The 263,869-nt window shown below is 40.2% G+C and overlaps 2 protein-coding genes across 2 annotated transcripts in view; one reads left to right on the forward strand and one right to left on the reverse strand.

Moving 5' to 3' along the window:
• Positions 1-3,154: 3,154 nt before the first annotated feature.
• aspg (asparaginase homolog (S. cerevisiae)) lies at positions 3,155-161,708 on the reverse strand. Its single transcript, XM_028821645.2, has 17 exons — positions 161,546-161,708; positions 139,914-140,175; positions 114,991-115,120; positions 99,230-99,341; positions 95,978-96,103; positions 95,683-95,766; positions 90,621-90,747; positions 74,479-74,591; positions 64,777-64,962; positions 60,617-60,730; positions 58,802-58,921; positions 52,568-52,663; positions 44,278-44,441; positions 19,685-19,771; positions 14,884-14,983; positions 10,687-10,752; positions 3,155-5,211 (listed from the first exon to the last, which is right to left on the reverse strand). The coding sequence occupies exons 2-17, from the start codon at positions 140,170-140,172 to the stop codon at positions 5,170-5,172; spliced, it is 1,926 nt and encodes a 641-aa protein (XP_028677478.1). The 5' UTR covers positions 140,173-140,175; positions 161,546-161,708; the 3' UTR covers positions 3,155-5,169.
• A 32,362-nt stretch (positions 161,709-194,070) lies between these two features.
• Positions 194,071-263,869, forward strand: part of mthfd1b (methylenetetrahydrofolate dehydrogenase (NADP+ dependent) 1b) — an 84,196-nt gene continuing 14,397 nt past the window's right edge. Inside the window, exons 1-23 of the mRNA XM_028821132.2 lie at positions 194,071-194,315; positions 212,205-212,289; positions 214,462-214,521; positions 214,769-214,822; positions 218,110-218,246; positions 220,179-220,279; positions 220,447-220,583; positions 221,955-222,066; positions 226,265-226,392; positions 227,299-227,396; positions 231,199-231,372; positions 234,053-234,189; positions 235,385-235,431; positions 235,985-236,092; positions 236,620-236,685; positions 239,773-239,875; positions 240,284-240,360; positions 243,294-243,434; positions 246,996-247,064; positions 248,970-249,081; positions 250,412-250,551; positions 254,166-254,207; positions 263,709-263,809. Coding sequence (XP_028676965.1) covers positions 194,278-194,315; positions 212,205-212,289; positions 214,462-214,521; positions 214,769-214,822; positions 218,110-218,246; positions 220,179-220,279; positions 220,447-220,583; positions 221,955-222,066; positions 226,265-226,392; positions 227,299-227,396; positions 231,199-231,372; positions 234,053-234,189; positions 235,385-235,431; positions 235,985-236,092; positions 236,620-236,685; positions 239,773-239,875; positions 240,284-240,360; positions 243,294-243,434; positions 246,996-247,064; positions 248,970-249,081; positions 250,412-250,551; positions 254,166-254,207; positions 263,709-263,809 — 2,267 coding nt within the window. The 5' untranslated portion in view covers positions 194,071-194,277. The remainder of the gene's footprint in view (positions 194,316-212,204; positions 212,290-214,461; positions 214,522-214,768; positions 214,823-218,109; positions 218,247-220,178; positions 220,280-220,446; positions 220,584-221,954; positions 222,067-226,264; positions 226,393-227,298; positions 227,397-231,198; positions 231,373-234,052; positions 234,190-235,384; positions 235,432-235,984; positions 236,093-236,619; positions 236,686-239,772; positions 239,876-240,283; positions 240,361-243,293; positions 243,435-246,995; positions 247,065-248,969; positions 249,082-250,411; positions 250,552-254,165; positions 254,208-263,708; positions 263,810-263,869) is intronic.

Genomic DNA, 263,869 nt, shown 5'->3' on the forward strand with positions numbered 1-263,869 from the left:
TTGAAATTGTAGAGCAGAGGAGTACATCAAGGACAAATGTGTCCTTGTCCCCAAACATCATGGAGGGCACTGTAGTTGGAATAAATAAGGAATCAAGAGTGTTGCTGATACAAGTGGAATGGGAACTCATACGGCATACGGGACAGGAACCGAAAACTGTGCAGTAGACTTTACATTATAAGGTTGCCAGTTCAGTGTCCTCCGGTGGCCCTGAGCATGTCACTTAGCCCTCCATCTGCAACTTGTAAGTCCCCTTAGAACTACAACAGTAATTGTGCTTTATGTATCCAGGGCTAGAATGGTTTATTCATACAACATAGGAAAATATATATAAGAATAACACTTGTACTGCATTTTAACCTAAACTTGTACAGTAAGTTGTCTCATATTAAGGTGTCAACCAGATATACAATAATAACAGATCTATGCTACACAGCATACGAGATTGAGAACATACTGTACATTTATTACAGATAAGAAGAGAATATGATGCTAATGTGATGGAGAAGAAGCGGACGCTCATTTAGTGTGACAGGACATCAATCAGATTTTAGTAACACTGCACATGGGACACAAATCAATAATTATACGTATCACGATGGGATTGCACATTTGGGAAATGAATACAAGCAGCAGAGTAAGAATTGAGATTAATACAGCGGGTCGCACTGTTACTTATGCCAACGGAAGAGCAACAGACGGTACAGTCGATTGTGCGGCAGGGAACTTAAACCACAAGTTTGACCGTTCAGGTCTCATCTTTGACTGCGTGACCCCAAGCAAGTCACTTAGCCTGCTATACTCCATCTGTATATATATATAAAAAAAAAAAAAGTATGAAAGCTATTGAACTTGTAAGTCGCCGCTAATAAGGGCACCATCCAGCTCTACTGTACAATAATCATTGTGCTTTATATACAGTATAAGGGGGGCTGGAAGTTGTCAGTCAGTCATTATCCAACCCGTTATATCCTAACTACAGGGTCACGGGGGGTCTGCTGGAGCCAATCCCAGCCAACACAGGGCGCAAGGCAGGAAACAAACCTCGGGCAGGGTGCCAGCCCACCACAGGGCACACACACCCACAAGGGACAATTTCATCCATCCATCCATCCATTTTCCAACCCGCTGAATCCAAACACAGGGTCACGGGGGGTCTGCTGGAGCCAATCCCAGCCAACACAGGGCGCAAAGGCAGGAAACAAACCCCGGGCAGGGTGCCAGCCCACCACAGGGCACACACAAACACATACCAAGCACACACTAGGGACCTGCATGTCTTTGGACTGTGGGACAGACACGGGGAGGACATGCAAACTCCACGCACGAAGGGCCCAGGAAGCGAACCCAGGTCTCCTTACTACCGCTACCCACTGCGCCACCGTGCCGCCCGGCTGGAAGTTGTGCTAGTGCTTATTCAGAAAGCACATGAAATGATTCTGACTTGAAAGGAAAGAAGAGAAACCCCTTTGTCCTGATGGGAAATCCATCACAATGTTGTAACACTACACCGTGGAGAAGGTTTGTAAATTATATTTATCATGATAATATAACGCACACTACATTTAACATATTCTACACACTGCATGGCTCAATAATAATAATAATAATATTTCATTACATTTATATAGCGCTTTTCTCAGTACTCAAAGCGCTATCCACACAGGGAGGAGCTGGGAAGCAAACCCACAATCTTCCACAGTCTCCTTACTGCAAAGCAGCAGCAATAGTTGATCATTATACTGTACTTTCTAAGTGTGTGTAAGAAAATTGTATTAATGTAAATGAAAAGTGGAAAAAGACTGGGCACTGATATTCACCTTGACAGGGCGGAACATCATAATAATACATACTTGCCATGGGAAAAAAGTGACACTAGCGTTTACTGGGATATGTCATCTCATTATAGCAATGTATGCTAAAAGAATTCACATTAACTGCATTGTAGACAGAATAAGAACTGATAACTGATTTATCATGATAGGACAACGCATTATTGTGGCGTATACTGCGCGGGACGAGAACTGATACTGATAATTATGACAGACGGGAAAGTGAATGATAGAAGAACTTCTACTGAATGATAGTGTACACTATCAAACTGTAATGGATTACATTCAAAATGAAAATAATCACACAGATATTTATTAATAGGATATAACACTATAGTAATAAATACTATATATACTGGATAAGAATCGATCTGTTCTGCTGTGCTGTGATGCATAAAATGATACCGGTCTTAATTAGAGATAGGAAAACAAATAATATAATGTAAATGTTATAGGGGGTAAAAATATATATATACAGTAATCCCTCACTACTTCGCGGTTCACTTTTCACGGATTCACGACTTCGCGGATTTTATATGCAAGCATATCTAAATATATAACGCGGATTTTTCGCTGCTTCGCGGGTTTCTGCGGACAATGGGTCTTTTTACTTCTGGTATTTGCTTCCTCAGTTGCTTTGCCCAGTTGATTTCATACAAGAGACGCTATTGGCGGATGGCTGAGAAGCTACCCAATCAGAGCACGCAGTTAAGTTCCTGTGTGCTGCTGATTGGCTCAGCGACGGAGTGCTGCATTAACCAGGAAGTCTCATCTCACTCATTCAGCATTACCGTGCTCCTGCTACTGCATTCAGGGGATTATCACCTTCATCATCATCATTTTTACTGCGCAGCATATTCATCACCATCATCACGTCATACGTGTACTTCGCTATACAGTAAGTGTAAACTTATCTACTGATTTCATATTGCTTAGCAGTTGTCCCTGTTATTAATAGAGTAAAGGGTGGGTTGTAAACAATACAGGGAGGGTTTAAAAACGTCCAAATACACGTTAAATAATTAAATAAATATGGTGTCCCTACTTCGCGGAAATTCAGTTATCACGGTCGGCCTTGGAACCTATCTCCCGCGATAAGTGAGGGATTACTGTACTGATAACTGCCATAACTGTGCATTATAACCTGATAATTTATACTATGTACAGAATAAAAAGGGACAGCAATATCTGATATTCACTGCGTTAGAACATTGCACTGTAGTAATGTGTATTATTACAAGGAAAAGAATTGAAAAAAGCTAATACAGATGGCGTAAGGTACTGACCCTAAAATGTACTACAGACAGGACAGGAATACACTACTGTATTAGTCAGATATGAAATACTGTAATAAATAAGGAGGCAAACAGAAAGAAGTGGTACACATACGGAAATACTAGTGGCATATGCCACAGAAAAACATTCTCTGTATAAAGAACTCAACGAGAAGTGCAGCAAAGTGACGCCTTCCATTGGCTAACTGAACAGATTATAATATCCAAGCTGTCGAGGTGGCTCAGGTAAGATGTACAGGGAGATTCACTCAAAAGATGCCCCAAATATTCTGTTGTAACGCCCGCTCGGATGAAGCAATCTGAACCAAAAAAAAATCCGCTCTATACCTTGACGTACATGTAATCGATTGCATTACATACGATGCTGGAAATGGTTTCCGTTTTCTGCCAGACACATTTCGACACGGCTCCCCATGTTCCTGAACATATCGGCAAGCGTCACGGGGGGAATAGCAGGAATTTCACGTTGGATGCTTTCCTTCAGATCTTCCACAGTACCAGGCTTGTTCCGATAGACTTTTCCTTTTGAGCAGATCCCAAAGGAAGAAGTCTGGTGGTGTCAGATCTGGTGACCGTGGTGGCCAAAGCCCCTGTTGCCGAAGGAGGACTCCAGTTCTGCCATGCTCCTTGCCGATGTGTGACACATTGCTCCATTTTGCTGGAAGTAACCTTCTGTTAACTCACAATCATCCAGTTGATTCTGACGTCGCTTAAATGAATTGGTGACTCGACAGGTTCGCACCATGAAGGCGCGCTGCTCAATACTGTACACCACCATCCCGATGAGAAGTCGAGTGAGCGAGTGAAGGGGTACGGGCGGTACGCACCAAGAAGTTGCAAATGGAGGTTAAACATCACGACGGCTGTCTAGCGCCTACCGCAGGGGCATCCCAGCTTGTTTGAAGCTCCATATACTGAGGAGCACAGTGCACGTTGTTTCGTTCAGATTGCTTCATCCCAGCGAGAGTTATTAACAGAATATTCAGGGCCTCTTTTGAGTGAATCTCTCTGTAATAGTTCTATGAATCTTTAACATCGACGATAAGCCACTTAAACTTTTGTTTCTTTCCTATGGTACTGCATATATAAACACAGGGAACTCCAGCTTCTGTACTACAAGAAGAAGGAGTCTGAGTTGCCTTGAAAGCCTGCACATTGTAATCCGTCCAGTTTGCCAACAGAAGGCGTCATTTTGCTTCACTTCTCATTGCATCCATAATGGCCAACACGGTACATCACCCGACTATAAAGAACTCAGAAATGATTGAAAAATCAACATAAAATGGAAAAGTTACACGACAAGTTCTGTATAAATAGAATGGCAGAGATTCTTGCTTACTAAAGACGTGGGCACGTTTGTCTCGGTAGGAGTCAATTGGCTTCCAGAGCTTATCCTGAACAAATGTCTGCTATACAGTAAGTCAGGACGACACCTTGGACCGGAGGCTGGTATGTTGTGGTGCATCCCTACACTTAGATGGGCAATAGAGGTTGATCTGTGTAGCCAAGCAGTAGAACATAAGAGAAGAATGCCAGCACCTTACAGAATGGACCCTGGGAAAAACCAGATGCCAGGACTCCGGGCACTACTGACTTCAATGAGAGCAAAAATCAGGAAAAAAAACATCAGCAAAAGCAACTGGTGAAGGAAACAACTGACATATACGTAACAACATCACTACATATATACAGTAAAACTGTCCAATAAATACTTCGCTTCTGTATTAATAAATCCACATATCTCGACAACTTCATGACAAAATAAAATAACACTTTTAAAATAGAGTAAAATAAAATCACCGTGCAAGGAATTGAGTTTAGTTTCTCGCATTTGCTTAATGGTGTGAGCTGTGTTCTCTTTGTTGCGAGTCAGTCTTGTGTAGTAAATGTGCAAAGTAGTTCCTAATTGAGGACACAGGATCAGAGAGCAGCTATGGCGATGGTAAACTTGCTTAGCTAGCAGACATTGTTCTGATTGTATTACAGGTGACAGCAGCCTTCGCAATGAAGCAATCTTGTTCGTCTTCTCCAGGTGCAGATGTTCAGGATCTCTTGCTACAGCTGACTTCAACAAAGTTGACACTCTGCAAGGTTTAAACAGATGTGAAACAGTTAATATGCTGAAAATATGGGGCATCTTCTGACCTCCTGGCTCAAATGGTGACTACCTGAGTGTGTAAGGGAGAAAGAAAAAAACATTATTAACTGAATGATTATAAGTATTTAACTCACAATACCAAGGACTGTATTTTGTATTAATTATGCTGCAGAGAGCTATGTGATTTTTACTTCTATATGACTTGTTCTTCATTTAGGTAGAAAAAGAATTAAGCTTGTGCACAGAATAAGGGATTAACTTGCATTCTTTTATGAGAAAATGCTGACCTCTTGATACTAACAGAACACCCTGTGATATTATAAATCAATGTGATAGTTTTCTGAATTCTTGCTTAAAACTATAAGAAACATGTCCCTTATGGATTAATAAATAAGGATTTATTAATCTAACCAGACAAAATCTAATGAAGATATTAAAGCTATAAGAATGTAATTTCTTTATAACTAATGTAGTGAACTATAAGAAACTGCTTTTAAACTGTCTTGTGTGTGTGCATGCGCTGATAAGGGCATATTTCTTAGGAATGCAAGTTGATAACTCTTTATTTTGGTAAGAAACTCTGTGCACTCCTGCATGTAACAAATCAGGATGTAACCGTAACTTACAGCAATCTATGTATGACCTCAAAATTAACTGCCATGTTTTTTTTCTTTGGCTAATGAACAAGCTAGGTAATAAAATAAGGGGAATTTCTTCTTTTAGGAGACTGTCTGATCTGACCAGTCAGTGGCACTGAGCCATGGGGGGGGCGACATTCCCTTTAACTCACCAAGAATAAAGAAATTGGCTTTTTACTTTAAATTGGCGTTTGTCTTCCGTTGTTTTCGACTTCGGCGTCCACATAAGGAAGAAAGAAACGACTCCCCAGATCTGAGTGAGACGTCATTGTGTTTGCGTGGCCACTTTCAATTTTTCAGGCAGACCTCCCACGTCTACTGAGATGTGCAGGTTAAGTCGAAATTTATGACTAAATTGTGAGAATGTACGTAAGTGGGCCCTGTGATCAACTGACACCCTGTCCAGGGCCGTTTCCTGCCTTGCACCCACTCCGACCTGGATGTGCTTTGCCTCCTACAACTTGAATTGGATTAAGCAGGTTTGAAGATATGACATTATATTATTGAAATAAGGAAACTGGATTAGCTTTGATAAAATAACTAAAAGGGAGATGCTTTTGATCTTAATACAGGGTGAGCAAAAAAGCAGTACCACATCTCAAATGTTTATTCTACAAAAACGCTATAAGATAAAATAAATTTCCTTATGACACATAATAGAATTTTTTCACTGTGTTTTAAAAATGATGTCTTCAAGGTGGTGGCCATCATTAGCGATACACTCTTCAAGACGATTTCTGAACGCTCACTTGACTCGTTCAGCCATTTTGTGGAAAATAGCATCCTTGAGGGCTTCAAGGTGTTGAGGTCGGTGCGTGTATCCCTTCGACTTCGAGAAATCGCACAGAGTGAGATCAGGCGAGCATGAAGGCCACTCGACATCACCACACAGGCAGACCATCTCCTGCAAAACGTGCGTGGATCTCGGCGCCGTATGAGCTGTTGCTCCATTCTGTTGACACCAGGCATCCACCACATCCATTTCTTCCAGTTCTCCAGCATTTCAATGTAACGTTCTAAAGTGCCGGTGACCGTTGCTCCCCCCTCCTCAAACAAGTAAGGGCCTACAATGCCAAAATGTGCAACGGCGCACCAAACTGTAACACGTGTGCAGGGGACTCTGATGAAGTTCACGAGGGTTGGTTTCAGCCCAATAGCGAAAGTTTTGCTTATTAACACAACCATTCAAATGGAAACGTGTCTCTTCACTGCACATGACTATAGCATCTCGATGAACAGTTTGCAGAATGTCCGCTCACAACTCTCTACAGCTCTCCCAGTCTCTCTCAGCGAGTTCCTGCACTACCATCATTTTGTATGGATGGAAATTAAGGTCCTCATGAAAAATCAGAGACGTGTTGGAAATGCGTAAGGGAGAAGTGCGCTGAACGTCTAGGAGACTGCAACATTGATGCCGTTACAGCTTGGATGTTTTCAGGCGTTCATACAGTCCGAGGACGGCCTGGAGATTTTCTGTTCAATGTTGTACCCGTCTGTTTAAATTTAGCCACCGACCGAAGAATTGTTTTACGATTTGGGACGTCACCGTTAGGAGGGCGCATTGCATAGTGATGATGGATTCGTTGTTTTTGAAGAACGCTTCGACAGCAAAAGCACAGTGCACACCGGACCAAGGCATGTTAGGGACTGAAAACTACAAGGGATCGCCTGTCAAAGGACCCCCCACCCCAACACACTTGGCTGCCTCTACCTCACACAATGACCTTCAGAAATGGCGGACTTCATTTTGGCTCGCCCTGTATTTGAAAAAAACAACTAAAAGTAACAGGCTATGGGCTTTAATATTTAAATACTGAAGTTGGAATAAATATTAAATATTACAAATAACAAGAAGGCAAAACTGGTGTCACTAAAATTGAAAAAAAAAATAAACAGGATAAGCTAAATTCTGCAAATATTGAAATAATGTAAAGGTTATAATGACTATTATTTTAAATAAATATATGGAACAGCTGCCTGCTATACTAAAACAATTAAAGAGATGGATATTGGTTTGAACATTTACAGTTCGGTCCATGAGTATTTGGAGAGTGACACAATTTTCATAATTTTGGCTCCTTACACCACCACAATGGATTGGAAATGAAGAAATGACTAAATGATTGCTGTGTAGACTTTCAGCATTAATTCCAAGGTTTAACAGAAATATCATCATATGAGCCATTTAGGAACGACAGCACATGGTCCCCTCATTTTCAGAGGCTCAAAAGTATTTGGACAATTAACTGACACGCTATCCCACAGCCAGGTGTGAGCAGGTCCCTCATTATTTCATTAACTATTAAGAAGGTAGAAGGTCTGAAGTTGATTCCAAGTGTAGAATATGCATTTGGAAGCTGTCACTGTGAACTCTCAATATGAGGCCCAAAAAGCTGACCATACAAGTAAAAATAGGCCATCACTAGGCTGAGAAAACAAAACAAACCAATCAGAGAGAAGCAGAAACACCAGGAGTGGTCAAATCAAACATCTGATACATTCAGAAAGATAAGGAACACACTTGTGAGCTCAGCAACACCAGAAGACCCAGACGACCATGGAAGACAACAGTGCTGGATGAGCACAGAATTCTTTCCTTTTGTGAACAAAAAAACAATTCATGACACTTCGCCAAACCAAAACCACTCTCTGGGAGGTAAGCCTATCATTGCCAAAGTCTACAATCAAGAGAAGACTTCACAGAAGTAAAGACTGAAGGGTTTACCACGAAGTGCAAACCATTGGTAATCCTCAAGCATGAGAAAGACAGATTAGACTTTGCCAGAACATACTTTTAAGAAGCCAGCCCAGTTCTTCAACAGTTTCCTTTGGACAAATCAAAATGTATCAGAATGATGAATAGAGATGAGCGTGGAGAAGGGAAGGAATGGCTCATGATCTGTAGAGTACCACATCATCTCTGAAACGTGGTGGAGGCAGTGTTACGGCCTGATTATGCATGGCTGCCAATGGACGTTAGTCACTGGTGTTTACTGATGATATGACCTGCTGGCAGAAGAAGCAGGGTGAACTCTGAATTGTACAGTGCGCTATACTGTCTGCTCAGATTCAGACAAATGCTGTAAAACTAACAGGACAAAGCTTTGCAGTACAGAAGGACGATGAACCAAAACACTCTGCAAAAGAGAACCAAGTGCTTTGAAGGCAAACAAGTGGAATATTCTTCAATGGCCAAGTCAATGAACTGAACATGCAGTTGACTTGCTGAAGACAGAAAGTCCAACAAACAAGAAGCACCAGAAGAGAGCGTGCGTAGATAGATAGATAGATAGATAGATAGATAGATAGATAGATAGATAGATAGATAGATAGATAGATAGATAGATAGATAGATAGATAGATAGATAGATAGATAGATAGATAGATAGATAGATAGATAGATAGATAGATAGATAGATAGATAGTGATATTCACATACTACAGCAGCACCTTACTGATACAAAAAAACAATATTAAATTAAAGAGTGATAACAATGCAGGTATACAGACAGACAATAACTTTGTATAATGTTAACGTTTACCCCCCCGGATGGAATTGAAGAGTCGCATAGTGTGGTGGAGGAACGATCTCCTCAGTCTGTCAGTGGAGCAGGACGGTGACAGCAGTCTGTCGTTGAAGCTGCTCTTCTGTCTGGAGATGATCCTGTTTAGTGGATGCAGTGGATTTTCCATAATTGATAGGAGCCTGCTGAGCGCCCATCGCTCTGCCACAGATGTCAAACTGTCCAGCTCCATGCCAACAATAGAGCCTGCCTTCCTCACCAGTTTGTCCAGGCGTGAGGCGTCTTTCTTCTTAATGCTGCCTCCCCAGCACACCACTGCGTAGAAGAGGGCGCTCACCACAACCGTCTGATAGAACATCTGCAGCATCTTATTGCAGATGTTGAATGACGCCAGCCTTCTAAGGAAGTATAACTGGCTCTGTCCTCTCTTACACAGAGCATCAGTAATGGCAGTCCAGTCCAGTTTATCATCCAGCTGCACTCCCAGATATTTAAAGGTCTGCACTCTCTGCACACAGTCACCTTTGATGATCACGGGGTCCATGAGGGGTCTGGTCCTCCTAAAATCCACCACCAGCTCCTTGGTTTTGCTGGTGTTCAGGTGTAGGTGGTTTGAGTCGCACCATTTAACAAAGTCCTTGATTAGGTTCCTATACTCCTCCTCCTGCCCACTCCTGATGCAGCCCACGATAGCAGTGTCATCAGTGAACTAAAAGGCCTGTCAAAGCATCACTAGGGTGGAAACCCAACACTTGGTGGTGGCCAGGAGGTCAGACTTCAGGCAGTCATTGACTGTGAAGGATTTGCAATCAACTATTCAAAATGATCGTAATATTCATGAATATGTTTGTTTGTCCAAATACTTTTCAGCCCCTGAAAATGGGGGGACCATAAATATAAAAATGTCTGTCTTTTCTAAACTGCTCAAATGACATTTTTTGTTAAACCCCTTCACTTAAAGCTGAAAGTCTACACCTCAGTCACACCCTGATTGCTTCATTTCAAATCCTCTGTGGTGGTGCACAGAACCAAAATTATGAAAATTGTATCACTGTCCAAATACTTACGGGGCTAACTGTATATTGTGAAAAAGTGCTAGTGTCTCGTCCATTACAACAATGGAACAAGGAGGGGAAAAAGGCGTTAATATTATGAACAATGAAAAGAATGGAGCCAGTGTTTGTAATATTTATTTACATACATGAGACGAGTATTAACATAATGAAACCAGCAGGCACCTGACAGCAATTTATATGACGGCATTTATATACAGCATGCCAATTCCCCCAGTGTCCTCACCTGATCCCTGCACATGTGCGCTTGCAGAAGGAATTCTGTCACTTCTTCATTTCCTGCAGACCTGGCCTGCAAATCAACAAATAAATTCACGGTTTATAATTCAAAAATGGTTTAATGTTGCACCCAAGGAAGGTATATACACGCATTCTCAGCGCTTCTTGCCTCTTCATGGGTGCCTGCCCTTTCTTGTTTGCTTATCATAAGTTGGTGTAATGTCATCCATTGAGTCAAATGCCCAGGCCTACAGATAAAATGTTTGTCTGATTGCAGTGACAATACTTCTTTCCCCCCCAATTCTTAAAATTCCTTCTCAACTGTTTACTCATTCTTTCACAAGCATGCGCACAAGTAGGTGGGGACTTTTGCCAAATACCTTAATTCAGGTAAAACTTGCCAAGGCCTCCTGTGCAGGTTTGCTTTCTAGATCTGACCTTTCTATTTTACTGGTCAGATCTTCATTGTTTATTTGGCAAAGTCCCTTACAAGCCAGATTAGCTGGCAACAATTTCAATGACTGCTCACAAAATAACATTTATTGAACAAATTATGCTTGCAGGTCATTCTTAGTAATCCAGCTATATACAGTGGGTACAGAAAGTATTCAGACCCCCTTCAATTTTTTACTCTTTGTCATATTGCAGCCATTTGCTAAAATCATTTAAATTAATTTTTTCCCTCATTAATGTACACACAGCACCCCATATTGACAGACAAAAAAAAGAATTTTTGAAATTGTTGCAGATTTATTAAAAAAGAAAAACTGAAATATCACATGGTCCTAAGTATTCAGACCCTTTGCTCAGTATTTAGTAGAAGCACCCTTTTGAGCTAATACAGCCATGAGTCTTCTTGGGAAAGATGCAACAAGTTTTTCACACCTGAATTTGAGGATCCTCTGCCATTCCTCCTTGCAGATCCTCTCCAGTTCTGTCAGGTTGGATGGTAAACGTTGGTGGACAGCCATTTTTAGGTCTCTCCAGAGATGCTCAATTGGGTTTAAGTCAGGGCTCTGGCTGGGCCATTCAAGAACAGTTACAGAGTTGTTGTGAAGCCACTCCTTCGTTATTTTAGCTGTGTGCTTAGGGTCATTGTCTTGTTGGAAGGTAAACCTTCGGCCCAGTCTGAGGTCCTTAGCACTCTGGAGAAGGTTTTTGTCCAGGATATCCCTGTACTTGGCCGCATTCATCTTTCCCTCGATTGCAACCAGTCGTCCTGTCCCTGCAGCTGAAAAACACCCCCACAGCATGATGCTGCCACCGCCATGCTTCACTGTGGGGACTGTATTGGACAAGTGATGAGCAGTGCCTGGTTGTCTCCACACATACCGCTTAGAATTAAGGCCAACTCCCGCATGGAGTTTGCTAAAAGACACCTGAAGGACTCTGAGATGGTGAGAAATAAGATTCTCTGGTCTGATGAGACCAAGATAGAACTTTTTGGCCTTAATTCTAAGCTGTATTAGCTCAAAAGGGTGCTTCTGCTAAATACTGAGCAAAGGGTCTGAATACTTAGGACCATGTGATATTTCAGTTTTTCTTTTTTAATAAACCTGCAACAATTTCAAAAATTCTTTTTTTTGTCTGTCAATATGGGGTGCTGTGTGTACATTAATGAGGGAAAAAATTAATTTAAATGATTTTAGCAAATGGCTGCAATATGACAAAGAGTGAAAAATTGAAGGGGGTCTGAATACTTTCTGTACCCACTGTAAGTATTTAAACCAGGCTGCTGCGATCAGCTCACCAGACAGTGTGGCCACCATTGACTAACGTGTTTGACTACAAAGCACAACAACAGTTAGTGCACCCCTGACTTACACTGAGACCCTTCTCTGGTAACACTGTGCAGACATGGGATATTTAATTCTGAAGGGCACTATATTCAAATCAAAAGTGTGCACCTTCAATCAGCATCAGTCACTGTCATTTGGGAAAAACACTTGACCAGAATCGGCTGTTTGATGAGGAAAAAATTAATTTAAATTGTACGAAAAAAAGTGAGAGGACTTGAATACTTTTTGAGTGCATGTTATTTACACCTGTCACTAAACAACATTACAGCAGGAGATGTTAAGAAAAAGTGTCGGAACAAAAAGAAAACGCAAAAACTACATGAATAAAACATCCCTTCAAGAGTCTGTTAGCTAACCGATGTGCTGCCATGTTATTTTAATATCCCACCTTTACGATCACTTGGAGGCTCTCCTCGTTCAGTCTCTCGAGAGCCCCGATCAGAACCCCAGATAGGAGTCAATGTAGGCTCTTGAGAGACTGAGTGAGGGGTCCGAGTGTCTGGGCTTGTGAGGGTCCTGATAAAAACCAACATTCAGGCCTCTAATGACCTCTTGGGCACGGCCATCAGCAGTGTGTCTGTCTGTGGAGAGAGTGTCGACCTCGTCGAGAGGTTTATGACATTCATGTCTCTGGTGACTCTTCCTATGAAGTCAGTAGACTGATTGGGAGAGCATGGGGGGGTCATGGGGTCGCTACAAAGGGGTGTGTGGCGCTCCTGATATCTCTGCAAAAGGACGAAGGTTCAAGTCTTTAGAGTCCTGGTGCTTCCTGGTTTGCTATATGGTTGTGAGACATGGACGCTATCCAGTGACCTGAGATGAAGACTGGACTCCTTGTGTCTCTTCAGATAATCCTTGGGTACCGTTGGTTTGACTTTGTGTTGCCCATGGAGTCCCAAATGAGGCACATCACCTGCATTGTGAGGGAGCGTCAGTTACGGCACTACGGCCATGTGGCGCAATTCCCCGAGGGTGATTGGCTCATTTTTGAATACCCGAGTGGCTGGACCAGACCAAGGGGATGCCCACATAACACCTGGCTGTGGTATCTGGGGGGGTGCGACTGTACTTTGTGTCTGCCGGGGGGGTTGCCAACCGGGTTCTCAAACTGTTTCGTCATGTGATGGGGATGTGTCAACGTGCCGTACCAGTGCATGATTCCCAGCCTAACCTGACCTGACTATCACTTGCCAGAATGTGAAAAGTCCTTTATTTTTTGCTCTTTCAAATTCTGCACACCCATAAAAGGGTTTCCTTAGGTTGGCTTCATGCCACACAAGACTTCGTACTTTCTTTAGGTGATACTTCAAATCTAAGCACTTTTAGCCATTAGATTCTGACCACATTAGCAGTCTTGGTTGGCTGGCTACAGTTTAGGGCACGGGTGTCAAACTCCGGTCCTGAAGGACTGCAGTGGCTACAGGTTTTCATTCTAACCATCTTCTTAATTAGTGACCAGTTTCTGCTGAAAATTAACTTGTTTTGCCTTAATCTTAATTAACTTAAAACTCAGTCCCTTAGTTGTTTCTTTTTCCTTAATTAGCAGTTGATCCGCTGTGGCAACCCTTAACGGAAGCAGCCGAAAGAAGAAGAAGAAGAGCAGCCAAACAGTAAGGAGACACAAAACAAGCCGCCACATGACCAGCTCACCTGTTCCCATTACACAATATCTGAAAATAAAGAAAGGCGGAGGTCTCAATAAGGTTGATCTCTCAGGTCACCAAAACATTTTGACAATGTTCTTAGAAAAAACAGAACATCAACAGTTTTGGAAAACTCGAAAATGAGAGCTGTAACAGGCCACAGAATTAAATAACGGGTTTAATTATCGGAAAGAATCAGCTTCTCATTAAGGGATTGGTTGGAGTGAAATTGGTTGGAGTTTGAAGTCCTAGTTTAGCTGGTCATCGGTCGGCTCGTTTCACATCTCATTTCTGTTTGGCTGTCATTTAATGAAGAAAAGAATCAATTCAGAGGACTGAATCCTTAAAAACAGGGCTATTAAAATGAAGGGAAAAGAAGTTAATTAGCAGTGAAAACTGGTGACTGATTAAGAAAAGGGTGAGAATGAAAACCTGCAGCCACTGCTGCCCTCCAGGCCTGGAGTTTGACACCCCTGGTTTAGGTGATCACTGTGATTTCAGTGATCAGCAAACCCCATAAGAATTAAAACAACTTTTCATTCTCATACACCTTAATGGCTGTATCCAAGTCACGTTATGTACTACTGCCAACATTGCACAAACATACACAAAAATGTGTATTTTCTGGAATCCACAAATGATGCTAAATCTTATAAGTATCAAGCTGGTAACATTAAAGGCACAAATGCTTTGGTCTGTTTACCCAGAGAACTTTACAAATGTAAGCCTAAGTCATTTTTCTCACAAGACACAAACACTTACCACCTCCAGAGGTGTCTGCCCATCATAAGAGGGATGTTCCATGCTGACCCCAGCCAGATTCCAGGTCTCGAGGCCTTCCAAGTCACCAGTGGAAGCTAGGCTGTAAACAAACAGAAAGATTAGTATTTCCTTTATACGGAAGCCGAGAGGAGGACGTGCAATATCGTTATTTTTTTAAATTGTCTCTTCGAGATAACGAAATAATTTTATCGAGATGTCAAGAAAACAAAAATTTGTTTTCTTGAGATAACGGATGGATGGATGGATAACAGAATAATTTTATTTAAATTTATAATTTTATAATATTTTAATGGACTCTCCCTTAAAGATAGGGTGAGAAGCTTAGTCAACTGGGAGTTGCTCAGAGTAGAGCCGCTGCTCCTCCGCATCGAGAGGAGTCAGATGAGGTGGCTCGGGAATCTGACCAGGATGCCTCCTGGACGCCTCCCTGGTCAGGTGTTCCGGGCACATCTAACTGGGAGGAGGCCCCGGGGAAGACCCAGGACACGCTGGAGGGACTATGTCTCCCAGCTGGCCTGGGAACAACTCGGGATTCCCCCGGAAGAGCTAGAAGTAGTGGCCGGGGAGAGGGAAGTCTTGGCATCTCTGCTCAAGCTGCTGCCCCCGCGACCCAACCTCGGATAAGCGGAAGAGGATGGATGGATAACGGAATAATTTTATCGCGATCTCGAGAAAACGAAACTTAACCTTTGCTCCTGGCATCAGGCTCACGTAGATTGCGACGCCTATACAGCTGAAGACTTGCTAGCCATCTTCTTAAATGACAGACACTAATGTTATTATTTTGTAAACTAAGGCATAAACATATTTCAGCCTGCGTCAGCCCTTGATTGAACAAAAATGTGATGCGCTGATCAATACAGTTCTGCCCTTCTGCCATTTCAAACAGGACGTGGCTTCAATAAGTTAAACACTAAACCTTAGACACAATTATTTGATAATTTCGCGAACACAAGATCTTTTGTTTTCTCGAGGTCTCAATAAAATTAGTCTGTTATCTCGAGGAAACGATTAAAAAAAATAACGATATTGCATGTCCTCTCTCGGCTTCCGTACCTTTATCTTACTTGGGTAAGAAACTGGCTGGGGGGTGGGTGGTGGTATTGCAGTGGAAAGTGGGTAAAGGAAGGAAAAAAATAAAAGTCAAAGATAGATTGGCCAGCTTTACTTCAAGAGATCCAAGGGGACACCCCTTTATGGTGAATAGACTGATAAACAACATCCATGACACATCTTACATTCATAACTTGGCTTAATGCAGTAGCTCTGCTACGGGGAAAATCCGAGGGGCACCCTTCAAAGTGACAAACTGGACAAGTGTACTACCTCAGCTTTGGGAGAAAAAAAGAAAAGTAGGCACTGCATCTTCCTGTTATTGCCCATATAGTCTGAACAGCTGAGTTAATGGGAAATGCAGAGTGACACACCGTCACTTTACCAAATTGATCATATTAGCTCCTGGAAAAACAGGAGGACATGCTTTCAAGTGACATCTTGGCCAATCCAGGTGAGATGTTTGATGGAGGCTCCCAACTTATACCTTGGCTGGATGGACAATGTCTGCTACAGGGGAAAAGAGTAATTCACTCCAGAATGACAGCTTGTTACATTGGCCAGCTTATTTAGAAAGAAACAGAAGAGAAAATACTAGATAAATGAAAAACATGAGCTAGAGGAAAGTAGACAACTGCACCTTCAAACTATACCTGTGCTAACTAGACCACATCAGATACAGGATTGTTATACACCTGTCCAATACACCACCTTAACTGCTGGGAAAAACACAGGGACACACATTTCAAGTGATACCTGTTTCAAAGTGACCATCTGATTTACGGGGAGAAGCACCACAGCATAGTCATAGGTCTGGCCTACGCCAAACAAAAGGGGTAAGCTATTAGGAAAAAATTAGGATGCCCCTGCCTGCCAAACTTAAAGGCTAAATAAAATATTAAAAATGAAGTGGAAATTCTTTGCTGATTTACTTTAAGCCGAAAGTACGTCAAGTTTGAGGAAGCAGGAACGAAAATGCCACCCCCACACCCCCATCAGGTGTGGGCTAGTGCGAGTAGGCCTGTTAGGTCAGTTTGACTGCCTCGGTCAGTTTGACTGCCTCAGTGTTGCACGCACTTATGAAGTCTCAAACAGAGTGCGTGTTAAAGTGCACATATTTCAAGCACGCGTGAGGCTGTTACACCACGATGCATAACAACATTCCAAGACTCACTCCAAACTAGTTAGTTCAGTGGTATTCATTATGACAGAAAAGGGACAGGCACTTGTCTTCAAGCAGAGGAGAATGCAATGCAACTCCACTCCCATGACCTCTGGCTGTATTAACACCCCAGCACTGAACATATTTAAATGAGACAGAATCAACAAAAATAATTCACATCTGGCCAGCGCTGCAGGAGTGAGGATTTTTACAGGACATAATCTATTTATGTCTCAATGAAAACTTTAATATTTCACACAACAGTCGGGTACAGTAAAACAAAACAAATATATAAATGGGTTCTATTGTGTATGAAAAGTGCTTATATAACACAAATATTATTTTGTTTGTAGCGCTGCTACAGGTCCTCCCTGTATGGAGTTTGCATGTTCTCCCCATGTCTGCGTGGGTTTCCTCCCACAGTCCAAATGACATGCAGGTTAGGTGCATTGCCAATCCGAAATTATCCCTAGTGTGTGCTTGGTGTGTGTGAGTGTGCGCCCTGCCCAGGATTTGTTCCTGCCTTGTGCACTGTGTTGGCTGGGATTGGCTCCAGCAGACCCCCGTGACCTTGTGTTAGGATATAGCGGGTTGGATAACGGATGGATGGATTATTTTGTTTGGGAGTATAGGGCGGTACAGTCTGTGTATTAACTGCATATTCTAGGGGTTTCTAAGACAGTGTCATAGAAATGTTTTCTGTGTGCACTACAACAACAACAACAACAACATTTATTTATATAGCACATTTTCATACAAAAAACAGCTCAAAGTGCTTTACATAATGAAGAGAAGAAAAATAAAAGACAAAATAAGAAATTAAAATAAGACAACATTAGTTAACATAGAAAGGAGTAAGGTCCGATGGCCAGGGTGGACAGAAAAAAACAAAAAAAACTCCAGAAGGCTGGAGAAAAAAATAAAATCTGTAGGGGTTCCAGGCCACGAGACCGCCCAGTCCCCTCTGGGCATTCTACCTAACATAAATGAAATAGTCCTCTTTGCAGTTTGGGTTTTTCAAGGAGTCACTTGATGCCGATGGTCATACAGACTTCTGGCTTTTAATCCATCCATCATTGTTGGAACATCATGGTGCTTTGGGTAGATGGTGGTGGCGCACGCTATAATGTCAGTAGTCACTTCATACCACAAGAAGATACCAAAGAAGAGTACACATTCATTACCCACACTAGCACATTGAAATCCCTAACCAAAAGTTGTTTATTTTTCAAAAAAAACATGTGCTTTCTGCTTGTATTATCACAAAACTAGAATAATGTGGTTAGCACGCCACCATCTTAAATAGTGGTGCCATGATCACATCAATATAAACAATATGGATGCAGCAACAAGCAAAATGGCACAATCTGTAATAAAAACCTCTTCCAAATTGCCCTCAAGGTGATGGCACCATCATAATGTTAAAATTTAAAAAAACAAAAGCAAATAAATAAAATAATAAATAAATCTACAAGTGCCAAAGCTAAGTATCATTTCAGGTAAAAAAAATAATGAACTTGCAGTGATGTCAGTGTGAGATGAGTAGAGCATTAATCTTTTTTTGTTTTCTTCAGATTTTGAGTAGACACCATTTGATTATACTTTGGGATTTAAAGGTGGCACAGAAGAAGTATGGATATACATTACCGGTCAAAAGCTTTAGAACACCTCTGTTTTAATGGAAATATATGCAGTTTAATGTCTTAATATTTCAGGAAATCAAGGCATAGAACAAACAAATAATCGCAATATAAAAAAATACGTCAAGGAATCATTGTTTACAAAATTGTATTCACATTTTTGATAAATCAAAGCAGCCACCGTTTGCTGATATAACAGCCAAACACATACATGGCATTCTTTCTATAAGGGAATTCAAATATTAGTCAGACGGATCTTCCCAACATTATTGAAGAAGTTCCCACAAATGTGTTGCCCTTGTAGGCTGCTTTCCTTTTACTCTTCTGTCCATTTCATCCCAAGCTAACTCAATGGGATTTAAGTCTGGAGATTGTGCTGGCCATATCTGTGTTTTGAGGTGTACCTTCTTGTTTTTTCCTTTTAACGTAGTTCTGACATAGATTAGAGGTATGTTTTGGGCCTTCTTACTGCCACTCGCCCTGTCAAACCTGCAGCACAAAGTCTCCTCTTCACAGTTGAAGCTGAGGTTTGCCTTTTTGACCTGCACTGTTAAGCTGTGCTTGAAGCTGTTGTGCTGTGTGGCGCCTGTGATCATGCAAGCTAGTGACCCTCAGAAACTTGTCTTCTGATTGGCTTGCGACTTTGGGTCTTATCACTAGAATCTTTTGACTTGTTTTGACGTTTTGCCTGCCTGCAGCAAGTCTCTCACCTGGTTTTGTTCATTTCATCCCACCTTTGTGGGCACTTTCAGCCAGAGTGTCCCATAATAGACACTTCACTAAAGCCTCACTTAGACACAAACAGTTGCACATTTTTTTCCACCACTGCTAAATCTTCAAACAAATCTCATAATGTGGAAATATTTTTGATTACCTTATCAGAGGAAATCTTACACTCCAGTATAGTAGTTGATATCGGTCTTACCTACACAGTTCTGTTCCCACATCATCTAGCTCTTCACGGGAAAGGTGGGCCCCAGTGTTCCGCAGTAAACACACAACTTCCTTTTGTCTAGAGGAAAACAAATTCAGTGAGACAGCATTCGAAAATAAAATAGTTCAACTATAAAAGAAAATTGACCTAATTCTAGTTAAGGAAGCAATGATTCTTTGGGGAGAGGTGAGGGTTTTGTTGATCTAAGCGAGATTTTAAGACTCGTTGGTTCTCTGTGATAGAGGTGTCAAGCAGTGGTGGCTGAAAGAGGAGGTCACACAAGGTGCTGAAAGACTGCAAGTTAACTGTTGCTCATGTCCACGGTTTGGCACTGTTCTGTTGTCATACTATTTTGATTTGTCAATTGTTTGTTGTTTCAACAATGAAGGTGGAAATTTCAGTCTAACATATTGAGTGTTGCATTTCTTTGTCCATCTCTATACACACACACATCCATCCATAGATAGATACACAGACAGACCATAATTATACATATGACAATGCCCTGGGATCCTCTTAGATACTCTGCCTTGCTATATTTATTATCATGCAGGATTTTTTGCTTCATGCCATCTTGAAAGAAAATCTTTATTGTGGGTTGAAATCCCGCTACTGACACTGTGTGACCTGAGCAAGTCATTTCACCTGCCTGTACTTGAACTGATAAAAACAAACAAAAAGAAATGTAACCAATCATATCTCAAATGTTGCCAGTCATCCTGAATAAAGGCGTCAGCCAAATAATAATAATGACAGGGTGGTGACTTTCAACTGGGAGTCTTAAGTAACACTGTCACTAGAGTCCACATGAATCTCATGTAATCAATAAATCAATGGTTGAAATCTCACTCCTACTGAAACACTTTTAGCTTTGTGCCGCACCCGAGTGTTCTAGTGACCCAACAGGTAGCAATCTCACCTCAATTTCTGAGATGGTGTTAATGTCGCGACTAAAAGGATAAGCAAAAGTCTGAATGTGTGGCAGAGGTGTGTTAGCCTCTTAAATATCCCTTGTATCATTGTGCCTCTATAGTGAGTACTTATCACATTGAAACAACCCCCCCCCCCCGCATTTCTGGGGTGAACGTTTGTTTAAAATTACATATAGTGATAGATAGATAGATAGATAGATAGATAGATAGATAGATAGATAGATAGATAGATAGATAGATAGATAGATAGATAGATAGATAGATAGTGTAGTAGGCAAGATTAAAGATTTAGATAGATTAACAAAAATGCATTGTGACAGACACATAAGAACAGACAGATAGACAGAACTTTATTTGTCCCCATGGAGAAATTTGGCTTTTTACAGAAGTTCAATAAATAAATACATACATCCATACATACAGGGTGGTCCAGATCTAACTTTTAATGCAATGCAAAGTAATAATTGCATAATTAGATCTGGACCACCCTGTACATACATAGGTAGATAAGTAAGTAAATGAGTAATCACACACACACACATTCACACACTTTGGTCTGAACATGCACCGGAATGACTATAAAGCAAGAAAATTAAAAAGAAAGAAAAACTCTTGGCAGTCCCAGTCCCAGTGAGGTATTTGTGCACACATATTGCTGTTGGTGTAAAGGAGCCCCATTAGTGTTTCTTCACACACTTCTGCTGAATGACTCGTTGGGTGAAAGTCCTCAGTGTTGGAGTGTTAGGGAGAGGATGTGCAGCATTGGTCATAATGGCACTCAGTTTAGTCTTCATTCACTACTCCTCTACTACTTCCAGGGGGGTCCTGAGTGAACCTTATAACTGAGCTTGCCCTTTAAATTAGCTTGATGATTCGGTGGGCCTCTCTTGAAGTGATGCTGCCAGCCCAGCACCCCACACTGGCCATCACAGAGTTAGAGAAGATGTGAAGGGTGTCACATCCCACACTAAAGGAACACAGCCTTCCTAAGGAAAAAGAGCGTGCTTTCCCCCTTCTTATATAGACCCTCTGTCTTCTAAGAGCAATCCAACCTGTCATTAATGTGGACCACCTCTATATCCACTCGTTGAACAGTGACCGGATAGAGAGACTCTTTGGGGCGGCAAAAGTAAATAACCAGTTCCTTGGTTTGGATGCTGTTAAGATGCAGACAACTTTCTTTGCACCAAGAAAAAACTTTTCCACCGGACTCCTCTCCTCTGTCACATCCCCTTTATCCATACACCCCATAAGTGCAGAACCATCCTAGAATTTCTGCAAGTGATCTGACCTGCTGTTATATTTCTAGTCTCAGGTGTACAGAGTGAAGAGAAATGGAGACCGGACTGTTCCTTATGGTGCTCTAGTGTTGCTCACACAGTCTTTGAAACTCACAAACTGTGGTCTGCCTGACAGATCATCCATTATCAGGACCCCACAGTCTCATCCATCTGCATATCTCTGCGACTACCCCTTAAGATGCTGGAGAAATAAAAAAGCGTAATCCCCACACTGCTGCCAGCTTTCTCCAGGTGAAAACAAGCCTTGTGGAGCAGACAGATAATTGCATCCTCCACTCCAATCTTTGTCTGATAACATATACAGGATGGCCTGCCTTTACATTAAGAAACTGGTCAAATGAGAGTGTTCCTTTAGCACACACTCATTTGGCACCTCATACAGAAAAACAGGCCCTAAATTGGAGATGGGGTATGTGTGTAATATCAAAAGATTATCCCATATTAGTCCAGAAGAAACTTTCATGAGGATTACCACCTTTACAAAGCAACTTACTTCAGAGCAGAGACAGGTTAGGTGACTAGGCTGAACAATGAGCCAGGGGTGGCATTTCTTTCAAGACCAAATTCTAAAATTACCCCTCCAAGCCACCCCAAACCCCCCCCACCCCAGGGAGTATTTCAGTTTGTAGAAATACAAAATGCAGCTTCAGCATGTTTCATCTCACAGCAGGAAATAGCTTACAAGTGAAACAGGCTGGCAGTTAATAAAGCACACACACACACACACACACACAGAGAAAAGAACTTAAACCGTCAACAAAACACGAGACGGAAAGGCAAAACAATTTATTTTCCTGAAAGCAAATACTTGCCATTGTGACTTTCTTTCAGTCTCTACAGACAGGTTTTATAAAATGGTCGCAACAGATGTCATGAATCATCAGAATAGTAAAAAACCTGTTTCCACAGGCCCATCCCTTCTTGCATATATGGAGACACCACCTTGCATTCTGTAGTCCTGCTTGCCTGCAAAGATTTTTAAGCACTTTTTCAAATTGGCTGTGCGTGTAAGAGTGTGTCTCGCCATGCACCCAATGCTGCCAGGATAGGGTCTGCCCACACCTCCCCATAAACCCTAAACTGGATTGAACAGGTTTGTAAATACTGTTTTGTGCTGCTTTTCAAAGTGTGGTCATTAAAAATGTCATCAGACACATTTAAAACCTAACTGTGTAAAGATACGCTGACAGTTACTGTAGATTCACTTGCTACTTGACCATCTTTAGCTAACAATTCAAACAGTTCATTCCTCCACTTACGGCCTGACTCTCTTGCTCATTTGTTCAATTCAAAGCAAAATGTCATGGTTCTGTCAATGATAGTGACTTGTGCAAAAGCAGCAGAACACCAATCGTGCCTAAATGTTTAACAGACTGGGCCATTTACAATAAAACTTGCCAAATTATTCATCGAAGTATCTGTGCATTGTACAAGGTTAAAAAAATGAGTCTGTATAATTTGATTTAACATGCTACTTAGCTTTGTAATTTAACATGTGTACACACACACACACACACACACACACACACACATGAAACACATAAAGGGTATCAGGGAATGTTCTGCTTTTCAGATTCTATTACTAAAGCCACTAAGCTCTAATACTTATTGGCATGGAAGGAGTAGTTGGGTCGGAAGTGAAGCTCGACTGTTACAGATCTTTCAAAACATGACATCTTCGGCCATTTAAGGATTATTTCTTTAATGCTTTGTGTTTGTTGTCTGTAAACAGCAGTTATTTCAGTTGTTTAGACAAAAAATAAATGTCTTTGGTTGTGCCAGTTCATTGCACAAGCTGGTGACTATCCAAGGGAGCTCTTTGGCCCCTCAGAGCAAAGGTGAGAAGACTACATTCAGTATGCCATTCTGCTGTTATTCTCACCTTCAAGACAAGGCATTTCTCTCTACTATATTAAAAATTCCTAAGACGAGACTTTTTTCCCCCAAGAGATTTTTTCAAGTCCCGTGAGTCGACACTTTTGCCTAGAGATTTTTTCAAATCACGCCCTCTTCTCAACCATATTCAAACATGCACACAGTACTCTCACCTCTCATTCGTGTGACAGACACAGTTCCTGCTCTCTCAGCTCTTATAAGTTTTAACGTTTTCCTCACTTTAAGTTCCCACTAAAAGAAGACTTATTATGTCTAAATCTTATTGAAGAATTTCATCATGCAGTGTTATCAACAGATAAAACGAGTACACGGGCAATCCTAGCACCGAGAAACAATGAAGTCAAATGAATTAACGGCAAAAATGTCGATCGGTTACACGGCAAATTGGTTAAATGCATTATCATTGGTGGTGATCGTGAGGAAGATGAAAACAACAACTTACAATATCCCGTAGAATATCTACAACCATTAACACCGTCTGGTTTTCCACTGCACGAATTACTGTAGGAAGAAGGATGTATCCAAGAAAGGTAATGTAGTACATCTACTGCGGATAACATTAGACAACAAATGAGATCTTGATATGCCATTCGCATTAAAACGTTGACAGTTTCCCATTAGAATAGCTTTTGCAAAGACAATTTACAAATCTCAGAGCCAAAAATTCAAAAAAGTCGTTTTAATTAATAGAGAGAAAGAAACGAAATTCAATCACGGGCAGTTATACGTTGCGTTGTCACGATGAAAGTTTTACAGTGAAAGTGTAAGTTTATAAAGTATTTGCATGTTAATTTCAAAACCACACAGAACAAAATCGCATTACGCAAAGAATAACTCTAACGCAACATGAAACATAATTTACTTTCAAATTATTACGATTTACTATTTTTTAATATGGGTAATTACTCGCTGTAATGTAAAATAGTTATATTATGCATATGTAACAATTTCCATGAAAATAAAAATCTGTTTAAATTGAACATCTGCACCCGCATACACAAGCAGTTGAACTGCAAAGAAACTAATGCATAGCGCAGGTCCAGGGGGTGGAGAGCGAAGCAAGCAGGGGGCAAAGTGCCCTAGTAATAAAAAAATAATGACTCCTGGGAAGCAAATACAAGTGAACGTTCACATTTAACCTATTTAGCAAATATGCCTTTCTGACTGGTACAAATAAAAAGGTTCTCAATATGTGAATACCTGTAATAGCAGCCAGGGTGATATAGCGGTTGAAGCTTTGGGACTTCAAACCCTAAGATTGTGGGCTCCAATCCTGCAATTGACACTGTGTGGCCACAAGCAAGTTATTTCACCTGCCTGTGCACCAAAAAGAAATGTAATCGATCGTATGTCAAATGTTGTAAGTTGTCTTCGATAAAGAGGTCAGCCAAATAATAATAATGGCAGCATGGTGACCTTGAATTGTGAGAGTTGAATTAATCTGTCATCAGAGTCTACTTGAATCTCTCGTAATCAACAAGTCAATGATAAAAATTCACTTCTACTGTAGCTGCTCTGTGCTGCACCCGGGTGTTTCAGTGACACAACAGGTAGAAATCTCGCCTCACTTTCGGTTTCTGGCTAGAGTGCTCCGTATGTTACATTTGCAGGTTTCCTCTGTGTTTGCCTGCATGACTTTCAAAGAGCACCTCCAAATTGTGCCTACAGAGCACAGACATGCTATCAGGGTGAATAGCAACTCAGTGGTTTAAAAACTGCACTGACGAGAGTCGAGAGAGAGACAGACTCAAATCCATACCGTAAGGAACTGGGTTTCCAAAATAGATGTCTGATTTTACTCTCATGCTTGCATTGTTTGTACCCCAAGCTGATTAATTATTTCTGTGTTTATAACATTAAACTTTTATAAAATTTGCATTATAGACTCATTCCAACATACTTAAGCAGACAATCACATCTAGAAAATGTCACATTGTCGACCTGCAAAGGAAGAATAATTAGACAGAAGAATATTTGTTTGTTGTTGCTGCTGCTTTTTGTTTGCAATTACTCAGCGGTTAATTGAATTTAATTAGAGTGAGAATGGGACTACAGTGGCAGACGTGAATGCTATCATCTTCATAAAAATACATTTTGAGAGGAGGAGATGTGCAGTTGCAATATAAATACAGCATCACATCTACATTACCAACCACTAATGACAATAACCCCTGCAAAACTGCTCTTCTAATTTTGAACTAACCAGTGGATATTTCAAAGAAGCACAAGGAAAGAAAAGTCTAAAAGGGAAACGAAACATGCCATTCAATGAGCATTTTCTCAGATTAATGACAACCTTTCCTCTCTGACATTTTTACATAAGAAACACCCTCCTGAGAGTATACTGTATACAAGGGGAGCTCTGCCCCCTGCTCGCTTTGCTCGCCTACCCCCGGCGTTGGGTATCCTGAAATACATTAGTCGAGCTCGTTCGTCCTGGAGCCATGCCCGCTCTGCTTGCGGCATTTCAGACGCGCGTTGTAGGCACCTGCGTTCATTGATTTTATCCAGCCGGGCTCGTGTTTGTATATCCGTCAGTCGAGCTCATTCGTTTTGAACCTGTGCCTGCTTTGCTTCCGCAGTTTCGAACGCGCGTTGTAGGCGCCTGCGTTCATTGATCTTATCTAGGTGGGCTCGTGTTTGTATCGTTGAGCTGTATTGTGTTTGAATTCGGTGTAAAGCGTTCAGCGGTTTGTACAATCCCAAGCAGCACATTACTCGTAACTTCACCCCGCAGTAGTGCCACTCACAATATGGCAGTGACGCCTGCGCTTTCCGTAGTAGTGCCACTCACAACATGACGGTGACGCCCGCGCCTTCCGTAGTATCATTGTGGACCTGTGGTGCCGCCGTAGCCTCTTCCGTTTGACTCTGGGTTGCAGCGCAGAATCCTCTTTTTTGTGTGGCTGTGTCGTTAGTCGTTAGCTATGGGCGCGTTGTTGCTTCATTTCTCATTCACGTCAGTTGAGCTCTTTCGTTTTTGGGCCGTGATTCCTTCGTTCGCGGTGGATACGACTTCGTGTGCGGTCTATGAGATGCGCGTGCGCAGTATGTCTCATGGTCCCATCGCCATGTACCTGCGTCTATGCCATCCTGTTTACCATTCTCGGTTAGTAATATAGATTCCACCATAAAACTCAACAGGTTCACAAGAACGCTGTGTCTGTTTTACAATTATGGACTGGTATGCACAAATTATTTAGGTTAATATCTTACTAATCCATGCATTTTATATTATGCTAGCAAATCGCAAGAATAAAAGCATTAATGAAATGATGATAAGGGAGAGAAGAACGTCACACGTTACAGTAAGAAAGGAAATTATTTTAATAAGTAGTAACTTGTGAGAGGACTCAATATTAGAATAGTCACATGATTAGTATGGGATGTTATTATAGTCACTTACAACAGCATGAATATTTACAATACAAAGTGTAACGTGAACGGGTTAACAGAACATATTGGATAAGAAGGGAAATGCAGGGCACATGTAAGTCAGTATGTGTGAAGTGTGGCCGTCAGGTAATGTAGTATACCGATGTCTATAATAATTGTCCGAAAACGCAATTTGTTGCATAAACGTTATTGTCAGCGAAAATATTCCTCTGTGTGTAACCCACAAGTACCTGTACGCTTAACCCGGGTTTCAATGTAACTCTGGAAAACATAGTGTACAACTGGCCATGGGTAAAAACAGGGCCTGGCAAATAAAACTCTGACGTTATTAAACGTTTTTCGTTGTGACTTGGCATTAGTCATACAATATGCTAAACGAATTGCCTATGCCGTAATATAAAGAGAATATCTTGTTTTGAGTTTTCAGTGTTATGGAATCCTTGTAGTTTTTCTGTCGTAATGTTTCTTGTCGTCTGGCAGTTTGCCGCTGCTCTTCAGAAAGGTTGTGTGTGTAATTTGTTTTTCATTCACTGTCTAGGTGCGAGACTTGCTGCCGCTGATCTTTGGATAATGTTGCTCTGTGGTTTGTCATATGTTGCCTTTGTTGTTCTAAGGCATCTTGCCTGTGCTGGTTGGTCTGGCGTAATGTAGATGTTTCTGCTTCTGTGCGTTGGTGTGAGTATGTAGGCCAGCGAGACCGTTTCTGTTAGTTGCCGCTAGGCTGTATGTACCTTTTGCTTTTATCGGGAGGCTTATACTGAAGTGAAGGAAAGAGGAGGTGTAAAATGGTAGTGTCTTAATGCAGTTTCGGTCAGTAGCAAAGTATGCACCGAATAAACAGTCAAATACCACAGTCGATAATTGGTCACATTGAAGAATTGAAAATACGCCTAAGACCAAAACTCTGCCAGAAGCACGGATTCCTCGCTATTGTGGAGGGATACAGAAGTTGTGGCAACTGCTTTTTATATCGAGCATGGACGGACACAAGTGAAATAATACAAGGATATACAGTATACACACAACCATCAAGCCTCACCTCTTGCCTTTGCCTTGAGTCCAAAGCTAACCAAATAGGCTGCCACATTCAAGTAAGGGCAAAGTTTGAGGTAAACCGCAAAAATAAATGGGTTAGTCCTGCCTTCTGTGAAGAGTACAAGCAGGCTGTGCTATGTAATGGTGTGGTCAATGTTTTCTTGGCATACATTAGGCCTCATAATACCAACTAAGCGACACTTGAATGGTGCAACATACCTACGCATTATGACCGACTATGTGCATCCACTTATGGCCAAAGTCTGTCCTTTTCTCAAATGGATAATGTTCCATGTGACAAAGTACACATCACCTCAATCATGACGGAAACTTAGTTTACTCCAATGACCAGTGTGGAAGAATAATTTTAGGGTATCATAGCTTTCATCTTAAAGAAATAGCATAAAGGGGTAATAAATGTCAGAAACCTTTGCAGGCATATCAGGAAACCAGATAAAGGACAAGTGAACAACAAAATGTACTGAAAGATGACTAAGAAGTCAGCAGATGTCCTGTAAAGCAATGAGAATGGACAGTCAGATGAGGTGGCTCGGGTATCTGATCAGGATGCCTCCTGGACGCCTCCCTGGTGAGGTATTCCAGGCACGTCTAACCGGGAGGAGGCCCAGGGGAAGACCCAGGACACGCTGGAGGGACTATGTCTCTTGGCTGGCCTGGGAACACATTGGGATTCCCCCGGAAAGAGCTAGAAGAAGTGGCCGGGGAGAGGGAAGTCTGGGCATCTCTGCTCAAGCTGCTGCCCCCGCGACCCGACCTCGGATAAGCCGAAGAGAATGGATGGATATATGCACAGAAATTTCAAGGGTGGTAGCTGAACTCAAAGGTATAAAAAGAACCAGGATATAATATACTTTTATTTTATATAAAATTATTTGGGTGTAAACCAACGAACCAACTAGAGTAAATGTTTGCACTGATTGACACTGTATGTAAATTCAATATTTATAAAATGAACCTCTATTCTTTGTTTCTCTGATCACTCTGACCAGGCTGCTTTTGAAGAATGCTCCCTCTAAGGCATTGTGCCGAGGAGTAATTAAAAGATACCATGAATAATCAAAAGTCACTCATGTTTTTATATCCAGATCAATGTCTATTGTCTATAAACTAGGCTCTGGCATCTGCAGCCTGAACAGGACTGAACGATTGTAAAGTTAAAGGAAGGATGAAAACTTAGCACACACCTAATGCTGCCTGGTAGAAAAGAGAGGACAGCACTGTTGAAAGGGTCTTTGCTGCAATGGTTCCTTTATTACAACTGCTGTGTATTAGCTGGTATGACTACAGGTGAACACACAGACCTTACTATTTACCGATGCTCACTTCACACTATAATTTTTTGGCTCATTTTATTCTTTCAGTCTACTCAAATTTTGACTGCACAATTTGTCCCCCCATAACACCCGTAAGTGTCTTTGCACATTGCTAGATTGTAAAAAATATTCTGCCTTGTTTATAACAGAGAAGAGCGACGAGGCTGATTCAGGGCTACAGGGGATGAGTTATGAGGAAAGATTAAAAGAGCTGAGCCTTTACAGTTTAAGGAAAAGAAGATTAAGAGGAGACCTGACTGAAGTATTTAAAATTATGAAGAGAATTAATCCAGTGGATCAAGACTGTTATTTTAAAATGAGTTCATCAAGAACACGGGGAGACAGTTGGAAACTTCGCACAAACATTAAGAAGTTTTTCTTTACACACAGAATGATAGACACTTGAAATAAGTGACCAAGTAGTGTGGTAGACAGTAAGACTTTAGGGACTCGACTTGATGTTTTTTTTGGAAGAAATAAGTGGCGAGCTTTGTTGGGCTGATAGGCCTGTTCTCGACTAGAGTGTTATAATGTTCACTACTGAAAAGTAAGTTTCAGGGGGTAGAGTTTAACAGTGTCTGACATGTAAGCTGTCTGGTGGTGCCACTAACACCCCTTCAGATAATGAAGATTGTAGCTGCCTAACTCAGCCAGTCGGCACATTTTTGTGTTATGTCCATGGAATGGCTGTGAGCTCTGAGATCGACATTTTGCTCCTGGGTAAGGGGCAATCCTCAGAAGGCTATGAGGGCAAACCTGATCTTTGTTACGGCATTTATCAATGGCACAATGAGTCAAAGGGGCTGGGTGCGGAGGGTGGGGGAGCTGCGGTGAATTGTCACCTGATTGCTGCGGCTCTGGCAGACAGTAAAAGCCTCAGAAATGGTGCCTTTCAAAGAAAGAATTCAGCATTGTTGCGTTACTGCATATTTTGCTCATAGCAATGACTGCAGGGAGAGGCAGAAGTTAAACAGGTTTGTGAACGTCCCTGGCTTGTGAAGGCCTGCTGTTGGCAACAGAAACTAAGATGATCTGCAACTGACAAACTCAATGTGGCTCAGCAAGCTTTACTACAAAAAGACGATGACAACAGGAAGCTAATGACAGGCAACATGCGAGCCACAACCTGCAGAGCCACTTCATAAACCCTATTATTTATTTATTTTTTCCTCAGATCATTCTTCAGGTAGAACCTCCACTCATTTGAACTGAGGATGATAAAGAGTCTACAATTGGGAATCACCTCGACAGCAGAATAGTAATGCATGCCTCCATTATGGTGACGTATGTTATAAGCATCTGGGTGTTCATGTATATCCCACCCCATAACTTCAAAACTGAAGCCTCCTTTTCTAAGAAATGAAACAAGAAAGGTATCTCTTTAGCATACTTTATGAAAACTAATAATACTGGAAACCTCATAATACAAAAAAAGGATAGTAAACTGGCATATACTTAGTGCTGCTGCCTCTGAACCCTGGATCTGGGCAGAATCTACGTAGGGTTTGCACCTTCTCCAAGTGGCTATGTGTGGATATTCCTCCCACATCCAAAATGATGTGCATGTTACATTATTTGGTGACACTAAAGTGGCTGAGCGCGAGTGGGTGTTGGTGTCCTGCAACAGTACCTCATCCCCTCCTGGGAGGCTCCCACTTTGTGCCCAATGCAGCCATGACAGACGCCACATCCCCATCAACTTTTTTTTTTCCCCATTTACCATAATTAAAGTGGGTTAGAAAATGGATGTAAAAATAAAAAGTGGGGAGTGGAGTTGATTAGTAAAATGTGAAAAGAAAAACATTGGGGATGGCAATGTTTCTTAGCTCCTCCCTGAAATAATGAAAAATAAGTGGAAGGAAATGCTAGGTGTATAAAAAAATCAAGATGGATGATCTTAATTTATAAATGTAAAAATGACAGAGAAGATGATCTTAAAAATCTTTAAAGCCTCAGGTTGTTCGTCAGCCCCTATAAGAAATGTGAAAGTGACAAAGGGCAAGCCCTTCATTTCCAGATATACAGTAAAATTACAACCCCAACTCAGAAACGGGTGGAAGAGAAAGCAGCAATTAGCAAATTATTTTTGACCTGAAAACAATATAACAGCCCATTACCTTTTGTTATAATTATTATTTTTTTTATATGTATTTCTTTAAAAAAGCGTGGACAGTAAATAATTTGACACTTTGTAATGTTGCCTTTTCTTTCTCACAACACATAATATATTTTTAGGGACTGAAGACACCAAGTCTAAAGGTGTACAACACTATGCGTCACGTTTTGTGTTTCAAAATGTAAAACACATTCTCAATTGGGGACGGGTCAGGGCTGCAGGCGGGCCAGTCGAGCAGCTGTACCCTCTTCTCATGCAGCTATGCCTTTGTAATGCACACAGAATGTGGTTTTGCATTGCCTTGCTGAAATATACATGGGTGTCCATGGATGAGATGTTGTCTTGAAGGCAACATTTATTCCTAAAAAATCTGTACATACTTTCCGGCATTAATAGTCCCTTGACAGAAGTCCAAGTTACCCAAGTTACATCCCCAGTCCATCACAGATGGGCAGCTTCTGGATTTGTAGCTGGTAACAGTCTGGATGGTCCCTTTCTTCTTTGGTCCAGGGGTCACAAAAAAAATGTCCGTAAACATTGATTAAATTGACCACAATATATCCATCCATCCATTTTCTAACCCGCTGAATCCGAACACAGGGTCACAGGGGTCTGCTGGAGCCAATCCCAGCCAACACAGGGCACAAGGCAGGAAACAATCCTGGGCAGGGTGCCAACCCACCGCAGGACACACAAACACACCCACACACACACCAAGCACACAGTAGGGCCAATTTAGAATCGCCAATCCACCTAACCTGCATGTCTTTGGACTGTGGGAGGAAACCGGAGCGCCCGGAGGAAACCCACGCAGACACGGGGAGAACATGCAAACTCCACGCAGGGAGGACCTGACCACAATATACATTTTCACTATACAATGGTCCATTCTAGATACCTCTGAATACAGAGAAGCTGATGGCGCTACTGGACACTGTTAACATACAGCTTCCTTTTCGCACAGCACAGTTATAACCAGCATTTGTAGATGGGCCCATGTATTGTATTATTTAATAACAGTTCGCCAAAGTACTGCTGAGCCAATATGGTCATGTCACCTAATAAATGACAGTCCTTGATGCAGTGCCATCTGAGAGATTAGAGATCACAGACAGTCAGCTTTGGCTTGAGCCCTTGCCTTCTACACACCGAAATTTCTCCAGATTCCTACGCACTGTTAAGGGTGAAAACCCAGACTCTGATCTGTGTTTGAGAAACAACTTTCGAATAATTTTCTCAGGAATTTGTGGCATAAATTGGCAATTCCCTGTCCATCTTTGTCCCTAAAGGACTAGGCCTTTCCTGGATGCAGCTTTTAGAGAAAAGCAGGATTACAATCACCTGTTAAAAATCATCTGTTTCTACTCACACCATTACATTTTTTAAAATTCATTATTGGCCCTAAATTGCTCCAACTCAAGCTTTTTTTTGGAATGTGTTACATCTCCTGAATGGCAAGAATGGATGTATATATAAAAAAAAATGAAGCTGACCAGTCTAAACCTTAAATATCTTGTCTTTATACTGTGTGTGATGGATTGTAAGTCAAAGCAAATTTTGAAATCACTGATTTCTGTTTTTCCTTGTATTTCCCATATCATCACATCTTTTTTGGGTTAAGGTTATAACATATTTCTCCCATACACACATAGATGGAATTTTATTGAGGTAAAATTCACTTGGCCCTGTAAGAGCATTGAACATAAAAATGAATGAAGTCATTTGTGTACTTTTGTAACCTGTCCTGCTGCACATGTTTAAAACAGCCCTTAGACTGATGTCACAACCTCTTTTGTAAGTTGCTTTGGATAAAAGTGACAACTAAACAGTGCTGCTGCTTTGCAGTAAGGAGACTGTGGAAGATTGTGGGTTCGCTTCCTGGTTCCTCCCTGTGTAGATAGCGCTTTGAGTACTGAGAAAAGCGCTATATAAATGTAATGAATTATTATTAAACAAATAAATATAAATATAATGGTTTGCACCTTGTGGCTGCTGTTTTCCAACACAGACACAATGTACTCAGTACATATTAAAAGTATAGTGTCTCTAAAGAAACAATGGACAGGTGCCCTGTCTATGGTTTGTTCATTCCTTGTGTCCTGTTCTTGCAAGGATAGGTGTCAGCCACCATGCAACCCTGCCCTGGATAAGCAAGTTAGGAAAATGAATGGACGGGTGCCCTATACTAATGTGTGTAATTATAACTGTAAAAGTTGAAGATGGGTACAGTGAGAGATTATATAGTCGTGGGACCATGGGCAAAAAAGATCCCTAGTAGTGCTCACGTGCAATAGTTATTGGAGTTACCAAGGGTCTCATGTATAAACATTGCGTATGCACAAAAATGTTGCATACATCCGTTTCCACAATCACATCGCGATGTATAAAAACTAAACTTGGTGTAAAGCCCCACACATTTTCACGGTAGCTCAATCCCTGCCGTATGCAAGTTCTCTGCTTGGTTTTGCAAACTGGTGGCACCCAGCGTCAAAGCACTGCTTTTGTTCCAGTGTGGTTTCCCTTTCTTTTTCAGATCCACGTCCCTGACACAACTTTATCAAATACTCTGAAATTAACAGCATATTGTTTATTAGTTTAAGTCATCTGATTGTAATTAACTTGTAACAATATAATGGTCCACGGAATGGCCAAACTATTCCAAATACCATAGCTGCTTTAGCGTTGTTACTCTCACTGCAACTTCTTCTTTCAGCTGCTCCCATTAGGGGTTGCCACAGTGGATCATCTTTTTCCATATTACTCTCACTGCACCACTCGGAGTATTTATATCACTGTATCTGAGTGTGGAATCACAGCTCTACAGCAGATGATTGGAAATAGAATTATCGGTACACAGCATTGAGTACATGCTGCCTCAGCCATGCTGTCTATTTGAACTGCTCTCATACGACAAACGCTTCAGAGCCTTTCCTGTACGGACCTCGCGGTTCAGAAACAGTTTCATCCCAAGAACTATAAACGCAGTCAATCAGTCCATCAAGTGCTCCTTGTAGAACTGTTTATACTTATAAGTACACTTACCTCACTGTAAACTTGCGATACAGTTATAATATTGCACAACCTGAGCCACTTTATAAAGCTCCTATTTGCATATGATAACGATATCATTTTTAAGATGAAATGCAGCAAAATATCTTTATTACATTATACAGATAAAATGTTAACATCATTTAAATAATGTATATTGTTAATAATTTAATATGTGAGGACATGGTGGACAGTGGTATCGATGAGCTGGGGCCCATTCAGGGATTGTTCCTGCCTTTCGCTGGCGCAACACTGGAAGGATAGATAGATGGAATAATTAAACATGTACTACGAAGATATTTCAATGCTCCTTAAAAATTTTGAAAAATCGGCGTTCTAAGCTTACAGATGGCTTAACATCTATTAAAGAGCTGATTGTGTGGCGATTGGGTACTTGGAGAAAGAAAAGGAAGGACAGGAATTTGGGGTTAGTACTTTTGAAAGAGACAGTACTGCTGCAATAAATTATTTCATCAAAGGTTGTGCACAGGGCAGCAAGCATCTTGCGTGAGGCAGGAACAATCACTGGACGGGGCGTCAGCTTGTCACTGTCACTGCGCCACCGTGTTCTCATGTTTAATACAAGCTTTAATTGATATGATATGAATACTGAAATTATATCAAGTATACATCTCAGTATTTAAATTATTCAGAGCTGTAATATTACGAATCTAATGGATTCTGTGTGCGGTCAGAGGAAGAGAAAGCCCGTTTAAGAAGCACATAGTGATTTACACACATAGAGTACATAGAAGAACACACACAAAACAAAGCATTTAACATGCTACATTAGTTACGATGGTATTTGAGAAACTAGTAAATTAAATGATTTAAAGATGAAGTTTATGATGTTCTACTTTAATGACAAAATAAACTATGTGATTAAAGTGGAAATTTCGAGATTAAAGTGGAAATTTCGAGCTTTTTTCCCCACTGTGTCCCTATTTTTTTTTCTCTGTACCCTAATAAGCTTTCATATGACACTCAGATGGTGGGCTACGACTTGCCTTTTCACGGCGACTTTGATATCTGAGAACTTCTTTTTTATTTTGGGCACTTTGTGAACTTGAGCTTTCAAGTTTCTGCGACACTCTATGTCACTCAATCAACTTCCTTTTGTTGTTTACACCACTGTTTAAACCAACAAATAGTATGTTTTCCATTGCCTCCACTTGGTATTCATTGAAATTCTTCTATTTTCCCCATGCTTTTGCCATTGCCTTTTCACAGAACGCTTAGCTTAAGGGCTATTTATATTGATTTGCATTTTCAAAGAGGCGTAATTGTGGGAGGAGTAGAGATTGGCAGCAGGCACGTGCGTTACTTTTCACGCTGACCGGGATTTATGGAGCGGAAGAACATGGAAGTTGGCATACGCACAGATTTATGCATCTGGATTTTTTTGTGCGTATGCACATTTCCGCTTTTGCCTGCACATCATGTTTTAGTGTGAATTCTACGCATGGCGTTATGCATGAGGCTCCAAGTCTTTCCTGATGTTATAAGGTAGTGGTGATGGCCAAATATGTCTTCATTTTGGTCATAGCACAATAGAAGAAGCTAATATGTACACAGTATTTTACAATTTGCAAGACAAAAACCTTGCAACTCCACTAACTGTGATTTAAATGCTACAAATGTGTGACTTAAATGGCAGGTGTTATTGATTCGTGAAATAAAACAATATTGTGTATGTGAAGCTCAGGATATGGGAGAAGCCATCATTTTCTCAATTTGTCGAAAACTTGAAAGATGTGACATACTAGGTTTTTCCACAGTTGGTGAGAGTGCCTCTTAGCACACAGTGCTGGAATAAATCATTGGCAAAACTTGCTGCAGAATAACTGAGAATAACTGATCAACTGAGTGATACATATTGAGAGTAAAAGCAAATGGAAACATGAACTCATACAAAAATGGTAGATTACTTAAAAAATGTGAGTTTAAATTCAGTGCCTAGCCACTGTCTGTGCGGATTTTGCATTTTTCCCCATGTCTGAATGGGCTTTCTTCTTGGTACTCCAGTTTTCATCCCAAAATTCCAAAGATGTGTGATGAGCCATCTGAAATTAGCTCCTGCTTTTCATCTTGTGTCGCCAAGGTAGACGCCACAAGTGCTGGTTGAGCAGCTTTGTGGATGTTATGCTATTTTAAATACATAAATTTGACTCTTGCCGACTAGGACAAAACTGGAATCAAAGGAGTTAAAGCCCAAAAAGAAAACTTTAAGGAAGTCAGAAGCAATGAATAAAAAATTCATCACATCTACATACATGGCAGAGACGTCTATTTTGCCTTCTTTACCACTGTAAACCCCCCCCCCCCCCATGGATGAGACTGCTGGTTCCTAAATAATCAAAGCTTGCAAAGTGCAAAATATTCCAAATGATCTTATTTAAATGGAGAAACTGTCTCATTAAAGCTACAAAAATATTTTCAGAGGGGATCCTCCTCTTTTCTCAACTGGGAAAGAACAGCTATTTTGACCCCCCCCCCCCCCCCCTTCCTCCCCCCACCACCACAGCGGGTACTTTTCAAATGCTAATGCAACAAGGAAAAAGCTTAAGAGGCTTCTAATGAACATGATGAACATGCAAATGAAGGTTCACTGCTAATTCCCTGCATGTCTCTGGGGTGCAACTAACCACATCTCTAAAGTCACATCCATACAGGGAGCTTAACCCCCACCACAAGCCTCTCCCATTGACACAATTGTCTTTGAGAACCCCTTGGGTACAATGCACAATTTTGAACAAGTGCTCAGGCCAACTGTCTGCCTAGAGAAGACCAAGTACTCAGGATTCAAAAGCTGTGCCCATGTCACGTTCCTTAGGAGTTTGTACATCATCTTAATACAAAGAGCAACCCAGGAATTGCCTGACTGCTCCCGGAATCTTTCAGCAATTGCTCAGTCATTAATGCCGTTGTTCTGTGATGCTGCCTCTTCTGGCACAAAACTAGAGAAAGATCATCTGACTGCTAGATTATCTGCTCAGTGACCACTTTATTCAATCCACCTGTTTGTTAACATAAATGGCCTCCTCCTCCTCCAAATAGCCACGTGACTAAGTTTCAGTCTACATGACATGAAGACACAGTTAAGAGGCTGCTGACAAGTCCATGCCACCACACCGGGAGACTTCTGCTTCTTGTTTCAGTATTGACATTAATATCTGGACTATCAAGAAGGCGTGGAGCTATAAATCCAATGTGATAGTTAATGTATAATGGAACAGAGTCTCTAGGAGTCTCTTGTGATAGCATCATCTGTACAATTACTGCACACTTATCCATACACATTGGCCACTATATTAGGTACACCTGCTCATTAATGCTAATACAGGTGGAGCCAAAATGAAGTCCCACATTTCTCAAGGTCATTACGTGAGATACAGGCAACCGAATGGGTTGGGGTGGGGGGGTCCTTTGATTGCCGATCCATTGTAGTTTTTCAGTTGGCTACATGCCTTGGTCAGCTATGCAGCATGCTTTTGCTCTCAAAGCGTTCTTCAAAAACAACGTATCCATCATCACTATGCAATGCGCCTTCCAAACGCACTTTAGTATTCCTCCTAACGGTGACATCCCAAATCGGGAAAACAATTCTTCAGTGGGTGGCTAAATTGAGACAGATGGGCACAATATTGAACAGAAAATCTCCAGGCTGTCCTCAGACTGTATGAACGCCTGAAAACTTCCAAGCTGTAAGGGCATCAATGTTGCAGTCTCCTAGACGTTCAGCGCGCAAATCTGCTTCTGCCTTAGGCATTTCCAACACATCTTTGAGGAGGATTTTGCATGAGGACTTCAATTTCCATCCATACAAAATGATGGTAATGCAGGAACTAACTGAGAGAGACTGGGAGAGCTGTAGAGAGTTGTGCGTGGACATTTTGCAAACCGTTCATCGAGAGGCCATCGTCATGTGCAGCGACGAGACACATTTTCATTTGAATGGTTGCATAAATAAGCAAAACTTTCCCAACTGGGCTGAAACCAACCCACGTGAATTTCATCAGAGACCCCTGCACAGTTTGGTGCACCGTTGCAGAATTTGCCATTGTAGGCCCTTACTTTTTTTGAGGAGGAGGAAGCAATGATCACTGTCACTTCAGAACGTTACATTGAAATGCCAGGGAACACATTTTGTGGCCGCAGCTGGAAAAAAATGAATGCGGTGGACACCTGGTTTCAACAGGATGGAGCAACAGCTGATATGGCGTGGAGATCCATGCAAGTTTTGCAGGAGATGATCTGCCTGTGTGGTGATGTCAGGTGGACTTCACGTTCGCCTGATCTCACTCTGTGCGATTTCTTCTCAAGTCGAAGGGATACACAAACCGACTTCAAAACCTTGAAGCCCTCAAGGACGCTATTCGCCACAAAATGGCCGAACGATTCATGCGAGCGTTCAGAAATCGTCTCAAAGAGTGTATTGCTAATAATGGCCACCATCTTGAAGACATTTTTAAAACACAGAATGCAATCTATTTTGTATGCCCCTTCTTGTATCGTAATGCATGTAATTATTTTATGTTGTAGTGTTTTTGTAGAATAAATGTTTGAAATGTGGTACTGCTTTTTTCCTCACCCTGTACATTACTCCTAAAAAAAACAACAAATCAGGTGGTACTAACTTGCCCTATATACACAGTCTCCAGCTCACAATCCAACACAGGGCCTTTGTGATGTGATGGAGCAGGACATTCATTGCAAGAATGTGTACATAAAAAATGCAAGTCAGCATGGACCAAAATCTTTAGGACTGTTTCAGACACCTTTCGGAGTCCATGCCTCCAAAGAACTCAAGACATTCTACACAGAAAAATTAGGTTGAGAGGTTTACAGTGTCATTATTGTCACAGCAGCATAATTGGCGAGTATGACTACCTTACTTTGAAAGGTCTGTCTCTCCTAACTGAAGCATATTAGAAAACATTTGTCCTAACCAAGAAGCAATATATTACATATCAAATATCAATGTAGGAAGTCTGACCCAATATTAAATAGGTGGGCCTACTTGTAATAAATTGGCGCGGAGTGCATCATATCCTAATAAGCAGGCCATGCAGTCCAGTGGCTAAGGCATTAATCTAAAACCTTATGGCTGCTGGTTTAGTCCTTACCTCTGACTCCTTCTGCGTCCACGATCAAAATCACTTAACCGGTCTGTGCTATCATTTTAAAACATTTTCAAATCTGCTAATTCCAATTTGGGGTCACATGGCCAGAGCCTACAGTGTTAGCACTGTGAGCGGGGCAAGGCATAGACCAGGGTGCCAGTTCATCGGAGGGGCTATTACTTAACACACACCCCCCACATTTGGCCACTGATGGCTAGCCAATTAATCTAAAGTTCACGTCTTTTGGGATATGGGAAGAAAACCAATGTAAACATGGTGTTAATACAATCTTCACATGGACAACGACCAGCCAAAAATGAGAAACCTGGAAGACGGACCTGTGAATCAGCATCACTAGCAACATCATTATTATGTCATCCACCAATGTAAATGGGAACAAGTATACTTTTTTGCGATAATTAACCACTTTTACACTTCCATATTTATTTTCTTCTAGGAGGTGTCAGTGATGGGTAAAATCTCTTCCAGTTATCATAAACAATTGCAGAATCACAAAAGACGAACTTCTGTAGTTTCCCATTATATTCAGATTTCTAAATAAAAAACATCCTTGCCTGAGTTTCAACATCTTTCACACGGATATGGAAATGGATCCAAAGAATCAAATAAGTCCCTTTTGTTAAAAACCATGGTAGCAGTTATCTTTGTAGCCAGCTCTTTAAATCTGATGAGTGCATAAAGTTTATGTGCTGCCTTAAGGTTAATGCTGTGCCAAGACTTATTTAGTTGGGGCAACTTTGATTTCGTACTGACATAGGGATTGGGTTTTTAAAGTGCAAGTGCTTGTCTCAGATTTAATGTGTGTGTGTCTGCACTGATGGAAAACAGCACACCAGGTGCCTTCTCGATGAAACACAACTATGCAATGGTACCTGCTCCTCGGCCAGTACATACAACTTAATGCAACTGCAATGTGACAAAATTATTCTTTTTTCTGACTAACAATATGAATCATAAGTTTAAATGCTATATGTCCATGCATTTAATGTCAGGATCTTTCTAACTCACATACAGTCAATCATTCTTCAACCCGCTATATCCTAATACAGTGTCACGGGGGTCCGCTGGAGCCAATCCCAGCCAGCACAGGGCGCAAGGCAAGAACAAATCCCGGGCAGGGCGCCAGCCCACCACAGGGCACACACACCAAGCACACGCTAGGGACAATTTAGAATCGCCAATGCACCTAACCTGCATGTCTTTGGACTGTGGGAGGAAACCCGAGAACCCGGAGGAAACCCACGCAGACACGCAGAAACTCCACACAGGGAGGACCTGGGAAATGAACCCAGGTCTCCTTACTGCAAGGCAGCAGCGCTACCACTGTGCCACCGTGCTGCCCTAACTCACATACAGCAAATATGAAAATAAAGTTTTGAAAACAATGCAGGGATTAATGGTCGCTAAATAAAGAAATAGATCAAGTACAATTATTTTATAAGACTGCAGCTAATTCACCTTGTTTGTTCTATATTACAATACACCGATATCTGTCGATACGGGGCAGGCCAACAATTAATTAAAAAAACACAGCTTAGCTGAACCTTCCACCATATTTGCATAACAAAGTTAATAAACTTAAAACTGGTAATTATAAAATAATTCATCCACAAACATTTTACAGTCTCTGTGTCCAGTTTTGATACTTTGTTGTGTAGTGCATCTCAACAACACTTCTTACATAGCAAAAAAATACATTTTTGGAAGTGGAATAAACACAACTGGAAAACTAACAGGAATTAGATTTGCCCTTCAAAGTGTAACCTCTGAATTTAGTGAGAAGGAATAATTGCAAAGTTTATTTAGACTGTGTATCACTACAGAAAGCTTCTAATAAAGACGGTCCGTAACAGAAAAGATGCTATTTCGTTAAAGAGCTGAAAAATGAATCGGCCAACCAACCAGCTTTGAAATACCAGCATGCATTAATCTAGCTTGTGTCTCTTTTCATTGGATTCTTGTTTGCTTACAAATTTCCTTGCAAGACATGCTATGCAAGATTGATTGATTGACTAATGAATGAATGGATTTATTTATTAGTTTGCCATTAAAAACATGGCCTGACTGCTAACTCAGCAATAGCAGTAAATCCAGAATACCTCCCAGTAATACACAACCCAGTAATACACAAAGGAGTAACATGCTCGAAAATGAGAGGGAATGGCATCCAGCTATAACACCTACCAGGCCTGCCAGTATAGCAATTGTTATTAAAAAAAAATTTAAAAAGTGAGGAAAAGGCTCTCTGGTTACTGCCAACCACACTGTCTAGAAAAGCCATCAAACCCTCATTAAGGATACAGTGGATATCAGATGTTTACATACACTTCGGTTGAATTCTTTAAAACTCAAATTACAATCCCCCCCCAAATATTTTATACTAACAAACTATAAATTTGGCAGATTGTGTAGGGCAAATGTAATGCCCACAGGGGACTGGGCGGTCTCGTGGCCCGGAACCCCTGCAGATTTTATTTCTTTTCCCCAGCTGTCTGGAGTTTTCTTTTGTTTTTTCTGTCCTCCCTGGCCATCGGACCTTACTCTTATTCTATGTTATCTAATGTTGTCTTATTTTAAATTTCTTACTTTGTCTTTTATTTTTATTTTCTTCATTATGTAAAACACTTTGAGGTACTTTTTTGTATGAAAATGTGCTATGTAAATAAATGTTTTTGTTGTTGTTTTCCAACAATGTCCACAGACAGAATATTTCACTTTTTATTAAATATATCACATTTCCCGTGGATCACAAGTTCACACACATGTTGTTAATATTTGGTAACATTGCTTGGAATTCTTTATTCATTTGGAGGACACATTTGTGACTGAGCTTCAAGTTCTTTGCTGAGCTCTTGAGATGTTGCTGCAGTATATCTACATAATGTTCCTTCCTCATGATGTTTTGTGAAGTGTATCATTACCTCCTGCAGCAAAGAACCCCCATAACACGACACTCCCACCCCTATAATAATAATAATAATAATTCATTACATTTATATAGCGCTTTTCTCAGTACTCAAAGCGCTATCCTGTGCTTGATGGATGGGATGGTGTTCTTTGGCTGGCAAGCCTCACCCTTTTTCCTCCACAAATAATGATGGCCATTATGCCCACCCAAACAGTTCAGTCTTGGATTCATCAGACCAGAGGACATTTCTCCAGAAAGTAAGATCTTTGTCCCCATGTGCCATTGCAAACTGCAGTCTGGCTTTTTTATGGCAGCTTTGGAACAGTGGTGTCTTCCTTGCTCAGCAGCCTTTCAGATTATGTTGATACAGGACATGTTTTACTGTGGATAAACAGCAGTTACTTGTCTACCAGTTTCCTCCAGCATCTTCACAAGGTCCTTTGCTGTTGTTCAGGGATTTGAGTTGCACTTTTCGTGCCAAAGTATGTTCTTCTCTAGGAGACAGAATGCGTCTCCTTCCCGAGTGGTATAATAGCTGTCTGGTCCCATGGTGTTAATACGTGCGTCTTATTGTTTGTACAGATGAAGGTGGAACCTTCAGGTGTTTGGAGATTGTTCCCAAGGATGAACAAGATTGGTCAAGGTCCACAATTATTTTTTCTGAGGTCTTGGCTGATTTCTTTTTTATGTCAACCAAAGAGGCAATGAGTTTGGTGGTAGGCCTTAACATCCATCCAAATGTTGACTCCAATTAGGCTAATTGGCTATCAGAAGCTAATTATTGTCCAATTGACGTCACTTTCGGGAATTTTCCAAGCTGTTTAAAGGCACAATTAACAAAGTATAATAAAAAGTGAAATACTCCGTCTACTGTGGTGGGCTGGCGCCCTGCCCGGGGTTTGTTTCCTGCCTTGCGCCCTCTGTTGGCTGGGATTGGCTCCAGCAGACTCCCGTGACCCTGTAGTCAGGATATAGCGGGTTGGACAATGGATGGATACTCCTTCTGTGAATGTTGTTCGAAAAAATGACTTTTGCACTGCACAAAGTAGATGTCTTAAACGATATGCCAAATTTGTAATTTGTTAGTATAAAATCTGTGGAGGGGTTATAAAGTGAGGTTTAAAGAATTCACCCCAAGTGTATGGAAATGTCTGACTTTAACTGTGCAAGACTAAAGAAAATGACTTTCTGGAATTTTTTTAGCTATACCAGCAAGCTTAGGGATACTGGCTTCTACTTATACCTAAGCTTGGTTATCCAGTTTGGCAGTACTGGGAAAAAGGGAAGGAAATGCTTCCAAAGGACATTTCAGCTGTGTGTACTTGAAAACAAGAAGAACAGCCTCCTAATAACAAATGACTAAAGATAATCTTCTTACGGTTTCAGGCAAGTTGGCAATGGTTTTAAACTTGACGCTGCACCTTTATGAAGAACTCAGACAAACAGAATGATTGCCGCGTGTGTGCAGCTTTACCTAAACTTAACAGCGTTCTTGAGAGGCGTGTCACCAAAGCGATCCTTGGCATAGACAGTTGCTCCGTGACTGAGCAGGTACTGGACACACTTGAGATGACCCTCACAGGCGGCAACGTGAAGTGGCGTCCGTCCATCATAATCCTCACTGCTCAGATTACCACCCTGAAAGCACAAACAGAAGAACAAGGGTGTTTGACAGAGCCAACGAAATGCGCACACATCACTGTAGACAGGATTCTAGATTATTCCAATCACAGCAATTTCATTGACGTTCACACAAAAGTTATGTTGGTAGGGTTTGACAATCTGTCACAAAGCCATTAACTCACCCAGCCTTCCAGCTCAATTTAGTGCAATTAGTGGTCTTTCAGACAGAAATAACTTTGAGGTTCTCGGCAAAAGTTCAGTCACAAAAGTGAATCTAGGCCATAGTTATCGAGTATAACAGCATCCAGAAAATAAAAACACTACTGTAACAGAGAATTAAGATAAAGCTTTAAAATAAGTGATGCATAAAAAGAGCCAATCAGAAATGAAAAAATGTATAATTTAAAGAAAGGAAGCCAAAATTAAGTAAGTACCAGGGTAAATCAAAAAGTAAAGGCATTTTGGAAATTACTCAGTAACCACAATGGACAGAAGCGGACGTAATACAAAACGTTTGTGATGGCTTATGGGTAACTTGAACACACATAGCACGGTGCTCTGCCTTTAGTTAGTTGAAGCGAAGATCAAATAAACTTGGACACTCTGCTGTGGGATCGGACCATTACTGAACAACGCACCATAATGATATTTCTTTTGGCACATTGGGGAAACATGCAGAAATTAACCAAGAGATGTTGGCTTAGTACAAAAATGTAAGCAGCAAGACTCAATGAAACATCTATGAATGGGAAGAAAGGTTTGAAGCAGGAAGAACAAGTGTAGCCAACGAAGCTCGATGCAGTGCACTGTTCAACGATGGTCTAATCCCGCAGTGGAGCGTCCATGTCATTTGACCTTGGCTTCAAATAAACTGTGCTGTGCATGTTCATACTACCCATAAGGCATTGTGTTGTATTGTTTCAGCTTCTATTTGTTGTGGGTGCTTCATAATTTTCATGGTTCCTCTACTTTCTGATTTACCCTCATAAAATATCAGAGTATAAAAAAGGCTAATACTTGGAATGGGAAATACATACACACAAATGAGCAATTTAGTTGATCTGACACAAAATAAATACTTCAAAAAAGTTACTTGAAGCAATACTCTAATGAATAAAAAATATGCAGGTTTAAAATTATAAGTAATGCTGCTATAGTCTGCGTGGGTTTCCTCCGGGCGCTCTGGTTTCCTCGCACAGTCCAAAGACATGCAGGTTAGGTGGATTGGTGATTCTAAATTGGCCCTAGTGTGTGCTTGGTGTGTGGGTGTGTTTGTGTGTGTCCTGCGGTGGGTTGGCACCCTGCCCAGGATTGGTTCCTGCCTTGTGCCCTGTGTTGGCTGGGATTGGCTCCAGCAGACCCCTGTGACCCTGTGTTCGGATTCGGCGGGTTGGAAAATGGATGGATGGATGTTGCTATAACTGACTTTGCACAATTCTATTGTACAACAATGATTGGAATAAATTGTTAAATATAAAAACAAAGCAGCAAATGAAAAATGTAAATGGAAACACTTGTCAGACAAAACATTTTAAAATGAACACAAGAAAGTAAAATACCAAATACAATAATAAAACAGGAGAACAGTAAAAACTAAATGACACTACAATAAAATAAGTGATTAACGTTACAGGCTCACAGGTCCAAAGCACTCATTCAAATCCCATGCCTGCTCGCTTTCTGTGTGGAGTTTGTACTTTCTCCTTGTTTTATCGTCTAGGCAGAGCCGTTAGTGTTCGGTTAGCCGAGGATTCTAAATCGGCCCCCTTATGTGGGAGTGGGTATTACAATTGGCTTGTTCCCCTTCCAAGGTGAGTTTCTGTCTTGTGTTTGATTTTGTTAGGATAGCATCCAGCCCCCTGCACCTTTAAAGTGAGCTAACAGGATTTGAAAATGTTAAAGTAAAATGAAATAGTAAAGAATAAATACAAATTTAAAAAACAAAGAAATGTATTTAAAACCAAACAAAATTCAAAACGAAAAAATTCTAATTCAATTACAATAAAAACAGGATATAAAATGTAAAGAAAATAGAATAGGAAATAACTTAGGCAGGGGTAGTAAAAAAAGAGTAGTAATGCCACTAATGGTCAATATTGCTCAGTTTTTTGTTTTAATTTAGCCCTTTATAAAATGACATCTGAATTTAGAAAAAATAAAGGTAATGCTGTATATCTCAACTATGTGTGACATCTTAGAAGAACAGCAGCACTGGCACATTTAGAGCCTGGGACAGCACTCGAGAAAGTGCACCAACACTACTGGTTATCCAAAAGACAAGGTAACATTAACAGCCATACTAACTATGCAGATAGTCTAATAAAAACATCTAATAACGATGAGTTAACATATACAATCTCTGATTTCTGTGGCTGCGTATTTACTCAGGTAAATAGACAAATTAAATAATCACTTAGTTTAAAGATTGGGGTTTGGAGTTCATCTTTGGGGTTACAGGCCAAATTACCACTCCAGTTGACAGAGAAAGCAGTGAGATGTTTGAATGTCCCAGTGCTCCTGTTCACTATCTTTTCTTTCTTTCTTTCTTTCTCTTTCTTTCAAAAGCTGGAACTCTTCATCGCTACGTATTAATAAAGAACAAATCCACCTCCAAATGTGGGTGGCAGTCCTCTCCAAGGTAAATAGAAATTTAGGCATATTGAAGTCTTTTATTTCTGCTTGTGGTCTTTCTCACCCTAAATTTGGCCTGAATCAGGTATCAGGTTTCATTTTGGCATCACAAAGTGGTCCATTTCACAGGGAGAAGCAAATAAACTGACCATGTAGAACAAAATAAAGAGATTCACCCAGCACATTTTGCAGAGCTGAAGGCAGAGCACTATGAAGGTGCAGCAGCAGGTTGGTCAGGTTCTACTAGGCCAGCAGGCACAGCCCACCTGCTGTCTCTCACCACGCCAGTCAGTCACCTACTTACAGCTTCTTGGGTTACACTGTGACAGTTGACAGAGATGTCACCATGGTGTCACAGTGACACACCTTGACACAGTCCAAAAGACTTATTAAAATGGCCAAGGCCATGGCTTTCCTTTCACTTTCTTTAAAACAGTGTTTATTCAGGAGAAGAATGGCTAAGGAAATTCCACAGTAACACACAAAAAACAAAAAAGACTACCGTATGTACTAAACTGCACATTGGGTGCCCCAGCTATCAGGTCATATTTTAAATCCATTGCAAAATTCTTCCTTTTGGTGGGTTGGGGTAAGGGTGTTATACCTCCAACAAAGAGCCAATGTCAAAACTGGCCTCTTGACTAAAAACCCATTTATGTTTTTTGATAGTGAAAAGGGCTAAACTAAAATTGTCCAGTCACTTACTGCTTGTCTTTTACTTAAAAGAGGTTTCCCAGATTTATAATGAAGTACCAGTACTCAGTAACAAAGAAACAATACCACAGCCCCAGAAAAAAAGAAAAATGGAAGGACAATAAACAGTGTGAAGCTTTTATGGCAATAATCTGGGAAGAGCAACACTGTAACAGGGCATGGCACATCACAAGCAGAGTGAATCTTGACTGTTAGCTTATTACAGCATCATCTTCTTCTATAATACGCTACCGTGGCTGTTCGTTTTTCTGTCCACGATTTTAAATTACCTGTAGCTTGCAAACCGTTTCACCTATTGACTTGAAATATACTACATGACGTCTACTATCCGCTTTCGAGGTGATGATTTTATTACTCTTTTTATTTTTATTTTATTTATTGTAGAATCAACTCTTGGCAGAGCGCAGCAGGGCGGCCGTGCGTACGGGCGCCGTTCTCATTCCCTACCACCTTCGCTAATCATTCTTGAGGCAGACTGAAGACTTAAGTGACAGATTAAGTGAAAAATTAAAGAATACGTACTAAGTAATTGCAACACAACGTACTAAGTAATTGCAACACAAAAACTAACTTAATCGGGCAGCACGGTGGCACAGTGGTAGCGCTGCTGCCTCTCAGTTAGGAGACCCGGGTTCGCTTCCCGGGTCCCCCCTGCGTGGAGTTTGCATGTTCTCCCCCGTGTCTGTGTGGGTTTCCTCCGGGCGCTCCGGTTTCCTCCCACAGTCCAAAGACATGCAGGTTAGGTGGATTGGCGATTCTAAATTGGCCCTAGTGTGTGCTTGGTGTGTGGGTGTGTTTGTGTGTCCTGCGGTGGGTTGGCACCCTGCCCAGGATTGGTTCCTGCCTTGTGCCCTGTGTTGGCTGGAATTGGCTCCACCACATCCCCGTGACCCTGTGTTCGGATTCAGAGGGTTGGAAAATGGATGGATGGATGGAAACTAACAATCAGTTTTAACACGAAAAGATGCAGACAAAAGAAGAGAAGCAGTGGGCCGCTAGGGTGGAGTAAAGAAGATCTGCTCAGGAAGGAACAAGCACATCAACCTCTGAGCAAACGAATGATAAACATAATAATAATAATAATAATTCATTACATTTATATACTGTAGTGCTTTTCTCAGTACTCAATGCGCTATCCACACAGGGAAGAACCGGGAAGCGAACCCACAATCTTCCACAGTCTCCTTACTGCAAAGAAGCAGCACTACCACTGTGCCACCTGTGAGGACAGTACAGAGTACAGAGAAAGAGGATGACAACTAGGAATGTTCAAGTCAAGGGTATTCACTGCACGTTATTGTGTAGTGTGCCGTTACTGGTAAAGTATAATGTTTGACTTTATTAGACCCATCTAGAATGGAGGAGACTCTGTTAGGAGGGGCAGTAACTTTAAACATCTTGAAGTGTTGACTTGATGGCTCCCAACTCATGAGTGGCAGTGGGAAACCACATACTGCTCCGGGTGCTGCTTGTGTACTGGGTGTTGTGCACTATTGTTCTCCATCACTTCCTGTACTGGGCTTTTTCTTCACTTTTTCTTTCTGTGATTTCTCTTGATATGCTTGCTACGTGTCTTCTTCAGATCCCCAGTGCATGATTTTCTATGAATTTGGTCTGGATTTTGAGCATTTGGTATCCAAGTGGCAGTCAATGCATTTGAATTACCCCAGTAATAACTGACTGGTTCCAGCAGTATTGTCTCACTGGGTAGAAAAATCTCCTAGTGACACACTAAGGATCTGCTAAAGACACCTCACTTGGAATACTTCCAGTTTCCTTGCCTCTAACTGCTGAAACATCTACAACACTGCACAATGTAGCAGCACTGATAGAAACATACTGTAGATAAAAAAAAAACAAGCATTTTAGTTGGACGTAAATGGCTTAAGATAACTCCATGGACCATGGAAGAGGACTAAGTCTCTGAGAAGGATCTCTAAATAGACATCTCTCAATGAAAGCTACCACATCCAGGGTTGTTAACATGTTGGTGTCAGTGGCAAACTTATGCTAGTACTCTGGTGTGAAGTCCACTAATGGACAAAATCAACAATAAAAACTTGTAATGATAAAATAGCCATTATGTTCTTGGAGACTCACCGATGACCTTACTTGGGAAGAACACATCTTGAATATTGTCACATAGGGCTCACCAACACTTCTCAGATCTCTCACGAACGCCTGGAAGTTTCCTTGTGTGCTCAGCACCTTCTATAGGGTAGAGTGGAGTTTCGCAGTCCCTGTCTACGTAACTTCCTGGTGCTTCACCTGCTGAGCTCAACACCATAAAGCACTACAGGATGATGGAGTTGACACAAATATCAATGGCACTCAGCTACCCTTTGTTCAGTACGTGTTATTAAAGACCACTACTCTCCATCAGAAAATACACCATCACATTCAGCCAGGTCATAAGACTACACCACAGCTGCTCAGAAAGACAACTGCATGAATGTTTCTTAGTGTGTCCAACATGTGATTGTTCTTCCATTTTTACAGGGGACGATTTCAAGGGGACACCGTGGGCAGTGTTTGTTGTGCACAGTCTCACAGGTCCATTTCCTGGAAGTAGATCTGTGACCCCGGCAAAGCTGAGCCCGTCTCCCAACCAGACTATAAAATAGATGCTCATCCTGTGATCTTACTAGCCAATGAACATACAGTCATGTGAAAAAGTAAGTACACCCCAAGGAAATCATTGATGATTTCAACATTATTTAAAGTTTATCTAATCTAATATTTGAACAGGAAAGCAAACAGTGCCTACAGATAAAGGTGATAAACTTGAATGAAAACAACAGAAAAAATGCCTTTTAAATCATTTATTCAAGAAAAATATTAATAGATGTAATGGTCTACTGGGGAAAAAGTAAATACATCCTTGGCCTCAGAAGTTGGTATTGCCCCCTTTAGTAGAAATAAGTTCTTGTAAGCGTTTTGCATAACTGCCCACCAATCTGACATCAGTGAAATTTCTGACCATTCCTCCATACAAAATTGTTTTAAGCTGCAAGATGTTTCTGGGTTTTGTTGCATGTACTACACATTTCAAATCCCCCACATTTTAACGGGATTGAAACCAGGCCTTTGACTAGGCCAGTCCATAACCCTCCATTCCTTTAATGTGATTTAGTAGTTTGCTTTGAATCACTATCATGTTAAAATGTCCGTTTCTGGTATCAACTTCAACTTCTGGACAGATGGCCTTGCATTCTCCTCAAGCAAACTTTGCTATGATGCACAGTTCATAGCTAACTTGATGACTTTGAGCTGCCCAGGCCCTGGGGCATCAAAGCAATCTTAAACCATAACATTTCCACCACAATGCACCACAGTTGGTAGGTTCGTCTGACATTTGCTCCCCAGTTTGTGCCAAGCATGTGTACTGTTACTGTATCCAAACAACCCTATCTTTGACTCATCTTTTCAGAGCACATTGTTGCAGAAAGCCAGGCCTTTCCCTAGATGTTTAACATCAAACTATAGTCTTGCTTTAGTGGACAGAAAAGGTTTTCTCCTGGCACACCTTGCATACAGATCAAATTTGTGTATTCCTTTCTGATTTTAGATGCATACACTTGGACACCAACTGTTGCAAGGGTTACTTACAGATCTTGCAATGCAATACTGGGGTTCTTGAAGACTTCTTTTAGTATCAAAAGGTCAACTCTTGGGGTAAATTTGCTGGGCCAGCCAGTCCTAGACAAACTAGCAAGTTGTTTGAAATCTACGCCGCTGGTTGATAAGTTCCTTATGATGCAATGATTGATTTCAGATAATTTGGTGATCTCTATAAATTCCTTGAAAGACTCATAGGCCTCCATAGCCTTCTTTCTGAGGGCCTTAGAGAGCACTTTCAGTCTTGGCCTGATGACACCACACACGTCAGTAGCAAAGAGAACCCCCGATATCTGTGGTTTAAAACAGACAGATTATACCTGCATCATACTTCCTAAGGAGGTTTGAATCATTTGCACCTAATCGGGAAAACCTAATACTAATTTTATGGATTTTAAGCGGTGATAAGTGTAGGGCGGCTGTGCTTACTTTTTCCACATGACAAATCTACACATTTGTTAACTTCGATTATGAAAATGAATACACCACGTCAGTTTTATGCGTCATTTGTCTAAGTATATCACCTTTACTTGTAGACATTGTTTGCATGAAAATTTAATGTTTGCCTGATCAAGTATGTTATAAAAGTCAATAGCTTCCATGGGGTTACTTACTTTTTCACATTAATGTTACTGTCATGTGAAGTCAGCACCAAGGTTGTCCCAAAGATATTATTTCCTGTCAAAATTGATATTAAATGAAGTTTTCTCACCTGAGACCCCCAACTTTCCATTGGTTTAAATGTGTTTGTTTTACAATATATGGAAATTATAATGTTAGGGTCAAATATTCCACCTTGGGTTTTCAAGAGATATACCTAAATTATTTAGGCACTCCTAAAAAACAATCACACTACTTCCAGAGTGAAGTGTCTGTTTGTTTGTTAGGGTGCGAGTAAATAACTTTATTAGCAATGTTAAATGCTAGAAGCTAATTGACTTTGAATAAAGCATCCAATTAGTTTTGCATTTTTTGTCCACAATGTCCTGCAGTATTTTTCTGCTACAAATCTCACCTTTATGTAGGGACCGGACACATTAGATTTTATTCTGAAACCATCCTTGTGTTTTATACATTTTATGGACTTTTCATGTTTCTTCAAGCTGGTCTATACTTGCACATGCAAAACCAAGTAAGTGAATAAAGGGAAAATATAGATTACAGCATGAAGAGATTACCAGTTCAAGAATGGCTTCCAGTGCATTGATATCTCCAGTTTTCGCTGCAGCACAGGCAAGAGCAGGTGTCAAAGCATCACGGACAGCTTCCAGCTCCTGTTACGGTCAAAAAAAGATAAACTCGAGAAATGTAATCAAGGACACACCACCCTAAAAAGAGAACATATTACTTAAGTATCACAACTTAAAAAGAATGACTCAATAAAAGTATTAAGAGACACGTGTCTGACACCACAGACCTAAACAGCAGGTACACCGCTATCCCTGGTTATTCCTTATATGAAAAGACTGATGGAAGTGTTAAGCCAACAAAATGACTGCCTAATCAAAGGAGACTTTCATACAACTCAAGGAGCCACAGACGTTTACACCAATCCCAAGACTCGGACAAAATGAAAGCATTAGGGGATGTGTTTCTAACACCAGGGACCTAAGAAAAGGAGAATCTCTCTGTCGACTTGCACTTACTCTCTGAAATGTTTAGTGGTTAAATTATAAACTGATTGTCTATTCAGATGCATAGACCTACAATCGTTACTCTGGGACCACAGAAGGGCTCATCCTCATCACAAGAGAATGGCTAAATACAGAGAATATGGCTCTTCAACCCAAGTAACTCTAAAGCCCATTTCACACTAATATGTCAGCTCAGGCTGATATCCACACTTTTCCGACCCACAATTAAAGACATAGCACCAGAAGAAGATATGCACAAACAAGGGCACCAATAGCTTTAAAGTATGTCCTATAAACTCAGGGAATTAAACTTCAGTAGATTAGAAAGCTATGTGGGGTAGCTTCAAAATTTTCAGAGATGCCAATAAAGTTAAACTGAAGCCAGGAAAAGCTGCTTTCTTTAAACAAATAACTGAGAGAATCATGAAAATGCTATATATCATTTAGTTAATGAAAAGACCCCGACACCTCTTTGGAATTACGTGGATGAGATATCAAGACATCTAAGCTACTAGGGTCCCAAAAGACTTGATGTACTGAATGGTTTTATTTCATGGTGCAAATCTCATATTCTTATAAAAGTTAACCTGGTGTCACACACGTGTGCTTGGGAGTCAACCAAAGGGGGCAGAAAACGCCAATTCCACGCCAGGCCAGGGGGCGACGGGTTGCTCTGAACCTCTCTCTTTTCTCTCCATAGACCAAACACGAGAAATCCTGCCTGTATCCAATTACGTTCCAAAGATGTCACTTCCTGTCCCGGCCCCGAGGACATCACTTCCTTTGGACCGCATATAAAAACCCCTCATCCTCCATACTTGATCAGTTCTGTTTTTGACTCTAACCTGTACACATTGTATGCAAACTTGAGCCTTTTGCAGTCAGGGAAACTATACGGGTGGCTGCCCCAAACCTTCTTTGTGTGTCCGGCTGGTTATTTCACACTGGGCTGGAGTCAATTCACTTTGCAATATGGCTTCCCCAAGGTAGATGATGAAAAATGCACCAAAGGCACACAAGCAGTACATCACATGACACACAAAGCGTCAACATCTCAACACCCTCGAATAGTTGGTTTCCTAATTTAAACCCGGATATAAATGCCATGAATCTGCTTTGTCAGATTGTTTTGAAAACCACTTGATCAAGTTGCAAGCCCAAGAGTCTTTTATGAGAGAACCACTCACTTTAGAATCAACATCTGTCAGGTAAGGCAGATTTTTCAGGACTGACTCTCAGAACAGGAACACGGAAACATCTGCCCTTCCAGGGACCATCCCACCATGTTAATGGACAAAGTATCTACGGCAAATGCCACTAAGGGAAAATGTGAGAATACGGAATCACCCTACTTTGGTCCCGTTGGCATACTCTGAAATCAGTGAGTGACCATGCCCATTTTTAGAAAAGCTATTATTATTATATTTTTGGGCCTTTACCCAGGATGCCAATTTCAGTGACACAGGAAGGCATAAGCAAGAAATGAACCAGTACCTGAAGGGTTTAAAGTCCAGTAGATTAGCCCCTACACCACAGAGTTTGGCTATAATAGTAACCAATTTCTAGAAACCCATTTCTGACCAAGAATCACCTTGCAAAGCTTTCTAGAGCTACAATAGTAATACATGCTTGCTTTCAGCCCAGAATACATAATTATGGAGTCAGCAATTCATCATCATGCAAAAAAGTAATTTCTCTTATAAAAAAAATCAAGCCCGATCTGGAGGGAAAAATTGTGTTTATTGTTCTCCAAAAATCACAGAACATGCAAAAAATGATTGAATGTCATTGTCATAAGGGAGTGCAAAAACGTCCTTTAATACTGCACATGGCCGCTGCACTTCAGGAGAGCCGAGGTGTCTTCAGAAGTCCTTTAAACGGCAGGATCACTCTGCTTGGCTCTGTCCAGCTTTCAGAAAGAAAACAAAACAGATTTCTCAGCTCACCCCATCTCCTTAGTGTTCTTATCAAGGTTGCTACTATTATTGGCAGCATTATGTGACTTACTGCAGATCCATCTGTTTCAGTACTACTTTGGCTCTGAGGCACAATGGCCTAATGTGATCTAAGACACTGCAGAGGTAGGCTACAGACCTGCTGTTTACCTGTTAGGGCACTGTTAAGGTAATTCTCTAATGATACAGAGGTGACGATACAGACCTACAAGCCACTAGAGGGTATTGTTTTAGAAGGTCATATAGGAAATGTCCAACAGAGCAAGTACCCAGCCTTTAAAAGGGAGGCAAAAGACTCAGTGGTGCAGGGACACCAGGAGCCATATTACAGGAAGTTCTAGCTAGGCCTTCCCCTGAAGTAAATGGAAAGCCACTCCTTACCCTGAAAGTGACTATGGAGCTTAAAAGAAAGTGACTCAAAGGTAAAGTTAAAGTCACCTCACAGTCAGATGCCCACCGAGGCCAAAGTAGACAGGACATTGGCAAATGGATATAAGAAGGGAAGAGAATAGGTGTGGCATTGTTGAGGGCAAGTGGATGAGCCACATCATCTGTAAGTCGCCTTGGATAAAGGTGTCTGCCAAATAAATAACTAAACAAACAGGGGTTTAAACATCTAAAGTGGATTGTATGCTTTTATTTTACACTTTGAATGATCATTTCTGCGTATCCTGCCTAGTAATTTTTGTCTGATAAAAGAAGTTCATTTTTTTCCAATATTTAACCTCTCATATGTTGCACCAGGTGTGACTGTCTACCATGTGGGCCTCCTCCTGTTCTAGTGGTCCACTATCACAGAATGCAAGCCAAAAAAAAAAACTGTATTCCCTCAATAAATGAATGTATGCATAATAAAATGTTCAGTATTCCCTTTTGTGAAATTACACTTTCCTTTCAGCAATCAGAAGCACTCGTCGGCATTGGGAACAAGGCAGGATTTAACTCTGCCACATATTCCTTTCCCCCCCCAGTGCCATATAAGTTGTTAACAAAAAACATCAGAGGTAGTAAAGTGTTAGGGGTGAAGAGTGGCTTCAAAAGTATGAATATGTTTAGGTGAAAAATATATTATCAAATTTTTAGAAGTAATTATCAAAGCATTATAATAAACAGTGTCGATCTTTCTGAATTTTTGCAAGACTATTAACCGGTTTTTGTTCTTATCTACTTGGATGCAGCAAAGAAAGCAAACATCACGTTTTCTCCTGTAAACACGATTAAGTAAAAAGCCTAAATCCAATTTGACTTTATGGTATTTACAGGTGAAATGCATAGCAATATGGGTTACTTAAAACAACACAATGCTGAACCCTCATGGGATAAAGTCCATTCACAACACACAATCTGTAAATTTTAAATGCAGGAGCCAGTTGTTTGCAGTTAGGTCAAAAGTGGCTCCCTGGGGACCTTTAAATCTCCACTCAGTATTATTAAGAAAAAACTAGGTGAATTAGAATGGACAAGACTGTAATGTGGGATGAATGTCGTGTTCCCTTTATATGTTATATATTCTTATGGTCATTGATGCTAAAAAAAAATAACTCCTGACACAAAAGAAACTTCAATTAATTAATCTTATAAAACCACATTTCACCCCAAAGGAAGTAACTTGTCACAAAACTAAAAACAAACAGGGTCCCATGATTTCTTTTAAGCAGTGTGTGCCATTAGATCTTCTAAAGAAAAGGCTGCTGGTTCAGTTAATGACACTGACCGAGTCATGGTGTGACCTCAAAAGGACACTTAACCTGCTAGTACTCACACTAGAAAATGAATGTACCTGTTCTCACTCACTTTACCTGTGCACCCATTGCCTTTCTCATGGGCAGTAATACCTCATATAACAGGGTTAATTACAGTAATGCAGTAACGACAATCAATAATTGGCTTCCAAAAACGACAAGAAATGAAAAATACCATGCATGTATCTTTAGAAACGTTTATTGTTGAACGTTGAAGCAATGTTTTTATCGTTTTCAAAAAAAAGTTGAACAATGAGGTTTCTTCTATTTCGCACTATACAACTCTCTATAGCAATGAACATCATTTTGTATAGTGTACTGAACTTGAGAGCTTCTTTCGATGTGAGGATCAGTGCTCATAAGAAATCCAAAAATATCTTCAACCTTCCTGAACAACACAGAGAGTTCATTTCATGAAAATTCTCTTGTAGGCCCCTAGACAGCTTCATCTTGTTCTTCTTCCTCGTCTTCGTATATAGGCTGCAGAAGAGTTTCATCATGATGATGAAACTCTTCTGAATGGAATACAATGTATTGGCACACATCTGTAGCACTGAAATTGTCAAGATCAAGTTGTACAAGATTTTCTGAAAGTTTTTTAAGTTGCATTTCATATTCTGCAAGGTTGTTTCCACAGTGTGCTAAAACACGCTGCCATACAGCTTGCATACTTCTTGCTCTTACTGCAAATCACGATACACCAAGGTTTTCAATAGCAATTTTTGGTATATGAATTTTTCCAAAATTCTGTCAAGGTTATTGCAATGTCTCTTGTCATAGTCCTTACAGCTTAACAAAAGGGTTTGCCTCAAGTACTATGCTTTAAACACAGCAATGACTCCTCGGTCCATTGACTGTAATAATGATGTTATGTTGCATGGCAGTAGAACAATATTAAAATTTTCATTTATGTCTCCGGTCATAGTACTAGGATGGGAAGGTGAATTGTCTAATAGGATTAAAATGTTCAAATTTCTGTCATTATTCGGAAACCAATGTTTGTTTGACTGCAGAACAAAAATAAGTTGTGAAACAATCTTCAAGCAATATTCACAGTACCCATGCTTTCTTGTTTAGATGCCATAGAACTGGAAGAGTGCCTTTTTACGTATCGCTTATGAGCGAACCAAGTTACCCAAACTATTCTATAACATTTCACTAATTATTTACTGCTCTGATGCTGATCTTTCTGATCATAAAATAGATCATTACAATAACAACTGATGAGAAGAATTCATAATTAATTGCAGAATTATGGCATTTGATGGTTCCTCTAGAGTACCTCGTTCTCTTGCACGATTTGGCTCAAAAACTAATCAGCAGATCATCATCTCATAACAGACTTAAGTTTCGAGTTTGGGATTTTTCCGTCCAGTAGTTTTAACTCTAGACCGTCCTCAGGAAACTATGACACACAAACACACACAGACAGACACACATCCGTCATCGAGATATTGTTGTTTTTGGTATCAGGGGACCCTAAAATGTCGAGATCCGTTGAAAACCGGAGATCGAAATTTTTGACAAATCTAAAGCTTTCACCCCAAAGATGACAGATTATAGTGAGGGAGAGTGCAAAGCAAACACACACACACGCACACCTATTCACACACATGTAATTTATTGTCTGATATAATACCACAGGGACCAGCAGTGGATGGGCTGCCAGGGTACACTTGTGCCAGGGCAAATTTCAAGATGCCAATCAAGCTAACATTAAAATATTTTGAATGAATGCAGAAATGGACGAATCTGGAGCAAAACAAAAGCAGTCGTTGACAGAGTAATTTCCTAACTAAAATATGACCCATTCAAGACTCAAGCTCAAGCACCAAGTATTGTAAGTAAGCAGTACTAATCCCGGTGCCTTCCCTGCAGAATCAGAAAGTGATAAAAAATAAATAAATAAATAACACTTGAATCATGAACAGTTCAGGTATTACATGTGCAATGGGGTGAGTTATGTTAAGTTACTAGGTCACTATACATAAACTGAGTCTTTGTGTAAATTGAAAGTGCAGGGGACGAGCAACCAGTGAAATGGACTGACAAGGTGCCATCCATGAGCAGATTCCACTTACCTCCTTGCAGCTGACACTCAGAGACTTGGCTATGATCTGAATGAATCGGCTGTCCCTTAGGGAGAAGGTTGCTCCCCGCAATGGAGCATTCATTTCTCCCCGGAGATTTTCACTCAGCATCTGGATCATAAAGACAAAAGCAATCAATGCTACTCTTTGTTTTATTAATAATAAAAAAAAAAAACATAATTGTGGAAACAACAACATAAAAACCCCCACCCTTTACTGGCATTTGTTGAATTTTAAGTACAGGTTTGTCAGCTTCTGGAATGTTAACTTTACCAAATTCCTCCAATTAGCATGTCACACAGGAAACAACGACACATTTAAGAGTTAGCAGAACCTGTAATATTAAATCCACTCATCTTCTAGGATTCCTATATAACCATTTAGGTAGGCCCTTCCACAAGTGCATCTCTCAAAAGTAAGTTTGAATACACCTGGTGACAAGTCTGTGAGGCCAGCAAAGTTATTTAAATCCAGACAAGGAAGAGAGATAAGCCTTAAGGGGCAAGTGGAAATGAAAAACTGGATAGGCAGCCATCCATTATCAAGGTGGAGTACCTCCAGTATTCATAGCAACTAACTATATCTCTTTCAAAATATTTTTTTTATCCAAGGGCCTTGTCAAAAGAGTTACTGTCTTACATTCTGAAATATGTCTTACGTACACAAAGGTCAAAATCTCTTCTTCATGCAGGTAGAAAAAGTTCTGATATCATAAACCTTTTCTCCATTTTCTAAATTCAGACAGTTTACACGTTGAATGTATTTTTTAAAAAATGTAAGAATGTATTGCACTTTTTTATAAGAAGCACTGCTCCAAAGGCAAATTACCAATACCAAAAAGCAGAATTGGTTTATATTTTTGTATGAATTTTGGGTAATACAACTGAGAGGTTACAACAAAATCTGAAGCTCCATGCTTTTGCACAGTGAATTTTAATTTGGAAGGCCCTTCACAAGGTCCCAGGTATAAAACAATTATTTATACTGCTGTGGTATGTACCACTTCACTACCTCAATAATAAATTTTATATATGGTAGCATAGCCCTTAATGCTGGTAATTCCTGTATGCATCATCCTGTTTTTGAAATTCATACTGAATTAACTGTTTCTGTAATATGTGCACATTCTTCCTATGACTGCGTGGCTTTTGCACTCGGCATTCCAGTTTTCCTTCAGCATCCCAAGATCATGCAGCTTAGGTTAAATGGCAACACTAAACTGGTTCAGGTGTAAGAAAGAGTGGGTATGCATATGTGTACTATTTGATGAACTTGACCCTCTCCAGCGTTGTTTCTCACCTTGGGCCCAGTGCTGCTGGAATACTCTGCCACTGAATTTGACTAAGATGGCTTCAGAATGAATGTATTTATGAAAACTAGCACAACGTACAATGTATCAGAATGTAACGAATTATATAATAGCATAATATTATAGCATATAACATATCAGAATGTAACATAACATTCTCAAACCTGGCAGTTTGGGCACAAAGCAGCAAACAGCTAATGCCTTATGTATATATTGAGCTAGAATTGGCAGTAGTCTCCTTCTCCAAGGCCACAAGATTTTCTGAGAGACCAGTAAGAGTGTCAGTATCGACAGTCTGATGGACTGGTACATCTTTTTACAGCAATAACTTTTGAAGAAAGTTCCGTGGGAGAAAGAAACTGGCCTATTATTAATATGGGCCCTTAGTAGAATTCTCATTTGAGGGGCAGACCAGTTGCATAGTTGAAATAACCCTGACCATGTTGGCATGATGCGAATCAGAAGTCTGACTTTTGTCTCCTCATCTAGTGGCTTACCTTCCTCTTCTCACTCACACTCAGATGGTTCTTTCCCAGCACATATGAGAGTTTGGCAAGGGCTGCTTCTGGAGTCATATCACACCCTGCTATCAATCCTGCATTGCTGAGGACCTGTAAAGAGAGGTTTGAGAGTTTAGTTAAATTGAAATTCTAAATTCTTACAATATGTTGTACAGCATAGGTGCTGAACTCTGGTCCTGGATATCTGCAGTGGCTGCAGGTTTTCATTCTAACCATCTTCTTAGTTAGTGACCTGTTTTTGCTGCTAATTAACTTCTTTTGCCTTAGTTTTAATAAACTTGACTCAGGCCTGACTCGAGAGGAGTCAGATGAGGTGGCTCAGGCATCTGATCAGGATGCCTCCTGGACGCCTCCCTGGTGAGGTGTTCCGGGCACGTCCAACCGGGAGGAGGCCCCGGGGAAGACCCAGGACACGCTGGAGGGACTATGTCTCCCGGCTGGCCTGAGAACGCCTCGGGATTCTCCCGGAAGAGCTAGAAGAAGTGGCCGGGGGAGAGGGAAGTCTGGGCATCTCTGCTCAAGCTACTGCCCCCCGCGACCCGACCTCGGATTAGCGGAAGAGGATGGATGGACTCAGGCCCATTATTTGTTTCTTTTTACTTAATTAGCAGCCAAATAATAACAAGACACCAAACAAGAATCCATATGACCAGCTCACCTGTGCCCATCACACAATATGTGAAAATAAAGACAGGTGAAGGCCTCAGTAAGGTTGATCTCTCAGGTCACCAAAACATTTTGTTGATGTTCTTTAGAAAAAACAGAAAATCAACAGTTTTGGAAATGTCTGCTGTGGTAGAATGAAAGCATCAACAAGCCATGGAATTAAATAACGGGTTTATAGAACAGCAAGAATCGACTTCTCATTAAGAAATTGGTTGGAGTGAAATTGGTTGGAGTTTGAAGCCCCGATTTAGCTGGTCATTGGTTGGCTCGTTTCATGTCTCATTTCTGTTTGGCTGCCATGTAATGAAGAAAAGAATCAATTAAGAGGACAGAAACCTTAAAAACGGGGCTATTAAAATGAGGGGAAAAGAAAGGGGTTATAATGAAAACATGCAGCCACTGAGGCCCTCCAGTCCCAGAATTCGACACCCCTGATGTACAGCATAAAGAGCTATGAACCTCTTCCACAGGCCGTTGTACAAACAAACTGTTGCATACATTCAACTTTCCCTCATGAGAGTGTTTTCCGGAAACGGTTTATTTAATAATACTGGGGGGATGGGCTCTGCCTCCTGCTCGCTTCACTCGTCAACTTCCGTGCGGGCGCTACATGCTAACCACTTTGCAGCTCTGCCGCTTGCATATGGGGAAGCAGATGTACAATTTAAACAGATTGTTATTTTCATGGGAATTGTTGCACATGCATAATAGACCTAACTATTTTACATTACAGCGAGTAATTAACCATAGTAAAAAATAGTAAAATGTAATAAATTGAAAGAAAATTATGTTTCATGTTGCGTTAGAGGTATTTGTTGCGTTATATGTTTTTGTTCTGTTTGGCTTTGAAATTAACATGCAAATACCTTTTAAACTTACACTTTTACTGTAAAACTTCAGTAAAAACAATATTTGGAATTAACTTTTTGTCAATATCGCATTGAATATTGATTCTGTGTTTGGCGTTACATCGTGACAATGCCACGTATAACTGCCCGTGAGTGAATATCGTTTTTTTCTCTCTAATAAATAAACCGACTTTTTCGAATGTTTGTCTCTGTGATTTGTGATTGTTATAGCAAAAGCTATTCTAACGGGAAACTATAAACGTTTTAATACGAAGGGCATATCAAGATTTCCTTTGGTGTCTAATGTTTTCCACGGAAGATGTACTACATTACCTTTCTTGTCGCCTATTAAAATTTTACATGTCAGAATTGTTCAACCAATTTTGAATACAACTAATCTTGTCCTATTGCATAGCCCATCACTCATACATAAATTACACAATAACATCTATATATATAAAATCCCTATGTGCGTCCAGGTGTCCGTGTGTGGGTGTCTTCTGATGAAGTGCACATGAGCAGGGCACGGGGAGTGCGCGATATTACTGTCAGAGAAAATTAGAGGCATTTTACGGAAATACAAACCAGTATTACTGCGAGAGGAAATTAAAGGTACACAATGCAGTGACGCATTTTACAGCCACATACAAGCCAGTATTACTGTCAGAGGAGATTAAAGGCATATTACCGACGCGCACGCCTGTATTACCGCCAGAGAAAATTAAAGGTATATTATGGACGTACAAGCCAGTGGATGTACAAGCCAGCAGACGTACAAGACGGTATCCTTCAATAAGAGCGCGCACAGGCTTCCTTCAATAAGGGCGTGCCGCGCTCAATTGAGGTTGCCCTTTTGAAGCTTGCCTTTTTGTGCGCGCCCTTATTGAATAGAGCCATACAAGACAGTATTACTGTCACAGAAAATTAAAGACACACAATACACGGCGGCAGCCCACGAAGAACGGTCAGCTCAGCAAGTAAACATCAACAAAAGAAAGGCTGAAAGAAAGAAAAATACGACCAACAAAAAGAATGAGGTCAAAGTCCCTTGCAATTTAATATAGACTGTTCCTACTAATGTTTATGCACTACTGTTCTAGCGCCCGTTATTGTAACGGGCTAAATGACTAGTTATGATATATCCTTTTATTAACAGTAATTCAGCCGGTGGAAGACCGGATGGTGTTAACGGTTGTAGATATTCTATGGGATATTGTAAGTTGATGTTTTCATCTTCCACACTATCACTACCAACTCTTTCAGCAGAGTCTATTGATACGCATTTAACCAATTTGCCGTGTAACCAATCAACAATTTTTACATAAATTCGTTTGACTTCATTGTTTCTCGGTGCTAGGATTGCCCGTGTACTCATTTCTTCTGTTGATAACCCTTCTGGATGAAATTCGTCATTACGACTTGGACATAATAAGTCTTCTTTTATTGGGAACTTAAAGTGAGGGAAACATAAAAATTTATAAGAGCTGAGAGCGCAGGAACTGTGTCTGACAAACGTATTCACACAAATGTGAGGTGCGAGGACTGTGGGCGTGGGCCGTTAACCGTAAAGGGTTGAGAGGAGGGTGGGACTTGATAAAATCTCTTGGAAATAGTCTTGTCTCAAGATTTTTTTTTATAATAGAGAGATTTCTGTAAAAAATACATATGTTTTGGATGCTGTGACACTACGACTAGGTAACTCGACACGAGTAATATGACAATGTTTCATGAACTTTTTATATGATTTGCTGCTGTCCAGCATTGGTTGCCATTGACGCCTATTCTATCAGAAACTTTGTTATCTTAACATTAATAATGTTTCTTTGATATCACTATAAACTACATAGGGCACATGAGCCACAAAAAAAAAGAAATCTTTTTTGGGTGGAGTATTCCCTTAAATTAGTAGGTCAGCTTGAGCTGCAGGACTAATTAAAATTTATGCCCAAGCTGCAGTTCAGGTGTGGTTTATTGCTGCAGGTAGGGGATAAGAAATGGTTCTTGAAGGTGTGACCTGCACTGGACTCTACTTCACAGAGGACAAAATCACAAAGAGCTTTACAAAGTAAAAAGAGTACAATTTAAAGTAACATGATACAATATTAAATCAGTCATTTCCAGATATTGGGGTGGTGGCTTAAAAAATATAATCGGCTCCATAGAGAAGATTCATACATGTGTTCATTTTTGAAAATATGCCATGTTATGATCTGACATATACAAAAAGTAAACAAACAGGCATAAGGAATTATTTTGATCATTGCATTTTCTCTGCTGCTGATACTTCATGTGCTGCAATAATAATAATAAAGCGGCCTGCCTTGTCCAAATACACAGAATTTAAGAAAGTCACATGACAAGATAGATCGATAGATAGATAGATCGATAGATAGATAGGAAAGGCACTATATAATAGATAGATAGATAGATAGATAGATAGATAGATAGATAGATAGATAGATAGATAGATAGATAGATAGATAGATAGATAGATAGATAGATAGATACTTTATTAATCCCAATGGGAAATTCACAAGCCCACATGTGTAGACCAACACCATTACTGAAGTAACCACTTAAAAAAAACTGTACTTATTGTAAATATTACTTGTCAATACTTACTTTGCCTGTTGCATAGCTTTCAGTCACTGAACCACGAAGGCACTGGGTGCAATTAATGATAAGGACTCCTCGATCGGTGGCTTTCTTAAATTCTTCCAGCAAATCTGCCCGGTTATCTGGAGCATTCCCACTCCCATAAGTTTCCAGTACTATTCCTTCCATGGGGGGTTGGAGGAAGGCCCTGACCTGTTGAAAAATATAAAATGAGATATGTTGAAGAGATTTATAAGTCTTTATTACTTAGGGTTGATGCCAGAATGCATAAACTACAATTCGAAAAAACAAGAAGTTCCTCAGAGTGAACACTTGCACAACAATGGGGAAGCTGGTCTCCGCGTCTCAGTACCCGTATGGATTTTTCGTGTTTTATGTTTTAGGTCTTACCTCATTTACCGAAATCCGATTGGATCGGCCGCACGATATTTTCTAGGTCCCGCCCTCTCTGTCTTGTGTGACGCGTCAGGCGGCCTTTGAAGCATCTGCTTTGAAAGCATCGCACCGTGCCCCGCGCATGCGCACTTCACCAGAAGACACACACACGGACACTGGACGCACACAGGGGTTTTATTAAAGAGGATAATTACTTCTTTTTTTTTTTTTTTATATATAAATAGTTTTCACAGGAGGGCTGGAGCTGTGCAGAAAACCTGCAAATGAAACCCTCCTTGGGACCACTTAAAACATGTAACTTCTGAATCATCCTCCCACATTATGAAATTCTTCACTTGAAGCTGCTTCACAAAATTAAAGATTAATTAGTATTTTTTCCTTAAATCTACAAAATAGCTAACAGTACAACAAGGCTGGTTTAAACTAGGGCCTCCACACTTCCATCTCTCCAAGGAACACAAAGAAGTTATCTGCCTCTATCCAATTTTAAAATCACATTTAACGGGGGCTGAACCATCACTGTTCTTACAATTGGGTTTAAAAGAAGGAACAGTGGGATTCGTAATGGTGTTGTAATTTAAAGAAGTGTCAATAGAAAAAATAATATAGAAACTCTGCTAATAACAAAAACACACTGATGTTGTATTAATATGGGCAGTATGTTAACACACTGGTCAGACTGGCTGCTTCATTGATCCATCGCCCTGGGTTTGAATGTCATGCCCAGTTGGTTCCTGAGTGGCATTTGCATGTTCTTGAGATGTCTGTGTGGAGTTTTATCTCATACCCTGTAAACGTGTACTGAATAATTCTGAATTGGGCCGTAAAGTCGTATTGTGTGTTTATAGCCTCTGATGGTCTGGCATGCCATGCTCAGTTGGCTCTGGATAAGATAATTAAGTGAATTTACGTAAGTTCTTATAAAAAACATATTAACTTGAGTAACTGATTGATAGCTTATTTGGTGGTGCCCCTTCAGTCACACTATTTATTGTACACATTAAACAAAACTGCTTTCCACAAGATGTAGTCTTGACTCACAGAAAATTAACTTCCATATCTGCTGTAATACATCTTTTACCTAACTGCATACATTCTAATTAAACTGACAGGACAAAAAGGCTGCCATAAGCTAAATATGAATTTGCACACTTACTGCGCCAGCTTGCGCAACTCTGGCCATGCACACTACTCTTTTGCCAGCAGCCTACTGGGCACATAATGTCCTTCCCTCCAGTTTTCTGCCTAGACTTGAGAATTTCAACAAGAGGAAATCAGCACATGGGCAATGGCCCTCAGAGGAATATAATGTTGTTGGAGTTTAAATACAAATCTGCCTCCCATTGGTCTTCCATCTGTTGGCGCTCTCCATCCAACAACATTAAGGTAATTGATGTGGGTGATAAACACATGCAGCATGTCCTGTTTAAAGCAACAGCCGGCATCTGGAAATTAAATGCTGGCTTTATAGTAACATAGTTTCATTAAATAGTAACATTTTAACACAAAATAATTTGTCCCTAGCAGCTAAAATATGCATTAATTGAATACTTTCAAGTATATGATACCCATTGGTGGTAAGGAGAGGAAAGGGGGGGGGGGGTGGTTCTGAAATTGAAATATTTAATGCTAAACAGGCCATTTCACGAGCCGTCGGATAAGTGAGCATCCCAGAGGAATCCTAAAATTTTTTACAACCCCAGACACTCTGGGGAGGGAGAGGTGGTGAAGGGAGCCCAGGGCCTTTGTTTAAATTATCTTCCAAGATTCTCGAAATTCAAATTTGGTAATTAGCCGTAGTGTTTTTCCCACACAAAAAAAAAGTCCAACTTTTGTTTTAGTCTGACAGCAGGGGGCAGAGGTTGTAACTAATAAAAACTGTAACTAACATTGTAAATATTCTCTATTTACAAATATGTCCACAACAGGAAACGTAAAAACTTGCAACTTATGGTCTCCCTAGGGGCAATAAAACGTAAGAGAGCTAGAGGCTGTTAGGAAAAGGCTGTATTCACTTTGTAAGATTTATATCCCCGGATGTGACACTTCCACATGAATACAAAACATCTGCACAATATATCATATTTACTGCAAAGGTGTCCCGGGCTCCTAACCTGGGAGTATCTGAGGTCAATAGATAAAACGCTTCTTATGTTAGGTGATGTCACACTGGCAGGAGACACCGTCTGCCTAGGAATCAATTATTAGAGCAATAAGGGAAGCAGGGAAATCCAAAAGAGAGCGAGAAGTATAAGATGAACCAGTCGTAACACCACACCCTGACATTTGTAAAAAGAAGGCTGAGATACTGGGTGGGTGTAAAACTCCTTTGGCGATTAATGCAAAAGGAGGATGAGAAAATGTATAAGTAACTCTTATACTCTGGTGCTTCTACATATACAGTCATATGAAAAAGTTTGGGAACTCTTCTCAGCCTGCATAATAATTGACTCTCCTTTCAACAAAAAAAGATAACAGTGGTATGTCTTTCATTTCCTAGGAACATCTGAGTACTGCAGTGTTTTCTGAACAAAGATTTTTAGTGACGCAGTATTTAGTTGTATGAAATTAAATCAAATGTGAAAAACTGGCTGAGCACAAATGTCGGTCCCCTTGTAATTTTGCTGATTTGAATGCCTGTCACTGTTCAATGCTGATTACTTATAACACCAAATTGGTTGATGAGCTTGTTAAGCCTTGAAGTTAATAGACAGGTGTGTCCAATCATGAGATATAAAGAGATTTAAGGTGGTCAATTGCAAGTTGTGCTGCCCTTTGACTCTCCTCTGAAGAGTGACAGCATGGGATCCTCAAAGCAACTGTCAAAAGATCTGAAAACAAAGATTGTCCAGTCTCACGGTTTAGGGGAAGGCTACACAAAGCCATCTCAGAGGTTTAAACTGTCAGTTTCAACTGTAAGGAATGGAATCAGGAAATGGAAGGCCACAGGCACAGTTGCTGTTAAACCTGTTAAATATGCGCACGATTGTGAGAATGGTTACAGACAACCAACGGATCACCTCCAAAGACCTGCAAGAACATCTTGCTGCAGATGGTGTATCTGTACATCATTCTACAATTCAGAGCAATTTGCAAAAAGAACATCTGTATGGCTGGCAGGGTGATGAGAAAGAAGCCCTTTCTGCACTCACGTCACAAACAGAGTCGCTCGTTGTATGCAAATGCTCATTTAGACAAGCCAGATTCATTTTGGAACAAAGTGCTTTGGACTGATCTGACAAAAATTGAGTTATTTGGTCATTACAGAAAGCGCTTTGCATGGCGGAAGAAGAACACTGCATTTCAAGAACAACACCTGCTACCTACTGTCAAATTTGGTGGAGGTTCCATCATGCTATGGGGCTGTGTGGCTAGTTCAGGGACTGGGGCTCTTGTTGAAGTCGAGGGTCGGATGAATTCAACTGAATATCAACAAATTCTTCAGGATAATGTTCAAGCATCAGTCACAAAGTTGAAGTTACGCAGGGGTTGGATATTCCAACAAGACAATGACCAAAAACACAGTTCGAAATCTACAAAGGCATTCATGCAGAGGGAGAAGTACAATGTTCTGAAATGGCCGTCACAGTCCCCTGACTTGAAGATCATCGAAAATCTATGGGATGATTTGAAGCAGGTTGTCCATGGCTCGGCAGCCATAAAATTTAACTGAACTGGAGAGATTTTGTATGGAAGAATGGTCAGAAATACCTCCATCCAGAATCCAGACCCTCATCAAAGGCTATATAGGAGGACAGCGTCTAGAGGCTGTTAGATTTACAAAAGGAGGCTCAACTAAGTATTGATGTCATATTTCTGTTGGGGTGCCCAAATTTATGCACCTGTCTAATTTTGTTATGATGCATATTGCATATTTTCTGTAAATCCAATAAACTTAATGGCGCTGCTGAAATCCTACTGTTTCCATAAGGCATGTCATATATTAAAAGGACGTTGCTACTTTGAAAGCTCAGCCAATAATAAACAAAAATCCAAAGAATTAAGAGGGTTCCCAAACTTTTTCATATGACTGTACTTGTAACTTGAAAGCTTAAATGCTCATTGTACTGTAAATATACTTGCAGGGTTAGGTGATACACTGAGAATTTAGTGATACTGATAATAAGAAGCTCACACCAAACTCATTTTCTTCACATCGGTATTTTCAGTAAAAGCTCTCACCTACTTTATCCTTTCAGTATTGTATTCAGTATTCAGTACTGCATCCAATCCAGAGCTTCCAAGTCATTCAGCCATCGCTCATCATTGCAGCGAAAAGTGTGACAGGCATAAGAAAACATGAGCGCTAACACTGAAACCCAGCAGAAACAAATGAAGAAAAGCTGGTATGAAAAAAAAAATGCAGTGTTGATTGCTCACATTTTGGCTTCAACAATACTGAACAAACAGAAGTCAAATGTAAATTCAAAAAAATGTTGCTGTGAGCAAACATAACATACTGTAAGTAACTTGTTTCATCACTCACGTCTGTTGACCATGGCTTACGAAGAGTGCATGGCCAAATAAAACAAAACTAAGTTTGAAGAAGGGTGAAATGATAAATGATTCACCAAAGCACCCTCTTTAACACAAGCAATGCCAGTCTGCATGCAAAAGACTCATGCAGATGGAAAGAGATACCGAACACGAGCGTGTACTTTATAGTGAATTTATACTGAAATTCACCAGGCTAATACGGTGGAGCATTTTAAAAAAACTGCTAAAAACCCATTTTAACATGGCTTTCTCAGAGCTTCATTTTAGTGTAACCCTGATATTCTGTGTATGCATTTAATTATCGTTATTATCATGGCTCCAAAATCCATACTGCCCCCTACTTTCGCTGCTCTTCCTTTTCTGGTTTTCTGTGGTGCCAATCTGCGCCACCACCACCTGATCAGGAAAACCATGCAGTCTCGACATTGATGAATTGAAGGCCAGAGGTCCACATGGCCATCATCATCATCTAATTCTTCCACATGAAGCGTGAAAACCATGAGGACTGACTGAGATCATTTATGTGAGGTAGAGTTGGGGCTGGGTGGTCTCGTGGCCTTGGAACCCCTGCGCATTTTTTTTTTCTCCAGCCCTCTGGAGTTTTTTTTTTTGTTTTTTTTTCTGCCCTCCTGGCCATCAGATCTTACTTTATTCTTTGTTACTCAGCCTAATTTTATTATTAAATGTTTCTTTCTTCATCTTGTAAAGCACTTTGAGCTACATAATTTGCTAAGCTAAAATCAGTTAGTCATTTTGCAGCCACAACAGATCTCTCATCAATTAGGTCAATTTTATTATTAAATCAGGAACTCTTTCACTTACCTTTCGACACCTTCATACTTTGCATAAATTTTCAAAAACGTACACAATGTCAGGTATGCAGATTTAGACACCTAATCTTTATATATAATATTCTACCGTGGCTGTTCGTTTGTCTGTCCAGGATTTTAAATCACCTGTAGCTCGCACACCGTTTGAACTATTGACCTGAAATTTGGTACACATATACTACGTGACGTCTACTATCCACTTTCAGGGTGATGATTGACCTCCAAGGGTATTCCTCTTTTTATTTTTATTTTATTTTATTGTACAATCAGCTCTCGCCAGCAGGCAGCAGGGCGGCCGTGCGGTGCATGTGTACAGGCGCAGTTCTCATTCCCTACCACCTTCACCGCCACTTCCCCTACCTCTTCATATCTTAAATCATTCTTAAGGGAGTTTCAAAGTGCCAGCTTAAGTGAAAATTTAAAGAAAACAAACTAAGTAACTGCAATACAAACTCTGACTTAATCAGTTTTAACGCGAAAAGATGCCGATGAGAGAAGAGAAGAAGCGGGCCACTAGGGTGGAAAAAAGAAGAGCTGCTCAGGAAGCAGCAAGCACATCAACATCTGAGCAAACGAATGCTAAACACACAGAGAAAGAGTTTGAAAACTAGGAACGCTCAAGTCAAGTGTATTCACTGCACATTATCGTGCAGTGCGCCGTTACTGGTATTGAATACATGTTAAATAACCATAATTCGTTTGTATTTCCATGAATTATGTCCTTGAATTATTTGTAAGCCACTGAGATGAGGCGAGTACAGCTTCAATAGTTTAAAACATAATCCTACAGCATATCATGAGATGTCATGGTTAGATATCTAGAAGCCATGACAACTAAACACGGTTATAAACACCCATAAAAAAGTTGGGTTTTTAAACCTACTGTCAATTTATAGTTATCAATTTAAATGTGATATGGATTTAAGGTCACATCACCCAGCCCAAAACTAGCATACTTACGTAACTACACATAAAAGTAAATAACATGTTTAAGAAGAAACAACTTTCTAAAACAAAGTATTTATTGTAGAGTAATATTCGCACAAGATTCAAATTTGTCATCTGTGACCTGTACATAAATTATAAGGAAGCAAAGGTATGAACAAAAAGTCAAACGTATTGCCCTTTACACATAAGACAGAATTTAAAATTGAGATTGTTATAAATCAAGGATGCGGGTGTGTCAATAAGATTGTGTTAGAAAACAATGAAGGGAAGCACAATCCTAGGAGTATGTCACAATGTGGCAAACTTTATAATATTATCAAAAAAAGCATATTTAAATTTAAAAGGGAGGCAGTATGGTGAAGTAGACAGGCCTTGGACCTTAAACCCAAAAAGAGTTCTTATGATCAAATTATTTGTTAAACTAAAATTAGATTAAAAGACACATCAAATTAAACCCATAACAACACTTCCAAGAAAAATGTAAATTAAAAAAAGAATGGAAACCCCAGGCAGTGTTGATTACCCATAACCCCCTCCAGTCTTGTAAATTTAATGAGTAACCGAGATGGAGTAGTAGCATCAAGGCGTGCAGTCACACAAAGCTTCCTGGGGTCATGGAAATTGGGTCTCCAAGCCAAGGTCATCCACTTTCCCTCCAAGGAAGCTGTGGTTGACCACTTGTCAAAAAAATACTAGCACCTGATGGCTGTTAATCTCAGACGCAGAGAGTTCCATAAGAACTACCCTAGGTTCTTGTCTATAAGCCGGACTCATGTATAAGCCGGAGACCAAAAATCATACGAATTTTTAAAATAAAATCGTATCATAGATAAGCCGGACTCATGGATAAGCCGAACGTACTATAACCTATAACTAATAGAAGGGAGGGAGGTCAGTGGTCTCACTCGCACCCATTTAATTTCTTTAAGGGGGGAGAGAGTGTGAGATATTGGCGTCTCTCTCACTCCCCGCATGGCGCGGTTGGAGCGGCCGGAGCGCGTTCTTTCTACTCTGGGCGTCGCCGAGTCAACACGCGTGCGTAGCGGTCATTTAAATTGTGATTTTATATGTAAGCATATTTAAATATATATCGCGGATTTTTTGCTGGTTCGCGGATTTCTGCGGACAATGGGTCTTTTAATTTCTGGTACATGCTTCCTCAGTTGGTTTGCCCAGTTGATTTCATACAAGGGACGCTATTGGCAGATGGCTGAGAAGCTAGATTGCTTACTTTTCTCTCACTCTTGCGCTGACTATCTGTGATCCTGACGTATGGGGATTGAGCAGGGGGGCTGTTTGCACACCTAGACGATACGGACGCTCGTCTAAAAATGCTGAAAGATTATCTTCACGTTGCTATCTTTTGTAAAGCTGATTCCTGAAAAGACATGCTGCACAGTGCTTCGCACACTTAAAAGCTCGAAGGGCACGTATTGATTTTTGACTGAAAAACAAACTCTGTCTCTCTCTCTCTCTCTCTTCCTGCTCCTGACGGAGGGGGTGTGAGCTGCCGCCTTCAACAGCTTTGTGCCGCGGTGCTTCGCATACTTAAAAGCCAAACAGACATATTGATTTGTTTGCTTCACTCCTTTGAAGAGGAAGATATGTTTGCATTCTTTTAATTGTGAAACGGAACTGTCATCTCTGTCTTGTCATGGAGCACAGTTTAAACTTTTGAAAAAGAGACAAATGTTTGTTTGCAGTGTTTGAATAACGTTCCTGTCTCTCTACAACCTCCTGTGTTTCTGCGCAAATCTGTGACCCAAGCATGACAATATAAAAATAACCATATAAACATATGGTTTCTACTTTGCGGATTTTCTTATTTCGCGGGTGGCTCTGGAACGCAACCCCCGCGATGGAGGAGGGATTACTGTATAAGCCGGACTTATGTATAAGCCGATATTCTATTTTTTCATTTTCACAACTTTTTTCCTTAGATAAGCCGCGGCTTATAGACAAGAACTTAGGGTATATCATAAATGAAGATTTCCAGAGGACTAAAGGAAAGAAAGAATCGGAGCCTTCCATTGGGAGCAGCAGCAGAAGCTGTGCACAAAGACTAAAACTCTTTCTTGAAACAGCGATAGGTGGAATGAAGTGGATATCAAGGAGCAAGAAAATATGAGGCAGGAGAAGAATGTTCAATGACAGAATTTTAAAAATGAGGTTTGAGATGCAGGTCCAAAAGGACAAGGTGGAGGACAGTCCTAAAACATGGAGTTAAAAGGTACCAGGAACATTATGGCCCACAGATGGCACAACAAATCAAATGCTAGTTCCATGGCAAAATATTTATTGGGTCAGGTTAGAAAAAAAAATGTACAAATTTAAACTAAACATTTAATGAAACAAAAGTCTCTATTACTGGCTACATCAACTTGTGTGGCAGCCAAATGTCCCAATTTCTGTCACCTAAACAACAAGCATCACACCATTCAAAGTTCACAAAGATGGCTCAATCACAGTTTCCCAGAGTTACAAAATGGGGGTAAAGAGCATCCAAACTCTGATAACTGGATGGCCGTGTTTTTAGTTATGACTTTGAGAGAGCAGCCTTTGGGGGCAGTTGCTTCCCTGGGGCATTAAGGTGCAGTCTTTTGTCTTCTTAAAAATGCCAAGGTGCTAAAAATGCTGCCCAACCACTTAGGTCCTGTAATTATAACATACTGCAAAACATGCTTGGTTTGCTTGGTTTAAGGCACAGAGTAATTTGTGGTCCTGACCAATGTGTGACCTTAATGGTCACAGCACCTAATTAAACTTCCATTCCTTGGTACAAAGTTCGTATATTTAAGCTCACATCCCCCTATGAAGACCTACAGAATTCTCCACAATACCTGACATTGCACATTACGGCCTAGCCAACATGTCAGCCAGTAGGTATCAGGTACCATATAGACACTGCTATATTCTGGACTTTGAAACTCACACTTGAGTTGAAAACTTGAAAATGTGAAGATGAGGGCAAACTCTTCAGGCTGTTGTACAGACTAGCATGTCTTGGTTATAAACACCTGAACCAGAGTTCACTTACAGTTTCAGCCGTGATCCCGGGAAACAACCTCAGGAGTCCGACGTTTCTGTTCATGTTGATGTGTACCAGAAACTTTTTGGTAGTGTTGGCTCTCCAAACGGTGTCCCAGTTAACTAGAGGTAAAGGAAATAAAAATACTAAATTAACAACTGGATTATACATAAGAGTAATTAATAATCTAACCGCACATTAAAAATCTGGACAATAATAAATATAGTCAGAGGGTTCCACAAATTCAGAATCTTTCTTGCCAGAAACAATAGTTCAGGAATTATAATTGATACCCATTTGGTATATCTGTGCCCTACTGGTTTCTAACTATGATCCAAGAAGAACATAACTGAAGTATTCCATGGCCTTACCCATCGCAACATCCTTTGAACAAGACAACGTTGATAGAAACTCCCAATTGCTTTCCTAATTCCATGCCTCTGAACTACAAAGGGCTTAACCTAAAAGTTCTGTGGTCTTCCAGATCTCAGTAGTATAAAACAATGGGACCAGTACATAGCTTTGTCAGTCCTAATGAGGCCTCAACTAGAAAGATTCAAAGCCATTGTAATCCTTGGTCTTAAACAAGGGAACTTAACAACAAACAATGGAATATGGCAAGTGTTAGTCCTAATCTGCACAATGCTCTTTTTCAAACAGTATGCATATATACTGTACACAGACAGAAAGACAGACACACACATTTACATTTGACAAGGGGAATGAGACAAAGTGTACAAGTCAGGTGAGGAGCTTATTTCTTGCTGCAATTTTCTGCAACTGCAGTTCAGCATCAGAAAAATCAAGGAAATGGTTATTGATGTTCACCATTCCAAAGCGCCTCTATCCCCAGTCACTATTCCTGGAGTGAATGTGGTAGACTGTTGCAAGTACTTGGGGTTACACACACTAATGGCAGCCTGGACTGTTCTACTAACACAGAGGAACTGCAGAAGAAAGGGTAGAGCACACTCTTATCCTAAGAGACCGCGTTCCTTTAATGTGGGTAGTGACATCCTTTACACGTTCTATAACTCTGCAGTGGCCAGTGGTGTGGTAACTGAGCCAGTAACCCACTTCAAGACAGGCCCACCAAATCAACAAGCTGATTAAGAAGGCAGGCTCAGTTATGGGACCAGCTGGAGGTTGTAGCAGAGGAGAGAATGAAGACAAACCTGATGGCCATTTTCAACAATGTTGCATATCCTCACAGGTGGCTCAGTGGTAGTGCTGCTGCTTTGCAGTACGGAGATTGTGGGTTTGCTTCCCGGGTTCTCCCTATGTGGAGAGTGCTTTGAGTAGTGAGAAAAGCGCTATACAGTAATCCCTCGCTATATCGCGCTTCGCCTTTCGCGGCTTCACTCCATCGCGGATTTTATATGTAAGCACATTTAAATATATATCGCGGATTTTTTGCTGGTTCGCAGATTTCTGCGGACAATAGGTCTTTTAATTTCTGGTACATGCTTCCTCAGTTGGTTTGCCCAGTTGATTTCATACAAGGGACGCTATTGGCAGATGGCTGAGAAGCTACCCAACTTACTTTTCTCTGTCTCTCTTGCGCTGACTTTCTCTGATCCTGACGTAGGGGGATTGAGCAGGGGGGCTGTTCGCACACCTAGACGATACGGACGCTCGTCTAAAAATGCTGAAAGATTATCTTCACGTTGCTATCTTTTGTGCAGCTGCTTCGTGAAACAACATGCTGGACGGTGCCTCGCATACTTAAAAGCTCGAAGGGCACGTATTGATTTTTGCTTGAAAAACAAACTCTGTCTGTCTGTCTCTCTCTCTCTCTCTCTCTCTCTCTCTCTCTCTCTCTCTCTCTCTCTCTCTCTCTCTTTGTCTGCTCCTGACAGAGGGGGTGTGAGCTGCCGCCTTCAACAGCTTTGTGCCTCGGTGCTTCGCATACTTAAGCCAAACAGCCCTATTGATTTGTTTGCTTTTCTCTATCTCTGTGACTTTATATGCTCCTGACGGGCACTCCTTTGAAGAGGAAGATATGTTTGCATTCTTTTAATTGTGAGACAGAACTGTCATCTCTGTCTTGTCATGGAGCACAGTTTAAACTTTTGAAAAAGAGACAAATGTTTGTTTGCAGTGTTTGAATAACGTTCCTGTCTCTCTACAACCTCCTGTGTTTCTGCGCAAATCTGTGACGCAAGCATGACAATATAAAAATAACCATATAAACATATGGTTTCTACTTCGCGGATTTTCTTATTTCGCGGGTGGCTCTGGAACGCAACCCCCGCGATGGAGGAGGGATTACTGTATAAATGTAAAGAATTACTAAAGAATTATCCTCTCTGTGACACACCAACACTGAGGACTTTCAACCAATGAATGAATCACTAGAAGTGGGTCAAGAAATGTTATGCTCATAGCAGTACACCTTTATTGTCTCAGTGTGACTACTCTGTTATCTTAAGTCAGAAGTTTTTTTCTTTTTTCTGTAATTCTTGAGTATGTTTGAGAGAGATTGTTATTATTTGCTATGATATCTGAATATTTCGAGTCTGGAAAAAGTAAATTTACCCCTTGGACAAACAGAGTACTATTTAATCGGTCTATCTGTAGCGCTATCAGTTAATTGGATGTATCAGTAGTATTATGTACGTTGTCACACACGTGTGCATGGGAGGCAGCTAAAGGGCTTGAGTGACGGCTGTTCTGAGATATGCCGGGAGGTGGCAGAGTGCACTGACTCTTTTTCTCTCTTGCCTGCAGACCATTCCCGGGAGATTTCCACCTGGCTCTCATGACATCATTTCCGGGACCGAGCCAATGGAAGGAGACCTTACTGGCTCCGGCCCCTCTGATGTCACGTCCAGGCTCGAACCAATGGAGAACGAACACGACCCAGATCCTTATGACCTCACTTCCTGTCTTCCCCTTTAAAACCCTGCCCTTTTTCCTAATTCCTCAGTCTTGTCTTAGACTCAATTGTATGCACATCAGTGCTGTGTATTTCATAAAAACGACTTTGCAGCCAGGATACCAGATTATACGGGTGGCTGCCCCAAACCTTTATCGGAGTATGTCTCATTTGTGTGACAACGTCTTTTTGGTTTTTTTTTTTAAACAGAGGCTAATATTAGTTCACTTGGGCTCCTTCCTCATGAACATGCTACATACAATTTCTCATGTGTAAAACATTTCTGCTGTAAATCAATTATCACTTTTCCTAGTGACTAACGTTTGGTTTTATTACTGGTTATTATTGTAAAACACAATTTTACAGGAAACTGTGCTTTTTTTTTTTTTTTTTTTTTAATTTTGTTACACATACATATATACTTCAGACAGCAAAGTAGATGCACTAAATGACTTCAGTTCATTATAAGAAACTTTCTTATTAACTATTCTGTGTGGGGAGGATGCACAATGACTAGCATAGTGCTCTAGCACACAAGGTACTTGACCTTGTACATGCAACGTAGCACATTTTATGTCAATTTTACTATAAAGGAGCTTCACCCTCCGAATATTAATTAACTATAGTATTATTGTATATGCAGTATACACACATACACAATATGAGCATGTCTGTGAAGACTCTGAGTCATCCAGGTGAAATTATCTTGTGGTTGAGTCATGGAAACTGGACTTCTTTCTTGTTAGGCAGATACGTTTCACTGCTCATCCAAGCAGACTGATGAAGCTGCTTGGATGAGCAGTGAAACATATCTACCTAACAAGAAAGAAAGAAGTCCAGTTGCCATGACTCAACTACCAGACAATATGAGCATGTGCATATGTTAATAAGAGTGTTGAAAAAATATAAAGATTTCTATGAAGTGCGTAGCAAGGCCTCATTTCTATAATTTTCATTTGAAAGCTGAAGAAATAATACATAATGAATAATAAAGATAAATACATAGAGTTAACAGAATTAGTTTCTACATCAGTGCAGTCACTGAACTAAACTGGTAAGATGTTATTGTAAGAGTTTCAAATCCTGCAGAACTTTAATGCCCAGTAGATGCTGGCTCCCTTCTTAAAAAAAGTGAGTGCTATGGAGAATAGCTCCTACAATAGTGTCCACCTTATCAAGGTGGGGTTTATAGGCCAGTGAGCCTCCCATTGATGTAATGGTCACCCCCCCCCCCCTTGAGAACAGGCTTCTCTGGCAAGTAAGCAAGAACTCCATTCGTCAAAAGCTGCTCATGGGCACCCTCAACTTAGACTCTTAGATTCTCCTCTTCATCACCACCACCTAGGCAGCCAAGTCAGGTAAGGAGACTAGTAGGCTGCAGTGAGAGAGGCAGATGGCACTTCTGTTGATCCTCCTCTCTTCTCATTGCAGAGGGCTAGCTTTGAAACTGTGGTTTAACCTCAGATTTTCTCAAATGTCAGAAAGTGCAATTTTCTGGTCATTGAGAAATAAAAATATAAGATCTTATGTTATGTAACACATTGTTTCCTCTGTTCTTTCAGAAGCAGAAAACAGGAGGCTACATGAGGCTTTTAACTGCACCTTATAGGGCACAGACACTGGACTGACACTTAGTTCATGTCCAAGTTTCTCGTCATGTGTCCACAGGCCACAGACTAGTGACAGTAGTACAATACTAATAAGAGGCAAAGAATAAAACACAGACAGTGAATACAACAGTAAACAATGGGAATGTATCTGGGGACAGGTCGATGTAATTCTCACATGCATATTTACTACAGATTAGTGACAGGAGTACAATACAAACAAAAGACAAAGAATAAAACACAGACAGTGAATACAACAATAAACAATGGGGAATGCATCTGGAGTTTTGCCTCTACAGACCTAAAGAATGCAGATTTGTATTGTGGACTATTAAATATGTATTCAAAGTTTCAATTGTATCTTTTGTAGAAGATTAGCCAGGCTACAGATAGACACACAGACCAACAATGTCCAGAACACACATGTTTATTGTTCTTTGGCACAGCACAATGCACAAATCCCAATAAAGCTCAATCCTTTCTTCTTTTCTCCGACCACCTCTACTCTCCCACAAGCTCTGTCTTCTTCCTCCCGACTCCGGCTCGCTTGCTGGAGTAAGGCGGCCTCTTTTATACCACACTCGGAAATGCTCCAGGTGCTCCTCGATCAAGTTCTGGCAGCAATTCCGGGTGTGGCGGAAGTGCTGCATGGGATGCTGGTTCCTCTTTTGGCACCACTTCCGGGTGTGGCGGAAGTGCTGTGGATCATGGCTCCGGAACTGTCCAGGCGCCTCCTGGTGGTGGCCATGGGCCCACGCAGAGTTGAGCTTCTAAGCTCCAGTCCTGTGGCCCCGATGTAAACCAAGGGGGGCTGCCCTCTCATGTCCCAGGAGAGGTACTGCTGGTGATATGTCCACTCCCCTGGTCCTCTCCTCAAAATGGAGTCCCGGCCGGGGACTTTACACTTTATAAATACTTATGAATTTGAAGGTATACGTTACATAAGTCAGAAAGCTGCCTCCATCTCCATCCCAATACAGAGAGGTTGTAGCGGGGCCACATAAGTGTTGTTGTTTATAGTGTCTGCACCCAGACGCGTCTCGTCACAGCACCCTGTTTTGCCAGTTACATCTGGCTCGTTATTATTTAAACAATAAGGAGGGAAAGAAGAGGGAGAGAGAAGAAAGAGAAGGAGATTCACCTAACAAACCACAGATCATCATTTTTCTGCCTTTATTCACATCGCGCCATCTTCCCAGTTTGCTTCTCATTCACCCGGATTTACTACAACGCATTCATCACCAGAAACCCCGGGGTTGGACATTACTTTCCACCATCGCCGAGGAAGCATGGTAAGATCGTTCTGTATTCATTCGAGAAAGCCAAACACAAACATTTTTGAACAATTATCAGTAATCTGGACAAGTTATTTACCAGGACTCATTTTCACGTTCGTTAACATTTCACTAATCATTCATTGGCATTATTTGTATTGTGTGTTTGTTATACGTGTGCAGGGGCAAGGGAGGTTTTGTTATTGTATACGTAGTGTTTTCACTTCTGCAGTGGGCTGGCGCCCTGCCCGGGGTTTGTTTCCTGCCTTGCGCCCTGGGTTGGCTGGGATTGGCACCAGCAGACCCCCATGATCCTGTAGTTACGATATAGCGGGTTGGATAATGGATGGATGTTTTCACTTTGCTGGTATGGTGGACGGATATATGTAGATATTTTTTATGTCAGGGATTTGTATTATTGTATTTGTCATTGTGTTATTTAATATAATACTGCATTTGATTTACATATCTGATATTTTTTGCTTGTGTTTAACTGTCGATTGGGGTGGGGTGGAGGGGTGGGGGGATATTTGTCAGAGGTACAGCTTGGGATAAGTAGGTCCTCCTCAGTAATTTATCCAGGTCACAGGTCCTGGTACTGTAGCTGTCGGCTGGGTAAGGGGTCGGCTGTTACAAGGTGAGACATTTTCACAACACAGGAGAGTGGATACTGAGTGTCAGCTGCTTATTTGTAGCCTAGCAAAATATGCAGAATCTGCTGACCTACACCTTTAAACATATTGCTTCTGGTACTTTTACGGTTCAAATACTCTTTCATTCCAACAGCTATTAATCTTCAAAATCACTTCAATTTTAATAAACATCCACATGCTTAAATCGTAGGATGAACAGTTAGCATTTGCATAATCATCAGTCAAGTATGAATGATGTTTTAGTTTATATGTCTAACATGTTTGATATAATGTTTCACCATAAGTATTATGCTCCTTGTTGTATTTTATTTGTATTTGTTATTTGCACAAAGTATATGTATGATGGCCGTGTTCTTTGTTGATGTCTTTTAAAATGGTATATCAAGTTCTCTCTAAAACCTGCTGGCAAACCAAATTTCCCTCATGGGACAATAAAATTGAATTGAATTGAAAAATGGCCACCCTTTCACACATGCTGTACAATTTTTTTTTAAATGGGTATGTGTAGAAGTGGGTTATTTCACGTTCTGGAATTAACAGACGGCAGGCCGCAGAGTGGCATAGTGATTAAGGTTGTGGATCTCAGACCTTGCTACTGACACTGTGTGTCCATGAGCAAGTCTCTTTATCTGGAAGGACAAAATAAATGTAAGCAGTTGTATCTGTAATGTTGTAAGTTGTGTTGGATAAAGGCATCAGTCAAATAAGTAAATGTAAGTGCAAACATTTGTTGGCCATAGTTTAGGTGCAGTTTTTGTGCCACAGGTATAGTGCAGCTACTGTTTTTAAAAATTGGCCCCTTGCACAACCCTGGTTTACCGCTTGTTTTTGACTGTATTAATGACAATACCAACTTACAGTGTTGAAACCCATTTAACCTCTTGCAGGGGTTTAACATGCTTTCTCTTCAGGTGCTTAAGCATCGGTCTCATGATCCCATGCTGTGCAAGTTCAGCGTTATGTATTCTGCAGCAAATGGTCTTTTTAGAAGCATTTAAAGTAGAGTGCTCTATAATTTTGTTGAATTGGGTCATACATGAATGTGGATGAGTTTAAATACTTGGGATCAACAGTACAGAGTAACAGGGATTGTGGAAGAGAGGTGAAAAAGAGTGCAGGCAGGGTGGAATGGGTGGAGAAGAGTGTCAGGAGTGATTTGTGACAGACGGGCATCAGCAAGAGTGAAAAGGAAGGTCTACAAGATGGTAGTGATACCAGCTATGTTATATGGGCTGGAGACGGTGGCACAGACCAGAAAGCAGGAGACAGAGCTGGAGGTGGCAGAGTTAAGAGGACATTAGAGGGTCAGCTCAGGTTGGACAGTTGGGAGATAAAGTCAGAGAGGCAAGATTGCGTTGGTTTGGACATGTGCAGAGGAGAGATGCTGGGTATACTGGGAGAAGGATGCTAAGGATAGAACTGCCAGAGGTCAGGAGGAAAAAGAGGAAGGCCTAAGAGAAGGTTTATGGATGTGGTGTGAGAAGACATGAAGGTGATGGGTGTGACAGAGCAAGATGCCGAGGACAGGAAGATATGGAACAAGATGATCCGCTGTGGCAACCCCTAACGGGAGTAGCCGAAAGAAGAAGAAGAAGGGTCATACATGATCCTCCGCTGTTGTAACTTCCATTTCCACAATCCATTCAAATGTTTTTTTCCCTTCTTAATAAAGTGACATAACTAGTCATGTAATTAATAATAAAGTTTGCTGCTAACAATAGTTTTTATTATTGTTATCAATACCATTGATTAGTGATTCAAGCTATGCCAATGTCATAAAAAAAAAACAAAATGAAAAAAGATAAAAAAAACTTATCATCCATCCTTAAACCCATCAAGGTGGAGGTAGAAGGTATGGGTAGCCACCTTGAGTGAGGCATTAGGTTTCCCTGGATGGGATGCCCATCCATTAAAGGGAATATTATATTATATTATATTATTATATATATATATATATATATATTATTATATATATATATATATATATATATATATATATATATATATATATATATATATATATATATATATATATATATATATATATACACACACACACACACACACACACACACACAAGGGGGGACCCAAAAATAACCGGAAATATTTTTAAAACATGTTTAATTTAATTTTCTGTACAAACTACAATTAGTCTCCTTCAAAGTACTCTCCATTGGCGGAAATACACTTATCTAACTGTATGTTCCATTGTTCAAAACATTTTATAAATTCGTCTGAAGTAATGCCCATTAATGCTCTGGTCGTTTCTTGTTTTACCTCTTCAACGTCAGCAAAACGTCTTCCTTTCAAGTCTTTTTTCATCCGAGGGAACAAAAAGAAATCACACGGAGCTAAATCCGGTGAGTAGGGTGGGTGGTTCAGGGTTGTCATACCGTTTCTTGCCAAAAATTGGCGAATGCTGAGAGCAGTGTGAGATGGAGCGTTGTCATGATGAAAGAACCAATCGCCCGACTCCCACAAATCAGGGCGTTTCCTTCTCACACTGTTGCGCAACCTATTTTTACAAAAAAATTCACTGAACACAAGCACAACCTTCCAGACTGATGGCACTTGACAGACTGACTTGTGAGGAGTGTAACTAGATCGCCCTAGCGGCCCAACCACGTACTACAAGTACCAACCTAACAACAACAAAATTCCGGTTATTTTTGGGTCCCCCCTCGTATATACCCAATTCACCTAATAGTAGCATGTGTGAGGACATCAGAGTCTTGGAATGAAGCTCACATGAACATAAAGAGAATGTAAAGAAGTAAACAACCCTGGGCCCACCACAAATCACCCTGTAGAATAAAATAAGATCATCAGGGTGCTGTTTTAGATGGAGATTCTATTTGCTTTTGTGAACAGAGTTGAGAGTGCAGAGAATAGTTAACTAATTTTTTTTATTTGTTTTTATATTATTTTTTGTGCCTTATGTACAAAAACCTTAGTGTACATAAACGAAAGTTGACTTTTGTTTAATGCTGCACTTACTGTCAGGCTGCTATTCGTGGCTGTCGACACGCTCATCAAGAGATTAGCTAAGCACAGGATCAAAGCGAGGTGATGTCGGCCAACAATGCCCCAGCACCAGTGCGTGTCTATTTATTATTCTGTCTGGCTTCTTTGGAAGGATGGATGCGCTATAAATAATTAAGCTGGGGAATCAATTAAAAATCATCACATCGCCATCATCACCAGAGGATATTTCCCAAATTCCTGATTTACATGGTAAGAGGGAAGATGGGCTTGCAATTCAGCTTTGAACATTCACATTGGACTCCTACTGTTTGAGGCCTCCTTTTAAATGTGGAAATATGGAAATTTACTTTCTTGATAACAATTCCATTTTTAGTTAATTTGAGAGACTAAATTAAAAAAAAAGAAGGTATTTGGTATAATATTGCCTACACTTCGATAACAGAAGCCAAGGAGGCACTGCACAGCACGACATCATAAGCCCCCAAATCTCATCACTGCACCACCTTGCCTACTGCAGCAGTTCCCAGAGAAAGCTTAAATCTGGACACTCAGCCAAGATCAGAGGGAGCATTTTTTTTTAAATATTTTTGAACCCTTTTAATGGAGTGATGTACAATTTGCAAATGGGATGTCTGCCAGCTGAAACTGGTTCACCACCGGTATACCAAAAAACTGCACCAAGTTTTCGAAGGCTTCACTCCACTTTCAAAACACATCCTCTGCATTTGTAAAATGGCCACAGGTTTAGAGCCAATAAACCCCAGATTTTTTAGACGGGTAGAAAGAAAAACTCAAAAGTGATATGTGTGCACAGTTAAGACACTAACAAGGCAGCACCATGGCTAACAGTGCTGGATATCTGCCCATTACATTCATTCATTCCCATGTGCAATAAATATTCACCTACTTACAAAAAGATACGTCTTAGTTAAAATGACTTTGCTAAATCCCAACCTGAGCTTCGGGTTTGATATTACATACTGCCCTTATCCTCCTTACATGCTGCTTTTTGTTTCACTTACTGCACTGTAATTATATAAATTCCTTACATGTATTTGGTATTTTTCACAACCTGCAACACTTGTGTGAGTCCCAGTGGGCCATGAGTGTATGTGACTCAATGAATAGTTTGACTTAAAAATTTGCTAGTATTTTGAGCAACATTTTCAATGCCTTACTAACAGAATCTATTTTTCCCAACTGCCTCGAAATAACAATTGTCTTCATGCTAAAGAAAGCAAAAGTGCACCATCGCAGTGAGCACAGACCAATCACACTCATTCTCATTGTGATAAAATGTTTTGACTGCCTGGTGCACAACCAGATTTAACAGAACAGATCAGACAGTTTGGACTAACCCCACTCTGTATACCATTATAGCCAGTCCACAGAGGATGCCATGTTCATTGCACTTCATAACATTCTGACACCCATTGATTACACTGGTCTACAAAAAATTTTTTTTTATTTGCTACTTGAAGCTCTCTATTAAGTTTTTTACACTGATTTCATATATGAAATCGGAATTAAGCTAGCATATCAGATTTTTGAGATACACATCATTTCCGTTTTGACACTTTGAATATTAATATATCAACATGATATCTGGAGTTTGGACTTTGTCCCACCAAAATTGTTTTGATGTGTTTATTCTGAAAACAAAGCAGAAGACGACACCAGAGACATTTTAAAACATGATTATGTCAATTTAGCTCAATATAAAAGCGAGGTCACTGTGCTCAAAATTGTCTGAGGCAATTGCTTTTGCACGTGTACTGCACAGCCGTCTCTCTTTGCATGAACTAACAGTAGTCACCCATCATGCTCTGAGTGAATTTTCTCTGATATCAGTTTTTCATCACCTTTATATCTTGATGAAATCTTTCCCCATGCTCATCGCTGACATCGCTTAGATTTGGTGGAAAAAAGTCACGATGAGAATGTCAGAAATGTGTCTTCAGTGACATTGTGGCTCCCGTAAGCTGATATACTTTCAGCATATTCTCCACAAGCTCGGTATAATTCTCTGCTCTGTGACTGTCAAGAAAACTCTGGACAACCTGCACGAATGAGGGTGCTGATTCAGTGGGCTTCAGTTCTCTTTTGAACTCCTCGTCAAGCATCAGTTCACGGATTTCAGGGCCAACAAAAACGCCTTCCTTAATTTTGGCTTCACTTTTCTCGAGACCAAACTTATTTCTTAAATGCTGAAACACATCACATTTACTGTCCAGTCACCCTAGTTGTCCAAGATCTGGAACATCATAACTAAAAAATGGGACGTGCAGGATGAAAATGGCAGCAAGTGAAATTTGTTAAAGTACAGATGAAAGAATCCCAGTTGCAAAATGCTTGTTGACCTGTTGTTGTGATGTGAGATTTTGCATGTAAGTTGATAAATATTTTGTATGTCTTTATTTGTAACTTGGGCAAAACTAAGTCAGGAAAGTGAATTTTACGACAGAGCTGGGGAAAGTGCTTGAAATAAATGTTTCTCTGCTAGAGTCTCTCTCATCCCCCACACAAAGCCAGGTTGCTAAACTGCCAAGCTTTACCTCAACAAATGGTTTTTGGGGGGGATGGTAGGTGTTAAGATGTTCTATTCCCACATTGGTCTGAAGTATGGCTGTTTGGAATTGGCTTGTTTCAGAAGCATTTAAGTACCATGATGTCCTATTGGCTGTAGGGGTTGGATAGAGAATCTATAAATCTGCTTGCTTAACCCCACACTCCCTCTCTTACTAACATCTGATGAAGACCAAACTGATGAACTGAAAGGACAACACAATGGAGACCACAGCTCGGCAGCCATATTGAACAGGCATGCAGCCTGTTCTGAAGAAAGCTGAGCACCAATGATGCCTTAACTAGAGACGTTTTAAATAACAACAAGTCTGTGTGCCGCCTGAACTACACATCACCATTTAATCACGTTGTATGGTTGCCAATATTCAAATGTACTTTGCATATTGTTATTATTTATGAATATTACCAATAATACATTGTTTAAATTGTAATTTAACTCCTGCTTGTCTTTTACTATACCTAATTGCCTGAGGTTATAGATATAGAAGGGAAGGTGGGGAGAAGTTATACAGTGATCCCTCGCTATATCGCGCTTCGCCTTTCGCGGCTTCACTCTATCGCGGATTTTATATGTAAGCATATTTAAATATATATCGCGGATTTTTTGCTGGTTCGCAGATTTCTGAGGACAATGGGTCTTTTAATTTCTGGTACATGCTTCCTCAGTTGGTTTGCCCAGTTGATTTCATACAAGGGACACTATTGGCAGATGGCTGAGAAGCTACCCAACTTACTTTTCTTTCTCTCCCTTGCGCTGACTTTCTGTGATCCTGACGTAGGGGGTGTGAGCAGGGGGGCTGTTCGCACACCTAGACGATACGGACGCTCGTCTAAAAATGCTGAAAGATTATCTTCACGTTGCTACCTTCTGTGTGCAGCTGCTTCGTGAAGCGACATGCTGCACGGTGCTTCGCATACTTAAAAGCTCAAAGGGCACGTATTGATTTTTGACTGTTTGTTTTTATCTCTCTGTCTCTCTCTCTCTCTCCCTGCTCCTTACGGAGGGGGTGTGAGCTGCTGCCTTCAACAGCTTTGTACCGGCGGTGCTTCGCATACTTAAAAGCCAAACAGCCCTATTGATTTGTTTGCTTTCCTCTCTGTTTCTGACCTGCTCTGCTCCTGACGCGCACTCCTTTGAAGAGGAAGATATGTTTGCATTCTTTTAATTGTGAGACAGAACTGTCATCTCTGTCTTGTCATGGAGCACAGTTTAAACTTTTGAAAAAGAGACAAATGTTTGTTTGCAGTGTTTGAATAACGTTCCTGTCTCTCTACAACCTCCTGTGTTTCTGCGCAAATCTGTGACCCAAGCATGACAATATAAAAATAACCATATAAACATATGGTTTCTACTTCGCGGATTTTCTTATTTCGCGGGTGGCTCTGGAACGCAACCCCCGCGATAGAGGAGGGATTACTGTATACTATAATACCTTATAAACAGTGGTAAGTCTGTGAGATTAGGCATTCTGACAAAGGCTACTTATTAATAATACAACAGGGGAAAGTAGAGCAATATATTACTCTACCAAGACAAAACACCTGTGTACTAAAAACTCAACGTCAGAGTACACACAGTAACTGTAGACTGCAGCTCTGCATTTAACAGATAAAAGCTTCAAGATTTCAGACTTGCTCTTACCCTCTGTGGTTGGATTTTGGGATTCCTAAGTGGCAGACTCTAACTGGTACAGACTAACAACATCACTTTTACTATACTAATCCTCAACAAACGTAACCCAAAGGGTAGTATGTTGAGCCCACAGCTTCACTATCTTTTAACCTTTTAATATTTCTTTTTTGCATTTTATTAAAATCAAGTAACATTCCATACAAGTACGTCAAGTTTAATAAAACTAGGTTTGAAATAAATCAACCCCCACCCATGAGAAAGAGAGCTAGGCCAGCAGAGTAAAACTTTAAACTAGTAAAATAAAAAAAATTAAAAAGTAAATAGATAATTTAATAAATGAATAAAAATAAACAGAATAAGAAAGAGGGGAGAGAACACACTTCCTCAATTAAAATGCTTATTCTAAGATGTTATTGGTCAGATCCTGACAGGTTTTGAAAACATTCTGTACAGATCCTCTAAGTGCGAATTTGATTTTTTCCAGTTCCAAATAGTATTTAACATCAATTACTCACTGACCTAGAATAGGAGAGTTAGGATTCTTCAGGTTAAGCAAGATAAGTCTACGTGCCAATAGTGTAGTAAAGGCAATCACAGTTTGTTTATCCTTCTCCACTTTAAGCCCACCTGTGAGCCCACCAAAAACAGCTGCTAATGGGTTAGGAGGGATTGTGACACCAAGGCTCTCTGAATGGCATTTAAAGATTTTGGTTCAGAATGATGTTAATTTGGTGCAGGCCCAAAACATGTGGCCCAACGAGGCCGGAACTTGATGGCAACATTTGCAGGTTGGATCTTGCCCTGGAAACATTTTGGACACTTTTAAACAAGAGAGATGCACTCGATAAGTAATTTTAAGTTGAATAATTGTATGCTTTGTACATATGGAGCTCGAGTGAATTCTATGCATTGCTACTTTCCACTCCTTTTCTGAGATTTTGAGCGAGAGATCCTTTTCCCACTGTACTCATGGATCTTTGAAAGGGTGGGAGTGTAAAATGTTTTCACCTTTAGGTGTGACCAACTACGGCTCCAACTCCATTAAATTTGCTAATCACAGAACCACCATGGTAGGCCTGATTACCAATAATTAGGAGGAAAACAATTAAAGTAATGATAGACTTCAAGAATTAGACCACACTGCTTTCAAAATTAGAGGACATTGCAGTGGAAAGAGTGAGAAGCTTTAATATATTGAAGCCACCATCATAACATATCAAAGCATATCATGGCAAGATGGATCAACAATGCCTTTAGTTCCTGCATGTCTTCATACAATACAACTTATTTGTTAAAACACACAGAAAACAAAGTACAAACTGGTAAACATAAATTGAAACCCACACTATGTGCATATTAATTAACTGTTGAACTATGGCCAATTGACAAGGGAGATTAATATTGTAAATGTCAAAGACAAAGTCAGACACAGCCCCAGTCCTGTAGACCAAGGCCAACTAGCCATCTATCCACCTTCCTGGGCATTCTAGAGTGAAGTCTGTGCTGGGTCATCCATTCTGGTGAGAGAATCTTTCCATTTGATGATTCCAATGCTATTTTATCTGAGATAACTTTTACATATGCAGGACAGCTCACCAATTTGTAAAGGTGCAACCTGTCCACAATAGCTGAATAACAACTTACTACTTACAATGGCAACTGGTTAGCTCAGAGTCACAGTTAAGTGCAGAACATCACTGGTATACACCTCTCTTCTGTTCAGGACATATAAAATCCATGCTGCCTTAAAAAGGCCAGCGGTCTTTTTAAATAGCTCAGCCATCCTGCACAGTCATTCTTCTCACTTCTCTGGTCAAGCACACGCACCACTAAATTCTGAAAAGATCAATAAGGCTACTTAATGGTTGCTCAGATTGACAAATGTATGATTGCTTCTTGTCAATTGTCTGTATTGTTGCATTTATTGTCTGGGATTTGTATTGCAAGGTTGTCACCTGTCTATGGGAAAACAGTAAAAATCTATGTACTGTGCACACATGACAATAAACTTGAATTTGATTATAAAAAAAAAAAAAACAGTATGTAAAATTATGCTGGAAATGTGTTATGTGATACACAGACACTAAACACACACATACTGTATATACACTATTAAACAGAGTCTCTTCTTTCTTGCAAATCCAATTCAAACCAATGTAATTATTTTTTCTGCAATTAGTTTTCGTTCCTTTCTATTATAATAAAGTGTCAATCTGAACAAAAGCAAGGAACTTAAACTAACTTCATAAGACAAGAACATTGAAAATGTGACTTTAAGGTGTCAGATGTGCATCACTAGAAACCAAGAAGTGCCCAGGAGGGGAACCAAGGACCAGCATGTGTCTATTTTACCTGACGTCACCTGACTTTATCAAAATTTCATTTATTTTTCTATGCTTTCGCCACCAGGTTTATCTCAGTTCTGCTCTAAATGTTTGTCACTGGCTATTTGTGCTACTGCTTCACAGCACCACCTGCTGGCACTTGCTAGGATTATCACCTCCATTAATTGGCAAATCAAAACATTTTGCTTACTTTTTATATCCACTTCGGCATTAGCCAGGGGAGCAAGGTTAGGCGAAGAGAAGGCATTGAAGCTTCCGGCATCCACTTTGGTCGCACGGTTTCCTCTGTATAGTTTGTGATGGAAGTAGAGGCAGACCTATAAAGAAAGGCGGAGAATGACTGCCCTGTGAAATGGGTGGCAAAACCAAAGCATGAAAAATAACAGGAGAAAATACTGAAAAAGCCAAGTAAGAGACAGCTGATAATACTAGAGTTGTTACTAAAATGGAGAAAGAGGCTAAAAGACTGTAGCTCATACCTGATAATCTAGGAATCAGTCTAGTCACTCTTCCCCGAACCTCTTCTAGTGTCGTTATATTTTTTTCTTGTAAAACACAGGTCAGAACTGCATATGATATTCTTGATGAAGCATCGTCAGTTTGCTGTATAGCTGATGAATAACCTTGTAGTGAGGCCAAATAAGTGTTGTTATTTATTGTGTTTGGACCCTGTCGGCAGCTCAGAATGGCCTCTCTGGACAGAAATAGTGTTTTCATGTAGTATTTATAGTATTAGTACATGGACATCAGAACAACTAGTGTCCATGTATATCAACGTGAGACGCTTCTCTGCTACCGATATTCATATGAAAACATAAAAAATGATCTGCGGGACAAACTGTGCAACCTTGGTCTGCTCCAAGAACCGGACCATCAGCCCCCGGCGTCACCTGATGCCAATGGCCGAGGGAGAGGCACATGGAAGCAGTGCATAAGGAAGCGGAAATGCGGGAAGTGAGCGGGAGTCCGTGCTAGGCTAAAAGCTAACCCTAGCTGGCCGGCACTCCCATCCATATTAATTTCTAATGTCTGCTCCCTGGACAATAAATTGACTGCATCCGACTCCAGAGAACTTACCCAGTGTGAGTTTAGAGACTGTTGTGTCCTTGTTTTCACGGAGACGTGGCTCAGCGACAGAGTTCCGGATGCCGCCATTCAGCCAGATGGGCTAGCCGCGTTTGAGCCGACAGAAATGCTACTCTGTGCAGTAAGACTCACGGTGGTGGACTGTGTGTTTATATCAACATGGAATGGTGAAATAACTCTGTGCTTGTTTCTAGCTACTGCTCACCGCTAGTGGAGTTTGTGATTGTTAAATGTAGACCTTTTTATTTGCCTTCTGTAACTCACCACCATGCACATAATCAGAGTTTACATACCCCCCAGCACTAATGCTAAGGAAGCGCTCTGAGATCTGTACAGCACCATCACAGACATACAGAACACGAACCCAGATGGACTGGTTATTGTCGCTGGAGATTTCAATCATGCGAATCTCAAGTCAGTGCTCCCTAAGTTCCATTAGTTTGTTGACTTTGCAATGAGAGGGACGAATATGCTGGATCTTATTTATACAAATATCCCAGCCGCGTACCAGGCGGTGCCCCGCTCCCACTTCGGAAACTCAGATCACATCTCTGTAATGTTAATTTCAGCATACAGATCGCTCGTTAGACACACCAAACCGGTTGTGAAACAGGTGAGAACCTGACCAGCAGAAGCCATCTCTGCTCTTCAAGACTGTTTTGAGTGCAGCGACTGGGACATGTTTAGAGAGGCTGCAACCAACACCGACTGTATCAACTTGGAGGAATACACGTCATTGACCAGCTAAGTCAAGTGACCAGCTACATCAATAGGTGCATTGATGACGTCACTGTCTCCAAGTACATCAATGCATGCCCCAACCAGAAACCGTGGATTACAGAGAAGTGCGTGTACCACTGAGGACCCGGGAGTCTGCCTTCAGGGAAGGTGACGAAATCGCCCTGAGAACAGTGAGGGCCAAACTATCCCACACCATCAGAGCAGCAAAGCATGCACACGCCCAGAGAATCCATGGACATTTCCTGCATGACAAAGGACACACGGAGCATGTGGAAAGGCATCAAGGCTATCACTAATTACAGGACAACACCACCCACCTGTGACAGTGACACCTCCCTTCCAGATGTCCTGAATAACTTCTATGCACGGTTTGAAGCACAGAACAATGTGATGATGAGGAAGACCATCTCTCCTCCTAGCGACCAGGCATTAAATCTGAATGTGGCCGACAGACAATATTCCTGGCACAGTACTATGGGAATGTGCAGACCAGCTGGCAGACATTTTTACTGACATCTTTAAAACCTCCCTGAGCACCGCCATTGTCCCAACCTGCTTCAAAACCACCACCATAGTTCCCGTGCCAAAAAAGTCACAAGTGTCCAACCTCAATGACTACCGTCCTGTTGCACTCACACCCATTATCATGAAGTGCTTAGAGTAACTTGTCATGAGGCACATCAAAAGCATGCTTCCCCCCTTCAATGGATCCCCTGCAGTTTGCTTACTGCCGGAACCGTTCAACAGATGATGAAATAGCTACCACTCTCCATCTGGCTCTCGCTCATCTGGACAATAAGGACACATACATTCCAATGCTGTTTATCGACTTCAGCTCAGCATTCAACACGATCATTCCTCAGCAACTGATGGAAAAGCTGAGCCTGCTGGGACTGAACACCTCCCTCTGTAACTGGATTCTGGACTTCCTGACTGAGAGACCTCAGTCAGTCAGGATTGGAAATAACATCTCCAGAACCACCACACTGAGCACTGGAGCCCCTCAAGGCTGTGTGCTCAGTCCAATACTGTTCACACTGCTGACTCATGACTGTGCTACAACGCACAGCTCTAATCACATCATAAAATTTGCAGATGAGACGACTGTGGTGGGTCTCATCAGCAACAACAATGAGTCAGCATGCAGCGAGGAGGTGCAGCGGTTAACAGACCGGTGTAAAGCCAATAACCGGTCTCTGAATGTAGACAAAACAAAGGAGATGATTGCTGACTTTAGGAAGACTAAGAGTGACCATCTGCCACTGAACACTGACGGCTCAACTGTGGAGATCGTCGATGGCACCAAATTCCTGGGTGTCCACTTGGCAGAGAATCTCACCTGGTCCCACAACACCAGTTCTTTAGCCAAGAAAACCCAGCAGCGTCTCTACGTCCTGTGTAGGCTGAGGAAAGCCCATCTTCCACCAGCTACTCTAACAACATTCTACAGAGGAACCATGGAGAGCATCCTGAGCAACTGCATCACTGTCTAGTTTGGAAATTGCACGGTCAGGGATCGCAAATCCCTACAACAGATAGTGATGACAGCTGAGAAGATCGATGTCTCTCTTCCCTCCATCATGGACATTTGCACCACAAGCTGCATCTGCAAAGCCACCAGCATTGTGAATGATCCAAAACACCTTTCACATTCACTGTTTACACTCCTGCCATTGAAAAAAAGGTAGCAAAGCATTCGGGCCCTCACCACCAGAATGTGTAACAGTTTCTTCCCCCAAGTAGTCAGACTCCTGAACACTCATGGACCGGTCTGATGTCTGATATCTGATATATGTGTTCTGTTCTGCAGTGCTGCACATGGCTGCACATGTTTGCACATTTGACTCACATGCACCTTGTTATATATTGTGTGTCTTTATATTATGTGTCATGGATTCTTTGTTGTCCTGTGTTTTATGTAGCACTATGGTCCTGGAGGAACGGTGTTTCGTTTCACTGTATGCTGTATTACTGTATATGGATGAAATGACAAGAAATACTCTTGAATCTTGAATCACCACGTTTAAACTAGTATGTGTTTGTTTAAATGTCGTCCCCGTAATAAGAAACGGGTAAGGTTGTTGCAGGTAGGCAGTGACCCCCTGGAAACGTCAGAACCGGAGGTTTTTCCATTTACATCTGGGGCATTATTATTTAAACGGGCAGAAGGGACAGAAGAGGAGAGAGAAGGAGATTCACCTAACCACAACTGATCATCGTTTTTCTGCCTTCATTCACATCACAACATTTTTCCAGTGTGCTTCTCACTCAGCCGGATTTACTGCAACGCATTCATCACCAGAAACCCCGGGGTTGGACATTATTTTCCACCATTGCCGAGGAATCACGGTGAGATTGTTCTGGTATTCATTTAGGAGAATCAAACACAAATATTTTGAACAGCTATCAGTAATTTGGACAGTTATTTACCCAGACTCATTTTCACGTTCATTATCATTTCAGTAATCATTCATTGTCATTATTTGTATTGTGTATTTGTTATTCGTGTGCAGGTACAAGGGAGGATTTATTATTGTATATATAGTGCCTTTCACTTTGCTGGTATGGTGGAGGGATATATATATATATATATATATATATATATATATATATATATATATATATATATATATATATATATATATATATATATATATATATATATATATATATATATATATATATTACACCAGAGATTTGTATTATTGTATTTGTCATTTTGTTTCATCTAATATATAACTGCACTTGATTTACATTCTGATATTGTTTGCTTGTGTTTAACCGTCGACTGGGGGAAAATATTATTTGTCAGAGGTACGGCTTGGTAGATTTAGGTTTTCCTCGGTAATACACCCAGGCCACGAGACCTGGTAGTTTGGCTGCCGGCCGGGTAAGGGTTCGGCCGTTACAACCTCCCTTGGTTTATACTCACCACAGCATGGCCACTATGTAACTCTGTATCTGATAAGCCTTCTTAATCATTTCTGGATGTGGGCAGTGATGAATTCACTACTACTCCCTAGGTCCATCTAATAAGTGTATTTATTTTTACTTCCTTTGTGTAAAACTTTACATTTATTGTTTTTTATTATGCCACATACCTGTACGTGCATTTAGAATGATTTTACCAAATCGAGGGTATCCACCATTCTAATTAATGAAATAACAACAGCAAACATATTCAGCTTGTAAGTCACATTTATATCCAAGATACTAAAGCAAATTTGATTTTAAACATTATTGTTTGGAAAACAATTAAGCAATCAGCAAAAGTTAAATGAGACTACAATTAAGCTATACTCTAGTGTATTTACTAGGAATTAAATACAAATATGCCACAAAAACAGCAGTAGATTGCTGGGCTGTTTTTCCATTGTACGAATAAGGAGGCCCATTTGAAGGAAATTAAAAAACTGCTTTCTCACCTCTGGAACCACAAACTGACCCGCAATCAGGAGGGCACCCAGCAGGTTGTCACGTCCATCATTCCTCATTTCATAAATAGGTACCTGGAAAGACAAACCAATGATCTCTGCAGTCATTAACAATGACACTTTTTTTTAATGAGTAAAACACATACCGTAACCCTTTTAAAAATGTCTGGTCAAAACTGAAGAGCCAACATTTATTGTTAAGCTGTTAAGTCAGCTTTTGAAGCCAACAAATAGCAGAGCAGATTCAGCAAAGTTTTCTCTTCCAGATTCTGAGCTCATCCAGTACCTGAGAACCAGTCAGGATGACCGGTTTGCCAAGGTCTTCGCACATGAAGGAAAGGGCAGATGCAGTGTATGCCATCGTGTCAGTGCCATGCAGAATAACAAACCCTTGATACTGTTCATAGTGCCACTAAAGAAACAAAAGCAGAATAAAAATGTTTTAGTGAAAAACATACATATACTGTATATAACAGGCTTTATAATGAAAGAAATAGCACACCTGTCTTTGAATCAACATCATACAGTCAAATATCTACACTACGCACACAAAGGGGACACTCTAGGCATAAATTTTGCTTTTTTTTCTTTGTCTATTTTGCTCCACTGCAAAACAAAGAAATGCATTTATGTATGAAAAAAGATTTTTTAAATTTCTATAATGTTCAGGAGTTATAGGATGTTGTACCGTATTAGCCATTATGGATACAATGAGAAGTCAATCAAAATGACCCTTTTTATTGGCTAACTAAAAAGATTACAATATGCAAGCTTTCAAGGCAACTCAGGCTCCTTTCTTCTGGCAAAATGCAATGAGATGAGTTGCCTCGAAAGCTTGCATATTGTAATCTTTTTAGTTAGCCAATAAAAAGGGTCATTTTGATTGACTTCTCAATACTTTTCAGGAAAAACGGTGCATTATTGAAATGCAAGGACATCAATATTTTCAGTTATGTATATCTCTATATATTTAAAATCCAACATCTGTCTGTATGTCTGTCCGCTTTTCACAAGTGAACTACTTAACGGATTTAGATCGGGTTTTTTTCTATAATTTTCTTGAACGTTCTGGTTGACTTTGCGACTCATCTCTCATCGTGCTAAGTATTATGGTTCGCTTGCAGTACCAATTTATTTGCACGAATCTGAGAGAGACGCAGCGGACCGAGGGTAGGGGGAAGCGTAATGTCACAAGTAGGGAGCCGGGCAGGGCCATCATCACTCATGCACCAGCCTACGTTTGAGTTGGTCAGCCTCTGCGTTTTGGAGAGGACCTTGCCTCCGTTTCGCTAGCAATACCTGTTTATTGATTTTTAAAGTTTGGCCAGTTTCACTTCTACACGGGGACGGCTAATCTTTATATATAATACTCTACCATGGCTGTTCGTTTGTCTGTTCAGGATTTTAAATCACCTGTAGCTCGCAAACCGTTTGAACTATTGACCTGAAATTTGGTACACAAATACTACGTGACGTTTACTATCTGCTTTCGGGGTGATGATTGACCTCCAAGGTTATTCCTCTTTTAATTTTAATTTTATTTGATTGTAGAATCAACTCTCAGCAGCGGCCAGCAGGGCAGCCGTGCGGTGCATGCGTATGGGCGCCGTTCTCATTCCCTACCACCTTTGCCATCATTTCCCCTACCTCTTCATATCTTAAATCATTCTTGAGGCAGATTGAAGACTTAAGTGCCAGCTTAAGTGAAAAATTAAAGAAAACGAACTAAGCAATATTAACATAAACACTGACTTAATCAGTTTTAACGCAAAAAGATGCCAATGAAAGACGAGAAGCGGGCCACTAGGGTGGAGAAAAGAGCTGCTCAGGAAGCAGCAAGCGCATCAACCTCTGAGCAAACGAATGGTAAACGTACAGAGAAAGAGGATGAAAACTATGAACGCTCAAGTCAAGTGTATTCACTGCACGTTATCGTACAGTGCGCCGTTACTGGTAGTGTATATTCTGAAACCCACTTGATGTAATCCAGGGTCATGGGATTAGGGGGGGGGGGGGGGGGGGGGGTTATATTTAAAACACTCTAAGGATTGTGAAAGGCATTCAAGGGAACACTCTATAAAATCACCAGTCCTGTCCCCACAATTGACTCACCGCGTGACCATCAGCAAATCATCAGCCAGAGCTCAGAATCTATATAATAAAAGCCCAGTGCGGCGTCCGTGTCCGGGTTCCTTTTGGCTGTATAGCAGCCCCCGTAGAAAAGCCCCAGTCCTTCCCCTCTCAGAATTCCTGCTTACCCCCCTCCGTTCTTTCCCCTTTGTGCACATGAGTATTTCGAGCCCCGCGTCTGAGTCGGATGGTTCCCCTGGTCACCAATTCGTGTGTTTCAAGCCGCGATTTTCTATTTTCTCCCTTCCGGCCCACTATGCCTTTCCGTCATTCAGATACCCATGTGCACTTGTACGGAGGAGACCTTACGGAACAATACCGATACGAAAGGCAACTGAACCTGCTGCTGCGAGAGAGGACACATTACAGCGTCATCACGAAGCAAAGAGGCAAAGGCGTGCCAGTCGCTCGCAAGAAACGGACAGTCAGCATTCACACAGATTAGCTCAACGATGCGTCTCTGCCGCACAACGAAAGGCAACTGAAACCCCTTCTGATTAGTCTGCGTCCCACACTTCGTGAATCATAGGTTTTGTTTTGAAATTTTGTTTCCCATGCTAAAATCAAATGCGGTGCGATGAAGGACCCAGTTCACGACTGGCAGCCGCGTTTAAACAGGGAGTCCTTCAACTGTGGTCATCCAACGCACAGCGTAGCGCGCGCCAAGTCGCTAGTGTAAGAATAAAGAAACAACTGCATGTCATCCTTAAAGCACATACAGATGGTATTCACTATGGAAGGGAACTATGAACAACCACCAACTTCAGTGCTCAGTGCCAACTTGCTGCTTCACAAATGTGAGAGTCCGTTAACTTACCAGGTCTCGTGCTACAAAAAATATGGAATGATAGTGTGCTTCTAAAGCTCTTACTGATGATATTTGCTATGAAAAAGCTCTGTACACAACTATAAAGGTTCACCACACACTCACTGTATGACCGTCTACAAGTATTGCAACTTCCCAGCATAAGTTAAGAATATGGGGAGCATTGTAACATATTTAGGACTTAAGTAACAGAACATTCTCAACCCTCCTTAACCCAACTCAGAGTCACGATAAGTCAGAGTCTAGGTCAGCAGGGACAGTCTTTGACAGGCTTATGTACATACGTTTATAATGTGAACTGTAAAATTTGATATGTCCAGCCCTTCAATGACAGGATATTCGCTGGGCAACACATTTTTGTATGGCTGTATAAATAAAACCTCACACACTCAGGCAAATAAAAAGGCCTACAGGAGTTTTGTTATATGGCAACCCCACTGTGCAAAGTACGCATGAAAAGAAGTTCTGCACACTTTTGAGACCCATCTTGAACACAGAGTGCAGCTTTGGACTCTGTGTCAAAATGGATACACGAAAAACTAAAGGGTGCTGTGAACCAGACAAAGTGTCTTCAATACTAACATAGATGTCATTTGCAATCTTGGCCCAGTCTTCTGTTGTCATGTTGCAGGAATCAAGGAGCGGTGAATATTCAAGAACTGTGTATACGATTCTCTTATTCTGCTTTGAAAGCCTGGAAAATAAGAAATAGAAACGTCAGTAACGGCAGGGACAACTACTTCATATAAGAGATCACAAGCATACGGTGATAGAATATTTTTCTTTAATCGCTACATACTGTACTGATTAACATGATATCTGGAGTCAGCTTTGCATTTTGTTCCACTGTCCAGCTTCATTTAACCCTCTAAATTACACTCTGTATACTGTAAACATTTATTAACCACATGAAAACAAATTTTCAGCAAATGCATACTTTTTCCCCTGAAATGTAACTGATTCCAAGCAGTGATGTCTATTTGCTAAGCCACAAAGTTGATAAATCAACCTCCACCACTAACGCAGAGTCAGCAACAGGAGCAATTCAATTCAATTCAATTTATTTTTGCACAGCACTCTTCACCAAGTGCAGGCACAGAGCGTTGTGACAGGTTCTCGAGTAAAATGTAAATACACATCAACTTGGCAATCTCAGTATAAAACATGAAAACCATTGCACCCCAAGAGGTGCTGCTACAAGAACCTAGGATTGAAGCCCAGCCCAGCCATCATCTGTGTAGTGTTTTTACAACCTCGTTGTCTTTCATGTGGTATTCCCATTTCTGCTCACATTTAGGTTGACTTGACAGTCTAAATTAGAACATTAGAACACTCTGGACGAGAACAGGCCATTCAGCCCAACAAAGCTCGCCAGTCCTATCCACTTATTTCTTTCAAAAAACATCAAGTCGAGTTTTGAAAGTCCCCAACGTCTTACTGTCTACCACACTACTTGGTCACTTATTCTGAGTGTCTATCGTTGTTTGTGTGAAGAAAAACTTCCTAATGTTTGTGGGAAATTTACCCTTATCAAGTTTCCAACTGTGTCCTCGTGTTCTCAATGAACTCATTTTAAAGTCAACGTCTCGATCCACTGCACTATTTCCATTCATAATTTTAAACACGTCACCTCTCTTTTGCTTAAACTGTAAAGGCTCAGCTCTTTTAATCTTTCCTTATAACTCATCCCCTATAGCCCTGGAATCAGCCTAGTCGCTCTTCTCTGGACCTTCTCTTGTGCTGCTATGTCCTTTTTGTAGCCTGGAGACCAAAACTGCACACATGATTCCAGATGAGGCCTCACCAGTGTGTTATAAAGCTTGAATTAGCCCAATGTAAGCTGGTACAGGTACATACTCTACAACAAGCAGGATCCTTATTACAATAGCAATGGAATAACAGAATTCAGACAATGGATGGGTACGTCCTTACTACTTCCATTTATGCTGAAGTGAAACAAAACTCCATGGATTGGCATCCCATGTAGGGTTGTTTTCAGTTAGCACCAAATGGGCATTTCACATAACAATATGTTCATAACATGACATTTCCTACATAAACCTGTGTTTTATTATGGCAAAATGCAGCAGGCAAATATTTTATTATGTGGAATGAATGTGGTCTTTATCAATTGTGCTTCATGTTGGGCATAAATGTACAAAAATAATGCTAAATCTATGGATGTGATTTTCTCAAAATCAGTCAGTTTCTAGCTTTTTACTGTGCTTTTTTGATCTTGAGTTATCATGTACACAGACAACCATTCTGACACATAAATTGCTCCAAACATGATCAAATTTTGTTCAGACACGCCTAATGTGTTAATCCATTGAAAAACGAAATTTTTATATTTTCACAATAATTTCCCCTATATAAATTAGCTGAGATATCCAACATTGCCCAAGAAAGAAAGCTGAAAAGTGGAAAGGTAAAAAAAAGTAATTACAAATTATACATTGCCAGACTTCACATCTGTTACTTGGTTTACCTTCTGGTACAAAAAAAGCCCAAATTTCAATCAATAACTCTGAAGACAACATTGTCCCGCCTGACCAGTTCGAGATCATGGCAAAAATAGCAAGAGGTAAAAAAGCTAAATGTAATGAAAGGCTTGAAAGGCAAGTGAGCCTTTTTTTATCGTTAACAGATCACAGTGAGGTATTTTTTGCCACTTCTGCCATCACCAAGCCACCTATTGGTACCCCTGGGTGGTAGAAGAGCTGTAATTAAATGACAAAAATCTGACTTATAGTGGGAAATTCTGCTGTACCAAATTTCAAGGGTGAAATATGAAAGTCAAAGCTGTGCATAAACAACAAACAGACCAACAGTCAGTCATTGTCCAACCTGCTATATCCTAACACAGGGTCACGGGGGTCTGCTGGAGCCAATCCCAGCCAACACAGGGCACAAGGCAGGAACCAATCTCGGGCAGAGCGCTATCCCACCGCAGAGACTAACAGAGATTGTGATTTATACATACATGATACCTAAGGTTCTCCCTCCATTGAAGTCATTTTGCACAATATCGACACACATCCAGACTTTTACAGTGCTGTACAAAGTTTCATACTGACTTAAGAGATTTCACTCTAAATTATTGTGGCCATGTCCTCACATCCTGACACCAACTGGCATCACTCCAAAAGTGGTCAGATCATTTTCAGTGAGGATTCCAATGAAAACTCAAAGGTTGGTCATTTAAACTTATCAGAATATTTTCCCCATAATCCCCATTTCAGGTACAGTATATGATGATAAAGAAGTGCAGATATGGGGGAGCATACAAGAACATCTCAAAGGCACTAAACAGACCTTGGAGTTTAGTGCACCCCATCAAAATGAAATTTAAAAATACGAAACTACAGCCACACTGCCTGGATCTGGCCGCCACTCAAGAATGGCACTTGTCGGAGAGGCTCCTCTGATGCCAATTGTCACTCTGACTGAGTTGTACAAGTAAAACTGCCACTGAAGAGGATGTTATCTGCTCAACAGTCTCCAAGGCATTAGGGGAAAAAAGGCAAACTGTATGAAAAAAAGTAAAAACATGTTTTAGCTCATAAAGAACTTACTAAAAGTCAGACACTGTAAAAGATGTGGCAGAAAGTCATGTGATCTAACACTGCACATCAGCCAGGTGACACCATGACATGCCACTATGCGACTTCATTTGCTATTCAAGTGGTAACAAGCGCGTGCAACATTAGTCTTGCAGAGCCAGATATATAATATTATATATTATTATAGATGTATAATATATGCATCCACTAAATAGGATCATCTCCAGACAGAGGAGCAGCTTCAGCGACAGACTGCTGTCACCGTCCTGCTCCACTGACAGACTGAGGAGATCGTTCCTCCCCCACACTATGCGACTCTTCAATTCCACCCAGGGGGGTAAACGTTAACATTATTCAAAATTATTGTATGTCTGTATACCTGCATTGTTATCACTCTTTAATTTTTTCTTTATCAGTATACTGCTGCTGGAGTATGTGAATTTCCCCTTGGGATTAATAAAGTATCTATAATCAATCTATCTATCATTCCTACTGGTGGTAGCATCATGTGGCGGAGATGCCTTTCAGCAGCAGGGCCTGGCAATCTGCTCAGGATTGATGGGAAAGCGAAGGCCACACAATACAGACAGACCCTGAAGGACAACCTGCTCCCCCACTAGCAGAAAGCGTAAGCTGGGGAGGAAGCTTGTGTTTCAAGAGGACAAAGACCCACATCACACTGCCACAGCAACAATGGAGTGACCCTAAAATGAAGGAAATGGAGGTCCTTGAGTGGTCCAGTGAGAGTCCTGACCTTAACCCCATCAAACATTTGTGGTGATACCTAAACACTTCTGTCCACCACTGATGCCCAATTAACTTGGTACAGTTAAAGAATGTTTTTTAAGAGGAATGGGCAAATCATACTTCATTATGAAATTCAAAATTAATAGAGACTTCTCCAAAAAGACAACTTTCTGCAATAGCTGCGGGAGTTGGCTCAAACAAGCACTAAAGAGGGGCATGAATCGTTACAGACTGTTGACACTTCACTTTTGGAATTATATTATTTTTAAGTCAATTTTTTTTTCTTTTGTGGGAACCACTTAAAAAAAAGTGATTGAAAATCAAAAACTCCCAGTCAAACTGATCAAAAATTCAGGATGTGACAACATTAATCTGAGAGAGGGTTGGAGGCTGAATACTTTTTCAAGGCAATGCAGATATATACTTCCTTGCATATTAGCTCGAGCTAATAGATTATGAACATTTTTGATAGCAAAACCTATCAATCCGTTTCGTGTTCTGTGTTTTAATAAGGGGTTTCATTTCAAAATTTTGTGTCAAATTTGACCACATCAAGTTTGTGAGAGAAGACTTGCAATTGGAGACCTGGAGAAAGACTGCCATTTATTTTTAATTTTTTGGAATAGAACAATGGCTTTTAATGAACATCTAACAAAAATAAGTGAATAAAGCAGGGCTGCTAGCCTGTGATGGGGTTGGTGTTTCCTAAGGCTACAGATCATGCATATTTGGGGTAAAGCAGGGTGTACAGAGGGCACAATTATTGTATTCTGGCATTTCCAGAATAATCCAGCTCATCGGACCAGGCTGGGTGAAAAAGCATTTGTTTGTTGTCTTTCTTTGCTTATGGAGGTGGTGAACCCCTTGTTCCAAATCGGCTCATCCCCAAGACCCCTGATACATATTCATGAGATCCTCAAAGTGGCGTTACCGTTTGATGTATACCGCTATGGCAGCGCAGGGCTAATCATGGTGCAAACAGTTAAGCAGCTGTGAAAAGATTTCCCTCCGCCCTCCCACCACCACTTAATCTCTTCTTTATATATTAAAAAGAAAAAAAAAAAAACGCGGTACCTCATTAGCATACTACAGCACACAAACATGGAAAAAGACAAACCATCTTTTTAGGGAGTGAATAGAACAGCAGGGGTGCTCAACCACCCCCAACAGCCAAAAATAAAGCAGCCAGCAAAGCCTGCTGACACGCCGTTAATTAGCCGACTATCCTCCAGCATATGTTGTTGATAATCTCAGGGCAGGGGTTGAATGTAAAGGCGGGGATGGCAAATACTATTCAAATTACCAATTATTTATTTACCTTGCAGTCTTGCCGGCAGTGCTTCATTAGGCAGTTACAGAAGGGGATATCTGCATGCCGCAGCTCCTCTTAGAAGGGAACGCAACGGGTACTGTAACCCCCAGATGCGAGGGTCCGTATGCACTTTTCCTCCCCTCCCCAAAATAAATTGGGAGTTGCTCAAAGTGGTGGTTTGGGATAAGCTTCAGTGAATTAAGAACTTCAAAAAAGAAAAAAAGGTGAGTGAAGATAAGAAGGTCCACTTGGCACTTCCTTCAATGAGGGGTGAATGGGTTCCATGCAAGTGTGTCATCCTATTCGCTTGTCACACAGAAAGATGAATTCACAATTGTTTAAACAATTATTTATTCTTTCAGTTAATTTGCTTGGTCCCGATATGAGATCAAAGGGAGCTGATGTCTATCCCAGAAACACCCAGAACAAAGCAGAAATCAATGGTGGGTGAGTTGGCAGTTCACTACAGGGCACAAACATGCTCACAGTCATTCATACGAGGCAAATGTTGAGCTCCCCGCTAAACCTAGACAGCATCTAAAATAATTTGTGTGTTTCTCTATAGAAATGCTGTTTAGTAATTTACTGTTCATACTTTACAGCGAAAAGCACTCTGAGTCTGCACTTAGTAAACAGTGCTACATAAAAATAAGCTGAAAAGAAACGGAACTGAATGCAGCCTCCACACGGACAGGGGACTAGCCAGAGACTGAACTTGGGGATATACAGCTGTGACGCAGCAGCCCTAATTAGGAATCACTTATAAATCTTCTTAAGCCATATAGTCAAATTTAGAAACTGAAGCTTTCCTGGAGAGCATCAAGTGCAAGGTAGGAACCAATCCTAGACAGGCTGACATCCAGTACAAGGCCCAATTGCATGCAATCTTCAAATAAGCACAGACCCAAATTGGATTAATCTGTAAGGCAGCAGTGCCAGTCAGTGAGCTATCATACCACCATGATAGAAACCATTAAACAGACCAGTAAAGAGAATTACCGTATATACTCGGCCTTGAAACCCGAAAAATCTAATTTAAAATCAGACCCCGACTTATACGCCCGTTCAAAAATGCGATACTTAAATTAATTTTTTTTATATCTTCTTGCTTCTTCCAATCTCACATTAGTTTCTCAGACACATCGAGTTTTGTTAGAGCAGCGCAGTTACCAATTTCTTTCGCCACTTCAACAATGTTTAATTTAAAACCAGCTTCATATTTTCTTCTGATCGAACGCTCCATCGTAGATAAAGGATACTCATATGATAAAGGTGTATGAGTGTGAAATGCAAAAAACACACAACAGTGCAAATGTCACTTCGGAATAGTTTCGGTATTACCGAGTGGTCACGTAGGCACAACACATAGAAATAAAAAGGCTGTGTGCTCCGTGGTTACTCTCTCAGGTGGGCGTTAGCATATCATAATTTCTTGGATCAATAGCGTGAGCTTTCCACATTCGACTTATATGACCGACATTATAAAATACCGGAAATTATACGGTAAAATCAAGGCCCAACTTATCCGTGGGAGAACTTAAAAGTGAGTATAGACAGTAAATGAAATCATGTTTGAAGTGGGGTGATATCAGGGTGCAGCGGTTGGCACTCTCAATGAAGTTTGGTTGGATTCTCCACCTGCCCACTGACTTCTCCCAATTCTGGTTCCTCTACCACCCAAAGATATACCAGTTAAGACTCCGCAGGTCATCTGAATTAACAAATCAACTTGAGCACTGAGCATCCGTTCATAATACTGTAATGGACAGATCAGGTCAGAAGAGTGGTTAAACGTGAGATGTACATAAATCATGAAATAATTTTAATATCCATACTTGAAACAAAATATGGGAAGACAAATAAAAGCCAGTAAAAAGTTGTCCAAATGTGACAAGACCAAAGCCTGGAGAAGAAGTTGTGCTGAATAATCTGTCAGATATGGTCAATATTGCGACAACGTTACAGAATGATTTTGCATGAATGAGAGACAGTTGGTCAGTGAAGAATAGCTGGTCCTTGATCGTCACCCCAAGGTTGTATACTTAGTTAACAGATTATAGCAACAATGAGCTGTGCTAAACAGAGATGAGAGTGTTGAATACATGGGGTGGCTGGGAGAACAAGGATCATCGTCTTTGCTAGACTAAGGTGGAGATGGTGCTTTTTCATCCAGATTGAGTGATTTGTGAGACATGACAAGAATCTAGCTGATACCATAGGTTTCCCTCCCAAGTGGTACAAAAAATTATTTACAGAGATGGCTAAATAACAAATATTTGTATATTTTGACACTTCCAAATCTTTACTCAACATTACAGAAATATTAGTTAAACAGCATTTGACAGACTACATTGGATGGAGTGGCCTGTTCTTGATGAAGAGTTTTCTTGTGTTCTTTTTGTGTTGTAAACTGGTTACCTATCCCGGGGATGACAACCATCTAACCTCATGACTGGAGTTTAATAAGATGACCGTATTTGTTTTGTGTCATTCTTTGAACTGTAGTTTTACAACAAAAAATTCAAGGAAAGACACTTCACTTGTTCACCTTTATTGTAGCACAATATATTATGAAGTCTTTCAATAAAGTAATAAAAACAACAACTACTGTTATGGAATTGTAGAATTGGGAGTAGGAGAATGAGTCAAGATAAGTGTGGAAACGACTGATAGGTGCACATCAAAAAATGGATTCTAACTCTTCCACACTTATCAGACATTTAAGCTTCAACATTCTCTGAATCCATTAATTCCATTTGATGGTTATATGGAGGTTAATACTACCCTGGCAGCACTGGGTCTACAACACAGCACTGGCAAGGCTGTCAAGCCAATCAAGCTCACATGCAGTAGCTAATGTATAGTCTTTGATTAATGAAACCAAACCAAACCAAACCTTGGGAATGTGGGAGGAAAAACAGAATATTCAAGGAAAAGGTCACACATAACTACAAATATACATATAATGGCTAGGAAAGTGAATCAGAGCTAAGATGTTGGGTCAGTGAGGCAGCAGTGCTACCCACTACAAAACCACACCTATTTAGAGGTGAAAACAAAAATAAATCCATCCATTATCCAACCCGCTATATCCTAACTACAGGGTCACGGGGGTCTGCTGGAGCCAATCCCAGCCAACACAGGGCGCAAGGCAGGAAACAAACCCTAGGCAGGGCGCCAACCCACCACAGACAAAAATAAATAAATATAAGTAAAAATACATTGAGTTACACACATCATTAATGGTAGGGATTCAAACTGGTCATTGGCGTTGTTGGGGTTGGGTAGCACCAACCATTCTGCCTTAATGCCAACTAGTCTCACACAGTGACTGAGTTATATTCTGCAATGATTTATGTAATACTGGACATGTGCCATGCATTGCCAGAACATGTGAAGATAACGTGACTGCATGTAACTACACATTATTCAAACACAAGGAATTATTTAAATATTAGAAGTAGTGCATCCCAAAAGGGATATATATATCCATCCATCCATCCATTATCCAACCCGCTATATCCTAACTACAGGGTCACGAGGGTCTGCTGGAGCCAATCCCAGCCAACACAGGACACAAGGCAGGAAACAAACCCCGGGCAGGGCACACACACTCACACACACTAGAGACAATTTAGAATCACCAATGCACTTAACCTGTATGTCTTTAGACTGTGAGAGGAAACCGGAGCACCCGGAGGAAACCCACGCAAACACGGGGAGAACATGCAAACTCCACGCAGGGAGGACCTGGGAAGCGAACCAGGTCTCCTTACTGCGAGGCAGCAGTGCTACCCACTGCGCCACCATGCCGCCAGATATACATATATATATACATACACATATACATATATATATACATACACACACATATATTATATATATATATATATATATATATATATATATATATATATATATATATATTAGTGACAGATAAGGGGTGCTGTCGTCCTCTTGAACCCACAGACCAGACGCTAGACACCAGATAAAAGTCCAGTTATTATTTATTTTATAATAATAATGTGCACCAAGCACCCTCCACTCTACAACACTCATAAATCAATCAATACACAATACTAATAATCAATCCTCCACTCCCAGACGCGTTGCCAACCTTCCTCCCGACTCAGATCGTCCGTCTGGGATTTCCTAGAGTCCTTTATAGTCCATGACCCGGAAATGCTTCTGATCCCTCAGTCCATGTGATTATTCAGCACTTCTGGGTCAGGTAAAAACTCCTCATTTTTCTTCAGCCCAGAAGTACTTTATTTCTTCTGTCCTTGTGACATGGAAGTACTTCCGGGCTATACGAATAATACACATTCTTAAGCCTCCCCGCAGCGTCCTCTGGTGGCCCCCATGGTATCCAGCAGGGCTGTGAAGGAAAACTCCAAGGTCCATGATGACCTGCTGGAATTCGGGGCATCTCCACGCTGCAGGAAGGGCTCCACCTGGCGGCTTGGGGGTATTGGCCGGGATAAGCTGCCGGCCATAGTCCACTAATATATATATATATATATATATATATATATATATATATATATATATATATATATATATATACAGTAGTGTGAAAAACTATTTGCCCCCTTCCTGATTTCTTATTCTTTTGCATGTTTGTCACACAAAATGTTTCTGATCATCAAACACATTTAACCATTAGTCAAATATAACACAAATAAACACAAAATGCAGTTTTTAAATGATGGTTTTTATTATTTAGGGAGAAAAAAAATCCAAACCTACATGGCCCTGTGTGAAAAAGTAATTGCCCCCTTGTTAAAAAATAACCTAACTGTGGTGTATCACACCTGAGTTCAATTTCCGTAGCCACCCCCAGGCCTGATTACTGCCACACCTGTTTCAATCAAGAAATCACTTAAATAGGAGCTGCCTGACACAGAGAAGTAGACCAAAAGCACCTCAAAAGCTAGACATCATGCCAAGATCCAAAGAAATTCAGGAACAAATGAGAACAGAAGTAATTGAGATCTATCAGTCTGGTAAAGGTTATAAAGCCATTTCTAAAGCTTTGGGACTCCAGCGAACCACAGTAAGAGCCATTACCCACAAATGGCAAAAACATGGAACAGTGGTGAACCTTCCCAGGAGTGGCCGGCCGACCAAAATTACCCCAAGAGCGCAGAGACGAGTCATCCGAGAGGTCACAAAAGACCCCAGGACAACGTCTAAAGAACTGCAGGCCTCACTTGCCTCAATTAAGGTCAGTGTTCACGACTCCACCATAAGAAAGAGACTGGGCAAAAACGGCCTGCATGGCAGATTTCCAAGACGCAAACCACTGTTAAGCAAAAAGAACATTAGGGCTCGTCTCAATTTTGCTAAGAAACATCTCAATGATTGCCAAGACTTTTGGGAAAATACCTTGTGGACTGATGAGTCAAAAGTTGAACTTTTTGGAAGGCAAATGTCCCGTTACATCTGGTGTAAAAGGAACACAGCATTTCAGAAAAAGAACATCATACCAACAGTAAAATATGGTGGTGGTAGTGTGATGGTCTGGGGTTGTTTTGCTGCTTCAGGACCTGGAAGGCTTGCTGTGATAGATGGAACCATGAATTCTACTGTCTACCAAAAAATCCTGAAGGAGAATGTCCGGCCATCTGTTCGTCAACTCAAGCTGAAGCGATCTTGGGTGCTGCAACAGGACAATGACCCAAAACACACCAGCAAATCCACCTCTGAATGGCTGAAGAAAAACAAAATGAAGACTTTGGAGTGGCCTAGTCAAAGTCCTGACCTGAATCCAATTGAGATGCTATGGCATGACCTTAAAAAGGCGGTTCATGCTAGAAAACCCTCAAATAAAGCTGAATTACAACAATTTTGCAAAGATGAGTGGGCCAAAATTCCTCCAGAGCGCTGTAAAAGACTCATTGCAAGTTATCGCAAACGCTTGATTGCAGTTATTGCTGCTAAGGGTGGCCCAACCAGTTATTAGGTTCAGAGGGCAATTACTTTTTCACACAGGGCCATGTAGGTTTGGATTTTTTTTTCTCCCTAAATAATAAAAACCACCATTTACAAACTGCATTTTGTGTTTACTTGTGTTATATTTGACTAATGGTTAAATGTATTTGATGATCAGAAACATTTTGTGTGACAAACATGCAAAAGAATAAGAAATCAGGAAGGGGGCAAATAGTTTTTCACACCACTGTATATATATATATATATATATATATATATGTATATGTATATCCCTTTTTGGCATGCACTACTTCTGATATTTAAATAATTCCTTGTGTTTGAATAATGTGTAGTTATATGCAGTCACGTTATCTTCACATGTTCTGGCTATGCATGGCACATGTCCAGTATTACATAAATCATTGCAGAATATAACTCGGTTACTGTGTGAGACCTTCGCTTCCATATTGTTTATATATATATATATATATATATTATATACACACACACATATATACACACACACACATACATGAGAGCATCCAGACTTTGTAATTCTCTGTATCTAGTTCCTATCAAATATACAAACAGTTATTAGAATTCCTGGTTTTGCAAAATCCTGTCAGGATTAGAGATATCAAATATCAACATGCCCTGCTCTATTCATTTGGACATCAGCACCAAGGACAGCAACCGAAGACCAGAAGACCACAGGGATGAAGTCCTAAATGTGACAGTTAACTGAATAATTTCAACCTGTGATTGCAGAAGTTTCTTTCCTCCACTTAACATTTATTTCTTACCTCTGTACCGTACAAAAAGAACTGGGTGATATGGATTATGCTTTTTCACATTTTGCCCGCAATGTTTTGTTTTAAAGGAATACTTAAACAAAAAATAATATTTTTATATGTTATTTATCCTATGTAGTTTGTTGTGGAGGCAGAGAAAAAAAATTTTAATCTTATGTTTTCGTGAAGAATGGACATAATGTTTCTGACAGAATGGGATCCAGTGGTGACCAATGATGAACAGCAGCAGATGATATTATAAAGTCTATGAATAAATCTCTTGTTAATTTTGTTGCATAATCTATCTATGCCCACAACATGCAAAATGCACTTTTTTTTTGTTAAGATACTGTTAAATAAATAATTCCAGAAAATTTAAGTAGTCCACAAAGAGAAAGTCCCTTCACACAATATCTTGCTTTTGGATTGAAGACGGGACTCTTAGCCAGTGAATGAGGTAAGTAACAGATAAAAATATATATATATACACACTAGGGGGCCCTGCTCCCCTGCTCACTTCGCTCGCCAACTCCCGAGCGTGGGCTACGCACTAGCCTCTTCGCAGAACTAAAGCTCGCGTATGATGAAGCGGATGTACAATTTAAACAGATTGTTATTTTTATGGGAACTGTTACATATGCATAATAGAACTATTTTACATTATAGCAAGTAATTAACCATAGTAAAAAATAGTAAAATGTAATAATTTGAAAGTAAATTATGTTTCATGTTGCGTTAGAGTTATTCATTGATAATAAAATTTCATTCTGTTTGGCTTTGAAATTAACACGTAAATACTTTTTAAACTTACACATTTACTGTAAAACTTCAGTAAAAACAATTTTTTGAATTAACTTTTCATCAATATCGCATTGAATTTTGATTCCACATATGGACTTACATCGTGACTACACCACGTATAACTGCCCATGAGTGAATACTGTTTCTCTCTCTAATAAATAAACCGACTTTTTCAAATGTGTGTCCCTGTGATTTGTTAATTGTCATATACAATACTTCCTTCTTTCAACAGTAATTCGACCAGTGTTAATGGTTGTAGATATTCTTCGGGATATTATATGTTAACGTTTTCGTGTTCCAAACGATCACCACCAACAGCTTCAGTATAGTTTATTGATACGCATTTAACCAATTTGCCATGTAACCGATCGACAATTTTTCGCATGAATTTATTTGACTTCATTATTTCTCTGTGCTATGATTGCCCGTGTACTCATTTCTTCTTTTGATAACCCTACGGGATGAAATTCTTCAATAAGATTTGGACATCTTTTATTGGGAACTTAAAGTAAGGAAAACATAAAAATTTATAAGAGCTGAGAGCGCAGGAACTGCGTCTGACAAAAGCATTCACATGAATGAGATGTGTGTGGCCCATTGGCGTGTTTCAAAATGGTTGAGAGGAGGGCGGGACTTGTAAAAATCTCTTGGAAATAGTCTTGTCTCGTCTCATGATTTTCTTTTATAATACAGTATAGAGATATATTGTATACATATATATATATATATATATATATATATATATATATATATATTTGTGCGGATTATTTCTTTAAGCAATATGACACAACAGGTGTAAAGAGTCTATTTTTCTGGATCCACTTTTTGCCAATACAAGTGGCATGGTGGTGCAGTGCTTAGAGCTGGTGCCTTTCAGATCCAATATCCTGGCTTTAAATCCCATGCCCAGTCATCAGTGTGGAGTTTGCACAATCTCTGTAGGTCCGAATGGACCTCCGTATACTCCTTTTTAAGTTCCACATCCCTAAACACATACCGCTTTGGTTAACTGGAGATTTAAGATTGGCTCTATGTAAGAATGAGCCCAAGTATATACATGCGTGACCTCCAAAATGGACTGGAGTCCTATGGTTCCTGCCATGCACTTGGTGTAGTCAAGATAGGTCAAGCCAAGCCATGTCTATTATTATCTGTACACAATTAAATGGGATTCTTACTTGCATTTCTCCTCAGAACAGTTGACAAAAATACAATACAAAAATTAAATAAATAAAAAAATATACATAACTTGCAATACACTGCATATATTGTATATGTGTAAATTATATTTATATTTTTCTTGAGCTTCTGTAAAGTTTATTTTTCCCTTTGGGATACAAAATATCTATCTATCCAAATACTGTGTACACTGTACATACATAAATATAAACAAAATATCTGAATTCTTATGATTGACTGTATAGGAAACATAGATAGAAATTATCCCTCAATTTACTGCTGCAAATGCTAACGGCACCAAAAACAAAGAATGAGAACTATGGCTGTGCAGGATGGCGGTTGGATGTTCTAAGGCAGTGAGTGCTGCACATGTCCTAAAGAAAGGGAAGCTGGGTGTCACTCGTATTCTGTGCTGCCTCCACCACCCTCTGCAATGATTTACACTCTTGAGCTAAGCGGGTATCATACCAAGATGTGATGCCACCGGTGAGGACGGACTCCACTGTGAACCTAGAAGTTCATGAGGACAAAGAAGAGAGAAAAGCAAACTGCACTGAGATGTCTAATCAAGCAGAGACACCAGTAAGCCTTCTTGACCAGAGCTGAAATGTGTTGCATTCACTTCAGTTTATACTGTAGGTGGTTGTCACTCCAAGAAGTAAGTAGAAGTAAGAGCTGTTTGCCTTCTGGTTAGAAATGCCCAAAATCCAGTTGCAAAGGGTTGAATTTTGTTTAAAACTACTGTGAGCTGTTTTTTGCTACAAGTTGATCAAAGAAGCTTCAGTGATCTGTGATTAAACTGTGAACTTCTGCCGAAAAATCTGATCTTTTACTCACACCTGGTACATGCTTGAAGCAATGGCTACAGGATTTTTTTTTTTTTATTTTATTTTGATTAAGACTGTATTCTGCGTAAGTTTATAAATCAGATGCCTGGTGGGATGCATCTATCTCTATGGAACAGGATACAGTAGAGCAAAGCAAATAGCCAATAATCCACTAGACAAGTGCATTGCCACTGTAAACTATATATTCCTAAAGGTTGGGAAGTTTAAGACTAGGAAAACAAGAACAGCAGTAAAGGTGCATCATATTAGGCTTACGGGAAAATCCTCTGCACATATGACAGAAGGGATCTGTGTTTTAAAGAGAGGCGTCCCCTAAAGACTTTCCGACCATAAAACAGACCGTTAGGGAAAAGGCACACTTGGGGACATCCATTCGGCCTGTTCTCATCGTAGCTCGTGAGTCTCCACCAGAAGCACTACACAGCAAAAAATGCATATAGAAAAAGCAGACAAAAAAAACTTTAAAAGGGAGTTATTTTGCTTTTATTTAGTAAAAATATGTGCCAATGGGGTAAGCAAAAGTTACCTGAGAAGACTTCTTAAAGTAAGCTAAAAATATCACGAATACAATTTTTTTGATAAGTCAATAATTCTTACAATAGGAATACAAGATTTAATTCATGATATAAATGCTTTTCACTGGCTTAGATTTCATTTTTTGCATCGTAGAGGAATGGTAGGCTATGTAGGCAGCACTCATAGTGTGGGTGTGTGGGAGTAGGCCTACCAATAACGAATCTACTGAAACCTAATATAACACACCACTGTGACAGTTAAGTGGATTAAGCAGGTTGGAGACCGTTATGTTATGATACTTCATTTATCAAAGGTTGCAGGAGAGCCAGAGGCAAGGTACACACTACTCTATTCAGGGTTAGCAGCCATTCACAGGCCACAATTATGCAAACACCAACACTTAATCAAGGGACCTAATCTTGTGTAGAAAAGTCAGTACAAGCTGATTGTCTTCATAATGTCTGAAGAACAAATGTACTTGGATTTGAGTCCTATCCTGCTCCATGGAGCTATTGGATAGCAGCACCCATAAGTCTACCATAGTGCTGTGAAAAGTGCCACACCAAATCAGATATGACTGACTGATTGAATGATAAGACACTCTAGTGTAACTAAACACTGGCTTTTAAAAAGCAGCGTCGACTTTACTCACGGCAAGACCAGGGTGGCTTCGGGGACATCACAGAAGTCGTAAAGTCGTGTCTGCTGAGCATATACTTCATCATGCAGGATTGGCAGTTTTCGGAGGGCAGTGACAAAAGCATTTGACTGCGGGGCCAGCACTAGGAAAAAAAAGGAGCAAAAAAGCAAAACATAAAATTCATTTATCAGACAGCTAAACGTTGCATACCACTGGGAGTCACGTAATATGGTGACTGAGTGCAGCTGGGGATCCATGTGGCACTGGGATCTGTAAGCCTGCCTGATTTTAAAACACTATCCTTAGCTTACATATGTCATTACATCAGAGAAATATACTGTAGTCCAATACAGTAATCCCTCGCTATATCGCGCTTCGCCTTTCGCGGCTTCACTCTATCGCGGATTTTATATGTAAGCATTTTTAATATATATCGCGGATTTTTTGCTGGTTCGCGGATTTCTGTGGACAATGGGTCTTTTAATTTCTGGTACATGCTTCCTCAGCTGGTTTGCCCAGTTGATTTCATACAAGGGACGCTATTGGCAGATGGCTGAGAAGCTACCCAACTTACTTTTCTCTCTCTCTCTCTCTTGCGCTGACTTTCTCTGATCCTGACGTAGGGGGATTGAGCAGGGGGGCTGTTCGCACACCTAGACGATACGGACGCTCGTCTAAAAATGCTGAATGATTATCTTCACGTTGCTACCTTCTGTGCAGCTGCTTCCTGAAACGACATGCTGCACGGTGCTTCGCATACTTAAAAGCTCAAAGGGCACGTATTGATTTTTGATTGTTTGTTTTTCTCTGGCTCTCTCTCTCTCTCTCTCTCTTTCTCTGCTCCTGACGGAGGGGGTGTGAGCTGCCGCCTTCAACAGCTTTGTGCCGCGGTGCTTCGCATACTTAAAAGCCAAACAGCCCTATTGATTTGTTTGCTTTCCTCTCTCTTTCTGACAGTCTCTGCTCCTGACGCGCACTCCTTTGAAGAGGAAGATATGTTTGCATTCTTTTAATTGTGAGACGGAACTGTCATCTCTGTCTTGTCATGGAGCACAGTTTAAACTTTTGAAAAAGAGACAAATGTTTGTTTGCAGTGTTTGAATAACGTTCCTGTCTCTCTACAACCTCCTGTGTTTCCGTGCAAATCTGTGACCCAAGCATGACAATATAAAAATAACCATATAAGCATATGGTTTCTACTTCGCGGATTTTCTTATTTCGCGGGTAGCTCTGGAACGTAACCCCCGCGATGGAGGAGGGATTACTGTACATAAATAAATCTTGTTAAATTAGGGTACAAACAGAAAAAAAAACAGATGTACTGATAATCAGAATTCTGTTTAGTAATGTTTTTTGTCTATGTTCACTGTCTGCAGGGGCACATGCAAGCAAGCATTTCATTGTACATGGTACTTGTACACATGACAATAATAAAGAATTGAATTGATATCAAATTGGTAGTGGATGTAACGCTGGCATAAGAAAAAGATTTACTAATAGGTACAGAGTTGATCAGCAGGAATTGTATTCCATATATATGGTAGTGCAGATTGATGTTCTTATTTGTTTGCATATTATTTGGGAAAAAGAGATGGCCATAAAGAGAAAAATGACTGACACGGTCTTAAAAAAAACAAGCCTGTTATAGCAGACACACTGAAGAAACCTTCTACTGCCTGTGCCCAGACAAATGCCCTGACTCCTCTAAAGATGGACATATAGTCATCGAACAGCCCACTGAAGATGTGTAAAGAGAATTAAATTTTCCTACGTGCTGTCAAAAAATGTTACGATTTATAAGAATTTCCTTCCCTTTAACTTGCATCTGACGGAATTGGCAAAGAGATGGACTTTGATGCAAAGATGAAATGTTGTTGTGTGGACGAAGGACTTTCAGTCTTGTTGCCATGTCAGTCAATGACAAGCACAAGTAAAGAAAACGAAAAGGCATTAACGTTTTTTGAAGTACCCTGTATAACACTCTTCACTATTAAGTGTAAGGGTGGCTTCACTAGAATTAATTTAACAGAATTTACTTGGGATAATGCCGCCACCTAGTGGATAGTAATGAACTAAACTAACAGACTAGATCAGTGGTTTCTAATTCAGCTCTTAAGCCTCAACCTGATTTCTGCCTTTTAATAAAGAAGGCTGCTATTTCCTAGATTTTATGCTTTGGTGTCAATTCAGAAATGACAAAACTGGAATTATTATTTTTTTATTAGAATGTGGCAAGTATTTATTCAAGTTATACATGGGAATAATTCAGAATTTATTATCCTGGCCTTAAGAAATATGATTTCCACCCACTTTTGCAGATGTTCTAGTTATTTAAGCAGCGAGCACGCTAGTGGGTATGACAAGGCTACAGTCTTTCAATAATTAATGTGGTCTGCCCTGGTGCCTATTACACTCATCATTTTCATTATTAGGATACAATTAAGAAAGCAATCTCCAGAAAACAGCTTTACCTGTAGTAATAAAAAAAATACAAAACACAATTAAAGCTATTCTAAATGTCTTATAAATTTAACTCTTACAATATGGCACTCTACTGAATATAGAAATTAGAAAAAAAAGATCACATAATTAAACAGTGACATCAATTAATTGTAAAATGATTTAATGATTGTAAAATTGGTTGAAGCAAAAACTTAACAGCCACAGTGGGCTCCCAGATCTACACTTCTTAAATAGAAGGCAATAGTGCGAGTCAGTTAAGGCAAACTGAGAATGGACAAATACTGCCACCTAGTGGATATTGCAGCAGTGCTCAATAGACCAGAAGGCAATGTAGTGCTGCTATTGAGGCAACTGCCTGCCACCTAGTGGATATTAAAGCTGCGATCTACAGATTAGAAGGCAATGAATCTCATGTGTCTAGGTAAACTGAGAAGAAGCAAATACCCAACAAGAGTAACATGATCTTCCTGTAAACGGTTGTTAAAGAAATAACTCACGATATGGTTTTGCATTTGAGAGCACTTTGATCCACTCTGCTTAGAAGATGGACAGACAGACAGAAGGGGAAGGTTTAGATTTCAAAAACTCGAGGTGGTGTTCACCACCAGGCACTATATAAAATGCAGATGATTGTTCATGGCTTTGCCGTGCAATGGACTTGTGTCCCATCCAGTGTCAGTTCCTGCCCTGCCAGGGAAAGCTGTAACCTCACCAAAAGACCCTAAGATAGGAAAAGTGAATTCCAAAATAAGAAGCTTTATAATTAATTCTAGTATCCTTTGCAAAAAAAAAAAAAAGCCAGTGCCAGACTAAATGGTGAAATGCTGTGTTGGGCAAAGATGTTGTCGTAAACCTTGCATTTGTCAGAGTCACTCCTGGCTCTCTGTTCAAGTCACTGTAAAGCCCCTAGGAACTGTATTTATCTCTGAAAGGTTCATACATCTTGAGAAAGCAGTGCCCAGAACACATCAAATTGACTGTACTGTATACCATCTCCTTGAAGAACAGTTGCATATGGCCAGTGTCTTCTTGAAGCACTTGTGTTCTCTGTCAGCTAATTGAGAGTGAAAGTCCTGATCCTTTTCAGTTTAAGAAAACAGAGATTAGGAGGTGTCACAGAGGAAGTGTTCAAAGTCCTAAAGGGAATTAGAATGGAGGATACAGGCTGTTACTGTAAAATACATTTTTCAACAAGAACACAGTGCAAATCCTGCCACCAATCCCCAAGTTTTCCCTGGAAGTTGGAGGAACGTCATATGCAGGACGAAGCCATTGCAAGTTAAGGGGTCCATTGCAGGTTAAGGGCCTTGCTTAAGGCCCCAGTTCTCCAACTTACAGGGAAAACCTGGGGGTTGGTGGCAGGACTGGCACAGCAGCCACGGTAAAATAAACCTCACACAGTTCCAGTGTGGTGCTGAGGTGTCACCCGCTGCACTCGGGTCCCAATCCAGGTGGGTTTGTTGTGTCCCAACACAATGACACAGTTGGAAACTTTCTAAGGGCAGATTTTACACAAATGTTAGAAGGTTTTTCTTCATACAAAGAACCAGAGACACATGGAGTTAAGTGTCCAAGTAGTGTGGTGGAGAGTCAGACTTTATGGCCACTCAGATGTTGACTTGATGTGATTTTAGACAGTCTAAGTGAATACGATGAACAAGCTTGTTGAGCTGAATGGCCTGTTCTCATTAGAATTATGCTAATGTTCAAGAAGCTGAAGGTGGCACCTTCACCAACCTTCCCAGGGTCTTGAAGACCAAAGCAGGAGCATATTCTTCTACTAGCTGACTCATAATAAATCCTGGACTATTGGTCTACAGCAGGGGTCCCAAACTCCGGCCCTGGTGGGCCACAGTGACTGCAGGTTTTCATTCTAACCTTTTTCTTAATCAGTGACCTATTTTTGCTTCTAATGAACTTCTTTTGAATTAATTTTATTTGACTTGCTCTTGAAGACTCAGACCCCATTATTGTTTCTCTTTCCTTAATTAACAGCCAAACAATAATGAGATACAAAATGAGCCGAAACAACTGGTGTTCATCATACAATATCTGAAAATAAAGAAAAGTCTCAGGAATGCTGATCTGCTCAGGCCCCCAAAACATTTTAACAGAAAAGAGAAAATCAACAATTTTGGAAATGTCTGCTATTAGACAATGAGAGCAGCAACAAGCCATGAAATTAAAGAAGGGATTAATGGACGACAAGAATCAGCGCTTAATTAAGCCACGGCTTGGAGTGAAATTGGTTTGAATTTGAACCTTTTCACGTAGCTGATCTTCTGTTGGCTCACTCACGTCACAGTTCATTTCTGTTTGGGTGCCATTTAATGAAATAAATGAAGCAATTCAGACGAACAAATCTTAAAAAAACAAGTCAATTAAAATGAATTCAAAAGAAGTTCATTAGCAGCAAAAACAGGTCACTAATTAAGAAAACAGTGAGAATGAAAACCTGCAGCCACTGCAGCCCTCCAGGACCAGAGTTGGGGACCCTTGGCCTGGAGCTTAAATTTAAAAGCAGAAGCATTATCTAACTGTAATGTAATGAACAGAGTGGAACTGCACTCCACAATACGTAGGACGTGACTTGCGACACAGTCACACAAGGGTGTAATTCTTAACACGCCCAATCCAAGGCATTTGTCACATGTACTAATAAAAATGCATTGCATTTTCCGCTCTAGCAGCTAGCGTATAAAAACTAACACCACCACCTAATGAAGGAAATTTTAAATGAAAAAGAAAAAGGATGACTGAGGAAGTACGAATCCCACTGGAGCCCAATAAGTGTCACAAAGAGGGACGTAGCTGATGGTCTGGCCACAGGGGGCTCAAGCTCAAGTCCTGGAAGGCCAACATAACCTCTTTGTAGCTGTTAATGGAACTTATTACTTATTTACACAATTTATTCCTGCTCTCCTTTTCCTGCATTAATGAGGACTGATGACCAGAATGTTTAATGGGCCTGAACAAGATCATTCTTTATTTACAACGCTTTTTTTTTCCCTATTTAAAACTTCTTTTATTCATTTATAGTGTTAATTTGTCTGTTGCTGCAACTATATGACATTTGCTACAGGATTCACAGTAGCAGTGCTAATGCTTGTGATGTGCCTCCTGTTGGAATGAAAAATTCAATTCATTTTATTACTCCATGCATTACACCAAACATTTCAAAAGAAGAGCTTGGCAAGCGCTAACATTAAATTCGGCCAACAGAGTGTAACTGACTGGCAGACAGACAGAAATCTGCTTAAATTGTATATACGTCCCCTCTCGAAGAGACTGAGAGATCAAGTGTACTCAATAGCAATTTCTCTCCACTCCAAACTCTCCAGCCACAGACAAGATTGAGAAGTAATTGTAACATTTGTTCCCGAGGCTGGACGGACACTGTGACCATTTTGAAAATAAAAAGAATGATTATGGAAAAAGGGCGGCATGGTGGCGCAGCTGCCTCGCAGTAAAGAGACCTGGGTTCGCTTCCCGAGTCTGCGTGGGTTTTCTCCCACAGTCCAAAGACATGCAGGTTAGGTGGATTGGCGATCCTAAACTGTCCCGTGTGTGTGCTTGGTGTGTGGGTGTGTGTCCTGCGGTGGGCTGGCACCCTGTCTGGAGTTTCTTCCTGCCTTGCGCCCTGTGCTGGCTGGGATTGGCTCCAGCAGACCCCCCGTGACCCTGTGTTAGGATATAGAAGGTTGGAAAATGACTGACTGACTGACTGATTATGGAAAAATTCTATATATAATACTGGTAGAGATGGTCACTTCCATTTAGATCAGACTCTCTCAACCTTCATAGCCTCAGGATGCAGTTTTACCATTTTATGTTCGCTGACGTCCTACAAGAAGCAGTTGACAAGGTTGGGGAGAGTTTAGATTGGTGTCCCCCTTAGTGAAAACAGCACAACTGGAAAGGGGAGTGGGTTCTCCTTTCGTTAGAGAAGCGCATTGCGCAGCTTAGTTGATCACTTCAGTGGATGGTGGTAGCTGAAACAGCCATTCGTGACCCAGCAAAAGCAACCCTGTGGTTGAGAAGCAATGATTTAGATTATGGTTAGTTCCTGCTTTGCACCCTTTTCTGTTGGGACAGGCACTGGAAACTCTGTCAGAGAACAGAGTTCCAATCCCCCTGAAACTGGATAGGTGCTACTGGATTATACTGTTCTGTTTTTCAGTCCACTGTTTCCTGTAACGGGTTTACCTGTAAATGACAGAGTGGGTCCCCCAAGTGGCTAAGCTGTTGCTTTGCTCAGCACTCATCTGTAAGTTTAACCCTGAACTCCCACACCCTGTGGGATCTCGAGTTGCTCTCCTCACTTGCTAATGCTGCAATTGTAAAGAGAAAGCAAAAAACAGCAATATAAACCATCTGAACTAGAGTTTAGGCTGCTAAAGATGAAAGGGCATCACCGCTCCATGAAATAGCATTTTTACTTGACCTGAAAAACAATTTTCAGTTAAGTGATTAACTGAACTGCAATGATTTACCTTTTTAACAAGCTGGCCAGTAAATATCGGTGGATAGCCAGAGGCAAGGACAGCCATTTCAGTTCAAGACAAACAAACAGGACGCCCAAGAGCTGACCAATCCACGGCTTGGGCAATGTCAGCACACTGGATGGATTTCTGAATCTGGTTATTTGTTATTTATTTTGCAGACATCACTCACTTTGAGAAGGACTATGCACATAAGTTATAATACTCTATTGCACGTGACAAAGTTGCTTTGCATTGTATTCCAGTGTAATTTGTAATGGCATAGTCTGTTGAGAAACGGTATAAAAAGTGGTTTGATCTGAGTAGCGCTACATAGCTTTTATGCCACCTGCCAATACTCCACTTGGAGAAGTACGCAAAAATGTTTGCTTCTTAATAGAAACATGATTGTGTCCACTGTGAAAGGAAGCAAGTCACTTCAGCTGGAAGCGAGACAACTTAAGAAGAAAGAAGAGAATTGTACCGTGCCAACAAAGTGGCTTTGGAGGACTTTCAATAGGGAAAGGTGCTATATAACAGGGGTAGGCAACGTCGGTCCTGGAGTGCCACAGTATGTGCAGGTTTTTGTGCCAACCCAGTTCCTTAACGAAAACTCAATTATTGCTGATGAAGCATATATTGCTTAAGTGACATTTTAATGCTTCATTTTTAGTGGTCTCGCTTGTTAAGGTTCTCCAACCTTAATTGCTTATTTCAATCTTAAACTGCTGCATCAGTGTTTTAATTGCTCTTATTAGCAATAAGATGTAAAAACAGGGGTAGGCAATGTCGGTCCTGGTGAGCCGCAGTGGCTACAGGTTTTCATTCCAACCCCAATTGCTTAATTAGAAACCAATCATTGCCAATCTCAGACCTTATTTAATTTTATGGCTTGTTAGTCTGTGCATGTAAGGCTCTTATATCGTAGATTTTTTTCCTTTCCAAGGATATCATCCAAATGATTTGAAGCCTAAAACAGATCATTTTCCGTCTGTCACATTTTTCTATTAAGTGTTTTATTAAATCAAAACATGCATGATGAACACACACGATGTAATTGGAAAAAAGCTAGCTGGAGAACTGCTGGCTGCTTTGTCTTTTACATCTTATTGCTAATAAGGAGCAATTAAAACACTGAATGCAGCAGTTTAAGATTGAAATAAGCAATTAAGGTTGGAGAACCTTAACAAGCGAGACCACTAAAATGAAGCATTAAAATGTCACTTAAGCAATATATGCTTCATCAGCAATAATTGAGTTCTCGTTAAGGAACTGGGTTGGAACAAAAACCTGCACATACTGTGGCACTCCAGGACCGACGTTGCCTACCCCTGCTATATAACACTTGCTTTGTATAATGGCATACACTATGAAGTAAAGAAGGTCACTTAAAGTGGCAGCACTTCAGCAGCAATCTTTATTTTATATACAGTCATATGAAAAACTTTGGGAACCCCCCTCAGCCTGCATAATAATTGACTCTCCTTTCAACAATAAAGATAACAGTGGTCTGTCTTTCATTCCCTACGAACATCTGAGTACTGCAGTGTTTTCCAAACAAAGATTTTTAGTGATGCAGTATTTAGTTGTGTGAAATTAAATCAAATGTGAAAGACTGGCTGTGCACAAATGTTGGTCCCCTTGTCATTGTGCTGATTTGAATGCCTGTCACTGCTCAATGCTGATTACTTGGAACACCAAATTGGTTGATGAGCTCATTAAGCCTTGAACTTCATAGACAGGTGTGTCCAATCATGAGATATAAAGGTATTTAAGGTGGTCAATTACAAGTTGTGCCCCCCTTTGACTCTCCTCTGAAGAGTGACAGCATGTGATCCTCAAATCAACTCTCAAAAGATCTGAAAACAAAGATTGTTGAGTCTCCTGGTTTAGGGGAAGGCTACAAAAAGCCATCTCAGAGGTTTAAACTGTCAGTTTCAACTGTGAGGGATGGAATCAGGAAATGGAAGGCCACAGGCACAGTTGCTGTTAAACCCATCAGGTCTGGCAGGCCAAGAAACAATACAGGAGCGGCATATGAGCAGGATTGTGAGAATGGTGACAGACAACCCACAGATCACCTCCAAAGACCATGCAAGAACATCTTGCTGCAGATGGCGTATCTGTACATCGTTCTACAATTCAGTGCAATTTGCACAAAGAACATCTGTATGGCAGGATGATGAGAAAGAAGCCCTTTCTGCACTCACGCCACAAACAGAGTCGCTTGTTGTACTCAAACGCTCATGTAGACAAGCCAGATTAATTTTGGAACAAAGTGCTTTGGATTGATGAGACATAAATGGAGTTATTTGGTCAGAACAAAAGTGCTTTGCATGGCGGAAGAAGAAACACCGCATTCCAAGAAAAACACCAGCTACCTACTGTCAAATTTGGTGGAGGTCCCATCATGCTGTGGGGCTGTGTGGCTAGTTCAGGGACTGGAGCCTTTGTTAAAGTCGAGGGTCGGATGAATTCAACCCAATATCAACAAATTCTTCAGGATAATGTTCAAGCATCAGTCACAAAGTTGAAGTTACGCAGGGGTTGGATATTCCAACAAGACATTGACCCCAAAACACAGTTGGAAATCTACAAAGGCATTCATGCAGAGGGAGAAGTACAATGTTCTGGAATGGCCATCACAGTCCCCTGACTTGAATATCATCGAAAATCTATGGGATGATTTGAAGCAGGCTGTCCATCAAATTGAACTGAACTGGAGAGATTTTGTATGAAGAATGGTCAGAAATACCTCCATCCAGAATCAGACACTCAGCAGAGGCTATAGGAGGACAGCGTCTAGAGGGTGTTAGATTAGCAAAAGGAGGCTCAACTAAGTATTGATGTAATATCTCTGTTGGGGGACCCACATTTATGCACCTGTCTAATTTTGTTATGATGCATATTGCATATTTTTTGTTAAGCCAATAAACTTAATGTCACTGCTGAAATCCTACTGTTTCCATAAGGCATGTCATATATTAAAAGGAAGTTTCTACTTTGAAAGCTCAGACAATGAGAAACAAAAAATTAAGAATTAAGAGGGGGTCCCAAACTTTTTCATATGACTGTAGTGCCTTTCCAAGTTCCAAGGGGACGCCCATGTAACACCAGGCTGTGTCAGATAGATGGTCATTTCTGTGGGATGGTACTGGACCGCTTGTCTGCCTGGGGGGTTGCCAACCAGGATCCCGAGCAGTTTCGTTGGGTGGTGGGTGCAGCAACATGCTGTACCAGTGCATGCTCCCCAAACTGACCTGACCTGACATTTCCACTATTAAAACCATCCAAGGCCACTTCATAGATGCAGTACTATTATTTATGTCATTCTACTGTTGAATTCTCAGTTTGCACTTTATGAAGGTGTTCACAATGAAACATAAAATGTAATTAAATGTGGCAGTGTCCAAGTTGTAGGAAAATGCAAATAACTGTACTGTACTACAAAGTGCCCACTGATGACTGTTGATAATACAAGGTGCAGTATAAAATTAGAAGACTATTAGAGAATTAATTTGTTTGTTTGTTTGTTTATTTGGCTTGTGTTCACTAAGAAAATCAGGACGTCTTGTAGCCCTTACAAAGTCTGAGTGCTGACTCAATGCTGGGTCTTTTTTGACCACTAAGACTGTTTACCCCCAAATCTATCTAATGTCGATTGACCATTGTGAGTGCCACAGACAACAGACAGGCATCGCAACTGGAGGATGGCAATGACCGCTGTGCAAGATATAAGATGCCAGGAGATGGACAAGCAGAAGCCGGGGGCAAGGAGCAATTCCATCCTCCATACATTAGTTGGCAGAGCTCTGTTGGAGGAGGCCCAGCTGGGACACTAGTACGGGTTCATGGGAGATGGGAGTCTGGAAGTGAAACCCTGTTGAGCTGCCTGGTTGCAGCAAGAGGGCAGTGTGAGGACTATCCTGGTTCTCAAACAGCCTAGAAGTGTTCCCTATGCCAGGTCACCGAAACCAGTTGAGGTATAAAATGAGCCTGCTGCCTTACCTTGGAGAGTCAGAGTGAAGAGACGGTGGGCAGCACTCAGCTGAAGGTGAAAGGAGAGCAAGGAGTCTGTTGTTTTGTATGATTATTGTACTTGGTGCATTAAAAATTCATTGTTTGAACTTGTGACTATACTGGACATTATTTGGTCTGGGGCCTCTCCTACAGGTTACACCATCTTAACCTGTAGTACTGATGGTCCTAAATTTTACAGAAGAACTGATGACATTTAGGTGGATATTATGACTTCTGAACAAAAAGTATCCTAATGGGGAGTAACATTTACTAAATTATACGATGGGTCCACACTGATTCAAATGACATGTCAGTGCTCAAAATGTGTAGCAGCTTTACAAATACTGCTGCTTCACTAAAAATCTTTGTTCAGAAAACACCACAGTACTCAGATGTTCCTAGGAAATGAAAGACATACCACTGTTATCTTTTTTGTTGAAAGGAGAGTAAATGGTTATGCAGGCTGAGAGGGGTTCCCAAACGTTTTCATATGACTGTAAGTGTACATCGGCATTAACGAGCATCACAAATGGGTGTCAACACACTGTGATGGATCCCACAGACCTATTCTGAGTTGGTCAGAAATGAGAAGCAATCACATTTAACACAAAAGGAAATGTGAAGGCTCTTTCTATCCACATATAATTATTAAAGCAGCGGAAAAGACAGAGAAGAAATCATGTACGGCTGTGGCATCACTCAGGTAAGCTGCCGAACAGTGGCCAGCCCTGACACATGTGCAGCTTTAGAAAGTTATGAGCATGTTTGAAGTTAAGCTACCATCTCCTTCATGAGACTGTTACATCATTGGCACCATGCTAAAATACTAAAGTTCTTTATGGCAATGTGCCATGTCACTCTCTTTCCACTTTTTCTTATTGGATCTTTACAAGCAGCCAGTCTTTGAGAAAAATAATTGCCATTGTGGGCTGTATGTAACATCTCTCTATTATAAAAAAAAAAATCTTGGAAGGTTGGAAGGAGACGAGACGTGATTTTCTCAGAGAGACACTTTCACGTCCCTCGAGGCAAGACTTTGTGCCAAGAGATTTAACCACTCCCTGGGCCGGAAATAAAAGACAAAGTAGATGACAAAGTAGAACGTCGCAAAGAATTCAAAAATGTTGGCGCGGTACACATGCAGAGCAGGTTAGAGATAATGGAAGTACGAAAATTCAAAAATCTCAAAAAAAGGATAGGAAAGATCACATTAGCGCAAACAAACGGAAATTATTACGCGGTGAAATAACGGAACAGCGAAAAGAGATCGAATATATTGTTTGGATTTAAACTTTAAGTCAGAGACTTGTAGATCATATAATTCATGTTGCAATAAGGGAAAAAAAAAAAAAAGTAGTGTTTCTTCCCAATGAAGAGGCGTATCCTCGAGAATTAAAAGATTTGTTGTTTGGTGAAGTGAAATCCTGCAAGAGAAATCATTTCTCATTTGTGTGAATGCTATTGTTAGACACATTACTTGTAGAGAGAAAGAAACGATATTCACTCATGGGCAGTTATATGTTGTGTTGTCACAATTTAAGTCCAAAAAGGGGATCAAAATTCAATGCGATATTGACGAAAAGGTAAAAGCGAAAAGAGATCGAATATATGGACATAGATGATATGACAGAAGTGTGCCACGCAAGATGCAGATCACGCGGCACGGCAGCAGCAGCGAGCCAGCAGCTGATCGAGCAAAGAGGAGGTAAAAAAAAAACTATTTGTTTCCTATTGTATCACCGTTTAAGAGGGGGTTTTGGAGAATCGACCTGCGTCTCCTTGGGGTGCGAGGGGGAGGGGTGTGGTTGGAAGGGGGTCGAAGGGTTGGCTAGCAAAGCCCCCTAGTGTTTTAAATACTACTCACAGGTCCTCACAGGTGGCACAGTGGTAGTGCTGCTGCTTTGCAGTAAGGAGACTGTGGAAGATTGTGGGTTCGCTTTCCGGTTCCTCCCTGTGTGGATAGCGCTTTGAGTACTGAGAAAAACGCTATATAAATGTAATGAATTATTATTATTATTATTACTCAAGGAGACGAAATTAAGAAGATCTGAGGGCTGGTAATTCAGCCTGTAGGATTTAAGTTTGACACCCCTAGTTTAGGTCTAACTGAATTTCTTTTGATGCCACATCAGAATCTGCAACCCCTCCAATTTTGTTGTTGTCACAAATTTCACAACAATCTTGGTTTTCTTATGAGAGTTAACTCTAGAGGAGTTGGCACAAAGTAATTAATAAAGTTTGATGTGTGGGAAGGTAAATAAGCTCTACCAGTCAGGTGACGCAGTGGTAGTGCTGCTGCTTTGCAGTAAGGAGATTGTGGGTTCGCTTCCCGGGTCCTCCCTGTTTGGACAGCGCTTTGAGTAGTGAGAAAAGCGCTATATAAAATGTAAAGAATTCTTATTAAGCTTGCATTGAGAAGTGTTTAAGAAAGAAGCTGGTCTAGAGGCTGCTAGTTACTATGCATGGCATGCTATCATCTCCAGTGTCTTCTAACACTGATAAAGCATGCGTTGGCCATAACATAAACTGCCCACTTAGTTCGTATTTGCATAAATGAGGCACATCATTACACTGCTGGGATAGCAGCGGGCCAAAACACTCTGCTTATAGTGTGTACTGGAAGACACTACTTGAGACAGCTACCACCCAGGCTCATACTTGTGCAATATGGCATGGAGCTGTCTGTCAAAGCTGCTGCCAGGCAGTAGTTGCATCATTTCAGATTTTCTAATTTATATGCACGTCATCAGATCTTAACGCAACTCCAAATAGAAAGCAGGAAATGACTCCAGACCATGAACATCATTTCATGGGCCAAGTCATCCAACATCAAGAAGGTGAAAAAGTCATCGCCCTTTCGATTCAGTAAAAGTAAAATGAAATCTAATAATAATAATAATAATAATTCTTTGCATTTATATAGCGCTTTTCTCACTACTCAAAGCGGTCAGCAATTGCAGGTTAAGGGCCTTGCTCAAGGGCCCAACAGAGCAGAGTCCCTTCTGGCATTTATGGGATTCGAACCGGCAACCTTCCGATTGCCAGTGCAGATCCGTAGCCTCAGAGCCACCACTCTCAATTAAAAGCTCCCTGGTACTTGAGGATAAGTCACTCGTCACATTTATGTATCAGTCTTTTGGTGCACCACTCCAGTGTAAAGCATGTTAACCCTGTGACAGGTCAAGCTTTTCTGTCATAAACTGGCACAACATTTCTACGAGATAATTCCAGTCACTGGATTTCTTTGCCTTCTGCCATTCTTTTGTAACTTAACTGGTACATTTGTAGAGATATGGGGAAAGAATCCAGAGAAAAACTTTAGCTGCTGAGAGGTGTAGATTCACCAGCATCTAGTAAGTGCCACTTGTGAGCTCTATAGTGCTTGACTTAGAATGGCAGATTCTGTTAGTGGCAAAGTGAGTTCGTAATGGGGAGGCCAGAAATAGACAGCAAAGAGTGAGAAATGGTGAGAAAGTGCAGAATTCCTTGCTTCAGGAAGACAATAGCAGAGATATGCCTTGATTTGGGCCCAATCAGGCCACATGATTTCTTTTCTGTCCGGTTTTCCTTTGGTACTCTGAGTTCTCCTTGTGTTCACTCCTGCACTCCACTTTCAGTAATAAAGTACACACTCTTGCCATACCAAGCAAGTATTCTCTTTATATAAGTATACATCACCTAGAATTAGATTAGGTGGGCTCTATAAATGGGCTGATTTACTGTACATAACCGAAAGATCTTACCAGCCCACAATTTCCGAATTTAATTTTTTTCTCTGGAAGCCAAATTAATCACCGAGTAATTCATTTCTGTACTTGAATTGCGCAACTGAGACCAGCAGCGCAAATATTTTGCTTAGTTTAGGTCATGCTCAGGACATTGCATGAATGCACTCTATTAAAAAAATGTTAAAAATTAAAAAGAAAGAATAATGCTTTTAAGGAATAATGCGCTGCTTCTGCTCCCACAGGTCATGTTTTCAGAACCCCAGTGTTTAATAACTTTCGAAATGCTGGCCTGGTAGTTTACTGATTCTACCCTCAAGTTTCAGGGACCTGGGATCAAATCCTAGCCTGTTCACTGTCTGCATGGAGTTTGAAGCTCTCACCAGCTCCATGAAGTTTCTCCGGGTTTTCCACACAGCCCAAATGGATGCATGATGTGTTAACTGGCAAACCCCAAATCACGAAGGAGTGTGCCCAGTGATGGGTGGGCACCTCAGACGCAACTGGTTCCCATATTTTACCAGGATAGTTTGACTCTGTAATGGACAAAAACAAGAAGAGAAGCTGGACAGTGTGTGGGTCAATATGCTGGAAATTTTTGCATTACTTTTCTCATCAAAATGTTACTGCACAAAACCAGAAGTCACTTCATCTCTGTGTGCTGAAAATGTAAAAATAAAATATATTATTGTTCTGTAATGTAAAAACAAAAAAAGTCAATGTAATAAACACTGTTACCATAAATGTGGTTTTCTGTGAGTGCCTCCTGATTTTTGAATCCTGTGCCCGTCTGTGTGGAGTTTGCACGTTCTTTCCCCAAGAGTGTGTGTGTGTGTGTGTTCTCTTCCTACAACCCATATATGTGCTTGTTTCTTCAGCTAGAACAGGCTTCTCAAACTCTGGTCCTGGAGGGCCCCAGTGGCTGCAGGTTTTCATTCCAACTCTTAATTAGTGACTCGTTTTTGCTGCTAATTAATTTCTTTTGAATCAATTTTAATTGACTTGTTTTTTAAGATTTGTTTTCCTGAATATCTTCATTGTTCCTCTAAATTGCTTCAGGCTCTTGTTCAGAAAGCGGGCGCCACTTGGTTGTTTCACAATAATTAAAGATTAGGTATATAAGAAAGTTTCACATTTCTGTTATCATTTTAGACCTAAAATAGTGACTTAACATCAGGGACCTATTTTATTGACCTTAAGGTTAGTGTTTGGGCGAGGGGAAGGCCATCTCAAGTGGGGTCCGCTTTCAGAACAAGATCCTTGCTTCATTTCTTTCCTTAAATGGCACCCAAACAGAAGTGAAATGTGAAGTGAGTGAGCCAACAGAAGACCAACTAAGTCAGGGCCTCCAACTCACATCAGTTTCACTCCAACCAGTTGCTTAATTATGCGCTGATTCTTGTCGTTCATTAAACTTGTTCTTTAATTCCATGGCTTGTTGCTGCTCTCATTGTCCAATAGCAGACATTTCTGAAACTGTTGATTTTCTGTTTTCTAGGAGCTCTGGTAAAATGTTTTGTGGACCTGAGCAGGTCAACATTCCTGAGACCTTCATCTTTCTTTATTTTCATATATTGTATGATAGACACCATTTTCTTTCGGCTCATTTTGTATCTCATTATTGTTTGGCTGCTATTTAAGGAAAAAGAAACAATTAAGGGGCCCGAGTCTTCAAGAGCAAGTCAAATAAAATGAACTCAAAAGAAGTGAATTAACAGCAAAAACAAGTCACAAATTAAGAAAAGAGTTAGAATGAAAACCTGCAGCCACTGCGGCCCTCCAGAACTGCAGTTTGAGAACCCTGAGCTAGATGGTCTCTGCTGTTTGCCCAACATTGCTGGGGCATATGTTCCAAGCTTCCACCTCAGTTAGATTAAGCAGGTTAAAGAATTGGTTGTAAAACAAAGTTTGTCTACTTTTGTTCAAAAACCTCATTCATTGTTTAACTGACTCATCACTACTCAAGGTCACAGGGAAATTAAGCCAAACCAGAAGGAAATACGTACAACATATAGTAGAAAATCACAGTAGAAGGGGAACCCACTCCATCACACAACAATCCCAATCAGGAGATTTTCTGCAGTTAAGTATTAGTGCATCTTTTCAATATTACAAAACTATATGTCCTGTGTTTTTAAAATAGTGTATTTATCCAAAGCAGTTTACAAATCGCTAGTGTATATTGATTTATGCAAGTGTACCATATACATTTTGCTGTACATGTGTACTGCGAGCACTGGCAGGTGAAGCGACTCTCTCAATCATGCCGAGAGTTAGTAGTAGGGAGTGGCCGTGTGATTTCCTACAGCGTCATTCTATAAGAGACTACACCTCAAGAATCCTTATCGATTAGGAGTTTGTAGTGGGTGGTGATCCTTTGAATGTCTGACTTTTATGGTGTCTTTCAACAATAAAACCCAAGACTCTTAACCAGTAAAATCAATTCCTTAGATATACCAATAAAAGGCAAAGCTCTCACTGACTCACTCATCACTAATTCTCCAACTTCCCGTGTAGGTAGAAGGCTGAAATTTGGCAGGCTCATTCCTTACAGCTTACTTACAAAAGTTAAGCAGGTTTCATTTTCGAAATTCTATGCGTAACGGTCATAACGGTCGACAACGTCCGTCATGTTAAACTTTCTTATTTAAGGCCCTATCTTCACGAAATTTGGTAGACGGCTTCCCTGCGCTAACCGAAACTGATGTACGTACTTATTTCGGTGGTATGACGCCACTGTCGGCCGCCATACTGAACTTTCCAACTTTTTCAAGAAATTTGATACGCGGGTTCCCAACGCTAACTGAATCCTACTTATGTACATATATACGTCCATAACCTGCAGCTCAGTCGCCATGTGAGGCGGCATTGGGTCCCCCATCCCCACGCCTCCCACGTAGTTGGCTGTCTGCCTATATAAGGCCGTCCGTCGCTAAGGTCTCTTCATTCCCTTCCTTGCTTCGCCACGGTATTCACGTCTCCCTGCTGATAACTGCAGCCTTTTTATTTAATCCACGGCTTCTCCGCTGTTTTATTGTTCGTTTATTACGATTATAGTTATTGTGTAGGTATTTTAGACTTAGTTTACATTGTTCAGGTACCCATTTCCTTTATTGTTCCAACCGTACCCCCATTAACATGTCTATCGAGGTGATCACCATCGATCAAAGAACTGTCACTTACCGAGTGGTTTCCATGCCCGGAGATAGCGCCTGCTTTTTCCATTCTCTGTGTTACATATTGCACGGCCATATCAGGCTCACTCTTGATATCCGGAGGAACATTGTGTCTTATGTATTGAATGACTGGGACAGGTTCAAGGTGTGGACTGATGACGGTACAGGAGATAATTATACTACACAGGAGCACTAGAAGAGTGAAATGCTTAAGCCCTTCACCTATGGTTCTGCATGTGAGTTGATGGCCATCGCTGAATTGTTCGGCTGTCGATTTCAAGTGTACAGAAATGGGCAAATATTTGATACCTTTGGACAACCGCCAATGCCTCTTAAACATCTTAGATTCACAGGTGACGATTTTTAGTAGTGGACACTTTGATGTTTATGAATGTTTAAACTCTCAAAAGCTGGATGCGAAGTTATCGATGAAACATATTTCAATTCAAATGCCTCCAATTTCCAGTAAGGCTCTGCTTCGCAATGACAATTAATAAGTCTCAGGGACAGACCCTACAAAAGGTTGGCATTGATTTCATTGATCGCTTTCACATGGCCAACTATGCGTTGCATGCTCAAGAGTAAGCTCAGCGCACAGCTTGGTCATATTACAACCGGAGGGCCGAACTGACAACGTGGTATACAAAGAGATCCTTAACAAATAATTATTGGTATATTTTCCCTCAGTTTAAAAAAGGTTTACTTTTCTTCTTAGTAAAAATTTTAAAGCAGTACTTCGCCGCTGCGAAGCACGGGTATTTTGTTAGTTTCTATAATAAGAGCACAACAAAGGTCAAGTAATTAATTTGCGGTCACGCAGTGCTTTTCCTACGTGAACACCATCCCACTAGTTGCCTTATAAGCTGCACACTGACAGGTTCAACAAGTCTCCCTGTATCACACAAAGAGGCCAGTTCAGGGCTCAAATGGCTGCGTGGCCTCACACACCCCATGACAATTCACTGTTAACAGTGCACTTCTAATGATGCCCGACATCCTGAGTCACTTTTCAGTGACCTTTTGCTGGATAACTAGAGTCACTCCCTTTAGGCAGTTTACTCCTCGGAGAACAAAAGAACTATTTTATTTTTTAATTCTTTTTTCAAAGTGACCACACCTCAGCTGGCTTAACTTATGAAACAATGCACCAGCTTGTATGGGCAGAATGGACTCGCTGCTACACTTTCTTAAACAGAGTTTGGCCAGCACTTTGCAAATGTGGACTTAAGAGGAGCAAAATGCTTCTTTTCCCCTTTTAAAGGAATGTCCACCTAAAAATATATCTTTAGATACATGTTAATTACCTGGTACAGTGTGCAGTGATGGATGAGAAAAAAAAATGCATTCCCATGTTTTTCAGATCAACATAGACGCTTACTCTGCCAGACATTTTGCTATCTCCATTTAGCATAAAAACATCCATCCATCCATTATCCAACCCGCTATATCTTAACTACAGGGTCACAGGGGTCTGCTGGAGCCAATCCCAGTCAACAAAGGGCGCAAGGCAGGAAACAAACCCCGGGCAGGGCGCCAGCCCACCACAGGGCACATACACACACACACCCACAAACCAAGCACACACTAGGGACAATTTAGAATCGCCAATGCACCTAACCTGCATGTCTTTGGACTGTGGGGGGGAAACCCACGCAGACATGGGGAGAACATGCAAACTCCACGCAGGAAGTGAACCCGGGTCTCCTAACTGCAAGGCAGCAGCGGTACCCACTGTGCCACCGTGCCACCCTGCATAAAAACATATCACTACATTTTTTTTCTTGGCCAGGACTACAAACTACAATGGGTAAGAAACGTTTAAAAATAGATATTTTTGGGTGGAGTATTCCTTTAGCAAATGATCATCAACATAATTTTTCTTTCCACTTTTGTTAATAAACTCGGATGAAGCTCACCTGGGTGGAGTGGAATGGAGTGGAGAAGGGAAGAGCCACATTGCTGGAACTGTGGAATACATTAAGGTATTTGTTGCAATAAATCTCTTTCTTGAAATCTGAAACCACGTCTGCGCAGTTATGTCTGGGGTTTTGGGAGCTTAAAACGCCCCCTAGTGGTTCACAACTTCACACTCCACTCTACCCAGGTGGGCGTCATCCGACTACTCTCCCTACTCTGACCCCCAACTGAAGCGGAGCAGCTTCCTTTATACCAGACCCGGAAGTACTTCTTGTGCCATCACACTGCGTCCAGGAACTTCTTCCAGGTCAGGCAGAACTTTCCCTGGATAGGAAAGTCTGTCTCCAGCAACTCCCCCTAGCAGCACCTGAGGACCCCAACAAAACTACAACTCCCATGCAACCCTGCAGGTATCAAAATGGAATGTTGCCACCCAGTGTACTGGGGAAGCCCTGGGAAGCAGTCTCCCCCTGTCCATCTTTATATATAATCTTCATTTGGATCTTGATCTTTGTTTGTCTGCGAATTCACTGCCTTGTGTGGTGTTCCTGCTGTGTTCAGTAGAGGGCAGTAGTGATGGAGGAGGAGAGGAAGTGAGGGGCAGGATCGTTGGATGAGGTTGGAGTGTGGTGATTAAAGAGGATTGAACTAAAGCAGACTACGTGCTGTTTGTACTGGCTGAATACACAACACCTTGGTTGTTACTTTTGTTTACAAACACTGTCGATACCACTCTTTGTGTTTAGATCTGGCGTCGACACCACTCTTTGTGTTTAGATCTGGCGTCAACACCACTCTTTGTGTTTAGATCTGGCGTCGACACCACTCTTTGTGTTTAGATCTGGCGTCGACACCACTCTTTGTGTTTAGATCTGGCGTCGACACCACTCTTTGTGTTTAGATCTGGCGTCGACACCACTCTTTGTGTTTAGATCTGGCGTCGACACCACTCTTTGTGTTTAGATCTGGCGTCGACACCACTCTTTGTGTTTAGAACCGTGCTTTGTGTTTAGATCTGGCGTCGACACCTGCTTCGTTGTCAAGACTGTGGTTTTTTGTGTTTCTATTGACCGTCGTTGGCAGCACTTCGTCCAAATCGAATGTTCACCCACTTCTTGGAGTCGGCAGTCAGAGTATATAAGTCCGACACACTTCTGTGATTTTCCATCAGTCGGCGTTTGGAGTTCAAGAAAGAAGCATTGGTTCTTCCTTACTCTTTGGATTGCCACAAAGCAACCTGCGAGATTCGAGAAAGGTTGAGAAGAGATCGTGAGAGGAAACGACGGCGTCATGAAAACGAGACGGACTGTGAACGGAGAGAAGCAGAAATGCTCCTCCACCACCACATAATTACTATTCGGACAGTGATTCCGAGTAGGCCGTTCCTATCGAATCAATGTCCACGGGTTTTGTTTTGTAATTTTGTTTCCCTTATAAAAAATCATAATGCTGTGCGACGAAGGGCCCAGTTCACGACTAGCAGCCGCGTTTAAACAGGGAGCCCTTCACAGACAACGTAGTTGGGCGCACATGGCTAGTCAATTATAACAGCCTCTCAACCAGGCTGACCACTAACCAACCTGATCAGGATGTCCGTCCACCCAAATCCTTCCATTGAAAGGGCTTCACAGTAAGGTAAGTGAACCAGCCTTCCCAGCCAGCATGCCAGCCCACCTATGTTACCTATTACAGTTTCATCAAGCGGATATATACATTGTATAGCATCTTAATTACTCCAAATATAGGCCTTTAAAAAACATTTTCAGTTTCAGCAACCAAAAGCTCTTGCCAGATTGCCTAAAGCACTTAAAATAAGGTTAACATTCCTGTCAGTAACACTGCAGATCAGATGACAAAAGGAAGAGATGAAATGAAAGTTCAAATAACACACAGCACCATTCAGGAAAAACAATAACATTTTCAAAAGCTGCTCAGTGGCATTAGCAAGCCTCTGAAAAGCACAGACTAGAAAACAATGAAAATGCTGATAAACAAAGATCTTTTAAAAGACACAGATCAATAAAAGATGGGATAAAGGTATATCACATGTGCAACGTCAGGCATTACAACACAGACATTTACAGCCATTGCAGCACAGGACCATGTTAGGGTGCAGCTCTTGATGGGCATGCAAGATGGAAGCCGTGGCAAGTATATAAAAAGCAAGACGTACTTTACAGAAAGTGTATGATCCACAAGTCATTGTCAAAAGACTGGCAAAAAGCTCATCGGTAGGCACTTAAAAATGGAACGGCTATGCAACACAAAGGAGCAAAACACAACAGCAGGGTTCAAACTCCACTGAACAGGTAATACAAAAACAGAAAACAGCATCAAGAATAGGCACCGGACAAAATGAGCGCCTATAACAAAAGACTTTTGCAGAGCCGGCATGTAATGTGGTTGAGCCGAGTACCTGTACCAAAGCCACCTTTTATAATATATTTACATTGATGGATGTTCATATAATATTACACAGAAATTGAAACTGGCATTTGGTAGGGGGGGCCAAGGTCAGTTTGTAGAATATCATCCATTGCTACTTGCTGCCTTGCACCCTGTGACGCCCCAGCTGTGCACAGCCCTGTATTGGAACAAGCAGGTTTGGAATATAAAGAGATGGCTGAATGAGTGAATTAATGAATCCCCGTATTTGGCTGCAAAAATGTCAGTTCATTGTAAATAAATAAAGAGCATATTTAAGAGAAGCCCAATTCTGGACTATGCATGAATGAATGGTAGACAAATGTGTGAAAACTCGACAGCAAGCGAAAAATCAGGTATAGAAACCGGGCCAGAGTAGTGAAGAAAGAAAGGAAGAAAGAGCTACTTTGTATAAAGGTATATAACTCTTAAAATATATGCTTGACAAATATATCCACAAAAATGCAAACAGATCAGTGCCATATATTACACAATTCCAGTGATTTTCATTCGCAGACTTCATTTATATAATGTTAGTGAGTCATATACAGTTATATACAGTTGTACCTGGGAGTGCAGCTGGATGATAAATTGGACTGGACTGCCAATACTGATGCTCTGTGCAAGAAAGGACAGAGCCGACTATACTTCCTTAGAAGGCTGGCGTCCTTCAACATCTGCAATAAGATGCTGCAGATGTTCTATCAGACGGTTGTGGCGAGCGCCCTCTTCTATACAGTGGTGTGCTGGGGAGGCAGCATTAAGAAGAAAGACGCCTCACGCCTGGACAAACTGGTGAGGAAGGCAGGCTCTATTGTTGGCATGGAGCTGGACAGTTTGACATACGTGGCCGAGCGAAGGGCGCTCAGCAGGCTCCTATCAATTATGGAGAATCCACTGCATCCACTAAACAGTGTCATCTCCAGACAGAGGAGCAGCTTCAGCGACAGACTGCTGTCACCGTCCTGTTCCACTGACAGACTGAGGAGATCGTTCTTCCCCCAAACTATGCAACTCTTCAATTCCACCCGGGGGGGTAAACGTTAACATTTAACATTATACAAAGTTATTGTCTGTTTTTCACCTGCATTATCATCAGTCTTTAATTTAATATTATTTATTGTATCAGTATGCTGCTGCTGGAGAATGTGAATTTCCCATTGGGATTAATAAAGTATCTATCTATCTATCTATATAATAAGCAGAATGCATGCAGACAAAGTGGGGTTAGGAGCACACGCTGATATAGCGCATTGCCGCACACACCACATGACACCTCTAGATCCCAGATTAGGACCCGAGTGCAGTCATGTGACAGGTGACACCTCAGCCCCACACCAGTTCAGATGTAATGAAACAGGTTGGAGGGCTTACCTGCAGGTTGGAGGGCTTACTTGCAGGGCTGGATGCAGATTAACGTCATACCCAGGATGGAGAAATTGCAGGTTAAGGGCCTTGCTCAAGGGCCCAATGCAGTAGAGTCACTTCTGGTGTTTACGGGATTTGAACCAACAACCTTCCGATTGCCAGTGCAGTCACCACTCTGCCCATATACTAAGAGATACTAAAAACTAAATAGCTCAGCCATTGCTGAATGATCACACGGGTGTTGCTATAACTGGGATTTTGGACACTTCAATAACACAACACCTTCCACTTTTGGTTTCCAACTTGAAAACCAAAATTGCCTCCAGTTGTTCCAAGATACAAATGATTACATCTCTAATGACAGAGGCTCAAAGTGCACTTACCTGCTGCTAAATGATCACACATAGTTGACTAAAGGCAGGGTTTTGAGTTTTATGAATCAGAATCGCAAGCACCTGCCACCCACACAGAAGACCATTTTCTTCATCCCACAGAGTTATGCAATCTCACTAAAAATGGTTGAAAATTACATGACTTCCAGTCGGAGGGGATGTCAAAAGTTTACAACTGCAGGTGCTGATCTCATTGACCGAGGATATCAGATTACACGACTAGATATTGCATTGATGATAAATTCGATGATTTTTGAGCACAGATACACATTTCCAAAATATTGCAGGTTTACTCCTTTTTTCTGCCTGACTGTGCTAGTGTTGTACGAATGCTTGCCAGGCATGACAAGTTCAGTCTCAATCTCTTACCTTTTTTTTTTGTCATTTTTTTTTTAATTCTGTAGGGGTCCCAATTGAGAGGTACAAAACATCTGTGTTCCTCATTCCTAACAGCTGCATGGCATGAGTTGTACTTCTGGTTAATCGCTCATTGGTTTTTAAAACACTCCCCCACACACACACACAAAAATGAGCCCGTACCTACGATTTAAGACAAAAATTAAACCTGCTTGAATTAACTGGGGTAAGTTGCAGTCTGGTTGGACTAAATAGTTGGATATGTCAAACTATATGACTAGAGGTCATGGGAACACACTGTGACTGCTTCCGACTCACTAACATTATATAAATGAAGTCTGCGAATAAAAATCACTGGAATTGTGTAATATATCAGGGCTTTAAGGCTTACAGATAGAATGTGTCAAGTCTGTGACAATTCATGCACACAGGCCACTTTTAATCTGCATACTCATCACATTTCTCTCCCTCTCTTTTCACTTTATAGCCAATAAAAGACAAATACAGTTATGTAATTCAATTCTAACTTCAACATAAACTGGAGTACTGTATAATATGGGCAAGAAAAGGATACTCAGAAAGTAATAAAGCAGAGGAGGATCTCATTCTTACCATTATTCTGATACATCATGCCAATAGTGCCACCAGTATTAATCACCAGAACATGCACCTCAGCAACTGAGCCAACAAATCCATCTGGCGAATCAAAACTGTGACCACTTGAAACCCTTCTGCGTCGCAGATTTGGTGTAACAGCACTTCGGCTATCCACGTCCAGCTGGTCCAGTCGAGTCTGTGACAGGGCTTTGCCAAGCAAGGACAGACAACGTAGTGGGGGTACTTCAGCATCACCGTTCACTTGTTCCGCCATAGTCTGCATGAAGGAAGTAGGAAAAAAAATATAAGTTCTACCTTTCAATTGATATTCACCCTTCATCACAACAAATGATATTGTGAGAACTAAAAATTATAAAACGGCAACACAAAAATGGTGCTGGTCACAAAGCTACAGTATGCTGCTTAACACTATGAACTGCAATGGCTTGGCAATTTGACGTAATGCTTGATTTTTGATGTGTTAAATGCTGTAAAACAATTAATTGCAAAAGAGGTAGCAGTGTAAACATATTTTGCCATAGCAAAAACACAAATTCTTAAAAATTAGGTAGCACCATGCTTTTGTAAATCTCATTAACTGTACAGCTCTTTACATTTTTCCCTACCTTCCATGTTTAACGGCCACCACTGGCTGTCGATGATTTGCATCCTTGATGCATCAATGCACACATCCTCGTACCACTATACAGGTTAAAAGCATCTGTAAAACTGGGAAGCAGGGCTAGTTCTACTGGGTTAACCGCTAGGCTTCCAGTTCATTCTCAACTACCGGGTCACTTGAACTGCTCGGTTTCACAGATGTACATAAACAGCTGACCCACATCCCTGAAACCCCTTAGGATCGAGTTCACCACAGGGAGGCATTATGGAAGAGTGGCTTAGGCTCTCTGGTACTGTGCTTGACCGTTTTAAGCCTTACAGTATTTATCAGAGCACTATTAGCTTTTTCTGGTAGATAATAATAAATTCACTCTGTCCCAGTATGCCATGCTGTTCCTTGTGGACTGGTTCTGGGACCTATTGTGTAGGTCAGCAGCTATATGTTGTCCTTTGGGTCATGACTTAAATCTGCATTGGTATAAATCCTAAATGTATTTCTACCAGTACTAGTCTTACCAGTTTCTTCTAAAAAAAAATAGTCATGGATGCAGCACACAGTCCTTAAACAAAAATGTTCAAAGACTAAGCATACTTTAACTGGCACTCCTTGATCCATACGTAAAGTTAAACATGTTAGGATCTCAACTGGTAGTACTCAGATTCACCATGGCTGGGTGGTTATTTTGAAGAAAAAATGTGATATTTAATATTTCTTAATATGTTCTCAGAACACCTGAAGACTGAAGATCAGCACCATATACACATATATTATATATATATATATATATATATAAATATATATGTATTGTGGCCGATAGAGGGCGCTCCAGCCGCCCCAACCCGACACAGACACACACACACAGGAGGCACAAGTCCAAGCACACAGATTTTATTTTTTTTCTTTTCTCGTGGGAAACGCCTTCCTTCATTTCCTTCAATACAGCACATTTCCAGCAAACACAACACTCTCTTTCTTTTCTCCTCCACTGTTCCCCAGCAAGCTTCATCTCCCTCCTCCCAACTCTGGCTCCCTGAGTAGTGTCTGCTGGCCCCTTATATAAGGCCCCCAGAAGTGCTCCAAGTGCTCAGTGATGGACTTCCAGCAGCACTTCAGGGTGTGATGGAAGTGCTGTGCTCCAGGGCTCAGCGTCTGCTGCAGTACCCCCTAGCGGTGTCCATGGACCCCAACAGGGCTGTATCAAACTCCAACTCCCATGGAGTCCTAGGCAACGCGGTCATCCAGGGCAGCTGCCACCTAGCATTCCGGGGTAGGTGATGTTCTTGCCATATCTCCTCCCCTACTCCTTCTGGCATGGAGGCGTCCTGGCTGAGCAAGGACCCCGCCCATCCACAACAACAAACATATATAATAATTATTTTTTACTCTTATATAGCGCTTTTCTGACTACTCAAATCACTTTACAAAGTGAGTAGGGAGCCACAACAACCAACACTAATGTGCAACATCCATCTAGATGATGCAACAGCAGCCATTTTAGCTCCAGTATGCTCACCACACGTTAGCCATTAGGTGATGAAGGGGTGAGAGACAGTTATCCAATTAGAAACAGGGGGTGATTAGGGGACCAAAATGACTAGGTCATAATGGACAATTTATGACTAGGACATAATGGACAACTTAGGACATCGGGATACACCCTACTCTTTATGAAGAATGCCCAGGGATCTTTTAATACTATAGAGAGTCAGGGACTTGGTTTTACATTTCATCTGAAGCGTTGCTCCATTATTACAGCTCAGTGCCACTGTAACAGCACTGGGGCATTGGGATCCACATTCAGACCAGAGGGTAAGTGCCCCCTGCTGGCATTACAAACACCTCTTCCAAGCTCTTCCTGGTCCTGGTTAGTCTCCCATCCAAGTACTGGTGGGGCCCGAACATGCTTAGCTGCAGTGGATTATCGGTCCTGAAGTGCATGTGCTACGGCTTGAGAGACACTTAATATGATGAGCACCAAGGAAAAATCTACAATGGAGCACCTGAAACTCTGAGGAAGGCGGCGATATTTCAATGGACACAAATCTGTTCCAACTACCCATTTACATTTCCCTATTAAAATTAGTCATCACACAAATCACACAGATCTTTGTTTCATTAATGGATATTTGATAATCCTATTACTAACCTCTCCTCAGAAAAGTAATGTGGTTGTATATTTTGCTTCCTCCGAAAAACTTAACAGATCAAAGATCACCAGCACAATGTATTTATAAATGTTAATGCAAAATGAATGTGCAGTATGTCAAATATCGAGTATATAATTATTGTAATCTGGAAGCTCCGTTGATTTGCTAAATTAAAAATACAAATTTAAAAATGTGGCTTACCCCATTCTAAATGCTGCCATTTTTATTGTTGCTTGTAGCATTTTGATATAGAGTGGAGACCGAGAGAAATGGACAGATGAGGGCTTACGCTGTGTAGGCATGTCTCTGCTGGTGTGATGTGAACTACTGATTAATGTAGTTATGTGTGACCACTGACATAGTAGGAGTATTTTTGGGTGCAAGTTAAGCAGGCGACTGTGTTTTGCAATATGGTCACTGCAGCTGTTATCTCCTTCCTCCTGCTGCTTGTCCACTCATACAGTATATATAACAGGACAGCAAACACTTTAGGGAACTTTGCGTAGAAGGGACTCATTTCGCCAGGGAGGCAGAAGGGCGTGTGGCAGGAGGCACACGTGCTTGGGTGGCCTCGTCAAACCCAGTAACGTTTGTGTTATCTTCAGGCTGCTCGCACTGTCATCCCGGGTAAAAGCAAACCATATGCAAACAGCAGAACAAACTCTACCTGTTCTACACTCTTCTGATCCTCACTCCATTTTCTTCCCTCACACTCATCACTGCCAGGTGAAGAGGAACAGAGGAAGGCCTAAGCGAAGATTTATGGATGTGGTGAGAGAGGACATGCAGGTGATGGGTGTGACAGAACAAGATGCAGAGGACAGAAAGAAATGGAAGAAGATGATCCACTGTGGCAACCTCTAACAGGAGCAGCCAAAAGAAGACAACGACGACTCATCACTGCCAGGCAGCACAGATGGGAGTCAATGTAGTCATCCTTGGAAAGAACACTGGAGATTTTGCAGATTTTATTTACCACTCAGAAGAAGTTGTTGAAAATTAAAGAAAAGTGCTTGAACACTGTGGTATTGGCTTTTGTATACTGATTTTTGTTAAGACACTGAATCAAATGTTTGATTAGATTGCATTGCCCAGCTGCAGTTTTCATGAGCCACTTATGCACATAACCTTGGAGTTATCTTTGACACTCAGCTGACATTTGTGGCACATATATTCAAAAATTACTAAAATTTCCTTCACAATATTTCCAGGCTTAGGCTGTTTCTCTCACAGTCTTTTTCTGAAAGTCTTGTACATGCCTTCACAACGTCTGCAGGGCCTTATACTCTTTCTGGACTAACTGCAAAGTCCTCAATAAGCTCCAATATGTGCGGTTCATGTTCTTACTCAAATCTCACTGCGTCAATCTATCACCACAGCACCCTGTCCATGCACACATTATTTTTAATACAATACATGTGTATTGTATTGTATTGTATTGACCCCCTTCTTTTTGACACCCACTGCACACCCAACCTACCTGGAAAGGGGTCTCTCTTTGAACTGCCTTTCCCAGGGTTTCTTCCATTTGTTCCCTACAAGGTTTTTTTTTTGGGAGTTTTTCCTTGTCTTCTTAGAAAGTGAAGGCTTGGGGGGCTGTCAAGAGGCAGGACCTGTTTAAGCCCATTGCGGCAGTTCTTGTGTGATTTTGGGCTATACAAAAATGTATTGTATTGTATTGTATTGTATTGCATTGCATTGCATGGTGGCACCCGCTTCCCGGGTCCTCCCTGTATGGAGTTTGCATGTTCTCCCCGTGTCTGCGTGGGTTTCCTCCCACAGTCCAAAGACATGCAGGTTAGGTGTATTGGCGATTCTAAATTGTCCCTAGTGTGTGCTTGGTGTGTGGGTTTGTGTGCCCTGCGGTGGGCTGGTGCCCTGCCCGGGGTTTGTTTCCTGCCTTGTGCCCTGTGTTGGCTGGGATTGTCTCCAGCAGACCCCTATGACCCTGTAGTTAGGATATAGCAGGTTGGATAATGGATGGATGTATTGTATTGTATTTTAAAACTCTTATCCTCACATATAAAACAGTCCATTGCACAGCTCTTCTGTACATATATGACGTAATTTGCCCCTAGATCTCCTCACACTCCCTCCATTCTGCAGGCTCCTTCAACCTGCAAGCAGCCCATTGCCAAGTATAAGTGAGAGTTCTCAGCTTTTGCCTACCCTGCCAGTAGCCATTAGAAATGCCCACATTTTTTTAAGATGCTTTTTAAGCAAGGTTTTACACTTACTTGAGTGTCTTTTGAAGTCTGTTTCCCCTTTTTCATTTAGATTTCATCTGCATCACTTCATATTGTGTGGTTGTATTTGTTATTATTATCCCTCTCTGTCATTGCAGGCCTACGTCTGTTTGTTATATATTGTACTTATTTGTCATCTGCTAGTCACTATTATGTTGTATTTTTATTGATGTCTTTGTAGCACTTTGAAATTGAGAGAAGTGTGTCATAAATAAAATTCACTACAAGTAGTCCCCGAGTTACAGACATCCGACATCCGACTTACAAACGGGGCCGCAGCTGCTCCTTCATCTGTCTGGGGGATGCGACGCAGGCTTCTCAGTAGCCGCCGCTCCGTCATCTCCGGCCTAGGGACACTGCAAGCGATGGCTGGAGGGGGGCGGTTTCGCTGCTCGCGCAGTGTAGTGTCACTTGGGCGGTTCCGGTTGATGAATGGGGTGGTGGGGGCCGCACCCAATTCATTCTCAGTGAGGCCTGATGGGGTGGAGGGGGGCAGTTCGCTGCCCGCCCACCACACCTACTGCTCCTGACTGGATGGAGGCTGGATGGGGCAGAGGGGGGCATTTCACTGCCCACCCTCCACACAGTCCTGCAGTGTCCCTCGAACGGCTGCCCTGTTCGTTCTCGGTGGGCGGCTGGTGATGCTGTAAGTGGTGACCCGGTTGTGGCTGAACGGGAAGCCACTGAGGGTGAATGGGGCGGTGGGGGGCAGCATTGTAGTGTGCCTCGGGAGGCTGCCTGTTGAATGGGGTTGATGGTGGGTGATACAATACCCGCCTTTGGCCACACCCTGTTCGCTCTCGATGGGCTAACGCTGCAGGCAGCATACTGTATGCAAGTGGAGGTGACTGTGTGGTGGCCAGGTGGTGAACCGCCCCATGCTGCACCCATTCATTCTCAATTGAAAGCCTGCTTGTACTGTTACGTACATAACAGGAAGATGTCTCTCGTCGGTACACCAGACGTGCTGACGAGGGGTGCCATCCTGCTGTGATAGCATTTACAGTGCTGTGCAGAACAGCTCATCTTAATCTTTTGTCTTCACCCTTCAACAATGTCTCTGAAATATAAATCTGATGCAAGTGCTGGTTATACAGTAAAGAAGAGAAAAATCATCACCATGGAAAATAAACTAGAAATAATAAAAAGGTCAGAGAGAGGTGAAACTCCATCATTCATTGGCAGAGCACTTGGTTACAGTCAGTCAACAATAGCATTTATTAAAATAATGTACCTGCTCTGACACACATACAAATTCAACTTAAAAACAAACCTACAGTCCCTATCTCGTACATAACCCGAGGACTGCCTGTATTATTACTTGTCAGTTCCCACGCCGAGCTAAAGTGAGTCATGTCACTCTTGTCTGGTGTCGCTAAAGAACTATGGAAACGTTGATATCGCTTCTGTAAACTAAACTGCCACGGCCAAGTGTTCAGCGTAGACGGGTACATGCACAAAGATGAAATGTGTAACATGATGAGTCACCCTGAACGCATCACTCAGCGAGCCGGAGCAAGTCGCTTCACCTGCCAATGTTTAGAAAACAATCAGACCGCAACTGTAAATGTAAATTTCCCCCAGCAGCTTAAAGTGTCACGGGCTCACTTCCAAACAGTCTCACTAAGGGAAAGTCCTCCAGTCACTTACAATGTAAAAATATAAAAAAGATGCCTTCTACATGTTTACACAGGTCTTTATTTCATAACACAAACTCTCCTACATTCTACCTCCTAATCCTCTGTCAGAAATCTAAGTCCTATGAATTTGAAAGTTTCGGTTTTTTTTAGCTCTTTAAGAGACAGCATTACAGAAAATACAGACAAAGTCACATTTACACTCACATAAAACTATTTTTCATTTTACATACATAACTTGGCATTAGGTATTTCAGTGTATGGATGCAGATATTCTGGTGCCTTTTTACTTTCTCGTATACAAAGTATAGGGAAAGTATTGTAATCGACCAAAAATTCGACCTCGAGATTTTGATGAATCTCGACATTTTAGACCTCCCAGAGTCCTAAAATAACATTTCTGGAATTATGTCTGTCTGTGTCTGTGTCACTGTGGTCAACCAAATTTTGCATACAAGTATTAGGTACAAAACGTAGATTTCTATCAACTTTTGAGCTATTTCCGCTAACCAGAAGTGGTACTTTACCTTTAATTCATGCAGTTGCAGAGTCGAATTTATTCAACTTTATTATAATAATTGCTCAATATTAATTTGATAGATAGATCTATCTATCCATCCATCCATCCATCCATCCATCCATAGTGGAAATTCACATACTCCAGCAGCATACTGATAAAAAAACAATATTAAATTAAACAGTGATAACAATGCAGGTATACAGACAGTAACTTTGTATAATGTTAACATGGGTCTAAATATTTTCTAAAACTATGGTAAATGTACCATACAGAATACACCATTTATGCCATGGCAACCGTGACAAGAAAGCATAATGGGGTGCAAACAACTGACCACAAATTTCACATCAAAATCCATCAGCAAGGTTACCAACTAAATCACTGATGACTGTGCTATAATAAACAGAAAAAGAATTTTAAAATGTCCTGCCTTAACTGAAGGCACCACACTGGTTATGCTCTGACTGAGGGGTAGATTTCAGAGTGTTTTGTGGAAAGAACGCTATGAAAAAGACTACCTCTGCTAAGAAAACGGAGACACAAGACTACCTGCTTGTAAATATGGAGATTAGTACAGTTTGTTATTGGAAAGATTTCATTAAAAGCATCCACTTTATATAAGCTGGAAGCCCTCTTTAAAGAAATAATGTTTTAGTGTTTTGATTGCTCTCAAGCACACTTTATGTGCCAAAACCAGTGATTCCAGTGCTATAAAAGCAGCTAACATCTGACTTGACTGGATGAAATAGGTGTCATTTAACAATTGAAAGCCTTGAATTTGCTAATTTAAGGGCATAATCCGTCCATTTATCTATCCACCCATTTTCTTAGCCCACTTTATCTAGGGCAGAGATGCAGGGCAGCTTAAGTCTATCCCAGCAATCACTGGGTACAAGGCATAATAATGCCTGGACAGTGGTGATGAACACACACTCAGGCCAGTTTAACAATGCCAGCTCACCTAACTGGCATGTCTTCGGACTGTGGGAGGAAACCAACATGGAGACATGCAGACTCCACACAGGGAGCACCTTGGATGTGAATTGAAGGAAAAACATATTTTATGTTTAGAAAAGTTGAAATTTGGAGTTGACAGTTTCTTTAAAAAAAAAAAAAAATTACAGTACAATACTCTGCGAGTGCTCCTGGCGCAATTACTGAATATTTTTCATATATAAACACTCCCTGTAAGGTTACCAGTTCAGTCAACATCATAGGTCACTGGCCACTATACATGTCTGCTAGTAAACCAGCCGAACAAGTATGAAAAATAAAACGCACTATAGCTTACCTCTCTAGTTCTTTGCAGTACTCCCTACTATAAAAGATACTGTAAAAAAATCATACTCTTTCTGGTTAAGGCCCCACAAAAAACTGACCAAATAACCCTGTGCAAGTTACACAAGCTACAGCGACAATCACTCCATATAATTAAGTGACACTAAGTAGACCTTTCTTCTTACACAAAGCAACTACTATATATTAAAATCATATGATTACTCTCCACAAATGATCTGCTGTGCAAAGATGAATTTGATCCAACCTGCCAAAGCCAAACTGCAAAAATATGCAAGCAACTGCTTTCTAATTTTAAACACATTGTGATGGAAGGAATTATGAAAAAGACTTACAAAAAAAGTTAAGGTTTTCTGGTGATAAAAACAGCAACACTGTGGTGCAGAGGTTGGCGCTCCTTTCACGTAGTTCCTGAGCTCTAGGTGTGAATCTCTGACCAGGTATTGTTTGTGTTGGCTTTGTATGTACTCCTCACCTCTGGGTGAGCCACCTAAGAACTGTAATGCATGACAAACATTATCTATTATTTTGTAAGGCTGAAAAACATTATTTTGAAATAGTGCTGGGCGGTATGACCAAAATTCTATATCACGGTATTTTTCAAAATTGTACCGGTTTCATGGTATTCAACGGTATTTTTTCCCATGCACGAGTTAACCACATTTTCCACTGCAATTACTACAGTAGACTGGCTACGAATTGTACATTGTACAAAAAAACATTTTAATGTGCACACAAGTATTAATACAGGTTTGCATGGCCCCATAAAGTGATCGTTTTCAAGGAGGGGGGCACTAATGAAGAGAAGGAATCACATTGCATGACAGTTGCTGTCAAAATATAGAACCTTTTTATTGAATAAATTTTGCAAACCGCTTAAACTAAAATTTTGACAACAAATTGTCAAACATCCAACGAGGCATTTTGTTGTATTGCACTGAACATGTCTTAGAAAAGGAATAAATGGCAAATATTTTTTGTAAACCAACTACACTTGTTAATGTTAACAATCTCTGTCCACTGACATGTTAAAGTGACTTTTTAAACAACTTTACCATCATTAAACTGCATAATATATAAACTAATAAATAATAACAATAAAATAAATAATAGTGCAACTTCCAGTAATAATACTATTACTTCAAAACTTCAAGCCCAGGTACATTACACAGTATTCACCAAACTAAAATAAAACAAGTGCAAGTTGGAGATGACATCTTTACCAACTGAACCATCATTAAGGCAAATTGCATTAATATAGACCTTGCTTCAAGCTAAGCTATATATATATATATATATATATATATATATATATATATATATATATATATATATATATATATATATATAAAATAAAACTGCAACTTGCATTTATAATGCTATTTGTGGTTTAGTGGGTCCGCAGCTTCAAAAAAAAAAAAAAAAAAAGGTCCGCTTTTAAATCCAGTTCGTGTCCGTCTCCGTGGGCGCGATTGCACGACCGCGGGGAGTTGATGAGGTGATTGGGGCGAGCTGCACCCGATCATTCTCAATTGCTTCGTCGGCTTAGTGCGGCGTGTGAATAAGGCGCTGCGCCCACGGAGACGTATATTTATGGGCCGGCAGAATGGGGGAAGTAAAAAAGAACAGATAGAACACAAGGAGGTTAAAGAAGGGAAAAGGCAGTCATGGGAGATGATCCAGACACCAGGAAGGAGAAGGCAGCACGAGCTGGGGCTCCGTGAGTATAGAGTACTCCAGAGTCCAGTAGTATAGAAATAGTATTCATACATTTGAACATTATGGTCCACATCCGACCTTTTAAAACCAAAGTATCTACAGACAACAGACACAGCACCTTTTTTTGTCAAAAGTTATTCTGTGTCATCATGTTCAACTTTATCGTCTGCTACAGCTTCAGTTTCAGAATGTTCTCTGTCCATTTTCACCGCTCAATACCTCCACTAACACATGTACTCTGTTGGATGTGTATTTTGCGGTGCACCAGTGAAAAAGGTCTCCCCCCCCTTAAACAGTTTCCCACTGCGCCACGTTCCGAATGTTGTTTAGGCTATTTAAATCGGTGTTCCAGTATAAGAAAAATCCATATAATAACAAAAATAAAAAACGTTTTTTGGTATGAACCGGTATACCGCCCAGCACTATTTTGAAATTCTTTGTGTGTGACAAATGTATCTCTCTATTATAAAAGAAAATCTTGAGACAAGACGAGACTATTGCCAAGAGATTTTTTCAAGTCCCGCGAGATGACACTATTGCCAAGAGATTTTATCAAGTCCCGCCCTCCTCTCAACCATTTATAGTTAACGGCCCATGCCAACGGTCTCCTCACCTCTCATTCGTGTGAATGCTTTTATCAGAAACAGGTCCTGTGCTATCAGCTCTTATAAATTTTTACGTTTTCATCACTTTAAGTTCCCAATGAAAGAAGACTTATTATGTCCAAATCCTATTGAAGAATTTCATCCCAAAGGGTTATCAACAGAAGAAATGAGTACACAAGCAATTATTGCACTGAGAAACGATGAAGTCAAACAGATTAACTCGAAAATTGTCGATCGGTTACATGGCAAATTGGTTAAATGTGTATCAATAGACTATGCGGAAACAGTTGGTGGTGATGTTGCGGAAGATTAAAACATCAACTTACAATATCCCATAGACTATCTACAACTGTAGAACCGTACAACAACTGTTGAAAGAAGGATGTATCATAATGTTATTGCATAATTGATGTATGAGTGATGGGCTGTGCAATAGGACAAGATTAGCTGCATTGAAAATTGGTCGAACAAGAAAGGTAATGTAGTACATCTTCCGCGGATAACATTAGACACCAAAGGAGATCTTGATATGCCATTTGTATTAAAATGTTTACAGTTTCCCGTTATAATAGCTTTTGCTATGACAATTAACAAATCACAGGGACAAACAAACATTCGAAAAAGTCGGTTTATTTATTAGAGAAAAAAAAAAACGATATTCACTCACGGGCAGTTACTGTATATGTTGCGTTGTCATGATGTACCTCCAAACACGGAATCAAAATTCAAAGTGATATTGACGAAAAGTTAATTCCAAATATTGTTTTTACTGAAGTTTTACAGGAAAAGTGTAAGTTTAAAAAGTATTTGCATGTGTTTTCAAAGCCAATCAGAACGAAAACATAGAACGCAATGAATACCTCTAACGCAATATGAAACATAGTAAAATGTAATAAATTGAAAGAAAATTATTTTTCACTATGGTTAATTACTCGCTGTAATGTAAAATAGTTAGGTTTATTACACACATGTAACAATTCCCATGAAAATAACAATTTGTTTAAATTGTACATCTGCTTCCCCATACCGAGTGGCAGAGCTGCGAAGCGGCTAGCGTGTGGCGCCTGTCCAGGGGTTGGCGAGCGAAGCGAGCAGGGGGCAGAGCCCCCTAGTATCCAAGATATACAGTAATTGTGTGGTGGTAAACTTAGTGGTACCGTCTTGTGAGGAGTCCGAATGAGAAGGTCCCATTTTATGCTCTGTTATTGAATACAGCCACTATAATTCACCATTATCTTTTTAAATGTCATAATACTAAGCACACAATGTTATGACAGGAAAATATAAATCAAAATGTATCCATTTCACTGGCCACATGGTGTCACTAAGCAAATTCTCTAACAAGTTTGTGTAAATGGAAACTATCGTGTAATATTGTACCTGCACACTTCCTCAAATTAGAGCCCACTAACCAAAAGGTGCTACATGAAATTACAACATCACGAGTTCAGTCTTCACTCTGTGCACTTGATCATTTTTTTAACCTGGCAATGATTCCGTTTATGAACTATAGAAACAACTGCACAATATTAGTGATTTGTAACTCATTTTGGATAAAATAAGGAGTGAAATTAACTAAATTTATTTATACTTTAAATAATAAATGTTGTTTTTTCATTACAATACCCCCAGTAATACTGTACACTAGTACATAACGTTCCAGCCCTGTAATGTTCAGTTCACTGGATCTATCATGAATAATTTAGTATTTGTTACAGGATGGCCCTGGAAGAGTTTCTGTACCAATGAGCAGAGTTATGAAGGTTCAAGCTACATTATTACGCAGACGCCCATTCATAAAGCCAATGAAGTCAGCGCCGTCATGGCTTGCACGTGTTTTATAATGACTGGGGTGTGTGTGCAGAGGTTTGCTGCGATTACTGACCTGTAAATGTCAATGGACAGCTTTAACTATTATTAGAGAAAAAAAAAAACACACAGTGATCGTGGATGTTTGAGTGGGCACTGCAAGCTAAATGATGGTTTTAGGCTCAAACAGATAATGAAACGTACAAGATAACCTTAATGTTATGGAGAATAAATGTGAAAACTGCTATAATTTGGCATAACTTGTAACTGGCTGCATGTGCAGTGCTTCCTACATTTATAAGGAAGGATAGATCTCACAGTGACTTGATGGTATAGATCAGTGGTCCCCAACCTTTTTGACAGCAAGCACCACTTTACTAGACGCCAATTTTTCCAGGGACTGGTTGGGGGTGGGGGGGGGGTTGAGGATTCGGGGTGGGTTCGTAGGGCAGTTTTATACACAATTTACATTACATTTCTATTATTATTAAGTTATTAAGCAGTTCGCATACATTTGCAACCCGAGATTTTTCTTCTTTTTTTGCATATAACAAAGACATATGCACTGCATTTGTCATCCATATTACTAACCGAGAATGGTAAACCGGATATGGACGCAGGGACCTGCCCGTGGATGCAGGAGACATAGTGCGCAGGCGCCACACAAAGCCCCCCTCCCCAGAGCGAAACGGGAGAGACTACGAACCGTCTGACATGCCGCAAGCAGGATAAAGCGAGGTCAGAAATAAAAGACAGAGTAGGAAACAAAGTAAAACGTCATAAAGAGGTTAAAGAACGGGGCCAAACACATGGAGAGCAGGTTACAGATGATGAAAACTGGAATGCAACAGCTTCAAAAAAACCTAGGCACGAAACACATGCACAGCGAGATACAGAATATAAAGGCAGAAAAACCGACAGTTAAACGTCCACACCACACAGCGGAGGCAGACCCGGAAGGTGCAGGCGCCTACATCGCGCGTTGGAAGGCGCGGGACAGTACGAAAGTCAAAGGCGCCTAAACAGCATGGTACAACCCGACATAATACGGAAGGCGCAGGTGTTGCCGCCATATTGTGAGTGGCACTACTGCGTAGTGAAGGCGCAGGCGTCACCGCCATATTGTGCGTGGCAGTGCTGTGGAGTGAAGTTAGGAATAATGTGCTGCTTGGGATCGTACAAAACGCCGAATGCGACCCAACGTCTGAAACTGCGGAGGCAAAGCAGGCACGGGTTCAAACCGAACGAGCTCGACTGACGGATATACGCCTACAATGTGCGTCTCAAACCGCAGAAGCAGGGCAAGCACGGGTTCAAAATAACGCAAGCTCCTACAACGTGCGTCTGAAACTACGGCTGCCCAGCGGGCACGGGTTCAAAACGCCGGGGGTAGGCGAGCGAAGCCCCCTTGTTCCAACAGATTGCACATCACAAACATTAACACTGTTATCGTTTTTTCGTGTCTGCCGTTTCTATAGGATGAGTTAAATTCCAATGGATGTTTTTCAAATGTTGACAAGCAATAAGCAAAAGGTATCACTGAAAACCACAGAAAACAAAAACATAAAAAAAAAAAAAAAACTACGCGGAAAGTTCAAAGAAAATTTTTTTTTTTTTTTTTTTTTACAAGATTTCTGTTTGGGGATCGTTGTGCAAGCAACCACAGAACTAACTGCTCTGTGGATGATTCACTCAAGCATTTCAAGGTCACTTCGTTGTAATGAAAGTATCTGCTGAATGTAACGAGATTTCTATAGACTCGTGTCATATAGGGAAACTGTCGGGACCATAAAAATACTTTGTTGTAATACTCTCTCACCACCTCGGTCTCGCTGCAAAGCCTCGCCCGCCAAGCGTTCTGAAAAGTCTGAGTGAGTCTCCTTTGCCGGCAGTTCCCTCGCAGCCTGGCTGTCAGACGGACTATCGAGCCGCGGACCAGGGGTTGGGGACCCCTGGTATAGATTGAACCCACAGCCTTGCATAATCCATTCTGATCACTACACAGCATATCACATCCACAGGGACATCACTGAATATTTCGTCTATTTAAGACAGGAGGAATTTCACTCAAAGAATTGTTGGAATCTGACATGGAGTTGAAACAGAAGCCTTATCAAATATATACTTGCATGAGATACTAGGGCAATTGAACTATTCGCTAACCAAACAGGCCTTGTGGACTGAATGATGTACTCTTTTTGTCAGACTTGTTATGTTATGACACTGATACTCTCTACAATACAGTCTAACAACTCACAAAATAAACACATCCCTTGATAAGCAGGTATTTTATAGGTTCAGGGTGCCAGACACTGTTATTGCACAGAGTTACATAATAGGCAAGTGATGACCTTAAGGATTAAACTCTGGGACAATGGCAACATTACCCTCTAACAGATTTCAAAGTAACCAACAACGTACGTTATTTTCTATAGCATACCATTTCAGAGTATGGGAATGCTGGTTGTGATTATGACCTCCGGTATGATGGGGTGAGGCATGAAGGTTAGTGGTGGAGAGCCAGAAATCTCAACTTTCAAAACGCAACCAAGTAATCATATTCTTCACTAACAGTTTTCTTTATAATCAACAACAACCTTCATTTTAAACAGCACCTCTACAATGTGAACATCACCCCAAGTCCTTTTTCATTTACAGTTTTTCTCTGCATGCTTACATACCAATATGGTGGAAAGCAATCTTGTAGCTTACAGTCCAACACCTAAGCCAGTAGCCCACTCTACCTTATAAACTGGCACTTTAACAGGACTCAACGCTAACTTTTAAAAGTGATTGCCAGGATTAACAACCAGGAATCAATTTTTGATTGCCAAAACCCAAAGCATGGTTACCATTTTTTACAGCCTATATTCGGAGCAATGACAACGCTATGTGATGACATGTCAGCTTGCTTCATCTGGTACTTTACAGCATTTCAATGTGAAATGTGATCAGCTAATAGGTCAGAACTTCGGCTCTGTGCACACACCCATTCCTTGTGCCATGTGGTTAGTTCAAACCTAGCCCATGAGGATTGGGGTGATATAATTATTTATTGATCAATTGTTCAAAAATGCTTTCACAGCTAAAAGCACTTCTTCATTAGCAGCTGAAGTATAAATTGTTAAGATGGTTATTTTCAAAAGACTTAGGACAGCGTTGCTATGGAATACATCCTTCATTTTTTTTTTTTTTTTTTTTTTTTTTTTTTTAAATCGATCCTTATATCTTTTATTTGATTAAAAAGAAACAATTATTACTAATAACTAGGGGGCTTTGCCCCCTGCTCACTTCGCTCGCCAACCCCAGTGCCAGTGCTACGCTCTAGCCTCTTTGCGGTTCTGTCGCTCACGTATGGGGATGCGGTTGTACAATTTAAACAGATTTTTATTTTCCTGGGAATTGTTACATATGCATAATAGAACTATTTTACATTACAGCGAGTAATTAACCATATTAAAAAAAAAAAAAAAAAAAGAATAAAACGTAATCATTTGAAAGTAAATTATGTTTCATGTTGCGTCAGAGGTATTCGTTGCGTAATACGATTTAGTTCTGTTTGGCTTTGAAATTAACACGCAAATACTTTTTAAACTTACAATTTTACTGTAAAGTTTCAGTAAAAACAATTTTTTAAATTAAATTTTCATCAATATTGCACTGAATTTTGATTCCGTGTCTGGACTTTCATCATGACAACGCAACATATAACTATCCGTGATTGAATTTAGTTTCTTTCTTTCTATTAAATAAAAAGACTTTTTCAAATGTTTGGCTCTGAGATTTGTTAATTGTCTTTGCAAAAGCTATTCTAATGGGAAACTGTTAACATTTTAATACGAATGACATCTTAAGATCTCCTTTGTTGTGTAATGTTATCTGCAGAAGATGTACTACATTACCTTGCTTCTTTCTACATTAATTCGGCCAGTGGAAGACCGGACAGTGTTAACAGTTGTAAACATTCTTCAGGATATTGTAAGTTGATGTTTTCATCTTCCGCGCGATCACCACCAACTGCTTCAGCATAGTCTATTGATACGCATTTAACCAATTTGCCGTGTAACTAATCATCATTTTTGGTGTTAATTTGTTTGACTTCATCGTTTCTCGGTGCTAGGATTGTCCGTGTACTCATTTCTTCTGATGATAACCTTTCATGATGAAATTCTTCAATAAGATTTGGACATAATAAGTCTTCTTTAATTGGGAACTTAAAGTAAAGAAAACTTTAACATTTCTAAGAGCTGAGAGAGCAGGAACTGTGTCTGTCAAAAGCTTTCACACAAATGAGATGCAGAGAGGACCATGTGCGTAGTTGAAAATGGTTGAGAAGAGAGCGCGACTTGAAAATAATCTCATGGCCAAAGTCTCGTTTTGCAGGACTTAAATAAATCTTCCATAAAGTCTTGTCTCGTCACGGGATTTTTTTTTATTACAACTTGGTATTTTGAAGAAACAATCAAAAGAAGTGAATAAATGTGTCAGAAGAATGCAGTTTTTACTCGTATGAAATGAAAGATTTTGAAAATCAGGATATTCTGCAGGTGGCACGGTGGCGCATTGGGTAGCGCTGCTGCCTCGCAGTTGGGAGACCTGGCGACCCGGGTTCGCTTCCCGGGTCCTCCCTGCGTGGAGTTTGCATGTTCTCCCCGTGTCTGCGTGGGTTTCCTCCGGGTGCTCCGGTTTCCTCCCACAGTCCAAAGACATGCAGGTTAGGTGGATTGGCGATTCTAAATTGGCCCTAGTGTGTGCTGGGTGTGTTTGTGTGTGTCCTGCGGTGGGTTGGCACCCTGCCCAGGATTGGTTCCCTGCCTTGTGCCCTGTGTTGGCTAGGATTGGCTCCAGCAGACCCCCGTGACCCTGTGTTCGGATTCAGCGGGTTGGCTGATGGATGGATGGATGGATGGATGGATATGCTGCTGTGTGATGTAATCTTAAATGTCTTATCTGATTTGAAGCACCAAACGTCTTTGCTTTGGCTCCCTTATGGCTGACTTTTTTCTCCAGAACATGTAAGAGTTATTACGATACATCTTTCATCTTTACACATTTTAATGATCCTCTACACAGCAAACATATTGCAGCAGCCTCAGGATGTGTATTTCCCATCGATCAAATTTGTCTTTAACATTCCTGATGCATGTACACCCTTGCAAATAGGGTCACTGTTACACTAATTATTAACTTGCATTACCCTTATAAAGTAAAGCCAGGAAGTACAGTGTGCATATGCAGTTTACATTTTATTTTTAATCATAAAACCAACCAGAGATTGGCAAGTTATACACAGATGGGCAGATTATGCATAATAAGCAAAAAAGGCAAAAAAAACGGTGCATCACTAAAGTGATTAACATTCTTGGCAACTAAGGGCCAAAAACTGTTTGCCAATGGAAACAGTTAAAGACAAACTCAGTTTAAAGATTCAGGATAGCTGAATAAGCAAATAAAAAAATGAAGTGGAAAATATTAACACTTGGACACTTCCCACAGCTAATGAAATTCTAAGTTCACTGCACTTTATTATATGATTATATAGGTCGCCATCCTAGGTGGGAATTAAATCTGATCCACAATCATTTGTATCGTTTCTCTTGAAACATTTGGAATATTATTTGTCTTCTGCATAGTGCCTAACTTTTGATTAAAGCAACATAACAAAGCAGAACATGATGATAATCCATTTTTTGGGTCGTGGGGAGCTTTAGCCTATACCCGCACATTGGGCACAAGTCAGGAAACAGCCCTGTCCATCCAACACCAACACATCCAAGTTGACACTGAGCCAGTCTAGAATTAGCTGCTAAGTGACAGGTCCTATAGGCAGTACAGGACTGAAGATACATTGTGGATATCTGTGATAAATCATTGTCTTGATGCTGTGGCTACCCCAGATGAGTACTTACTGTCATCTACATCGTTATAGAATAGTGTCAACAGAGTGGTTACCTTATTTGCTTTCTTTAATGGATGTTTGTCCTCCTAGCCTTGTAGAAGTAAAGCAAATTCTGAAATGTGTCGGCAGAAGAAGACCTGATTGGATGGTAATGATTGGACACTTTTTCAAATTCAGTTCCCTGTTAATATCTTGTTTCAAATGTTTAAATTAATATATATAAAATAACATCTTGCATTGTTATGACAACCAAACACGATTAAAATCCAGAGTGCTCAATATTGGAAGCTCTAAAGCTCAGATATATGGTTTGATTTTTGACAAATGTTATTTGTTAGTTCCTTGTTGTAAATATACTCGGTACTTGTGTACTAAACAGACGGCACGGACGGCAGCTCCTACCTATTCTAGTGTTGGGCTCCATGGGGGAGGCGCCCCGGTTGCTTAATTATTGGAGTTTAAATTATTAGACTGACCTACCCCAACCACAAATGCTAACCTTAAAATTAGTGTGGGTGGAGCATAGTTGCCTATAGGTTCCTAATGTTAATGTCCCCTTTGGGTGCCTAATGTTAAAAACAAAAATCTGATTTGCGTCACGATAATAGAAAAGGGTACTAGCTGTCCGTGCCATCCACTTATATACTCTGCTGTTGTTGGTACTTGATAATACTGCAGTGGGTTTATTTAATGAGATGGATAGTGGTATCTGCGGTGGGCTGGCACCCTGCCCAGGGTTTGTTTCCTGCCTTGCGCCCTGTGTTGGCTGGGATTGGCTCCAGCAGACCCCCGTGACCCTGTAGTTAGGATATAGCGGGTTGGATAATGGATGGATGGTGGTATCGTAATATTTTTCCACAGTTATAGCAGTTTCCTTAACTTTGTAGTATTTCTTTTTCTTATTGAAACTTATTGGGATCTGATGAATTTCCACGGAATGCACACAGAGAATCCTTGTTTGGGGCTGTGACAGGATGTTTTAATATGGTTCAAACTGTGATATTATGACATCAATTGGTAAAAATGGCCTCCTATGCCTTTAAGGTATTTAATTGATCTAAAGTGGATAATGTGATCACATGAGCTTAATTAAGCAGGGAATAAATAGCACCCAAGCTACTATTCTTATAGGCCAGGGGTAGGCAATGTCGGTCCTGGAGTGCCACAGTATGTGCAGGTTTTTGTTCCAACCCAGTTCCTTAACGAGAACTCAATTATTGCTGATGAAGCACATATTGCTTAAGTGACATTTTGATGCTTCATTTTAGTGGTCTCGCTTGTTAAGGTTCTCCACCCTTAATTGCTTATTTCAATCTTAAACTGCTGCATTCAGTGTTTTAATTGCTGCTTATTAGCAATAAGATGTAAAAGATAAAGCAGCCAGCAGTTCTCCAGCTAGCTTTTTTCCAATTACAACTGTGTGTGTTCATCATGCACTGTTTGATTTAATAAAACACTTAATAGAAAAATGTGACAGACTGAAAATGATCTGTTTTAGGCTTCAAATCATTTGGATGATATCCTTGGAAAGGAAAAAAATCTACGATATAAGAGCCTTACATTGCACCGACTAACAAGCCATAAAATTAAGTAAGGTCTGAGATTGGCAATGATTGGTTTCTAATTAAGCAATTGGGCTGGAATGAAAACCTGTAGCCACTGCAGCTCACCAGGACCGACATTGCCTACCCCTGTTATAGGCAGTTTAGGACTGAAAATACTTGGAGGATATCTGTGGTGAATTATTGTTTTGATGCTGTGAGTACCCAAGATGAGTACTTAACATACCTATACGATATTGTCTTTAAAGGGTGTTTGTCTAAATGGCCCTGAAGAAGGTAAGTAAATTTCGAAATGTGATGGCCAGAAAAAAAAACTTAATTGGATATTAATGCCTGGATGCTTTTTCACATTCAGTTCCCTAAATGAATATTATCTAAAATAACATTTTGCACTGTTATGACCACAGAACATAAGACGCCAGAGGACGCAATATTGGAAGCTGTACAGCTTACTTGTATTTGTTTTCTTTTGTGACAAATTGGTTTCACTTACTTGTTTAATAGACTCTTAGGCTGACTACAATTACCAAAAACGCTAGTCATACATTTTGGTGACCTTCCCATTTTCAATCAAAGATAACTTGGGTCACAAAAACAAGTAGTGTGTTGGGTTGTAATACTTTTGGGTCCTTCAAAACACGACCGGATTTCTTTTTTCAAGAGTTAGATTGTCACACTATGTTGGCCTGAAAAGTTTGTTCTACTCGTAACAGCTTTGATGTTCAAGGAAATCCGAAGTGAAGATCTGGCAAACTCGGTAGGAGCAACGATCGGATGTGGATTCGAACCCAAGACACTGGATCCGTGAAGCGGCAGCGCTCGCCACTCGCTAAGTAACAGTATCGTGATTGATTGGAGTATTGTTTTGCAAAATGCTGAATGGATTCCCTGAAGCACACTTAGCGGGAGACCAACTACTTCCGCGCTAACAGCTGATGTAACCAACAATGTATACGAGCGTTCTCGCCGAGACAAAAATCTGCGCAGATTTAAGAGGTGATTGGCGGGGCATCAGACGACTGCACCAATCGGATTATTATGCCTCGCAGGTATTTGAAGACCCGTGGGATGTAATCAACTTGGATGCACGTACGTCATTTTTTAGCGGCTGCCCTCGTTTGCATTACGCGCCTTTGTATTTTTCCACAGTGTTTTCAAAATCCTTACTTAACCCGCAACGCCAAATAATTACCTCCTTATCTTCAAAATTCTCAAAGTTACAGTTGATATAAATGTATTGAATTTTCGAGGCGTGATAGCTTAAGCCATTGTAAAGCCCTGCAACGTGACCTCGCTTTGGAATAAAACAGCACAAGTTATCATGAGCTCTCGTGTTGATATCAATATTCTAAGAACAATGTTTGATTCATATAGTCTTTCAGAACGAATACACACGGAGAACATCCCGAAAAAAAGGTTACGAGATGGACACGAGATGCACTCAGGTACCGGCAAAAGCCTCAGTCTCTTTCGTCAGCCGCTAATCCGAGAGCCGCTGCTGTCACACACGTAAACCACAAGTCCACTGTGACCTTTAAGATCCGCCTGCTCATTCCGTTAGCCTCAATTCGTCGTAGGCGCTCACCTTAAAGCCTTCCAGATGAAACTCGTTACACGGCTGACTTCGATGCCTGCTTCTCTATTGACCAACTTGTGTCTGTGTCTTCGTCTTCGTCCCCACGAGTCCGGCGTTTTCCAGCATGCTTGCTTGCATCCGCGGTAAGTTACTGTGGAGGAGGGGGTGTGTCCGACGAGGAGGAGTGGCGCATTGGCCAATGGGAAGCACGCATTGACACAAAGGCGGGCTCCGTGTCACATGGTCTCAGTTGGAGCCCCCTAGAAATAGTTTCCTAGCTATAGAGTCTATAGGGGTACTCAATAGGCGGACTCCGGTCCGCATCCGGACCCAAATACGGTTAAATCTGGACCGATGCCAAAACAAACATGCAAATTTAATCATAATCCAAATGAGTTCTCAATGAAGTGTGCAATTGTGATTCCGCGCGATATATCTTTGAGGTTTCTACTCGGTTTGGTTGCTTCATCTATGTCCAATCACAGCAGTTGTAACAGTATCGTTCCCACTACTCCCCGCCTCCCCCCCCCCCCAATACTCGCTCGCTCGCTCATTCACGGCAGCCAGATTTATGTACCGGTCACGTGCTCTGGGTCAGGCCGGTGAACAGGCAGTCTCATCACTCGCAGGCAGTGCAAATTTCGATAACTGAATTTTTTTTGCTGACTGAAAGTGAAGATGGCTGGCTCAAGACAGTACATTGATAAGAAAAGAAAACTTGATTTTGAAAACCGCGAATTTAAGAGTGAGTGGACAGAAAAATATGCGTTCGTGCTCCCCATGGGAAGCAGAAAACCAATGTGTTTAATCTGCAACGAGACGGTAGCAATAATCAAAAGTGGTAATGTGAAACGCCATTATGAAACCAAGCATGCACATTTCGAACAAAATTACCCTCAGAACTCAGAGGTAAGGACCATAAAAATAAACCAGCTGAAATCATCATATGAAGCTACAAGCAGTGTAATAGTTAGATCAGCCACACAACAGGAGCGGGCAACAGAATCCTCACTTAGAGTAGCATGGGTCCTGGGAAAAAACAAGAAACCCTTCTCTGATGCTGAAGTAGTCAAAGAGTGTATGAGTGAAGTGGTGACTGCTGTGTTTGAAGGGACTCAAAAGGATGAAATAATCCAGAAAATAAACCAAATACCCTGTTCTGATTCCACTGCTGCAAGACGAGCTGAAATACTCGCTGATGATTTGCTTGAACAACTTAGTTCTGCTATAAAAAAAAGCCAAATTCATTTCATTGGCTGTGGATGAATCCACAGATATCACGGACAATGCACAACTCATGGTCTTTGTCAGATTTTTTGATGAAGAAAAGGGAGAATTTCATGAAGATGTTTTGGGTCTCACAAACCTCCATGGACACACAAGGGGGGATGATATCTATGAAGCATTGACACAGATGCTTAGAGACAGAGTGATAGACCTGAAGCATGTTGTTTCCATTGCTACTGATGGCGCACCATGTATGATTGGGAAAGAGAGGGGATTAGTGTCACGCTTGAGAACTCACCACCCTGACCTCATGGCATACCACTGCATAATTCACCAGATGGTTTTGTGTGCCAGCCTTGGAGAAAGGTACTCAGAAGTCATGACAACAGTCATGAAACTAATCAATTATCTGAGAGCATCCTCTGCTTTGCAACATCGTTTATTGCGCTCATTTCTAATAGAGGTGAATGCAACATTTGATGATTTGCTCCTTCACAACAATGTCCGGTGGCTTAGTAAAGGCAAGGTACTGGAGCGTTTTTGGGCATTGCGGAAAGAACTGGAGACATTTCTGTTGGATCAGAAGAGTGCAAAAGCCAAACCGTTTGTGGATTTCATGAAGAATGATGAGAAAATGGAAATTGTTGCTTTTCTAACGGACATTACTTCCCATCTTAATGACCTTAATATGAAGCTCCAAGGCAAAAACAGCACAGTGTGTGACCTCATGTTAGCTGTCTGTGCTTTCCAGAGGAAGCTGGAGGTGTTCAAATGTGACTTACAGCAGGACCTGCTTCACTTCCCAAGACTTTTGGATCAGACTGCAGGAAAACATCACCATCACAATTATGCTGAATTCCTGGACAAGCTGATTAAAAAATTTCCAAACTCGCTTTGAAGATTTCCCTTTGGGAAAACAAGTCTTGCTGTGCATCGAAAATCCATTTCTTGTCAAAAATATTGCAGAATTCTCAAATGAAGCCACAAAAGTCTTCCAATAGGCCAGTGCTGCTTCTCTGCAAACAGAGTTAATTGAGCTACAAGAAAACCTAGCACTGCAGGAATCTCACTGTGACCTTGTCACCTTCTGGACAAAGATGGTTACTGAGGCAGGTGTTCCTCTCCTGCAGAAGATGGCCCTTCAAATTCTTACAATGTTTCCCTCAACGTACTGCTGTGAATCTGCCTTTTCCACTATGAACATGGTGAAAAACACATACCGCAACACCCTCACCAATGAACATTTACATCAGTGCCTCCGCCTTGCCCTCACACCTTTTATGCCCAAGTTCAAACAACTGGTGGCACAAAGAAGGTGTCACCTTTCACACTAAAAGGCCTACCATTTCATTTTTTTGTGTATAGTTCTAAAGTTTGGGGATTGCCTTTTTTTGGAGTTCTCTATTTGGAATTTGACCGTCACTTTTCCGGACCTCAGACTGAATGGAAATTTAGTAAGTGGACCTTTCAAATTTATATTTGAGTAGCCCTGCTATAGACAGTTACGCAGCTGTTTGGAAATATGAAACTGATCAAAACTCGAGACAATACCAGCAATGCAAAGTTTTAAAAAATAACAAAGTTTTGGGATTAGCAGTGAGTGTGTGATGAATGTTGTACTAACAGATCTATTCCTCCATTTCAAAAGCCTAGTCTGTAACTGGCTTTATAATTATTTATACAGTTATGTATACGGTAATTATTGATTTGGAGAAGACTAATGATAAGGTGCCATGTCAGGAGGTATGGAAGTGCATGAGAGACAAAGAAATACATGAGAAGTATGAGAAGATTGCCACTATATGTATGAGGGAGTGAGGACCCAGGTTAGAAGCAGTGTTGGGATAACAGACAAAATCCCATAGAGTCTGGACCGGATTAAGATCTTAATGGGCCCTAAACACTTAAAAGATTTTGGTTCCCCCATATATATGAGCTGCCCTCATTCTCATTGGACGACTGAACGGGACATGACCAAGACAAGAATGATCATGTGAGCCTCGGTGGACTGTGTGGCAGTTACCAGACTAATTTTGTTGTATTCCCAATATTAATATATACAGTATCATTTGTCTCTATTACCATTTTATTATTATTTTTATTAGTGTGTGTGTGTGTGTATATATATATATATATATATATATATATATATATATATATATATATATATATATATATATATATATAGCCCTGATAAGGGCTGTTCGGTCTCTGTACGATCGGTGCCAGAGCTTGGTCCGCATTGCCGGTGTTCTGACAATTTGTCCTACTTTGTCGAAGTATCCTACCGTAGTTTATTTCGACAGATGTATCTATCGATTGGTGCTACCTTATCGAAACATCCTACCTTTATAATGCATATGGGTAGATCATCTCGATGGGGTAAATAACACTAACTAAACATCCTACCTTTATTATACACATGGGTAGATCATCTCGATGGGGTAAATAACACTAACTAAACATCCTACCTTTATAATGCATATGGGTAGATCATCTCGATGGGGTAAATAACACTAACTAAACATCCTACCTTTATTATACACATGGGTAGATCATCTCGATGGGGTAAATAACACTAACTAAACATCTTACCTTTATAATGCATATGGGTAGATCATCTCGATGGGGTAAATAACACTAACTAAACATCCTGCCTTTATAATACATATGGGTAGATCATCTCGATGGGGTAAATAACACTAACTAAACATCCTACCTTTATTATACACATGGGTAGATCATCTCGATGGGGTAAATAACACTAACTAAACATCCTACCTTCATAATGCATATGGGTACATCAGTAACACATTTCCAAGGACTGAAATATACTGCAAAGCTGACACATTATATACAGTATAGTATAACAAAATAAACAACAACTGTATTACATACAACATTATAAAGTGGCTGAGCAACAGTCAAAGGTTTGCCAACCTTTTGGCATTTGTCACACTCCAAAAACCTTTAACATGAAAATAATCAAAGTAAAAACCATACACAATATTTTAGTTATTTAAAATAAATAATATTTTTATTTCAAAAAACAATAATATGGAAAAAACATACCCAGTTATCAACATCCACAGACATGCCAAGCCAGTAGAATCTGGAGCACATGGCAGTGCGGGTTTTCAATACACCTGTGTGCCCACCAATAGGAGAGGTGTGGAACTCCTTGAACAGCTCCCTTGCCTCCTTTTTGGTCTTGATGACCCTCCTACTTCCAAAGAAGAGTTCCCCTTCTAGATTGAAAGTAATACTTATTTAATGCCAGAATTAAATTCATAGAACATCAGATATATAGTGTTTATTATACTAACCCTTCAGAGTGAATTTGGAGGAATATCTCCTGAGGCCTTGTCTCTGAGACTTATCATACCCATCAGGGTATGATCCCGCAGACAAAAAGTTATACATTTCTTCCCACTTTTTTTCCATAGCTTAAAAAAGCAAAATAAACAAGTTGTAATTAGCACATTAAATTAACAGTTTATTTATTACACACTGTGTCAACAAAAGCAACAGATTACTTGGCAAGAATGGTATATACACCGTATATGTTACACCCATCCGTTTATTGTAAGTTGTAGCATTAAACTTATAACGTTATACCATGTCATCAGTTAAAAATACCTATGCAGTAAACTGTAATAAATTCATTAATGTAGTAAGGCTAAGAAAAGCATACGTATTACTGAAATACAGTAACACCTCAAACTTCAACACTAGGTAGGACAGATTGACAAGCAGTTGGTAAGCTTTGAGAAAAGTTGCGTAATTTTGGTCTGCGCATGCGTAGTATCAGTAAGTAGATCATTTCGATGGGTAGAATGTTTCGTTAGAACACCGGCAGTAAGTCAAACCCGTTTCCAGTGAGAGTTGGACTCCACCAGGGCTGCTCTTTGTCACCGATTCTGTTCGTAACTTTTATGGACAGTATTTCTAGGCGCAGCCAGGGCGTTGAGGGGGGTCCGGTTTGGTGGACTCAGGATTGGGTCACTGCTTTTTGCAGATGATGTTGTCCTGTTTGCTTCATCAGGCCGTGATCTTCAGCTCTCTCTGGATCGGTTCGCAGCTGAGTGTGAAGCGGCTGGGATGGGAATCAGCACCTCCAAATCCGAGACCATGGTCCTCAGCCGGAACAGGGTGGAGTGCCCTCTCAGGGTTGGTAGCGAGATCCTGCCCCAAGAGTTTTCTCCGCAGGGTGTCTGGGCTTTCCCTTAAAGATAGGGTGAGAAGCTCAGTCATCCGGGAGGGGCTCAAGAGTAGAGCCGCTGCTCCTCCGCATTGAGAGGAGTCAGATGAGGTGGCTCGGGCATCTGTTCAGGATGCCTCCTAGACGCCTCCCTGGTGAGGTGTTCTGGGCACGTCTAACCCGGTTTTAGGTAGAATGCCCAGAGGAGACTGGGCGGTGTCGTGGCCTGGAACCCCTACAGATTTTACTTTTTTCTCCAGCTTTCTGGAGTTTTTTTTTTTGTTTGTTTTTTCTGTCCACCCTGGCCATCGGACCTTACTCCTTTTGTATGTTAACTAATGTTGTCTTATTTTAATTTCTTATTTTGTCTTTTATTTTTCTTCATTATGTAAAGCACTTTGAGCTACTTTTTGTATGAAAATGTGCTATATAAATAAATGTTGTTGTTATTGTAACCGGGAGGAGGCTCCGGGGGAAGACCCAGGACACGCTGGAGGGACTATGTCTCTCGGCTGGCCTGGGAACGCCTTGGGATTCTCCCAGAAGAGCTAGAAGAAGTGGCCGGGGAGAGAGGGAAGTCTGGGCATCTCTGCTGAAGCTGCTGCCCCCGCGACCCGACCTCGGATAAGCAGAAGAGAATGGATGGATGGATATATATATATATATATATATATATATATATATATATATATATTACTAGTCATTTAGCCCATTACAATAACGGGCGCTAGAACAGTAGTGCATAAACATTAGTAGGGACAGTCTATATTAAATGGCAAGGGACTTTGACCTCATTCTTTTTGTTGGTCGTATTTTTCTTTCTTTCAGCCTTTCTTTTGTTGATGTTTACTTGCTGAGCTGACCGTTCTTCGTGGGCTGCCGCCGTGTATTGTGTGTCTTTAATTTTCTGTGACAGGAATACTGTCTTGTACGTCCGCTGGCTTGTACGTCCGTAATATACCTTTAATTTTCTCTGGCAGTAATACAGGTGTGCGCGTCGGTAATATGCCTTTAATCTCCTCTGAAAGTAATACTAGCTTGTAGGTCGGCTGTAATATGAATCACTGTATTATGTTCCTTTAATTTCCTCTCGCAGTAATACTGTTTTGTATTTCCATAAAATGCCTGTAACTTTCTCTGACAGTAATATCGCGCATCGCACCGTGCCCCGCGCATGCGCACTTCACCAGAAGACACACACACGGACACCTGGACGCACACAGGGATTTTATTAAAGAGGATATATATATATATATATATATATAATATATATATATAATATATATATTCACTGTATAATTATATATACTGTATATATATATATATATATATATATATATATATATATATATATATATATATATATTCACTGTATAATTATATATACTGTATATATATATTAGTCACACACGCGTGTTTAGGAGACAACTAAAGGGCCTGAAGAAATGTAATTCCATGCCGGACCAGGGGGTGGTGAAGGGTACTAATTCTCTCTCTCAATTCCTTGCAGACCATTCTCGGGAAATCTCACCTGGTTCTGGGGCAACCAATGACGTAACTTCCGGTTCGGGTCCTGATGACATCACATCCTCTGCAAGCATTTAAAAGCCGCCATCTTAAGACAATGATCTGTTCTCTTTAATCAATTTTGCAGTTGGGAAATATTATATGGGTGGCTGCCTCAAACCTTCCCAATGTCTCTGGGTTGTTCTTATTACAATATATATTATATTACCGCCTACTGTATGTATTTTTTTCATTTAATGTGGGAACCCATTTTTGTGGAACCTAGTTCAGCTGCACCATATACTCCGTGTTAAATCCAGCAATGGAAAATTTCATTCCCTTGCTGCACTAAGCACATGCTTATTTTGTTTAAGGGTTAATCCTGCCCTGCATCGAGTAGGTCTATACCAGGGATCTTCTCTAAGTCCTTACCTCTTTGTTCTGGTTATGAATGTATTGACTGGTGGGATAAAAAATAATCCCTCAGGTGCAGGCTTTTTGCTGATGACATTATGCTGTGTAGGATCAGAAAGGATGAAGTGGAAAGGATCTCAGAAGAATGGAGGATAGCGATTTGAAGACAAAAAGACAGCATGTTTGAGATTTAATTATGATCCAGATCCACACGTTAGCCTACAGGGAGAGCTATTGAAATGAGTTGATAAATTTAAATACCTAGGATGTGAATTTCCCATTGGGATTAATAAAGTATCTATCTATCTATCTATCTATCTATCAGTGGTAGCTCAAGATGGCGAACTGGATGCAGAGATAACCCACAGAGTGCAGTGTGGATGGAACAATCAGAAGAAGGTATCGGGAGTATTGAGTGATCAATGTATTAAGGAGAGGGTTACATATAAGGTTTTTAAGGCAGTGGAAAAACCACCAATGGTGTAAGGAGCTGAGACATGGGCAATAAAGGGAGAGCAGAAGGAAAAGCTGGATGTACCAGAAATAAGAATGTTGAGATGAGTGTGTGGAGTTAAAAAGTAGGACAGAATAAGACATAAGACACCCAAAAGTACAACAAAAGTGGCAGAGAAAACTAAGAAAGTACAGGAAAGGACGTGGTATGGACATGTGGTATGAAGAGATAATGTGTCAAAAAGAGCAATGGAAATGGAAGTACAAGAAAAGAGAAAGCAGTAGAAGTTGAAACACAGGAGGATGGATAAAGTAAAAGAAGATTTGATGGAAAAAGGTCTGACTGGGGAGAAGGTGCAGAACCACGTTGTATGGAGAGGGTTGATCAGGCACATCAGCCTCCCATGGAAATTAGAATAGATGAAGAGGAGGAATAAGAATAAGTCCAGAACAGTGTCGTGCAGGAAAAATAGCCTATCCCAGAAGCCAGCCTTGGACACAGGACAGAAAGGATGCCAGGGTATCTCAAGACAGGGTCACTGACACATGTTACATTGATTCAGGCCAAGCTTCAGTCACCAATTAACTAAACATGTATGTTGTTGGGTGGGATGACTTGCATAACGGAGTATTATTATTAGCCTTGAACAAGTGACACGGTGGTACAGTAGTTAGAGCTGCTGCTTCACAGCCAGGGTTTGCCCCTTGTCGAATTTGCTCAGTATGGGAGAGCCCAGTTCTGCCCTGATATGGCTGGTATAGGCATTGACTCCCCACACACTTCATAATGTGGATGGATTGGTGCAATTGTAGTATAGTGCTGTACTTAAGTGTGCTCTGTATGAACTATGTTCAGTTCAATTTATTTTTGTATAGCACTCTTCAATGAGAACGGGATTAGTGTTGTATTATAGTGTTGTCTTGTTGTTCTTCCCTGACTTGTGTTTTTATTTTCTGTTCTATGGTTGTTGTTATTTTTTCATATCTTATCAGAAATTATATATGTTTGTCTATGTTTAGTGTACTGTATCATTAAACTGCCGCCTTCTTCATAATTTGTGGGTAGAACCCCCCAGAATGCATGGCCACCCTGCTGCTGGCCCCTCCCAATACACAACAGTATTTACTTCTACAGCACATTTTTTTATACACAAGATGTATGTTAAAGTGTTTTACAAGATGTCAAAGAGATAGTTACATGAAAAGAAACAGATAAATATGTTACTTTTATGTATTGTCTGTGTGGACAGTAGGGGGCACTCCAGCTCCCCAAACACCTAACACAAGCAGGCTCAGGACACAAGTTTAAAGCACAAGACTTTATTTCATGGGAAGTGTTTCCCACCACAGCCACAAGAATGCACAAGCACAATAAAGCCACAATACTTTGTCTTCTTTCTTCGCTGCCTCCTCCACACAAGCTTTGTCCACCTTTTCCCAACTGATGTGAGGCGGGCAACTCCTTTTATCTAATCCCCAGGGAGTGCTTCCGGTGATTCCTAGTCAAATTGATCAAAATTTCCAGGTTGTGGCAATTTATGTTAGAAAGGCTGGGGACTGAATACTTTTACAAGACATTGTGTGTGTATATACAAATAAATTGATAAATATATGCATACAATATACTGTGAACACCAGGGAGTGCTTCAGCTCCCCAAACACCCACACAAGTAGGCTCAGACACAAGTTAAAAGGTGAAAGAGACTTTTATTGTGAGAAACTCTTTAAAACAAGCATTTCCCACCACAACCTCAAATAAAATAAGCACAATACAGCACACAGCAACTCTTTATCTTCCTACCTCTTTTTTGTCACTACCTCCTCCTCCACTCCTACTCCTCCTCCTCCCGACTCTGGTTCTCTGATGTGAGGCAGGCAGCTCCTTTTATCTAATCCCCAGGAGTGGTTCTGGTAATATAACACTATAACTCCAAAGCACTTCTGGGTGAGGTTGGAGCCCCATGGAATAGAGATTCCCAAATCCTATAGCTCCCCCTGGGGTCCCCCACAGGACCCAACGGACTGTCCCCTGGGACTACAATACCCAGCATGCCCTGCAGGCACCCAGGCGGGGATCTGAACCTGAGCTCTCCACAATCTAGCGTCCTGGGGAAGACAAAGCCCTGTGTAAGTTGTCTCCCCCTGTTTTTTCCATCCTAATGGCATCCTGGCTAGATAAAGATGCCAGCCGTCCCTCACATCTGCTTTATTTTCTTTGCCTGTGCCATATTCCATGCGTTTTGTGGGTGATCCCCCAAGAGGCGGAACCACCCGCCAGTCTGCCAGGAATTGCGCTCCATCCTGTAAATCGGGAAGGTCTTCCACAGTTCTTGACAGGTTCATTTCGAATGTGCTTGGGACTTTTTGGTGAGTTACAGGATTGCTATTGCACGTATTGTGATTTATTAGATTTTTGATATGTTTTCTCTGTCTTTTGATCACTTTTTTGGTGCTTATATTGGGACATTGTTCACCTTGGATTCACTTTTGCAAGCAACTCTTTTACTGTATGTCTTTTGTGCTGTGCGGGGATTTAAAGTGTAACAGAGCATTTTGTGAAAATAAAACTTTATTTTATTTTATTAAGATCCTGTATTTGCCGTCTTATCTTTCCAGGGTTTAGACAGTAAATCTCCCCCCTAGTGGGCAATACCGGAAGTGTTTATAAGACTGCTGGAACTCTTGAGTGCTTTGGAACTCCAAGTTGTACCAACACCATTATATCATCCTAGGTAAAGCACAATTGTCTTTGCCTATTGGTTGTAACCTTGAAAATTATACATAATAACACACACAGCCGTATGCCACTGAGTATATGTTGTGAATTTCCCCTTGGGATTAATAAAGTATCTATCTATCTATCTATCTATCTATCTATCTATCTATCTATCTATCTATCTATCTATCTATCTATCTATCTATCTATCTGCCCACACACTCACAGAGTAAATATTATAGCACCATGGAGCACCTACTTTCAGCACTCATTAAGTGAGCTATATGACACATATGGTGGCCAGCTTGAACCCTGAATGATTCTAAGGCTTTATTGACTGTTCAGTATACACATCCAGCACATCCATGGTAATGTGCTATCTCTCTCTGTACTGGCGCATGAACATCAAAATACCACAAACTGGACATCTACAGAGGAAAATAATTTTTCATAAGCCATACGGGTTTATATTTATTTATTCATACTTAAATGAATAAAATGGGTTATTATATTATTCAATATTATTATATTAATCCAGTTCATCTTTCTGAAGTGAGCACACTGGACCTTTGTGGCTGCAAAATTCTTAATTGCATCTTCTATTTCAATCTCTGTCAAAATGGAAACCAGTCCATTAACACTGTCCTGTGTCATCATAATGCTGGAAGCTCTCACAATGTCCTCAGCTTGTAATGTTAGCTGCTTCTTGGTCTCTTTTTTGGAGAAGCTGCAGCTATTATTGCCATTCATGGGAGCAGAGCCAGGTGCATCCACTGTTGCTTGCAGTGAAGCCAAGTTCCATTTGGTGGAATAAGAGACTTTATGATGGCAGATTATCATCCTAGTGTCCTAAATATGAGACAATGTGTTTTAAGAACGTGACTTTGTGGTTTTGGACTCTCCTCTTTTTGTATTTGCAACCTGTCAGTTTTGGATATTTTAACCTGATGCACTTCGCTGTCGATCAACAGTCTCATGCCGCTGATGAGAAGTGGCACCAATGCCGTAGAGTCAAGGGTGGGTGGCCTGATCGAAGACTGGCATGTTCTTCAGCCATTTGACAGGATGAGAGAGATAGAGAGAGAAAGCTTGGTAGGGTGATTTGCCCTGTCACCAGGTTCCTAACAGATCACATAATACATTTGGCCACCCTTGCTTCTCAGCCAGGTAGCATAAATTGACAGGCCAGCCCTGCATGTTAAGAGTGTTTTCAAATCATTTGAATCTGCCAATAGAACACCGACTGCCTTTCGTGGTCAGTCAGCACCACCAAAATCCTCAGAAAGGGTCAGCAAAGGCTCTGTTTTTTGAGGAGGCTAATGAGCTTTGGGGTCAGTGGCGCAGCTCAAGTTCGTGCCACTCAGGACGGGGCGGGGCGGTGCTTCAATTTGCTGCCCTCCAACATATCTGAAAAAGTTAACCTATTTAAATAGAAAATTAAAATGATGTATAGAGCAAAATTAAGATAAATTTTGCATAGATTTATTCATATATAGAGAAACAGCAATCATTTTTCACATAGAATTATTTATAAGCAACAACTAGACAAGAATATAGTATAGACACACTGAGAAACCATGTTCTAATAATTAGTTTAATATAATTATGCTGCAAAAACAAGAACCAGTGTGGTGTACAAGTGATAGGTGGGGATGTTTTCTGTGCAGAGCAAGAACACATTTGGATTAAAACAATATTATAAATTGTAAATTAGTTGGTTTTTTTTTTTTACCTAGAAATTATTATCAGTGTGATGTTTATGTTTGGGCGGCACGGTGGCGCAGTGGTAGCGCTGCTGCCTCACAGTTAAGAGACCCAGGTTCGCTTCCCAGGTCCTCCCTGTGTGGGGTTTGCATGTTCTCCCCGTGTCTGCGTGGGTTTCCTCCGGGCGCTCCGGTTTCCTCCCACAGTCCAAAGACATGCAGGTTAGGTGGATTGGTGATTCTAAATTGGCCCTAGGGTGTGCTTGGTGTGTGTTTGTGTGTGTCCTGTGGTGGGTTGGCACCCTGCCCGGGATTGGTTCCCTGCCTTGTGCCCTGTGTTGGCTGGGATTGGCTCCAGCGGACCCCCGTGACCCTGTGTTTGGATTCAGTGGGTTGGAAAATGGATGGATAGATGGATGTTTATGTTTATTTTTGTTATTGCCTCATAAATTTCAACTGCTGTGTCTGATGCCGTCACAGAAGGTCAGTCTGAAAATTATTTTTGAAGCATTTGTGGATAAAAAATCAGAGAATTTTACTTTTTTCATTCATGAGTGATATTTTTTCCGAACCCTGCTGCTTACACACGAATTGTACTGAGCCTTTTGGCCAATAACACCGCACCCAAAAATGTGCCGCCCGGGACGGATGGCCCCCTCCGCCCACCCCTAGCTATGCCACTGTTTGGGGTGGGAAACAAAACACTATTTAACTTTTATCGCTGCACTATTGAAAGTATCCTGACCGGATGCATCATGGTGTGGTTTGGTAACCTCACTTTCCAGGATAGCAGACTCTTCCAAAGGACTTTCTGTACAGCTTCTAAAATCATTGCAGCTGATCTTCCACAGTTTCATACCGTCTACTCAGCCAGATGTCTGAGGGGAGCGGAATCCATCATTTCTGATGACAGCCACCCAGCTCATCCCCTGTTTTCACTTCTGCCTCACCACTCACTCCACCTGCTTCAGGGACAGCCTCTGCCCCAGGCCATGAGGTCCCTGAACTTCCAGTTAACTGATCCTACTTTCCCTGTACTGTGTTCTGTACTCACCTGCTGGTTTATATGTACCATACCATACCATTTTTATTTGTTAAGCGCTTAAAAACACAGCATTACAACTGACCGAAGCGCTGTACAGTTAAAACAAGCAAGACTAAAAGCAAAATATTAAAAACAAACATTAAGAGAGAATTAAAACAGAGACACTAAAAACAGGTCAGGGGACCCAATAAAACAGAGAAATAGCAAAAAGCAAGTGGAAATAAGACAGGTTAAGAATTAAAAGCCAATGTGAAGAAGTGCGTTTTAGGTGTGATTTGAATGTGGCGACTAAAGCGGCTTGCCTAACCACTAAAGGTAAGGAGTTCCAGAGCCTGTGTGCACAGACGGAAAAAGCCCTTTCACCACGACTGTACATTACTTTTTAAAACTTATTTTATTAACTGTATTTATTTATCTTCTAATCTTATGTATTTACTGCATTTACTTATACATCACTTCAACTTAGGCAGAACACTTTCACTATGCTCTTACAGTATATGTGACAATAATAATCTCTAACAATATGAACAGCCTATGAATAACACATTTGCAGTAGTCAGTTTTTCTAGAAATAAATACAGGAATGAACATTTTCTTTAACATTCACAATTTACAGAAATTTACATTTTGATATATTTTTAAGCTGGAAATGATGATTTCAGACAGTGTTGTAACATGTGTGGTGTCAAAGATAATAATAAATGTAAATAATTATTATTATGTAGTGCTTTTATTGCTACTAAAAATGCTTCATTGAGTGAGGAGCCACTTCTACCACCACTAATATGTGGCATCCACCTGGATGACGTGACAGCAGCCATTTTTGCGCCAGTACGCTCACCACACATTAGCTATTAGGTGGGGAAGTGGTGAGAGAGAAATAGCCAATTAGACACCAGGGATGATTAGGGGGGCCAGAATGGACCGGGCTGTGGTGAGCAGTTTAGTCTGAATATCGCAATACACCCTTCTCTTCATTTAGTTTCCTTATGTCAGAGTTTCATGTCTTTTGTGGGTGGTCCTCCATCACCGCCAACAATTTCCCATGCACCTTGTAAATCCGGGGGGTCTTCCACAGTTCCTGGCAGTTCATTTGGAATGTGTCTCATTTGTGTTCATTTGGAGTTGAGGAGATCTTGTGTTGTTTATGAAGTCAGTGGGCTTTGTGGTTACTGCATTTTTGACATTTCGCTCTGAATGTTGACAATTTGTTTGATTTTGCATCGGGATATATGGGTTGTATTGGAATGCCTTCTTGTTTTGGAGAAATTCTCACGCCTTTGAGCTCCATGGAGCTTCACTGTTATGTGAATAAAAGAATGTTTAATTTTGGAAAGATTCTACCAGGCCCTTTTTGTGTCCAGCTGGGGTTTTTGACAGGATTTCTCCCTCTAGTGGGCATTTTTGGAAGTGCTTTTGAGACTGTCAATCATGCCACAACTACCCCACAATTACGAAAGACCTCCAATTAGACACATTCACAGTTATTAGAGTTCTTTTGGATCATTGTCGTCTTGTACAATCACACAGTTTTTGTGGCAGATTTCCAGCTCTGCCATACAATTCTGAGACTTGTGAAGACTATTAACTGTACCAGTGATGATTTAGGATGTCATTTTAAAGGAGGTGAGTACTTCTGTCATCAATTATTTTGTGTTTTATATTTGTAATTAATTTAGACCATTTTGCAGTGATCTGTTTTCACTTTTACATTAAAGAGTCTTTCCCTACTGATCAATAAAATAAACTATAAAAATTACTTTTTATAGGCCATATATATATACAGATATACACTGCATCCAGAAAGTATTCACAGCGCATCACTTTTTCCACATTTTGTTATGTTACAGCCTTATTCCAAAATGGATTAAATTCATTTTTTTCCTCAGAATTCTACACACAACACCCCATAATGACAACATGAAAAAAGTTTACTTGAGGTTTTTGCAAATTTATTAAAAATAAAAAAATTGAGAAATCACATGTACATTATGTGCCAGGTTAGTTGGGGAGCGACAGTGGACAGCCAGGGGTTAAAGTCAGCACTCTGACTGGGGCTCTCAAGAACATCAATGGTTTTTCATTTTAAGCCACTCTGCTGTTGCGCTGCCCGCACTGTCCCGTTAAAAGGCTTTTCTGGTGGTGTGGAGCAGGTGTTCCTTCAGGATCTTTCTGTACAGTTCAGCCTTATCATCTTCTTATCATTCTTGACCAGATTGCTGGTCCCTGCTCCCCAGAACAGGACACTTCCACCAGCACATTTTACATTGTTGATGGTGTCACCTGGCTGATGTTCCCTGTTAAATTTACACCACTCATACCGCTTAGTGTTCAAGCCCAAAGATCCTGCTTTTAGTCCCATCAGACCACAAGACTTTCTGACATATCTCTGCAGTATCTTCAAGTGGCATTTTGCAAGTTCTTATTGAACAAGGACATTTTATTTTTTTCTTTTCAGACATGGCTTCTTCCTTGCTGATTTTTCCATAAAGGCCCTTTTTGTTCTTTGCCTTGGAGACTGTTAGCCCATGAAAATCCCCTCTCCAGTCGTAGCCACTGACTTACATAACTCACTCAGAGTGACAACTGGCATCACAGTGGTTTCTCTGACAAGTGCCATTCTTGAGGGGTGGCCTGACCCAAACAATGTGGCTGTAGTTTCATATTTTTTTTCTCATCACTTCTACATGATGGACTGCACTGAGCTCCGAGGTCTAGTGGTCTTGTACCCTTCACCATATCTGTGCTTTTCTATAATTACCATATTTACTCACATATAAGTCGGGTCTTGAAACCCGAAAAATCGATCATAAAATCAGACCCCGACTTATACACCCGTTCAACAATGTGACACTTAATTTTTTTTATTTTTTACATCTTCTTACCTCCTCCAATCTCAGTTTCTCAGACACATCAAATTTTGTTGCAGCAGCGCAGTTACCAATTTCTTTTGCCACTTCAATGACTTTTAATTTAAAACCAGCTTCATATTTTCTTCTGATCGAAACGCTCCATCGTAGATAAGGGATGCTCTTACAATAAAGGAGTATGAGGGTGTGAGATACAAAAAACACAAAACAGTGCAAATGTCACTTCGGAATAGCTCAGGTGTTACCATGTGGTCACAATACATAGAAAAAGAAGGCCGTGTGCCCCGTGGTTACTCTCTCAGGTGGGCATTAGCATATCGTAATCTCTTGGACCAATAGCATGTGTTTTCCACATTCGACTTATACGACCAAAATTATAAAATACTGGAAATTACAACAACAACATTTATTTCTATAGCACATTTTCATACAAACAATGTAACTCAAAGTGCTTTACATGATGAAGAAAGAGACAAAAGACAAAATAAATAAAAATTAGAATAAGGGAACACTAATTAACATAGAAAAAAAAAGTAAGGTCCGATGGCCAAGGAGGACAGAAAAAAACAAAAAAAAACTCAAAAAATAAAATCTGCAGGGGTTCCAGGTCATGAGACCACCCAGCCCCCTCTAGGCATTCTACCTAACATAAATGACCTCAATCAGTCCTCTTGGTATTCAGGGTTCTCATGGAAGAACTTGATGATGATGTGGACTTCTGGCCTTTAATCCATCAATGTAGGGACATCACAAATTATACGGTAAATTATCTGTGGGAGAACTTAAACACGAGTATATACGGTATCTCACTGAAACAAGGAATAGAGGGAAATATTGTTGCAATGCTGAATGATCAACTTCGACTTTTCGCAGATTTATCCCAGAATATGATTTGACCAATTTTAGAGTGAAGTCTGTTAGTGTCAGGAGCTCTGGGGGTCTGGTCAGTGCCTCTAAGTGTCATGTTTCAACCAGGGTTCCTCACTTGGCTGCGGTTTAAAGTGTTTTCCTTTTGTCAGGTCATTTACTTATGTTAATGTTTCTTTTATTTATTATCTGCATTGCGTACTATGCCTTGGTTATGTTCCATGTGTTTTATGGGTGGTCCCCTAAGGAAGCAGGAGCACCTGCCAGTCTCTGCCAGGAATCACCCTCCACCCTATAAATCCAGAAGGTCTCCCACAGTTCCTGGCGGTTTATTAAATGCACTCTGGGAGTTTGGTGAGTTCTTGTGTTCCTCTGTGCTCCGCATCTCGTCTTGGGATTTTTGTGTTCATGTTGGATTGCCTTGTGCTTTTAGGCAACTCCATTTTGCCATGTTGCTTTTTAGAAGTCTGCAGTGTCACAGGGCATCTTTTGTGAAGAACAAAAAACCTTTCTGATTATATGATGCATCTGTCTGCCCATTTATCTAGCCATATTTCAGCAGTATAATGCCCTCTAATGGGCATTATTGGAAGTGCTTTTGCAGATTTTAGGGACTTAGATAGATAGATAGATGAGGCACTATATAGATAGATAGATAGATAGATAGATACTTTATTAATCCCAATGTTGCGTTCCTTGGGACTCCTAGTTCACAACATTGAGGTGGTCTTGTACCCTTTCCCCTTTAGAATTAATACCCAGGTCTTGTTCTGTATGCTCTTTAGTCTTCAGTTTGGATATCTTTGTGAAAAATCTCCACCATGCTGTTAAACATCATTGAAAGAGGGGGATTACCATCAACACATTGGGGGAGTTGATCAGGTGATGTTACTGCACCTGAGCACAGCTAGCCTTCTGTTTACAAAGGGTAAGATCCATCCATCCATTATCCAACCCACTATATCCTAACTACAGGGTCACGAGGGTCTGCTGGAGCCAATGCCAGCCAACACAGGGCACAAGGCAGGAAACAAACTCCGGGCAGGGCGCCAGCTCACCGCAGTAATATAATATAATATATCCATCCCGCTATATCCTAACTACAGGATCACGGGGGTCTGCTGGAGCTAATGCCAGCCAACACAGGGCGCAAGGCAGGAACCAAACCCCGGGCAGCACAGGTTGTCAGCCCACCGCAGGGCACACACACACACACAACCAAGCACACACTAGGGACAATTTAAATCGCCAATGCACCTAACCTGCATGCCTTTGGACTGTGGGAGGACCCGGGAAGCGAACTCGGGTCTCCTTACTGCGAAGCAGCAGCACTACCCACTGCGCCACCGTGCGGCCCCAAAGGGTAGGAAGACTTTTTAAATCTCACAATATGTTTATTTCCTTTTCAGCAAACTGTTGAAAAGTTTTCAACTTATTCCTCTTTGATTTGCCATGATGTACTGTATTGTAGATTAACCAGAAAATATTTACTTTAAAATGTGAAAATAGTTCTTGGAGATGAAAACCTTTTCAAGGCACTGCCAATGTAAACAGCTGCTATTTAGTTATCAGTCTGTATTTTATATTGAGACTTCCACGGAGGAGGCTATTAAACAGGGCTTGACACAATTAACGCACGTCAAGTGCTCCTTATATTCTGATTACATAACAAAGCCTTTCCCTTTGTGGCATTTAGTAATCCAGCTGCATGGCCATCACTCAAACTTTAAGTCAACGACCATCACTTCTCTGGATGTTTCACCCATTGCCAGCAATTTCTTATTTTGACTGACTCCACAGAGGACAAAGGCACCACCAACTTACATATGAAAGTACGGCCATCAACCTTTACTGTGAAGATGACAAAAAGATTGCCATTAAGAGCTTTGTTTCCAAAATCTATCAATTCTCTTTAAATTGGGGCCTGGTAGTTGGTCCTTATTGTGCAAATGTCATTGTAAACTCCAAAGCACATGTTGCTCTCTTACATTTTATAGAATTTATAACTGGGGTTTCTAGCTCTGGTCCAGGGGCCTCGTTTATAAAACTTTGCATGATTTCAAGATGAAAATGCATATGCCAAAAAAGATCAGATTTATAAAACCTAACCTACATAAATGTGGAAAAGAAATGGCTCTACATAGGACTCTAAACATACAGTCATGGCCAAAAGTTTTGAGAATGTAAAAAATTAATATTTGTGTCAAAGTTTGCTGCCTCAGTTTTTAGGATGGCATCTACTCCAGAATGTTCTGAAGAGTGATCAGATGAATTGTAATTAATTGCAAAGCCTGTAGGATCACCCCAACTCCCTCAATCCCCTTAACCTGCATCTCTAGATAGATAGATAGATAGATAGATAGATAGATAGATAGATAGATAGATAGATAGATAGATACTTTATTAATCCCAAGGGGAAATTCTAACCCCTACTTTGGAAAAATGTGTACCATAATCATAAATCTTTTTGACACGGTGCCCACCTTGCAAAAGCACTATATAAAACCATTAAGATTACAATTTCAGTCCCCTACCCAGAGGGTCTAGGTTACCCCGAGCAAGTCACTTAACCTCTTTGTGGTCCAATCTAATTGTAGAAATATGCAACCAACTACACTGAAACAGAATCATTGCATCATTGAAAGGGCTAAATACGTAGACGGATGCTAATTTAATAATCATCACTCGCTCCAGAGCTAATGTGACCCTGACAGTCAAGGTGACTCGCTTGAAAAGGAGACAGAGGTGGTGACTGCAGCCGCAATTCTCTTTTCATGTAAATGAGACACTTTAGCCACTAGAGGGCAGCATACATCACTACATTGAGAAGGCCCTCATTACACAAAGGAGCCACTCAGCCAGCTGTCATGTTCAAGCAAAGGATGAACAACAGTGGAGCCTGATGAGCCAAGAGGTTGCCTGCCTCTTGTCTGTTTGCTTGTTATGTTCCTAACACAGCTGAAGAATGGATGGGTTGTATCACTGGTGAAGAGAGAAAGCAGTCAGATTCTTAATAAACGATTACAAATATTAACACTAAAGAAAAGAGAAAACAACCAATCTGAACTGCAACCTTTATAAGGGCCTCTCCTGACTTGTGGTTTGTATCACTTTAAAACCTAAGGACTGGGCTTGGACACAGTAGATAGATAGATAGATAGATAGATATGAATGGCACAATATCAGATAGATACAGCAAAGCTAAATACTTTTCTATCCAATACTGACTAGCTTAATCATATTGAATTAAGAAAAGAAATTTCTTTCACAAAACTTAGTGAATAAATGAGTGGTAATTGTAATTCCTTTTTACTCTTACAAACTAAGGCTTTAAACACAGATAGATAGATAGATAGATAGATAGATAGATAGATAGATAGATAGATAGATAGATAGATAGATAGATAGATAGATAGATAGATAGATAGATATGAATGGCACAATATCAGATATGTAAATAGATGTGAAGGGCACTCTATCACAGATAGATAGAAAAGGTGCTAAATAATAAATAAGAAAGGCACTATGTAATAAACATATAGGAGATGCACTATATTGTATCATAGATAGATAGAAGAGGTTTTATATAAAGATAGAAGATGCACTATATAACAGAGGTGATTTATCAAATGACAGATAGATAGATAGATATGAATGACACAATATCAGATAGATACGTAAATAGATGTGAAGGGCACTATATCACAGATAGATAGAAAAGGTGCTAAATAAGAAAGGCACTATGTGATAAATATATAGGAGATGCACTATATCATAGGTAGACAGAAGAGGTTTTATATAAAGATAGAAGAGGCACTATATAACAGGTGATTTATCATATTGTAGGAACTCTGAGTCATTTCTGGGAATTCTTCTTTATTTTCTCCAACTTTTCCAATTTTTGCTTGGCAGCTCCAATCTTGTTGCATGCATTTTTTAATTTTTTGTTCTTTATTTCGCCTTATACAATTTCTTGTATTAGGAATTTGGTAGTTTTCGCATACCCCTTGGGGTCAGAGCACAGGGTCAGCCATTGTACAGCGCCCCCGGAGCAATTACAGGTTAAGGGCCCAGCAGAGTAGGATCTCTTTTGGCAGTGACGGGGATTCGAACCGGCAACCTTCGGGATACCAGCGGAGATCCTTAGCCACAGAGCCACCACTCCGCCCATTTAAGCATTTAGGCATTCAGTGGTTGTAGTGGGCCGGTGCTCACCTGTATGGAGTCCCGGCACTTCTCATTTTTTTGGCTGCTGAGTACCAACACCGTTTGGTGCATACCGGCAGTGTTTTCCAGTGTAGTGGCTCACATCATGCTTATCTGAGCCGCCCCCCTCAATGCAGCACTGAAACTCCAAGAGAGACCCCTCGATCCGCTCTTCTATTGTAGCACTTGAATTTCTAAGGGGGGCTCCATTATTTGTTGCAATGAATGTATGCTATTCGCTCTACATATTAATACATCAGAGTTCTTCATAGGGTACTGACACTTATGTACTCCACTTTAAGCACTTCACATAGGTGGTCCCGGAATTTGAAGTCTATGCTGTAGTAATTTTTAAACAGCTTGGCCTGCTAACTCAGTACCACAATAAACTCCATACCCAATGTGAACGTTTTCCTCATGCACAACCTTTATATTTAACTTGGGGTTTTCATGATGGTTGATAGAAGTGACATGCCAGTTTCCTTACTTCCAGGTCTATACAGTCATATGAAAAAGTTTGGGAGCCCCTCTCAGCCTACATAATAATGGACTCTCCTTTCAACAATAAAGATAACAGTGGTCTGTCTTTCATTTCCTACGAACATCTGAGTACTGCGGTGTTTTCCGAACAAAGATTTTTAGTGATGCAGTATTTAGTTGTATGAAATTAAATCAAATGTGAAAAACTGGCTGTGCACAAATGTGGGTCCCCTTGTCATTGTGCTGATTTGAATGCCTGTCACTGCTCAATGCTGATTACTTGGAACACCAAATTGGTTGATGAGCTCGTTAAGCCTTGAACTTCATAGACAGGTGTGTCCAATCATGAGATATAAAAGTATTTAAGGTGGTCAACTACAAGTTGTGCTTCCCTTTGATTCTCCTCTGAAGAGCGACAGCATGGGATCCTCAAAGCAACTCTCCAAAGATCTGAAAACAAAGATTGTTGAGTCTCCTGGTTTAGTGGAAGGCTACACAAAGCCATCTCAGAGGTTTAAACTGTCAGTTTCAACTGTAAGGAATGGAATCAGGAAATGGAAGGCCACAGGCACAGTTACTGTTAAACTAGCAGGTCTGGCAGGCCAAGAAAAATACAGGAGTGGCATATGAGCAGGATTGTGAGAATGGTGACAGACAACCCACAGATCACCTCCAAAGACCTGCAAGAACATCTGGCTGCAGATGGTGTATCTGTACATCGTTCTACAATTCAGTGCAATTTGCACAAAGAACATCTGTATGGCAGGGTGATGAGAAAGAAGCCCTTTCTGCACTCACGCCACAAACAGAGTCACTTGTTGTATGCCAATGCTCATTTAGACAAGCCAGATTCATTTTGGAACAAAGTGCTTTGGACTGATGAGACACAAATTGAGTTATTTGGTCAGAACAAAAAGCGCTTTGCATGGCGGAAGAAGACCGCATTCCAAGAAAAACACCTGCTACCTACTGTCAAATTTGGTGGAGGTTCCATCATGCTGTGGGGCTGTGTGGCTAGTTCAGGGACTGGGGCCCTTGTTAATGTCGAGGGTCAGATGAATTCAACCCAATATCAACAAATTCTTGAGGATAATGTTCAAGCATCAGTCACAAAGTTGAAGTTACGCAGGGGTTGGATATTCCACCAAGACAATGACCCAAAACACAGTTGGAAATCTACAAAGGCATTCATGCAGAGGGAGAAGTAGAATGTTCTGGAATGGCCATCACAGTCCCCTGACTTGAATATCATTGAAAATCTATGGGATGATTTGAAGCAGGCTGTCCATCAAATTGAACTGAACTGGAGAGATTTTGTATGAAGAATGATCAGAAATACCTCCATCCAGAATCCAGACCCTCATCAGAGGCTATAGGAGGACAGCGTCTAGAGGCTGTTAGATTTACAAAAGGAGGCTCAACTAAGTATTGATGTCATATATCTGTTGGGGTGCCCACATTTATGCACCTGTCTAATTTTGTTATGATGCATATTGTATATTTTCTGTTACTCCAATAAACTTCATGTCACTGCTGAAATTCTACTGTTTCCATAAGGCATGTCAGATATTAAAAAGAAGTTGCTACTTTGAAAGCTCAGCCAATGATAAACAAAAATCCAAAGAATTAAGAGGGGGACCCAAACTTTTTCATATGACTGTAGGTGATGCTGTCTCTTTGGCCCCTCACACCACCCACAAATAGCCACCAGCCATACCATATGCACTTCAGAAGAGGTCATTCACCTGAAGCTAACTAAGCATGGTTAGGCCCGGCCAGTTCTTGGAAGGGAGACCACCTAGGAAAAGCTTGGGTTGCTGCTGGAAGAGGTGTTGGTGAGCCCAGCAGAGGACGCTTACCCTGAGGTCTCTGTGTGGATTCCAGTGCCCCAGCACAATGATGGGGACACTGAGCTGTAAACATGGTGCTGTCCTTCAGATGAGATGTAAAACCGAGGTTCTGACTCTCTGAGTGCATAAAAGATCCCTGGGCATCCTTTGTAAAGAGTAGGGTATATCCTGATATCATGGCTAAATTGCCCTCCATGTTCTACTCATTCTGCCCCCCTAATCATCCCCTGTCTCTAATTGGCTATCTCTTTCATGACTACATCACCAAATAGCTCATGTGTGGTGAGCGGACTGGTGCAAAGGTGGCTGTCATCGCATCATCCAGGTGGACGCTACACATTAGTGGCAGTTGAATGGCTGCCCCACTCACTACGAAAGCACTATATAAATGTAAAGAATTATTTATTATTATGCCAGGTTGTTGTTTACTGACTTCAGCTGTGCTTGGACAGGCTGTGGTCAAAGTCAAAGGACTGGGCCCCTATAATTATAATAGTAATTCTTTGCATTTATATAGCGCTTTTCTCACTACTCACTCAAAGCGTTCAGCAATTGCAGGTTAAGGGCCTTGCTGTCCAAACTTTTTTATGAATGTGTTGCAAGTATAAAAATCAAAATACTGTATTTACTCGTGTACCACACGCCCTCGTGTAAGACGCGCACCCTAATTTTTACAAAGAAAATCATGAAATTTTTTTTTTCCCTGGGCGGCACGGTGGCGCAGTGGTAGCGCTGCTGCCTCGCAGTTAGGAGACCCGGGTTCGCTTCCCGGGTCCTCCCTGCGTGGAGTTTGCATGTTCTCCCCGTGTCTGCGTGGGTTTCCTCCCACAATCCAAAGACATGCAGGTTAGGTGGATTGGCGATTCTAAATTGGCCTTAGTGTGTGCTTGGTGTGTGGGTGTGTTTGTGTGTGTCCTGCGGTGGGTTGGCACCCTGCCCAGGATTGTTTCCTGCCTTGTGCCCTGTGTTGGCTGGGATTGGCTCCGGCAGACCCCTGTGACCCTGTGTTCGGATTCAGTGGGTTAGAAAATGGATGGATTTTTTTTCCCATGTACGACGCGCGTTGTGATTGTATATGAAGAGTTTAGGGCACGTTTTCCGCAAAATGCCCTTCTGTTTTTGTTGCATGACGAAAGAGCGAGCGAGCGAGCGAGCGCAAGTGAACGAGCAAGAGAGAGAGAGAAAGAGAGAGCGCAAGTGAACGAGCAAGAGAGAGAGAGAGCGTGCACGAGTGAGAGAGAGAGCGAATGAGCAAGAGAGAGAGAGAAAGAGCAAGAGAGAGAGAGAAAGAGCGCACACAAGCGAGCGAGCGAGAGAGCCCAAGCAGAAGAAATTTCCTCGTGTGTGACTCGCACCTGATTTTCTAATGCTAATTTTCGGGAAAAAATGTGCGCGTGGTACACGGGTAAATACGGTAAGTCATTTCATGTCAGTTTCTAACACGCTTAATTCAGACCAGGGTCACATGCAGTGCTGGAGCAGATCCCAGTTAGCTTAGGGCACAAGGCAGGATTCCAGTCCATCGAAGATCAAAATAAGTCAGGCAGTCAGTTATCTTCCAACCTGCTATATCCTAACACAGGGTCACAGGGGTCTGCTGGTGCCAATCCCAGCCAGCACAGGGCGCAAGGCAGGAACAAATCCTGGGCAGGGTGCCAGCCCACCGCAGGGCACACACACACACACCAAGCACACACTACGGACAATTTAGGATCGCCAATGTACCTAACCTGCATGTCTTTGGACTGTGGGAGGAAACCCACGCAGACACGGAGAGAACATGCAAACTCCACGCAGGGAGGACCCGGGAAGCGAACTCAGGCCTCCTAACTGCGAGGCAGCAGCGCTACCCACTGCGCCACCGTGCCGCCCTCAAAATAAGTATTTATGTAAAAAAAAAAAAAAAACTTCATTAGTTGTAACATCAAACAATGTACTGTTGTACTGCTTCCAGGTCAAAAATCATTTACTAGCATTTAATAATCACTACTTTCTGTTTTTATTTGCATCTTTGTTACTGTCCCAACTACTTTTTTTGGAGCACTCAAGGAGTAGAAGCGACTAAACGCCTCAAGTGGGCTTCCACAGACACCAGGGAATGGCGGCAGGAGAAGGGAGCAGCACCCACTGGGTCCCCGCTGAAGGCAGTAGGATGGTGGCGAGGGACACAGGCCGGTTTAGGCCGGGGGGTGACTGTGCTCGCTTGAAGATGTCTCCTTGTACTATGGAGACCATGAAGATAGAAAAGAGGAGACTTCACTTTCAAAAGAAGGCACAAAAGACTTGTGCTGGTTTTAAAGAGACATCCATCCATCCATTTTCCAACCCGCTGAATCCGAACACAGGGTCACGGGGGTCTGCTGGAGCCAATCCCAGCCAACACAGAGCACAAGGCAGGAACCAATCCTGGGCAGGGTGCCAACCCACCGCAGTTTAAAGAGACAAATCCTGTGTATTTTAACCTCGGATTTAACCGGTTTGGATTTATTTATTTATTAGTGTTTTAACCTCCACCAATGACACTGGTTTTATTGAGAATTATTTGTGGACTTTTGTATTGGAAGAATTTTTCAATGTTCTTTATTTGATGTTGGAAATGCTTTGTGAAATAAAAGCACTAAGCGCACTTGCACCTTCTCTTGCAGTTCTGTGTCTTCACTGCCCAGCTCATTCTCAGACATAACTATCAATGACCCAACTATCAAAGGACTTTAGTCAAGCCAGGCCCTCACAAATACATGTATTAGATAGATAGATAGATAGCTAGATAGATAGATAGATAGATAGATAGATAGATACTTTATTAATCCCAATGGGAAATATGCCTTTTCCTATAGTATACAGTATGTAAAAAAATTAAACGTTCTAATGACTAAACTTTTGTGACCAATAGAGGGTGCTGTCACTCCCTTGAACCCTCTGATCAGACACCAGATAAAAGTCCAAGAACTTCTTATTTTATAATAATAATGTGCACAAAGCAACCTCCACTCCACAATACTCATAAATAACCAATAATACTAAACAATACACAACTCTCCACTCTCCCAGACACGTTGCCACCCTTCCATCCAGCTCAGCTCAGTCTCTGGGATTTCCCAAAGTTTCGTGACCCGGAAGTGTTTTGCTCTCTCTGTCCATGTGACTAGGACCACTTCCAGGTCAGATAAAAACTCCTCTTTTCTTCAGCCCGGAAGTATATCATTTCATCCGTTTCCGCGATTGTGAATTACTTCCGGGCTATATGGAAAGTATAAATCCCTGGGCCTCCCTGCAACGTCCTCCAGTGGCCCCCATGGTATCCAGCAAGGCTGTGACGAAAGACTCCAAGTTCCATGATGCCCTGCTGGAATTCGGGGCCCTTCCATGTTGCAGGGATGGTTCCATCTGGTGGCTTGGGGGTGTTGGCCGGGATATACGGCCGGCAATCCCTCACACTTTCTAAAAAAACAAAAGTATAGCCTACCAGGTTATCTGAATTATGGAATAAAGACTACCAGGGGATTAACCTAAAAATAATGAATTTAGGTGAGAACCAATAGGTCAGAGTCAGCGTTTCTCAACCTTTAAGTATTTGCGACCTGAGTTTTCATAACAGTTTTAATCGCGCTCCCCCCCTAACGTTTTTTTGAAAGGAGCCCACTAATACCAATTTGTTCTTTTTTAATTAATGATGTATCATAGATGCATATTTTATTATACCTACTTAACTTTTTCGACATTTGTCTAACTCTATATTTATTTTTCTAGTATCAGAATGTAGTTTAAGTTAATTTGTTTTTGTTTAAATAGATGTATTTTTCATATTTTTGATTCTTGTTTTCTTTTTTTTCACATCTTCGCGCCCCCCCCTAGGGGGGCCCACCACACAGATTGAGAACCACTGCAATAAGTAAAGTGGTAACTAAAACGAGCGATTTTAGGCTTTTAATAGCACCTTACTAGCTTCAGATACTCAGTAAGATTGAAGGTGATGGATCTTCCTAAATTGAAGACAGCAGAAGGAAAAACATACAGGATACAGTATGTTACTGCAAACCCAACAGGCGTCATTGCCCCCCTATTACAGGTGACAGTGGTGCTCCTCTCCCTGGGTAATTCATTTACCTTTCCAGTAACTCAGTTACAACATCCCATTTAACCAATAATTCAAATCTGACCCTTGCTTTTGGAATTTGGACTGATCAATCTTTGTCCTTGATAAGACTAAAGTCATTTGTTTGTATACTGAAGCCAAACTTATGAAGATTCTGCTTCTTGACTGGCTTATGGAATCACTCCATAAACGTATTTAACTTAACAGAAATGCAGGATCAGCATTCTAGTTTTTTTTTTTTTTTTTTTAAAGTGACCCTTTTATATTTATATTGTCACAAGTTTACCTAAGGATAATGTGGCAGTCTTGTGTAGAGCTGATAAGACTGCTTTGCATAGACATTTTTCTTTTTTAATTAAAATGTGTTCCCCTTTTGAGCATGAAGGATGGAAAGAAATGGAGAAAACACAGTGTGGTGTACCTGTCGGCTGCCTCTCCCTGATTTGTGCCCTGTGCTCAGTTATGCCATGAATACATGCCAGCCTCCAATATTCTGCACTCTCTCTAGCCTTTAATGTTTTTAAATCTACTGGTCAGTGCCTACCCAAGATGTTTAAATACTATTACTCAGCCTCTTGGGCTGCCAACCACGTTGCCATTTAGTTACGCCTTCATAAAGTTTCAGTCCATCTATCGTTTTTTTAACTAATTTTTTCCATTACTGTCCTGCAGGAAACTAAAACCTATTCTGTCCAAATAGGGCACAAGAACATGAACAATCAAGCACATTGAACAATTGAAGAACATATTATGGCACACTGGCACCTTCACTTAAAGTTACTCAGTGAACTAATCTGCACCTTAGTGAGATGGCACAACAAGAATGTTCAAACTCCACTTACACAGTGACAAGGCTGGGATCTGAAGCCAGGCCTCTACAACTTTTAGTGAGCAGCACTGACCACTGTGACTACCTCTGTGAAGTTTGCATATCCTCCTTGTACCCATATTTTTTTTCTCCCAGGCAGTCTGGTTTTCTTCAAAAACAAGGATGTGCGATTAACTGGCACCTCCAAATTGATCAGGTGTAGACAAATGTAAACGCTGATGCCAGTGTACCCTAAACAGTTTGGCAAATTGGTGAATATTATGTCCAATAAAACTGGTATACTCTCCCTTGCCTTACAGTACTTAACTGGACTAAGTGAAGCTGAGACTGAATGCTTCCAGTTATACAATTTCCTTTGCACCACAGCCCTGTTTAATAGTAAAACAAAACTGAGGGCCATTATGAACAATGCTGCACATCCTCTCCAAATTATCTCTTTTTATATTTTCTTTGTTTTTAATCATCATGAAGTGTGTTCAGGATCCCCATTATGAGTGTTTATATATTTATTTATATATTTATCTATTTATTTATTTGAAGAGCTTCTGTAAAAAAAACTAATTTTCCCAGGGGACAAATAAAGTTCTATCTATTGTTCCTGTATTTGTAAGAATTACTTCTGAAGGCTTTGAAATCATTTCAGTTTTTTTGTCCAGCACTTCCTGAAGACCCCCAAATATGACTTACCGTTCAACTCGTCTAGATGTCTAGTTATGCAAGATGTTAAGCTTTTTGGGGTCTCCCCTATATTTGGCCCTCTAGACCCCCCCCAAAAAAACGAATTTAAAGCCATCTTTGGACCATGTTTTGTGCAGAAAATAACATTTTTTTATGATAAGGAGTAAACCAATATGTGTCCTCAACAAAAATGATCAAAAGGGCTTGAGGTTGTGCATGCCACATCAACCAACCCCAGGGGTTCACCCCCTAATGGTATATGAGGGGTGAAAGTTACTCATTTTCACAACTCTTTGAAAAAATGGGAATCGGTAATATAGTGAATATTGTGAATTTCCCCTTGGGATTAATAAAGTATCTATCTATCTATCTATTATATAGTGCCTTTCACATCTATCTATCTATCTATCTATCTATCTGTCTATCTATAGGCATGTGGAATCTCGCTTTATGCCATTTCAAGGTTGCTGATCAGGAATATGATAATATTTTTGATATCTGATTCTATATTAGTGGTCCCAGCCCTCTAAGAGACACCCCAAAAGGTTAAAAATGACAAATATAAGTATGAGGTGTATCATTTTGGGCTATTATAAGATCAGCGATTATGAAAACTGCATGATCCATCCATCCATTATCCAACCCGCTGAATCCGAACACAGGGTCACGGGGGTCTGCTGGAGCCAATCCCAGCCAACACAGGGCACAAGGCAGGGAACCAATCCCGGGCAGGGTACCAACCCACCGCAGAAAACTGCATGATGCATGCGAAAAATGACAAATACATAATGCAAGAAATTGCATATGGCAAATAAAGTTTATCATTGTCGTGTTATTTTTGATCCTTTACTAGGAATCTAGCCCTCTAAGGACAGCGCTCTCAAAGGGTGAAAAATGTCCAGTTTCGGCTATAGTTGAGAATATTTAGACTTTAAGCATTTAAATTGAATCACACATTTTAATATTTCAAATATCTGATGTACTATTCTTGTTTATTATGCAGTTCCATCTCATGAAGTAATCATTACATTTCTTATGAACACCCCGTACAAGGGCGGTTTACGTTAGGATATCAATCTTATATTGCGTCAGAAAGTATACTTTTTTAGTTACTAATATTTCTTTTACAGTTAGGTCCATAAATATTTGGACAGAGACAACATTTTCTAATTTTGGTTCTGTACATCACCACAATGAATTTTAAATGAAACAACTCTGATGCAGTTGAAGTGCAGACTTTCAGCTTTAATTCAGTGGGGTGAACAAAACGATTGCATAAAAATGTGAGGCAACTAAAGCATTTTATTAACACAATCCCTTCATTTCAGGGGCTCAAAAGTAATTGGACAATTGACTCAAAGGCTATTTCATGGGCAGGTGTGGGCAAGTCCGTTGTTATGTCATTATCAATTAAGCAGATAAAAGGCCTGGAGTTGATTTGATGTGTGGAGCTTGCATGTGGAAGATTTTGCTGTGAACAGACAACATGCGGTCAAAGGAGCTCTCCATGCAGGTGAAAGAAGCCATCCTTAAGCTGCGAAAACAGAAAAAACCCATCCAAGAAATTGCTACAATATTACGAGTGGCAAAACTACAGTTTGGTACATCCTGAGAAAGAAAGCAAGCACTGGTGAACTCAGCAACGCAAAAAGACCTGGACGTCCACGGAAGACAACAGTGGTGGATGATCGCAGAATCATTTCCATGGTGAAGAGAAACCCCTTCACAACAGCCAACCAAGTGAACAACACTCTCCAGGGGGTAGGCGTATCGATATCCAAGTCTACCATAAAGAGAAGACTGCATGAAAGTAAATACAGAGGGTGCACTGCAAGGTGCAAGACACTCATAAGCCTCAAGAATAGAAAGGCTAGATTGGACTTTGCTAAAGAACATCTAAAAAAGCCAGCACAGTTCTGGAAAAACATTCTTTGGACAGATGAAACCAAGATGAACCTCTACCAGAATGATGGCAAGAAAAAAGTATGGAGAAGGCGTGGAACAGCTCATTATCCAAAGCATAGCACATCATCTGTAAAACACGGTGGAGGGAGGCAGTGTGATGGCTTGGGCGTGCATGGCTGCCAGTGGCATTGGGACACTAGTGTTTATTGCTGATGTGACACAGGACAGAAGCAGCCGAATGAACTCTGAGATGTTCAGAGACATACTGTCTGCTCAAATCCAGCTAAATACAGCAGTCACATTGATTCATGATACAGATGGACATTGACCCAAAACATTCAGCCAAAGCAACCCAGGAGTTTATTAAAGCAAAGAAGTGGAAAATTCTTGAATGGCCAAGTCAGTCACCTGATCTTAAGTCAACTGAGCATGCATTTCACTTGTTGAAGACTAAACTTCAGACAGAAAGGCCCACAAACAAACAGCAACTGAAAGTCGCTGCAGTAAAGGCCTGGCAGTGCATTAAAAAGGAGGAAACCCAGCATCTGGTGACGTCCAGGAGTTCAAGACTTCAGGCTGTCATTGCCAGCTAAGGGTTTTCAACTAAGTATTAGAAATTAACATTTTATTTCCAGTTATTTAATTTGTCCAATTACTTTTGAGCCCTTGAAATGAAGGGATTGTGTTAAAAAAATGCTTCAGTTGCCTCAAATTTTTATAGAGAAAAGCCAAGCAAAATGACACCTTTTACTGGCTAACTAAAAAGATTACAATATGCAAGCTTTCAAGGCAACTCAGGCCCCTTCTTCGGGCAAGATGTCACATTTTTATGCAATCGTTTTGTTCACCCCCACTGAATTAAAGCTGAAAATCTGCACTTCAACTGCATCTGAGTTGTTTCATTTAAAAATCATTGTGGTAATGTACAGAACCAAAATTTGAAAAACGTCGTCTCTGTCCAAATATTTATGGACCTAACTGTATTATGAAAGCACAAACTGTCACATTCGGGCAACGCTAATAGGTCATGCGAGGCATGATAAGCATCCATCCATCCATCCATCTTCCAACCCGCTGAATCCGAACACAGGGTCACGGGGGTCTGCTGGAGCCAATCCCAGCCAACACAGGGCACAAGGCAGGAACCAATCCTGGGCAGGGTGCCAACCCACCGCAGGCATGATAAGCAGTCAAAGAGTTTTTTTTTCCCTGCAATTCTGGTTTCGTAATACATTATACTATATAAATGTACCGGTGGAGTTGAATGGCAGCGCTAAATCTGTGCGACTCTTCCCGGTGACTAACTGTCCCGTCCAGCTGCACCGCGCGCTCAGTGCATTAACGTACTACGGACTTGTGATCTTCCCCAGTGGACTGCACTGCGATCGTATCTCTGATCACTCGCCCACCTTTCACTCTAGCGCGCCGTCTCACTGACTTTGCCCCGCCCACTTCCCAGTCTGCAGCTTCACTCTGTTGGGCTTGTGGAGCGCGGTCACAGGACCAGAGGGCAGCGCCTGGACACGCAGAAACGCCCCCTGATTAGCATATTCAGCAGCAGCTCAGACAAAAGTCGTCGAAATAAAAAAAATAATTACTTCCAGGGTCCGACTACATATCGTGAATCACTTTGGAAGCTGCTGGGCTTCTACTGTATAGCAGCGGCAGTGTCAACAACATAAAACGGAATTCGCCATGGCAGCTCAGGTGCTCAGCGGCAAGGTCGTCTCGACGTGAGTTGGCCTTTACTTTGTTTACCTTTATACCTGAACGTAAAGAGAACAAGAAAAGATAGCATGGACAAAACTTCGCCGTGATAGTAACGGGCTCGTCAGCCTTGCTGTAACTTTTTTTTATGATGGAGTTGAGAATAAAAAGTTTTGCTGAGTTTCGGTTGATCACATGCTACAGTCTCACGTGGTAGAGGCCTCTGAGTGCTGCTGGTGCTTCCTGCCGATTGCGCGCGGCCTTTTGAATTTGCACTCGAGTCCGGACCCCGGGACGGGTTTTGGCAGATTAATCGCACTACTTATGCGTTCCAATCTTGTAAAAAGCCGCCTCGTTCCAGTAATGTCGGGCTGCGGATTAAGCCACCTCCGGATGTTGCTCGCCTCTGTTTTTCGTTCTCTGATTTGTCCTTTTAGGGGGCGTTACTTTATGTTAATTGAGCGTGTTAAAAAAGTGTCATCTTTTATTCACCAGCACCTAATATGCAGGAATTAATCAAGGTCGCTTTGGAGCTGCTTATAACAGATCAGAACATCGCAAACAAATGACAGTTAAATAGCATACGTCAGAACGGTGCAGTGTAAAGGAGATGTACAGGTAAAAGCTTTCGTTTGTACGCACACACATACAGTACCCGTACGTATATTGTACATACACACAACTTCATACAGTTTTATAAAGGTACACAGATTAGCAAGTAAGACAGGCCCAATTACTGATTTGAGAGGATGGAAGATTATTCATGCTAAAATTAAATGCAGTCCAATGTGTTAACTATATTGTAATGCAACAACAACAAAAAAAGACAACATATAAGAATAAAATTAGGCAGTACTAATTAACATTGAGAAAAGGTAAGGTCCGATGGCCAGGGAGGATAGAAAAAAAAGAAAAACTCCAGATGGCTGGAGAAAATAAAACAAAATCTGCAGGGGTTTCCAGACCATGAGACCGCCCAGCCACCACTAGATAGATAGATACTTTATTAATCCCAGGGGGAAATTCACATACTCCAGCAGCAAAAAATATTAAATTAAAGAGTAACAAAAAATGCAGGTAAAAAACACAATAACTTGAATAATGTTCAACGTTTACCCCCTCTGGTGGAATTGAAGAGTCGCATAGTTTGGGGGAGGAACGATCTTCTCAGTCTGTCAGTGGAGCAGGACGGTGACAGCAGTCTGTCGCTGAAACTGCTCCTCTGTCTGGAGATGACACTGTTTAATGGATGTAGTGGATTCTCCATAATTGATAGGAGCCTGCTGAGTGCCCGTTGCTCTGCTACGGATGTCAAACCGTCCAGCTCTATGCCAACAATAGGCATTCTACCTAACATAAATGATCTCAATCAGTCCTCATGGTATTCAGGGTTCACATGGAAGAATGTGCGCTGTAAGGTGTCCTTGTGTGCCTTGAAAGGCACCTATAAATAAAATAAATTATTATTATTATTAGAAATAGAGGCTCCCTCACAATACTGTGGAAGTTTGAAACTATGCTGGAAAGTTTTCACAGTGTCACATAATTTGTTATGCCTATGCGATTTCTAGTGGTGGCAGACGACAAGATCAGCAACTGCAGTCTTCACGTTTTAACTTCCCCTTTTGACTAGAAGTCATGTAATGTGTCACCGGCTTCGGACGTTAACTGCATGCAGGCTCAGGTAGCTAAATGAGTATTTGCAATTGTGACATTAAATCCATTATAATAAACCAGTAACGGTGTACTGTACGTTACACTTGACTTGAGCGTTCTTAGTTTTCCTCCTCTTTCTCTGTGCGTTTATCATTCGTTTTCTCAGAGGTTGATGCGCTTGCTGTTCCCTGAGCAGATCTTCTTTAGTCCACCCCAGGGGCCTGCTGCTTCTCTTCTTTTGTCGGCATCTTTTCGCATTAAAACTGATTAAGTTAGTTTTTTGTGTTGGAATTACTTAGTACGTTTTCCTTAATTTTTCACTTAAGCTGGCACTTAAGTCTTCAATCTGCCTCAAGAATAATTTAAAGATATGAAGAGGTAGGGGAAGTGACGCTGCACGGCCACCCTGCTGTGCACTGCCGAGAGTTGATTCTACCGTAAAATAAAAATAAAAAGACTAATAAAAATCATCACCCCGAAAGCAGATTGTAGACGTCGGGTAGTATATGTGTATCAAGTTTTAAGTCAATAGGTGAAACGGTTTGTGAGCTACAGGTGATTTAAAATCCTGGACAGACAAACGGACAGCCACGGTAGCGTATTATATATAAAGATGGAGACAGTATTGTATAAAAATGGCACAGTACTATATAAAACCTTTGAAATGCAGAACATTTATAAATGCTCGAGAAATAAATGTGAGTTAACTTGTCTCACATTGGACTGGACGTCAAAGAAGTTTGTAAAACTCTCCAGTCATAGACGCATAAATAAGTCACTAACTGTATAAAATCCATCCATCCATTATCCAACCCGCTGAATCTGAACACAGGGTCATGGGGGTCTGCTGGAGCCAATCCCAGCCAACACAGGGCACAAGGCAGGGAACCAATCCCGGGCAGGGTGCCAACCCACCGCAGGACTCACACAAACACACCCACACACCACGCACACACTAGGGACAATTTAGAATCGCCAATCCACCTAACCTGCATGTCTTTGGATTGTGGGAGGAAACCCACGCAGACACGGGGAGAACATGCAAACTCCACGCAGGGAGGACCTGGGAAGCGAATCCAGGTCTCCTAACTGCGAGGCAGCAGCGCCACCGTGCCGCCCCTGTATAAAGTCTTTCGTAAAAAATAAATAGTAAAAGGGAAGAGGGCTTTTTATTCTCTATTCTCCTTTTAAAATCTAAATGTGTATTTAAAATGCTCGAGCCTATATTTCTGGGGTGTCTGGCAGAAATATGGGAGTCCCTGAGGGGTGTCGCCATAGAAGAAGTTTGGAAAGCACAGTCTAATAGGTCACTTGCCCCCTTAACTTATATACCCCTTTGGTCCACCCAGCATATAAAAAGAGCCTTTTGACCTAAAGTGGTCAGCTTATGCTCGAGCATTAGCATATGCCACGGGTGGGTAAAGTCAGTCCTGGAGGGCAGGTTTTTGTTCCAACCCAGTTTCTTAATTAAAAACCCATCCTTGTCAATTCTTTAATTTCATGGCTTGTTAGTGCTTTAACTCTGCCATGTCAGGTCATTCTCATATCCTAGATTTTTTTTTTCATTTCTAAGGATATCATCCAAATGATTTGAAGTCTAAAACAGACGAGTAATTCTCAGTGCTTCACGTTTTTCTCTTCACTTTCCTTCCAGGTATTTAATTAAACCAAACAGTGCACAATAAATCCACACAGGTGTAAATGGAAACAAGCTAAATGGAGAACTGCTGGTTTCTTTTGTCATTTGCATCTTATCGCTAATAAGGAGAAATTAAAAACCAAGACTACAGCTGTTTAAGACTAAAATAAGCAGTAAGGGTTCAAAATCTTAACGAGCGAGACAACTAAAGTGAAGCTAAAGTGTTACTTGAGCAGTATGTGCTTCTTATTAAGCAGTTGGGTTGGAACAAAAACCTGCAGCCACTGCGGCCCCCCAGGACTGACTTTGCCCACCCCTGGAATATGCAGACCTTTCCTGTTGCCACTGTGATTTTCTTTCTCTCTGCCCTTGAGATGCAACAGTTGTGTATTACTGCTGGCTGCCCTGTGCCAACCTAAAGGTGCTTTTGCATGCATTTTTTACAATTCAGGCACCCCATCACTGTGTAAAAAAGGCGACTTCTTCCTAAGTGGGGAAAGCTCCGAACAAGCTGCCTAGCATTTATTTTCCATGATGCATTTCTATTTTGACATTACTCTTTATATATTCATAGCTTTTGTATCTGGTGTTCAAAAAGAGATTTGTGCAGACAGCAGGTGGTAATCCTCTGCTCCACGTCTGTGAGCATATTGCTGAAATGTGGGTGTGTGATGATTGATTTTTATATTCAGTGATTTTGACACTCATTTATTTAATCAGTTTTTAGTTACATACAATAATTAGCAATACTTATTTTTTTCTTCTAAGCAGAACTCACAAATATTATACTGTGCTTTTAGACTAACTCACTGTGACAAATAGAGGCACTGTCAACCCCTTGAACCCTCAGACCAGACGTCAGACAGCAGATAAAAGTCCAAATAATGGTTTATTATAATAATACAGTGCACAACGCACCCACCTCTCCACAATACTTTATAAATCAATAATCACTAAAATAAACAATACCCAATCCTCCACTCCCAGACGCATAGCCACCCTGCCTCCCAATCAGCTCAACGTCTGGGATTTCCCACAATCCTTTTATAATCCTTGACCCGGAAGTGTTTCGCCTTCTCTGTCCATGTGACATGGGACACATCCGAGTCAGATAAAAATCCTTTTTCTTCAATCCGGAAGCACGTCATTCCTTGTGTCGCTGTGATTAAGACACACTTCCGGGTTATGGTGCAAATAACAATCCCTGGGCCTCCCTGCAGCGACTCCTGGTGGCCCCCGTGGTATCCAGCAGGGCTGTGCATTAAAAGTCCACTGTCCATAATTCCCTGCTGGCATTCGGTGTAGCTCCATGCTGCAAGGAGGGCTCCATCTGGCGGCCTGGGGGTATTGGCCAGGATAAATAGCCAGCCATATCTCACATCACAGACATCAAGTGCCAACATTTAAAATGATGTCCTTGTATTTTGAACATTTTATTTTTTTCATAAGGTCCACATCTGACCCTCTGCATTATACTATATATATATATATATATATGCTGAAATGTGTGGTGCCCACTTTATTGATGATGGTTATTCTAAAAAATTTAAAACTTCTCACCCTTTCAGCAGTTTCCCCTCTGATGTGGATGGCAGTGTGGCCTACCCGCAGCTTCCTGAAGTCTGTGATTTTGCTGACATTAAGAATCAGGTTATTGTCCTGGCACCACTGAGTTAGCAGGTAGACCTGTACTGTGTTAACCATCTCTTGTTGGTGATCAAGTCTATGACGATCGTGTCATCAGTAAGTTTAATGGAGGGATCGGAGCTGTGCTTGCCCACACAATCAAATGTGAACAAGGAGTACAGAAGATGCCTCCACACACTACCCTATGAATTTGCTTTGTTGAGGGTCAGTTTGGCAGAAGTGATGGTGCCATTCCTGTTGGTTTGGAAATTTGAAATCCAGTTGCAGAGGGTGATTTTGAGTCCTAAATTGAGCAGGTTGGTGGTCAGCTTTGCTGATATAACTGTTTTAAATACTGAGCTGTAACCTAAAAACATGAATCTGGTGTAACAGTTTTGATTATTTAGATGTGCCAGGGACATGGCATCTTCTGTGGATCAGTTGTAATGATATAAAACTGCAGGTGACCATGGCTATCTGCAACATTCTGTTTAATACATCGTAGCAGCAGTCTCTCAAAGCACTACATAATGAATGGAGCAAGTGCCACCAGTCTGCAGTAGGGCTGGGTGATATGGGCTTAAATAGATATTGCAGTAATTTTGACCCAAAATGCAAGATTCAAAAGTTCTCAATGTGATCTCAAAACGTGTTAAAGATTGAAGGTCAGCACCATATAGACCAGTAGACTACCATTCAGAAGTTTGGGGTCACCCAGAAATTTTCATGTTTCTTATAGAAATTGATACCTTGTGTTATCAAGATTCCATTAAATTAATTTAAGAGTATAGCCAATGCATTACTAATGTTTATGATGGTTATTATTGATTGAAATGACCGATTTTTAATTTATTTATTATTCACATATGGCTGAAAGGTTCAATTTTTAGCAGCCATTCCTTCAGTGTCCTAATGGTTAAGTCCCTTAGCTCATCCCTAATTAGTCCTGTTTATACACTAATTGGTTATTAGAGAAACCTTTTGTATTGCATTAACATTTGTGAAGCCTGTTATTCTGTTCACTTGGGTTGCAAGGTACCAGCATTCCTAAAGTTCAGTTCTGGGTTCAGAAATTGCCAAAATGAAACAGCTTTCTCAAGAAGCATGTCAGTCTGTTGTCTTTTTGGTAGAATATTTGTTATTCCATGTGACAGGTTGTCAAAAAATGGAAGATTTCATATTAAGGTGTCTTATTACTGTATTGAGAGAAGAGGGAAAACTGGAACAAATCAGTATAGAAAAAGAAAGGGAAGATCCAAATGGACATCTGCATAAGAGGAGAAGAACATCAAAGTGTGAAGTGTGAGAATCAAACTCTTGATAGGCTTTCGCTTGCCTTCTGTAGTAATGATCAGGTGCTAAATTACTTTCATAAGGGAGAATCCTTATTCAAAATGACTCTTCTCTTATTGTGACATTTGGCTTTGGCTCTTTTAACACATATTTACATTTTTGTTATTTTTGAGCTTAGTGGTGCATTTTGTACATTTTGGTCTCACACACCCCACTTCTATAAATCCCATGTATTAAGAACAGAACAGACTTTGGTTTGTTTTGATCACAGACCTCGGTAAAAGATGTGTAATTGACTTGATTTTTGAGTAAATTTTAAATTTTCATTTACTTTTTTAATCAAATTCTTTTCTTCAAAGAAACTATTGAAAACATAGTTCTTTGGGGGGAAAATACTAGTGTTAGTCCTGGCAATTTATGTGACTTACTCTTGTGGTAGAATTTGAATTGGTAGCCTCATGATTTCCATTCGAATGCTTTAAACTCCAGGCTACATTAGATAATCTTCTTCTTTCGGCTGCTCCAGTTAGGGGTTGCCACAGCGGATCATCTTCTTCCATATCTTTCTGTCCTCTGCATCTTGTTCTGTTACACCCATCACCTGCATGTCCTCTCTCACCACATCCATAAACCTTCTCTTAGGCCTTCCTCTTCTCCTTTTACCTGGCAGCTCTATCCTTAACATCCTTCTCCCAATATACTCGGCATCTCTCCTCTGCACATTTCCAAACCAACACAATCTCGCCTCTCTGACTTTGTCTCCAAACATTCCAACTTGAGCTGACCCTCTAATGTCCTCATTTCTAATCCTATCCATCCTCGTCACACCCAGTGCAAATCTTAGCATCTTTAACTCTGCCATCTCCAGCTCTGTCTCCTGCTTTCTGGTCAGTGCCACCGTCTCCAACCCATGTAACATAGCTGGTCTCACTACCGTCCTGTAGACCTTCCCTTTCACTCTTGCTCATACTCGTCTGTCACAAATCACTCTTGACACTCTTCTCCACACATTCTACCCTGCCTGCACTCTCTTTTTCACCTCTCTTCCACAATCCCCATTACTCTGTACTGTTGACCCCAAGTATTTAAACTCATCCACCTTCGCCAACTCTACTCCTTGCATCCTCACCAATCCACTGACCTTCCTCTCATTTACACACATGTATTCTGTCGTGGTGGTCCTACTGACCTTCATTCCTGTCCTCTCTAGAGCATATCTCCACCTCTCCAGGGTCTCCTCAACCTGCTCCCTACTCTCGCTACAGATCACAGTGTCATCAGCAAACATCATAGTCCATGGGGACTCTTGTCTAATCTCATCTGTCAACCTGTCCATCACCAATGCAAATAAGAAAGGGCTCAGAGCCGATCCCTGATGTAATCCCACCTCCATGTTGAATGCATCCGTCACTCCTACCGCAGACCTCACCACGGTCACACTTTCTTCGTACATACCCTGTACAACTCTTGCATACTTCTCTGCCACTCCCGACTTCCTCGTACATTAGATAATGCAGGAAATTAATATATTACTGCTGTATTTTTCACATGCCTATTTAAAAAAATCTCTTATTCATAAGTAGGATGTTCACACTCGGGGGACTACTTCTCTGTCGAAATTATCCAGTGATTATTCACCCTAATTCTGTTATCTAACCCCAATAATAGAGTTTAGGTTCCTTGGAACCAGGTTGCTGTCTCAGCAGCAAGAGTCCTAGACTGGATGCAGATGCATTACAGACTAGACACGCTCAGATGCATTAAAAGCGCATATCTTTTAAATGAGTTGGGAAGCCCAAGTCTTCAAGCCTACATAGACCTGGCAAGCACATGCAAGGTCCACAGTGTTCTTCTGAGTATGACTTAACTCTTGATAGGTACGTACATATTTGCGAATCTGCTTAGTTCAGTAAAAGCTTGGGTGGAGCCTGACGTTATGCTGGTACCTTTTCCTACAAGGCAACAGGACACTAGTTCTCTATGGGGAAATATGTAGTGAAAAGTCAAGCAAAATGACACCTTTTATTGGCTAACTAAAAAGATTACAATATGCAAGCTTTCGAGGCAACTCAGGCCCCTTCTTCAGGCAAGATGCAATCATTAGATGAAAGAAGTGGCCTGAGTTGCCTCAAAAGCTTGCATATTGTAATCTTTTTAGTTAGCCAATAAAAGGTGTCATTTGGCTTGACTTTTCACTACATTCATAATGGCTAACACGGTACAACACCCTAGTAATATGGGGAAGGATAAAATACAAATTCCAAATAAAAAATAACCAAGCAAAGGGAGATTGTTCAGACTCCACAAAAAACGTGACTTGGAACTGGGCAGGAAGCTGTGATATGTTCACACATGCTAATCATGGTACCTTCTTGCTGCCCAACTCCAGTGAGCTGTTATCTCTCTCTCTCTCTCTATATATATATATATATATATATATATAATCTTCATTTGGATCTTGATCTTTGTTTGTCTGCGAATGAATTAGAAGAAGAAGCACTAGATGGCAGTAGAGAGACAGCTAAAACATAGGCATTGCATTAAGAATCTCCTCCAGGCTTATACTACTGAAGACTGTAGTACTCCAGTCACACCTCAAAACACAGACATTCAAACTAAACTATCTATCTAAACAAATTGTTGTGCTTTAACTTAACTAATCTTTATATATAATCTTCATTTGGATCTTGATCTTTGTTTGTCCGTGAATTCCACGCATGCGTAGACCACCTTCCAGTTTAGTACGTTGTTGTTACTCACGAATGTCAACAATGTGCCGGAATAACGAAAGGGGTGGTGGACAGTGTTACACTGGTTAGCTCCTGAGGCCTGGTTAGAGAATGAGATTGCCGAAGATAAAAGGTACGTGCCTATGTAACATATGCATGAAAGAAAGACAGTGGGTAAAATGAATGACAACGTAACAGCACGTTCCGGAAATTATTATTGTTACGTTGCAGCCAGCGAGTGCTGCGCGTCTCACAGTTGTACCCTGGCTTGCTCACATGTCAGTGAAGTGATCCCTATTTATGCTTTAAAGAGCCTGGATACCTATGTGTCCCCCTTTTATAACCATTGCTCCGTGTATATTGCCTTACTCTTTGGATTGCCACAAAGCAACCTGCGAGATTGGAGAAAGGTTGAGAAGAGATCGTGAGAGGAAACGACAGCGTCGTGAAAACGAGACGGACTGTGAATGGAGAGAAGCAGAAATGCTGCTAACACCACCACATAATTACTAATCGGACAGTGATTCAGAGTAGGCCGTTCCTATCGAATCAATGTCCAAGGGTTTTGTTTTGTAATTTTGTTTCCCTTATAAAAAATCATAATGCTGTGCGACGAAGGGCCCAGTTCACAACTGGCAGCCGCGTTTAAACAGGGAGCCCTTCACAGACAACTTTAACACGCGCAATGTAGTTGGGCGCACATGGCTAGTACCAACATATTGGCTTTGACAGAGGCACAGTGCGGCCCTATAAAAGATATCCTATTACTTTATTGAATACATACGTTTGAATTCATACTGCAAGTGTATGCATTTTGGCCATATTTGTAATAACATCTGTGAGTAACGCTGACCTTCCCTCAAATCTGAGATTAGGCAGGCTGCATGATCATCCCCTTGTTCTTTGCTGTAATCTCAATAGGGTGTTTAGTGTGCAACTAAGTCCGGAGCATATCTTTTTTTTGCTTGTAAAGTTGTCCAAAGTGGCAAAGTGCAGAATCATTTCATTGTCATAAACCAATCAGCCAAGTGAAGATGACAATAATAAAAAAAGTTGAACATTAATTCAGTAATGCTATTACCTAGGATCACTTTCTCATTTGCAGGATTGTTAAGACCCAATGTTTGCCTAGCAAATGTAGTTCACAGTTAATCTTCGATGATATAAAAAAGAATTTCGCAAAATAAAATTATTTTGTTGACAAACTGTAATAGGTATAACTGGTTAGGTTTTGTGTTTGCTTCTTCTCTTTCTTATGGCTGAGAATAGATATACAGATATAGCTTCATATTATCACTGTAACAGCTCCTGCATATTTGAAAATTGGCCATTATACTCACCATATTCTATTCTGGATATCCACAGACACATGCTGAGGAGTTTTTAATCTTCCATAAGCACATCAATTATTTGCATCAGCCATTCTTTGTGCAGATGGGGATTAGGGACACACATGAACTTTTCAGAAGGACAAGGCCAGTAACCTGCTGGGTCAGGTCTTTCACAAGGTGGCTGTTGCTGACTTGCTTCGAGCTCCATTGGGATTTCTCCGCTTCTTCAAAGTTGAGGTTGCATTACTTTGAGGTTGTGTGCATGGATCTAAACCAGCTTCCTTGCCTTCAAATAGTTATGAGAGATGTTGCAAAGGTTCTGGTTGTTTGGGAGACATTTGTTTTCCTTAACTAATTGGGCTTCACTTAGGGTTTTGATAGCGTAGTTGATGATTGGGGGAGCTGTGTGGAACAGCATAGATAGCCAGGGTGATTCCACCGATGGCTTTTGTTCAGAATACATGCAACATTTTTTGCATTAGAATGGCAAAGACCTCCTGAACAGCCTCTTTCCTCAATCCTCCTTTCTGGGCCATTGGCAGAGTCCTCGGCTACAGAGTGCACAAGGGCCATAGATAAGGGCCGTAGCACTGATGCTGGTGTTTCCCAGTTGTGTTTGCAAACTCCTGGAGCAGGTTAACTCTGTTTTTGTCCTAGTAGATAACCTCTTCAAATGGTCATAAAAGATTAGCAGGTAATCCAGCTCCATTGTAAGGTAGGTCATGGAGAGGCCAACAATCACTTTGAAGCAATTGCAGAGTTTAGTAAGTGAGACTGGAGTAAAGACTGGAGTTCTCTGTAACACAGGCCTCAATGGGAGGGTGCCATAAAAGAAGCCATTACAGTGGAACCTCGGTTCACGAACATCTCTGTACATGTACAAATCGGGCTACGACCAAAAAGTTCGCCAAACTTTTGCATCTGTTCACGACCACACACTCGGTATACGAACAAGCCAGTTTCCCTATTGGTTTGTGCGCGCCGATGATTTCCGCACGTGTTCAGTCTCTCCCTGTGCAGCGATCGAGACAGAGAGAGAGAGCACGAGCGAGCGAGAGAGAGAGAGACACACACACACACACGTGCACGTGCGAGAGAGAGACACGAGAATGTGCGCGCGCAAGAAAGAGACACGCGAGTGCGCGTGCGAGAGAGAGAGGGCTGGCATAAGGCCGAGAAGGCAGTTAAAGAATGCATCGGGCTTGTTTTTAAAGAGACTGATTCGAGCATTGTTTTAACCTCGTTGTATTTAATGAAGACTTTTTTCTATTGGATTTTAACCTCCACTTCACTTCTGTTTACAGCGATCGGTTCGTAGCGTGCATTGTTGCAATGTTACTTTTCTTGGTTGTTTATTAAATTACTGATTTTTCAAATGTTCATTTTTTTTCCCTGTGCTTAAAACTCATTACAAGAAAGTGCTTTTAGCGAGCGGTTCGTAGCGCTATAGCTCAAACTCTTGCAATGTTAGTTTTCTCTGTTGTTCACGGTTTTCTCAGTGTTATTGAATGTTTTTTACATTTAGTTTACTATTACGCTGTGCATTCTATGGTGTAATTAACTATATTTGTGCTTAAAAATCTTTAAAAAATATATTTTCATACAGTTCGTATGGTCTGGAACGGATTAATTGTATTTACATACAATCCTATGGGGAAAATTACTTCCGGTCACGACCAAATCGGGTTACGACCAGAGTTTTGGAATGAATTACGGTCGTGAACCAAGGTTCCACTGTATTTAAAAAGACTCCTGTGAAAGGATGCCTGGAGTTTTCCAAAAAGCAGGAGAGTGACTCACTTAAGGTGCAAGTGTAACACTGCTCACACCTACAGTGAAGTATTGTGATGGTAGCATTATGCCATGGGTCTGCTTTTCATCAGAAGGGAGAGAACCTGTTTCATCCTGCTAAAAACCTGAAGCTTGAATGAAAGCTCATCATTTAGCAGAACAACAATCTCAAGCACAAGGTCAGTGTGACCCTGGAGTGGTTCTGGGACACAAAGGTGAATGTCTTGCAAATCCTTGAGATCTAAATCCAATTGAGAATGCGTGACCTAACCTGAAAAACCTGGAGCAAAAGTACCTGAAAGATAAAAATCACACTGAACGGTGTGCACAACTTAGCTAGACTTACCCTGAAAGACAGACCTTTTAAGGCTGAAACAAGGAGACTCTACAAAATATTTAAAGTGTTCAGACTGAATACTTATACAGACAGCATGTTTTCTCTTTCCTTCTTAATATTTTATGTAACATAAAACAAAGTCTCGTTAAAAAATAATTTTGAGTTTCCGTGCTTTGAATTAAAAATTGTATGAGGATGTCAGGCGTCACAGTGGCGCAGTGGGTAGCGCTGCTGCCTTGCAGTTAGGAGACTTGGGTTTGCTTCCCGGGTCCTCCCTGTGTGGAGTTTGCATGTTCTCCCCATGTCTGCGTGGGTTTCCTCCCACAGTCCAAAGACATGCAGGTTAGGTGCATTGGCCATCCTAAATTGTCCATAGTGTGTGTGGGTGTGTGTGTGTGCGCCCTGCCTGGGGTTTGTTTCTTGCCTTGTGCCCTGTTCTGGCTGAGATTGGCTTCAGCATATAGCGGGTTGGATAATGTCTGGATGGATGGATGAGGATGTCAGTCTTCAATATTTGCATGTTTTAGTTTTGTGACTTCAAGCATTCACGTGATTTTATTTGTAAACTCATTTATACTTTTGCATACAGTCCCAACCCTTATGGCTTTGCGCAGTAAAAAAAAAAAAAAAAAAAATCAGAGGTGTAATATGTGCAAGTTTAGGAAGCGGCTAGTATCCTGCTAGGTGCTTCGCCAGTCTTGTTCACCCTTCCATTGTAGAGTCAAGAAACTCCCTGTGCATTTGTTGCATATTTCCATTTGTGTTGCAGTTATGTCCCCAAAGCATAGTCCTTCAGTCTCTAGGCCCGAGCATACAAAGTCAGTGATGTGACTTTGTGAGAAAATAAAGGTGTTAGATAAACCTTGTGCCAGAATATTGGCAGCTGCTGTTGGTGTTAAACAAATCAAACAGCTGGCTAGAGGCATCAAGGTTGATGAATCCATCATTGATTGCAGCCTCAATTCGCCTCTGCTATTCTCCCATACACCAAGATGCTTATTGATCTCAAGCAGCGAACAAAGCAGACGTCCCTGACGGATTATTTGAAGTCGGTGTGTCGCTTCACGTTCTCCAGTGCCATTTGCCAGCCATAAAGGGCAGAGTGTCAGAGGTGATTCAAGACCTTGCCAGTCTCAGTGTCTTCTGACAGCAGCGACCAAAATTTTTTTTTTACTGAAATGTCCACACAAAACATCACAGAATTCTATGGAATGACAGATGAGAAAAAATGTTCTATATTTTATACATTTTATTATGTGTACTGCATTTTATGGGTTATTTCATGGTTACAATGAAAAGTGCATTTTTTTAGAAGTAATGTTTTGATTAAAGAATTCTATGCAAGAAAGTGTATTTTGAGTAATCTGTGGGGAAACATTACAGTTTTTGGGGGTTTGCGGGAACATTAACCTCCTATTTCCCATAAGTCCATTGTATTGACATTCACAACTCTTGTCTCTATTTAAAGCATGTTGTAATGTGTTACATTTTAGCATAAGTTTAACTTCCCATTCTTTTCTCTCTTGCTATGTTCTGAAGTTGCCCATAAGCACTGTGACTTTAAAGTCCCTACACATGTTCTACATCAAGCATGGCAACACAGATGTTACTGTAGCAGCCCACTTCAGCAGCCATGGACACTGTGAGAGACAAGAGTTTTATGGCCAGATATGAGAATTGTTTGCATCTCTCTTACTGACACAGACAACCTGTCTACACACCCACATTGTATTTAAAAACTCATCTGAAACTTCAAAAGACTTTGTTGGACAGTTATCTTATCCAGAGATCTTGACTCAACATTGTTCTTCTCTCTTGCTAAATGAATCTTAGCCTGAAGAGGTCTATTCATTTTTCACATCGAAGATGTCACACTTAAAGGTTTTCCAAACTTGTTATTTGTCATGGTGTGAATATAAGCACAGGGAACCCCAGTTTCTGTATTACATTTTGCCTGAAGAAGGGGCCTCAGTTGCCCGTAAAGCCTTCATAATGTAATCTTTTTAGTTAGCCAATAAAAGGTATCATTTGTGAATTTACCCTTGAGATTAATAAAGTATCTATCTATCTATCTATCTATCTATCTATCTATCTATCTATCTATCTATCTATCTATCTATCTATTTATTATATAGTGCCTTTTATATCTATCTATCTATCTTATATAGTGCCTTTTATATCTATCTATCTATCTATCTTATATAGTGCCTTTTATATCTATCTATCTATCTATTATATAGTGCCTTTCATATCTATTTAATAATAATAATAGTAATAATAATAATACATTTTATTTATATAGCGCTTTTCCCATGCTCAAGGCACTTACAGAATATAATAAAGAATGGCAGGGTATACAGTATATAGCATTGTACAAACCAGATAAATAAATAAAGAAGATTAAGACAGTGAACTGCGGTGGGTTGGCACTCTGCCTGGGATTGGTTCCTGCCTTGTGCCCTGTGTTGGCTGGGATTGGCTCCAGCAGACCCCCGTGACCCTGTGTTCGGATTCAGTGGGTTAGAAAATGAATGGATGGAAGACAGTGAATTCTGAAAAAAATAGACAACATAATTGATGGTGTCTCACATACACATTCAGGTTACGTGAGCATCTTGACAGAGAGATAAACTGAGAGAAGGGTAATAAAGTCAAGTAGAGCTAAAAGCCTTCCTGAACAGATGAGGTTTGAGTTGTTTTTTAAAAAAATTCATGGAGTCAGCTGACCTGATTAATTTCGGTAGGTCATTCCAGAGTCTGGGCGCTATACAGCTGAAGGCCCTGTCACCCATGGAGTGTAAATTAGTGTGGGGCACAACAAGACTGCCAGAATCAGAGGACCTTAGTGGGCGGGCAGGCACATAGTGATGGAGTAGGTCACTGATGTAGTTTGGCGCGAGATTATTTAAGGCTTTGTAGGTTATTAGTAGGATTTTACATTCGATTCTGTAAGACACAGGGAGCCAGTGAAGACAGGGTGTGATGTGCTCGCTGCTGCTGGTCCGTGTAAGTATAGTGCCTTTCATATCTATTTATCTATTATATAGTGCCTTTCATATCTATCTATCTATTTTGCTTGACTTCTTGCTAAAATCATTTAAATTCATTTTCCCCTCATTAAACAAATCAATATGCCAGAATAACAAAGCAGAAACAGGATTTGAGGAATTTTTGCAAATTTGTTAAAAAAAACAAAAAAACAAACTGAAACATGACACTGACACATATGTTTAGATTCTTCACTCAGTACTTCATTGAAGCCCCTTTAGTAGTAATTATGGCGTGGAGTTTTCTTGGGTATGGCACAACAAGCTTCTCCCACCTGCATTTAGGGGATTTTCTGCCATTCTTCTCTGCAGATCTTCTGAAGCCAAACAGCTCCATCTTTATTTCATCAGAATCTCATTTCTCATACTCTGAGAGTCCTCTGGGTTAATTTTTGGCAAACTCTAAGTGTTTTTTAACGTGTTGCCTGGCCACTTTGCCATAAAGCCCAGAATAGTGGGGTGTTGCAGTGGTGGTTGTCCTTCTTGAAGTTTCGTCCATCTTTACACAAGTTCACTATAGCTCAGGTTCTTGGTCTTCTCTCTTACCAAGACCCTTTTTACCCTAGTTGTTCAGTTTGGCAGGGCAGCCAGCTCTAGGAACAGTCATGACCGTTCCAGACTTATTCCATTTAAGACTTATCAAGCCCACTATGCTCTTGGGAACCATTTAATGCTGCTGGAAAGTTTTTGTAGCCTTCCTCAGATCTGTACCTTGATGTAATCCTGCCTCTAATTACTGCAGGCAGCTCCTTTGACCTCATAGCATGATTTTTGCTCTGATACATCATTGTCCACTGTGGGACCTTCTATAGACTGGTGTACAGTATGCTGTTCCTAATCAAGTGCAATCAGTGGTATTTACCACAGGTGGAGTCGAAACAAGATGTAGAAACATCTCATCAGTGATTAATAGAAGGGGATGCCCCTGAGCCAGATTTCAAGTATCATAGCAAAAGGTCTCAATACTTGTGGCAATGTGATAGTTCAGCTTTTTTCTTTTTAAGAAATGTGTACAAATCCTAAAATTCTGTTTTTATGTAGTCATTCTGGAGTGTTGAGTGATGTTTGATGAAGGAAAAAAATAATTTAAACAATTTGCACATGAGGCTGCAACATATTAAAATGTGAAGGGGCCTAAATATTTGCTCAAGACACCATGCATACTTTTCCACACTCACATTAGGTTCTAGAAGAAAAATATTGTGAAGGTGCATAATTAGAAAGAGATGACCCTGTCAGCTTGCATTCCATTGATTTACATCTTATTTTCATTCTTGGTATAAGAACTGCTTTGTCATATTTCACTTTGGATTTTTAGGAGTATTCCAGAATATTAATATCAAATAATTAACTATCAACTATAAAATGCTTTGTGGTAGAAACACACAGCCTAAAAATCAATAAAACCAAATCCTTTATAGTCATTGCACAGAGAAGCAGACCCAGATCAGGTACAATATGATCTCATTCCTGTTTTCCGTGTTAAAGGCAGTTTTGTATGAGGCTCCTCACATTACCCTAAATGTCTGCTAGGATACTTCGTAGAAACTACACTTTACTTACAAGCAAAAAATAAAAAATCTAGAGGCATTTATACGAAGGTCTTTTGCCTTTTGAAATGTGTAAATGTACAGAAACTACAAATTTTAAAATTTTTCTTTACTAATTTCTGCTAGTTGTTTTTTTCCCCACAGGCTGTTGGCAGTTGTGTTAATGTGGTAGAACCGAAAGCTTTGTTCTTACTAGAGTCTGAACTTTCCCTTATAATTCTAAAAAGGGCATGTAACTTTTCATAAAAATGTAACTACTAGGTTATTAGATGTGATTCATAAGCTATAATGCCTTCTAAGAAATTCTAGAATATCTAAAATCATTTTTAATGCTAACCAGCACAATCATTTTAGTTGATGCTAAAGCAATTGAAACCCTTTTTATGCATGTACTATTGGTTATATTTTAACTAAAGACTGTATTCTTAGGCCTGCCGGCTGACCTTGAGAGGCTCAGCCTGACCCGATGAATTTGTTGGCAGATTGTGGGAAGAAAAAAGTATGGCTGTTCCAAGCTGAGATAAGCACAGTGCCCCTGGTCTAAGATATCTGGTAAACACAACATTTGCAGCTGGTGGCCCTGGAGAATGCCCCTGCTTTGTACTCCGAGGTGCCAGCATGTTACTTAGTACAACCCGTTTTGTTTTCAGTGTTCCAGCAAGTGCATGCTTTTTGTAAAAGCGTGGGAATATTCAGACCAAACTCTTTCTCTGGGCTTGTTGGTCATGGTTTTCAGGGAGGCTTTGAGGCTGAGCTGCCTACTCAGTGGCTTGGGAGGAAGAAGACTGTTTGCCCTCCTTGTTCCGGGGTCTTCAATCTCCCAGTAAGAATGCCCCAGTAATGCTTTGTATTTTTCATCTGTACTGGACTGGTAGCAGCCAAAGAAATGACACCTCTGTTTCTGGTTTTCCTCTAGCCAAATTCGTGAGAGACTAAAAGAGGAAGTCACCAAAATAAAAGCTGAAATGCCAGGTTTTGGACCAGGCCTTGCCATCTTACAGGTATGTGTTTCTTACATAGTGTAGTGTTTAATGTGTTTATTTCCTACAATATGCAGATTTAAAAAATTGTAGTTATCTTCAAATCAAGCATTTTTTTATAGTAAGGTCTGGACAGCAGATGGACTAACTGCATACCAATTGGACTTAATTGTTAAACTGATAAAAGAACACAAAAATAGTGAACGAATTAATGTATACAGTATTTTTGTCTACCTCAAAGTCAAGACATTATTTTACAGTTTTGCCCTACACGTCCTTAGAATTTATTAGTACTGTATGACATTACTGAAAGGAAAAAAAAATAAAGCATTCATTTGAACAGAATTTATGTCCAAGCTCAAACTACAGCTTTCCAAACCTTTTTGACATCCATTTGAGATATAACAGGAATTGTGAAGAATAAGGACTAATGCCTGCAAAACAAAGCATGTTTGTAATAATGCAGAGTGAGCATATCCCAGCTGTATAAAGAGTGTAATTAGTTTCATAAACACTCCACTATGAATTTATGGTTATGATCAGACTCTTTAAATTGTGCTGTACTGATGTGTGTATATAATTATACTTTATTAACCCTTGCTCAAAAAGACCACTATTACTTATCAGAATGCAGTTTATGTCAATGGAACTTAAAAATACTGAAACTTAGACTAATTGCTACCGTATTTTCTTAGTTGACAAACAATAAGTGTTATGGTACTAAACGTAACCCAGCATGCAATTATAACACATTTTTTATGTAGCCAACTGGGGGGGGTTTGGGGGGCAAGCACCCCGGCGCCTTTGGTGCCTTAACCCCAGTTGCGGCCAGAATATTAGTAAAACCTGTAAATCTACAAAAGAAAAATTATTATTTATCAGAGTAAAAATCACAAAATTCTATACATATGTAAAAGAAAAATGAGTTATTATTTAACGGAGTAAAAATCATGAAATACTAATAAAATGTTTACTTTCTTACCAATTGCAGTATTCCTGTTAAACTGAGGTCCACTATGCTCGATGAGTATTTATAAGAGACTAAATAAATGATCTATTCATTTTAACTGACATTCTTATAGATAAAAAACGTTTTTTTAAAAATAATAGGAAAAATCACATGAAAACTTAAGTGGTATGCAATGGGTCATCGTAACTCGACCTTCAGCTAACCAAATACAAACATTGGTGTTATGAATAGATCATTTTTTTTACTAGTTTGTTCCTGTGAAGGAAAGTTTACTCGATCAAAAATAAAAACCACGACTTTCTTGATATTAAAATCCACGACTTTCTTGATATTTTGGTTTATAATGTAAAAATGGAATAAGAATCTGAAAATCTAACAACGTCACATTAAAGTTTGATAAATTCTGAAAAGAATGATACCAAACATATATAGGCAGGTTTTAAAATAAGCCCGATTTAAAGCGTGACAAAAAACGTCACATAAAATCGTTGCATTTTTAGGCTTAGGATTTTATACAGTATATGTAAAGTAGATTTCATACATGAATGTAACTCAAACTGCATTACTAATGGTAAAAGAAAAATTAAGGTTTGTGTGTGGATGTGTGTGTGTGCTGGTGCCCTGCCCGGGGATTTGTTCCTGCCTTGCGCCCTGTGCTGGCTGGGTTTGGCTCCAGTGGACCCCCCGTGACCCTGTGTTAGGATATAGCGGGTTGGACAATGACTGACTGACTGACTAATTATCTTCTTCTTCTTCTTCTTCTTTTGGCTGCTCCCATTAGGGGTTGCCACAGCGGATCATCTGAAATATGATAGATCAAAAGAGCCTTGGCCCTCTGGAGCCTTGGTTTAGGGTTGTGTATGTTGGTTCTGAGGGAGCCAGCCAGTCAATGTATTATGTCATGATGTAGTATTCCAGACTGCTCTGTTGCTCATTTCTGATTACAATCTAAATAAAATAAAGTGCTCTTGCAGCAATCTTTGCTTTGACTTGAGCTTTCTTGAATTTCTCAGCAATTTACTAACACTTTTTTTCCTATATGATGATTCTGACTCATAGGTTTTGTGTTTGATTCTTCTCTTTCTTATGGCTGAGAATAGATATACAGATATAGCTTCATATTATCACTGTAACTGCTCCTGCATATTTGAAAATTGGCCATTATACTCGCCATATAGGGTCAGTAATTACCAAATATTAAAAAAATATATTTTTTGTTGCAGGTTGGAAATCGGGATGACTCTAATCTTTATATCAGTATGAAGCTAAAAGCTGCAGCTGAGGTGAGGAGTGACACAGGAGCTCATCAAATTCGATCTGATAAAGAGAAAACTATTCCTTCAGCCTCTACCTTGAAACTTCAAACTTTTTATTTCTGCTAAGTCCTTCATAGAAGAATTATTTTAGATAAAAAAGGCAGAAGAAGCTGCAAACCTAGTTATACCGTATATAAAAGTAGTGCTGGTGGTACATTTTTCTATAACGAATGACGAATGTGTTTTAATAGTTTTAATCCACTTGTTTACTTAGATTGGAATCCATGCCATCCATGTGAGGCTGCCAAAGAGTGCAACGGAAGATGAAGTAAGCAAACCATACCTCTCGTTTCACATCATTCTCCTAAAATAAAGTCATTTTTTTCTATTATTGCTTGTTTAGTTTAAGATAACAATTAATTGGTCTGGGCAACTACTTTCTCCAAGAGAATAAATACAGCTGCCTAAAAATTGAATGTAAGTTACTGATGTTTAGGGCCCACGATTTACCGCGGCACGAATTCGTAAAATTCCGCGGCATGTTTTTTTAAATTCCACATGCAGTACCAGAACTCCATAAAACTAATTCGGAACCCAAGCAAAATAAATGCAATTTTTCTTATTCTTAATCCTTAATAATAATCAATCATAATGCGTAATACTAATCAAATAGGTATATCAAAGCGTTCACATCCGCACATTTTAATCCACAGATTTGCTTTAGGCAAACGATGCTGAAACATAATATTATTCTCAACAAACTATCAAATAATGTTTCTAAAGTTATTGTTTATTTATTGTTGACGAAAACGGCACTGTAAGCTCGTAGGTTTTCTTGTGACAGAGAACATCGTAGTGGTGACAACACCGATCCATATTTTGAGAACGAACGTTCCACATCAACAGACGAGATCGGCAACGCAATGTAAACTTTAGCAAGAGCTGCTAAGCGAGGCAGTCTGTCCTCTAAGGCACACCAAAAAGCAGTGATATCAGCTGGAATTACTTCACGAGATACTATGTCCAGATAAGCTTGCCATTCATCTGCTGCAGCCATCATTGTTGGCACTGATTGTGCATGATCAGCAAAATTCTTCGATAAGAGTGGTAGCTGTCGTGGATCAAATATTCTCACAGATCTGAATAGGTCTATTGCCGGCTGTTTGGTTCCCACAAAATATTCTTCAAGTTTAGCAGCAGCATTGTGCTTTGCATCTTCACAGCTGCTGGTTGCAATTGGAAATCCGGACGATTTCAGGCAAGACAGTAAATCAGTCTCTTTGTTGTAGACATCGACAGCCATGAATGATTGTGCCTCAAAAGAAGTCGGAGTGTTCATAATTGGCTGGCAGTGAACAGATACAAATTCAAGTTCAGCTCTCAGCTCGTTAAGTTTATCACTAATGAGATGATGCAGTAGGCTAAAGAAAGAACTTAAAGAAGTAATCAAAACTAATCATACTAATATCAATATGCCTCAAATGGTGAGATTTCATTCAGATTTGGTATTTTCCGCGGCAGTTAGGTTAATTCCGCGGTGTGGCATTTTACCGCTGCAAAACCCTAAATTCCGCGGTGTGGCATTAAATTCCGCGGGCTGCGGTAAATTGTGGGCCCTACTGATCTTCCTCTGCTTCCATAGAGCTATAAATTGTTTTTTCCTATGAGGAGGAGGATTGTTGATTTATTTTTACTAAGGTATAAACACATTCAGTTGTTCTTTATGGACAGAGATTATCGTTTTATTTTTATTATGGTATAAAGTTGTGTAAGAAGTCCACTGATGAAATTCTGGAAGGTGCCCAGCACTCTGACTTCTAAAGCAATTTTCCTTTCCAGTATCTGTTGGTTGCTTTTTGACCAGATCCATTTGTGAACAGATTACAGAATTTTGCTGTACTGTACATGTGTTTATTAACTTAAACTTGAACTTGGTATTCAAGCTTGTATACAAGCTGTGTACTACATGAAATTACACTCAGTCACTAAAAGCAGAACCTGAACCACAGGTGGAAAAAAGAAATGACATGAGGATATGAAGAATCTTTATTGAGATATTGGAAGGAAAGTGCGCAAGCGGAACAGTGTGGAGCCGATACATGTGGGTGAGGAGAAACTACCTAAAGGTAGTTTGGACATGTGTGTGTTAAAATGCAGAGTGTAAAGAAGTATGCTGTGACAGAGGTGTTGGTGACGAGGACAGAATGGGGGCCAATAGACTTAGTGCACTAAATAAATGGAATGAAAATTAAACATTTGGGCGATAAAAAGGTAACTGTGTAACCTGTTTAAACTCAGTATTGTTGGCATATCCAGTTGTGATATGACAATACTATGATTTCTTTGTTATTAAATAAAATGAGCATTTTGAGGTGCCCAAAAGCTTTTTGTTGCCCTTTGGCAACAATTTTATTTCATTTGACTGAAATTGCACGGTTTGGTATAGCTAAAAACTGACAGTTGTCTAGATTGTTGTGTATAAATGCAAAGAATGTGTTGTACATTTTTTTCACTAATTCAAACAATTTCTGCAAAATCTTGAACCCCAAAATACAACATTGAACATCTACTTAAATTTATTTTGCTACTGCAGAGATACTTTTCAGTTAACTTGCATGTATCTAATGTTTATTTGTTATTTCTCAATCTGCAGGTCCATAGTTACATATCTTATTCTGACACTGTGTTTTCTTATTTTATAAGTAAGCCCGTGATTTGCTAGCGAATCGGAAATCCAAGAATGGCAATCAGTTTCTGTTCTGTCCGATATCTGGATGGATGACATATCATGGAGGGTGGGTGCGTCTGGGGAAATGGCATTTAATTACATAAGCATATCTGTACTAAAGCGGTTTCGTTTTGTGGAGACGTGTTTCCGTTGCCTTTGCTGACACCGACTGCTGGCAGAGTGGAGCACAGCAAGTTTAGTGTACAGGTTGTGGTGTTCGTGTGCCAGCCACTGAGTCTGGCAAGCCGCTGTGTTAGAGTCGGTGACTGGTATGTGATCTATATTACTGGCACAGTGGATTAGAGCAAGTCTAGCGCTTACAGGTTGTGTTGTTCGGGCGCCACCTACTGACTCTGGGAAGCCGACTCTGGGAGGCCGCTGCATTTGACTGTGGGTTGTGGTGTTTGGGCGCCACCTACTGACTTCTGGGAAGCCACTGCGTTTGACTCTGGGGCGCTGTGGGCACTGCACATGCGTGTCGGTGCCTCCGTGCATAAATTAAAACTGTGGATTAGTAATTTAGATATATAAACTATGATAGTTACACATATATATTTTAATCTCTGTATGCCTAAATGGTTGTTTATTTTTTGATATTGGAGAAGGACAGGTGCATTTTTTTATTTTCCGCAAAGAGACAAATTGTTGGCTCCTTTAAAATTCTTTAGAGTTTTAAAGCTGAGCTTCAGTATAAAATGTATCTGTATCTTCAGCATTCTAAGGATTTTCCGACCTACTTTTTATTGAATCATATTTTAATAAAAGCGTTGCCTGGTGGCAGTTTAATGAAGATCTGCCTTTGCCAAGGTATTATGTCAGTGTTTCTTTTTAGCGAATCGCACTACCTCTATAATTATCATAGTTTGACTCTTTTATTCATTTCTTAGGTCTTAAGAAACATTGTACAAATTAATGAGGATCCATCTATCCATGGTCTAATTGTACAACTTCCACTGGATTCTGTTAACCCAATCAATACTGAGAAAGTCACTAATGCTGTTTCACCTGAGAAGGATGTGGATGGGTAAGGTTGCGTTATTAATCACTTACCATGATTATTTTTTTCAGCTTTTTGAGTGTTCCTTGCTGAATCCAGTGCAGTCATTAAGGTGCAGCATGCAGTCTCAAAAGGAAATGTGAAAATTGAGTGCGCAGACATTTGAGGCAATTTTGGCATTCAGATATTGTTATATCATATTTGATAAAATTCAAGTCAGGAGACACTTTCTTTGATAGTAGACAGCTAGTTCTAGAGCTGTTGTTTCCCACTTTACATTTTCTATTTAAAAGAACTACAGGGAGAACATGCAAACTCTGCATGGTGACAGGACAACCTGGTTATGTGGAGTTTTGATGCAGTACCACTACCATCTGCATTACTGTGCTGCCCCAAAGAAAAGGCTACTGTATATTTCCGAAATGTCTCAAATATTTAACATTTAATTATTTATCAAATATTTTTCAACATCTTGTCAATATACTGTCAACAATTTCCATTATAATATTTTACAGGAGTAAATAAAAAAATCCATCCATTTTCTAATTAAACCCCAAGTTCAGGCCTGGGCAGACTAGAGCACACATAGTATAGTCAAATTGTAATTTGTAATAAAAAAAAAAGTAAAATCTTTACAGCAAGGTATTCTTGTTTAATTATTTTAAGTTTCAGGGTTTACATTATTAGATCTTTTATTGTAGCTAATTCACAAATTTGACATTTTTCTTATGTTTTAAAATGAATGTTTTGTTATCTCTTTTTGTCTGACTATAGCAGTTATAATCTGCTATGATGACAGTACAATGGAGATATCATCTACAATTAGATGATATCATCTAATATATCATTATGATTATTCATTAAACCATCAATTTTCTATATCCACTTTATCTAGATATCTGCAAGTGAGGTTCAAGAGCTTATACTGCTGCTTCCTCAGAAGTATTTAGTCTTAGGAATATTTTAGCCTGTTTCTGTAGGTGTTTTAACATATTGTTACTTTAATAATAAATGTTTCTTTTTTTGTAAATATGACCTGAATATTTTTTGTTTATTATTTATATATATTAATTTGTTTATTAATTGTTTCAATTCAGTACATTTCTGCAGGTCAGATTGATTTAATTTGCAAAATCTTATCTTTTTAAAGGATTACTAAAATATAAAAGTAACCTCCATTTTTAAAAAGCATCTACAAATTACTATACCGGGCGGCACGGTGGCGCAGTGGGTAGCGCTGCTGCCTCGCAGTTGGGTGATCTGGGGACCTGGGTTCGATTCCCGGGTCCTCCCTGCGTGGAGTTTGCATGTTCTCCCCGTGTCTGCGTGGGTTTCCTCCGGGCGCTCCGGTTTCCTCCCACATTCCAAAGACATGCTGGTTAGGTGGATTGGCGATTCTAAATTGGCCCTAGTGTGTGCTCGGTGTGTGGGTGTGTTTGTGTGTGTCCTGTGGTGGGTTGGCACCCTGCCCGGGATTGTTTCCTGCCTTGTGCCCTGTGTTGGCTGGGATTGGCTCCAGCAGACCCCCGTGACCCTGTGTTCGGATTCAGCGGGTTGGAAAATGGATGGATGGATGGAAATTACTATACCAAAAAACTTTCATTATCAAATAACATTTCGATTTACAGAGAGATCCCAGTAAGTACTGTATGTCTTCAATTAAGAGTTACAAGAAGGAGGTGGTAGCCTTTTTACTAATGGTGTTTTTCTCAATCTGGCAACCTTTTTCATTAAAATGACTGGAGACTATCCTTCACCAGAAGATCAGCCTCAATACTGTGTGTTGACGATTTCTGAAATTAGAGCATGTTGTAAATTAAGCAAACAGAAGGTTTGTTTCATTATTTTAGATTTTTGTGTGAATTAAACACTGTTTTTATTTTTGTATATTGCTCGCTCTGTGGTCAATTTTCCTCGCCCCTGAAATAATGGCTTTGTTTAATTGGTCTTCATTTCTAGACTCACAAGTATCAATGCGGGTAAGCTCGCTCGTGGTGATCTGGGAGACTGCTTTGTGCCGTGTACACCTAAAGGATGCTTGGAACTCATTCGTCAGACAGGTCTGTCTCCACTTTTGTTTTTATTAATATTACAGCTGTGTTTGTTTGAAAGTGAACTTTTATTTATTTGCAGATTTTGTTTCCCTTTTGATGAAGTGTTGTTTTTTTAACAAGCTTGGTGTACTTTATTATCATGTTCAACTTTTTATGTATTTAACTCATCAAAGGTGTTTCTGTGGTTGGGAAGACAGCGGTGGTTATCGGGCGCAGCAAAATTGTGGGGGCGCCAATGCACGACCTTTTGCTGTGGAATCATGCAACTGTTACAACATGTCATTCCAAGACTGCTGACTTGGCTGGGGAGGTAACAGAAATCTGGATTGCTTTCAAAGTTGTCATTTAGATTTACTCGTTTTTATGTTTTAGTCTTAAGGGTGTGTTGCCAAGGGTGAGTGATTGACACCTTAGGGCTCGTTTATACTTCACGCTCAGAACGTGTACGTGCACGCATCATGGCTGCCATGTGTTCCCAGCGTTCATTTGACGCGTCCTCTGAGCAGGTCCTCAGAAATTAACGCAATGCGTGCACGAGTTACAGTACCAGCAAAAAGTCGGGTGGTGCAGTGTGATAGAAGTCAGAACGTGACGTCAGAGTCTCTGTTTACTATCTACATGTGACAGAAAGCCGCCATGTGGATCGTAGTAGGTTCGATGTTCGCGCTTTGATGTTTGATGAATGGTTCGATGTGGTGAAGCAAAAGTAGTGCTTTTATATTCAAGCATCGCATATTCCCGATCGTAATGACACGATACATTTTAAAAGTCTCACATACCATCTTTTGTGCTGTCTTTTTTTCTGGGGCTTCCTCCTGACCTGACAGCAGCAATCGCCACACAGAACAAATTAAATGTATGATATTCCAACTCTCTGCACATTTAGAATCCTAAGATTTATACTTGATATCACTTTCATGATGAAATGCATTAAAGTATGTATGTTACATTTTACAGATAAATTGCTAATTTCGTTTAAATAATGAACACTGTTAATAATTACACACATGGGGTGTGACACGGTGGCGGAGCGTTATCACTGTTGTCTCGCAGGGAGTGGCGTCTTTGGTATTCTCTGCCTGGAGTTTATATGTTTTCCTGCTGGGTTTCTACAGTATGCTCCGGTTTCCTCCCAAAGATATGCAGATTTGGTGACACTAAAATGACGCTAGTGTGTGTGTGTGTGTGTGTGTGTGTGCTTGTATTCACCTTGCGATGGATTTAATCATTAAACATCCTTTTCAGAGATATTACGGTAAGGTGTCATCGGATTTTAATGGATGTTCCAGGCAATTCACAACACAGTGAAGCCGAACCTATTTCCACCGTGATAATATCTTGCACTGCCACCTGGTGGATTCCTTCAGATTTACGAAAAGTACGTGTGCAAGTTTAAACAGTAAAACGCTTGCGTAGCAGGAGTGTCCGCTGGAGCATGCGTCGCGTCACATTGCATGAAGTATAAACCCGGCCTAAGTCAGCCCTTCTGCCTCACAGCTCAAGAGACTTGGGTTTGGCTGTCAAGTCTGATCACTGTCTCTACTGAGCTGCAGAGTGGCCAAGACAGGGTCACAGAGAGCCAGAACCTATAATGGTAAAGCAAGGTGGTACAATGTATTTTATGCTGTCACCAAATATTTTTAGTAAAATAAGCAACTTTGTGGTGCCCTTTGATTTACAGGTTTCCAAGGCTGATATTTTAGTGGTTGGAGCAGGCAAACCCGAAATGGTGAAAGGAAGCTGGATTAAGCAGGGTGCAGTTGTTATTGACTGTGGCATTAATCACGTGCCAGGTAGGCAGCTGGAGATGACTGACAGCTAAGAACAATTGTGATATACAGTTAGGTCCATAAATATTTGGACAGAGACAACTTTTTTCTAATTTTAGTTCTGTACATTACCACAATGAATTTTAAATGAAACAACTCCGATGCAGTTGAAGTGCAGACTTTCAGCTTTAATTCAGTGGGGTGAACAAAACGATTGCATAAAAATGGGAGGCAACTAAAGCATTTTTTGAACACAATATTTATGGACCTAACTGTATTGTATGCATTGTGACTGGGTTTAAGTATCCTGAATAAATATATAAGTAAAATGCTTTAATGTAATAATTTAAAGTCAATTGTTGTTGTATGTGTTTTCTATTATCTATTTAGATTGTACAGAAGGTGTGCACTAACACATGGTTTACACTTTTCTTCCTTTGACATTGTTTTTTTTTTTTTGTTCCTTTTGACTTGCATAGTTTATTTTATTGGCTGCAGTGTGAGTGCTGTTGGTGGCCAGCTTGTTAAAAGGCCATTGGAACTGTATGTCCCTCTCACCATCCAGAGGCAAATACTGGAGGCGATTCAGGTGCACAGATTCATCAGAATAAACGACTACAGCAAAAAATCCTTGCAAGTCCTTCAAAAGTTTACATACTATAAAAAATAATTAAACCAGCTATTACATTGAAAATACCTTTCAACCTTTCAAATAGTTTCAAGAGAAAAATACTAAAAGTGTAGAATTTTTACCATCCTGGTTTCATTCATCCATTCACGCGTCACTTGCAAATAGATATGAAACCATTCAGCTTTCTGCACTGGAAACTCTCAGTCCAGATTGTCCACAAAAATGACAGTCTATGCATCGCTATCATGTAGTCAACACAGGGGTATTTATTAATTCTTTGTGGGAAAATCTACCTGGCAGGGTGGTGCAAATAAGCACAGCAGGGCTTACACTAACAAGTAATATGCCTTAGCTAGGTTTAGTCATTGCAGTCTTCCAGTTTTTTTTAGAGCTTTGCCTTTAGTGCAACCTTATAACAGGAATATTATGAGCACAGTGTTACTTCCTTTAAAAAGCATTCTGACTCAGTGGTGAATTCAATTATTATTTTTGTACAGCTGTGGCCACCCTAGGTATTTTAGCAAAAGCATACAAGTAACTGCCCTCTGTTGCCTCTAGAAAACCTGCCATACACAAGTGAATTAATCATTTTTGAAAAATTAGCATCAGTTACTAGTATATCATTTGCATTTTACCCAGTGTTTTGGTAAGACCCATTGTTTTCGCATCATCTCTAACCAGGTCTTGTTTGGCCTCTCTTTTGCCCTCATCCTTCTACCTCCATCTTGGTGCACATTTTCACCCAGTCATCTTCTGTCTTTGGCTCTGCATGCCTAAACCACCATAGTCTGTTTCTCCTCAGTACAACACCTGTCACCTCTATGCCAACTCTGCATTTGTTTTCATTCACATCTTTGTTCTTTCCAACTTTTCTTCATGTTCTGCTTTTATTAGCCATGACTCACAATTAAAGTTGAAGGCTGCTCCTTTTAAAGCTTTCATAAACTTTACCTTTCAGTGGCAGATAGAATCCTTTAGAAGTCACAGTGGGGGTAGATTCCAGAATTTCTTCCATTCACCGCTCAACCTGGCTATTACTGCTGTGCCCACACGTCCATTTGCACTCAGTATGTCACTTGAAGAAGCAGAACTCCCTTCGTTTCGCCAAAACTATTCCATCGTCGATACTGAAATTTATCCTGCATTCTGCACCCCTCTTCCACATTTTCTACAAAGGTTGCCTGCAAACGTCTCTTCACACCACTACATCTTTTAAGCACCTAGTCTCATCAAATCATGCAACTGGCTCAGTTTGTCTCAACTTTTCTTCCACATGCACCACACAGCTACAGTATGCACCCACCTCTTCCATGTCTTGTGGTCTTTCACCTCCAACCATCACCATGGCCTCTCCTGCATTTACCTTGAGGCCTTTCCCTTCCAAACTAGCTTCTGTAACGTTTTTCCTTATATATATATATATATATATATATAAATATAAATATATATATATGAGAGAGAGAGATTAGAGCCATAAAAAACAGTGGTGAACACTTTCTTTACTTTTTAAGAGCAACAACAAGAAGCTCCACCCATACATACTGTAGGTATGTATCATCAAAAATAATTAGTGGGAGGGCAGACAACACTAACAAGATGGCAGTCCACATAGGACATCTCATATCCTGAAAAAGAAAAAATTTGGGAACCCCTCTCAGCCTGCATAATAATTTACTCTGTTTTCAACAAAAAAGATAACAGTGGTATGTCTTTCATTTCCTAGGAACATCTGAGTATTGGGGTGTTTTCCGAACAAAGATTTTTAGTGAAGCAGTATTTAGTTGTATGAAATTAAATAAAATGTGAAAAACTGGCTGTGCACAAATTCTGGGTCCCCTTGTCATTGTGCTGATTTGAATGCCTGTCACTGTCAATGCTGATTACTTGGAACACCAAATTGGTTGGATGAGCTCATTAAGCCTTGAATTTCATAGACAGGTGTGTCCAATCATGAGATATAAAGTTGTGCTTCCCTTTGACTCTCCTCTGAAGAGTGACAGCACGGGATCCTCAAAGCAACTCTCATAAGATCTGAAAACAAAGATTGTTGAGTCTCCTGGTTTAGGGGAAGGCTACAAAAAGTTATCTCAGAGGTTTAAACTGTCAGTTTCAACTGTAAGGAATGGAATCAGGAAATGGAAGGCCACAGGCACAGTTGCTGTTAAACCCAGCAGGTCTGGCAGGTCAAGAAAAATACTGGAGCAGCATATGCGCAGGATTGTGAGAATGGTTACCGACAACCTACAGATCACCACCAAAGACCTGCAAGAACATCTTGCTGCAGATGGTGTATCTGTACATCGTTCTACAATTCAGCGCAATTTGCACAAAGAACATCTGTATGGCAGGGTGATGAGAAAGAAGCCCTTTCTGCACTCACGCCACAAACAGAGTCACTTGTTGTATGCAAATGCTCATTTAGACAAGCCAGATTCATTTTGGAACAAAGTACTTTGGACTGATGAGACTAAAATTGAGTTATTTGGTCAAAACAAAAAGCACTTTGCATGGTGGAAGAAGAACACCGCATTCCAAGAAAAACACCTGCTACCTGCTGTCAAATTTGGTGGAGGTTCCATCATGCTGTGTGGCTAGTTCAGGGACTGGGGCCCTTGTTAAAGTCGAGGGTCAGATGAATTCAACCCAATATCAACAAATCTTTCAGGATAATGTTCAAGCATCAGTCACAAAGTTGAAGTTACGCAGCTGTTGGATATTCCAACAAGACAATGACCCAAAACACAGTTGGAAATCTACAAACGCATTCAGGCAGAGGGAGAAGTACAATCTTCTGGAATGGCCGTCACAGTCCCGTGACTTGAATAGCATTGAAAATCTATGGAATGATTTGAACCAGGCTGTCCATGCTCGGCAGCCATCAAATTGAACTGAACTGGATAGATTTTGTACGAAGAATGGTCAGAAATACCTCCACCCAGAATCCAGACACTCATCAAAGGCTATAGGAGGACAGCGTCTAGAGGCTGTTAGATTTACAAAAGGAGGCTCAACTAAGTATTGATGTCATATCTCTGTTGGGGTGCCCACATTTATGCACTTGTCTAATTTTGTTATGATGCATATAGTATATTTTCTGTTAATCCAATAAACTTAATGTCACTGCTGAAATCCTACTGATTCCATAAGGCATGTCGTATATTAAAAAGAAGTTGCTACTTTGAAAGCTCAGCCAATGATAAACAAAAATCCAAAGAATTAAGAGGGGTTCCCAAACTTTTTCATATGACTGTACATACATAGCAGCTTCATTTTGTACTATCTTATCCTTCAGTCCTGCTTCACATTTTGCCATTAAAATGAGATCATTGGCATATAAGAGCTCCCATGGCAATCCTTCACACACTTACTGTGTGCCTTAAATTTATTTTAAACGGCTTATTAATTATTACAATGAAGCTTATGTTTAGTATTATAGGTTATAAACCTACCATGTTAATTAACTAGGTTCTAGATATCTATTATTGTTTTCATCAGATTAATTTTAATGACATTTTTGTCAAAGTCCATTTAATGCTTTGTGAAGATTAACTGTTAATTTCATTCTATAAAGCTATTTTGTATTTTTTCCAGATAGCACAAAGCCAGGTGGCAAACGAGTAGTTGGAGATGTAGATTTCAATGAAGCCAAGGAACGAGCATCCTTCATAACTCCAGTGCCGGGTGGAGTGGGGCCAATGACCGTGGCCATGCTGATGGAGGTTAGGAGTAAAACTTTGCATTTAACTTAAGCAACCCAAAATATATTCAGTTTTAAAAGTGCACCACTGCCATGTATATGTGTCAATTTGTATAGCTTGTACCATAGATATTAAATTGGATAGATGAGGTTTATTGATTTACAAATATACTTCATCCAGAACAAAATGATTAATAAAACAAATTATCTATTAAAAGAGAAGTATTGCCGTCAGAAAATTTTGATCAGTGTTCTTCTTGACCCAACTCTAAATTAAATTGTTGTAAGTCATCTGATTTACATTGTTTGACTAATTTTCCCACGATAATTCTTTATGATAAAAGCACACTAACTAAAGTTTGCATTCAAGACTGGAAAGGTGGATCACCTACTGAAAGATGCCTAGGGATATCAGTTTGACAAGACCTCCACCAGGAACTAGTGTAGACAGTTTAGTGTTATTAGAGGGGAGATATCCATGTTTAGGTTCCAGAAATTTATTGGGTAGTGCAGGTGTAAATCAAGTTCTCCTGAAACATTGCTGTTTAAAAGACCTGTATAAAAGACATGTTTGAAAGATGGCATACAGAAGACTCCTGCAAACTCTCTCACTATACCATTAAGGAAAACTAATGCCACCACTTATACAAAGTGGTGACATTTATATACCTGTGAAATTTTAGATAAGAAGTAAGTGAAGGAGATAAATCAAAAGTAGGAAAAAAAATGTTAAAAGGCCCAAAAGAGTGAAGAGCTGAAAAGAAAAGGACTGATCTTGAAGTCAGAATAAGTAGACAAGCCACACTTTGCACTAGTTAAGATGATTGCACTGAGTCAGCAAGGCTATTATGAGCCAGCTAGAGCTTTGTTCTGTAGACTGATTGTGTTTTATTTTGCCTTTAATATTATTTTACCTTTTCTTGCACAGAATACAGTGGAGAGTGCTAAACGTGTCCTTCAGAGCTGCCTGAAGGGACGATGGAAAATTCAGTACTCAAAGTTAAACCTACTCCAACCCGTACCCAGGTACATCAGAACAAATTGATCTGAATATGAGTGTTTGGACTTTATTTTTTTCCTCTATATGGTAAAACATAGTTAATGCACTACTTTCCATTGAACAAAACAGAACTTGAAACCCATTTACAATGTACTTGGTATTGACAATCCTCTAACGTTTTGTTAGAATCAAGAGCAGTATCAAAAGAGAAATGATAGCAGTATTCTTATTGAATACCACTGCCGGGTTTTTCAGTATTGTGTTCTGTCATATTGCTAAGATACTATTTAAAACATAGTTGTAGAAATGATGACAGTTGTTTTCATGAGATGGCCATGAATATCAATAAGGCAATTCTATATACTAGTCTTTCTTTAAAAGATTAAAAAAATAGCTGACCTTTCCAGAAAACTTTTTCAATTACTAAATACTTACAAAAATGTTTAATTGGCTGACAGTACCACAGCTTACACTGTGAAAGATTAAAGCGAGTTTGGACTGTTGTTGTTTTTACATTAGCAATGAGCAGGTACAGAGGAAACTCCAGATATTGTCGCTGTGCTCCTTCTGTCTCACTTTTATCATTGTTTAAAAATGTTAGAAATAAACTGATGCCAATGTATGAAGGAAAAAGTCTTATTTTTTTCCAGAATAAGTAAACATCTAGTGAAAGTGTGTCCTGGTCCCAATACATGCCTATAATCTGATGGTCTGTGCTGTTTGGAAATGGAGCAAGAAAATACAGCCACCATTTATGCTATGCACAGTACAGAAAGCTAAAACACTAATTGTTAATCTAAACTAAAATCCTACAGGCAAAGTTCATCGTGACTGTTAAAAAAAGATGACATCCTGATAAATGGCCAACTGTCTATCTTGTTGAATTTATACCCCTCTTTTATTAAAGAACTTTTCAGTAGTTGCCTGCATCTGCTGCTTTCTTGCAAGTTTCCCACATCTCAATTTATAACAGAGTTTCAATATATTTCAGTGCAGATTATGCTGTCATAACACTGATGCCCCTGCACTAATTCATTGGTCAGTCTCATTATATCACTTTTACCCTCACTCATGAGCAGTACTACAAGGGACTTGAACTCCTTCACTGTTCAGCCCTTACTTGCAGAAAACAGGTCACACATTCCTGGCAGAAAACATTGACTTCAGATTTGTAGGTGCCAATTTTCATCCTGGCCATATAATAATTATTTGCAAATCAGTTTTGTGCACCCTAGAGATCACAGTCTAAGGCCAATAGGATACTATTGGCTGCAAACTGCAAATATACAACCCTTAAGTTCCCAAACTGCAAACCATTCAGCCTCAGCTGTGTTTTGACTTCTTGTCTATAACAGTCACAAAGAAAAGGTGTTGTGAAAGCCATGAGAACGTAGAGCTCTCCAAACCCAGACACAGACAGGCACAAAGACACAAGTCCAAAAGCAGCACACAGTTTATTTCCTTGTAGGGCAGTTCTATTCCCCAGCTCCCCACTTCAGAGCACAGTACACAATTAAATAGCACAACAATGAGCAGCCCTCTTTCATTCTTTCTTTCTTTGTCTTATCTGCTACCTCCACTCCTCTCCACGCAAACTTTGTCCAACACCTCCCAACTCTGGCTCCTCAAACGGAGTGAGGCGGCCTCCTTTATATTGCCCCCAGAAGTGCTCCAGGTGCACTCTGATTCTGTTCCAGCAGCACTCCTGGGTGTGCTGGAAGTGCTGCGTGGGCACCCAGAAGTGCTCTAAGTGCACCCGGATCCTATTCTGGCAACATTTCCAGGTGTGGCGGATGTGCTGCAGTCCAGGGCTCTGGGACTCTGGGCCATGGGTCCCAGCAGGGTTGCACTTCCAAGCTCCAAGCCCATGGCCCCAATACAATCTAGGGGGGGGGTTGCCATCTCGTGTTCCGGGTGTGGTATTGCCATGAACCTGTCCTCTCCCCCTGTCCTTCCATTACAGGGGTGTCCTGGCCGGGCAAGAGCCCCAGCCGTCTGCTACAGTGTATACTTTTCATAGCACTTTGTCCATATTGAATAATTTGAACTTAATACCAAGTATATAAACACAACTCTTATTGTCTGGGCCATTGGAATCTGCATTATTCCTTCTGGATCTTAGCTTCAGCTAGTGTAGTCGTTCTTTCAGTAACTCCCAGGAAGGCTGAGGAGGCTGTCTTCATTTTTAAATTTTAGAAATCCCTCCGAGTACTCCCTACACTTCTTGACACTGTCCCCAGTTTATGTCAATGTTTCTCTGCTGAAAACCTCCTGGGTGATGTCACATGTAGCCTTCCTAAATCTGTAGGATGCTAAGCCAGAACCTCTTTGAGGTCATCTGAGACTGACTTTCCACTACTTCACCAAACGCCTCCCACACAAGGACCTTAACTTTGTCCACTGCTGTAGCTACCCCATTTTTGTCTTGCTGTCAGATCTGAAGATCATTTTGTAGACACTGCTTGGAAAGCCATCTGTATTCAATTTAACAGCTTGCATTGCTGCACCTCTACCTTGGTCTTTAACACAATCCTCTCGTACTCTGCATCCCTGACCTCTCCCAAGATGCTGTAGAAACAGTTCTGGAGGTGAGTGTTAAACTCATTCTGAAAAGAGATACACACAATAGTCATTTCCAGCACACCCTCACTACCCATTTGGGTTTCAAGGTCAGTGTAGCAAGCATTCCATTTATCTATGACAACACACCACCTAGTGGTGATTAACTCACAGAGCAACACTTCTCTTAAACCTTGTATCCAGAACATGCAGCTTTATAAAGATCATGTGACCCAAGTTTAAAATTGATCATTAACCTTTGGCCCAGGATACCCTTCAAATTTGTATTCATAAATGGCACTTTGTTATGAACAGTCCAAAATTGTCACAAAAATCTAGTTACATATTCAGTGTGTGGATTTATATTATCTTGGGCATCTCCTTCCCATGCAATCGTACCCCTACAGGTACTGTATTTCAATCATTCTCTGTGTTAGGACTGAAGTGATCCAGTAGAACTACAGAATTCATATAATCCACCCTTTTAAGCACAGAATCCACTGTCTCTATAAAAGTTGAACACCCTGAATAGTTGTTTGGTGCATACACTCAAAAATGCAGTTGAAGTTTTACACTCTGTAACTCAAAATCAAATTGAGGTAAGCCTCTCATCCACTGAAACAAACTTGTGAGTATCCCTACATCCTCCCGAGGGCATTTGTGTGGGGCTACTCGAAAACAAGTCAAAGATCACCTTTCATCGAGAAGTTTGATTTTTAGTTCCAGACTTGTACACAGAGGAAAATCTCACTATGTCTATCTGGTATTTTTCATACATCCCTTATGTTCTAACTCCTTCTCTGCCAGAAAAGTTACTTTGCATGTCCCAAACTGCCAGTTTTATAATCACAATGGTCTAGTCTGCCTATGCCTGTTCCATTCTTGCCTGTCACCTGACCCTTCCAGACTTGACTCCAATTAATGGGTCCAGGCAAGGTTCTCTTCAGTTTATTTCAAATATTTTCAAAGGTGAAATATGAATTATTCTTTCTCTGTCTCCAACTTTTGGATGAGTACGCCTGGCTAGACCTGACAGGAACACATATATCAGTATGTGACAATATAGCTCTAAAGATCTTTGAGACAGACAACTCAAAGATGATGTGGAGTGAAGAGTTGGAATTTTCTGTGGCTTATTTGAATGTAATTAACAGATAGTTGATTTTTGCTTAGTCGTGGACAAGGCACTCCTTTTACAATGAAATTATAGCACATATTTTACTTATGATTGAAAGATTTGAATATATTTGGTATTTGTTATCTTTACAGTGATATTGAAATTTCAAGATCATGCACCCCAAAGCCAATTGAAAAACTGACTAAAGAGATTGGCTTGTTTTCTCATGAAATTGAATTGTATGGGAAAACTAAGGCCAAAATTCTGCTGTCTACCCTGAAGAGGTTAAAGTCTCAGCCAGATGGAAGATATGTTGTTGTGACTGGGTAAGCTGACTTTAACTAGGATGTCATCACATAGTCCTCCTTAAAGTGTCTCATCTGTTAAATTAGTCATGCTTGTTTTCTTGTACACACTGATATAAAGATACAAGGTCTAACTAGCTTTATCCAGGTGTGTTTATTTCTGTCATCTTCAAGGGCTAGACATCTGTTTATAGTTAGAGGTTGGGAGCATGCACTGATAGTGTGTTGCCGTACCCACCACACAACAAACCACCTGGATTGGGACCCGAGCGCAGCAAGTGACACCTCAGCACCACACTGGAACAGTGTGAGGTTTTTCTTATGGAGGCTGGGGTGCCAGTCCTGCCACCAACCCCTGAGTTTTACCTGTAAATTGGAGGACTTGCTTGTGGGGCTGGATGTAGATTAACGTCATACCCACGATGGAGCAATTACAGGTTAATGACCTTGCTCAAGAGCACAGCAGAGTAGAGTCACTTCTGGCATTTACAGGATTCAAACCAGCAACCTTCTACTTGCCAGCACAGATCCCTAGTCTCAGAGCCACCACTCCACCTATATAGTTAGATGGAGAAGAAATATACTGTATGTCAAACAGGGCACAGTTAGAACTGAACCTGTTTTGTCTGAATTATGCAATTAAAATGTGCCATTACAAGCAGTCTCTGGCCATCTCAGCTAATAAGGGTGCCTTATTCCAAAACTCTGGTACCGGTCTGCTGCAAGAACTAATGCTGAAGTTCTACTTGGCTGTGGCTCATTTCATGCAGTTTATGTTGAAAGTTTCATTAAAAAGCAGTGGAAAAAAAACTCAAATATACACTTGTTGCAGCTTTCTGTATTGAAATAAAAATCTGTCCTTTCATTCTTACCTCATACTCTATAGTAAGAGGGGGAGTCAAGCTAATGTTAGAAAATGGAATGAACCTTAACAAAACTGATAATGTAATTTCTCCATATTGTCTCCACCCTTCTCAATGCAATTGCACCACCTGCCTAGAAGTGCCTGGATTCCAACAGAATAAAAGGTTTTGTCTCATCCTCACAACCACTCATGCACCACTTTCTTCACGTCATCATCTGTCTTGAATCGACGACCACCCAGATGTTTTTTTTAGAGGTCCAAGAAGGTGGTAATCGCATGGTGCCAAATCTGGCAAATAAGGAGGATGTGGCAATACCTCAAACTTCAGTTTCTCCAGACAAGCCGTGGTGCTCTTAGCAGTGTGTGGGTGGGCATTGTCTTGCAGTAAAAGGACTCCTTGAGACAGCTGTCCCCTTTGCTTAGATTGAATAGCAGGCTTCACGTTGGTCACAGTAACTTGCACTAGTGACTGTAGTACCCCTCGACATGTAGTGTTTGACAATAACTTGGGTGCATGAGTGGTTGTGAGGATAAGACAAAACCTTCTATTCTGCTGGAATCTAGGCAGGTGGTGCAAGTGCATTGAAAAAATGACATGATCAGTTTTGTTAAGGTTCGTTTCATTTTCTAATAAATCCCATTTTCTAACTTTAACTTGACTCCCCCTCATATGTAAGATCAGTCACTAAAAATTTAGGGTCACTACCTACAACCTAGGAGAAGTTGTTTACTATAACACCATGGTATGTTCAGTATCCTTCTGATTATCAGAGATCATGACAGTTTAGTCTTTTTTTATTTTTTTGCATATAATTGAATAAGCAAAGCGCATCATCACAAAGCACTTTTTAATGGAATTAGGTTTTCAGTATATTGTAGCTCAAGGCATGCAATACTTAGTAGTGATAAAATAAAAATAATAATAAAATGAAAAAACAATAAAAACTACTAGGTTTACACAATGTGCATTATAAAAGACTCAGGAATGTGTACTATATACTGCCTCGCCGAATCGCTCTTACATGTACAATCTATGACAGCGGCTCTCAAACTGTGTGGTGAGCCCCCCTAGTAACAAAAAAGGGGGCGCGAATGTTGCCATATGTGGCGTAATTTCGCAATTCGTAGGAAAATTTTAGACTTGTAGCGGTGTATCGGCAGCAAAAAATATAGGAGTACATTTTATTAGGGTTTCAAAAAAATGTTAGCGGGGCGCGATTAAAACTGTTATGAAAACTCGGGTCGCAAATACTTAAAGGTTAAGAAACGCTGATCTATGATATGCTTTAGTTTCCAGTTCTCCATGTATCCGGTGCACAGTTCTCCACAGTCTGCCATAAGTTAAACTGTAACTAATATGAAACTGATACATTTCTGTAAATCACAATCAGTAATTCTCCACCATGTTAACTAAAGTAATTGTTCATTTCAGCATGACCCTGTGTCAGTTGTGGTTAGTTATTTTCATCAGGAATATTTTTCAGCCTCCTCATTATTTTTTGTTCATTTACATGTTTTGGGCAAGTTGCATTTGAGACTGCTCTGTGTCTGTTAACACCTTTGTTATTCAAAATATTTATTTGGTGATTTATATATCCCTTCTTTTAGATCTTTGGTCTAAATATTTTCTATCTGTTGTTTCTTTCCAGTCTTTTAAAGCAAAAATCTTGTATAACAAAGGTTTTCTAATGAACTGGTTATGATTTGTTAGCAAAACCAAGAAACAGATAGAAATGACTGCCTGTGGTTTATTTGACCTGTTTGAAGTGTTTTTTTAATACTAATTAAAGAACAGTAAGTAGAATGATATGAGTTACTAATTTTATGTTTTGGCAGAATAACTCCCACTCCATTGGGTGAGGGAAAGAGCACAACCACAATTGGTTTGGTACAGGCTCTTGGAGCTCATCTAAACTTAAACGTGTTTGCATGTGTGCGACAGCCATCCCAGGGACCCACTTTCGGAATTAAAGGCAAGTACCGTATTTGAAGACATCAGCAAGTACTGCCAGCTTGAAATATTTTAATGACATGGTTAAGCTGTAAATGTAAAGTGTACAAGGAGCCCATTAATGCTAGTAGTTTACGAGGTCTCTGTTGTTTAATATAAAGGTAAACCATTTACACAGAATTTCTTTCAGCATACTGTGAAAACTGCTGGATTCCCTTCTATCTCACAACAGATCACTAACCATGTTTATTTTCTGCTCATTTAAAAACCTACAAAAACCAGTTTAAGCTGCTTTGCAGTTAATTTGAGTGGTCACATTAAGGTCACAAAATGGAATATCTTCAAGCAAGTGTGATGCTATTATATATATATTTAGTTTTTGAATTTCTTTAGTTTTTGCAGTTGGTAAAGGTAATCGGCTTTTAGTTGTCTTCTAAAAGGAAAATATATTTTTTACATAAACAATTGAGACCTATCTAATTTATCTAATTTAAGGACTCCTAGTTTAATAGAACTTTCTAGTAGGTCAATCACTGTATGTTCTTGTTGTTGTCTGCTTTTAGGACATCATCCATATTTGGTAAAAAGTTACAAACCTCTCCAAGACTATTTGTTCGTGGATCACTACAGTAGTTCCAGAGCCTAACAGCTGCCCATGTGCTGTCTGGCAGATAACATTTTTGCATTATGGCTTGATTTATTCTTTGGCGGCGATCTTTGTTTTAAATAATGCATATAGTACAAAACAATTTTGAAGACTGTATGGTGGTAAATAAATACAAGTAACCCAAAACAAGTACACGTCTTTGCATCACTACAAACACAATGTTGGTATTCGGAGTATTCATAGTTTTATTTAGAAATTGGTTAGTAAATTAGTATCATTTGAACTGAGAAAAGGTAATACAGAGCTGAAAATAACTGTGAAGAGCTGTTTGAAATAAACATGTAGGCTATTTCCAAACTAAACTCATTCTGTAAGGCATTTATGACTCTTTGGTATTTCACCTGCCTGCATACTGAACACATAGCCAAGCATAAATTAAGTGCATATGCAGAGGTCCTGTTTAGAAATAAAGAAACTAGAAAATCTATAAAGTTCTGATGTTATGCTTTACAAATGGAGAGAATAACTTTACAGTAAATCCAAGGCAGTGCTGCATTTCTGTGTGCTTCGTTTTCAATGTGCTGAAATTTCAGAATTGTTTTGTATGCAGGTGGAGCTGCTGGTGGAGGATACTCTCAGGTTATTCCAATGGAAGAGGTAACAATTTTAAACAGATTAATGTTTTAAGGGAAAACGCTGTTAAAGCAGCTCAATGTGTCCTTTTTCCTAATTCCTAAAGAAAACATACCTACTGGGATGTCTCTGTTGAACACACGTTGTTATGACTGAAATGTTATTTGATAAAGTGAATTGTTTTGCATAGTTGTTTAAAGGTAATGTTTTTAAAAAGTTGGTTTCAGTTATCCCTCCATCTTCATGTCGTCCTTTAGAAGTGGTACAATGCCAACGAAAATTTTGTGAACCCTTTAAATGATTAATATGCCTTCATTGATTTGACTTAACACCTAAGACCTTATGAAAGTTACAAAAACATCTTGGTAACAAATAACACACAAAAGTACTTAGTACCACTGTTTTTTTTAGTTGCATCTCTTCCAAAAATGTGCTTGATTTTTCTTCAATAGTGAGCTGAATGTAGTATACTCATAATATTCAGTCAATGTTAATTATTGTTTCTTCTTATCTATTTATCCCAAGGGATATTTATTGTAATATATATAAATTATCATTATGTTTTTTTAAATTGCAGTTTAACCTCCACCTCACTGGTGACATTCATGCCATCACTGCAGCCAATAATTTGGTAGCTGCTGCTATTGATGCCCGCATGTTTCATGAGGCCACACAGTCTGATAAGGTGGGTTACTTGGGTATTGTTTTGAGTTTTAAGTTTTCCATACTTTTTTTTTTTTTTTTTTTAATTTGTGTTTTGTATTTCCTGGTTTATTATAATCCAGTGGTTCTTAACCCTGGTCCAGTGAACTCCCCATGCCTGCTTTTTTAATTCAAGCTGATGTCATAACTAGCATCTATACAATATATTTAATAGATTTTGGCATTTAATTGTATGACTCTTAAAATTCTCCACCTATAATCTCATAATTCATAGAAGCTAATTTAGTCTCATGATGTTTTGCTTAATTTTAGTTAACTTGCCTTTCAAATCCATAAACAACAGTGAAAGAAAAATAAAATATAAATGATAATGTAGCCGACAGCAGAGCAACTAACCTGGTGTCATTCGTTCCAGCGTGTGAACTGAAATTAGTTGAACTGTATTTACATTTATAAATACATATTAATTACCCTGGTATGCTGGTTGTTTTGTCTAAATGTCTTCAGTATTTGATAATAATAATAATTTTGATATATTCTCTTACTAAGGCACTGTTCAGTCGCCTAGTTCCTGGTGGCAGTGAGTTTTCTCCCATTCAGATCAAACGTCTAAAAGTAAGTGGGAGTGAAAACAAAAGCTCTGCAACTACTTAAAGATGTGCTATCCTGTTAAGGAAAATGTCCTTCAGCTGCCTGAGAAAGTTATTTGTATATCATTTATTTAGAACTGGAATCTATGCTAAATATATTTCAAGGTCATGTTTGCTATGTTTCATTAAATGTTTTAAGTAAAAAATGTTGCATAATTTCACGTCTCTTTTAATAGAGTACTTTATGTTTGCTTCATTAGTATTGATGGCATCACACATATTTGCGTACTGTAATTAATTGTTCAAAAATATTCAAAATAAACTTGTGAAGGTTTGTGTATTTGAGCGAGAGTTGAATGCAGGCTTATTATTTCACAGCAATGAACCTAACCCTTTGTAATTCATTACACAATGAAAATTAAGTCAAAAGGTATAACTATTCTTGAAGGGGTCTCAGTGGCTCTAGGTTTCCAACAACAACCAGACAATTTCTCTACATTTTTAAGATATATTAACATCGGTTTATATTGTTTACATTATTTTTGATATAGAATTGTGTTAGCTTGTTAGTTACTTAAATGTGAAAATGATAAGGTTCAGAGAACCAGTACAAATTAAACCATTCTTATCAATATTGTATACAGAAAAATATCTCCCACTAACAAAATAAATGACAGAATGGAAAAATGCATCACTGTCTGAAATTATTTCTAGCATAATTTAAGTTATAAGCTATTTGTTTAATGTAGTCCATTTTACAAAAGGAGAAATGTATGTTTTGATTTAAAACATGTAGTTTAGTTTACATTTTTTTTGTTTGTTTTTGAAGGATCTACTTATTCCCATCTCTGATCCACTCTTTCCATTCCAAAGTCACACAGGGACAGAGCCAATGTTGACAGCATTGGGTATCAGCTAACTCTAAATAGGGTGCCAGTCCATTGCTGGGCCTACACTTGTACAAACATGCACACAAATTCATATCAAAGTAACAAACTCATATTTAGGAAGCAGTAAAGTAATCCTCTTGGACATCACAAGGATGTACAAACTACATACAGACATTGACTGTAGTGGGATATGAACCCAGTCGCCTGGGGTTGAGAGGTAAAATCTCAACCACTGTGCCAAAAAATACATTTCCTTATTATAAACTTGCTTATTCTATAAATCAGTATCCCTTAGGCATAGTCTTCAAATTGTCTTGGGGCTTTCTTGAGTCTTTACTTACTAAAATGTATTCTGAAATAAATAAATCTGTTTTAGCAGATGTTACTTTTATAAATACTAGGCTTTGTTTGTAATGTTAAAACCGCACAGAATGGTGTATCAAACTACCAAACAGCAAATATATGAAAGAGAAGAGGAGTCTAGGAGGCTGCATCCTGAATGTATACAGTACTGCGTACTACTGTGTAACTGTCAGCTGGTGAGGTTTGCATTATTAGGTTGTGTTTTGCAAATACGAGTGTTTTTATGTCTTTTTTGGAGCGCCTCTGAAAAATAACTGAAGAAAATTTCCACCAGTTTTTGTCCATTATTGCTATGATGAATGGCCTTATGTTATGTTTAATTGCACTTCTTGTATTATGCTTGTTTTGTGCAAAGTCCTCTCAGAAAGGAATTTAACTACTTCATTTTAACTATAGTGTATTTTCTTTTTTTATACTAATTATGCCTGAGGGCAGCTATGGTTCTACACAGACTTGCACTGGAAAACAATGCAGAAAGATTATTATTTACGAATGTTCCTAAAGTAAACAACTTGTTAATGGCAGAAATATTTATCAATTGTATTTATCTCGGGAACATGCTGTGTAAAAAGATATGAATTTCCAGATGGCACCCATACAGAGGCAGACTGGCTCTCCTTACTTTAATTTTTTCTGTGTACCCTCTACAAGACTCAAAGTAGAGTCTAGGCTGTCTTTATTTTGTATTATACACAGTAACTTTAGAAGAAAACCCAGTTTAGGACTTTATATATAGATAGATAGATAGATAGATAGATAGATAGATAGATAGATAGATAGATAGATAGATAGATAGATAGATAGATAGATACTTTATTAATCCATCCATCCATCTATCTATCTATCTATCTATTTTCCAACCCGCTGAATCCGAACACAGGGTCACGGGGGTCTGCTGGAGCCAATCCCAGCCAACACAGGGCACAAGGCAGGGAACCAATCCCGGGCAGGGTGCCAACCCACCGCAGGACACACACAAACACACCCACACACCAAGCACACACTAGGGCCAATTTAGAATCGCCAATCCACCTAACCTGCATGTCTTTGGACTGTGGGAGGAAACCAGAGCGCCCGGAGGAAACCCATACAGACACGGGGAGAACATGCAAATTCCACACAGGGTGGACCCGGGAAGCGAACCCGGGTCTCCTAACTGCGAGGCAGCAGCACTACCACTGCGCCACCGTGCCGCCCCTACTTTATTAATCCCAAGGGGAAATTCCCATACTCCAGCAGCAGCATACTGATAAAGAACAATATTAAATTAAAGAGTGATAACAATGCAGGTATACAGACAGACAATAACTTTGAATAATGTTAACGTTTACAACCCCCCCAAGGGTGGAATTGAAGAGTCGCATAGTGTGACGGAGGAATGATCTCCTCAGTCTGTCTTTGGAACAGGACGGTGACAGCAGTCTGTTGCTGAAGCTGCTCCTCTGTCTGGAGATGATCCTGTTTAGTGGATACAGTGGATTCTCCATGATTGACAGGAGTCTGCTCAGCGCCCGTCGCTCTGCCACAGATGTCAAACTGTCCAGCTCCGTGCCTACAATAGAGCCTGCCTTCCTCACCAGTTTGTCCAGGCGTGAGGTGTCCTTCTTCTTTATGCTGCCTCCCCAGCACACCACCGCGTAGAAGAGGGTACTCGCCAGAACCGTCTGATAGAACATCTGCAGCATCTTATTGCAGATGTTGAAGGACGCCATCCTTCTATTAGTAGGGAGTAGGGATTGATTGTTTAATCTCGATGTTTATGCATTTTCTGGATATGGTATAAGTACTGTAGATCCCTCACAAAAGGAGTGAATGCATTCAGTGCCTTTTCTTTTGTTTCATTTTTCTGGCATCTGTAGAAGTTGGGTATTGAGAAGGAGGACCCTAACATGCTGACTGAAGAAGAAATAAATCGCTTTGTCAGACTGGACATTGACCCTGACACAATAACTTGGCAAAGAGGTACTTGTTACATTTTCAAAAAAGATTATAAAGATTACCTTGCTGGATTTGTTATTCTGCAAGCTATACTTCATCCAAACTTAACTTTGACTTTACTGTAAACAGTGACTAGACTACCAGTTGGATACTGAGGGTCCATTTCCTTAGTCCTAAAAATTGATAATGACTTGCATCATTTGATCAGTGTATTGTTTAGGATCATTTATGATGGAGGTTTAAAACTCCTAATTATTTGAAGATGAAGGAGTGCAGACCTTCAGTTATGAGTTGCTTTGCCTGGAGTCCAGTAGTCTGTGACTCGTGTGGCATTCTGATAATGAGACCATGCCAGCTCTATCAAACAAAGTAACTTGGAGACAATTAAACAACAAAGCAAAAATTCACTCTTCTTTTCTCCTTTCTTAAAAGTAATGGATACAAATGACCGGTTCCTTCGACAGATCACTATTGGGCAGGCTGCCACAGAGAAGGGGCATTCAAGAACGGTAAGCAAATACAAAGTGATCTATTACTCGATGTTCAGTCAGACTTAAGGCACATAATTGGCTCTCCTTGAAGTATGAGTCATGTTTATTTTAAATACATTAGTAATTCATAGTGCCACATTAGATGAAACTGAAATTGTTAAAAAAAAAAAAAAAATGCTTGAGCTGCGGCATGATCATAATTTATGAAGAAGTAAACGTATTGGCATAGAGGCTATTACTAGCACACAGCTCCCTTCTGTTCAGAATCTATGTAACATATACACAGTTTGCAAAGACTATTAGATGATGAAATGGTATTAGCACATTATGGGTCATTAAAATACAGTATCGTGAGTGCAAAATATAAGGATTATTTGCAAGAATCACAGCAGATTACTTTTCATTTTTTTTTCTATACTTCAGCAACCTCTTTTGTTCAATCTTCATAATCCAGGTTTTGTGCTATATGACCAGAACTGTTAATAAGTACAATAACTAAAGTACTTCATGTATGTGTGTGTATGTGTGTATATGCATGTATTTGTATATAACACACATATACTCAGGTTTTCATCCCACATCCCCAAAGGACATGTGTTAGGTTAACTGAGATTCCAAATTGGCCTTTGTGAGTGTGTGGTATGCTGACACCCTTACTTTGCACCCATTGCTGCCAGAAATGTCAATGTTTCCCCACAAACGTGAATTGAATTAAGTGGATTTAAACATGTAATATGTTTCATTTTGCCTGCTGAATTGAATGTGCAGGCCAGTAGATAATCTATGAGCCCCAAAATGTCACTCTCTTAGGGATTCTTTGCTTTAAGATAGTTTGAATAAAAAAGAGCACACAGCTGTTTCTCATATCTCAATGCCAATTGACCCAACATTGTAATTTATCCTCCTTGCTATGCAGTGATTTAACATTCTCTAGCAAGGCAGCTTCTATCTGTTTGCCTATGTGCTATCGCAGCGGCATTTGTTTCTGTGGAGGAGATACTGTATGTTTGCAAGTTCATGTTCCCTATTAAAACAGATGACAGTCTGCTTCTTAATTGAGCAAAATCTGGTCATTATAGCTGCTGAGAGTTGTATGTACTTTGATCATTCAGGCAAAAAAATGAACTCTTGACTGGGTTCAAGTTTATTGTCCTGTGTACGGAGTGCATTCTTACAGGCTTATCTGATGACCATGGAACAGGCTGCCATCAGAAATCTCTGTTCGTGAAAAAATGGTACTAACTTTCTTGCTCTTTTTTATAAATAGTAATATCTATCTCTCACTATGTTATAAATGTAGTTCTTTTAAACAGCTGTCTTTCATAGCATTTCTTTTACAATTGCTGCAGGCAAAGGTTTTTGATATCAATCTCATGTTATAGTAAGAACTACTGCTTATTTAGCATGCTTTTTTAATCTTTATCTTGCATACTCTCAATTTCCTCTTGTAACTGTCTCTTTTGCAAACTGTTATAAAGCTCCTAGCGCCAGTCTAATCTGTACTGTTTATATGATTCAATGCATTTTCTTTTTTAAATGTTCTTGGATGTGTAGTAGTTCTTTCATCTCTGAGTTGTTCAGGTAAAAGGCTACATCCAGTAAAATACAATAGCTTATTTTTGGTTCATACCTCAATGTGACACCATTTAAATACAGGGCAAAAGTATCTGATCCTTGTTAAGTCATAGCTACATTTTTGTGCTCCACCGTTTTACAGAAGCAGCCTTGCCATTGCTCAGATTCTCATTCTTGTTTCCCAAAGGAGCTTCTTTAGTAAGAAGTCAGCTTTGCCTTCCCTCATATGCTATTCCTGGAATTGCCATCTTTTTATTTCTGACTCCTCAAATTCAAGTAATATTTTACTCAATTTACATTCAGTACACCCTTTAACCAAAGTAAAATATCTCCATTTTAATCTTTGTTGATCAAGGGTGAGACAATCAAGGAAATCCCATAAAGATGAACAGAGACACAAATATCCAACAGATTTTTTTAAGCTACAAACTAAAGATTAGTAACACACTAATTTGTTAACATCTCTTTCCACAACCTGCACTTGACCTAAACCTAGATCCAATAAGTCTGTTATCGTCTAGAATATATTCTTTGACCTTTTAAGGTAGCAGAAATTCGTCCATTAATAACTTGATTTGTGAATGTGAATTTTCCCTTGAGATTAATAAAGTATCTATCTATCTATCTATCTATCTATCTATCTATCTATCTATCTATCTATCTATCTATCTATCTATCTATCTATCTTCTCTAGGCCACATTCATGCATAATGCTGAACAATTTAAAATGGAAAATTTTTAAAGCATGTTGGATATCTTATATATAAACGTCTACGCGTGGAAGTGTGTCGGTCTGTCTGTCTGTCTGTGTGGCCCAGAAGTGCGAGGCTAAAGCATGAAGCTCAAAGAGCCTGCCAGGCGACCCCAAGTTAACAAGTTGGAAGAAGAAAGAAGTATGAGGCTACAGCATGAAGCTGAAAGAAAGCGACTCCATCGCCACAGTGAAAACGCAGAGGAAAGACAAACGAGAGAAACTCACCTAGCCGCTGACAGACAAGGGGGACAAGCACATTCTAAAATGAAACCTCCGACTCTGTATTTCAATTTTTTTTCTGACGATTTCAGTAGTTTCTAAGAGCCCAGGCAGTTTATAGCACGGGCTTACACAGCTAGTTCATTTATAACAAAACTTTGCATAATGTATTGTATGAACTGTTTTCTGCTGTATCAACCTTTATTCTAATTTTTGAGCAGTTCTGGTAACCAAACTAGTCATTATCCTGAAGAAAACACTTTTTTTTTGTTTTTCTTATAAAAACAAATTAAGGAAATATTTTCCATTATCACATAAATCAATGTGTCTGGAAGGTGTATTCTCATGTTCTATGAAATAGTTACCAATGATAACAATAAAAAAGTATTATTTTTCTTTCCAGGCACAGTTTGACATCACTGTAGCCAGTGAGATCATGGCAGTGTTGGCATTAACAGACAGTTTGGAGGATATGAGGAGAAGGCTGGCAAACATGGTAGTAGCATCCAGTAAAAGAGGAAAGCCTATTACTGCCGAGGACCTGGTAAGTAAACAGTAGCATGTCTGGTATTATAAAGTTATATGTGTGGATATGACGAAGAAAACAATCTTCTGTGTACCCTGCTTTCACAACTGAGCAAATAAAATTTGCTTTAGAAACCACCATGCTTTCATGAGTCCAGATTCTCTCAGAGTTTGAAGGTTTAACTGTTCATCATCACAATAGTTCCAGTTAATGGGAACTGGTTTTACCTCCATCTTAAATAAACATAATGAATAAAGAGCTTTTGGAATTGCCATTTTGCGTCATTTCATTAAACATTTTTTTCCCTGAGAGTTACTTTTACAAAATGAAAATGGCCGAGAGCTACTCATGTTTTCTAACATTTATTCTCATCGCTTATTTCAACCCAAACAAACTGAATAAGCTGGTTTTGCCTGAACATTTACAAAATGTTGGTGTCCACAACTCACATTTTTGCATTAAAACATCACAAAAAATATTTAGTTCACCTGCAAGTGCATTTTATTTTGTATGTCTGTGTCCATTTTCTAGTGTTTCTCACACTATTGGATTAAAACATGAATGGTGTCAAAACAAAACAATGCAATTACAAATACAGTACACCCCCAAAATTCGCGGGGGTTACGTTCCTAGAGCAATTGTGAAAAACCGCGACTTTTGGATGTGGTTAAAAAATGCCTATTTTGATAGTTTAAACTCTAAATAGGCCCCTAAAGCACTTTAATTTCATTGCAAACTCAGCTTAATACATTAATACATTACCTAAAAAATTACCTTAATACATTACCTAAAAAAAGAATGTAAAGGTAAACCGTCTACTGTACAGTACTGTACTGCTATGTCTCCCACAGTGCTAGAATGTAAAATACCGATCTTACTGCTATACATACTGTAATTCATGCAAGCGCGTTTTCTTTGGTATGCGCTGTCGTTTTCTTTGTTATAAGTAGAGTAAATACGTCAATTTAATTTAATTAAAATACAGTAAAATGTACAGGTACTCACCAATGATGAATGATATTGATGATGAAGTAGCTGTGCAGTACGATGCAGAGGATTTACAACTCCTCGGGTGGCGCCTCTTCTTCAGGCGCTTCAGGAGGAGTCGAATCTTTGGATGGGTCTTCATCTGACGATATTTTTATTCCTTACGGTCGTTACCTTTTTGGCACTATCACAGAAACTTACAGATACGGTACTCCGGATAGCTGCCTCGTTCTTCTTTACGTAGCGTATGGTGCTTTCATTAATGCCATAGTGGCGCGCTACTGCATCATAACTTAGTAGTTCATCCTTCTCCTGGAGTGTTTTAAACTTCTTCTGGCACTTAGGCTCAGTGCCAGAAGCCTTAGAAGGTGCAGAGCGTTTCGGTGACATCTTGTAGGTTTAAGAATAACAAAATGAATACAATAACAAAACGGAAAACACGAGGACACTCAGCAGGAGACGCGTCACAGGGCAGCAGTCAATCAGCAGCAAGGAGAAATGAATAATGCTCTCGGATTGGCTACTTTCACCATCCCAAACTGCATTTCCCTCAGCAGTTGCTTCCTGTTCTCTCTACAGCACAGTATTGCCACGAAAAAGCCATAAAAAATTACGGAGGATATTTGCACTTTCCGCTAACAATTAATAGTTAGGTTCTAAGGAAAAATCCGCAAACGACTGAGTCCACGAACCCTGAACCGCGTCTTCGTGGGGGTCTACTGTACACAGATATGACTTATTCATTTGTCATTTTGTTCCACGTCACTGTTTCACTTTATTCACATGTCCAGTCACATGTGTGATGTGTTTTTTAGTTTGTCAGATGACTGGCACTGCATGGAGTCAACAAGAGAGGCAGGTATATGGTGGAGTGGAGCCACTTAGGTTCACTCTTATGGAATCATTTAAATATTCATCTGCCAGTCTGAACTTTAATTTCATGACATTCATGTCATGACCCAAACACAGCAGACATTTTCAGAGCTGCTTGGTGAAGATTCTTATAGTTATCAGGCTCTCGTAAGCACCAGAAATGCTGTGAATGCTGTTGAGACTTTAACTGCACATTATTTTGAAGGTTTACTAATATATAATATATAAAATCCAATGTCTCTCTGTCTGTATGTCTGTCTGCTTTTCACGAGAGAACTACCTAACAGATTTAGATTGGGTTTTTTTCAATAATTTGCTTGAACATTACGGTTGATTTTTCAACTTCTCTCATTTCGCTATGTATCATAGTTTACTTGCGGTATAGATTTATTTGTGCAAATCTGAGATCCATGCAACGGGGCCTTCCTCACTCATTCACCAGCTGCGGAGTGTGTTCCTTAACTCTACTTAGATAGCGAACAAGAGAACAATTGAATTCAACTTTGTTTGATATATAAAATAATGTGTTACTTGGGTCTTGATGAGTTTGAGTCCGGATATTCTCTTAAGTGTATACCACATTGAAAAGAGAGATTGCAATTCAGATTGTGGATCATGATTTTGTGTTAAAACGATCAGGATATGATTTTTTGGAAAGCTCGCCCACCCCTAATTTGACTAATCAAGTTTTCAAAGTGATGTAGGATTCATTAACCCTTTGGCGAGCTACTTGGAAAGGGGTTGCGAGCTACCGGTGGCTTGCGAGCGACATGTTGGAGACCCCTGCTCTAGAGAGAGTTTTGATAAACACAAATTGAATGTGAGATGGTCACAGGACCAACCATTCTCAAAGGAAACCATAATTTGTATGCTGTCTATCTGGCATGGAAACAATATACAGCGTACTTGATTATAGTGTACATTTTGGGAGTCTTCTGACTTCAGTATTATGCGAAATTTTGTTTTTTGATGTAAATTTGAACAATACCTTGTGACCTAGTGTGCGGATCGTTTGCTGCCGAAGATAGACTGGTCGCTGTGGAAATAAACTTCTTTAAGTCTTTGCTTGGTTGTGTTAAGTCGAGGTCTAAAACATAAAGTATATTGAGTGCAGAATCCAAACAATCTAAATCCAGCGACAGACTGCTGTCACCGTCCTGCTCCACTGACAGACTGAGGAGATCGTTCCTCTCCCACACTATGCGACTCTTCAATTCCACCCGGGGGGGGGTAAACGTTAAAATTATACAAAGTTATTGTCTGTCTGTATACCTGCATTGTTATCACTCTTTAATTTAATATTGTTCTTTATGAGTATGCTGCTGCTGGAGTATGTGAATTTCCCCTTGGGATTAATAAAGTATCTATCTATCTATCTATCTATCTATCTATCTATCTATCTCTATCTATCTATCTAAATCAGTTTTCCACGTACATGACAATATTGTTTTTTTTTGATACATCTGTGTACTGACTCGGGTTTAGAAGACATGACTTATTTTTAAGGATGAATTTTGTTTTGTGTTAAACCCTTTTTCAGTTTTATAATGGGTATTTTCGTGTCAGTACTTTGTGTAAGTTTACCTGAGGCCACCGTGCTGCTTGAATCATGTGAATATTTCAGTGTATTCATTCAGCCGTAGATGTACAAGATGAGTACATTGTATAAGTCAGAATATATGTCCTGCTGTGCATCTGATGTTTTTTTTCTTTTTACAGGGCGTGAGTGGAGCTTTGACAGTGCTGATGAGAGATGCTATCAAACCCAACCTAATGCAAACCTTAGAGGTGGGTACAGCATATTTACTAATGCAAAGAATCGGACAAGTACTAGAGATCTTCAGCTCATTCCTATATCTGAAAGATCACCGAAACTGGAGCTTTTTCTTTCAGACTTGCATTGCAGTAGTTAACTTCTCCCCTGCTCATTAATCCAGGCAGCATCTCTAGTACTTTGCATATGACAACTTGCACAATGTGCTGTTCTCTGTTCCAAAGCCAGTGTAGGCACTTTTGTTGTGCGGTGTTTTTGAGTGCCAAAACCTGATGATTCAAGCTCCAGTTATTCCTTTAACAAATTGCCTTCTGCATGGTTCATTTCTGTAAAAAAATAATACTGCAGAGCTGGTAGAGAACACAGATAAGCTACACTTCAATTCCTTTTGTAATGTAACTGTGTAGACAGTGGCTACAGCCCTCAATATTTCAATTACCCTTTCATTGTATTATTTATTGTCTAATTAAAGGTATTTGGCTCTATAGTCAACATTGATATGTTCATACAGTATAAGACAGAGACAAAGTAGCTACATCAAGTAGAAAGCTTTTATGTGTTAATGTAACATTCATGCTTATAAGTTTTACTGTAATAATTCAGATTGATATATGTGTCATACAGGTAATTGTTCAGTCACTGTCCTAATATGTGGCATTGAATGGTAAAGAATTTTTTTTATAAGATTCAGTTATAACAGTACTTGGCGAGTGCATATTGGACGAAGTAATGTATGCCATATACCGTATATAAAAGTACGGTTTTCTAAAAATGTAGTCATCCTTGCCAAATGTCTTTTTTTCCTCTTAGTCTCCAGTTCTCTCCTCTTCTTCCACCTCCCCCATTCTTATGAATACAATGCATCTCCACAGCCTTTCTTCTTCTACATTGTTAAAAAAAAGGACCCTTTTGTTCCTTTATTGCCACTCAGAAAATTCTTCACCTCATCTGTTCATTGTAGAATTTTGTTGTAACATCTTTTGTGATTTTTAAATCAGAAGAAGATCAGATGCTCCTGGGTAGAGTAAATGTCTGGTGATGTACAAAGCCAAAAAGCTGAAGCAGAATGTCGTTTATTATTTTTTTCCTTTGTCCTTAGTTAACGTTTTATTTAAAGAAGACATTACTAGAAACAACGAGACACCTTTCACAATTAAATCATGTTTTCAAAACAGTATTCAGTTTATGATTTTACTATGAATCATCGGAGATAAACAGCTTTATGTTGTTAACAGTGACTTATTAGTTATCCCATTTTTCTCTTTTTTTCCTGTTATTTTAGAAGACAATGGTTCTGGTGAACCACAACATCTGTCTATCGTTGAATCAACTTTCTGATGCAATTAATATGTTTATTTAGTAACTGATGTAACACAGAAGCTAGCTCTGGGTGGGATACAACTTAATTCTGCATTAGAACAAAGTGCTGTGCATGAAAGTCACTGATCAATCTAGCAGGATTTCTTTGAACTGCAGGAAGAAACAAAGCTCTGGCTTTCAACAGCCCTGTACTGAAAAATGGGTTAAAAATTTAATTCTGTTCAACTCTTGATTTTGTATTTGTATCTGAAAGATACAGTAGTATTTGACTGACTTTGGGTTTCCTTGTTTCATTCAGTGAGAAGTTAAGCAAAATGACCCATTTTATTGGCTAACTAGAAAGATTACAATATGCAAGCTTTTGAGGCAGCTCAGGCCCTTTCTTCAGGCAAGATGTAATGAGATGCGTTGCCTCGAAAACTTGCATATTGTAATCTTTCTAGTTAGCCAATTAAAGGGGCCATTTTGCTTAACTTCTCACTACATCCATAATGGCGAACATGGTACAACACCTTAGTACTACTTATTTAATTCATAAATGTTTACTCACGAAGACATATATTATACTTTAGTTTGTCCTTATGTGATTTCTTTTGTAGGGGACACCAGTGTTTGTCCATGCTGGACCTTTTGCAAACATTGCACATGGCAACTCATCCATCTTAGCAGACAAGATTGCTTTGAAACTTGTTGGGCCAGAAGGGTTTGTAGGTAAAAGACTTCAACTTCATTATCCCACTTAGATTGTGTCATCTGTAGATGCTGCAGTTATCTGCATTGTAAAGTCAAACACAAGACTGATGTATTGGCCATAGACTACTGCTGTGTTCTTGCCTAACTACAATGTGTGAGGATTCAAAACTTCACTCTTTGAAGGGATTTGTGATTGGATAAAAATGAACAGCATTTGCTGTCGTCACTGCGTAATTTATTCTTGAGATGACACTTGTTTATTTTGTGTGTATAAGCTCAGCTGCACCTGTATTTAAAATCTTTAAAATGGTGTGGCATTCTGCTTCATCAGTATCATATTCAAGTATTTATACAGATGTTATATGCAGTGAGTGACCAAAAACTCTAAGGGTTTAAATATAAAAAACAGACTTCATAAAATATAGCTGTTGCCAAAAATCACTAGTTATGAGGAAGCATAACTGAGGTGAATTTTAGATTTTACAAACATAAACTGATGTCTTTTAAAAAAATATATTTTCTCAACTCTTTTAAGGCCTGGTTAATTATAGGCAGGTACCAATTTCTGCTTGTGCAGGGAACAGATGAAAGCAGTGAGCCAAAAGCCCTATAATTTATCTGCATAGTGATAGGACCTGTCAATTTTTTAAAGACCAGTTTATTTTCTGTATTAATAGTTAATATACATCCCATATTTACTTGTTGACATGCATGATCTCCAAAATACTTCCTCCATTTGATGGGATTCACTATGACAGGTTTACAGTGAACTGGCACCCTGACCAGAGTTTGTTCTTGCTTTTCCCCATTGTTGTTAAGTTAGACTCTTGTGACCCTAAATTGAATTGAGCGAGTTTGAGAACATCATGTTACCTTATAACTGCTACCTTATACAGTTACTGTTAGGTGTTTTAGGTTGCTGCTTACAGGAAAAAAGTTTAGGATTTAAGAAATAAATAACAGTGGTAGGCTTTGTGAATTTTGTCTTATGAAAAATAAATACATGTACAGGGGAAGAGCAGTGGGATGCTTATAATGGACCACCTAATCCTGCTTTTAACTTTGACTTTTTTACTAGTGTCTTGAGAAATTTAAACAGAACATATTCGTCACATTTAGAGTCCGTTACTTAGAAACAGAAAGCATTACATATATAAGATATTTAAACCAGTGTGTCCCACAGAATTTAGTTTTAAGGAAAAGAGCAACACCTGCTCAGAAACAACAGCTCCCATTACTTGGGCTTGCTGCTCTAAGAAGTGCTTTATTTTGTCCTTAAATAATTTAATTATTTTCCTCATTTTTCAGCACCATGGTATATATGTGTTTCTTAATCTCTATCTTTTAGTTTCGGAGGCAGGGTTTGGAGCAGACATTGGGATGGAAAAGTTCTTCAATATCAAATGCCGCTATTCAGGCCTCAGACCACATGTGGTTGTGCTTGTTGCTACAGTGAGAGCTCTCAAAATGCATGGAGGTGGACCAACGGTAAGCATGAGAGTTTTGTTTTTCTTAGCTAATAAACGGTGACTTTTGAATGCATTATAAAGGGCAATTAAACTGTTTGTCTATTATTTAGCTATATATCACCTGATAGTCGTTTTAATAATAAGCCATAAGTGCACAATCTTTTCTCAAGACTTCCCCACTCAGTGTCTCAAGGTGAGTTGATAAACTTAATAGCTATGTTGCTCGACAACCATGCCAGCCATCATGGCATCCATATGTACTTCATGACTCATAACTGTGTTCTCTTAAATGCACTTTTCTTTATTTTTTCACCAATATTTTACCATTATATAGTGTTTCCTTGCTGGCACAGTATTATCTGGTGCACAGGTACCACAAGGATAGGACATTACAGCAGAGAAGAGAATACCGTTGTGTATGGTATAAGTGGAATGTAATAGCCAGTACCAGTAAATTCCATTTTTGCTGCAAATGGTCCTGAAAGTAACCCATAGGATACCATGGCAAGTGAGAAAATAACGCAGTCTATGAGGAAACCAGAGAGATTCCTTCAGAATTTATGTAGGCTTACGTTTTATTTATTTAGATATTTATTTATTTAATGACCACTTGGGCACAGCCATTAGCAGTGTGTCTGTCTGTGGAGAGAGTGTCAACCTTGTTGAGAGGTTTACTTTCCTCGGCAGCGACATTCATGTCTCTGGTGACTCTTCCTATGAAGTCAGTAGACGCATTTGGAGAGCTTGGGGGATCATGAGGTCACTGGAAAGGGGTTTGTGGCGCTCCTGATATTTCTGCAAAAGGACGAAGGTCCAAGTCTTTAGAGTCCTGGTGCTTCCGGTCTTGCTATATGGTTGAGAGACATGGACAGTATCCAGTGACTTGAGACAAAGACTGGACTCCTTAGGCACTGTGTGCATTAGTTACGACACTACGGCCATGTGGCGCGATTCCCTGAGGGTGATCCAGCTCGCAGGATCCTCATTGTTGAAGACCCGAGTGGCTAGGCCAGACCAAGGGGATTTCCATGTAACACCTGGCTGCGGCAGATAGATGTACATTTCTGGAGGGTGGGACTGGACCACGTGTCTGCCTGGGGGGTTGCAAACCAGGATCCCGAGCTGTTTTGTTGTGTGATGGGTGCGCTAAGTTTTTAAAGTAAAGATATATGGGGCAGTAACACCCGAGAGTTCAGGGTGCTGCTCATAGGTGATTGCAGGAATTCCTAATTCTTGAAGCCTGTGCAGACTTTCAGGTGATGCCATTTGTAACTCAGTATGGAGAAAGAGTGACTTGTCCTTGCCATAACCATTTAAATCCAGACTCGGGAGGCAAGTTGTGCAGATTTACTGAAATGGGTGAAAGAAGGCCAAAGGCTTCAGAGAGAAAAAAAGGGGAACAACAGTGCTCTTGGTGGGACTGGAGTTTGTAAGGTGGAGCTGTCTAATCCAACAGACCATTTATAGTTAGACCTAGTTTGGCTAGAGGATTTTGGTTGGCCCCCTTTTTATTTGGATTTTCTTTTTCTTTCGTACACATAGTTTATTACTTACTTTCTGATTTTAAATAAGTTACTATTTTGATATTTTTAGAACATTTGAAAAAATTTGATGAGAACAGGCTGTTCGGCCCAGCAAATCTCACAAATCTATCCAAAGCATTTCTCCTAAACAACATGAGGTTGCATTTTGAAGGTGATGAAAGTCCTACCTTCTATCACACTACTTGATAATTTAGTTCATGTGTCTGTGGTCCTCTGAGTGAAACAAACTTCCTAACATCTATGTGTAATTTACCCTTAACATGTTTCTAACAGTGTTCCTGTGAACCTGTTGAACTCTTTTTAAAATAACAGCCAGGAAACACTGTACTAATTCCTTTCATCATCTCCTTTGCATTACATTTTTCTCAAAAAAACGTGTAAAAAGCATTGCATTTTTTACCTGTAAAAATGACATTTTTTATTGAATTTCATCTTTCTACTGTAAAACATGCAAAACACTAAAAGTACAAAGTCAGAAGTGTAAAAAGTGTAATGATGATACAAATAATAATAACTAGCCATCCCCCACGGCTCTGCCTGTGTAGTAATGAAACAGGACAGTGAGGAGGGCCCTGCCCGGCTCCTTACTCCTGACATCACGCTTCCCCCTCCCCTCAGCCTGGAGATTCTCTCTCGGATTAGCATGAATATATCATTCCTGCAAGCGTGCTTTGATTCTTAGCACGATGAGAGAAGTCACAAAATCAACTGGAATGTTCAAGCAAATTATAGAAAAAAGCCTGATCTAAATCCATTAAGTAGTTCTCTCATTCACTAGGAAAGTGGAGGTAAGGAACACCCCAAGGCTGGCACGTGAGTGAGGAGGGCCCCCACCCCTCGGGCCTGCTGCATGTCTCTCAGATTCGCACAAATAAATCGGTTCCGCAAGCAAACTATGATACATAGCACAACAAAAGAAGTCGCAGAATCAACTGGAATGTTCAAGCAAATTATAGAAAAAAAACCCGATCTAAATCTGTTAAGTAGTTCTCATGAAAAGTAGACAGACAGACGATGGATTTTATAGATAGAGAGAGAGAGATAATATGAAATAAATAATAATAAAAATGATGATGTTAATACTATATATAATGTATTTTGTGTGGTATATCTTTGAACAGGAAAACTGCTTAGGTGTACAATTGTTTACCTGACACTGTTCAGCATAACAGTTCATCTCAATAACAATTTTTTTGAACTCATCATGCTCAAGAAATAACGAAGTAAGTAAGTGGATGTTGGCTGTCAACATTCACTTTTATTCCTGGCTGCCCCACAATATAAAAACGAGGTGGTGCTGGTTTATTTGGGCGAACAGAAACCCAACCACGAGCATCGCTTTCAGATTCATCAGAATCACATTTCGGTTTCACTGTCCATTTCCATTTTGTTGCCTGAAGACCGATTCACTTCGTCATCACTGCTGATTAAAGGCTCCTCAATATCACTGTCAAAAACATGCAACACCTGGACTGTTGAAAAACATTTCTTACAAAATGCCATTATGATGCTAGGAGATCCACTGTTGCCTGGGTAACACATAGAGAAATCTTTGGGTGTAATTCTTCTGCTTTATAAACTAGCTGGAAGAATTCTGCTGGTTTAATTATTATATATATTTAGCAAATGGCATTTTTGTATTGAAACTGATATATAAACTGACATTGAGGTGATATACTGTGATATACTGTATTTTCTAATAAGATACATCTCATCATTGTGAGACATGTCATTCAAAACCAATATGAAGTTTTGGAACTAGAAACGGCCCATTATTGCAAAAGGTCCATTATTTATAAACAATAAGGTAAAACTAGTCTACTGTCATTTGTGAAGTGTTTCACTAAACGGTTGCTATTGTGTGCCTTTCTTTTTTAGTTTCTCATTATTAGTTGTCTAAAACCTAGTTAAACATCTAAGATAAAGACCAGTTTATAAATTATTCAGTCATAGATTTTCATATTTTCTTTCTAGAATCAGCTTGTTATTATGTATCTTACTGTACAAAGACTATTACAAGTTTTTGAATTTTAATTTAACTTTTCTTAATGTTACTAATTATTATATGTATTGTTCTACCAAATTGCAGGTAACAGCTGGGATTCCACTTCCAAAGGAATACACTGAGGAGGTATGCACAGTTAAAGTCATTTTTTTTTGTAGACTTCACTTGCCAACCACCGGGTTTGGTTTACTGGATATACAATTTAAACAGATTGTTATTTTCATGGGAATTGTTACATATGCATTATTTTCACTTTTACTTTAAAACTTTTGTAAAAACAATACTTGTCCTTTATTTCCGGCCCTGGGTCTTTCTCGCAGGACGTATAATGCTGCTCGCGTTGTCAAGGGGGGACGGCTGAACGTACGCTAAGGAGATGCCGTCGGATCATCTGCTGTCTTTCTGCTGTTGCTGCTGGCGAGCTGTGTGTTCTTTTTGTCACGCTGCACGTCAATCATTTAAAAGCCTGTACAGCAGCTGTCCTTTTGCCACTTCACGTCTCTGCCGCTCGCGTGAGGGGGGGGGTGAAAAGGGGGGGCTGAACGCATGCTAAGGAGAAGCGGTCAGATCATCTGCTGGTTTCCTGCTGCTGCTGCTTGCAAGCTGCGTGTTCTGCTTGTCGTTGTTTTAAGAGCTGGAAGCACATGATATCTTTCTGCCAAAAGCATTCCAACAACTGCTTGGTTAGATGTCCGTGAACTTGTTTTAAATGTTGTCTCACTGCCTTGTCTCGCATGACGTTAAAGTGTCTCTTGCGGGACGTCAAATTGTCTTCACGTGACATTAAAGTGCCTCTCGTGGGACGTCAAATTGTCTTCCGAGAAGATCATGTCTCGTCTCCTTCGTCTCCCTCCCAGGATTTTTTTTATAATAGAGAGATTACTTACTTACTTAATGTCTTGTCTAGTTAGAATGTGTTTTTCATAAAGACAAGCTTTCTTTCATTCCTTCCAACCATTCTGTATCTAAGTGATTATTTTTTGTTTTTTGGTCATATGAAGTGTAATTCCATAAATTCTTATCATCTTTGTATGAAGGATATTGTACCTGTGATGGTCTATAAATCCCTGTCAGACATGTGTCTACTTTTTAAAATTTGGTAGTTCTAATCTGTTCATATTTTACATAGAGTAGTAATACTATAGTTTCTATAAAATGTTTAGTGTTTCCTATTAGGTGTAATATGATGATTAAATTATTTGTCATTGGGAGTTAAGGTGTAAAGTAAAAAGCCTTAACAACTGCTATTGTCTCCATGCACTTTATTAATCTGTTTAGTCCTTGCATTTCAAAACCTCTTCATGAACTCTTATATAACTCCTCAATGTAATCAGTTGTAGTATCCTAACCTTTCAACTATGCCAGTGTAATTGATTGTTTTGACTGCCTAAGCTATGAAGCATTTGCTTAAAGAGGTAATATCCTTGTTCTAGCTCATCTAATCTTTTTAAAACCTGCTTTATCCAACCCAAGTTTATGGGGGGGGGGGCAAAGCCTATCCCTACACCGGTGCTTGGAAGGTAGGATGTAGCTCTGGAATGGGTGCTAGTCCATTACAGCACTAATGTGCGCGCACACACTCACACACACACACACACACACACTTACACAAGAATTGACAGTTAACCTAATCTGCACATCTTTGGGGATGAGGGAGGAAAACCGAAGTACTTGGAGAAAAACCACATGGACAGTTCAGAATGTGCAGACTCCACATCGGAAACAACCTGGGCGCAGAATCTAAACCCAGGGTACTGGATTCCTGAGGCAGCACCACTGTGCCTCTGTTACTGTACTTGCTATATAGTCTGCATAAACTGCATGTGAATTTCCCATTGGGATTAATAAAGTATCTATCTATCTATCTATCTATCTATCTATCTATCTATCTATCTATCTATCTATCTATCTATCTAAATGCATAAAAATATATTTCTGTTGACCTTGCATGATATAGATGACTTGTATAGATATAATCAGTCAGTTGTAATCAGCAGCTTACTTTTTAGTGTTAAATGCTAGTATTTTGGCATTGCCATCAACCAGATAAGTTGTATTTGAGCAGATCTCAATTATTTCTTATGTCAGCTTAATTTTAAATAGTGTATTTTGGCTTTAATGCTTTTTATAAGATTCTGACATGACATTAAACTAACTAGAGAGGGAGAGTAATGAGGCTTAGAGCTTGGGTAGGATCCTCAAAAGGTCTTTAGTTGACTATTGACTTACTGTGCTGTTCCTGTTTAAATTAAGCAGTAGTACAGACTGGCATTGCTTTTCAAGTACAGTTAATGATTCCTGACACGCTACATAAACCTTACTGATTGTGGAGTAGTTTTTGACTTACAATACAAATCCTAAAATATAGAATCCCCATCCTATAAAATTAACAACACACCGACACTGTTGAAACTGGCAACTCCAAAGCTTCGAATATAGTTTAGAAGAATACATTGTCCTGAAATATTTGTGCACTGCTGATAAAACAAAGAAGGAACACTAACAAAACAAAACAATACAATAGATCCGTGGCTATGTAAAATACAAATACAATAGACAGCAAAATTCTTTTGTAGTCATCTTTAGTCATCAGTGTTCTTCCATACTGACACAGTAGGTTTGAATGGTGAAAAAGTACTTTTGAGAAAATCGGTCGGGTAGTTTACACCACAGAAACATTAAGAGGCAGCAGTTTGAGTGTGTGATCCTGTAACATCTGCTCCATATCTTCACTAGAAATGCTGTTGGGGCTTTAAGCTGGCTATACCACAACAATAACTTTTTGTTTTTTTAGCCACACCAATGTATCGTTGGCTGTATGATTTGGGACGTTTTCGTGTTAAATGATGTCTACCTCATCAGAGCTGTAGCTGTTTTGCACATTGTAGCTTGTTTCCTCAGAGATTTGTCTTTACTTGGATGTAATCCATTTGTCTTCCTTTGTCCCAAGTCTTAAAAAGTCCTGATCACCTTTCTGTATATAATGCTTACATTACAATACTTTGCTTTATGGTATGTTAAGACAATATGTACTAGTACTTGTGCATTGTGGTAAACGTACATACTGCTGTTGTTCTGGTGCACTCCCATGAAGCTGTGATTTTTTTTTTTAAAAGTACCTAAGTAGTTGTTGCATGCACAGTTTCCCTTAATTACACCATGGAAGACTGTGATCCCCTTAAGTCAAACTTAATGTGCTGTATCAGTCAGTGCATGCTCCCAACCTCACCTAACTAACTAATAATGTGACGTCATCATAAAACTGGTATCATCAGAGCCTATTTAACTGTGTGATAGGAAAGCACAGCTTACTTATAGAATTGACTAGAGCTTCTAGATTTTTTTCATGTTGATATTATAAAATATTTATGTTGATCCATAGCAAGTAATCCAATTAAATACATAATGTTCATGTTATATCACAAACAAATCTGAAAAGTACAATAGATTTTCTAGGCATCATGACTAGCTACTATATTTGCAAATGGAATATTACAGAGTTACAGTATATTAAAATTTTATATTAACCGGCATATTAGTTTATATTTTCTGGGCAATACTTTATTTTTCTTGCATTATTTAAGTAATATTTGTTTTTGTAAATATATTGTTTTTATTTTTCATTATGAAATTTTGAAAGCACCTGTGCTTTTTTTCCCCCCTAATTATTGTTATACAAAATTTCATGCATATTGTGAAATGATTTCTAGGTCATATCGCCCACAATCCTTTTGGCATAGTATATTCCTTCCATGAATATATGGGGGAGGCTTACATTGAATGACTCAGAAATGAAAAGCATAAAAAGAATTGTTATTTTAACAATAGTAATTCTTGTTCTTTCCAAATGTCTATACATTTTATTGAAGGCCATAAAGCGTATTTTTGAAAAGCTAGGTATTGGGATCTAGTGGCTAAGACATTGGATCTATCTTTGGCTCGTCATATAAGCTGTCTGCATGTTAGTTATAAAAAAAAAATGGTTCTTTTGTATTTATTTTTTTGGTCAACATGAAGTGACTTTTGAAATGATGCTTACCATGCAAAGTCATATACAAGTGAAATGTACAGTAATCCCTCCTCCATCGCGGGGGTTGCGTTCCAGAGCCACCCACGAAATAAGAAAATCCGCGAAGTAGAAACCATATGTTTATATGGTTATTTTTATATTGTCATGCTTGGGTCACAGATTTGCGCAGAAACACAGGAGGTTGTAGAGAGACAGGAACTTATTCAAACACTGCAAACAAACATTTGTCTCTTTTTCAAAAGTTTAAACTGTGCTCCATGACAAGACAGAGATGACAGTTCCGTCTCACAATTAAAAGAATGCAAACATATCTTCCTCTTCAAAGGAGTGCGCATCAGGAGCAGATCATGCCAGAGAGATAGAGAAAAGCAAACAAATCAATAGGGCTGTTTGGCTTTTAAGTATGTGAAGCACCGTGGCACAAAGCTGTTGAAGGCGGCAGCTCACACCCCCTCCTTCAGGAGCAGAGAGAGAGAGAGATAAAAACAAACAACCAAAAATCAATACGTGCCGCCCTTCGTGCTTTTAAGTATGCGAAGCACCGTGCAGCATGTCGCTTAAAGGAAGCAGCAGCACAGAAGGGAGCAAAGTGAAGATAATCTTTCAGCATTTTTTGACGAGCGTCCCTATCGTCTAGGTGTGCGAACAGCCCCCCTGCTCAATCCCCCTATGTCAGGATCAGAGACAGTCAGCGCAAGAGAGAGAGAGAGAAAAGTAAGTTGGGTAGCTTCTCAGCCATCTGCCAATAGCGTCCCTTGTATGAAATCAACTGGGCAAACCAACTGAGGAAGCATGTACCAGAAATTAAAAGACCCATTGTCCGCAGAAATCGGCGAACCAGCAAAAAATTCGCGATATATATTTAAATATGCTTGCATATAAAATCTGCGATGGAGTGAAGCCGCTAAAGGCGAAGCGCGATTTAGCGAGGGATTACTGTATATGGGAATTAATAAATGGAAAGCTATAATAATGAATTTATTTTCTGTTGGTAATAATACAAAAACACTATAAGATAAAGTCTAAATTATCACAGATGTTTTGTTTTTTTTTTTCACTTGTAGTATTTTTTGGTATATGGTAATACGAGAAAGTACAAATCTCTTCCTGAAAAGTGTTGTATCTTTTTCAAGTGTATGCACACAGGAAAATCGGATCTGTTCAATGCCAATCAAAGTATTAACTGAGAAAGGTTCTCTTTGGAAATTATTCAGGTGACAAAACTCAAAAGACATCTAGATTTCAAGGGTAGAACAATGAGAGTACCCATATCAGAATACTTTTTATGCCAGTTTGCTTGGATTGGACCTGATCGGGTGCTAAGTCATCAAATAGGATCCTCAAAGGTCCATCTTGACTTAAAATGAAAAACGTAATCTAGTAGTTTGCGTTTAACCATAAATATGAATGGTAACACCTGATGCCAGTATTCGCAGACTTTAAACTGGTCCTCAAAAGAAAGATTGTTGATGGCCATATTGGTGGTAGGGATTTAAGGTAAAGGGAAGCTGATCAATCTGTGGCATTAAAGATGATCTACAAATAGAAAAAAATACAAGATGATTGGCTATCTATAAAGAATAGGCTTTCCTACTAACTTCAGTAAGTGAATTTTTAAATACCGTATATACTCGCGTTTAAGATCTCCCGCATATAAGAACTTACCGTATCATTTCTGGTATTTTATAATGTCGGTCATATAAGTCGAATGTGGAAAATTCACGCTATTGATCCAAGAGATTAGGATATGCTAACGCCCACCTCTATGTATTGTGTCTACATATCCACATGGTAACACCCGAACTATTCTGAAGTGTCGTTTGCACTGTTTTGTGTTTTTTGTATCTCACACCCTCATACACCTTCATCGTACGAGTATCCCTTATCTACGATGGAGCATTCGATCAGAAGAAAATATATATATATTTTTTTTTGTTCTTTATTTCGCCTTATACGATTTCTCGTATTAGGAATTTGTTAGTTTTCGCATACCCCTTGGGGTCAGAGTGCAGGGTCAGCCATTGTACAGCACCCCTGGAGCAATTACAGGTTAAGGGTCTTGCTCAAGGGCCCAGCTAAGTAGGATCTCTTTTGGCAATGACGGGGATTCGAACCAGCAACCTTCAGGATACCAGTACAGATCCTTAGCCTCAGACCCACCACTCCACCCTAAATATGAAGCTGGTTTTAAATTAAACGTTGTTGAAGTGGCGAAAGAAATTGGTAACTGCGCTGCTGCAACAGAATTTGATGTGTCTGAGAAACTGGTGGGAGACTGGATGAAGCAAGAAGATGGAAAAAAAAATAAGGCATCGTATTTTTGAACGGGTGTATACAGTAAGTCAGGGTCTGATTTTATGATCGATTTTTCTGGTTTCCAAGACCCGACTTGTATGTAAGTATATACAGAAATTCCCAGGTAACTTTTAAGTAGCTTAAATTTTTGCTTTCCACAATCATTGGCAAAGTACTTCAGTTAACATTCAGAAAAATAAAATTTCAAAACTTGCTCTAAATGGAAAGTCAGGAAAGAAATTGCCACTGTTGTCTGAAAAGACCTTTAAAAAATGGCCTCTAAATCATTAATACATTTTGTTAGAGATAATTTAGGTGTTGGAAAATGCCTCCGGAACAAAAATCTTTTGACTGATGAGCCAAAGTTAGTAATATTGTACTACAGTGTCAGATGTGTTACACAAACTAAAAACAGTCATTCAGGAGATGAAGCTCTTAGCAGCTATAAACCAGAGTGGTGAAATATTGTAGACACGTTCATACTGAGGGCAATTCTGAGGTTAATCAGTCCCAAGACTTGAATCAAATGTGCAGTTTCCTTGGCTGATACATTCACATATAAAAGTTCCATGTAACAAGGCAGAGCTTCTGAAAAGTCCTGTAAAGGTTCTCAAAATTCAGCTCCAGTTGTTTTTGTTTCAAAGGGAGCAGAAATAGTCCACTGTTGTGTTTGTATTAATACCACTAATCTTTTTCACAAACACTTTGTTGTGTGATAATGTGCTCAAATCGTAAAGTCATGTTAAAGACATAAACTGTGCTACGGATAGGAAAGTGAAAAGGCTAACCTAGCATTCTCAGACCTGCTTAATCTAACTCAAGGTGGCAAGAAAATGAAAAACCAAACACCCAAATACACAGCAGCCAACACCTCAAAACATTCTACTGCATTTTTGCTGCTCCTGAAAGTCATTTAAAGCTTACTGCTACATGTTCTACACATTTGACCCGGCAGTTGCACACTATTGTTCTCATATAAGCAGAGCTGGCTAATTTCTGAAATCTGAGGAATTGTTGGTTAAACTTTCACAATGTATTTGCTGTCTACTCTGCAATTTACTAGACAATTCTTGTGGCAGCCTAGCTCTGAGGCTAAGGATCTGCGCTGGTATCCAGAAGGTTGCCGGTTCGAATCCCCGTCACTGCCAAAAGAGATCCTACTCTGCTGGGCCCTTGAGCAAGACCCTTAACCTGTAATTGCTCCAGGTGTGCTGTACAATGGCTGACCCTGCGCTCCGACCCCAAGGGGTATGCGAAAACAAACAAATTCCTAATACGAGAAATCGTATAAGGCGAAATAAAGAACAAAAATAAAAAAAAAAATGTATGAGGCTTATGGTCTCGGGTTGTTCAGTTTCATGTCATTAAGTGTATACCACAGAACATGTAAGCAGAATGTTAGGCCATCTGTTAAAAAGCTGAAAGTGAACCAAAAATGGATCTTACAGCAGGACAGAGATCCAAAGAAATATACAACAGATTGATTCAAAAAAAGTAGGAGAGTTTTGGATTGTGTCAAATCTTGGATCTAAATCTCATTGAACTGTTGTGAGGTGATATGAAGTATGATGTGCATGCAGGGACATCTTCAGATACCAGTCAGCTCAAGCAGTTTGGAAGTGGACAAAGGGGTCTTGCGTTCAGTGAGAGGTTTTCCATGAAAGTGCCCAAAACCAAATGTTAAAGCCAGGGATATACTTAGTTTTTCTACCCCAGGATTTTGTGTTTATCGTGATTTTGTATACATTTTTTTTATTAATTCCAAGTGCAGTTTTTTACTATGATTTGTAAGATTATGTGATATTCAGTGATATCAATAATTTACTATGCATTCGATTTTGATAGGTTTATTTAGTGTAAAAGATTTTTTGCTATGTAGTTAATTGTATCAAAATATTTATTTACTAAATTCTATTGTATAAGTACCAACAGAATAATTTCCTATTGTTGTCTTTAGTAGAAGTACATGATATAATGCCTGTAATATACTTCAGTACTGTTTTCACTCATTTTATTTCAGTGCCAGTGATGTATGGAATGTAAGAGGTAACACACGTGGCAGAGCTGAACACATTATGTCCACTCCGCCACTTCACAGTCTGATTGGCATTAGTGTGCCACACTCAGTGTGTCAGTGCCTCGACGCTTACCACTGCTTTTTATAGGTTTTAGTTCCAGCTATTATTTGTCAGGAACATGTCAATAATAATTTATTTCATTTTATTTTTGAGTATTACTTTTTAATTGCCAGTTTTGTAATGTCATTGTGCCACCATTTCATGTACTCATTTCTCGTGGATGACAGCCATTTTATGTGTTTTTTTTTATTTTTATGGGCACCACCATTTTATTACTGTTGTTGAGCATGTGGTTTGTATATTGTGTGACATCATGACATCTACATGCATAGTGTCCAAGCTTTAAAACATTACTTTGATTTTATTTTTGCTCTGAAAAATTTGGTGACTCTTCTGAAGACATTAGTGTTTTTATGTTTGCTTATAACCACAAGAATCCTTTTGTTTTTGCCCTTAATGAAAGGACTCTTTTGACCTTTTCTGCTTGTTATTGCATAATTTTGAAGACTGCTCCGAACTTCTTCTATAATACGCTACCGTGGCTGTTTGTTTGTCTGTCCAAGATTTTAAATCACCTGTAGCTCGTAAACCGTTTCACCTATTGACTTGAAATGTGGTACACATATACTACGTGACGTCTACTATCTGCTTTCGGGGTGATGATTTTATTCCTTTTTTTTTATTTTTATTTTATTTTATTGTAGACTCAACTCTCGGCAGCGTGCAGCAGGGTGGCAGCGCGGCGCATGCGCCCTTCTCATTCCCTACTACCTTCGCTAATCATTCTTGAGGCAGATTGAAGACTTAAGTGCCAGATTAAATGAAAGATTAAAGAAAATGTACTAAGTAATTGCAACACAAAAACTAACTTAATCAGTTTTAACGTGAAAAGATGCCGACGAAAGAAGAGAAGCAGCGGGCCACTAGGGTGGAGTAAAGAAGAGCAGCTCAGGAAAGAACAAGCGCATCAACCACTGAGCAAACGAATGATAAACGTACAGAGAAAAAGCATGAATACTAGGAATGCTCAAGTCAAGTGTATTCACTGCACGTTATCGTGCAGTGCGCCGTTACTGGTGTAGATATCATTTATGTTGATCTTCAAGCCCCAGGCCTTGCACAATGTCACTTGTAACAAAGCACACTTAAAAAACATATGCTAAAATTAATTTTCTTTTTTCATGTGGCCTTTTGTTGTGTTTTTTTTTGTTTGTTTTTCATTAGAATCTGGAACTGTTGGAGAAAGGGTGTAGCAATCTGTGGAAGCAAATTGAGAATGCCAAAGCATTTGGAGTCCCTGTTGTGGTGGCAGTCAATTCTTTTAAGTAAGGACCCCCTATGATTTTACTATATTTGGAAACTTCAGAATTCAAAACTAATACTTA

This window comes from Erpetoichthys calabaricus, chromosome 16, assembly GCF_900747795.2.
Source record: "Erpetoichthys calabaricus chromosome 16, fErpCal1.3, whole genome shotgun sequence".
NCBI classification, from domain to species: Eukaryota; Metazoa; Chordata; class Cladistia; order Polypteriformes; family Polypteridae; genus Erpetoichthys; species Erpetoichthys calabaricus.

Excerpts from the sequence above, each read along its gene's own strand:
- aspg (XM_028821645.2), bottom strand. The coding sequence starts at position 140,172 with ATGGCGGAACAAGTGAACGGTGATGCTGAAGTACCCCCACTACGTTGT. Across the intron at positions 115,121-139,913 it reads CATGATGTATCAGAATAATG|TGCTGGCCCCGCAGTCAAAT; the intron begins GTAAGAATGAGA and ends TTTTTTTCCTAG. Across the intron at positions 90,748-95,682 it reads GTCAGTTTGTGGTTCCAGAG|GTCTGCCTCTACTTCCATCA; the intron begins GTGAGAAAGCAG and ends CTTTCTTTATAG.